Raw genomic sequence first — 288,358 nt, 5'->3', positions numbered from 1 at the left:
ATTACACAGTAGGCGGTAAGGGTTTACCTGTACCGGTATTTTACCGGTACCGGTAAACCCTTACCGCCTTACTACGAGGTCCCTTTGCGGGTTGGTACATTAACGCCTGCTTTTAGCAGGCATTAAAAAACGAACCCGCAAAGGGACCGGGGTGCTAATTACGGTACCGCAATTTGCGGTACCGTAATTAGCGCATTCCCCATTCCCATTATGCCCTATGGGGAAAAAATGGGAATGGGGAAGGGCAATGGAGGAAGGAGGAATTACTGCCTTCCCAACCTTGAAATAGGGCGGTATTTCCCCTTTCCTATAAGGCGGTACCGGTAAATTACCGGCATGAACCATGGCGCTAATAGCGCCATGGTTTACCGCCTACCGTGTAATTAGGCCCCTTTTCTTTCAAAGCATGGTTGCACCAGACAAAGGACTAGAACTAGGGAAAACGTTGCACAGGTAAACATGCATTGAACAATTGTTTTTTGTACTAGAGCAGGTTTCACTCTGGTGCTAATTACACTAGCATCAGTCTAAAGTTTCAGTAACACCTCCTAGGACGCTTATCTCCCGTTTCCTTTTAGAATATGAGTTGAAATGGGTTTTGCTAAAGCGCTGAGACAGGCACTTTACCAAGACTACAGAAGCGAGGAACAAATCAATCAAGGTAATTCTTAAAAAAAAAAAAAAGAAACACATGCAGGCTGAATATGGAAAACATCATTATCATCTATCAGGCAACACCTGTACAAGACTTCCTGAACGCTGAGTTATTTTGGATCCCCTCTGATGCGTTTTATAATAAGAAACTGCTTCCGAGGAACAGTTCTTGGAAATCACCCAGGGCTTTGTTGAATCATGATTCGTGCATTCGCATAATGATGTGCTCTCAGTACGAGTAGAGGTCACTGTCCCCATTTCTTATGCATTCTGCGCTGCTGGCTGATTCGCTGGAATATAGGCAGGCCATTTCATGGCTTCCTTTGGGGACAGATGCTCTGGTTTAACTCACGCTTATGCTGAAAGTATCCACACACTGTCTGATGTAGGTGTGTAGCTGATATCCTGGAATCCCATCAGCAGATGAGCAGGCATCAGTGCTGTCAAGCAAGTGACGGATTGACATGAGTTGTATGGCTTTGGTCTGCTGAGGCGTAATGGCTTTCACTTCCGTTCATATGCCCGGTCTCAGAAGGATAAATCCACTTTTTGAATTATTCCAATCAGTAGCTTGCGAATTTAATGTATAATGTAGATAATCCACTCTCTTAAAATGGCATGATAGTAAATAATAGCTGCATAGCCGTCCAAATCAAATGACAACACTATAATGCAAAGTGGCAGGATCAATCCAAGACTCCATGGGGGTGGCGGGTGGACGAGGAAACCGTCAAGGTGGGCATGTTAACTCTAGGTCCTTTCCTTCCTACATTGAATACCGCGCAGTGGAAAATTCGGATGCTGTTGGAATTTGAGATGAGCTTTCCCAAGGAGTATATGATGACATTCGTTGCTACGAAAACATATTCCAATGTATGAAAGAACGTTAAAATGAGGAGTGTCTCAGTCTTAGAGTTTTGGCTTTTTCCAACAAAGCCAAAGTGAGACCCAGAAGAAAATGTGAAAGCTCCGCTGGCCTTTCGAGACCCCATAACAAGCATATTCTCTCCTTCCTCTTGATCCCCACCCTGTACACCCTAAAACAGATTCTGGATCTCCTTCAGATCATTACTCATCTCTGTTGTTTTGTTGCTGAAGCCTGGGAACGTGTGACTACCTCTACTAACTACAACAATCCAGTTCAGATCTATGAGCTCTTTTTCTGAGGGAATAAAAGGGTTCGATGTGATTTTGTCGAGATATTTTCATCGAGGGAGAATTCATTGATTTTGTTTTATAGGACATTTTACCGCAAATGAATGCGCTGGAGACCCCCTGCCTTTTTTATAACCCTAACACGCCCATACATTTGTGCTAAAATATGTAGTCAAAAATTCAACAAATTCTCCCTCGAAGGAAAAACCTGTGATGGAATCTACCAATCCCGAATTAAAGCATATCTGAGACATAGAGGGATATAAGGGGGTAAAATGTTTTTTTGACATTTCGGGGGGAGGAGTTTTTTGACTCACCATATCAGGACTTTAAAGGGATTTCTATAGCAAGTGCCTATCAGAGGTTTGGCTATCTTTCTAAGTTGGATGGCAAGTGGATGGGAGAATTGCACAGCTGTCACAAGTCAACATTTCCACCAAGGGCTTTTCTCATGCCATAATTTGCAAACACTTACTATTATGCTAATGGGAAATGGGCTCCTCATACAAACAAGACTGGGGCTTAATCTAAAACAACCTAAACAAAAATGTCTCTGCACAGTAAATTATTTCTCCACATTGTATGAGTCAAACCATGCAGTTAATGCAAAACAACTTAAGCAAGCCCATTAACCAATCCTACACAATTAATTCATTATTAGCAATTCATATAATAAATATAATACAGATCATTTGTTGATGGATTCTGCTAGTTAAAAGGAAAAACAACATATGTGAATACAAATGCATAAGAAACAACATTGACACATGGACACAAAAGTAACTTAACACTGAATATAGCCCATACTAAGTACAAGAAACATAATTTGGAGAGAAAACAGTAAACAAAAGCCATGACATGTACAGATTATTAGTTACGTGTAAGTCAACTCGATATAAAAGTGCATAGCCCAAAGTACTAAATCAGTGTATCCAATCAAGAAATAGCTCTAAGCAGAGTCAAAAATCATCAAGCACTATCAATGGTCAAGGTGGATTTAAACGCTGGAATACGTCATGCAAATCGGCATGGCAGAACGGGGCATGCTGAGTATTTAATGCATACCTAAGTACCTATGTCTCTCTGTCAGCTGCTCCCCATTCCCCCTTCTCTTGCCTCCCTTTGCCCCCTCGCCCACCCATACTCTCCTCTTTCCCTCCCATTGCACCAGATGAGATCTCTAGAGTTGTCCACTCTATGAAAGTCTCCTCTAAACGGGTGCTCCCCTACTACTCCAGAACCATCAAGGACAACATCTCCTCCCTGACCTCAGCCTTGGCTGACCTCTGCAACCACTCTTTCACCACTGGCTCCTTCCCTCAACCCCTTACGCCCTCTCTTGTGTAACCTCTCCTAAAAACGCCATCTGCTAACCCTTCTTGCACGGCTAACTATCACCCCTTTTTTGGGCAAATTCATGGAGAAGCTGGTCATCCCCCAACTGACTCTCCACACCGAATCGTCTGTCTCTCTCTCCATGACCACCAGTCTGGTTTTAGGGCAGCCAGAGGCACGGAAACTGCTCTCCTGAACACATGCGAAGACCTACTCTCTAACCTGGACTCCAACACTCCCTCTGTTCTGACCTTCCTTGATCTTTCCTCTGCCTTTGACATAGTTAACCACTCCATCCTCATAAACTGTCTTCATGATACCCTAGGCATCACGGACAGGGCACTGGCGTGGCTGACCTCCTTCCTTTCAAACAGACCTTCACAAGCGCAAATGGGTCCTTTTCCCTCCTCCACCACACTCTCTGATTTTGGAGTCCCTCAGGGCTGTATCCCATCCCCATGGCTCTTCAAAAACCTTGGGGTCATCTTTGACTCCTCTCTCTCTTTCTCTCTTTCTCTCTTTCCTCGAACGGCTCCTCCCTCTAGATTGACCCGCCCCCTTCAGACTTGAGCCGGATATTCTTAAGTTCCAGAAACTTCTAAAGACTTTCCTTTTCTCCTCTTCCTTCCCTCTCCTCCTCCCGTGCTAACCCTCCCTCTACAACTGGGGCATGGTCCCTTCAGAATCGTACAGTGGCCAGACCACCCCCGCCTAGTCCTGCAGCATTGTATGCCAGCACTTGCCCTTGTGCTCCCTTTACCTGTCCACAGCACTCTTCCACCCTTTCCCTCTTTTCCCCTAGCACTTGTCATCTTGGCCCACTCAGCAGTTGCTTGCCCCCCCCTTCTCTGGGGCACACCAAACCTGCACCTTTCGCTATACACCGTCCCCCCTTGCACTTACCACCTTGTCAAGCACTTGTCACAAGGCCAATATACACGTTTTTGTTGTTCTACGTTTGTGATTCCCATGTCTGCCCCCCCAACCCCCCAATCTTGTCTTTTGGCACCTGGAAACACTTGTGTATAGGTGCCATACAAATGTCTAATACAAAAAAAGTATTACTTAAATAATATATTACACATTCAAACACTGTGATTAACATTGTGATGGACATCGTTCTTAAAAGAAAGTCCCTCTGTCTGTTTTGAGTCTGAGAACAGATTTACAAGATTCTAACATTGAGATACGCTTGAAACAGCAGTACTAGTGGTTCATGAAGCCAGATGCAGAAATTGTATCAAAAGAAGTTGTCTTTGTTCATAAATCAAATTGATTAATGATTTTAAAGTTGGTGTAGTGGCTCATCTGTAAAAGTTATTCTATGCTAGATAGCTTACTAGTGGAAGATCCATTGGGGCAAGAACCTCAGAAACAATATGTAGATTGCTATCAATTGGAAGGGTGGGAATTACACTTGGGAGAAGGATAACAGAGTCCGAGATTTGGTAGGACAGGGGCACGTCAGATGTAAAGTGAGGGTGTTCAGGATACAGGAATGTTGGAAGACTACAAAGCTCATTATGGAAGAGTGTAAGTGTGTGTGCGTGCAAGCATTGCCAGTGGTAGGAGAGCATGGTGGGTATCCGCTTTGGGTGCAAGGCTACTGTAAGTTAAGGATTTGGCTCAGTTGACAGTGTAATGTATATGATTGCAATGCTCGTTTTTAAATAATGTAAACCCAGAATGGCTTTACTATGACAATTCATGTAATTCATGTAAAAAAGATAATACAAAGTGACAGAGAAACAAGCAATGTGGCAGGCTTTAATGAAAAACAAGATGCAATTTAAAATGTGCTTTTACTTGTGTGCTGCCAGGTTTAATGGATAACCAGATAAATTCTTCAACTTTAATGTTAGTATTCTAGAAGGAAATGATAGACAGATTGCCTATTTATTTTTTAAAAAGGCTTTTATAATCCCATTGAAAAATGCTTTATAAATCAGGCGCTGAATGAGTGCTGTAAATTATCCATCAGAATGAGTTAAATTTGTTGATAGACCTGCACTTTGTTAGATTGCAAAGTGGCATAAACTGGCATAAACTGGCATGAAATGCAAGTGACAGATGACTTTGGTATCAGTTTTAAAGTGCTAGAATAAATGTACACCTCTCATATAAAAATGTACACTTTAGGAGGCATGCAATGCATGAGCATAATGGAGGTACATTTTGTATTTAAACCCTGCACATACATTTGTGATATTGACATTATGTATATGACCACTAATAACATGCTCCTACAACAACCACACTTAATACACAAAAGATCACTATACTTGACTTACTTAACTTGTAGACATATCTTGGCGGTGGGAGCAGAAGTCCCAGGCCCCTCTGCGATTTACGACAAGGCGATTGTAGACTGTTGTAAGGGAACTGGACTATTGGACAGGAGAGGGGGGTCACCCATAAAAGTTAGACTATAGTGCAAAATATAGTGAATCCTGGTATTAATATTGTATGTGTAATGAGTTTCCATTTTAGAAGTTAGATGCCTTTGTTAGCAAGCCCCTCAATGCTCACACCAGAAAAATGCAACCCGCTAGGGAAAAAGGCCCAGCACATCTCTTTCCAAGATAACATATTTTTATTCTCACAAAGTAAAAATGCACCAGCAAAGAACTCTGCTGCCGCTAAGCGTTCTGCCAGAATTTGTGTAAGTAGCACATTAAAAACACATGTAGCGTCATTAGTGACATCATCACATACTGTAAGAACCTGTGCTGCTGGTTGGCGAGACCCTATACATAGGCTACCTGCTCCATAGAGGATGCCAGGCCATTGGTCCAAGCCTCTTCTTCCACGTGGGTGATGCTGCATTTGTCATCGGCCATGAGGCAGTGTCTAATTGGAAATTATGTGCAGAATAAACAATGCATCTCTATCTATCTAGCCGTGCAACTTGTACAAGCAGAGAAGGGCCAAGGGGAGGAGTCCAGGTCAGACTAACCCACATGCTTCACTCAATCATAAACAGGCTGCGCACCAAGGTCTTCCATCCTCATTTTGGTCTATGGTTTTATGCCTCCCTGCACATCACAGCACAAATCAAGTGACCTAAGATTGAATGCAGCTAAGCCATGTTCTCTGATCTTTTCTGATGATTGGGGCTCAACAACTTGGTCGGTGGTCCGGGGCGAACTAGTGCCTTGGAATTTAGGAGTCTTGGGACAAGGGCATTTGGGTGCTATAACTTAGAACTGGGACTGGTGAGGGTCGGAGGCTTGTGCCCTCCAACTCGTGCGATTGCATCCTACACCAGACACTTGGCCTCCCTCCCCATGGCCTGGCAAGGCACATTCCTCCTAAAGCATGAAGGCTGGCAACATTTAAGACACTGAAGGGTTTATGAATGTCTGCGGCTCTTGCCTTTCTCATCAGTGCCCCAGAAGCAAACTATTCCTTAATGCATTTAGTTGTTTCTCATGTTCATGGGCTAAATCTGTGATGCTGACTGCTTTGCCCCGTTTAAGTCTTAGTTTCAAAATGGCTGCTATTGTCTAAATTGGCGTTTATTCCTGCATGTGCACTACATCTAAAAGCATGCAATAATGCGATTGTACAAAATCCTTTAAGCCCACCTCCCTCCCCCTGTGCCCCTACATCACACTTCCATGTCTTTGCCTTATTCTGAACTGCCTGGGGTGTGGGAAGACCATCTCACATTCCTAACACCATCTTGAAATTGAAGCCTAGTGCCATAGCCATGCCAGTACGCATAATCCTGTTCCGAGTGTTAGAAGGGAGTGTGTGCGTGTTTTGCTCGAAGCCCTGGCAGTCCTGCAGGAGGTTAATTTACTGAAGGCACACAGTTCTCCATTGTGTCTTATAATTAGTGCATGTAACCCAGAAGGAATATGCCCTACCAGGCTAAGAAAGGGCCAGAATTGATCTTTGGAGAGCTATCCCATGAGAAGAGGGTAGAAGGCTTTAGGCCTTCGACAGTCCAGATCTTTAATTTATAGCAGTCAGTGACCCCCGAGTCGAGGCCCCAAGCATTTGAGTGCACAGACCAGCCCAAGACCCCTGACCATCAACCTATAAATTGGTCAATCGATCAGAAAGATCAGAGAACGGTGACAGATCACCCCCACAGTTCTTGTGATTTTCTGCCAGGGGACAAGGTAACAAATTTAAACTACAGGTGGGACAGTTGTGGCATGTCTCGGATAGGAGCGGGAGTTCACAAATTTATGAGAGGATATCACAACCTCAAAAGTATCTGCCTCGTTCGTGTCGTTGGTACCAGGTGCACTGTACAAACTGGTATTAACACTTAAGACAAACTTAATTTTGTATATGGTGTGATATTTTTGCACATACAGTGCAATGGGTGAGGAAGACACAAGGGGGATCTTCCGCCCATGGCCAGAGCAGGGTCCGAACAATAAAGGGATATTGGGGCACATGTACACATGTACACATTACTGGCCGCTAAATATAAAGGTAAAAAGCTCCAAAGGAGGATTATAACTCTAGAAAATGGTTTACGACATAGAGGACTATGTCCTCTATGACCATATGGCCGCCATGGTCACTTAATTTTTAAGTTGTACGCCGAAATCACCGCACACAAACCCTTATGGAACCTTGTCTCGAAAGGTATGCATTACTTATAAGTGGCAGTAGAAAGTTAAACAGTACTTTGTTCTTGTTAACACTATCGTACCGTGCACTGCAACTTGGTAGACAATGTACTACAATACTTTACTGCGTCTTTGTAAGAAGCCAACACCAACATTACTGCAGTTAGACTGGCGTCCTATATTTTGGAATGTGAGGCAGCCACCTGAACGGTTTCGTAAACAGAGCGCGTCTGCACGTGGTCGGGAGTAATGGTTCTCATGAGTGACTGCTGATATTTAGTAGCAAAAAGAGAATTTATTTGCGTTCGGAGTGAAGGTCAGTTCATCTCATTTCATTTTTTCAGTAGGCGCTCAGTATGGTCACGCACGCACCATACCTCATAAGGGTCAATTGTTTTTCGACCTTGATGTGCAGGGAACAGAGACAGAAAGAATGTAAGGAGTCAGAGTTTGTGAAACATTCCCTTTGATAACTTATGCTTCAAAAAGGTTTGTGAGGCACATGAAGTATCAGTTCCCGTGGAAGTCTTCTAGCAAAGAACTACTGTGTGACTGCGGAGGTCGAAATGGAGCCGGTGCATATCATCTAAGCTTATTTTAGAGGCCTGTACAGCAACCTGCCATTATTTACTTAGTCTGGCAAAAAATATTTTTTATTACTAGCAATGATTTTAAAAGTTTCTGTTGCGTTGCAATTTAATATTGTACATTACCGCCCTTTTGGTAGTTTGTGTGCCGTTCAAAATTCATATCGCACATTAGCGCCGTCTGTACAATGTCACTACAATTTCCACTATTACCTACGACATTTATGTGACAATAATATTTTTTTAACTACTATACAGATTGTACATTGTCGCCTTTTCTAAGGAGTCAATACATTTCCCCCATATAAATATAATTGTTTATAGAAATGTAATGTGTTACCCTTTACATTTCAAAGGCTTTGTATTCATGCCTTTTTTTTTGTCATTTTATCCTCAGCTACTTCCTTCCATACTGCGTTTGTCATGGACTTCAGCGTCCGACTGATGTTTTTTTTAATCGTCAAGTGCAGCTTTTCGTCACTGGTTGTATGTGCGTCATCATTGAATGGGATGACTGCATCGGACCTCTATGTCCATACGTGGTTGTAGCAGTAAGAAGCAACATACCATCCTTTCTGGTATCATAGTTCAGAGCCATTCACGTGGCCTGGTAAATCACTGTGACATGAATACTCCTTCTGTGTCAACAAAGCATAATTTCAGTGTGATTAAACAACAACGTCACCATTGCCAGTAACATTATAAGTAACATACTATACTTTCTGATGGACTACATCACAGCAATTGACGCGGTCTTCACAATGAATGCGAGAGGAAACTGACTACTGTGTCGCCACTGCATACTTTGTATGTGTTAAACACTGCGGCTCCAACGCATGGTGACTGTGTGGGAAAACATCTACGTGACCATCAAAACTAACATTTCAATTGTGCAGCAGAGACATAAATTTCCAAATTTTTTAAAACTGAGAACTGGGCGATGATTTAACACTGCATTGTGAAATAAAAGTCACTTACTGCTGCTCACATGTTAGTGTGTGTTTAACCATTTCATGTTCCCCTTAATAATCTGCCATGCTCCGATGTGGGTTGTAGTATGTTCTTTCATAGGTGGCATATCTCGCTACGTAAGCCTTTATGGATTCATTTCTTTATGCTGCTATGGTACGTTATCCAGAGCGCTATTGGACACCACTTGCTTTGGCAACATTAGGTTCAGGGCTATCTATTATTTTTTCATGCCATTAGGGTACTTTCTGAAACCCAGATGCCCCAATTAACGAGATCAGTTCTGCATGAAGATGCTATGTTGTCGGATTTGGTATCTTTCTATAAGGGGAAAATGAGATCAGGTGCAGTGAAAGTGTTTGCTGTACAGAAACGTTTCAAAAGCAGTGTTTCCTTATACCTTCTCAGTACACCTTTCTTCACCCATCTTACCTTGTGACACTTACACAAAAATGTGTACACAGGTCAATGGTAATGGTGTTGCTTGCAATATTTCTACTATTAGTGCACTTCGCTTCACAGGGTTTGTTGTGATTTTGTCCACACATTAGAACAGTAATTGTTAGCCTTCGCCAAGGTACGTTATCAAGAGCGCTATTGGACACCACTTGCTTTGGCAACGTTAGGCTCAGCGCCATCTATTATGCTTTTGTGCCGTTACGGTACTTTCTGAAACCCAGATGCCCCAATTACCGAGATCAGTTCTGCATGAAGACGCTATGTTGCCAGATTTGGTATCTTTCTATAAGTGGAAAAATGAGATCAGGTGCAGTGAAAGTATTTGTTCTACAGAAACGTTTCAAAATCAATGCTTCCTTATACGTTCTCAGTACACCTTTCTTCACCCATCTCACCTTGTGACACTTACACAAAAATATGTGCACAGGTCAGTGGTAATGGTGTTGCTTGCAATATTTCTACTATTAGTGCACTTCGCTTCACAGGGTTTGTTGTGATTTTAACCACACATTAGAACAGTAATTGTTAGCCTTCGCCAAGGTACGTTATCCAGAGCGCTATTGGACACCACTTCCTTTGGCAACGTTAGGCTCAGGGCCATCTATTATGCTTTTGTGCCGTTACAGTACTTTCTGAAACCCAGATGCCCCAATTACCGAGATCAGTTCTGCATGAAGACGCTATGTTGTCAGATTTGGTATCTTTCTATAAGTGGAAAAATGAGATCAGGTGCAGTGAAAGTATTTGTTCTACAGAAACGTTTCAAGATCAATGCTTCCTTATACGTTCTCAGTACACCTTTCTTCACCCATCTCACCTTGTGACACTTACACAAAAATATGTGCACAGGTCAGTGGTAATGGTGTTGCTTGCAATATTTCTACCATTAGTGCACTTCGCTTCACAGGGTTTGTTGTGATTTTGTCCACACATTAGAACAGTAATTCTTTGCCTTCTGTACGCACATTTTTGCCAAACATATTCCCTGTATGTTCCACACATTTATGGAAAGGTCATTGCGCACGAACAAACACCTTTGTGTTTTACATGTGGTAGTGTTTTCACACTTCACAAGTGTCGTCATGTACATAACGCAACAACGGTACGCTTTTCGTCTCTGAAGGGTGCGCTGTAGGTATGCTTACTGACCACAATTTCGGGGCGGTACATACTGCCATTTACTAGTTGGGACAGAACATTACATTGCAGTCGCCATGTGCACCAGGAACTGGCTTTCTGTTAAAGGTGTTGCTGATAACCACACATTTTAAAATGAATACAAATCTTCTTCGCCCACTACGATTACACGTTTTACTTTTTTATTTTCTGGCAGCTGTAATGGAAAGCGGAAAAATACTTTCTATGCAACGGCCGCCTTCCCTTTCCATGGTGGCTATCTTGGAAAAGGATTTGTTGTCTTCAAACGGGAACGCCGGAGGCGTTCCGGTTAAAGATAAAAAATCCTTTCTTTTGGTGCAATGGGTTAGTGACGTAAAATCTGTATAGCTAATGGAATTCAGCGCCCATTCTTGTAGGGTACAATGGAGTTTGCTGATTCAAAGACCTCGGTATGCACTCTTCCTTCTATTGTGCTGCAAACTTCTTTGCCTTCTGTACGCACATTTTTGCCAAACATATTCCCTGTACTTTCCACACATTTACGGAAAGGTCATTGCGCACAAACAAACACCTTTGTGTTTTACATGTGGTAGTGTTTTCATACTTCACAAGTGTCGTCATGTACATTAGAAATCAACGGTACGCCTTTTGTCTCTGAAGGGTACGCTGTAGGTATGCTTGCTGGCCACAATGTCGGGGAGATACATACTGCCATTTACTGGTTGCGAGAAAACACAGCATTGTAGTCACCATGTGCACCCGGCACTGGCTTTCTGTTACAGATGTTGCTGATAACCACACATTTTAGAACAAATACAAATCTTCTTCGCCCAATACGGTCACATGTTTTCCTTTTTTACTTTCTGGCAGCTGTAATGGAAAGCGGCAAAAGACTTTCTATGCAACGCCCACCTTCTCTTTCCATGGCAGCCATCTTGGAAAAGGCTTTCCTTTATTCAAACGGGAACGTCGGAGGCGTTGCGGTTGCAGATAAAGAATCCATTCTTTTGGTGCAATGGGTTAGTGCCGTAAACTCTGTATTGGTAATGGCATTCAGCCCCCATTTTTTTAGGGTGCAATGGGGTTTACTGCTTCAAAGATCTCGGTATGCACTCTTGCTTCTATTGTGGTGCAAACTTGCCCTGTTGAGTTGTGAACGGGAATTGTTTCAGTTACAAGTTCGTACAACAATATACAATGTCCTTCCGCACTATGAACAACTCACCCATACTATTGTGAAGTGTGTATGAGTTTTGTTCCATGTGGCCATGCTGTGCTACAGCATATGCTACTGTGCAATTTGTAGAAAGAAGGGCACTGTAGTGAAATGTTGCTTTGCAGTATGCTTATGGATTACTATTGGAATACTTCCAAATACTCAATACAAACTTTGATCAACTTATGATATGAATCACTTACAGTACTGCCAACGTATGCAAATAATTGAAAAAAATGTTCTCAAAGGGACATTATGGTTACGTTGCCCTACTAAAAACATCCAAAATTCACTACAAAAAAAACGTTGTTAAAGGGACGTTATGGTTAAGTTGCCCTATTAAAACCCTATGCCATTCTGTGCAAACACTTTGTAAAAAGGCCGTTATGATTACAAGTAAAATCTAAAAACCCCTGAAATTCGGGAGTTATGGTAGGCTAATCACCCATTTTTCCCATTAGCACTCCCCACTGCTACCACTACCACCCTGACCATAACAGATGCCATAACAGATGCCATCGCTCATGTCGTTGATGCCATCACTGATGCCATCAGTTCTTTAGCCCCTTTCTTTTAGGTCAGCTAAGCAACCATAACTCGTGCCACCACTGCGCACTGCTAAGACTAACACCCAGGATATCAAAGATGACATGACAAATGTCATTGATGACATCACTGATGACATCACATGTGAAAATAATGGCAATTAAAAATGCCTACGTGCAAGGGCTTGTGAGTAATATGTTGGTAGCAAGATTTGTGCATTTGGCCAACAGTACCATTGAAATATTACACCAAAGAAGGTGAGTGCATCTCCTCTGCAGCGCGCCCCCATTTTGTGTACCTTGGTCATCCCGTGAGGCCCTGAGCAGCCGTTTGCAGTCCTCTCCCCCCCGCACCCGCTTCCTGCTTCCCAGCTCCCTCCCGCCTCCCGACCTGCCCCACGGGCCGTGATTGGCTAAATCTGTCCACTAATAGAGTCTAGCGACTCGTAGCTCTCCACCTATTCCTATTATTACACCAAAGAAGGTGAGTGCATCTCCTCTGCAGCACGCCCCCATTTTGTGTACTTTGGTCAACCCGTGAGGCCCTGAGCAGCCATTTGCAGTCCTCTCCCTCCCCACACCCGCTTCCTGCTTCCCAGCTCCCTCCCGCCTCCCGACCCACCCCTGGGCCGTGATTGGCTGAATCTGTCCACTGAATAGTGTCTAGCGACTCGTAGCCCTCCACCTATTCCTATTATTACACCAAAGAAGGTGAGTGCATCTCCTCTGCAGCGCGCCCCCATTTTGTGTACTTTGGTCATCCTGTGAGGCCCTGAGCAGCCGTTTGCAGTCCTCTCCCTCCCCGCACCCACTTCCTGCTTCCCAGCTCCCTCCCGCCTCCTGACCCGCCCATGGGCCATGATTGGCTGAATCTGTCCACTGAATAGAGTCTAGCGACTCGTAGCCCTCCACCTATTCCTATTATTACAGCAAAGAAGGTGAGTGCATCTCCTCTGCAGCGCGCCCCCATTTTGTGTACTTTGGTCATCCCGTGTGGCCCGGAGCAGCCGTTTGCAGTCTTCTCCCTCCCCGCACCTACTTCCTGCTTCCCAGCTACCTCCCACCTCCCGACCCGCCCCTGGGCCGTGATTGGCTGAATCTGTCCACTGAATAGAGTCTAGCGACTCGTAGACCTCAACCTATTCCTATTATTACACCAAAGAAGGTGAGTGCATCTCCTCTGCAGCGCGCCCCGATTTTGTGTACTTTGGTCATCCCGTGAGGCCCTGAGCAGCCATTTGCAGTCCTCTCCCTCCCCACACCCGCTTCCTGCTTCCCAGCTCCCTCCCGCCTCCCGACCCACCCCTGGGCCGTGATTGGCTGAATCTGTCCACTGAATAGAGTCTAGCGACTCGTAGCCCTCCACCTATTCCTATTATTACACCAAAGAAGGTGAGTGCATCTCCTCTGCAGCGCGCCCCCATTTTGTGTACTTTGGTCATCCCCTGTGGCCCGGAGCAGCCGTTTGCAGTCTTCTCCCTCCCCGCACCTACTTCCTGCTTCCCAGCTACCTCCCACCTCCCGACCCGCCCCTGGGCCGTGATTGGCTGAATCTGTCCACTGAATAGAGTCTAGCGACTCGTAGACCTCAACCTATTCCTATTATTACACCAAAGAAGGTGAGTGCATCTCCTCTGCAGCGCGCCCCCATTTTGTGTACTTTGGTCATCCCGTGAGGCCCTGAGCAGCCATTTGCAGTCCTCCCCCTCCCCATACCCGCTTCCTGCTTCCCAGCTCCCTCCCGCCTCCCGATCCACCCCTGGGCCGTGATTGGCTGAATCTGTCCACTGAATAGAGTCTAGCGACTCGTAGCCCTCCACCTATTCCTATTATTACACCAAAGAAGGTGAGGGCATCTCCTCTGCAGCGCGCCCCGATTTTGTGTACTTTGGTCATCCTGTGTGGCCCTGAGCAGCCGTTTGCAGTCCTCTCCATCCCCGCACCCGCTTCCTGCTTCCCAGCTCCCTCCCATCTCCTGACCCGCCCCTGGGCCATGATTGGCTGAATCTGTCCACTGGATAGAGTCTAGCGACTCGTAGCCCTCCACCTATTCCTATTATTACACCAAAGAAGGTGAGTGCATCTCCTCTGCAGCGCGCCCCCATTTTGTGTACTTTGGTCATCCCGTGAGGCCCTGAGCAGCCGTTTGCAGTCCTCTCCCTCCCCGCACCCGCTTCCTGCTTCCCAGCTACCTCCCACCTCTCGACCCGCCCCTGGGCCGTGATTGGCTGAATCTGTCCACTGAATAGAGTCTAGCGACTCGTAGACCTCAACCTATTCCTATTATTACACCAAAGAAGGTGAGTGCATTTCCTCTGCAGCGCGCCCCCATTTTGTGTACTTTGGTCATCCTGTGAGGCCCTGAGCAGCAGTTTGCAGTCCTCTCCCTCCCCGCACCTGCTTCCCAGCTCCCTCCCGCCTCCCGACCCGCCCCTGGGCCGTGATTGGCTGAATCTGTCCACTGAATAGAGTCTAGCGACTCGTAGCCCTGCACCTTTTCCTATTATTACACCAAAGAAGGTGAGTGCATCTCCTCTGCAGCGCGCCCCCATTTTGTGTACTTTGGTCATCCCGTGAGGCCCTGAGTAGCCGTTTGCAGTCCTCTCCCTCCCTGCACCCGCTTCCTGCTTCCCAGCTCCCTCCCGCCTCCCGACCCGCCCCTGGGCCGTGATTGGCTGAATCTGTCCACTGAATAGAGTCTAGCGACTTGTAGCCCTCCACCTATTCCTATTATTACACCAAAGAAGGTGAGTGCATCTCCTCTGCAGCGCACCCTCATTTTGTGTACTTTGGTCATCCCGTGAGGCCCTGAGCAGCCGTTTGCAGTCCTCTCCCTCCCCGCACCCGCTTCCTGCTTCCCAGCTCCCTCCGCCTCCCGACCCGCCCCTGGGCCGTGATTGGCTGAATCTGTCCACTGAATAGAGTCTAGCGACTCGTAGCCCTCCACCTATTCCTATTATTACACCAAAGAAGGTGAGTGCATCTCCTCTGCAGCGTGCCCCCATTTTGTGTACTTTGGTCATCCAGTGAGGCCCTGAGCAGCCGTTTGCAGTCCTCTCCCTCCCCGCACCCGCTTCCTGCTTCCCAGCTCTCTCCCGCCTCCCGACCCGCCCCTGGACCGTGATTGGCTGAATCTGTCCACTGAATAGAGTCTAGCGACTTGTAGCCCTCCACCTATTCCTATTATTACACCAAAGAAGGTGAGTGCATCTCCTCTGCAGTGCGCCCCCATTTTGTGTACTTTGGTCATCCCGTGAGGCCCTGAGCAGCCGTTTGCAGTCCTCTCCCTCCTCGCACCCGCTTCCTGCTTCCCAGCTCCCTCCTGCCTCCCGACCCGCCCCTAGGCCGTGATTGGCTGAATCTGTCCACTGAATAGAGTCTAGCGACTCGTAGCCCTCCACCTATTCCTATTATTACACCAAAGAAGGTGAGTGCATCTCCTCTGCAGCGCGCCCCCATTTTGTGTACTTTGGTCATCCCGTGAGGCCCTGAGCAGTCGTTTGCAGTCCTCTCCATCCCCGCACCTGCTTCCTGCTTCCCAGCTCCCTCCCGCCTCCCGACCCGCCCCTGGGCCATGATTGGCTGAATCTGTTCACTGAATAGAGTCTAGCGACTCGTAGCCCTCCACCTATTCCTATTATTACACCAAAGAAGGTGAGTGCATCTCCTCTGCAGCGCGCCCCCATTTTGTGTACTTTGGTCATCCCGTGAGGCCCTGAGCAGCCGTTTGCAGTCCTCTCCCTACCCGCACCCGCTTCCTGCTCCCCAGCTCCCTCCCGCCTCCCGACCCACCCCTGGCCGTGATTGGCTGAATCTGTCCACTGAATAGAGTCTAGTCACTCGTAGCCCTCCACCTATTAATATTATTACACCAAAGAAGGTGAGTGCATCTCCTCTGCAGCGCGCCCCCATTTTGTGTACTTTGGTCATCCCGTGATGCCCTGAGCAGCCGTTTGCAGTCCTCTCCCTCCCCGCACCCGCTTCCTGCTTCCCAGCTCCCTCCCGCCTTCCGACCCACCCCTGGCCCGTGATTGGTCCAGCTATCCTCTGCTCAGCTCATCCCTCACCCCCAAGGGCAGCCCATAGCCCGGCAGCCCCATCAGCTAAGGACCACGAGGCAAAGGACGGCTCCTACAAAGACGGATCCAGATCGTATCTGCAGGTATCCGCAGGAGAAGCAAGAAGCCAACAATAAGTACGTGTGGGAAGGGCAGGGCCAGAAGCAATCCCTTCACGCCATACTACCCAACCACACATCTAACAAAGCATCACCACTGTAAACTCGTTATATCTGTAACATATTTTGCAATTGGAATCTCTGTCCTATACATGTAAGAGTTGCATTTAGAATTGTGCCCAATAGCCTCTCTGTGAAAGTTGCATTAAATCTATTCCCAATAGCCTCTCTGTGAAAGTTGCATTTAGAAGTGTTCTCAATAGCCACTCTGAAAGTCGCATTTAGAAGTGTGCTCAATCAATATCGTCTCTAGGAAAGTTGCATTTAGAAGTGTTCCCATTAGCCTCTCTAGGAAAGTTGTATTTAGAAGTTTTCCCATTAGCCTCTCTATAAAAGTGGCATTTACGAAAGTGTTCTGTGAAAGTCGCTTTTAGAAGTGCTCCCAATAACCTCTCTGTGAAAGTGGCATTTAGAAAAGTGTTCTGTGAAAGTTGCACTTAGAAAGTGTTCTGTGAAAGTTGCTTTTAGAAGTGACCCCAATACCCTCTCTGTGAAAGTGGCATTCAGAAAAGTGTTCTGTCAAAGTTGCATTTAGAAAAGTGTTCTGTCAAAGTTGCATTTAGAAAGTGTTCTGTGAAAGTTGCACTTAGAAAGTGTTCTGTGAAAGTTGCTTTTAGAAGTGTCCCCAATAGCCTCTCTGTGAAAGTGGCATTTAGAAAAGTGTTCTGTGAAAGTTGCATTTAGAAAAGTGTTCTGTGAAAGTTGCTTTAAAAGTGCTCACAATAACCTCTCTGTGAAAGCTGCATTTTAGAAGTGTTCCCAGTAGCCTTCTGTGAAAGTTGCATTTAGACGTGTTCCCAGTAGCCTCTCTGTGAATCTAGAAGTGTTCCCAATAGCCTCTCTGAAAGTTGAATTTAGAAGCGTCCCCAATAGCACCTCTATGAATTTAGAAGTGTTCCCAATATCGTCTCTGTGAAAGTGATATTTATAAGTGTCCCCAATGGCCTCTCTGTGAAAGCGTCACTAAATCTATTCCCAATAGCCTCTCTGTGAAAGTTGCATTTTAGAAGAGTTCCCAGTAGCCTCTCAGTGAATTTAGAAAGTTTGCCCAGTAGCATCTCTGTGAAAATTGCATTTAGAAGCGTTCCTTGTAGCCTCCCTGTGAATTTAGAAGTGCGCCCAATAGCCTCTCTGTGAAACTTGCATTTAGAAGTGTTCCCAATAACCACTCTGGAAAGTTGAATTTAGAAGTGCGCCCAATAGCCTCTCTGTGAAGTTGCATTTACAAGTGTACCCAATAGCCACTCTGGAAAGTTGAATTTAGAAGTGCGCCAAATAGCCTCTCAGTGAAAATTGCATTTAGAAGTGTTCCCAATAGCCACTCTGCGAAAGCTGCATTTAGAAGTGTTCCCAATTGCCTCTCTGTGAATCTAGAAGTGCGCCCAATAGCCTCTCTGTGAAAGCTGCATTTAGAAGTGTTCCCAATAGTTACTCTGAAAGTCGCATTTAGAAGTGTTAGCAATAGCCTCTCTAGGAAAGTTGCATTTAGAAGTGTTCCCATTAGCCTCTCTGGGAATTTAGAAGTTCGCCCAATAGCCTCTCTGAAAAGTTGAATTTAGAAGTGTTCCCAATAGCCAACCTGAAAGTAGAATTTAGAAGTGTGCGCAATAGCCTCTCTGTAAAAGTGGCATTTAGGAAAGTGTTCTGTGAAAGTTGCATTTAGAAAGCGCCCAATAACGTCTCTGTGAAAGTTGCATTTAGAAGTGTTCCCAATAGCCACTCTGGAAACTTGAATTTAGAAGTGCACCCAATAGCCTCTCTGTGAAAGCTGCATTTAGAAGTGTTCCCCATAGCCACTCTGAAAGTCGCATTTATAAGTGTGCCCAATATCCTCTCTGCGAAAGTTGCATTTAGAAGTGTTCCCAATAGCCTCTCTAGGAAAGTTGCATTTAGAAGTGTTCCCATTAGCCTCTCTGTGAATTTAGAAGTGTTCCCAATAGCCACCCTGAAAGTGGAATTTAGAAGTGTGCCCAATAGCCTCTCTAGGAAAGTTGCATTTAGAAGTGTTCCCATTAGCCTCTCTGTGAATTTAGAAGTGTTCCCAATAGCCACCTGAAAGTGGAATTTAGAAGTGTGCCCAATAGCCTCTCTGTAAAGTTGTTAGAAAGTGTTCTGTGAAAGTTGCTTTAAAAGTGCTCCCAATAGCCTGTCTGTGAAAGCTGCATTTTAGAAGTGTTCCCAGTAGCCTTTCTGTGAAAGTTGCATTTTAGAAGTGTTCCCAGTAGCCTATCTGTGAATCTAGACGTGCTCCCAATAGCCACTCCGAAAAGTTGAATTTAGAAGTGTGCCCAACAACCTCTCTGTGAAAAGCTGAATTTAGAAATGTGTGCAATAGCTCCGTCTGAAGGTTGAATTTAATTGTGGGCCCAATAAACTCTCTGTGAAAACTGAATTAGAAGCGTGCCAAACAGCTTCCATGTAAAAGTTGAATGTACAAGTGTAACCAGTAGACTCTCCGCGAAAGTGGAATCTAGAAGTGTGCCGAATATCCTTATAGTATAATACCATGCCATACCGAACCGACTAATCTCCTTAATTACCACCGTGTGCAAAACCGATTAAGATTCACGCCTAATACCCTCCCTGTATAAAGCTGAATTAAAAAAAAGTGCACCTATTAGCGTGCCCTAATCAAACTCGCTAGTATCACTTAGCCTCTCCGCACTTAGTCCAAAGTTAAAGTTTACACAACATCAGTGAGGTTAAGAAGCGTACCTAAATATCCTAATTATTAGTATGCCTAAAAGTATATCTGTGTAAGGTAGAATTTAGAACTGTGCCCAATAATCTAATACCCCCACTATACAAAATTGAATCTAGAGATAGACTTAATATCATCTCTATGTACAGATGAACTTAGAAGTGCACCTAACTAATAACTGGTAGCATAATATCATCTGTGTACAATTCAACCTAGAAGTGCACCGAATAGTCTAGTATCGTCTCTGTGCAATTGAACTTGAAGTGTGCCTAAAACCGTGCCCCACGGAACTTAGAGCTACAATTAGAAAGCCCTAGAATCCACCTAAAAGCGCGTACCAAGCATGAGTGCACCCACTTCACCAGAGTTCATCGCAAACGACCACCGTGGACCGCCCCTACTTCCCGATCTGCCTTCCCTCCCGTCCCCACTTCCCAAACCACCCCACCCTCCTTCGCACTCCCTGCCATTCCCCTCTCCAAACACCAAGCCAGAGGGACACGATGGCGAGCCAACCACCCTAAGACCACTCCTCCCCTGAACACCACCACCGACCAGCCATCATTAACCATGCCCGCTCCCATCACTATCATACCTGGCACACCCCGCATCCCTCTCCCCCTCTGACCCCACTACACTCTCTCACCCCCCAATCACAACAATGAAACTAAAGAGGAAACGTTCCTGGTCCCCCTCACTCTCTCAGCACTCTTCGCCTCACCTGTCTCGACCCACCACCTCATTACAACAATCACCTCCTTCCCCCGCGGCTTCACCCTTCCTGAAACCCCTCTCCCTCGATTTCTCACCAACTGCAACTGAAACTCCTAACCGCCCACACCCCTCCTTCAAATCCCCCGAATCAAACCGAATCATCCTAACACACCCAGCCACCCAACCCCGCCCGAATGTATCTGCCGCCCACTATTCCCATCGACCATCACCCACCCTACCCCCCTCCCTCCTCCACTCACTCCATCACCACCCCCTCCAACTCCAGCATCAAGACCAACCTCACCTGCCGATGTGAACTGCATCCTATTTAATGCCCGATCCGTAGCAAAAAACAGACACTGCATCTTAGACCTCCTCGCCTCTGTCAAACCAGACCTTGTTTTCATCACCGAAACTTGGTTCTCAGACGACTACGCCCCAATCGCTAATGAAGCCTTTCCCCCTGACTACTCCCTTATCCAACTGAACCATCCCTCCAGAGGAGGGGGAATAGCATTCGTCTTCAAGTCTCTCTTCCACGCCTCAATCATCGACAACCAACCTTCCATTCCTGCCTGTGAATCTCTCCTCATTAAACTATCCATCTCCCCATTGCTCTCACACAGCTTCCTAATAATCTACAGGCCTCCTGGCTACGATGGACAATTCGCAAACATCCCAACCTCACCCTTCTTGGAGACTTCAACATATGGCTCGACATCCCCACAAACCCTATGACACACTCTCTGGTTGACGGTTTAGATGCAATTAACCTCCAACCCCACATAAATGGCCCGACTCACTATAAAGGACACACTGTTGATGCCATCTTTACCTCCAACACTCAGATTCATCTAAAACCACCTACCCCTATCTTCTGGTCCGATCACTTTATTCTCTCATTCACCTTTCGCTCACCCAACTCCCTTCCCATTCTCGAATCTAAACCTCTGAATCTAGGCAAATACTGGAAAAAACTAATAATCACCCCGGACCTAGCCGAGGCACTCCTCCAGTCTCCACCACCTACCAACCCTCTCATCAAACAACTAACCCCTGACGCCTTTGACTCATGGCTCAACGCATCTCTGATGCAGCTCGCACCCCCGTGCAAACCCTCAGCCCGCCGTGGCCTCTTCCCCAAATGGTTCACCCCTGAGTTGAAGATCACTAAACAAGTAAATAAATACCTAGAACACAAATGGCAGAAAGACAAAACCCATGAGAACAGGGCCACCTTGGCCCGCCACCTCTATCACTACAAGGCCGAAATCCGGAAAGCAAAAAAAGCCCACTACAACTCACGAATCCTAAACTGCAAAACGCAAGCAAAGAACTCCACAAAATCATCTCCGAATTCACCAACACGGCCTGCACCACGACCATCCCGACCCCCTCACAATCATTGTGCGACTCACTCTCCCTCCACTTTTACACCACAGCTCTCGAAAGAACAAAAACCCTAACCACCAAACTGGCTCTCTTACATCCACCAGGCAATTCTCTGCCCGTACCGCCCAGCCCACCAACTGCGACCTCTACGCAACCAACTTTCGAATCCTTTAGCCCAATATCACCAGAGCAATTTCTCAAACTTCTATCTGCCCGCAAACCATCTGGATCGCCGCTCGACCCTTGCCCAGCCACAACCCTCAAAGAAATGTTCGCATCCACCTGCGCAGGAGAACCCGCAAGATCCATCATAAATGCCTCTCTCTCCTCTGGTATCTTTCCCGACGCATTCAAAACGGTTCACGTCAAACCTCTAATAAAAAAAACCTCCCTCGACCCTCTCGAACCCAAAAACTATCACCCCATCACAAACACCAGGTTCCTTGCCAAACTCATTGACCGAACTGCCTACTCCCAACTAAATGCCTTTGTCGAAGCCAACAATCTCCTAGACCCCGCCCAATCAGGTTTCAGAGCCCGTCACGGAACTGAAACCACGCTAACCTCGATCTGGGATGACCTTAAAATGACGGCAGACTCTGGGGGATGCGCCGCGCTAATCCTTCTCGACCTATCTGCCGCCTTTGACACAGTTAATCACTCAATCCTCCTAGACCGCCTGCACTCCCTAGGAATTTGTGGAACCGCTCTTAAATGGATTGCTTCATTCCTCAAAGATAGGTACCAAATAACGATACTCTCCACCTATACCTCCCAAGCCCGACCAGTCGACACGGGAGTCCCACAAGGAGCATGCCTATCTGCCCTCCTATTCAATCTCTACCTGACCCCCCTCCCACCGATAATCCGTTCACACAACATCCTGTGCTACAACTACGCCGATGACACTCAGCTAATTCTAAAACTCCTGAACTCAAAACTCAATCTCCGACCTGACCTGGCCTCCTACCTCCTTGACATAGAACTCTGGATGACCCAAAGCTACCTCCTGTTAAACCCCTCCAAAACGGAAATCATGGTATGTGGGAACTCCGAACTCCTTCCGCACCCACTACCATAGCCATCCGCCATGGGCAACTCACTGACCTCCTCCAAATCAGTGAAAAATCTTGGATGCACCCTTGACTCTGACCTATTTCTCTCGCACCAAGTCAACAACGTCTCAAAGTCCTGCCACTACCACCTTAAAACCCTTAGACGCGTCTTTCAATATCTCTCCTTTCCCAACAGACTTTCTGCCATCCAATCAATCGTTATATCAAGACTGGACTACGCAAACCCCCTATACCTCGGAATCCACACGTACCAACTGAATAAACTCCAAAGGGCACTAAACGCGGCAGCCAAATTACTACTTGTGCTTGGCCCAAGAGACCACGTCTCCCCAGCCCTTAAGACGCTTCACTGGCTTCCAGTAGCCCGAAGGGTGACTTTCAACCTTATGCATCTCCCATCGAGCACTGCATAAAACTGGACCTGCATATCTTCAAGACAAACTAAAACCCTATCAACCCCCACGGACCCTAAGATCGAGTTCAGCCGGCCTCCTAGTCATACCGAAGACAAACTCAGTCAGGCTAGGCGGAGCATCATTCTCAGCCTTGGCCCCCACGCTATGGAATTCACTCCCACCCCACATCCGCCTAACTGAGGATTTAATGTCTTTCCGCAAACTGCTGAAAACCTGGCTCTTCCCATAAAACCAACCCGCACCATACCATCCCAAAACAGACTAACAACAACTCACTGACATCAATCCAACAAACTACCGATGCGAGAAATTGACAACTAATAACCCTTACTTTAAACTAGAAGGAAAAACAGAATTAAACGAATAAAGTAGATCAAAGCAGTATAAGGGTTAATAAGAGTAAATCATATGAAAACAGTAAAGAAAGTTAAACTGCTGAAATGGACAGATTGCATGTGGCGTAAACGAAGCGAATGGCTGGGATGATATAGCTAGAATTGATGAAGCCAATGGAACAGAGGAATGCACTGAGTAGAAGAATGCATGAGTGAAAGGAGCGGATGGGTGTAATGGAGCGGATGGGTGTATGAAGCGGATGGGTGTATGGAGCGGATGGGTGTATGGAGCGGATGGGTGTATGGAGCGGATGAGTGTATGGAGCTGAGGAGTGTGGTGTATGGAGCGGATGAGTGTATGGAACGGATGAGTGTATGGAGGGGATGTGTCATGATCTCTGCTTCCAAAAGGTCAGGGTTTTCCCAACTCCCTTGGAAGCAGATCCATAACCCAGGTTCCGAGTGCCAACCAGTCCCAATTGGGACCTTTTGGACCCAGTCCTGGCGCCAGTGGCACCAGGCTCATAAATATGCCCAGTCCCAGCGCTGGAAGCGCCCGGCTCATAATGCTTGGGTGGACTTACCTGCAGCAGACCATGCTGCTTACTTGCCTGCCAGTTGAGCCTCTGATCCTCTTCTGTTTGGAACTACTTTTCCTGTTGGGTGGGGCAGGAGCCACTCCCTAGATTCAGAACACTGGAACTCTTCTGGAAAGCAGGAACTCTTTTCTTACCTAGGCGTGGCTGTGGAAGGAGACACCTAAGCACTACAGGAGGCTATTTAAACCACACCCGATGGATGAATCTTGCTTTGCGTTATTCTGCATCCTCTGCAGCAGAACGCTCATCGTGTCTTCTGCATCTGATCCTGGGCCTAAGGAAAAAGGCTTACCATCCTGAATCCAGTCTTCAGCAACACCTATAAAGACAAGAAAGAACAGGTTAGCATTACGGTCTTCAGTGACAGCTCTTCACTTACCTGGTCCATCGGCTGTCACCAACGCCTCGCGCTGCATTCCGGCATCTGAAAGACAAAGGCTTACCTACTCTTCGTGCGCTCCGGAGGTCTTCACACTGCATTCCGGCATCTGAAAGACAAAAGCTTACCAACTCTTCGCACGCTCCGGAGGCCTTAGGCGCTGCATCCCGCATCTGAAAGAAAAAACAAGGTGTGTTTAAAGACATTGGGGAACTTTAATACTCACGTGCCATTACTCCTTTCCACATCTAACCCAGTGGGTATTCCGGCACCCTGCAGCCGCTCCGAACTTGTACCTGCAAAATAAAAAGACAGTTAGAGCGCATCGTGAAGCAGGCAACAAGCGCTTACTTACGTGCTTCCAGGCGCTTCTATTCATCACACGGGCTCCATCTTCAACTCACTTCAGCCCGTCATCCGCCATCGCCAGAACCCTGCAAAACAAGAAACATCATTACTAAAGACTTTAAAGACATTAGAATTACTCGAAACTTACCGTTCGTGCAGTAAACGACGGACAGCAGTCCTCTGAAGTCAAGAGGCCTGCTCCCCTTATCCAGTGAAGAAACTGGTTACAGCACCCTGCCCCGAGGCAGATGGAGAGCACAGCGTTCACTTACCTAAGGTGAGAGCGTTAACCTTTGGGGTTCTACATGAGAAGAGAAAGGGAAGAAGAGAGAGACATTCAATAACCCAGTTCCTTAATCCCATATTTTCTATCTGCAGACATCTTACCCTTCGAGTCAGACATACAGTGCACAGAGGTCCAGCCCAAAGAGCCAGCCGTGTGTTACACATCACCTTTGAAGATACGGTATACGCCCAGTCAAGACCGGCGCCTCTACGGGAATCAGGTGAGCGTTACAGAACGCAAAGCCTACCACAAAACTCCCGTCCAGGCGCTATGGAAACCTCGGATATCGACCAGCTAGCCCAGTTACTTGGGGAACTAAGTGCAGAAGTGCATGCAGCCCGTCAGGAAACGAACGCTCTAAGAAGGGAACTGATTATTTCCAAGGAGCGAACAGATGATCTCGCTAGACAATTGCTACAGTCACAAGCCGGACAGACCCCGTTACCCACATCTGGGGGAAATCTTCCTTCTACATCCTCTATGAATCCAGTGCAGATCAACCTACCTGGGAATGTACCTCTGGCTCCGCCCGAACGATTTTCTGGTGACCCAAAGAGGTTTGCAGTATTTATCAATCAGTGCCGGTTGCATTTCTTATGCCGGCCAGCAGCCTTTCCAACTGATCAAGCTAAAGTAGCTTTCGTGCTTTCGTACCTTAGTGGCAATGCGGCAGACTGGTCGATCCCTCTAGTAAATCAAGACGATCCGGTCCTCCATGATTTTCAAGCTTTTCAGCTCAGTATGGAAAAATTGTTCGCAAGACATTCACAGGGGCAGGCCTTGGACAATGAGCTTCTTTCGTTGCGACAAGGTAATCAAGACCTTTTGGCTTATATTGCGTCTTTCAACAGACTGATAGTGGAAACTCAATGGCCTGAGGACAAAAGGATTACGCTGTTTTATAGAGGTCTACGTGGAGAGCTCAAAGATGTGTTAGCCCAAGTAGTGAATCCCCCACAAGATTGTTCGGACTATATAGACTTAGTCGTTCAAATAGATCACAGACTGCAGAACAGGAAGACCGATCGTTCCAAGTTTGATGCTCGAGTGTTTTCCAAACCGCCAACTCCTTCCAAAGGAGTAGACTCCGGGGAACCCATGCAAATAGGGGGTCTGAAAGGTCCTCTAACACAAAAGGAGCGGGAAAGGAGAAAACAGTTGCAATTATGCCTCTATTGTGGAAACTCAGGGCACTTTCTTCGAGACTGTCCGGTGAAACCTGCCAAGAAGGCAGTAGGAGCTGCAGTTACCAAAGTTACAAACTCTGAGCAGGGAAACGACCTCGCCCGACAAGAATAGAGGTCCTCTTGCCGAGCGTGAAAACCAGTTCCGTGACCTCGCATTTCGTGATACCTATGGTCCTCATTAGCCCTGATAATCCGGATCGATTACATGCAATTGAAGCTTACGTCGACAGCGGTGCCATCGGCAATTATGTGGATCATGAAATGGTTTTGAGGATGAATCTAACTCTTTGTCCCAAGGCTGTAAAGGACGTCATTACTACGGTGGATGGTACAGAGATAGCCTCCGGGCCAGTAACGCATACCACTCAAGAAGTGACGCTAGTAAGTCAAGATGGACACCATGAGAAGATCGTGTTCGATGTGATCAAGGCCCCTCAGTTTCAGATTATTCTAGGAATACCTTGGTTGGAGAAACACAATCCTCTGATCGATTGGCGAGCAAGAACGGTCCAGTTTCCAGAATGTGTCTCTACTTGTCACCCTCCACCTGGTGTTGCACTGGCAGCAATTCCTTCAGAGACTCCCCAGTTACCTCCCGAATACCTAGAATACCAAGATGTTTTCCGGCAGGATCAGGCTAACTCTCTACCTCCTCATAGGTCTTATGACTGCCAGATAGACCTGATACCTGGATCTACTCCTCCTTGTAGTAGAATTTATGCCCTCACCGAGCCTGAGAACCTTCACCTTCGACAATACCTGGATCAATACCTGGCAAATGGGTTTATTCGTCCTTCCAAGTCCCCTGCTTCTTCAGCTTTGTTCTTCGTTCCAAAAAAGGAAGGAGACCTTAGAACTTGTATAGATTATCGCTCCCTGAACCAGATCACCGTTAAGAATAGATATCCGTTACCTTTGATCCCTGAACTCCTGGACCAAGTCAGAAAAGCATGCATATATACAAAGCTGGATCTTAGAGGAGCTTACCACTCGGTACGAGTAAAAGAGGGCGATGAATGGAAGACGGCCTTCCGCACCAAGTATGGGCTATTTGAATATCAGGTCATGCCCTTCGGACTTTGCAATGCCCCGGCCGCCTTTCAATATTTTATGAACGATGTCCTCAGAGAGCTCATAGATGTGTGTGTTGTTGTTTACATTGACGACATCCTCGTTTATTCTTCATCGGAATCTGAACATCGGAAACACGTGAAAATGGTCCTCGAAAGATTGCGTCAACACAAACTTTTCGCTAAGTTGGAAAAATGTGTTTTCAACGTGACTGAAGTTGAATTCTTGGGATTCATATTATCACCTGGCGGAGTGCGTATGGATTCAAAGAAGGTCGATGCAGTTCTCAAATGGCCATCACCATCCTCCGTAAAAGGTGTGCAAAGCATGTTAGGCTTCGCTAACTTTTACCGCAGGTTTATCCCTGAATTCTCTCGAATAGTCCAGCCCATCACTGCCTTGTTAAAGAAAAACAAACGTTTTGAATGGTCTACCGAGGCGGAACAAGCTTTCCAGGATTTGAAGACTAAATTTATCTCTGCACCAATCTTAAAACACCCTCGCCCCGAACTCCCCTACATCGTGGAAACTGATGCTTCAAGCCTTGCTATGGGGGCAGTTCTATCACAAAAGGACCCGGTAACCAATCAGTTGCATCCGGTGGCATTTTGGTCCCGCAAATTCTCGCCTCCTGAAATCAATTACACGATTACTGACAAGGAACTTCTGGCTATCAAGTCTGCCTTTAAGGCTTGGCGGCATTATCTGCTGGGGGCCCGACACACCGTTACTGTGATTACGGATCACCGAAACCTGCAATATTTGAAAAACGCAAAAGCCCAATCCTTTAGACAACTCCGTTGGGCATTATTCTTTGCCGAGTTTGACTTCATAATTACCTATCGACCTGGTACAAAGAACGGTAAAGCTGATGCCCTTTCTCGGATGGGAGTGGAAGAACACTTGATCAACCCTAAACCTGTACCAATCATTCCCGAACAAAGAATTCTGGGTGTAATCGCCACAGAATCCATAGAGGAAGTTAAGGATAAAGCCAGGCAACTTGTAACTCCAGCAGACATACAGAATTGGCATCTGCAGGGAAAGGACTTTGCAGTAAAGGACAACTTATTGTATTTCCAAGAACGATTATACCTACCCAGCACAGATTTACAGAAAAAAGTAATCTCTTGTTATCACGATTCTTTAATGGAAGGACATCCCGGTATGGCCAAGACCTCAGAAAAGATCAAGCGCTACTTCTGGTGGCCGTCTTGGAAAAAAGATATCAGAGACTTTATAATGTCCTGTGGAGTATGCACCCAAAACAAGAGTCAAAAGGAAAGACCAGCAGGCCTCTTACGCCCTATTGACATCCCACCTCGCCCTTGGCATACGCTTTCTATGGACTTCATCACCGATCTACCTCCATGCTCCGGATACAATACGATTCTAGTAATCGTGGACTTATTCTCCAAGATGGCGCATTTCATTCCGCTCAAAGGCTTGCCAACAGCAGCAACTCTGGCCCGAGAATTTCTCGAAAACATCGTTAGACTGCACGGTTTTCCTTCGGTTCTAATTTCGGATCGAGGTTGTCAGGGCCAAAGCCAAGACCAAACCAAGACAAGGGGTGCAGAGGGGCATGGTGGGGGCTGTGGTGAGCGTACAAGTTGGGTCCAGAAAGCTGTATCCATTTAAAAGGCTGCTGTGCCCCTTTTGCAGAAAAGCAGCCTTCAAAAACTACAGCTCCCAGCAGAAGCAGTCTCCTGCCTACAACTCCCAGCATGTTCGGGGGCGCCACGGGCCAATCAGGAGTCCAGCAGGGTGTGGCACATCAACGCGCATGCGCAAGCCCCGAGGCACGGGGCTTGCGCTTGAGACTTCGGAAGGAGAGGACGTGCAAAGCCCAGCTCCTCCAGAAACAATCGCGAGGGGCCCCGCCCCGCCGGAGAAGCAGTTCGGCCCCTCGCTCCCGCAAGATAAGTCTTTAAATCCATCTTGGGGATCAGAGGGATCGGGGAAGAAGCGCAGGGGGCTTTAGCCCACCTATTCCTAGCCCCTGCGCCTACCGGAAAGTTAAGTGGGCGTCTCCTAGGCGCGTCGCTAATCCGCGCTAGCATTTTGTAGTAAGGAAGTGATCCTTACGAAACACTAGTACACGTGTGTTCCCGCCTCCTGGAACCAGGGAAAACTCGGCGCACGGGAGGCGAAAACACATGGGCAAAAGTTACCGCGGCGGTCTGAAGGAAGACCCCCTGCGGCAGTTAACACTGGCATTTCTTTCCACATCAGGAATAAGTGGAAAGCCCCGAAGAGTGGCGAACTTTGGCACACTCAAAAGCCCGTGGTTTGAGCCCGGGTGGCAGCTAGAATGTTGTGTGTTTGTGTGTGAAGAATGAATGAGAAGGTTATGGGAATGCGGAGGCAACACCCTAACTTGTGTTATTTCTTTTAGCTTCTTGGACCACACTGAACATTACGGACCTGCCACAAGACTTGACGGCCTCATCTTGGACTGGACACTGAAACCCAGAGCTAAGTTTGCATGCTGAAAAAATGTTAACTAGTTGTGGACAGAGTTAGGTGCATGGGTTAGACTTGTGCATCAGATTGAACAGTGAGGGGGCCTAAGTCTGACTATGGGGAGGTGGTGTGCAAATAGCTACTTGGTACCAAGTACAATCTAAAGTGTGCAACAATCAACCCTTCAATTCCCCGTCCTATCCACAACCTCTACCCAACCCTCAATCCGGTTTCCCTAAAATTCCCCAACCTATCCAATCAACGAGACCCTAACCCTCCTTCCCTGCTCTGGTCCGGGTAGCCTGCGTAAGCTTCGACTTGCAGGTTCCACGACCATAGTGGGGGTGGTTGGTACTGCGTCGCTCCCGCGCCTAGGACCAGAGCGCTGTGACAGAAGCGCAAGCCCACTTATTTTCCAGGCGCCTGAGCGGCACAGCCAACCCTCACAACAAGTCATGGAAGAAATTGCTAAAGCCTTGCAGGATTTGCAAGGGGAGTTAGCCGCATCCAGGCAAGATTATGCAACTCTGTCTGCGCAGGTACGGAGTCTAGCTGCCCAAGCATCGCCCTTACCTGGTCAACCGTCTACCCCGGTACAGGTACATGTAACCCCGGAAGCCATAGTTCCCCTTGCACCTCCAGAGCGATATGCAGGGGATCCGCAAAAATTCTCTACATTTTTGACCCAATGTCGTCTCCACTTTCTCACCAAGGCGTCAGCCTTTCGGTCTGCTCAAGCACGTACTGCCTACGTGATATCGTACCTTACAGGGGACGCCGCCTCTTGGGCGAATCCTTTGGTTCAAAAAAGCAATGCCGTCCTGTACGACTGGGATGAGTTCCTAGAGGAATTTGAGAAAATCTTTAATCGACAGGCGGCTACCCTCTGTAAGGATCGGGAATTGCTGAGTTTAAGGCAAGGCAATAGGGAACTGGTGACTTATGTCACGCAGTTCAACCGGCTAGTGGCAGAAGCCGAATGGCCCAGAGAAAAGAGGATGTCCCTATTTTATCAGGGGTTAAAAGACGAGTTAAAAGATCTTATAGCTCAGGTTGATCCACAGCCAAGAGAGTGTTCGGATATGATAAACTTAGCCTTGCGTCTTGACCACCGCTTGGCGGAAAGGCGAGGCGATAAGAGAAGAGGAGAATCTCGTCCTGTACCACGGTTAGACCAGTTTAAAGGATCTCGTGGGACGGTGGACAAATCTGAGGGGGATGAGCCGATGCAAATCGGCTCCATCCGGGGCCCCCTAACAAAAGAAGAGAAAGAGCAGAGAAGAAAAGACGGGGTCTGTATGTATTGCGGTAAGGCTGGGCATTTCGTTCGCGAATGCCCCGCCAAACCAAAAACCCAGGGAAACGCCTTGGCTCGTCGGTAGTGGGGGTCACCCGGCCGAGCCTAGTCAGCAGGGCCCCAATTGCAGGCTATTCGAATCATGGCCCCTATATCACTCTGAAGGGTTGCTTAGAGTTCTTGACAAAAAGGAAACAGGTTACACTGCTAATCGACTCGGGGGCGACTGGCAATTTCATCGATGCCCAGTTCGTGGGTACTTTAGGAATTCCGGTGCAATGTAAACCTGCGTCTGAACTGGTACATGCAGTTGACGATACTCCCCTTAGTTCAGGTCCCGTTACCCATAGTACCTGTGTAATGATCCTTCGGTGTGGAGATGGGCATACAGAAAAGATTGCCTTTGATGTTATTGCCGCCCCGCAATTTGGGCTTATCCTGGGTTTGCCATGGTTAAAGAAACATGACCCTCACATTCAATGGACCTCAGGGTCAATAGACCTGAATTCTCCATATTGCAAAGAACATTGCTTAGAAAAGGCTTTGCCAGACATACGCTCCATTTGCATTGCTAGCAGTCAACCAGAGGTACGCCCTGAAGATCTGCCCCAAGAGTATGCCGGCTTTGTGGATGTGTTTAATAAACAGGCTGCTGAGTCTTTACCTCCACACCGGCCCTTTGATTGCCGGATAGACCTGGAGCCAGGAGCGGTATTACCATGTAGCCGCATCTACGCTTTGACCGAGGCTGAAAATGACCACCTCCGGGAATACATAGCATCAAACCTCAAGAGTGGTTTTATTCGGCACTCCAATTCTCCGGTTTCGTCACCTCTGTTCTTCGTACCGAAGAAGTCTGGGGAGCTCCGGACTTGTATCGATTACCGCGGAGTGAACCGGATAACCATTAAGAACCGTTATCCGCTCCCTCTAATCCCAGTACTTCTTGACCAAGTTAGGAATGCGGTCATCTATACCAAGTTGGACCTTCGAGGCGCATACCACTTGGTACGGGTACGTGAAGGAGACGAGTGGAAGACCGCCTTCCGAACCAAGTTCGGATTGTATGAATATCAGGTCATGCCATTCGGCCTCTGTAACGCCCCCGCCGCCTTTCAACATTTCCTGGATGAGGTACTTCGAGAATATTTAGATGTATGTGCCGTTGTGTACATTGACGACATCCTCATCTATTCCAGTAGTCTCCAGGAACATGTCCAACATGTTCGTGCGGTGTTGCAAAAATTGCGAGAACATCATCTCTACGCAAAGCTAGAAAAGTGCGAGTTTCATCGTACCACTGTGGAGTTCTTAGGTTATTTCTTAACCCCAACCGGCGTACAAATGGACACCAAAAAGGTGCAGGCAATTTTAGATTGGGCACCCCCTGCTAATGTGAAGGATATACAATCCTTTCTAGGGTTTGCAAACTTTTACAGACGCTTTGTTAAGAATTTTTCAGCATTGGTTACTCCAATCACGAAGCTTCTTCGTAAGAGTTGCCCATTTGTTTGGGATGCCTCAGCCGAACAGGGTTTTAATCTGCTCAAAAAGGCCTTCACCGACGCTCCGGTACTAAAACACCCAGACTTGTCCAGACCGTTTGTGGTTGAAACGGACGCCTCCAGTTATGCTTTGGGGGCCGTTCTGTCCCAAAGGGATCCCATGACGGGTTTATTACATCCAGTGGCCTATTATTCTAGGAAGCTGCTGCCAGCCGAGGTGAATTACATCATCGCAGATCGAGAACTGCTGGCAATAAAGGCAGCATTTAGTGAATGGCGGCACTATCTGATGGGAGCACGTCATACAATAACAGTAATCACGGACCATCGAAACCTACAATTTATCAAAACCGCCAAGACCCTGAGTCCGCGTCAGCTGCGTTGGGCCATGTATTTCGCAGAATTCGACTTTATCATCACATATAGGCCCGGAAACAGTAACCAGAAAGCTGACATCTTGTCACGCTATCCCGAGCCGACAATTCGAGAGGGGAAACCTACGCCCCAATCAATAATCCCTCCCGCTCATATTGTTGGAGCGACCTCTGATTTCTTTGAAGGAATTCAGAAAGAAATCTCTATGCAAGAACTGCACCATTGGTGCAAACAGGACCCTCGGAACGTAGTTCTTGCAGGGCTTCCCTACCACGCTCATGCTCTGTATTTGCCTACTGCGGCACTCCGGGAAAAGGCCATGTCGTGGTGTCATGATTCATCCCTTGTAGGTCATCCAGGAAGGTCAAAAACACAAGAGCTGGTGGCTAGATATTTCTGGTGGCCAAAGTGGCGACAGGATGTTCAGCAACACATATTGAAGTGTGACACCTGTGCCCGCAATAAGGCCAGTCACCAAAGACCTGCAGGCCTTCTACGTCCTTTACCAACTCCGGACGTACCATGGCATACTGTAACCATGGACCTCATTGTGGATCTTCCGCCTATACAGGGTTACACGTCAATATTGGTTGTAGTTGATACCTTCTCGAAAATGGCCCATTTTATTCCTTGCAAAGGAGTCCCAACCGCTAGTGCAATTGCAGAACTCTTCCTGCAAAAAACGTCATTCGCCTACACGGGCTTCCACACCATGTTATCACCGACAGAGGCCCACAATTCATTTCACGATTTTGGCGTGAATTTTGTAAGATCGTTGGGATGGAAGTCCATTTGTCATCCGGGTATCATCCCGAGACGGACGGCCAAACCGAGCGTGTAAATCAAGGGCTCGAGCAATACTTGCGTTGCTTTGCTGCAAGCAGGGAAAACACTTGGGTCCAGCATACTTGGTTAGCTGAACTGGCCTACAATAATGCCTTACACACGTCCATCAAAAAGACTCCCTTTTATTGTCTTTATGGACGACATCCACGTATTCTTCCCGTAGCTGTCCCGTCCTTAGGAGTGGAATTGCCCACACTAGCGGGACAGCGGACTGAAATTGAGCACGTTTGGAAGGAGGTACAAGGTAATCTCGTTAGAGCAAAAAACTCTTATAAGTATTATGCAGACAAAAATCACCGTGCCAGTCCTCCCTATCGTGTGGGTGACAAGGTGTGGCTTTCCACCCGCAATATTCGATTGGATGGTCCCAGGAAATTACAGCCCCGTTATTTAGGCCCATTCCCAATAGAACGAATCGTGAATCCAGTTGCAATTCGATTGGAATTACCCTCCCAAATGAAAATTCATCCCACGTTCCACACGTCCCTGCTAAAACCTGCCCCGCATGGAACTCCAGTTAAAAAAAAACCCCCGATAATTGTTCACGGGGAACCTGAATATGAGGTACGTGCAATTTTAAACTCCAAAAAGAGCACTAACGGCCAGTTGTATTATTTAGTGGACTGGGTGGGGTATGGACCTGAAGAGCGCTCGTGGGAGCCCTCACATCACGTTCATGCTCCGAGATTGTTGCGCACTTTCCACAAGAATTACCCAGATAAACCCGGAGGGCCTACCTTCCGTGGGAGGGGGAGTGCTGTCAGGGCCAAAGCCAAGACCAAACCAAGACAAGGGGTGCAGAGGGGCATGGTGGGGGCTGTGGTGAGCGTACAAGTTGGGTCCAGAAAGCTGTATCCATTTAAAAGGCTGCTGTGCCCCTTTTGCAGAAAAGCAGCCTTCAAAAACTACAGCTCCCAGCAGAAGCAGTCTCCTGCCTACAACTCCCAGCATGCTCGGGGGCGCCACGGGCCAATCAGGAGTCCAGCAGGGTGTGGCACATCAACGCGCATGCGCAAGCCCCGAGGCACGGGGCTTGCGCTTGAGACTTCGGAAGGAGAGGACGTGCAAAGCCCAGCTCCTCCAGAAACAATCGCGAGGGGCCCCGCCCCGCCGGAGAAGCAGTTCGGCCCCTCGCTCCCGCAAGATAAGTCTTTAAATCCATCTTGGGGATCAGAGGGATCGGGGAAGAAGCGCAGGGGGCTTTAGCCCACCTATTCCTAGCCCCTGCGCCTACCGGAAAGTTAAGTGGGCGTCTCCTAGGCGCGTCGCTAATCCGCGCTAGCATTTTGTAGTAAGGAAGTGATCCTTACGAAACACTAGTACACGTGTGTTCCCGCCTCCTGGAACCAGGGAAAACTCGGCGCACGGGAGGCGAAAACACATGGGCAAAAGTTACCGCGGCGGTCTGAAGGAAGACCCCCTGCGGCAGTTAACACTGGCATTTCTTTCCACATCAGGAATAAGTGGAAAGCCCCGAAGAGTGGCGAACTTTGGCACACTCAAAAGCCCGTGGTTTGAGCCCGGGTGGCAGCTAGAATGTTGTGTGTTTGTGTGTGAAGAATGAATGAGAAGGTTATGGGAATGCGGAGGCAACACCCTAACTTGTGTTATTTCTTTTAGCTTCTTGGACCAGCACTGAACATTACGGACCTGCCACAAGACTTGACGGCCTCATCTTGGACTGGACACTGAAACCCAGAGCTAAGTTTGCATGCTGAAAAAATTTTAACTAGTTGTGGACAGAGTTAGGTGCATGGGTTAGACTTGTGCATCAGATTGAACAGTGAGGGGGCCTAAGTCTGACTATGGGGAGGTGGTGTGCAAATAGCTACTTGGTACCAAGTACAATCTAAAGTGTGCAACAATCAACCCTTCAATTCCCCGTCCTATCCACAACCTCTACCCAACCCTCAATCCGGTTTCCCTAAAATTCCCCAACCTATCCAATCAACGAGACCCTAACCCTCCTTCCCTGCTCTGGTCCGGGTAGCCTGCGTAAGCTTCGACTTGCAGGTTCCACGACCATAGTGGGGGTGGTTGGTACTGCGTCGCTCCTGCGCCTAGGACCTGAGTGCTTTGACAGAGGTAGTCAATTTATTTCTCATTTTTGGCGAAGTTGCTGTCGGTCGGCTCAAATTGATGTGAGACTATCGACCAGTCACCACCCTCAGACCGACGGACAAACCGAGAGGACCAATCAAACTCTGGAACAGTATTTACGCTGCATGCTGCAACAAACTGAAAAAATTTGGAAAGACATTCTTTGGATAGCCGAATATGCCTACAATAACTCTGTCCATTCGGGAACTGGGAAAACCCTGTTTTTTCTTTTGTACGGCAGTCACCCTCGAACCTCGGAGTTGGATCCCCTCCAAGATCTTGAAACACCAGCAGTAGACTACCTGCATTCTACAATCACCCAAGCCTTTAAGGAAGCTGTTTCTCACCTTCAAAGGGCTAAAGAACAATACAAGAAAGGAGCAGATCAACATCGGAAGGAAGCCCCTCAATATCAAGTAGGGGATCAAGTCTGGTTATCCACCAAATATCTACCTCTAAAAGGGCCACGCACATTCAACCCAAGATACCTTGGTCCCTATTCCATCACTACCATAGTAAACCCAGTAGCGGTCAAGTTGGACTTGCCCCCGCACATGAAGATACATCCGGTCTTCCACGTCTCTCTATTAAAACCCGTGCAACCTCAAACCCGACTAACTAAATCTCCAAAACCTATCCTAGTTGATGGAGAACTCGAGTTTGAAGTCAAAAGCATTCTGGACTCCAAGATCTCCAAATCTAAACTATTTTACCTAATTGACTGGAAAGGCTACGGCCCCCAAGAGAGATCCTGGGAACCTGCTGAATATGTCCACGCTCCTCGCCTAATCAAAAGATTTCACCGAACATTTCCTGACAAGCCAAAACCCCCGGAGAAGCCCGGTTTGGGAGGGGCCTTGAGGGGGGGGTACTGTCATGATCTCTGCTTCCAAAAGGTCAGGGTTTTCCCAACTCCCTTGGAAGCAGATCCATAACCCAGGTTCCGAGTGCCAACCAGTCCCAATTGGGACCTTTTGGACCCAGTCCTGGCGCCAGTGGCACCAGGCTCATAAATATGCCCAGTCCCAGCGCTGGAAGCGCCGGGCTCATAATGCTTGGGTGGACTTACCTGCAGCAGACCATGCTGCTTACTTGCCTGCCAGTTAAGCCTCTGATCCTCTTCTGTTTGGAACTACTTTTCCTGTTGGGTGGGGCAGGAGCCACTCCCTAGATTCAGAACACTGGAACTCTTCTGGAAAGCAGGAACTCTTTTCTTACCTAGGCGTGGCTGTGGAAGGAGACACCTAAGCACTACAGGAGGCTATTTAAACCACACCCGATGGATGAATCTTGCTTTGCGTTATTCTGCATCCTCTGCAGCAGAGCGCTCATCGTGTCTTCTGCATCTGATCCTGGGCCTAAGGAAAAAGGCTTACCATCCTGAATCCAGTCTTCAGCAACACCTATAAAGACAAGAAAGAACAGGTTAGCATTACGGTCTTCAGTGACAGCTCTTCACTTACCTGGTCCATCGGCTGTCACCAACGCCTCGCGCTGCATTCCGGCATCTGAAAGACAAAGGCTTACCTACTCTTCGTGCGCTCCGGAGGTCTTCACACTGCATTCCGGCATCTGAAAGACAAAAGCTTACCAACTCTTCGCACGCTCCGGAGGCCTTCGGCGCTGCATCCCGCATCTGAAAGACAAAACAAGGTGCGTTTAAAGACATTGGGGAACTTTAATACTCACGTGCCATTACTCCTTTCCACATCTAACCCAGTGGGTATTCCGGCACCCTGCAGCCGCTCCGAACTTGTACCTGCAAAATAAAAAGACAGTTAGAGCGCATCGTGAAGCAGGCAACAAGCGCTTACTTACGTGCTTCCAGGCGCTTCTATTCATCACACGGGCTCCATCTTCAACTCACTTCAGCCCGTCATCCGCCATCGCCGGAACCCTGCAAAACAAGAAACATCATTACTAAAGACTTTAAATACATTAGAATTACTCGAAACTTACCGTTCGTGCAGTAAACGACGGACAGCAGTCCTCTGAAGTCAAGAGGCCTGCTCCCCTTAAACAGTGAAGAAACTGGTTACAGCACCCTGCCCCGAGGCAGATGGAGAGCTCGGCATTCACTTACCTAAGGTGAGAGCGTTAACCTTTGGGGGTCTACAGGAGAGGAGAAGAGGAAAGAGATAGGGACACCCCAATAACCCCAGTTCATTAACCCCATATTTTCTATCTGCAGACATCTTACTCTACACGTCAGGCATACAGTGCACAGAGGTCCAGCCCAAAGAGCCAACCGGGTGCTACACATCACCTTTGAAGATACGGTAGTCGCCCAGTCAAGACCGGCGCCTCTGCGAGAATCAGGTGAGCGTTACAGAACGCAAAGCCTACCGCAAAACTCTCGCCCAGGCGCTATGGAAACCTCGGATACTGACCCCCTAGCCCGGTTACTTGGGGAACTAAGGGCAGAAGTGCATGCAGCTCGTCAGGAAACGAATGCTCTAAGAAGGGAACTAATTATTTCCAAGGAGAGAACAGACAATCTTGCTAGACAAGTGCTACAGTCACAAGCCGGACAGACCCCGTTACCCGCATCAGGGGCAAATCTTCCTTCAACATCCTCTATGAATCCAGTGCAGATCAACCTACCTGGGAATGTACCTCTGGCTCCGCCCGAACGATTTTCTGGTGACCCAAAGAGGTTTGCAGTATTTATCAATCAGTGCCGGTTGCACTTCTTATGCCGGCCAGCAGCCTTTCCAACTGATCAAGCAAAAGTAGCTTTTGTACTTTCGTACCTTAGTGGCAATGCGGCAGACTGGTCGATCCCTCTAGTTAATCAAGATGATCCGGTTCTCCATGATTTTCAAGCCTTTCAGCTTAGTATGGAAAAACTGTTCGCAAGACATTCACAGGGGCAGGCCTTGGACAATGAGCTTCTTTCGTTGCGACAGGGTAATCAAGACCTTTTGGCTTATATTGCATCTTTCAATAGACTAATAGTGGAAACTCAATGGCCTGAGGACAAAAGGATTACGCTGTTTTATAGAGGTCTACGTGGAGAGCTCAAAGACGTTTTAGCCCAAGTAGTGAATCCCCCACAAGACTGTTCAGATTATATAGACTTGGTCGTTCAAATAGATCACAGGCTGCAGAACAGGAAGGCCGATAGTTCCAAGTTTGATGCTCGAGTATTTTCCAAACCGCCAACTCCTTCCAAAGGAGTAGACTCCGGGGAACCCATGCAAATAGGGGGTCTGAAAGGTCCTCTAACACAAAGGGAGCGGGAAAGGAGGAAACAGTTGCAATTATGCCTATATTGCGGAAACTCAGGGCACTTTCTTCGAGACTGTCCGGTGAAACCTGCCAAGAAGGCAGTAGGAGTTGCAGTTACCAAAGTTACAAACTCTGAGCAGGGAAACGACCTCGTCCGACAAGAATAGAGGTCCTCTTGCCGAGCGTGAAAACCAGTTCCGTGACCTCGCATTTCGTGATACCTATGGTCCTCATTAGCCCTGATAATCCGGATCGATTACATGCAATTGAAGCTTACGTCGACAGCGGTGCCATCGGCAATTATGTGGATCATGAAATGGTTTTGAGGATGAATCTAACTCTTTGTCCCAAGGCTGTAAAGGACGTCATTACTACGGTGGATTGTACGGAGATAGCCTCCGGGCCAGTAACGCATACCACCCAAGAGGTGACGCTAGTAAGTCAAGATGGACACCATGAGAAGATCATGTTCGATGTGATCAAGGCCCCTCAGTTTCAGATTATTCTAGGAATACCTTGGTTAGAGAAACACAATCCTCTGATCGATTGGCGAGCAAGAACGGTCCAGTTTCCAGAATGTGTCTCTACTTGTCACCCTCCACCTGGTGTTGCACTGGCCGCAATTTCTTCAGAGACTCCCCAGTTACCTCCTGAATACCTAGAATACCAAGATGTTTTCCGGAAGGATCAGGCTAACTCTCTACCTCCTCATAGGTCTTATGACTGCCAGATAGACCTGATACCTGGATCTACTCCTCCTTGTAGTAGAATTTATGCCCTCACCGAGCCTGAGAACCTTCACCTTCGACAATACCTGGATCAATACCTGGCAAATGGGTTTATTCGTCCTTCCAAGTCCCCTGCTTCTTCAGCTTTGTTCTTCGTTCCAAAAAAGGAAGGAGACCTTAGAACTTGTATCGATTATCGCTCCCTGAACCAGATCACCGTTAAGAATAGATATCCGTTACCTTTGATCCCTGAACTCCTGGACCAAGTCAGAAAAGCATGCATATATACAAAGCTGGATCTTAGAGGAGCTTACCACTTGGTACGAGTAAAAGAGGGTGATGAATGGAAGACGGCCTTCCGCACCAAGTATGGGCTATTTGAATATCAGGTCATGCCCTTCGGACTTTGCAATGCCCCGGCCGCCTTTCAATATTTTATGAACGATGTCCTCAGAGAGCTCATAGATGTATGTGTTGTTTACATTGACGACATCCTCGTTTATTCTTCATCGGAATCTGAACATCGGAAACACGTGAAAATGGTCCTCGAAAGATTGCGTCAACACAAACTTTTCGCTAAGTTGGAAAAATGTGTTTTCAACGTGACTGAAGTTGAATTCTTGGGATTCATATTATCACCTGGCGGAGTGCGTATGGATTCAAAGAAGGTCGATGCAGTTCTCAAATGGCCATCACCATCCTCCGTAAAAGGTGTGCAAAGCATGTTAGGCTTCGCTAACTTTTACCGCAGGTTTATCCCCAAATTCTCTCGAATAGTCCAGCCCATCACTGCCTTGTTAAAGAAAAACAAACGTTTTGAATGGTCTACCGAGGCGGAACAAGCTTTCCAGGATTTGAAGACTAAATTTATCTCTGCACCAATCTTAAAACACCCTCGCCCCGAACTCCCCTACATCGTGGAAACTGATGCTTCAAGCCTTGCCATGGGGGCAGTTCTATCACAAAAGGACCCGGTAACCAATCAGTTGCATCCCGTGGCATTTTGGTCCCGCAAATTCTCGCCTCCTGAAATCAATTACACGATTACTGACAAGGAACTTCTGGCTATCAAGTCTGCCTTTAAGGCTTGGCGGCATTATCTGCTGGGGGCCCGACACACCGTTACTGTGATTACGGATCACCGAAACCTGCAATATTTGAAGACCGCAAAAGCCCAATCCTCTAGACAACTCCGTTGGGCATTATTCTTTGCCGAGTTTGACTTCATAATTACCTATCGACCTGGTACAAAGAACGGTAAAGCCGATGCCCTTTCTCGGATGGGAGTGGAAGAACACTTGGTCAACCCTAAACCTGTACCAATCATTCCCGAACAAAGAATTCTGGGTGTAATCGCCACAGAATCCATAGAGGAAGTTAAGGATAAAGCCAGGCAACTTGTAACTCCAGCAGACATACAGAATTGGCATCTGCAGGGAAAGAACTTTGCAGTAAAGGACAACTTATTGTATTTCCAAGAACGATTATACCTACCCAGCACAGATTTACAGAAAAAAGTAATCTCTTGTTATCACGACTCTTTAATGGAAGGTCATCCCGGTATAGCCAAGACCTCAGAAAAGATCAAGCGCTACTTCTGGTGGCCGTCTTGGAAAAAAGATATCAGAGACTTTATAATGTCCTGTGGAGTATGCGCCCAAAACAAGAGTCAAAAGGAAAGACCAGCAGGCCTCTTACGCCCTATTGACATCCCACCTCGCCCTTGGCATACGCTTTCTATGGACTTCATCACCGATCTACCTCCATGCTCCGGATACAATACGATTCTAGTAATCGTGGACTTATTCTCCAAGATGGCGCATTTCATTCCGCTCAAAGGCTTGCCAACAGCAGCAACTCTGGCCCGAGAATTTCTTGAAAACATTGTCCGACTGCACGGTTTTCCTTCGGTTCTAATTTCGGATCGAGGTAGTCAATTTATTTCTCATTTTTGGCGAAGTTGCTGTCGGTCGGCTCAAATTGATGTGAGACTATCGACCAGTCACCACCCTCAGACCGACGGACAAACCGAGAGGACCAATCAAACTCTGGAACAGTATTTACGCTGCATGCTGCAACAAACTGAAAAAACTTGGAAAGATATCCTTTGGATAGCCGAGTATGCCTACAATAACTCTGTCCATTCGGGAACTGGGAAAACCCCGTTTTTTCTTTTGTACGGCAGTCACCCTCGAACCTCGGAGTTGGATCCCCTCCAAGATCTTGAAACACCAGCAGTAGACTACCTGCATTCTACAATCACCCAAGCCTTTAAGGAAGCTGTTTCTCACCTTCAAAGGGCTAAAGAACAATACAAGAAAGGAGCAGATCAACATCGGAAGGAAGCCCCTCACTATCAAGTAGGGGATCAAGTCTGGTTATCCACCAAATATCTATCTCTAAAGGGGCCACGCACATTCAACCCAAGATACCTTGGTCCCTATTCCATCACTACCATAGTAAACCCAGTAGCGGTCAAGTTGGACTTGCCCCCGCACATGAAGATACATCCGGTCTTCCACGTCTCTCTATTTAAACCCGTGCAACCTCAAACCCGACTAACCAAATCTCCAAAACCTATCCTAGTGGATGGAGAACTCGAGTTTGAAGTCAAAAGCATTCTGGACTCCAAGATCTCCAAATCTAAACTATTCTACCTAATTGACTGGAAAGGCTACGGCCCCCAAGAGAGATCCTGGGAACCTGCTGAATATGTCCACGCTCCTCGCCTAATCAAAAGATTTCACCGAACATTTCCTGACAAGCCAAAACCCCCAGAGAAGCCCGGTTTGGGAGGGGCCTTGAGGGGGGGTACTGTCATGATCTCTGCTTCCAAAAGGTCAGGGTTTTCCCAACTCCCTTGGAAGCAGATCCATAACCCAGGTTCCGAGTGCCAACCAGTCCCAATTGGGACCTTTTGGACCCAGTCCTGGCGCCAGTGGCACCAGGCTCATAAATATGCCCAGTCCCAGCGCTGGAAGCGCCGGGCTCATAATGCTTGGGTGGACTTACCTTCAGCAGACCATGCTGCTTACTTGCCTGCCAGTTGAGCCTCTGATCCTCTTCTGTTTGGAACTACTTTTCCTGTTGGGTGGGGCTGGAGCCACTCCCTAGATTCAGAACACTGGAACTCTTCTGGAAGGCAGGAACTCTTTTCTTACCAGGAACTCTTTTCTTACTTAGGCGTGGCTGTGGAAGGAGACACCTAAGCACTACAGGAGGCTATTTAAACCACACCCGGTGGATGAATCTTGCTTTGCGTTATTCTGCAACCTCTGCAGCAGAACGCTCATCGTGTCTTCTGCATCCGGTCCTGGGCCTAAGGAAAAAGGCTTACCATCCTGAATCCAGTCTTCAGCAACACCTATAAAGACAAGAAAGAACAGGTTAGCATTCCGGCATCTGAAAGGCAAAGGCTTACCATCCTGAATCCAGTCTTCAGCAACACCTATAAAGACAAGAAAGAACAGGTTAGCATTCCGGCATCTGAAAGACAAAAGTTTACCAACTCTTCGCACGCTCCGGAGGCCTTCGGCGCTGCATCCCGCATCTGAAAGACAAAACAAGGTGCGTTTAAAGACATTGGGGAACTTTAATACTCACGTGCCATTACTCCTTTCCACATCTAATCCAGTGGGTATTCCGGCACCCTGCAGCCGCTCCGAACTCGTACCTGCAAAATAAAAAGACAGTTAGAGCGCATAGTGAAGCAGGCAACAAGCGCTTACTTACGTGCTTCCAGGCGCTTCTATTCATCACACGGGCTCCATCTTCAACTCACTTCAGCCCGTCATCCGCCATCGCCGGAACCCTGCAAAACAAGAGACATCATTACTAAAGACTTTAAAGACATTTGAATGACTCGAAACTTACCGTTCGTGCAGTAAACGACGGACAGCAGTCCTCTGAAGTCAAGAGGCCTGCGCTACCTATCCAGTGAAGAAACTGGTTACAGCACCCTGCCCCGAGGCAGATGGAGAGCTCGGCATTCACTTACCTAAGGTGAGAGCGTTAACCTTTGGGGGTCTACAGGAGAGGAGAAGAGGAAAGAGATAGGGACACCCCAATAACCCCAGTTCATTAACCCCATATTTTCTATCTGCAGACATCTTACTCTACACGTCAGGCATACAGTGCACAGAGGTCCAGCCCAAAGAGCCAACCGGGTGCTACACATCACCTTTGAAGATACGGTAGTCGCCCAGTCAAGACCGGCGCCTCTGCGAGAATCAGGTGAGCGTTACATTAAACAACTCACATATTATAAATGACATAACCACATGGATAATTATATATATATATATATATATATAGTATTTATTTATTTATCTGGGTATTATATATATATAATACCCAGATAAATAAATAAATAAATTGCAAGAATACAAGGCCTGTGGGGGTTGTGCACTTTAATTATAGAAATACAATTAATTTAATGATTAAATAGCATCAGTTCATTAACATTTGATGAGGGGTGGTTGGGAGCTTGAATTTCAGACATAGAATAAATAAATAATTAAATAAAATCAATTCATTAACATTTGATGAGGGGTGTATGTCTCATCATGCATAAATAAATAAATGATTAACTTCAGTGTATGAACCCCAACTTCACTGTGTAACAAATCACTATACAACTTCCCAGCCTTAGGATAAGGATGGGCAACTTAATTGACTTAGGGAGAAACCCAATACACTAATCTCCTATGGTAGCTGCAGCCTACCACATGTACAAACATAACACACGCCTACACTTTTGACAATGGACAACAGAAAGGAGACATAAAGCCACTATTTCACTTTTAGATAGGAACACACAAGGGGTGAGCACTCATGTTGCCATATTTTGGTACAAAATAACTGCACTCCGGAAGAATAAACATACCATGGCCAATCTGTCCTTGGCTGAAATGAGATACCTCCTTTTCCCTGCTCACTCTTACATTTACCACCTGTGCCAAATATTCCCTTCTCCTGTTCCCCACAGATAATGGGCATAACACACACGAGCGAGAGAACCGCTCAGTGAAAGGAGAAAAATAACACATGACCAAGTCTTTCTGTTGTGAACTGGGTCTAAAACTTCTCTTCTCGTGGGACAAATCTGACAGATTCTCCTCACCTAAATCCCCCTTGATTTCTACGTTGTGAGGAGAGAGGGAAACTCGACGGCACTGGCAGCCTGACACTCGCAGAAGCCCTTTATCTGATTCTCCAATGGCCATTTGCTTGGTTCAAGTGGACGTCCCTCATAGGATGAACTACAGTTTCACACCCTGTTATATAAACATAATGGAGAGGAAAAGAAACCATAAATGCACCCACTTCTGCTATGGCATTTAGAACCATTAACCCACACACAGGACTAATAACTTTGCACAAAGATAATAATAAAAAAAAGGAACGACTTTACTCGCTGTGAGCGCTAAACAGAGGTCAGCGCTGGCCTCGCGTCATACAGCTTGTCGGCCTGCCTCCCGCTCTCGCATTTGGTGCGGCACCCTCAGTCGCCGGAGTTCCCGGGAAGAGAATTTAGCTTGGGAATAGGCCTGGCAGATCCTGTCACGTCACCAGGACATCGCCCAGATCTGCAGCTCTCTCTGCCTCCTCTCCCCCGGGGAGGGAGAATTTTTTCATCGGGCTGGCACATTCAGCCCTCCCTGGACAGAGTTTGGGGGAAGAACCTGATAAGCCAAACCAGCCTGCTTCAATATGGGCCAGAGCTACCACAGGGTCACGTATCCTGTATTAACCACTCTCTCCTCGCTGCGTCTCACACCAATTCCCAGCTTTTCTCTGTCCCTGGCATGCACCAAGCTCGCCAGCAAGGGGGAGGGAGGCAGCTGTATGACTCAAACATTCTCCTCAGGAATGAGATTAATCCCCCTACTGGCGGGCTGGACCACCGCCCTCCATTATCTCCTGTTCTGAAACATGGAAAGAGGTTGAAAGGGACAAAAAACACAACACATGTATGATCACTAATCTATAAGCATATGTTCTATTAGCATATCCCCACTGAACTGACGGAAATACCCATCCACCAGAGGATAATGCAGATTGAACTGGCCATTCCGAATCACATGCGTCCGCAGGTTACCAACAATTTATTTACATATCCTACGTTATACAACATGCTTGCACAGAGGTTTTGTAATTTTTATTTTTTTCCAACATCCAAATTAAATAAACAGCCTTTGACAGACCCAACTATAAGGGCAGGGTTACACAACCCTAATACACATACACTTACTGCACATAACATGTAGACATAGAGAAGTGCTCTCACATACACCTATGACACATGCACCAACAAGACATGCTCCTACCACACATGCTCCTACCATACAGCCTCCTACCACACGCACGCTTACTACAGACTTAACACACACTCTTACCGCACACACCCTATCGACACACACTCCTAAAACATGTTCCCTTACAACACGTGCTGCTAAAATATGTGCTCCTACAACACACACTCCTGTAATACATGTTGTGAAGGAAAGCACATCTACACATGTGCAAACTACACATAACATGTGGATGTTTGACACATGCTCTTATGTCACATAATACACACACACTTACAACACACTCTTACAACACGCACTCCTACAACAAGCTCTCCTACAACATGCACTCATTTGACATGTGCAGCTACTACATGTGCTCTGAATAGATATAAACACACTACAATGACACATGCCCATACAGCATGCACTCCTACGACATGTGCTCCTACAACACATGGTCCTATGACATACATTATTACAACACATACTCCTACCACAAAGGTGCCTATGACATGCACTGCAATCCTTTACGCAAAGTGTAGGAGTTTTACAGTTGGTATATTACAAAATTAACATTCCTGAAAACTTGCATCAAAGACAAATCACATGAACTGTGCACAGAGCATGTGAGTTTTACTCTTCGTACATTAAGCAATTAACATGTCCAAAATCTCACATGAAAGGCAAGTCACAGCTGACTTTGATGTCAGTTTAAAAGTGATGGAATAAATATACACTTTTCATGCTAACTTTACACAGAGAGGGTGGGTTTCGCAGTTCATGCATCACACAATTAACATTTAAAAAGTCACATCAAAGGAAAGTCACAGCTGAAATTGATAACAGTTTTAATGTGATGAAATAAATGCACACTTTTGATACAAAATGTACACTTTTCATATTACAATTGACACTTTTCATATGAAAATAAACAGGTCCGGGTTCCTTCAATGAGGAATTACAGGGCCATTCCAACCTTAGAGGACCCGATAATTCCTCATTGAAAAAACTCATCCCCATTCCCATTTGAGCCCCCATAGGGCTCAATGGGAATGGAGAGGGAGCTAATAATGCGCCCGTTATTAGCTCCCTGGTCCCCTTGAAGGACCCGCTAAGGATGTCTGGTCTGACTAGACGTTCTGAGCGTGTCCCACAATGGGACCTCGTAATAGGGCACCCCGTAATGGACGGTGCCGGTCCCGTACCGGCACAGCTCATTACGGGAGCACCAGGGTCGTAATGAGGCCCCTAGTCTACAAACATAAGAAATAATAATGTTGAGGTAATTACATAATACACTTTATTAATACATTAACAAAATATCCGATATCAAAAGCAGATATCATGGCAACCTTAACTCACCCACAGATTGAAAACCATACAATATTACCATCAAATTAAAGCACTTTCACACATAAAAGCAAGTAATTGCATAAAATGTAACGTCATTCAAAAGTACATTACATGCAGATCTTTAGTATGTTATAAAGTAGACAATGTACTTCTGATACAAAATGTCTACATAATAACAAACTTAAAGTATGATATACACGAGCATAATGTGTCAACATAATCGCACCTAAAAGATGCACAGAATATAAAAAATGCACAATAGCAAGTTATACACCAGCGTTCAAGTGTTTTGTACGTTACTTATACAACAATATCAATTAACAAGGTATATGTCATCATTGTAAATACATGTAATTTGATAAACAATAAACATAACTTCATAAAAAGAAAACATACAATAAACAAATAAAAGGTAATTGCATATCATATACAGTAAAAGCTCAGCAGCATTTACACTTACAAATAATAATGTATACACAACGATTATAGTCATTACATTTTGCATCAAAAATGCACCCATGTGATATGTGTACTAAATTAAATGTAGTTAAAGATGCAAACTGTAAATACCAACAAACACAGCACAACTGTAATACACATTCAAATATATAAATAAATAAAAACAGCTTAACATTTTTATTAAAAACAAATATTCTCACAACACATTACATTGCATTATGTTCACTGCAAAACATTTTAGAGCAAAATCAAAATATTGAAAAACAAGCATTTTTGAGTTAAGGTCACCATGATATTTGATTTTAATATAAGACTGGCATGACAAAAAACTGTTGGATATAGATCAATATTTTATTCTGAAAACAGAATTGCTGGTAACACCTAGTCTATATCTGTTGCCTAACGTTCATAAAGACACAATTAAACCATCAGGGAGATCGATTGTGACTTCTACAAAGAGTGTTTTGGAAACCACTTCAAAGTTTCTTGACTCCTTTTTTCAGCCCTCTCTACAGCGTCTGACTTTTTATATATGAGACACATCTGATTTGCTCAATAAATGATGTGACATCAATTGGGAACCTACATACATTTTGGTATCCCTAGATGTTGTGTCCCTCTACACCTCTATAGAACACTGCGTTGGTCTTAAAGCTTGACAATACTTTTTAGACATACGTTCTATAAGTTACAAACAACAGAATGAGATGCGTTTAGCAATGTTAAAATTTTGTTTAGAGCACAAGCGGCACATTACGAGTTTGGAGGTAGCCATGCCATTTTTTCCCATTTGCGGGACCCAGACCCAGTACGTCCCCATTACCATTTGAGCCCTCATAGGGCTCAATGGGAATGGGGAGGATGCCAACGAAGGACCCGTTAATGATGGGTCTGCTGTTAGCACCCTGTTCTGCTAGCAGATGCCTCTCTGCATCTCTGGTCTCACCAGGCGTACAGTGCGGGACCCGCTGCAGAACTCGTAATGTGGCGGCCCGGAATGAACGGTGCCGGTCCCTTACCGGCACTGTTTATACCGTGGCCGCAACAGTTGTAATGAGGCCCAATGTCTTTATTTTTTATAAGAAATGTTTTAGACAAACCCATGGAACAGCTACGGGGTCATGCTTGGCACCAATGTATGATAATTTATATATGGGATGGTGGGAACAAACTATAGCATGTGAAGATTGAAGAATATGGAGAACATGTAATGGTCTGGTACAGGTTTATCGATGACTTTTTCCTTATTTGGGATGGGACATATGAGAAACTAAATGAATATGTTACATGTTTAAATAACAACAAGATGAACCTACAATTTACTATTGATAGCAACGTGAAAGAACTAACTTTTCTGGATGTAAAATTTGAAGTGGTAAATAACAAGTTAACCTCAACTTTATTCAGAAAATCTACAAGTTCTAATGCTGTAATCCATACCCTTAGTCATCACTGGGTGTACTTAGTCAAATCCATTCCATATGGAGAATGTTTTATTTAGGGCAAGGCATATTGTTCAACTGAGGCGAACTTTGTGAGAGAGGACAAAAATATAAGAAATCGTTTTTTGAAACATGGTCACTCTCTGAACAATATAGAGATTGCTGTTGAGCAAGCTAAACACAAGAATATGAATGAACTTCTTACAATAGAGAAAAAAGGGACTGCTAAAGCTGAGGATAGATGTATTACAGCATACACCCATCAAGCTAATAACATCAGGTCAATTTTCTCCAATCATTGGCCAATTTTATAGTGTGATTGAGACTTGAAGCAGGCACTAAGTTCTTCTTCCCGAATTACCTTCTCCAAAGCACCTTCTTTAAAAACCTTGCTGGCCCTTAGTTTAATCCGAGCTGTTTCACCTATAAAAAATTGGTTATATAGAAACATTTCAACCATGGGTTTCTTTAAATGTAATCATTGCAAAATTTGTGAATTTGTTTTTACATATTCCGAGATCGAGATCTCTGGTGGTAAATTCAGAACTTTTAAACATAAGATCACTTGTTTGTCCAAGTTTGTTGTATATATGATTGAATGTACGTGTGGAGTTAGATATATAAGATTAATGATATGACCTTTAAAATTGAGGATTTTACAGCACTATTGTGCGGTCAAAAGTGCATATATCAATTATCCAATGACCACACATTTTATGGAGAAACATAACAGAGATATTCGGTGTATGACATTTGTTGGTCTAGCTCACATTCTGGAGCATCTCAGACCAGGAAATAAACAGTTAAACTAAGACAACTAGAATCTAAAATGATCATACGTTTTGAGACTCTGAAACCCAAAGTCCTCAACGGTGATGAAGAACGATATGTTTTTTTACATTAACCACCAGAAACATTGGTGAACATTATTAATCTCTTTCTGCTAAAGTGATATAGAAAATTTGATTGACGTTTGTTACATTTTCATAATTTTTTTCATTTCTTTTGTGGTTTTGCTTTCTTATATTAGTTTTTGATACCCTATTTTATTGCATTTCAGAATGATATGATTATGTTGGAGTATGTCAATTATATTATGATTAGCTATTTGTACATTTGAAAGGGCTGTAGGATTGCAACTTTGTAGCTTAACAGTGCCTTTTTGCACTAATAGGCATAATTTGCACTTGCATTTTTTATCAGATTTGACTGAGAATGGTCACAACCATCATCTATAGCCATTTGCACTGTATATTGCCTGTTTGCACATTTGAGCATATTTTGCACTTGTATATTTGCAGACATATTTGATTATATTAACTGTGGCTCTGTTCTACATTTGATTGTTCTCTTTTTGATTACTAACAATTATAACAAAGGTATAACGATCATTAATATACATCTTATTACATTTTGAGAAATTATCTCCCACATTTCATTATACTTTGGAATTGAAATTTTATGGAGGTATCAAGACCTGCACATGCGCTTGATGAAATCATGAAATTATAATGAATACTTATGTACTATTGGATCATGTGTCTTAAGTATTCACTTAGTGAAATGTATACACTCTGGCCTTAAAATAACACCTAAAAAAACATTGGAAAATAGTCTACCCTGTGCTTTTACTCTCATCGTACACTTGTATCTGTTCTGAACGTGAGCTGGAGTTTGGATCATTGGATGCAGATACATTAATTTGGCTTCCATTTAAAATGCACTTGCACTTTCAGCTTCAAATTGAAATTGAATTGTTGCTTTGAATGGGTAGTGTAAGTTAACAAGAGCTTTGACAACAATTTGTATGTAAGAATGTGGTAGGAACCATGTCATGTTATATAGAACTATACTGATGGCCACTAGTCCAAGATGATGGCATTGTTTCTCATATAGTAGCTTGATTACCTGTAAAGTCACATGACGAGTGAGTGAACAGGAAGTGTTTTCCATGCAAAGCTTTATTTAGAGAAGCATTGCAATATATGGAGTTTAACATGTCTGAAGAAGTCCAAAACACGGACAGAAAGCATGGCAACTTAATTCTGACTTCTAGTTATCTGCCGTGATCTTGAAATTAGGATCAAGCAATTTGATATCTCGCTTCTATCACCTTTTTTGATTTAATTAAATTACAGCATTGGCTGCACTTTTTTCACCTTTACTCTTGAGTGCCTCGATCTTTTGTTTGTGTTTGAACAACTGTCTGGCCCGAGAGAAAATGCTTTGTTCTATATGTATATATATATAGCGCTACAACTCAGGAAAACCCAGAAGCCGCGCGGAACTGCACGTTGGATAATGGGCGGCAAGGCAAAGCAGGGTGAGTACTGTTGTTGAAATGCAGGGAGGTGGAAGAGTGCCACAAGAATAGTTCAATAGGAACACAGTGCAAGCCTTTTTCTTCTGACTAAGTCCACAACTTGCACAGATCTATTTGACTGTGTGTTAAAGTTCCACGGCTGAGCCTTTTTCTGTTTCCCAGACGGAACGTACTATTGGAAATAGACTATAAAGCTGGGAGACGTATACACCATACATTTGCTTTCCAGGGAATCACAAATATGGCCAATTCCCAATTAAATAAAGAAGCAACAAGAACAGCACAAACCCTAACACTTTTTAATGAAACATTACAGATTAGCAAAATAATTGCACCCACTGCTACGATGCCCAAAAGTGACAGTGAAATCGATCTGCTCAAAGAATTAGAGAAACTACAATGTAAAAAAGTAAGTAAATGGTGGGAAGAACACTCATTAAAAAACTATATACAGGTTGGCAGAATCCCTCGGGGCCTCAGGATTTTGACAATCCCACCCTTTGAGGAACATGACCCATTGATGTTAAAGGAATGGAGCGAAGCCACCAATGGGTGTTCTAAAACCTTGATACATCTGCTGATCAAATATGCAGGCAGTGATCCCACAACACTTTTAGAGAAATTAGCAGAAGTGGAAAATAAACTTAAACAAATAGCAGAAACAGAAGAGGGAAAGAAATTAAAGAATGCAATGGGAAAAAAACTTGTACGTATACGAAGAAGAAATTAAACAAAGGAATCAAAGAAAATTCTTAAGGGTCAAGGAAGACTATGAGAAGGGAAGGGTTTACACCTTCGCAAGGAGATTTGATCAACTAAGGCTAGCAACATTGAACAAACCATCCCCATCTACTGATGTAGTAACAGCAAGTACCAGTGAAACTACATCATTATCAGAGTTGGATTTGACCGGCAGTGACGCAGAAGAACCCAACACCTGTCCACAATTTTTATATGAAATGCACTTGTTATGCCAAGACGGCAAAAAGCAGACAACAGGTGGAAATCCAAATCGAGGCAAAGGGGGACGTGGCTGAAACAAACGAGGAGAGGGAAAAGGAGCAGGAAGCTCAACGAACAATACCCCGGCGAGATCTCTGCGCTCTGGCAAATAGATGGGACATGTGAACAAAATGAGGGCAGTTTCAAGATAATAAATCTATCTGATCACATCTTAACTGCCAACCAACACAAAATATTAAGTTTGGGACTCAACTTTTGCCCGAATGCAAAAAATGACTATGTTCAGATGCAAATAGATCTGGAACATTTCATACGCAAGGACCGTCTGAAGAAATTCTTCGCAACAAATATGTGGAGCCAACGAAAGAAAGCAGTACAAAAAGGAAGTACAGATATTGTTATAAAAGAACTTGATATATTATCAGATCTAATGGAACTGCAAAAAGTCACAAACGTGGGTGAAGAACAAGAAGTGACTGATTTGGCCGAGTTGGGCAATAGTACAGACTGGATGGCGGAAAGTAGTGTTAAACAAAAATCCAGATTCAATCCAACCACCAATGTGGGAAGCAACATCGAGGCATTTCAATACTTGGTGATAGAAGACCTGAAAACCATGTGCAAGCAAATGAAGAACAAAAACCTTAAAGACATGACATTGGGGACAGGTGAGCATTGAAAGAACTACAAGATTTGAAAAACTGTGTCATCAAACCCTCTGAAGGGGCGGAACATAGCTCTACAAAATAAGGATGAGTATATTAAGGAAGCGTACAAACATCTTAACGACAAAAGATGTTATACGAGGATAACAACAAATCCTGTGAAAGAACTTGAACACAACTTGAAAATGTTTCTCTTGGAATGGGCAAATTGACAAAGGGGGTCCTGGGAGTCTCTCTGCCAGACATTAGTCCTGGTTACGAGAGATTTACCCAGAGTCTTTAGCTCACTATCTTTCACAGAGAAGAAATATCCCAAACATATCAGTCTTTGTCCTGCCCTGGGGCAGTCCAGCACCGAAATGCTAGGCAATTCTCCTCTGAACAAGAGTACCAACAGCATCCCCAGACACGTGTTTTGGTCTGGTTGGACCTCATCAGTAGGGAGGAGCTGTGCCTCTCTAAGAATAGTGAGCAAGGGGTCCACGTCTGGATTCCCCTAGTAACTTAGGGTGAGACCCAAAGTTACTTAAATATGCAAATTGACAAGGGGGGTCCTGGGAGTCTCTCTGCCAGACATTAGTCCTGGTTACGAGAGACTTACCCAGAGTCTTTAGCTCACTATCTTTCACAGAGAAGAAATATCCCAAACATATCAGTCTTTGTCCTGCCCTGGGGCAGTCCAGCACCGAAATGCTAGGCAATTCTCCTCTGAACAAGAGTACCAACAGCATCCCCAGACACGTGTTTCGGTCTGGTTGGACCTCATCAGTAGGGAGGAGCTGTGCCTCTCTAAGAATAGTGAGCAAGGGGTAAGTCTCTCGTAACCAGGACTTATGTCTGGCAGAGGGACTCCCTGGACCCCCCTTGCCAATTTGGATCTCTTGGAATGGGGACATAAGGGAATACAATTAGAAGAGACCTGTAAGTTTTTGACCATTTCCCATTCCATAACAACCACTATATTTTTTCTCCCGAAAGTGCACAAGAATTTTTTTTAAAACACCCGAGAGACCAATTGTGTGCCTAATAGGTTAAGCACTGGAAAATGTGTTCAAATGTATAGACGAGGTATTGTTCCCTTTTGTCTCTGTACTTCCATTATGTATAAGGGACACCACTGACTTTCTCTGCCGAATTGAAGGTGTACCATGGGACACAGAATACCTAATGGCAACTATGTATGTTGTTTCATTGTACACCTCGATCGGACACGACTATGGCAAAAAGGCATGCCAACATTTTCTGAACAGTAAGTCTCTGAATTTCCTTGAACACGCGAAAATGGTGATGGAAACGATCGATCTGTGTCTGACGAACAATGTCTTTCTTTTCAATGATGAATATTTTAAACAAGTACAGGGTACTGCGATGGGTACGAACTTCGCGCCTGCTTCGGCCAATCTCACGATGGGTGCATGGGAAGAATTGGCGATGTGGGCCAATAAAAACAAGGAACAAACACAAAATGTTTATGTATTATGATGTGTTATTTATATAGCGCCTTAATCCAAAGCGCTTTACAGAGCACATATTTACATTCAATATCACCCAACCAAAATTGGTACTCATTTATCAACCTCGGAAGGATGAAAGGCTGAGTTGGCCTTGGCGGGATTCAAACCTGCGACCTGCAAATCACACTCAGATTGCAGCAGCGAGCGCTCAACCCACTGAGCTATTTTACCAGTGGCTAAGATACATTGACAATCTTTTTATAAACTGGAAGGGGACAGAGAAGGACTGGTTAGAGTTTGTTAAAAAGCTACATTGTAATCTCAACGACCTAAGATTTACAGAAACTCACAGCAGGGTCAATAATTAACTTTCTGGATGTAAATATAAGAATCGTTAATGAGACCATGACCTGTGAATTGCATAGGACAAACACTGGATCAAAAACACCGCTACATGCTACCAGTGGACACCCCATACATTTGATTTGGCGTGTCCCATATGGTGAGTATGTGAGGCTAAGAAGGAACAACACCCTGCTAGAAACCTATGACCAGGAGAGTGAAATAACGGCGGCAGGTTTTCACAGACAAATGTATCCAAAAAGGGTAATCGAAAGAGCCTTTCTAAAAGCAAGACAGTTGGATAGATAGAGCCTGCTTGTAGGATGTCAAAAGAGGAGAAACTAGAGGCAGATAAAAACAGCACACGTCTCATCCTAACCTTCGATTTCCAAGCAACAATGGTCAGGCAAATTAAAAAAAAAACATTGCAACATTCTGTTGGCAGACATGGATTTGGTCAAAAGTCTTAAAAACCACCCAGCGATTAGTTTTAGAAGAAATAAGTCACTAAAAGATACATTGGTCCAAAGTTTTATGCCCAGAGATGAAGAGAATTGTACCCAATTTAACATCTTCAAATTTGCAACAAATTGTGACAAATTCATACATCCTATCACAGAACACACAGTTTTGATAGCTGAAAAAAATCACCTGTGAGACTGATTATGTGGTCTATGTGTTCACGTGTGCTTGCCATAAATGGTATATTGGCAGCACAAAGTGTAAACTGAAAATGCATACAACAACATGCGCAAACCATTTTACACAAGGATGCTAATTACCCATGGCCAAAGATTTCACTGATTGCCACAATAATAACATACAGTTTCAGATTTTTTGGTATCCACAAAATAGATACCGGTCCCAGGGGAGGTGACAAAGAGAAGATGTTACAGCAAAAATAAACTTGTTGCATCCTTGATATTGAGAGCAAGCAACCAAGTGGGCATAACATTGATGAAGAGCTGTACACGTTTCTGGGATGCTAAACTCTTAATACCGTTGAGTCTGACTCTAGTTGCATTTCTGCCACCCCCTTCTGGATTTGGATAAAATATGCAAGCCATGACTATGAAAGATTTTAATTATTGCTACTTCTGTTTTGTTGAATTAGATTTTAAATTGGTTTTAATTGGTGGTTGTTGTTAATGCACTTTGTTCAACGCATTAATTGAACAAAACATATAACTCAGAAAACAACAAGGTTCGGCATTGTTAATGGGACACTGAACAGAAAATCACATAACCAAAGAGGACATAGCATTTTATGCAGTAATGTAATGATTACATGGTTCCGTGGCCACTTTGGTCGAGTGTGAACAGTACTTTATACATTGTATCTGAGTGGTTTTTTTTTGCACTTTGCACTTTATTCTGTAGTTGGTCATTGTGCTATTTTACGATGCAATCTATACTCTGTCAGGAAAAACAGTAATAAGGTCGGGCTGGGGTAGACAAAGTGTGGTAATGATGATGCAAATAAAGGGAGATATATTGGTATTTGGACAAGCACGCATAGCACCCTAGGTACTGTAACCGAGTGGTAGGTTTGTACCTTGCACTTTACTCGAATTTGGTCATGCTGCTATTACACAAATCACTTTATGATGCAAACAAAGGGAGATATATTTCTATTTGGACAAGCATGCATAGCGCTAAAGGTATTGCAACCAAGTGGTAGGATTGCACTTTACTAAAATTTGGTCATGCTGCTATTGCATGATGCACTTTATATGGCAACGATGCAAGGATGATGGTAGGTTTGCACTTTGCACTTTACTTGAATTTGGTCATGCTGCTATTACACGATGCAATTTATAGGGTAACGATTAAATAAGGACGCCAACCAATGCAAATACTTTCTGAGGCAAGCAAATGGAGATATATTGAGCATTTGGTCATGCTGCTACTGCCCGATGCACTTTATATTATAACAAGGTAATGACAACGCTAGCATACGCAAATACTTCCTGTGGAGAGAACACACTACACCACTCAGTACTACATTGGCCCTCATTAGGACCCTGGCGTTAAGGGTTTAACGGCGCCGTAAAAGGTGTCGGCGCAGTTAAACCCTTAACGCCTTACTACAAGGTCCCTTTGCGGGACCCGACCTTAACGGCTGGTCTAGACCAGCCGTTAAAGTAGGGGCTCGCAAAAGGACTCTCGAGGTAAGTACGGTATCACAATTTGCGGTACCGTACTTACCACCTTCCTCATTCCCATTATGCCTAATGGGGCAAAAATGGGAATGGGGAAGGGCCATGGTGGCATGGGGAATTACCGCCCCGCCAACCTTGGAATGGGGTGGTAATTCCCCATTCCGCCATGGCGGACTCCGGCATCGACCATGGTGCTAATAGCACCAGGGTTTTCTGCAGGAGTCCTAATGAGGGCCATTATGTACTATTCACAGTGATGCAAACAGATAATAGGGCAGTTAATCTGTTTAGATTAGACACTATGATGAATCGTGGCCCAATGAGATATCGGACTCTGCACAATGCCCACATTGGGAGCCATTTACTTGTTATCCTGTTGTATTTTATAAATTATATATGGAAGTGGCTGAAGCCAAGGTTTGTATTATGTTTCTGATTCTACTTAGATATGCTGTGATTATATGATGCAGTATACATTAGGAGAATCAGTTGGTGTAATATGCAACTCATTATCAATGAGATTGCTGTAGTGATACACAAAATTGCAACCTTGCCAATCAGGGCTTTAGGTGACAGCATTAGCCGCTGAAAGCCAATAGTGTATTCAAAGTATGTGCCAAAAATGCTGACAGTAGTCTGTTGTAGCACTTCCATTATGCAGTAGTGAGCTACAAGGAATATGCAGGCCTAGTAGGAGTGATAGGTCACATTATGCAGGCAGGGCGAGGGCCCCGAGCTCTGTAGCTAATAGACAATATTGGAGTGTTTGGAACATTATGGCACCTATATAGCGCTTAAATAGCCAGTCTTAAGCGCTATGAACACTAAACTATGAGTTCATGCCTTTTAGAGCTTGCTCTAATAGGGTTAATACATCTCGGCTTCCCTTAGAATATTCTGCCTCTCTAACGGTAGCCCTGTAAACTAATCTCCCTTTCTCTGGGAAGGCACTGATAAGACATTCCTGAGCTTTCGCACAGATGGGCTCCAGGGAGGGGCTCAGAAGAAGGAGCACAGTGGAAATTAACAGAGTTGGGTTTTTTCCATGAGCCAGCCTATATTTTGCACAGGGAAAGTTCTGGAACTGTGCGTCATGGACGGACAGCACGAGATTATAAAATATGCATACTCACATGACTCAGGTGGGAGATCGTCCTGTGGACTTGGTTCGAGCAAGATCAAGTGCCCGGAATTGGAGCTCTGACGGCACCCAGCAGCGCTGTCCTCTGAGCGGGGCTTGTTACAGCTAGCTTATGAGGGCCAGGGTCTCCCAGTGCTGATTGAAGGGGCGTAAGACTGTGTTTCTCTATGTTTCTCTATGTTTATCTAAGTTCTATGTTTCTCTATATTTTGCATTTCTCTAAGTTTTGTGCTTTGTAATCTTCTCTAACTTGAATCCCAAAATGTATATGAAATTCACTGTTTAGAATAAATACTAAAACTTATTGAAGGTGTCATTTATCACTAGCATGAGTTCACTGCTCAGCACAATAGAACCTGTATTTTGGGCTGAATTGGGTATTTTTTGCTCTCAAAGGGCTGGCCCCGAGGAAGATTTTGCCCATATCAAGACATTTGGTGGCAGCTTTGTAGGATTTGTGAAGAGCAGTGCCTTGCTGTGAAATGACAAATTGTGTGAGAGAACACAGTGCAGAGTGAGGAGCAGGCTGTCGCATTTCCTTGGTGGTCTCACTGCAGCTCTGAGACTTCAAAAGACAGCAGCGTTGTGTCGGCTTGCCGTGGCCGATAGCTTGTGTGGTTAAGACTCCCTTCAGTAAATCAGTCGTGACTGACTTATTGCTTGGGAATGGAGCCAGGGAGTACAAGGAGATAAACAAGCGGGAAACGGCTATGTTTAAAGCGCTCCGATTAATGGTCAAGAAAGATGTATGTTCAATTAGGAAAGAATTTTATCATGCGGTTTCCCTAGTTTAAAGTTGTAATTTGAAATGCAAAGTGAGACGGAGTTCTCATCTCTATTCTGTCATGAGGGCAGGGAAAAATAGTTGCGAGGATTTGACATGCAAATTGTGAATAGTAATCTAACCATTGACTCAGCCCCAGTGTGCTAGCGAGTGGGGGGCTGTAATGTACGGAGGCGAAGGTTCGCTTTTTTAATGTATGCTTTTGAAGTGTTGACATTCCTGAAGATAACGTGGGGAATGAGCCGTGTTTAGGAGAAAGAGTAACATCTGTGCTGAGAGCCTAAAGGGTTTGTTTTTCTTTTGGCAACTGTAAATTCCATGTGCTGGTGGCGAATTCTGTTTAAAGGAAACACACTAAAATGGTTATATTGCATTTTAAGCTGTGCCATGCTTATAATGGGTGAGAGACTCACTTAAAAAAAGAAAGTGAGTGATGTTATTTGGATTTTCGATTTTTGTGTATTGATTTGAAATTGCAGAATCAGTTTGCAATGGTTTGGGGGGAAAAAAAAAACAATTTATATTTTTCTAAATTGCCTCTAAATTGCCCCTGGAGTATTTTTGACTGTTCCCACGATATGCCATGGATTTATACTGTTGCCTTATAACTGATGTATGTTTTTGGAAATAGTGACCTGTTGACTGTGGTACATGGTGAAAAATGTTGTTGACACAATAACAGCCCACAAGCAATATAGAGTGTGGGTTGCTCTTGTAGAGAAAGAAAAACGTGCAGGGAGCTGCACTAAACATGGCATTTTTTTAAATGCACTGAAATAAGTGATTATATTCTGGCAATGGTACAACAGAATGAAAAATCTGTGTGTGATAAGACAGCACAAAGATTTAGTGGGTTGTGGGTTCTTTTGATAGATCGCACATTGCATTGGAGTGAGCTTGTGAAGCCAAACTACAAGGTTACGAGGAAGAAGAAAAAAAAACATATGCTTTTAAATGGGACATTAATCAGTTCAAAACAGGCTAAAAGACGCTTTGACATTTTGCAAAATTACATGGAGTAGAATCTGATGACAAGAGAAAGTGCCTCTTTTGAAAATAAGAGTCTTGCTGTGTGTGCAGAGCTTGTGCCTTGAAGATAACTTGCACTGTCTTGGGCGAGGTGCGCGAAGGAAAAAAAAACTGTTGGAGGAAGGCAGAAAAAAGCAGAATACTGCGCTCCTGTTTAGTGAAATGGTGTTTACAGAAGCTGGCAGATATGAGAGCTTTTCTGAGTTGCTGGAGAAAAGCAGTGCATGAAAGAGTTAATCTGGATGAACTGTCTGAAAAGAGTGCCTTCCATTGAAGCCGCCACAGTTTAAGAGTTATAGAGCAAAGAGATAAGCTTGCTGCGCGAAAGATAAACATTGACATTCCTGCATTCCATCCCCTGTGAGAGACACCGTCAGTGTGAGCAAAAAACTGAGGAAGGGGGGGGTGCAAAGACAGAAATGCTGAAACAGAACTGAAGGCAATAATTGCTGTGAGTGAGAAAATAAAAAGAGCGCAATCTACCTTACACATGATGATGTATGCAAGTAAAGAATTTGCCCAGTATCAACACTGGAAGGAAAACAAATGCTGCACGCAGAATGGCAGATGGGCACATCACATCTGAACATTTGGGGAACCTGTGCATCTGTGAATGGGCTAAGAAAAAGACAGCTGCCCATTTCAAGAGACATTGCCGTGCAAGCTGCATCCCCATGCACCATGTGATGTGATGTGAAGTGAAGCGACATTGCTGTGCAAGCTGCATTCCAGTGCTCCATGTGATGTGAACTGAAGTAAAGCGCTGTGCACTGGAGAAGAAACCTCTAGGCGCTTTGAGAAGTGAAAATACACAGCTGGTTAAAAATGCAAGCTACATTGCCAGGGCTGGAGTAACTGACAAAGACATTATGGCATTCCAGATGGAAGCAAAACTGAAAAAAAAGCGCTTAGCCGTTTTGCAAGAGACAACATGCAGAGCGGGGCTTTGGAGTATAACATGAACACTGCACATTAGCCATGATCCAGAAGCCTCACGGCTTAGTGCAAGAATGAATTATTTGTTGAAGCAACAAAAGAAAGTGATTTAGACTATCGCGCTCAAAGGGGTGGGCCAAGAAATCAGCAAACACCCTTTGAGAAAATGATAAGTGAAAAACCAGAGGCTTGAAAGACACTAGCTGTATGGAGAAAAATAAACAAAGCTGCTTGTACAACTGCAGGCGGTATGGGACTGAAAGACTTTACCTTTGAAATATGGAGTGATGCCAGCAGGGCAACCTAACTCAAGATCATGAGACACTGGAAGCAAGTTGGCGCCTGGCATTCGTGAACGCTCTGGTGACAAAGAAAAGCATTGTGCGACCTGGGTACTTATTATATGGCTTTTGTAAAAGCACAGATCAGTCTGAGGTACCATTAACCAACTATGATCGCATTGCACAAATGAGTTTGTGATTAGGCAGTTACACCCCGTATGGTTGAGTGTAAATAAGCCCCCAATAACATGCAGAAGAGTGACAAATAATTGTGGTAGCAATGATAAAGTGTGGCCCCGAGGAAGATTTTGCCCATATCAAGACAATTGCTATACAATGTTGATATGCTATGACTGCATGATGCACTATGCGACTATGAGAATTAGTTGGTGAAATATGCAACCCAGCACTAACGCAACCACTATATAATGTTGGGAACTTTTCTCTATTAACTTGGTTTTGGTGTTGGAGTCCTAAATGTATCATGTAAAAATGTGGATTTGTACCATGCACTCGATTAAGTTGAGATGTGTTGTGTCAATTTGATGCACTGTACTGATACGAGTAATGAAAGTTACTTTACCATTTCGCCTTAATGAAAATTAACTAGGCTAAGATGGCCGACATGACGAACACGTTATTGGGTGAAACAAATAAACCTGATCCCCAGTCCTCTTTCCATTGCTAACCTCATCCATGTTTGTTTCTCTTTTTAAAGAGTTGTTGCAAAGAGACTGGTTGCTCTGAACAAGCGGCGAGTCAGGTGCGAAACGCGTAAACGCCTCAGCAATATTCATTGCCTTATTTTTGGGAGGACCGCACTTATGGTCATATTTTAATTGGTTATAATGTGATTTTCCTGGAAAAACTTTGTATCTAATAAAGGAAGAATTACTTTGTATGGAACACTATGGATCCTGAGCTCTTATTTGGTGATCGCTGTGGAGAGTGCCACTCAAACAATTTGTCTGGTCTCAATGGAGTAAATCAGCAAGTTTCCAAACATATATAGATTTTATTTATATAAAGATTTTACTGGGATAATTTGACTTTTAAACTGCTCAATATGAAAATAAAGGTTGTTTAATAATACACACCCTACATAGCAGTTTTTGTTGATTTCTGCCTGTGATCTGATATTTGGAAAACCTTGTGTTTTGGAGCTATTACGTGGAGTGCTGCTCGCTGGAGCAGCGTCTTGCATGCTGGTTAACATAGAAATATTTTCACGCTGACCACGTTGCAGCGCGGAGAAGCACCAGCGTTTCAATACTGGCCAGAACGCGCTTGGAAGCATTTCAGATGTGGTGTTTTTTTTTTTTTGCTTTCCAAAGCTGCCGAGAACTCGCCAAAGGATTGCCTATAACATTCATTTTCTGCGGCAGTCGGAGGAGGAACGCCGTATGCAGCATAAACTGAAAGTGTCAGAGGGCGCAGGAAGTGAAGACTGCTTTGGTAAGTGCCCCTGCTGACTTACTAGTATGCTGAAAAACATTTTTTCTTGAATGTTAAAAATGTGAGTTCCCCCATAAAAGGAAGCGTGTCGGAATACACTAATTCTAGAGTGTTACATTGCGACCACAATCCCATTTGGAGATTACTAATGTTCCAAACTTAAAAAAACATTCTTTCACTGACAGCTACAACAACATAGAGTTGATTTCTAACTCTCTCCATTATTGCTTCCCAAGCCAGCAGAGAGGCAGCAAGAAAGGAACAGGCAACTTCCCTGTTCAATGAAACTTTACCAACTACCAAAGAAAAGGATATGCCAACAATAGACAAATTAAAGTTCAATAATGAAATTTCAATGTTAAAAGACTTGGAAAAGGCTCTGAAAAAAGAGATTAGCAAACAGTCGGAAGAACATTCCTTGCAAAACTACCTGGAAGTGGGCAGGATACCGCGTGGGTTAAGAATTCTCACAATATCATCATTTGAGGAGCAAGATCCCTTAATCCTAGGAGAATGGGGCGATGCAACTAATCACTGTTCAAAAATATTTTTACAGTTATTAGTGAAATATGCTGGCAATGATCGCATAAAAATTCTAAAACAAATCGAGGATTTGGAGGAAAAATGGAAAATTGTAAAAGAAACAGAAGAAAGAAACTCCAAGCTAGCATTGAATCAGGACTACAAACATATGAGGAAGAAATCAAATTGAGGAAGCAACGTACATTTTTAAGAGACAAAGGCGATTATGAACAAGGTCGCGTTTACACGTTTGCGCACCGATTCCACCATATAAGACAAAAAACTAAGGAAATGCATATGGCCCCTATAGTCCAGAATGAAAACCATAAGGAATCAACAGCCTCTACCTCTGAGTCAGTTGTTACTGAAGGCGAAGAAGAAGAACCTACCATACGCCTACATTTTTTTAGAGGAAATGAGACTATTGTGTCAGGACGGGCGGACAAACAACAAAAAAACTCGAGGAGGACTCTCCAACATAAGAGGACGAGGAAGAGGGGGGAGAAAAAAATGAGGAGGGGGCAGAGGGGCAACAAATTCAAACAGCTCTCTGCCACAAAGATCGCTGCGCTCTGGGAAATAACGCATGTCACAGAAGCTACAAATAAATAATAGATCATTAATCTATCCGATCACTCTCTTACTGCAAAAGAGATGAAAATATTGAAACTGGGATTGAATTTCTGTCCATTGACCAGTTTCAATTATGTCTAAACTAGGATAGATCTGGACAGATCCATTCGTGAACTGCGACTCAAGAAATTCTTTGCCACTTCGACATACAAAAAGAAGGAAAGACGGAAATTACAATTGCAGAAATTGACACTTTGATAACTCTGCATGACTTAGAACAAGAAAGTCACATAGAGAGTAATGAATTTGCTACCAATTTGGAAAGACCCGGCATCTGTACAGACTGGCCATCAACAAGTAAATTAAGGTGCAAATCGAAATTTAACCCGCAAAGTGCCCAGGACAGCCACATCAAAGCTTTTTCTAATGTAGTGATTGATGACTTAAAAGAAGAAAGAAGAAGAACTGAGAGGCAAACCCAAAGCAATCTGTCAAAAAAACAACAACATTTTTTAACAGATATTGCAAAGCCTGACAAATACATAATACAACCAGCAGATAAGGGCTGCAACATAGTCATAATGAATAAATGCGACTACATTGCTGAAGCTTACAAACAACTAAATGATGCGAGCTGGTATGAACGATTAAGCAATAATCTTATCAAGCAATTGGAAAAAGAAGTATGGACCTTCCTAACTAAGTGGCAAAAGGCAGATATTCTTGAGGAAGAAATGGTGAAATTCTTATTTTCTAATAACTCTGTTATTCCTACCATTTACTTCCTCCCCAAAGTCCATAGGAATCCCCTTAAAGCACCAGGGAGATTGATTGTGACCCTGTGCAGGCTGCTATTGGAAAATATGTCCAAAATCATAGATGAGGTCCTTTGCATTTTCGTATCCACATAACCATCATATGTGGGGGACACCACGGATTTCTTATTGAATATCGATGAACTTCCTTGGGAACCCACCTATTTACTGGCAACCATGGACGTGGTGTCCTCATACACGTCTAGGAAACACAATGATGGGATATTCGCCTGTCAAATCTTTCTCAATACTAGATCTCTTAATCACCTACAACATTCACAGATGATCCTTGAATGATTAAAATGTGCTTGGAAAACAATATTTTCATATTCAACAATGAAACCTTTTGCCAAATCCAGGGAACTGCGTTGGACACGACCTTCGCACCACCATATGCGGATTTAATGATGGGACATTGGGAGAAAACCACAGTATGGGAAGAAGCAAATGAAAAATATACTGAGAAAATCGTATTGTGGCTTTGCTACATTGATGATTTATTCATCATTTTGGACGGCACAGCCGAGCAGTCGTGTGAGTTTGTCAAATTGCTCAACATCAACAACGTGAATCTTAAGTTCACTGAACACCACAGCCGCCAGTCGATTGTGTTTCTGGATGTGCAGGTAAAGATAGAGGCACAAACAATCGAGTCCAATATATACAGAAAGATTACAGGCACTAACATTCCTCTGCATCAGACGTAATTGTAGCAACATCATGGATTTTGATTTAGCAAGTAAAGTAACTGCCCAAAATTTCTTAGAACAACAATACCCTAAAAAGATCATTGAAAGGGCATATCTGAAGGTCTGGGAAATGAACAGACAAAAAGTGTTAAGAACATCAAAAACAGACCTGGCAAAACAAGAAGAAGAAAACACCACCAGACTCATTTTGACATTCGGAAGCCACTCCAGAATCATCAAACGGATAATAACCAAATATTGGAAAGTGTTGAAAGCAGACAAAGATATAGGTAGCTTATTAAATGACCATCCAGACATTACTTTTCGCAAAAGTACATCTATCAAAGATCTATTGGTGAACATCTACAAGGCTGTGGAAAAGAATGATACAAGAACTAATTGACTTTCCACAACAGGAGGCGGCTTCTCTAAATGTACCAGGTGTAAAATTTGCAAATATGCAAATAACTGCAAAAGTTATGTCCATCCCATATTGAAACATCTGGTTCATATAAAAAGTAAAATCACATGTAAATCAGAGTTGGTGGTGTATGTCTTAATGTGCCTATGTCTCAAGTGGTACGTTAGAAGTACCAAATGCAAGCTAAAGGTACGTATCCTACAACACGTCAGAGCCATCACTAATAAAGATTGTACTTATCCGATGGCCAAGCATTTCTCTGAAATTCACAATGGAGATCCAGCCAGTCTAATATTCTTTGGTATACAAAAGGTCATTCCTGGCCCCAGGGGAGGAGACAATGAGAGAACACTTCAGTAAGAAGAGACAACATGTATTCTCGATTATGAGAGTAAGACCCCGGTTGGCCATAATATTGATGAAGAGTTTTAACCTTCTTGGGGACATAAGGATTCTATTAAACTAAGTATAGAAAGCCCAGGAAGTAATCATCATCAACTTGAACAACCTTATATTATATTCCTTTTCGTTTGGTTACTTGTGTGAATTTTTCTTTTTCTTCTTTCTTTAAGGCATATGAATTTTTACTTCTCACTCTTTTATGGTGACTTGCAATACAATTTTTATCTACACCTCAACCTATTATAAATCAGTGTATATTTTTTATTTTTTTTTTTTATTTTTATTGCATCAATTAGTTTCTAAGAAAACTTTAAATGCATACTTTAAACAAAATCTCCTTTCATTTAAAAGAATGTAAAAAAAACAATTTTGTATATATAGGAAGGGGAGAATAGATGGTGAGCGTAAAAAGGAAAAAAAAAAAAAAAAAGAGACAAGGAAGAAGAAACAAAGTATGGCTAGGTATCCAGTCCTGTGAATATTTCTCGCACAAAGTTCAACAGTGCCAAGGTCCTGGAGACTTTTTCTCCCCTTCTTAAGATTGACCACCTGTCTTGCAGGGATAGAGTGGTTAGATTTTGAAGGTGCGGCCCTAACCATTTTTCTCTGGGCCTAGATAAGGTAACACAGTTCATCACCAGGTGTTGTAGGGATTCATTCTCCAGCCCACAGTAACGGCACAGCAGGCTAGGTTGCATCTCCTTTGTATTTCTTCTCCCTAGAACTTCTCTGGTGTGAAGAAGGTTTAGTCGGAATCTCAAGAATCTGTCCCTTTCTGTGCTTGAAGGAAATTTGTCGAGATACGGGAGCACTGTGCCTCTTTGGTAGTGCTCGTCCTTGCCCTGGGTTATTGATGGAAAGGCACTAAGTCTGTCCAAGGTACCTATCCAATCCCAGTCCAGTAGTCGCCTCTTTACCGTGTGCGGGTTTAGCACAAGGTTTTCAGGTACCAGGGCTATGTGGTTCAAAATATCTGTATAGATAGACTGCCATTTAGATAGAGCCGGGATCAGTTTTCTTGCCATGGCTTCGTTGATGGCCTGGAAACCACTTCTTTCCTGTGGATGCAAACATTTGTCAAGGAGTGTCAGTGATTTCCAAACCATGGATACATAAAGTGAAGATAAGCCCAATTCTTTGCGGACACATTCAATTGGGATCGATGCCGGTAGGCCCAGTACTCTTTTCCAAAATAGACCTTCCAACAGTCTCCAGACCTCTTGATTCAGAAAAAAGTTTGCCTCTGCCGCGTAGGTCAAGATGGGCGAGACTTTTAGTTTGTAGAATTCAATCAGTGGTCGAAGTGAGAAGGAACAGTATCGCCGTTTAATTAACAAGGCTTGAGAAGCTAAGTTAGTAACTTTGCTTCTGAGTCTTTCGATACCGGGACCGTCTTGGATGCTGTTATTTAAGGATACTCCTAGGTATCAGTGTATATATGTAGTTCCAACTACTCATGGTAATCTATCGTTAGTATGACTTCTAAGTAGCGGAACTATCTTAATCTCATTTTCTGACATTATAATCTCTAAAATCGTGCAATTTTACTTTTTAAGTGCCTGGATTTTTATCCCCTGTTCTAAATTTGCACATGGTACGTTATATCACATTTCTCATATATATGTCCCTTCCATACTATGTATGACATATTGATCATAGGAATGCATCTTTGCATTTTGCAATTATATACTGATCATGGGAATGTGTTTTTGCACTTTGCATCTGTATTTATATTTCCAAAGACATATATGGCTGATAGGAATGTACTATGCACCTTATATCATGCTAATGTTGTTCTGAGAATTTAATAGGAATGCACTATGCACTTTATATTATGACAATGCTTCTTTGAGAATGCAAAATGAATTTAAATCATAGGAATGCGTCTTTGCACATTGAAATATTAGTTAACATATTTTCCATGATGGCAACATGCATGTGCAACCAATGCCTATGGTTTAGGAATATTTTCCTATTTGATGCACCTCGCACTTTAAAAACATTTATTGTAAATGGACTTTGCATTTTGAAAAAGGTTTTATGAATATTTTTTTATCTTTCGAATTGCAGAAATGTGACATTTTAAATAATGTACATTGTTCAGTGCAGGCTCCACTAAACTATGCAAGTAAGGGTCCCTTTCTAAATATCATGGACTGAGTGGTACGATATTGGTAAGAATGTATACGTTACATTGGAAACATTGGAAAGTGTGCTTTTATATTTTTTTAAGCTCACTTCTTTTGTTTTCCTAACCATGAGAGTGCTTTATTATATAACATAAAGAAAATATACACCCATATATATAATAAAAACTAATAGGCTTGGGTTGGGTATGACACTACGAGATTTGGAATCACACTCAGTAGCCCAAACCAATATGGCCACTAGTTATGGTGTTAAGCATGCAAGTCACCTTTTCTATGTTTTTCACTGTGGTGTTTTAAAAATGAAGTTCCTGCTGGGGAGGAGTAACTGTGAACAAGCCACTAGGTTGTGTCGAAACACATCAGGCTGCCGCCTGGCAAAAGATTATACTGAGATAATTGGCCTTTTAAAGTGCTCAATATAAAAATAAAGGTTGTTTAATGATACACAACCTGCGTAGCAGTATTTTTTTATTTCTGCCTGTGATCTGATATTTGGAAAACCTTGTGCTTTGGAACTATTACGTGGAGTGCTGCTCGCTGGAACAGCGTCTTGCATGCTGTTTAACATTGAAATTATATATATATATCATCGTATTAAGTTTATTCGGAAGCAAATTATCCATAAACCATACACAAAATAGAACTGCATAGTAATACAAAATCCAATTCAACATTTTTTTTTTTAAAGTCCACGGTATAAACTTACAAACATTACATATGTATAAGAAAGATTAAAATGTGCATGTGTGTAAATCAAGATAAAATCCACAGGAAGCGTCCAAACGATTCAATAAAATGTTCAGGGTTCAATCATATTTTGGACAGTGAATTTAGTTCTGCTATACCAGGCCCTTCTCAAGTAATCCGTCCATGTAGTTATGGTTAAGTTGGTGTTTCCAAAGGAAGAGCATTTTTTGGGTGGCTTATAACTTCGCTCCCTCTGGATGAATCCTCACCAAACTTTGCAAAAAAAGTATATGGCCCACTCTGAAGTTTGGAGAGGTTTGGTCCAGGGGGGGCAAAGTTATAGGGGGGTCCCAAAACCTTTGTTTTTTCCCATAGACATAATGGTAAAAAACTTTGCCCATGCCTACAGCCCAAACCGCTGGACGGATTTACACCAAATTTGCGGCAGGAGCGGGGGCTTGGTCCCGAAAGCGTGCTTTTGCAAATTTGGTGTAAATCCGTCCAGTAGTTTTTTAAAAAATGACCAAAATGTAAGGCAAAAAATTTAGTGATATCTCCGTTCGCGGACGGACTTCCCGGTTCACTCCGCGGACAGTGCCCTGATTGGCCGAGCGGCTTGCGCGATGTCCGCAGACATGCAACGTGTTCGCTTATTGGACGGCGTGGTGCGTGAAGCGCGTCAGATTTTCTGTGGCGCCCGCCATCTTGCATTCGCCGACGACCGCGGAAAGCACGGTGAAACTTGGATTAAAAATTGTATTTAGTGGAATGTTTGGGGAGGGTGGGGGAGTATCAGATAGGTTCTGTTTTTTTTATATGTTAGACACTTTTGTTGTGTTCGATTTGTCTGCGGACAACACGGCTGTTCTGAAATGTTCTATATAAACTAAATGTTGGGGTGTTCTGAGGACGGAGTATGTGTCCGTTTTGTTCGCAAGCAAGCTAAAATTGAGCTAAGAATACTCGCGGTGTCCTTAAATGTTCGTACATAAACAAAATGGGGGTGTCCTGAGGACGCTGTCCGTATTGTACTCTGGCAAGTTGAATGTGTTCTAAGAACACTCGCGGTGTCCTGAAATGCTCTGATTACTTACCGGTAATCTTTATTACTCCTAGTCCTACTCTTCCTCGTCACAGTACTGACCACCCTCCTCACCATCCCTGCGGAGAAGGTCCCATGCTCCGGCTAGGTAATATGAAACTGAGTGATGTGGATGTGGGGGAGGAGTTATAGGAATTTAAAGAAATAGAAGAAGGTCCTGTGTTGGAGGCAGGGGCCTCATGAAGTAAGTACTGGGACGAGGAAGAGTGGACGTGGAGGTAATGTTTGCAATTAAACAAAATGGGGGTGTTCTGAGAACGCTGTTCGTATTGTTCGTTGTCAGATTGAAAGTGTTCTAAGAACCCTCCTTATGTCTGTTGACATTACAATTTCGTATGGGCCTTACCCGACTTTTTGTCCACTAAACAAACGATAAATCAGGCTGCTGTGCGCCGACATTATGTGATAATCCTATCACTTGCCCCATCGACCTGGCTGACCTGCTTTTGCGACACTAAATCATATCTCCCGCCCCTAAGCCTGACATTATCAAAGCATTCATATTCCCTGTCTCTCTCCGTGACGGTACAGGGTGCGTAGCCAAACGCGCCCAGTCGTCTCCAGTCCTACACGACTTTACACAGAACCCGGAAAACAACACAGATCATCTCACAACACAGCGCGCCACAATTCGGAATATGAAACTGTGATTTAAAAGCAAACAGCAAGATTGTACATTTCGTAAAGTACTTTTATTTGACATCAAATGTTTAGAGAATATTCAGCAATTTGCATTTGTATTTGCTGTCGATCCGCAAAAGTTCATCTTGAGTCACGCGCTGTTCCTTTGCGGTACACAGGGGGTTGGTTCATGATAAAAGAGGCACTATGGTCGCACTGATAATCGGAAGGCTGTTCCAACATAAGGGCATCCTTGGCGATTGTCCCATAAAATGGTGAGGGTCATGAAGTTGTTTAGAAGTAGCTGCACCTGGCAGTTAAAAAATCCGTCGGCCGGGGTCTGAAAATCGTGGCATTGACAGTACGGAAGGACATACCTGTTTTAAAAAACATAAATTAGTCTCACCAGCCGATCTTCATTAAAAATATTCATTTTATTTATTAGGGCATGAAAGTATTTGCTAGTGAGGATAGTGCAACGGAGTACATTAACTTATTCCCATTAACCCACCCTCTGTCCTCTGCCTTTTACAGAGCCCTCTAAGCAACAGGGGACCAATTAGGTGGTGATAGTGCGCGGTAGAAAACACTATGCCACATTGAACGAACAAGTACAACTTAACCGGGCTTTAATGCCACGCTATTGTTATTATATTCTGGTATAAAATAATCTAAAGGGTTACTTACATTATATTTGCAATGAGGGACTGACACAGAGAGTGAAGTGGAAATGGTAGAAGGGCTGTCCAAGAGTTACGCGGTCTGTGGACACCGCGGCTGTCCGTGGACAGGGCATGCTACATCCGGGGTTTTCCAGCAAATCCAGCATGGAAAAAAGACTGTAGGGATCAGCCAATCAGATATTGAGGTTGTGGATTTGTGTTGAAAGACACTATGTGTAGTGAAGATGGCAGAAGTGGAGAAAGTCAGGGTGTTGGTGCTTGGAGATATGTTTGTGCATGGTTTACAACAGTATGCTCAATGCAGGCATGTTGCAAAGAATTTTGATGTTAAAGGAGTGGAGGTGGTGTGGAGCACTGTGCCTGATTGCAATGTACAGGGAATTGTACAAGATTGTGAAGATATGGGCAGGATGAACAGTCCCCATGTGGTAGTTTTGCACTATGGTGCTTTCCATTTGGGCTATGTCAGTGCCCCTGCTATGTTGGCAGATTTGGAACACTTGGTTCAAGCAATAATGAACATCCTTCCAAATGCCAAAGTAATTGTTTCTTGATTACTACCTAGGGCAATATGGGACAATAGTTCAGTTTTTTGTCCTCAGCAAAACAATGCTAGGTGTGTAATCAACCGAGGCATGTGTGCCTTCATGCTTAGAGCTGGTATGTTCTTCTGTAATAATGAGAATATTGATTCCAGTAATGCTGTTTATTTTAAAGAAGATGGCATTTCCTTATCCTTTATGGGAAATGCCATGCTGTTTTGGAATGTAAGGTTTGCTTTGGAGAAGGTTATGTGAAGATTTTAGGAGTAAAGTAAGAAAAAAAAAGAAAAAAAAAACAGGTGTCTGTCACGCATCTGCAAAAATAAACAAGAAAAAGGCTCTTTTCAGAGCCAACCTCAAAGGGGAAATGGGGCACACTATTTAAATTTACATTCACCACGCTCAGATTTTCGATATGTCCGCGGACATGGCGGTAGTCTGCAGACATCGAAATCACTAGCTAGGGGTTCAGTATGTTCTATGTTACATGTGTTTAAAGTCAGGGATATTATGGTTAAATTGTGCTACTAAAAACCTATGAAATTCAGTAAAAACTTTGTTAAAGGGACGTTATGGTTAAGTTGCGCTACTAAAAACCTATTAAATTCAGTGAAAAAACTTTTTTAAAGGGACGTTATGGTTCAAAGTAAAACCGAAAAACCCCTGAAATTCGGCAGTTATGGTAAGATAAGCAACCATAACTCGCGCCACAGTGCACTGCTAACACTAACACCCAGGACATCAAAGATGACATCACAAATGTCATTGATGACATCACTGATGGCATCACATGTGCATTTACTTTTCATGAAAACTTTGTACAAGGGATTCTTATAATGCTGACCAAAAACTGTCAAGGATCATTGGGATAAATCTCATGAGCTATTTAGTGCATTAAGCAATGCATTGATATAAATAGCATTCTATTATAAAGTTCTATCCAGTATACTAAGCTACTCATGCAGAAACTTAGGCAGTGTGTGCAGCATACATGATGAAGGTGCCATATTCATAATCTTGCCATGTTGAGTAGTTAAATGATAACTGCTTTCTTATTAGAGTTTTGCGTACTGTGAAACATGTAATAAGTAGATAATAAAACCCACTTAATACATAATTATTACAGACAAAACACAAAGAGACAACAACACATGCAAATATGAGTATATACAGGGACGGTGAAGGAAACAAAAAACCAGAAGTAGTAGCAGAAAGAGTTCATAACCTAACTGATTGTCTTTATGCAGAGAAACTATTGCTCTGTTTCAAAGCTGCTACTTACCATATGGCTATGTATCACATGATGTGACTGCACCCAAAGGAAAGGAACATATATTACACGGCCAACGTCTTTTTTTCCCATAGACTGAATGGGGGAAAAACTTTGCGCACGGCTACAGGTGAAACCGCTGGACGGATTTTGACGAAATCTGCAGCAGGTACAGGGGCTTGGTCCAGAAAGCGTGCTTTTGTAAATTTGGTGACCATCCATGCAGTTTCTTTATAATTATCAAAACGTAGGTCTGAAATAATTAGTGATATCTATGTTCGCTCCGCGGTCACACTTCCCTGTTCGGTCGACGAACAAGCTACCGATTGGCTAAGGGGCTGGCGTCATGACCGCGGACATGCGACGTCTCTACCCATTGGCTGCTGCGAGACGTGTTCTGCGTCAGATGGTTTGGATGCGCCCGACATCTTGGATCTGCGGAAAGCAGAGCAACAACCAGCGTACACATGCTTTTTTCATGAAACTATTTTGCTGTGTCACAGAGCATTGGGAAAGATTCAGACAGTAAGACATGGGTGATCAATGCATTTGTTCTTCGGTCGTCATGGACACCTTGTACGCACAGTAAATGTGCGGTGCAATAACGATAGCACTTCAGTTCATGTAGTGGGCAGAACATTTGTAACACTTCTGTCCATGTAGTGGACAGGAAATTTGTAACTGTTGAAAGCCCACGCGTATTGGTAGGCAACATTGAAATTGACAACATGCCGTGAATGCATAATTTTTTCCAATGGCTATTATTATATTCATTAGTACGCTGCCATGGGTGGCACATGCTACGGTGGTTGTGGCCAGGGGCTAGAGTCTTAAGATATGGGTAATCAATGTATTTGTTCTGGGGGACGGTCGTCATGATGTAATTTTATGGACATCTTGTACGCACAGTACACTTATACCTACTTAATGACGTATGTTCTATGGCCTCCTTGTACGCACAGAAAATGAAGGGTCCAATAAGGCCAGTATTTCAGCCCATGCAGTGCACGGGGGAGTTGTTACATTTGTAAGGACACATGTGGTGTTGGGGAACATTGAAATTGACAACATGCCGTGAATGCATTATTTTTTCCAATGGCTATTATTATATTCATTAGTACGTCGCCATGGTGACACATGCTACGGTGGTTGTGGCCAGGGCCTAGAGTCTTGGATGCATGGCCGTCAGCCGAAGGCCAAAGGCCTTACTTCCAAGACTGTAGGCCCTGGCCACAACCACAGCTGCATGTGCCACCCATGCATACACATGTAGTGTTGTGTTTTGATTGGCAAGTTGTGGGGAGTGCGTGCAGTCTTGGGTGCATGGCCAAAGGCTATGCAACCATAAACAAAGGGGTAAGTACTAGACTTGGAAGACACTGCACACCCATCCCATGTAAGATGTACATACATACAGCTAGGAGGGAAGCCTCTGGGCAGAGGTACTGAAGGATAACACACCTATAGAATAACCCCCACTACCACACATCACCGAGGTGGTTGTGGGGAGGCCCTGCAATCTTGGGTGCATGGCTAAAGCCCATGCACGCAAGACTGAAGTCATAAGCAGTGGAGTTACAAGTCAATATGGGTGTGGTAGAATGTGCTAGTTGTGTTGATGCCCTAGTGTTTTAACTTCATGGCTGCAGACGATGGTCCGAAAAGTAAATTTATAATCAGCTAATTTACAAGGACCATGGTTTCCACATGCAGCGATGGTTGTGGTTAGGAACTATACTCCTTATACCTTGATTTTGGCGTAGGTGGTAGGTTACTCACCGAAGATGGAAGGGCAGCCTACAAGCACTGCAGCATATTAGTACCATAGATTAGACGTGTATATTCCTATGTGTAGAAAATGCCTGCCAATATACTTACTCCTTACTTTGTTCAGAATCCACATACTTTTTTTTAATTGGCTATCGTACTTGGCGGAAGTATCACTTTTTCCATTTCTGTGATGAAACAAAAAGGTGTGTTAGTGTTTGCATTTTTTTAAAATGTTACTACATTGCATAATAGACAGTTAACTTATTATTTTTTTTACCCTCATATTTAGTTTACAAACAAGTGTACTGTGCATTGCGCTCGGTTTCTGTGTTTGCTTTTCTAATCCTTGGGTCTGGGGAAAAAAATCCTTGTCGTATTAAAAAACAACTTCATTTCCTATAGTACTAACTACTTCATTTTTTCCTTTCAGTGTTTTCCTCATCTTTCTGATCAATGTTATGTTTGTTGCCTTCCTGACCATTTTCACCAACAGTTAGATACCTGTAGGCGTATTCTAACTGTGCATTTGTTCCTACAGATTTGTGATACTCATTCATTTGTGTCGTTGTTATATCCTGTTTCCTTTATCTTTCGCATTAATGTTTTCTTTGTTGCCTTCCTGCCGATTTGTAACAGTTAGATACCTATTAATCTGTGATAATCATTTATTTGTGTCATTCTTCCATCCTGTTGGGTAGTTAGATACCTGTGGGCGTATTCTAACTGTTTGTAGTCTTTCACATACTTTATTGACAATCTTGAAGTACACATTATTCTGTAGATATTGTCTTCAAGAACATTAAATACGCATTTGTTAGGTTAGCTGGCAACCTCTGCTTTAGAGTAATGGTGCTATCATTACATTCAAACCATCCAAAATTCTTTTTAATGTATGCATTGTAGTGATCTGCATTGGTTGTATCTCCTGCATGGTAGATTATTCCTACTATTGTAAAGGTTTTCTTTCCAAGTGACACTTGACCGTGTGTGAATCCAGTCAGTTTGCAGTTGTTTTTGGTGCCATCTGCATTATAACATAGAAGCATATGTATTATTTAGGCACTATGTGATTGTATCAGTAAGGTGGAACGATTGTCTGAATTGCAAATACTGCATAATCTGCCATGGTTTGCATTTTGTACAAGTTGCTGAAATGGAATGCTCTCACTATTTGGTATGGAAACATACACAAATCGCTCATTTGGGATTTCTTCCTGTATCACTTTGCTACAGAGAGTGCATGTATGTTTCCACATGTACGAAATTTGGAAGATTTCATTTACAGGTATGCTTTTGTTTTCTAATACTAATAGTATGTACATTAGAAATTCTTGTGGATCTTCTTGTGAGTTCATAGTGAATCTCACCATTCCAGCACAGTCGTCCAATTGTTGCCTTACTCCATGAACACTGTATGTGCTGTCAGGATTGCTTATTGCATTTCTATGCAGCACTAACATTTGCAAACACAATTGGTCTGTACTGTGCAGGTAAATATTGTTAATAATGTGTGGCAATTGAAATAGAATATTCATTGCTACATTTGCATAGCAACTTACCCCACTTTCATTTGTAAATTTGAATGGGTCAGCAAGCTCTGTATCTAAGTGCATTTTTTGATTTTTCTTGTTGCTTCTTTGCCGACGTGCCTGGTTTACATTCCCTAATAGGTTCTTCTATGTTTGCGGCAATTGATGAAACTTTAGCTTCTTTTCTTTTCTTTGCGGTATTTGCTGTTGCATTCTGTTGCATTTCTGTTTCATTTACTTTTCTTTTACCATGTTTCACTTTATCTGGAACAGGGTATTGTTTCAGATGAGGGGTGTACAGTGAACGCAATCTATTGTATTCTAGAATGCAAGGAATATCAGCTATCACTTTACTTGCATCAAAGTTCATTAGCAAAAGACCGTCAAGTGTACGTAAGCGTGATAATGCTACGTAGCTCATGCTTTCCTTAAACACTGTGTTTCCTATATCAATGCTTTCTCTAGGGTAAGACCTTTGGGATTTATGAATGGTAACTGCATATGCAAGAGGTAGAGAAAATTGCTCTCTACGTACATATAAGTCTTTGAAGAGAAGGAATCAAGCAATTGAGCGCCCTATCCTTTTCACTTCTCAAACTTTATCAAAGCGAATATTTACAAACTGAATGTTGCTATCACTTTGGTATGATTGAAAGCCAACAACTGTGCCCAGTGCTCCATTAACTCGTCTTTGCTCTACGTCAAGGTTACGTTTAAGCATTACTCTACAATTTAATGATAATTTCAATATTTTTTCCAACCCAGCTGTGTTGGAGATTGAATTTTCTAAACCATTTAGTCTTGTTGTGGCTTGTTCACACATAGGTAATGTCATACCATGTACGTCTAGTTTGTCTGTGGCGCTAATTTCTATTATTGCTTGCATTTCTTTCTTTAACATTGTTTCATTGAATTTGAAACAGCTTGCAAGAGTTGGCATTAAGGCCATACAATTTACATTTTTGTGCACTATTTTTTCCATAACATCAGTTGCACATGCATTATCGCCATAAAGTGCATGTATATGCCGGTTTTTCAATACAGCTTGTGCTTCTTGCGATAATACACCAACTCTGATACTTTTTAAGATGTTGGCATAAGTGAGATCTGCAGATTGCCGCATGTTCTCAGTTAATTCTCTGTATTGGAAATGTTGTCAAAGGTTAACATTACCTATGCTACCAACAGTTTTCCGGCAGAGTTGGTGGCCTAAGGTTTTAAAAATCGGTTCACCTTTCCCTGGTGTCAATTGTAGAAAACGATAATGTGTTTCCCTGCAAAGAGTTCTTTGTTATTATTTTTAAGTACTTCATGCAATCTGAGATGAATCAAAGCCAACATTAGGTTGGAGACCATGCTCACTTCATCTATTAGTAGCATTTTCATTAGTTTCAATACTCTACGTAATTCCATTGCAGCTTCTGCAGAATGTTTGTAGTAGTCTAATTTATTTTGATGCTCTAATGGAAGCAGTAGTAATCGGTGTAAAGTCACACCACCTATGTTGTAGGCAGCTAAACCTGTGGGGGCTGTTACAACAGCTGACAGTTTGTTGTTTGTCAATTGTTAAAGGAACTTGCTGACGATTTTGATTAAGAATGTTTTTCCTGATCCAGCTTCACCACTGACTTACAGCAGTATAGGTTTGTAATTTTGGCAGGTACATTCTTTATTTTCGTGTTGTACACCATGACCAATTTGTTTTGTTACGTCTTCAAAAATGGTATGCTGATCATTGTTAAGTCTTGCTTGTTGTACAGTTAAGTCTTCTGTATCTGTTTGCTACTGATACATGGTGTTTTCTACTTCTGCCATACTTCTGCCATAGCTACTTCAGCCTCATTTGCTATTAGTGATTGTCCTAATGGTTCTTGACTTCCTGTTACAGAAGGTTGACTACTGTCGGAAGAGTCTTTATCTAGTTGGGCCTGAAGTTCTTCTTCCTGTTGCTGCTCATTGTGTAACATTGTTTTGTACTGCGTAAAGTTCACATCGGTCCTGGGTGTTAGTCTTAGCAGTGCACAGTGATGGCGCGAGTTATGGTTGCTTAGCTTACCATAACTGGCTAATTTCAAGAGTTTTTCAGTTTTACTTGGAACCATAACGTCCCGTTAACAAAGTTTTTTTAGTGAATTTCATAGGTTTTTAGTAGCGCAACTTAACCATTACGTCCCTTTAACAAAGTTTTTTTACTGAATTTGATAGGTTTTTAGTAGCGCAACTTCACCATAATGTCCCTTTAACAAAGTTTTTTTACTGAAGTTCATAGGTTTCTAGTAGTGCACGTAATCATAATATAAACGAACATCTGACTTCATTGCACACCTTCCGGAGAATGCCACATGACCATATGCTGGCGCATAGTATGGTGACATTTCCGAGAACCCGTACACACTTAAGAATAAGATCTATGCCTCGTGAACAGTGTGGAACCACATTTTTTACTGATGTAGGAACTGGCAACTTCAACATTTCCCTTGCACAGCTCCAACACCTATTCGTACTCAGCAATTAACAATCTAGTAGACAGTACATATATTTTAGCAAAAGTACTATTTATCTGAAAACAACATGAGCTAAGGCCATCCCTCCTCCCCAAGAAACAGCACCACTGCTATAATGAAGGAGCATGAGAAACACTGCCCCTACCTTACAAATAACACACGCACAAAATTTTCCCCCATCCACCTACCCCTCATATTACTGTTTGGTGCCTCTTTGGTCATTTCCGTCCGCAACTTTCGTTCTTAGCTGTCCTCCCAAAAAAAAAAAAGCCATCCGTAAACAAAATAAATGTTCCTTTAAGAACAACCTTTCACAGTTAAAAAATTTATCTAAAAAGAAAAAATCGCATAGACTCCATCTACTTTATATTTCTCAGTAAAGTACATAGACGCAATAAGATTTTCCAACATTTCTATTTGCAGTTTGTGTTATGCTAATGGGAATATTGTAGTGTTCATCCTCCGTTCCAGAGACTGGAACGTTGAATAAAGGGCCAGCAGGCCAAGTTATCAGCCCAAGTAAAGCGAGAGTGCATAACGAGATCTCTGGATCACTACCCCCTTCTACCCCGAAAATGGGGGATGAATGCCATTAACAATCAAGATTTCCAAAGCAGTAACCCGTGCTACTAAAAAAGAGGATTTTTTGCCCTAAACCGGGACGCCCGTGGCGTCCCGGTTTAGGAAACAAAATCCTTTTCCAAGATGGCCACCATAGAAAGGGAAGGCGGGTGTTCCATACAAGGCCCCTCTTCGCTTTCCATGGCAGCCTGCAAAAAGCAAAAAGCAAACCCTGTTAACATATTGCCACGAGCACTTTTTTCTTCCCTTTCAAATGTATCCTAATGTCGAACAACTTTACCACAAAGCCAGTCCCATGTGGACATCTCCACTTTAATGCTATCTTTTCTCCCTTCTGGTCATGCCCAGTAGCCACATAGTGCGGATCATGACCTTATACCATGACCCCGACATTCTGTCTGCTCCCCATGGCTACAGCCTACCCCTCAGTCAGTAAAGGTATACCGCTATTATTTTTAACTACATTATGACACTTGTCAAATACAAAAACACTCCCACATCTCCAACACCATGCTTTTCAGTCATTGCCAATCAGCCTTACACAAATTCACTGTGAATCCACCCACATTTTTTTTTCAAAACTGTCAAAAGAATAAACAAATAATTTGTCATATTAGGTGTGCACAAAATTCCTACAAACTTTGTAAAATCATTTGCAATCACTAGTCTTGTCCATTGCTGCACCTGCCTAACATAAATTGCCCTGATGTCACTAAATCATATGGGCCGCCCCTGACTGTCACATAACCAACCCTAAAGATATTCTACACCTTTTTTGGATGACGTTCCTCTCCAGCATAGCCAAATGCGCCCATAAGCACCTACGTGCCGTGATGCAGAACCTGAAAATGAACACACAGCGACTTACAACGTAGCATGTCACATTTTGAAATAATAAACTGGTTTTTAAAAGAAAACATTAACACTTTAGAATTTGTAAAGTACTTTTATTTCACAATAAACTGTCCGAGACCATCAGACTATTCCCATGTTCAATCAAATTGTAACTTTGTTTCTTCGGTCGTCATCGAAAATGTCAATCGTGAGGCACACGTTGTTCTTTTCCCATACACAAAGTATTTGTTTTTGATAAAGCAACCGCTTCGGTCGGACAGTGAATTCCAGGACGTCGACATGAACTTCGGCCTAGACCACCATAAAAGATGTTATGTTACTCCTAATTGCCACGGCAGCGTATGGACAAATGGGTCCCACAAAACAGTCATGGTTAGGCAGCCGGTCACGAGTATATGCATCTGGCGGGCGAAAAATGCATCACTTGGCATCTGGAATCCATGGCAATCGCAGTAAGGCAGGATGTAGCTATTTGGAAAACATAACAGAAAATACGTATCAATACCCAACCTTTAGCAAACAATTTAAAAAAAAGACAAAAAGAATGTGGAAACTGATACACAAATCGATGTGGTCATACATGACATTTTAAAGAAATATTAGCGTTGAACATGGGTGAATCTAGTGATAGCCTACGAACGCCGAGAATCTGCACCCTCTATAACTAAAAAAAAATGACAACTACACAGAAAGATAATACTTCAGTTACATTGCCAAAATTAATGTTCAGGTAATAAAATAAAAAATTAAATCTTGTTCCGGTGTACAGTCGTCAAAAGCAAACTTACACGATATTGACCGTCTCCATTGTCTTCGTGAAACTCAGACAGCAATGTGCTTGCACCAAAGAATCTTCATGAACTGATATTACATAAACGTTTTGAATGCATAACCTTATCAAATGGTCTTTTTTGAAAACTTTCACTCCCTGCATTCTTACTGAATTTTCCCTTTCGCTCGAGGTCAAAAAATTGACCCTTATGGATGCGTGGGCTTACTGAGCTTGCAACCAAAAAAGCAAAGAAAGTGACCTTCACTCAAAATCCAAATTCTGACTTTGCAACAACATGTCTCAATGCATTCATGAGAAATGATACTCCCATACACTTGCAGACCCGCTGCTTCCATCTAACACTGCAGGTGGCTGCCTCAGATTTCAAACTGTAGGGCGCCAGTCTGACTGCAATATTATTTTAAATACATTGTAACACAGACACAGTAATTCTTCGCTTATACTTTACAGACATTATATTGAGCAACAACTTCCAATTTACCATTTGACTTTGGTGACAAAAAAACACCACTTTTTACTTCCTGCTGCCACATCCCATCCCAGCCTCATTAACACTCACCTTCTGAGACAGTATTTCATTAGTTTAACAAGTGCAATGTTGTGTTGTTTTATATGTTTTAGCGGCGATGGCCGCGTACACCAAAACACAAATGAAAGATGGCAGGTGCATCGAAACAATCTGACGCACTTCACGCTCTTCAACATCCAATCAGTGAAAGACATGACGCTACGGATTAGCCAATAGGTATCTTGTGCGCGGAGCGAACAGGGAAGTGTGACCGCGGAGCGGACATAGATATCACTAATTTCTTTAGACATATTTTGGTAGTTTTTATAGAAAACTACTGGACCGATTCTCACCAAATTTACAAAAGCACGCTTTTGGGACCAAGCTCCTGCTCCAGCTGCAAATTTGGTGAAACTCTGTCCAGCGGTTTGGGCTGTAGCCGTGCGCAAACTTTTCCCCCATTTCAGTCTATGGGAAATAAAGACGTTTTGGGACCCCCTATAAGTTCCCCCCTCAACCAAACCTCACCAAACTTTGCAAAAAAAAATTCAGAGTGGGCCATATACTTTTTTTTTGCAAAGTTTGGTGAGGATTCGTCCAGTGGGAGCGGAGTTATAAGCCACCCAAAATGTGCTCTTCCTATGGAAACAGCAACTTAACCTTAACTACACAGCCAATGTGGTGGCTGTGTAATATTTATGTATGTGGGTGTGTGTCAATGTTTCTGTGGATTAAAATGAAAACATTAGTGAGACAACAGTAAGAAGGATGCATTTTCCTTTCTGTAAAGTTGCTGCATGTATTTAATTTCTAAATTTATAATTTTAAATAAAACAGAATATTTAGATTAAATACAGCCTGTTTCTTGTACACGATTGTCGGGTGAGATTGTTGTAGTGGAGCACATTAAACAATTGATATTTCACAGTAAATAAATCAAGCATAAGACATGTACATATATTCTGTAGATGAAAGTCATTAAAGCAGGGTAGAGGGATTGAGCCAGGTGGTGCAGATGAGTGGAATTGCACAGTGGCTAGTGAGAGAGATTAGTGTAGGATGGTAAAGCTAACATGCAGAATCTTACAACCACCACACCACTGCAGCAGGGACATGCAACCAGCTTATCACAGACCAAACCCACCAGAGCAGAGTTGGCCTTGCATTTTTCCCATCAACCCTTGCTTGGACTGCCTATGATTCTCTCTAGTAACCCAGGATTGGGGATATCCTTGCTCCTTCATATACAAAACAGATTATGGCTTGACAGAGGAATGTGGGCTCTGCTGCCAGGCACACCTAGTGTCGGAAAGAGGCCCTTACAATGACACAGGCCACAGTGAATGGGCTAAGATGTTGAAATATGAAGGATGAGGGCTTGGCTCTCTGCCTACTCTAGTAAACCCACCCACCTATCTGTACCGCCACTTTGTTAACCACTTACTGACACAGATTAGTACGTAAAGGTCTAGTCTACTGCCACTATAGTAGTATGTAATCTGGTAAACAACCTTTAATCGTTATGCAATCCATGTATTTGTGCATTCATAGTTCAGGCTTTTGAAATGGCTGTCATAACCTTTTGCATACGGAAATGAATACCATACCACTATTTAGTGGCAAAACCAACCTTGACACCCATATAGTCTCACGCTTGTATATGAAGCCCAGTCATGCAGCCAGCACAAACTACAGACGCAGTCAAGAGTCCACCATACAACTCTGTGCAACTCTGTATATTACAATCTGCAGCACTATAATGCTGCCATTCCAGTCCCCTTACTCCCGACGTGGTTGCTTATAGATCTTTTGCTGCAAAATTGCCCGCCCTCCACCGCCCCCATTGTTAAATACCTGCTCCCATGTATAAATCCCTTGTGATGTGCTTCCCTCAACGTGTACGTACACCGATGATTTTCAAAGCGCTTCCGTTACTTCCCAAAGCTAGATCAGCGCTCATTGACTACCTTATTAATAATCATAAAAATAATAATAACTTTGCCTGGATTACTGTGGATGGCATATTTGCTAAAGAAAACTACTTTGCAAAACACAGACTCTAAAACATATCAACACAAACAGTGTGGAATGCTTCATCCCCATCACTTCTGAGATATCTAACTTAACTAACACTATTTCACTCACCTAGGGAGAAACACAACTACGACTGTGACAGTTATGGTGTATCTATGTACGCATGGATAATACACATTATCATGTTTGTTTCTGAGGTTCTTCGACTTTGTACTGCATTGCGCAGAGGTAACATGAAACTGTTACATATAGAAGGCATGTACAAAATAAAAATACTTGCAGTGCAAAATTGTCACTACTTAATATTCTGCATGGGGAAGAAATATTACGTGAACAGAATCGTAGTCATCCATAAAAGTAGGTACTAAATAGCACTGTTACAAGAGCAGTGTATGTGATGCTGCCACATCTGACTCTCCGGGGAAAGAACTATATTTAGGACTCACAAAGCAATAGACTGATAACTTTGCATCAATGGACTTCCTTCCATACAGGCCAGAGACTAAAATCAGCCAGATTAAGCCTTATAGTCGTTAAACATCATGGTAAATTCCCAGCACAAAGCAATCTGTATAAGAGGCTCATTGTCAAAGGTGGATATGTGAAGAAGTAACAGAAGCTTAGTCAGGTTATGTAAACAAAGAGAACTGCAACACTACGGGTCGAGACAAGATATGACACGGAACCAAAGAAAGATTGACACACAAGAAATGGAATTCGAGGCACATACATACTGAGTTGTGCCATTCAGTGGGCCATATCACAATGTAATGAAACATATAATTCTTCAAGATTTAACCACATGTTTTCAAAAGTAACTATACCTGTACTTTTGTAAAGCATGTTCTATGACCGGCCGGATTGGTTAGTTCCGTTAACTGGTCTCCTACCATAGAAAACACTGAAATCCTCCACATGTGTACTGTTATTTCTTTCTACAAGGATGTAGGACAAAGCAATTGTCACTCCATGATTAAAGACCACGGACATCAATAAACTCAAAAAAAGTAGAAAAATATTTTGAACAGTACAAGTAATGAATAGAGTATATATTGCCTCTATAGGGGTGGGCCTAACACCTTTGAATTGTCAGCACTACATCAATGGCCTCCCTCTCCAAAAGCACAATCTGGTTTCATGCCCTTATTTCAGTTTTTGACTACGACCTCAAATGCTCACTGCCAACTGGTCGTTCTCTGATTAACAACATTGTGAATTTGAGGAATCATCAGTTAGTTGAATGGTGAACTTTCTCGAGTAACTTAAGTTTGTCCAACAGACACCAGTTGCCTGCAGTTGGGTCATTCGATCCCTTCAATCTCCAAGTTCACATGTGTCAATGAATCGTTCTCCTCAACTCTTGGTGTAGCCCTTCTCCCAACCATAGGTACACAACCTGTGGCTCTCCAAATGTTTTGGACTAGGGCAGCCATGACCCCTCACCATTGGATTTGCTGGCTAGGGATAATGGGAGTTGTAGTCCAAAGGAGAGCCACATGTTACAGACTCTTGCCTTAAGGGAAAGTACACTGCATGCAATCTTCTGGTCCCTTGCTTTCCTTAGACTGTTTTGTTAGCAGGGAAAAACTCTTCTAGTTCCGTCTACTTTTTCACCATTTTCCTTAATTATACGCCTCCTCCGAACTCCATCTCTTCTGCCCTCAGCTATTTGATTCTGAATGCACTGATTTTACAGCACACATGGCGTTCTCCACAGGAAGCAGCTCAGTTAATGGTGACCTTGACATCTGGATGTGCAGCCTCCCTGCCCTTGCCTATGCTAATTTGCTGGGTGATGTAAATGTCTTTCTCTGTCCCAGTAGGTTACAAAACCCCCACATAACAATGGTCACACCCTGGATTGGGGATTCGCAGAAGACAGTGTGGCACATTACAACCTCTACCTCCCCTATTTATCTGAACTGGTCATTTTGCCATCATCTTTTCTGTGTCAGTGGGTTTGGGGGATACTACTGTTTCTACTACATCCCACTGCATCCCAGCTTCAGTACCTTAATGAGGTTGTCCAACAGAGATGCATGTTGCATTGGTGTGCCGTCTGCGTGGAGGAAACCCCTCCTTTCCCAATGTGACAATCCTGCATGTACGGATGACGTCGTCACCTAGGCAGAGTCAGAGTACCCTGTCACTTCCTCATCCTCATACCTCTGGAGAGCAGCGATAAGTGCCACTAATTCTGCAGCCTCTGCTGAATAATGTGAATGCAGTCTTGCACTTGTCACTACTTCAAATTCACCATCCTTTTTTAACTTCATTACTGCCGATCCCATATGCCTTTCTCCCGTCGTTTGGCCAATTTTTGAAGAAACGTCAATGAATAGCGTGTTCCCCCCTCTGAGACATTTTCGCTAACATGGGGAATATCATAAAGCTCAGAATACATTGTGCAGTCAAGTATATAGTCTTCTTTGCATACTGGTTCTGCTATGAATGTTGCTGAATTCGCCACTCTACATGTAACAATTTTGATTGCTGGGTTTGAAATAATTACTTCATATTCTGATGCTCTTTGTGTAGTCAATGTGCTTTTGGGTTTCTCTAAAACGGCAAATAAGGAATGCTCGACGAATCACATCATTGACCACCCCATTGTAATAATCACAGAATTTTCAATCGCAAAATCAGCACGAGCTAACACTTATTCGCAAGGGTAAAGCCCTTTCATTGCTGGGTCTAAAACCCCACCATAGTAGGCTAATGGTTTATGTTCATATCCTAATGTTTTCTTCTGTGTGAGGACTGCAGTCAGTACTTTTTCATTTAAATGTGAGAATAAATAAAATTCCTCGTTATAGTCTGGAATTCCTAACACTGGGGTTGTACAAATCACCCTTTAAAATTCTTCAAATCCTTCATTCATCTCATCTGTCCATGTTATCTTATCTTTACCTATCAGTGCTTCCTTAGTTCCTTTTAAAAGTTGCTGACTGTATGTACTCTAATCAAAAGCCCATAATTACATAGCCCAAACAATTGTTGCATTCCTCTCACTGTTTCAGGTTTTGGAGTTTTCATAATTGCTTTTGTTCCCTCAGGTGTCACTTTTCTCCCTTCTTGAGAGCTTACCTGTCCTATATACAGTTCCTCTTCCTGGCAATATTGCAATTTCTGTGTGTCCACTTTGTATCACTTTCCTGCTAGCAATGTCATTAACTGAACTGAATCTTCTCTGCATTTTTTTCTCTCTTAGTGCACACTAATATGTTATCTACGTACTGAATTATCGTGCTCTCAAGTTGTATATAACCTAGGTCCATCTGAAGGACCTTGTTAAAAGTTGATGGGCACTCACAGTACCCTTGAGGTAATCTTGCATGTTTCCAGCACTGGTTTCTATACGAAAATGAGGTCAAAGCTTTGGAGTCCTCATGAAAGGGAATTGAAAAGAAGGCATTTTTTATGTCTATGACTGTAAAATATCTCCACAACCGCCCTTTTGATTTCTTCACTGGGTCCACAGCCGTGTTACATAGGCATTCTGATGGCACCAATATTCCCTGCTGTACTAAAGCAGAATTGGTCTCTAATATACCCATATCTCCTACTCTGGATATGGGGTACTGCTTTGCTTGTGGCACAATTGCTCCTGGCTTGAGTTTAATTTTAACAGCTCTTGTAACACTCAATAGACCCTCGTCATATGGACTGCTGGTCCATAAGATGTTTGGCAACTTTTCCTGGAAAAATGATGGTTTCTTTTTTTACCAATTCAATCTCTGTGGTATTTCTCTTTTCTCAACTTTAATCCAATAAGTGAGACTTATGAAAATTACAAATTCATCGTCGAAATTCTCATTTCTAAACAGCTCTGCATCTGTTAGGTCTGCTAGACTGTATCCTTCATCAAGGGCTGGTACTGTTCTCCATGCTCTTCCCTCATTGTCTGTCCCATCAATAATCACCCTTTCCTCTCTCACTATCTCTTCATCTAATTCTATGGGAATAACTTGTCCTTCCACATCATCCGTAGGTATTTGAGGCCTAAACAAAAAGTTTCAGGTATTCCCAACAGTTTACCTATCAGTCCAGGAAGCCTTGTCAACAATATATTTACTCCATACAAATATACTTGTGAATCTAAAGGAACTCCACGTAGTGCCTTTTGCCCTGTAAAGGCTAACATGAATTCTCTTACATTCATGCAATGTATACATGCAGTTGAACACACTTTCCCTTTGTCAGTTAAAGATATTGAGCCTCATTATGAGTCAGGCGGTAACCGCAGCGGTAAAACCGCCTGGTTACTGCCGGACTCGTATTACCATTCCGCCTCTGTGATTCCCGGAATTACTGGGGCATTACAACCCCGGTTTCCTGGGAATCACGGAGGCTGAATGATGTTAATCCCCATTCCCATTGCGTCCTATTGGACTCATTGGGAATGGGGATCATGGAAACACCGGCAGCATCTCGTAATGCAGCCGGTGTTTCCTCGTCCGCCTGCAGACGGGTGGTGTTAAACCCGCCAGGTAAGACCTGGTGGGAACATCACCTCCCGCCTGCAGGAGTTGTGATCGCCCAGCATGGAAACAACGGTGGCGGCGGGTTTACCGCCACCGTTGTTTCCATACCGGGCGATTTGTAATGAGGCCCATTGTCATATTAAGTTTTGTCATTAAGTCACATACCAATAAACTAACAAGTGTCTGCCGAGAATACAATAGTGGCATAGACAGAGATTGGTAATTCATCAGTGAAAGGAACTAAAAACTCATAGCACCAGAGAATCGCTGTACATTCATGGCAATGCCAGACATTGGGTACTTTCCCTCTCGAACACAGGAACGAGTCGCAACAGTGCCTACAAGAAATGAAAATGTCTTGCCTCCTATCATATCCCTGACCCTCGGTTTCTCTTGGGGGTCTGGTCTCACTGATAACACTGAACACTTCAGGTCGCTCTGTGGGCTTTCCGACGGTGGATATAAATATATTCCTGTACCTGTAAAATGATTCCCTCCCACTACTGTCACACTCCCTATCCTGGGTGTGGACACCTGTGATGCTCCTTTATTCTCATTCCAGTGTGGCACCATTGCTTGTTGTGTATGTGTTTGCTGGGCATGTACTTGTGTTTGAATAGGCACGTGATGTGGTTGCCCTTGTGGTGGTTGTGATTCCAACATAACTGGCTGGTGTGCTGTATTTGCAGTGTGTCTGATTCTGTGTGTGATCTTGGGCATAATACTCCTGCAGTTCTGTATTAAGCTGTGAAGAATAGCCCATGCCCCCTCTTGGAGCTTGCCAGTTCTGCTGCATGCCCCCTCTACTTCCACACGTTCGGGCCATAGGTCTGGACCTCCCACAATTCAAGCAGCATTGCTGTGGCTGTCCTCCATTAAATCCTCCTTCCCTTTGAGGGCTTGAAATCCTCCTCCTCCTCATCCTCTAGGTCCATCCGTCTCCCTTGTGTCCAAATATGGTACCCGCCTTGATCTGTAGATTGCTTGACTGCACTGGCTGTGTCTCTTGTGTGGCCACGCATTCACCACTTGTCAATACTGCTCCTTCCATGGCAAATGTCAAAAAATATTTCAGAACTAACTTTTCTTCCTCCTGCTTTCTATTCTCAACTTTTTTCTTACTCTTCTCTTGTAATAATCAACAACGATATACAAAAGTCAACTGTATTTCTCGCCAATGCCTTCAAATATGATACAATAATGCTACTGTTTTATCCCACAGTTCTCTCATCTCAAGACGGCAACCTTGCTGAATCTTCTGAGTAAAAGCAATAGGATCTCCGTCCTCACCCATTTTCCTTGTCATAATCGCACCCTTGTCTGATGTGTCAGGATAGTACTCAAAGCGCCCTCCATATGTCTGCTCTACAAATATTAAATGGTGCTCTGTCATGTGTTGTGTTTTGCGCTGTCACACGTGTATATCCTGCTTGTCTCCTGTTGTGACCCTCTCTCTTCTTCCCATCATTCTCCTGCTTTGATTGGTATTATACTGCTGTCAACAATGTGATCTATTGCGTCATCCCTTTGTCCCCTACCCCTTTTCATTTCCTCTTCCCTTCTTTTCATCTCCTTTTTCTCTTCTTCCTCTCACCTTCTTTGCAACCTATATTTCAATCTCTGTGTTTCTATTTCTTCATGATCTTCTCCTCTATTCTCTTCTCTATTCTCTGCATCTTGCTAGGTGGCAGCCTGTAAAATACCTTGTGAAGTGGCTGCTTCATTACCACTCACGGACATTGCAGCAAAAAATCCAAAAAGCAATCAAAAGGTGGTGTGTAGCAAAAAACGTCAGGAAAAAAAGTTTGCCCAACCTAACAAGCTGGGTCATTGTGGTCAAGTCTGAAGATATGTCCAGTGCATCACTGGAACATCACAACATCGGTTTAAGCTCAACGGCCTCACAGCCAGCTTCCAAGTTACCGGACAACAACTCTACACCCAATGTGCCTCAAGGGAGAACACACCCTAGTCCCAACATCAAGAAGGGTGCGAAAATGAACCTTGCAAAAACACAATTTCGGAGAGCAAGGTGTGGACGATTAAGAACATAAACCAAAATCCTGTTATAAATGGTTATCCCGGACTGCCTTTCTGGTGCGCCTACACTTAGTACCACAACTGTGAGTGCTGCTATCTGATGATTTTGAATTCTTCGAACCCCTAAGGGTTAATAACTTCAACATCTCAGCAACCCATTGCAAGCACATGGCCAAGGTGCATCTTCTTCAAAATTTCCATGCACAGCTCTTGGCGGGGGTGGGGGCCTTGAGTTGGTTGCCAAGGTGGACTGGATGGATCCAACATTACCAGTTAACATAGGAACCAGTAACATCACCTCAGCCGCAGCTGCCCATCTCCCGGCCAAAGACAAGGTTCAGCTCTTAGAGATTCAAATGATGCTAAAATGGATGGCTGATTCTTTGCCTATGGCCATGAATATACAATGAGACTGGTCAATCATGTCCTGGAACACACAGGGCTTTGTGCACTTGCTTTCACCCTCTGGGTCACTTCCCTATATACCAGCATACATTTTTCCTATTACAGGAAACATGGTTAATGACACTCATTATAATGGATGGTTTTGCCATCCACCATCACTTGTTAAGAAGGGCATCAAAGGTAGACCCTTTGGGGCCTAGCTACTGGGGTGATTCACAGCCTGAACATGTACAAAATATCAACCGCACAACACAAACACATACTAGCAGTACAGGTGACAATGACAAGCGCAACAATATATTGTTGGTTAATGTATATAACCCTTCTGGAGCCCAACAGAGAGAGCAGCTGCAGGAGGATTTGCATGAAATGTTTGTGAACTGGGATGGTGGGTAGGTGAAGGAATGCACCTTAACTGTCACTGTGCCAATGGCGAATGCACACAAGTTAAGGACACATTACTGTCCCAAAGCATAATGAGGCAAAATCACACCGTTAATGTGGGGCTATTCTGGCTGAGTTTCTTCCTAAAATGGCAACTTAAAGTTCTGAATGGTCATACTAAAAGCGACCACCCGGAGGGTACACCTGGAGGAGGGGAAGTGCATGTGCCAACCTAGATTGCCTTTTTGTTAACTGAGAAGTTGCCCTGAGGGTGATAGACCTATATGTTAGCGTTAACTCCTGGAGTGACCATGAGGCACTTATCCTCAAGCTAAGGGCTCCCTCCCTGCAGGCAATAGTGAAACCGATGTGGGACCTGGAGACAAACCACTCTGCTAGCCGTATCAAATAGTCAAAGAATAATATCACTAGAGCTAAGCTTGTAACCTTACACATGAACTCTCTATATATCCATACCTTCCATGATATGAACATGGATGACAGCGAGAGATGGATCTCCTCCTTTGCTGGCCTCAACGACGCCACGTCTAAAATGTGTTTGACGATAAGAAAGCACAAATCACACTTGATATATGACAAAACCATCAGAGATCCCAAACATAGACTGCAGGGCGAGCTGCTCAAGGCAAAGCATGCAGCTTTGTCTCATAGGGCTCATCTACAGCAGATAAAACAACTAAAAAACACCTATCGCTATTGGCAATGCTGGTCGCGCAGCTCTAACAGAAATGCCCTATGGCAACACATGGTGGCTGCCCTCTGCAGTGGAGACTCCCATAGTATTTGGTCTCTCTTAGGGGAGGATAAAGGGTGTAAGAAACAGTGCATGATTAACCCCATAAATGAGCACACATGGGTAGCCTTCTTGACTAAGCCTAACACCTCTGTTAATGCCATCCCCCCTTTGCAGATCAACATTAAACCCCCAGATTCGCCTTTTGAGGTAAATGCGGAGGATATCTATCTAAAAATCAAGATGCTAAAATCATCTAGGGCCCTGGGGCCTGACGGCCTGGCCACGGTGGTCATGAGGCACAATCCCTAATTTTGGTCCACGCTACTAAAGATCTTATTTGATACGGTACTAGAGGAAGGAAAGATCCCTGTCACTTGGCAAACAGCTATTCTTATTTCGGTCTTAAAAAGAGGTAATCCTAGAGACAATGGCAACTATCATCTGTTGTAAATGCTATATTACACAGGGAAGCTATTTGCTTCATTCCTCCAGAGGAATTGCAGAAGTCGGCTGAACATAAGGGCACTCTGGATAGATACCAGTGTGGATTTCGCCCTCATTACACCATCACCCACAACCTGTGGCTCATGGACTCCTTGGTCACAGAAGCATATGGCAAAAACAACCCTCCCTTATACGCTTTATTTATAGACATTAAAGCAGCCTTTGAGACAATCAGCAGGAAACTACTACAGCACAAACTTGAACTCTTGGGCTGCCCGCAGGGTATACTGTATTACCTTAAATTATTTCATAAGAATAATACAGTGCACTTGAGACTCGATGCTGGGGGATCTATGACCATACCAATTACCCAAAGCAGCGGGCTTAAACAGGGATGTGTCACGGTCCCCTTACTATATAACCTCTGTGTCTCAGACCTCCCGTATTTCCTGATGTGGAGGAGAGGCTGCCCCCCCCTAAAATCAACAACACGCACTGGGCCTCATCACGAGTTTGGCGGTAGCCCTTAAATCTGGCGGTTGCGCTGTTACCGCTGGATTTAAGGGTCTGCCAAATCACGGCTTCAGCTTATTTCCCCCCAGCTCTGATCTGGGGGGAAATCCGCCGAGATTTTGCCGATTTTCAGCGCCTTTACCGCCACTGGGAAATCCGCTGGCGGTAAAAGCGCAAAATGTCCCATTGAGCCCAATGGGGAATGGGGAATTCCCGAATGGGCTCAATGGGGAATGGGGATTTCCCGTTCCACCACTAATAGCGCCGGTGGGTTTGGCGGTAGGGCTAATAACCGCCCAACTCGTGATGAGGCCCACTGTACGGTACTGGCCTACACAGATGATATGGTGCTTCTAGATCATACTTTCATTGGCATAGAGTGCATAGCCAACGCTCTCTGGTCGGATGCGGAGAGAAATGGTCTAATTATCAACATGGATAAGATGCAAATTATGTCATTTACTGAAAAGAGCATAGCCAGATCCATGTTAATTGTCCTGGACATTGAAATTACATGCAGTCTGCTGTATATATACTTGGGGGTTGAATTTGATGTAAGATCGGGCAATAAAATCTGCATAGAAGTCTGCATCAGGAAGGAAATCCAACTGACATTGTTAATAGTGTTACCAAATGTAGGGGTGGTTACACGCTTGCAGGAGCAAGACAGATATATTTACAATGCTTGGTCCTGCTGGTTATTTATGGCTTGGAGAGTCTAGTAGACCTCTATTTGAAATGGCTACAGTTGGTCGAAGGCAGATTTTGGAGGAAACTACTGGGATTGCCGAACTGCATCCCTATGGCTATAAAATGACTAGAACTTGGTATTATGTCACTCAAATCCTTGGTTCTGAAAATAAAAAGCAATCACGTACATCAAAAAGCTGAGTGGTCCCTCCAACCTTCTCGTCCAGAGCTTGGGTAACGCTGAGCATAGGCTCAAAGCAAAGTCTAGTTTTAGTAAAAACATAAATATCCTATTTAAGCGTGGACCCCAAACTGGGGGATGATTTTTCTGACCTCAGGTGCCTATTTAAAAAAACATTTAGATCTGTGGGATTGGAATGAAAATGTTATGCACCTGAGCTCATTAAAAAGCTATGCCTTTGTGTCCCACGTGCTGTATACATTCAAGAAGGCCCAGCCGTACCTGGATATATGTCCCTCAATACACCTGATGAAATGTATCCTCCTACTGAGTATTAACCGCCTGCCTGTTCCGAGTGTAATGGGCCCTTAAATGTCACTCCCGGAACATGAACGCTATTGACATATTTCCCTTAACAAAATGAAGGGTGTGACGGCTAAGCACGTCGTGACAGAATGTCCTAATTTGGGTATGGTGCATATGAATCACTTGGATAAATATATAACACCATTTAGATACCATCAAGGACCCCCTATTTTAGAAGCAATGTATAAACACCTATAATAAGGGGCTGCACATGGCTTTGTTCAGAATCAGGAAGGTGGTGGCCAAGATTCTGACCTCGACACACTCGGCACATGAATAAACCAGTGGCATTGCCCCAGTCTGATGGGGGCACTAAATCTAGCACAATCCAATCCTAAACCCATTATAAACCCATCCCATCTAGCTTGAAATGCTCAGACAATGTGATCCAATATAATTTTCCAACATTGAATAGGAATGTTCTTGCAATAGCCAATTTGTCTTCATGCCAATTCACTCTTTGCTAACTTGTGGTAGGATGATGGCTAGGATGAACTATGCACTTTGATAGTAGTGGCCTGAAATGAAGCTGGTCACTTCTGTTTATTCCTCTGTTTCTCTGTTTCCTTGCTTTTACCTTAATGCTTACATCTACCTCCATTTTAAGAGTTCCATTTTATTTAATTAGATTTTGAATAATTGTTTGGAAATTTTGATTTTATGAGTGTAATCTGATGATGTAATGGAGTTTATGATATTTATTGTATATGTGTAAAGTTTTATGCTAATGTTATATCACATTAAATAAATAATAATAAATAAAATAAATTCTCTCTTAATCTTTTTTCTCTTCTTCAAACAGTCTTCGTTCTTCAATTTGCTTCCTCTCTTTTTCCTTCTCCTCTTTTATGCTCTTTCTTGTTCCTTTTCCTTATTTTCCCCTTTCCTCTCTTTCTTCTTTTTCTCTAACCTTGTCACTTCCCTTTCTCTCTAGTTCGAGTACTATCTGTCCTCCCAGTCACTTGTTCTGCACTATTGTCACTTCATTGGATTTGTCCTTCTCTCCTTTTCGTCTCTTGGCTTCTTCCTCTATCTCTATCTGTCTGTCCCTACTGTCATCACCTCTTTATGTTCATTGTGTGCTGATATATATTTATGTTATTTGATCTTACTCTCTTCTATATTGTCCTTACTATTGTAATCAGGGGTCTCGTATGTCAGATTAACATATCATGCTGTTGCTTTTAACTCCTTTAGAGAATAAAATCCCTGCTTGTCTTTAGTTGCACTATAATTTTTAGGAGGAGAAAGAGGAGTGGGGGGCATCATATCCTCCCCTTTATGCTGTTCAAGCATCAACTTCTTTTCTGGTCGATCTTCTTTCTCACTCTGCTACATTTTCCATAGTTCTAAAATGCCTAACCTTTTCTGCAACTTCGTCCCTGTGTAAGCAGCATGTAAGTATGTTATCATGTGTTGCAATATTGTTCTTGATAGCGAACCTTCTTGAGGCTAGGGCATGAATATCTTGTCAGCGGTGCCTTTTACCCACTCACCATGGTTTTTTCTAATCTTAGGTGAGTATCTCGGTAATGTTTTGCACAAGTGTGGTAGGTGAGTGTCCCCCATAATGACAAGTCGTTTTTAACTATCAATACTTACTGGTTCTTTTATTCTGTTATTACTTTAATTAATTATATCACAACAATCAATTCGGGCAAGGACCATCAAATGCTGCCATTCATCCCAAAATATCCTCCAAACAATTTCCAAGCCTACACAATAATATTCTTTTTGCTTCTTCGTTTATGGTTCTATCAAATCGTATTATTCTGCTTTTATTATTGACAATCTAAGAATCTTATTTTATTCCATTTGTTCTCAACTGCTACTCTCCTATGATTGGTTGGCTACTGTCCTATAATTGGTTGGCATCAATTGCTTGTTTTTTGTTGTTGTAGGGTCTGATAATCAGTCAAATGATTTACTATTGTACTATAGGTTTTAGCCTACAACCTATATTAACGCAATCTAATACAAAACACACCAACCTTTTTCACTAATATTTTTCACAACCCCAAAACAAATGTGCACGATAAATTCTACGATCGTGTTCCTGTACTTCCTCTGGTAAATGAATCTCATCTTTATTTTACAACATTTTGGAGTGTGCCACGCATCCTTCCCTGGCCTTGCCACAGTTACCCCTTAAAAAACACTCTGTTCTGGAGTCTGATGAAGTTCCTTCTATCTACTTGAGAATAGGAAACAAGGTATCTCTCTTTAATCAAATCCTGTTTAGTTTCCCTATTATATATACATGCAATATGATCCCTCCCCTTTTATTTGCCACTTGTGATGTTTCTGCATACGTCCATTGTTCAGTTCGAGCCCTTCGGTATCGACTCTTGCCAGATCGATCACTTTGCCTTCGGTCTGCAGGATGACTGTGGGGATCGGACAGGAATTTCATCGGAGAGGTACCTCCCAACCGTCTAGAATTACACATGTTTTTCTCCCGCTCTCCACAGGAAATTGTGGTCTTCCGGCTGATGGTGGAAGATGTCAAGAATCGGAGAGTCTGCATCTGAAACATCCGTACTTCTACAGAATTGTGCAGTAGCACCTGGAGCTTTCCAAGTGCAAGACGGGATTAACAATAAAGGATCTCAGGCACAAATAAACGGACAGAGTCAAAGAATATGGCAAAAATACTACTCTATTATCAGCTCTATAAAGTAGGGAAACCAGGTGAACAAACAGATGGTAGCTCACACACTTTTGAATACATTTACATTATACAAAAGGGTTTATACTCTAATGTATGCCAGCTATGACCTCCTCCTATGTGGCAACCAATAAAAACCTATTGGGAACAGGGATTGGTTAAGGGAACATATACCTAGAGTATGTTTAGGTGTTAGTAACATTATTGGCTGCCCCTTTTCTGGTAGGCACACCCTCACCTACCTCTAACTTCATTTAATACAGATAATAGCAGAATAACAGCAGCGGATTGGCTTCTGCAACAATGTATGGTCCATCATTACATAGGCCCTCATGATTGATTGGCATTCTATTCTATCTAGGAAATTAAGCTCGTTAGCAGCAGGTAAGAAAAATGAAACCCAGGCGTGGGGAACATCAGAAAACTGCCCACTTGGCCAATTAGCTTACCTTCTCTCATCAATTAGGCCCTAAGCCAAGACTTCTTCTTTGTAGTTGACCTTGCTGACTGTTCTCTTCCTCTGAACTTTAAAGGGAGTGAAGTTGCATTGCTATCTTCGTCTGGAGCTTTATGAATAGGCCTTGTTTCATGGTGATCTTGCACCACATGTGAGGAGACCATGATTTTGTCCGTTCTAGCCTTCTATTTAGTGCTATTTGATTCAATTAAATTTGGTGCTATTACTCCTCTCGGCCTCTGGAGACTTGGTTGCTCCATCTTGCATATACTTTCTGCATCTTTAATTGTTGAATACTTGGCATTTGCAACTGTTCACCCCTTTGCTTAATCTAAGAGAAATATGTCTGTGTATGTAACTTATCCTATTCAACTCATTTTGTTCCTTGCAGTTGCTTCTTGCTGCAACATCTTTGACCCCTAGCCAAACAAATATTCTTTGTTCTTGCACAGAGATGTATTTCAGTGCTCTCAGTTCTGCAGCCTTGGTCTCTCTCCTTGAGACTTCTCGCTTTCTATTTATTCAGAGTCAACGTGCATTTTCTCATCATGGCTGCTTTACTCGCATTCTCTTTTCTACTACAGCAAGCTTCTATATGTCTTATCTACCTTGCATTTCTGCATATATACATTTTCTGCATCTCTTCTCACTTATCTTCTTAGTGTATATGATTTTTTCATATTTGCATATATGTTTACTTTGTTACCAGTCACATCTTTATTCTTTAAGTATTCGTATATCGTTTCAATGCATTGTTAGGCCTTTTCTTCATGACGTCACTTTGCACTTGTCAGACTTTACTCATAGCTCTTCTCTGTTCAGTGCCATCTGCAGACATTCTTCTTCACATCAGATCGAGGGTGCATTTGATACATTGACTAAGCACATAACGTCTTTCATATCTTCGATGCAGTATTGGGATGATACCTGGTGTCCCACACATTGTCTGCTTGTTCTTGCAATATGACAGCGGTGAGGGGGCGAGTACTATAGGTGACATGTACATCTGCCCCGCTACACTACACCACAATCTTGGTTACAAAAACCTATGGGGTTGAGGGATTGGTTAGGGGAGTTGTCTACATATAGTTTGTATAAGAGTTGGTCTTTTCATTGGTCATGACTATCTGATGGCCCCACCTTGGACCACCTTGGACCACCCCTAAATCAATAAAGGTAAAAAATACTCATCTTAGCAACAGGTAATTTGCTAATGGAACAATTACAAGGCAGCATCATCTGAGAGTTTGGATTGGTTGGCATCTATATTACCAACCTTTAACAATTGGCAGATTATCAGCAGATGAGCAGAAACAGTGGTATGGGGAGGTGACATCAAGGAACTGCATCTTCAATTAAATAAGAAACCATCCCTAAATTCCAAGGCCACAGGCCAGGGCCTTTAGCTTTGAACTGGCCTTATTCAGTGCCTCTTGTTCAGAGCATCTTTGGGGAGTGGAGCAGGTGCATATCCCTGTAGGAGTTAATGAATGAACAATGTGTCGTTATTATAGGCCATGTGTGAGGAGACCACGTTTTGACTTATTTTGTCCTGCTATTAATGTGAATTTAACTCATATTAATACAGGTGTTGTTACCTTCTTTGGCCACTGGAGACTTGGTCAAGCTATTCTTCATGCAGCATTAAGAGATATGTCTCACTCTTGGGAATTATTATCTTCTGTTCTCTACAGAGCTCTCCAAACCTCCCTTTTCTGCAGTAACCTTGGCAGGGGGCCGTGCAGGCATGGTCTGGCCTGCACCAATCCGTATTCTCAGCTAATTCAGCAAATCGAATCTCCCTGCAGCTCCGAGGCTTCCCATTCACTGTAACAGGGCTTCCCCGCCCATTTTGTTTAAGATGACCACTCGTTACTGTTGCATTTGTACATTTAGCAAGCTATATGTGTATATCGTTCATGTTGCATTTCAGTGCATACATTGATTGTTTTATGTTCCTCATGTCTATACGGTGCAGGTAATATTCTTCATGTCTAAATGCAGGTTGACTATGTGTCTGTGTTTCTTCATGTTGAGTGCATATTTGCTTCATGTTTGTTGTATCTTCATGTGTCAGTTTGGTAGTGATGTCACTTGCTCTCATCATCTTCAGTTACAGCATGTTCATTTCTTCTTGAATTTGCTCATCTATTTCTTCTTCTATTGTTCCAGGATGAGGTTGGTAGGGTTGTCCTAGTGAATAGCATTTCTCGTACATGCGGTATAGAGGTGGAGGAGGGGCAGGCAAGATAAATTACATAGTCCTTTAATTTCTATGATATGGAGGCGGGGGAGGGGCAGATGCCATGAATGACACATTCATCAGTCTCTCAACAGCTTTGAAGCCATATCAAGAAATATATACATGTTGTTGGCCTTCATCACGGGCCTTTTGATGAGACCAGTCGCTGAGAGAAGAGGAAGACGTGCTTGAATCTTCGGTTTAGGTAACCCATATTTTCTTTTATAATGCTCAATTAATAGCACCCAATCATGCACACGAGACACGGTAAAGAATGCCATGCACGCCCTTGTGGTATGCGGGGACAGTAAAACAAATGCACTTCTTTTTAATTTTAAAAACAGATGTAAATTGCACTTCTCTGTCCACTTTGTAATCATGGATGTCTGTAGACCGAAAATACAAGGAAAAGGAGCAACGCTCCCTTCAAACAGATGCATTTTTTTATTGGAGAGAAAAACTGAGGGAGGAAGATAACGTTATATATTGACAAGGGGAATAGAGATGACGCCTAAGGGGTGTATTAGTGCCCCCTCCCCCACCCTCACCCCAATACAAGTAAGAACAAGGGCTTTATTTAAACATAGCAAATTCAGTTTACATGTTTAGGCGAGCTTGCAGTTGGAAACGAAAGAAACCAATTCCGAAAACGCACAGTGCATTGGTTCAGCGCAGGTTTTACGATGTTCGCATGGCTGCTTGAATTTCAATGTGTTCAACGTCTTCCATGTTATATAGGCCCTCACCGGCTTCTTCGCCTCTATCTCCGGGTGCTGCCCCCTGGGCACTCCACACCATGCAGATTTTACTCCCTGAGAGGGCGCCGCATGCCGATGCCCGGATTAGCAGACATGGCCGCTGCAATGAGGGGCTTCTGCTATCCGGGCCTTCGCGCATTTGAATGCAAATAGCGCGCGTGAGGCGAGAGCGCATCTGCTCCTGAAAGAGGCCTCTTTGCCGGCAGCGTCTGCCTATATTGCTAGCCGCCCACAGATTTAGCAATAGTGCGCACAGTTCTACCATTCACAGAAATGCTGTTACTGAGTTAAAGCATCAGATGGCATCGGGCAATTAGACCAAGTGACAGCAGTGGCAGACTATCTCGATATAAGAGATAAGGAACAAAATGGTGTCAATTGTCTCCTTGGAGACAGGGGCTTTTTGCTCCAATGTTGATGCATTTTTAAACTAGCCATTTAAATGCAATTTTAGCGAGTTACTTTCAAATCCATATCAGAGAGGCAAATACCAATGGCAGAAAGGTAAAAATAACATCTCCAGGTATTAATTAGCTTTTGAGACATATCAGCATACCCCCTGCTGATTGTTCTAGGGTATGTGATGCTGCATACTGGTGTAGCATACTTTTCTTTAGTGTTGCAAGTCAGAGGCAACATTGGAAGCTTTGAGGAAGTATTCAGAACTTGGAGAAGAAATCGAAAGATGTGGTCTCTGTGATAGACCTTTGACATAAGCATGTATTTTTAGATCTGGTGAGGAAGATCTTTTGCTCACTGCCAGTGCTCATGAAGATACATGTTGGAGAAGAGTCATCCGACAGCCAGCTTCTTGGTCTCAAAATCCCTGTAACACTCTAAGTCATAATAATAATAATCTCCACACATGATCTAAAAACTGACATTTGTTACTTTTGTCGGTGCATATTGCATATACATGGCTGACCATCAGAAGGTTTACTTATGTTCTTGAGAACCTGAGACTGGACTCAAATAACTGAGGCTTTAGCCCAAGCAAGCCCTTACAGGTCCCATGAAGTCCGTGTTAGCCTGGAACCAGGCTACCAGGGAATTATGGTTTGTTGCAATTAATAGGCATGGACTTGTCTCTTTCAGTGTGCTTGCAAAGCAATCAGTCAAGAGCACAAGTTACCTCATTATTTTCTTCAAGAAAATGAAGCTTGCAATAAAGCACAGTGGGCATAGCACCATGGATGCTATTTACAGAGCACACATTTAATTTGCTTCGGATGAATGAATGACCTGTGATGACTGGATTTAAACAATGTGATCTAGCAGATATTGTTAGCATTAATTGAACAAGAAGGCATTGGCAAAGACATTGACCATACATGCTGTACATGAGAACAGATAGATGGCATCTTAATTTAGTTTTGGAAATGTTATTTTTTTAACCTTTGCATCATTGTGACCTGAAGAATCAGGCAACTGGAATTACATGTTCAGTTTCCCCACGCTATTCAAGAAGAGATAAACCCTCCAACTAATATGGCTTTTGTGATCACTATAAAGACCACACATAAGATTTAAACAAAAAAACGAATTCTTTGAAAAACAGCTGTTTTCTTAAATCAAATTCATTTTTTAAATAATATGCCGAATTAGTGGGGGAAGAAGCAGAGGGAGCAGGCTACAGGTGGAGAGGTCGGCTAGAGGGTGACAGGTGGGCAAGAGAGCAGAGAGGGAGCTGTTGGCTAGAAAGATGGTAGTGGACCAGAGGAGGAGTGGTGGGCAAGAAAGTAGACAGACTGAGATCAGACAGAGATCTGTGGTTTAATAACCAATAAGCTATGGAATGCTAGCTTAGTCAAATACTATGGTGTCCACACATCACTCCGCTATAAGTGACTCGGTGTGTCACACATTTTCAGTATCGTTAGCATAGCTGATGATAGCCAACATTTCATGAAAGGTTATCATTCAAGGGGACTCGTATATAGGGGTCAAGCTGATCCTTAGTCAATAATCACACATGAGATGAGCTCACATGAAGAAACAGCCCAGTTTCATGGTCCTATGACTATATATACATATTATATGCTAAGATGATATGTTTGCAAGTGCTAAGATATCCACATCATGAGATCACATATGGTCATGTGGCATTGGAGTGACAGCTATCTTGTTTGACTTGTCCCCTGGCTGAGCTGCTGTCTGTTTCCTTTCCTGTGTTTGTGCCACATGAGCAGACAGTAGTTTGAAGCCTTTCTTCGCCAGAAAACCAAGTTAAACACTGCCATGGTGCTCACAAAAGAAAGAAATACTTTCTTTCAACATGAGCTCAACCTCTTCCAAGAAAGAAGGACACCTGAAGAGACAAAATAGTGTTCATTCCCAGCAAAGGAAATCATTTAAAAAGGGAGTCATTAAATTGTGTAAACCCTGCAAACTGATATTTGATATGTGAATAGACACTATTCACATATCAAATATCAGTTTGCAGGGAATAGACACTGATTACATGATTACAAAGTGGACGGAGAAGTGCAATTTACATCTGTTTTTAAAATTAAAAAGAAGTGCATTTGTTTTACTCTCCCCGCATACCACAAGGGCGTGCATTGCATTCTTTACCGTGTCTCGTGTGCATGATTGGGTGTTATTAATTGAGCATTATAAAAGGAAATATGGGTTACCTAAACCGAAGATTCAAGCACGTCTTCCCCTTCTCTCAGCGACTGGTCTCATCAAAAGGCCCGTAATGAAGGCCAACAACATGTATATATTTCTTCTGGCAGACTACTAAAACAGGCACAAAATTATTGAGTAGCCGCCGCCTAGAAAGTGAAAATGAGGCTGGAGCCCATAAGACCACAGATCGTGCAATAGAAACAGCAGGTCACAGTCGCAAAAGTTTCAGAGGGTAATTCATTGAAAATCGCACAAAAGTGGCCCATGCGGCTGGCGCACATTGTCCCCGTGCGATACACTGCGCCAGCCGCGTGCAACAAAATCCTTTTCATCGCACAGCGTATTCATGGATTTTAGCCTCCGAAACCAGCCGTGGCGCAGAGTGGCGCAGCGACCCTGCAGCAGCGCCAGTTACGCCCCCAAGAACGCCCTTGCGCAAGGAAAAGCCTTCAAAATTCACAAATCATCGCAAAGGGCTGCGCTAACCCTGGACCAGTTCACAGGGCTGCCAAACAGCAAACGCCAAGCGGGGAACGTGCATTTCAGTGGTTCGCGGGAAGTTTCACACGCGATTGTCCTGGGTACGTGTACATCAGGGGTGCGTGGGAAGTAACACACGCGATTCCATCAGGCACGTGTATTCCAGGGGTGCGCGGGAAGTATCACACGCAAAAACAGCAGGGTACGTGCATTTCTGGGGTGCGTGGGAAGTATCACACGCGATTCCATCAGGGTACGTGGCAGCAGGATACGTGTATTCCAGTGGTGCGCGGGAAGTATCACACGCAAAAGCAGCAGGGTACGTGTATTTCAGGGGTGCGCAGGAAGTATCACACGCGATTCCATCAGGGTACTTGTATTCCAGGGCGCGGGGAGCACCACACGTGAATTGCACGTGTGGGTCCTCCCAGGTGTTCCCTCTACACCCTCCACGGCCCCTGCAGGCGGCCCACACCACAGGGGCCTACCCTGCACATGTCCCGCAGGCAGCCCATCCACCATGCCCATGCCCCCCAGCCAACCCACATTTCACCTTGCACTACTGCCCACCAACGCATGTCCCCCTGCACCCCCAGCCCCCAGGGACACCCTCCACCAGGCCCCCACTCATGTCCAACTCATGTCTCCCTGCACCCCCACCCCCCAGCATCCAGGGGCACCCTCCACCAGGCCCCCACTCATGTCTCCCACCACCTCTACCCCCCAGCAGTGCAGGGGCACCCTCCACCAGGCCCCCACTCATGTCTCCCACCACCCCCACCCCCCAGCAGTGCAGGGCACCCTCCACCAGGCCCCCACTCATGTCCAACTCATGTCTCCCTGCACCCCCACCCCCAGCATCCAGGGGCACCCTCCACCAGGCCCCCACTCATGTCTCCCATCACCCCCACCCCCCAGCAGTGCAGGGGCAGCCTCCACCAGGGCCCCACTCATGTCTCCCACCACCCCCACCTCCCAGCAGTGCAGGGCCAGCCTCCACCAGGGCCCCACTCATGTCTCCCATCACCCCCACCCCCCAGCAGTGCAGGGGCAGCCTCTACCAGGCCCCCACTCATGTCCCCCAGCACCCCCAACCACCAGAATCCAGGGGCAGCCTCCACCAGGCCCCCACTCATGACTCCCATCACCCCCACCCCCCAGGAGTGCAGGGGCAGCCTCCACCAGGCCCCCACTCATGTCTCCCACCACCACCACCCCCCAGCAGTGCAGGGGCAGCCTCCACCAGGCTCCCACTCATGTCTCCCATCACCCCCACCCCCCAGCAGTGCAGGGGCACCCTCCACCAGGCCCCCACTCATGTCTCCCACCACCCCCACCCCCCATCAGTGCAGGGCACCCTCCACCAGGCCCCCACTCATGTCCAACTCATGTCTCCCTGCACCCCCACCCCCCAGCATCCAGGGGCACCCTCCACCAGGCCCCCACTCATGTCTCCCATCACCCCGACCGCCCAGCAGTGCAGGGCACCCTCCACCAGGCCCCCACCCATGTCCACCTCATGTCTAACTGCACCCCCACCCCCCAGCATCCAGGGGCACCCTCCACCAGGCCCCCACTCATGTCCCCCAGCACCCCCACCTACCAGCATCCAGGGGCAGCCTCCACCAGGCCCAACTCATGTCTCCCACCACCCCCACCCCCCAGCAGTGCAGGGCACCCTCCACCAGGCCCCCACTCATGTCTCCCACCACCCCCACCCCCCAGCAGTGCAGGGCACCCTCCACCAGGCCCCCACTCATGTCCAACTCATGTCTCCCTGCACCCCCACCCCCCAGCATCCAGGGGCACCCTCCACCAGGCCCCCACTCATGTCTCCCACCACCCCGACCCCCCAGCATCCAGGGGCACCCTCCACCAGGCCCCCACTCATGTCACCCACCACCCCCACCACCAGCATCCAGGGGCACCCTCCACCAGGCCCCCACTCATGTCTCCCACCACCCCCACCCCCCAGCAGTGCGGGGCACCCTCCACCAGGCCCCCACTCATGTCTCCCATCACCCCCACCCCCAGCAGTGCAGGGCACCCACCACCAGGCCCCTACTCATGTCCAACTCATGTCTCCCTGCACCCCTAACCCCCCAGCATCCAGGGGCACCCTCCACCAGGCCCCCACTCATGTCTCCCACCACCCTCACCCCGAGCAGTGCAGGGGCACCCTCCACCAGGCCCCCACTCATGTCCCCCAGCACCCCCACCCACCAGCATCCATGGGCAGCCTCCACCAGGCCCCCACTCATGTCCTCCATCACCCCCACCCCCCAGCAGTGCAGGGGCAGCCTCCACCAGGCCCCCAACCATGTCCCCCAGCACCCCCACCCACCAGCATCCAGGGGCAGCCTCCACCAGGCCCCCACTCATGTCTTCCATCACCCCCAACCCCCAGCAGTGCAGGGGCAGCCTCCACCAGGCCCCCACTCATGTCCCCCAGCACCCCCACCCACCAGCATCCAGGGGCAGCCTCCACCAGGCCCCCACTCATGTCTCCCACCACCCCCACCCCCCAGCAGTGCAGGGGCAGCCTCCACCAGGCCCCCACTCAGGTCTCCCACCACCCCCACCCCCCAGCAGTGCAGGGGCAGCCTCCACCAGGCCCCCACTCATGACTCCCATCACCCCACCCCCAGCAGTGCAGGGGCACCCTCCACCAGGCCCCCACTCATGTCTCCCATCACCCCCCAGCAGTGCAGGGGCAGCCTCCACCAGGCCCCCATTAATGTCTCCCACCACCCCCACCCCCCATCAGTGCAGGGCACCATCCACCAGGCCCCCACTCATGTCTCCCACCACCCCCGCCCCCAAGCAGTGCAGGGCACCCTCCACCAGGCCCCCACTCATGTCCAACTCATGTCTCCTACCACCCCCACCCCCCAGCATCCAGGGGCACCCTCCACCAGGCCCCCACTCATGTCTCCCATCACCCCCACCCCCCAGCAGTGCAGGGGCAGCCTCCACCAGGCCCCCACTCAGGTCTCCCACCACCCCCACCCCCCAGCAGTGCAGGGGCAGCCTCCACCAGGCCCCCACTCATGTCTCCCATCACCCCACCCCCAGCAGTGCAGGGGCACCCTCCACCAGGCCCCCACTCATGTCTCCCACCACCCCCACCCCCCAGCAGTGCAGGGGCAGCCTCCACTAGGCCCCCACTCATGTCTCCCACCACCCCCACCCCCCAGCATCCGGGGGCACCCTCCACCAGGCCCCCACTCATGTCTCCCACCACCCCCACCCCCGAGCAGTGCAGGGGCACCCTCTACCAGGCCCCCACTCATGTCCCCCAGCACGCCCACCCACCAGCATCCAGGGGCAGCCTCCACCAGGCCCCCACTCATGTCTCCCATCACCCCCACCCCCCAGCAGTGCAGGGGCAGCCTCCACCAGGCCCCACTCATGTCTCCCACCACCCCCACCCCCCAGCAGTGCAGGGCACCCTCCACCAGGCCCCCACTCATGTCTCCCATCACCCCCACCCCCCAGCAGTGCAGGGGCAGCCTCCACCAGGCCCCCACTCAGGTCTCCCACCACCCCCACCCCCCAGCAGTGCAGGGGCAGCCTCCACCAGGCCCCCACTCATGTCTCCCATCACCCCACCCCCAGCAGTGCAGGGGCACCCTCCACCAGGCCCCCACTCATGTCTCCCACCACCCCCACCCCCCAGCAGTGCAGGGGCAGCCTCCACTAGGCCCCCACTCATGTCTCCCACCACCCCCACCCCCCAGCAGTGCAGGGCACCCTCCACCAGGCCCCCACTCATGTCTCCCACCACCCCCACCCCCGAGCAGTGCAGGGGCACCCTCTACCAGGCCCCCACTCATGTCCCCCAGCACCCCCACCCACCAGCATCCAGGGGCAGCCTCCACCAGGCCCCCACTCATGTCTCCCATCACCCCCACCCCCCAGCAGTGCAGGGGCAGCCTCCACCAGGCCCCACTCATGTCTCCCACCACCCCCACCCCCCAGCAGTACAGGGCACCCTCCACCAGGCCTCCACTCATGTCCAACTCATGTCTCCCATCACCCCCATCCCCCAGCAGTGCAGGGGCAGCCTCCACCAGGCCCCCACTCATGTCCCACAGCACCCCCACCCACCAGCATCCAGGGGCAGCCTCCACCAGGCCCCCACTCATGTCTCCCATCACCTCCACCCCCCAGCAGTGCAGGGGCACCCTCCACCAGGCCCCCACTCATGTCTCAATCCCTTAGGGTTATATTCGGGGTCGAATATAACAAGTAGTTTCCACTGCCACCAGCCAAAACTCGACGAGGGGGGACGGGACAGTGCCCCTTCGAATAACAGACTTAGGAGTAATCGAATTACCCCTATTAGCACGTCCACAATAAGATGGTGTGTACTAGTTCTGTTAGTAAATTTAGGTCTAGTAAAGCCAATGGTGACTTTACATGCCCGGGGAGACAGCAGTCAGTCCCCGGGTATGGAGCCTATGAGGGAGGTCCACTAGGATGCCCCAGTGCTACGGCACGGAGGGTGCGTTGTAACACACATAGCAAAACATATAAGACCCTATGGAGTAAAAGACCCCATGGCCCATAGAACACATTGACATTCAAAGGAATTCAAAGGAATTACACACATTCATGTCCAAGAGTGGGAGAAAAAGAGTCTCACTCTTGGCAGGATGGAAAAAAACAAACTCCAGAAATCCAGCAAAGCTGCTGGGGGACTCACTAGGTTAGGAAATTCAGCCTAAACAGAGAATTCTCCCTAACGCTCGCCCCCCCCAGACTAAGGGACAGGAGGATTTAATCCACTCCTGGATGAATCTCATACCTCTAGTCGATGACATACATCCTAGAGAGACCATCAGCATTTTGGTGGTGACACCCTGACCTGTGCTCAATGGTGAAATCAAACCCTTGCAGGCAGATCGACCATCTCAATAGTTTTGGGTTTTCCCCTTTCATTTGCATTAACCAGCTCAAGGCTTGGTGGTTAGTCAGAATGACATAAGTAGAACCATACAAGTACTGCCTAAACTTCTTCAGAGCCCACAGGATAGCAAAGCACTCTCTTTCGATTGTTGCCCACCTTGTTTCAGGATCCTTCAGCTTGCGGCTGATGAAGCAAACGGGGTGCTCCCTACCTTTCCCATCCAGTTGACTGAGTACGGCACCTATCCCTACATTTGAAGCATCTGTCTGCACAATGAAGTGTTGGCGGTAATCAGGAGCTCTGAGTACTGGGGCTTGGCAAACAGCCTTTTTCAGGTTTTCAAAAGCCTGATTGCACTCCTCGTTCCATCTAACCTTTTTAGGAAATTTGGGCGAGGAGATGACATTCAGTGGAGAAGCTATGGGCCCATAGTTCTCTTTGAAATTCCGGTAATACCCAGTGAGGCCTAGGAAGGCTCTCACTTGGGTTTGAGTAGTAGGTGTTGTCCAATTTTGCACAGCTTCAATCTTACTGAGCAAAGGCCTTATTTCTCCACCTCCTACCTCATGTCCAAGATAGACTACCTTACTCTGTCCAATTTGGCATTTACTCGCCTTTATGGTCAGATTGGCTCGTCCAAGAGCCTGCAAAATATCTCTCAGGTGGGTTACATGTTCTTCCCTGGAATTGCTGAACACTGCAATGTCATCCAAGTATGCCATGCAGAAGTCCTCCATCCCATTCAGAACCTGGTTTACCATCCGTTGAAACGTAGCAGGTGCATTCTTCAATCCGAAAGGCATTACCTTAAATTGGTATAAGCCAACGGGGTCGAAAATGCAGTTTTCTCCTTGGCATGGTCCGTCAGGGCTATTTGCCCATAGCCTGACGTGAAGTCAAATGTGCTGAGGAACTTGGCAGCGCCAAGTTTATCCACTAACTCATCTGTTCTTGGCAAAGGGTGGGCATCAGTCTTGGTGACTGCATTAAGAGCTCTATAATCCACGCAGAATCTAAGCTCTTTAGATCCAGCCTTTGGTACTAACACAACTGGGCTATACCATGGACTAGTAGAGGGCTCTATTACCCCGAGATCAAGCATCTTGCTGACCTCACCTTTGATGTGGGTTCGTACGTGTTCTGACATTCGGTATCCTCTGCTTTTGACTGGCAGACAGTCACCAGTGAGTATGTCATGCTGGCCCCAAGGGGTCAAGCCTAGTGAAAGCGAGAACAGAGAGGCAAACTGATTCAACATGGATTTGCACTCTTCTTGTTGCTCGGGTGTCAGATTGGAGGAGAGATTTACTCCTTCAATTTGTTCGTCTAAAGGCAAGCCACTGAGGAGATCCGGAAGAGCTTCACTCTCTTCTTCTTCCTCGGATGATGCTAGAAGCAACGCTCCTACATCAGGTCGTAAGACATACGCTTTGAGTCGGTTGGTGTGGAAGACTGTCGGAGCCTCCTTGGGATTGCCCAAGTCCACCAGATAGTTGACCTCTCCGAGTTTACCCACCACTCTGAAGGGTCCCCTCCACTTGTCTTGCAAGGCCCTCTGCCTTGTTGGGATCATAACCAGAACGAGCTGGTCTTGAGCGAACTCAACCATGTTAGCCTTTTGATCGTGCCAGTGCTTGACCAATGCTTGTCCAGCTTTCAAGTTATCTCTTGCTTCCGTCATCATGTGTGACATTCTCCTTCGGAAACCTATCACGTAGTCAGTCACTCTGACTGGCTTGGGGGAAGGAGCACTCTCCAACCCCTCCTTAATCAGGGCCAATGGACCTCTGACGGGATGACCATAGAGAAGTTCGAAGGGAGAATAACCTACTCCCTCCTGAGGGACTTCTCTATAAGCAAATAGAAGGCATGGCAGTAGTAGGTCCCACTTACGCTTAAGGGGTTCCTCTAAAGCACCTATCATGCTCTTCATGGTTCGGTTGAACCGTTCTACCAACCCATTGGTTTGTGGGTGGTAAGCTGTTGAGAACTTGTAAGTAATTCCACAGGTTTTCCACATGGCTTCCATGTAGTGGGACATAAAGTTTGACCCCCTGTCAGAGATTACTTCCTTAGGAAACCCGACCCTAGTAAAAATACCAAGGAGGGCCTTAGCCACAGCCGGAGCTGTAACAGTCCTCATAGGAATTGCCTCAGGATACCTAGTAGCATGGTCTACTACAACAAGTATAAACCTGTTGCCTGAGGAGGTTGGAGGATCAAGGGGACCAACAATGTCAATCCCTACTCTCTGAAAAGGGACTCCCACAACTGGGAGAGGCATTAAAGGTGCCACATTCTTGGAGCCAACCTTACCAGAGGTCTGGCAGGTGTGGCAGCTCCTGCAGTGTTTTTCCACTTCGGCCCCCATCTTTGGCCAATAGAAGTAGAGAGAGAGCCTTTCCTTAGTCTTCTTGAAACTCAAGTGACCAGCCGAAGGAATCTCGTGGGCTAACTGCAAGAACTGTGGTCTGTTCTCTTGGGGTACTACAAGCCGCTTGTAGTCTCCAGGTGCAGACTCGGTCAGTTCACTGTAGAAGAGGCCATCTTCCCAGTTCAACCTGTATTTCCCAGGCTCTTGCCCTTCAGCCTGAGCTTCTGCCTAGTGGCGAAGACCTTCCAGAGTTGGACATTCTCTCGGTCCCTTATTGAAGTCTGCCCTGCTGGGTCCACCTTCTGCCAGTAAAGACTGCAGCTCAGGATGGTCAACAGGATCGAGATCTCCAATGAGTTCCTGGCCTTCCATTAGCTCTTCCTCATAGTCTAATTCTACCACACAGGGTTGTACCTCCCTCTCAGCCTCAGCAGGAGGTGGAGTTACGGGTGTAACTTTGGACAACAGCGGGGAAGTCCTTGTTGGCTGCACTGAAATGCTGGCTGCTGGTTTCGGGGTAGAAGTCTTAGGTTTCCCTTTTGCTTCGGATTTCTTCGAGACAGCTGCCGACAATTCCAGTGGAGCAGGAGTGATCTCTTTCTTCATCATCTCCTCGAGATTGCCACGCATGGTCCTCTCTCTTGCAGGTCTGGTTAGCTCCTGTAACCGTTTACTACGAGGTCTGGGAGTATGTGATACAACTCCGAGAGTTTTCAAATCGTTACCCAACAGTACGCGTCCTGGTACCTCACTCTGTATGCTGACAGGTATCTTCACAGCCATGTCGTTACACTGGATGAGAACTGGTAATTGGGGAAGCATCTGCACAGGCCCTCCAGCTAACTTGGTGAGGCGTTTGGGTGCCTTAGCAACATCCTCAGCCTGAAAAAACGATTTATCCACCACATTTATGCTGGCCCCAGTGTCCCTAATGGCAGGAGTCTCCTGACCATTCACCTGGACACTGTCCTTATAATACTCTTTAGTATTATCGGGGATAGAATTATAGACATCTAAATTCTGTTGTTCCCACAACCCCAGAGATACTAAAGAAACGCTGGCTGAGACTCCAATGGGTTCGTCAGCTAGCAGTAGAAAGTTTCCACTTGCCATTTGGACTTCCTCCACTGGAGCGAAGGCTAAGGAGACAAGCTGGACCCCTGAAGGTTTACCCTTACATCTGGGATCTCCTTTCACGTGGTCAGTCGAGCCACAAACAAAGCATTTACCGAATGCTTTCTGGAATGGTGGCTTGTTCTGGCCTCCTTACGGTTTGGCACCAGAAGACACACTATTCTGCTGCGGTTTTCCCTGTGGCTTACCCTTCTGGTTTTGTTTGGGACCCTCTTTGGAATTTGAGTTATTCGAATTCTCTTTTCAGTCTTTTTTAGGCTGTTTTCCCTCATCCTTTTTCTGAGTTGCCCCAGAATCCTTATGAGTAGCCCTGTTGGCAACCCATAAGTCAGCAGCCTTAGCTAGCTTCCGGGAATCCAATTCCTTCGAATCAGCCAAGTGCTGTCTGAGCTCAGGAGAACAGGCATTATAAATCGACTCCAACATAAAAAAGATTCTTCATACCCTCATAAGTGTTCACTTTGTAACCCTTAATCCATCCCTCTAAGTTTCTCAACCCTTCACTCACCCAGGTAGCCCAAGGGGTACCATCATGCTTTTTGAGAGTTCTAAACCTCTTAAGATACTGGGAAGGGGTCTTCCCAAATCTAGCTATCAAAGCTAGTTTCACACTTTCGTAATCCGTCTTATCCGCCTCCCCCAACTCCATTACCACATCAGTCGCAACAGGGGGGAGCCTAGAGAACAACCAGGGAAGTAAGTCATTCCCGGTGATGTCCTGGAGCCCATGATTGTACTCAAACAGTTTTAACCAATCCAACACATCCAATCTCGGTTCATACATACCCACTAATTCCTTCGGCATCCGGGGTCTTTTGGGACTGGAGCTCCTAGAGGAACCAGAGGAGAGAGAAGCACTTTCCACAGACAACTTTTTCATCTCTAACTCGTGATTAAGTTCTATTTCCCTGAGCCTTAACTCAGCTTGCTTCTGCTCAGCCTGGGCATTCATCCGTCTGAACTCGAGCTCTTGGTTTCTTTCAGATTGAGCCAAGAACCATTTGTATTCTAATTTGAGCTTCATTTTTTCAAGTTCAAAATAAGCAGGGTTACATGTGGGACCTGGTATGGGCCCCGTAGGTACAGCTGGTAAGGCAGGTAGAGGAGCACGGGAGACAGTTTCGTTAGCCTCTCCTTCCTCTTCAGCCTCTTCATTACTATCATCAGAATTACGATTTAGATCAACACCATCACTGTTACCTACATCTGCTGGAGAAGTTGGTTCCTCTGAACCAGTACCCAGACTTTGGTTTTCCAGCAATCTCGCTATAAGTTCTAACTTCTTGCCTCTTACAGAAAGATTCTCTTGCCTACAGAGAGCTCGTAAACCCTCAGTATTTTCGCCTGACAAGGATTCTCGACTGTAAGCTTCCATAGTAGACATGTTTTTGAAAGTTGCTTTTTAGTGCTAAGCTTTGTGGTTAGTTATCCTAAAGTGTCGAAAAGCACTCTAAACTATATAATCGATACGGATCCCACCAATGTACACCAGTGTTAGGCGGAAACCTGTGCAGTTCCCTCTGGGACCACTGCAAAAGATTTAGGACTACAAGTGTTTGGCAGTAAACCCACTTGGTAGCAGTCTGTACCACACAGATTCACTTGGTAGCTGTGGCTGAGCAGTCAGAGTTCCCTCAAGAATAGTTAGGCAGTATGTGGAGTATACAAAATAGGGCAATCTACACAGTAGAACAAGCAAACATGGAACAAGGCTTCGGTGTAAAGATATAAAGGTATTTATTTATAACGACACATCTATAGTAAACACTCTGGCACTAATACGGCAAACAACTTCAATCACAATACTATACGAAGAAAAAGATCAATCGCCCTAACAATAGTTCGACAAGTCTAGGTTTACCGGCATCACTTATTTGCAGACAGAGGTGTATGCTTTAACCTAGAAGGCACTCTAGTATTTGTTAGGTCGGGAGAGAAAAAAATAAGGCAGGTTATGAAATCGGTACCAATACTTTATGGACAAATGCAAGGCAAGTAGGGCAGGGTCTACTGCAGATCACAAAGTTCAGAGGCCAGGCCCACTCGGAGAGAGGCAAGGCGATATGTCCCAAAAGTGTCTCAGTGGAAATGCGCTTCGAGTCTTTATCGCAAATTGTTATGGAAAGTTTGGGACAAGTTCAGAACAGAAAGTTAAAGAAAGCTTGGAGGCGACCCAATGGAAAGGGGAGGATTAAGACACTTCACTATATCCGGCAGAAAGGGAAGCCAGGTGGACACGGTACCTTGTTTGTGGGGAGACAGCTCCGGCGGGGGCAGTTGTTCCTGGTGGTGGATGCACGTCGGGTCTTTGCCAAGAGAAGAGATGATCTCGTCGTTGAAGGAAAGTTGAAGATCGTTGCACCACCAGGGAAGAGACCAGCCGCGGAGTGCTCCGTCACAAGGCACCACCTTTTGGTCACGGTACAGGGGTAGTGGCTATCCGGTTGCCGAGGTGCCCTGCACGGGCAATTCGACCACTGCGTCCTGGAGCGAAGAAAAAGCAAAGGGGACTGGTTGTTCCCACCAGTCAGGGGAAGAGACTCTCCGGCAGGGAGATCTCCTCTGTCGTCGGGAAGTGGTGAGTCGGTTCCGCTGGGCTCCACCGGAGGTGTTGTCGTTGCAGGTCGGCTCAGCGTTACCCTCGTCGGATTCTTAGGTCCTGTGGAGACTTCTGAAGATCCAGTCCCAAAAGCCCTGCTTTTATGCAGAAAACCCCCATTCATTCAGCCTAGCTGTCAATCACAACACGCTAAGTGGTGTGCGGGGTGGCTCACCACTTGGGCCAATCACACCAGAGTGCGACCGGATTTGGCAAGGCAACGCGGTCCAGGGTGCCTAAACCCACTCCCACACCCCTGTGGTAACCCAGACAGAATGGCACCACTTTGGAGGGTCTCTGTACAGAAGCCCGCCAAAAGTGGAACAAAGGGCTCAACCTTTTGGTTTAGGAGTCACAGAGACGAACACAGACGCCATTTTAAAAACCGAGTTCTGGCAGAAAATACCATCCGATAGACTTATTTAAGATAAGTAAATCGGTGGTATGCTAGAGATTAACGAGATAAAAAGTATTAATCTCCAACAATGGGAAGAATCCCATAGGGTTATATTCGGGGTCGAATATAACAAGTAGTTTCCACTGCCACGAGCCAAAACTCGACAAGGGGGGACGGGACAGTGCCCCCTCGAATAACAGACTTAGGAGTAATCAAATTACCCCTATTAGCACGTCCACAATAAGATGCTGTGTACTAGTTCTGTTAGTAAATTTAGGTCCAGTAAAGCCAATGGTGACTTTACATGCCCGGGGAGACAGTAGTCAGTCCCCGGGTATGGAGCCTATGAGGGAGGTCCGCTAGGACGCCCCAGTGCTACGGCACGGAGGGTGCGTTGTAACACACATAGCAAAACATATGAGACCCTATGGAGTAAAAGAGCCCATAGAACACATTGACATTCAAAGGAATTACACACATTCATGTTCAAGAGTGGGAGAAAAAGAGTCTCACTCTTGGCAGGATGGAAAAAACAAACTCCAGAAATCCAGCAAAGCTGCTGGGGGACTCACTAGGTTAGGAAATTCAGCCTAAACAGAGAATTCTCCCTAACACTCCACCAGGCCCCCACTCATGTCTCCCACCACCCCCACCTCCCAGCATCCAGGGGCACCCTCCACCAGGCCCCCACTCATGTCTCCCACCACCCCCACCCCCCAGCAGTGCAGGGGCACCCTCCACCAGGCCCCCACTCATGTCTCCCACCACCCCATCCCCCAGCAGTGCAGGGCACCCTCCACCAAGCCCCCACTCATGTCCAGCTCATGTCTCCCTGCACCCCCACCCCCCAGCATCCAGGGGCACCCTCCACCAGGCCCCCACGTATGTCTCCCACCACCCCCACCCCCCAGCAATGCAGGGAACCCTCCACCAGGCCCACACTCATGTCCAACTCATGTCTCCCTGCACCCCCACCCCCCAGCATCCAGGGGCACCCTCCACCAGGCCCCCACTCATGTCCCCCAGCACCCCCACCCCCCAGCAGTGCAGGGGCACCCTCCACCAGGCCCCCACTCATGTCTCCCACCACCCCCACCCCCCAGCAGTGCAGGGCACCCTCCACCAGGCCCCCACTCATGTCCAACTCATGTCTCCCTGCACCCCCACCCCCCAGCATCCAGGGGCACCCTCCACCAGGCCCCCACTCATGTCTCCCACCACCCCCACCCCCAGCATCCAGGGGCACCCTCCACCAGGCCCCCACTCATGTCTCCCACCACCCCCACCCCCCAGCATCCAGGGGCACCCTCCACCAGGCCCCCACTCATGTCTCCCACCACCCCCACCCCCAGCAGTGCAGGGGCACCCTCCACCAGGTCCCCACTCATGTCCCCCAGCACCCCACCCACCAGCATCCAGGGGCACCCTCCACCAGGCCCCCACTCATGTCTCCCACCACCCCCACCCCCCAGCAGTGCAGGGCACCCTCCACCATGCCCCCACTCATGTCCAACTCATGTCTCCCTGCACCCCCATCCCCCAGCATCCAGGGGCACCCTCCACCAGGCCCCCACTCATGTCCCCCACCACCGCCACCCACCAGCATCCAGGGGCAGCCTCCACCAGGCCCCCACTCATGTCCCCCAGCACCCCCACCCCCCAGCATCCAGGGGCAGCCTCCACCAGGCCCCCACTCATGTCCCCCCGCCAACATGTCATCACAATCTAGATCCCTGGCCCTTATGGTCAGCCTCCAAATGCCAAACACCCACCTGAGTATTGCATCCACCCACTTAGAAATGGCAAAAACATGATAGAACCCCAATTGCAAGTTTGGAAAAGAACACATGTCCCTCACATACACCCAATGGGTGATACTACACATTGAAGTTGGAAGAAAAATATGTATTAAAAGCAACATAAATTGAATCAAAAATAAACAAACAATAATGGAAATTTAAAAAAAATAAACCAGCAGGTCCGTGAAATAATGCAAAACCAAAGGAAACCTAACACTAACCATACAACTATTTACAAGGGCAGCAGGCTAATCCAACGGCTCACTTCGGGATGTTCCGGGCCAGGGTATCATCGAACTCCTGCTCAATGTCCCGGAGGCGGTCCTTCTCCATGGCCCCGAGGGTCCGCAGGGCCGTCCACATGTTCACCCCAAACTCCCTGCGGATTGCCTCGAGGCGCTCGGCCCGCCTCAGGGCCCTTCACATGGAGTTCTCCGCTCTGACCATCGTGAGCCATGCCTCTTCCGCCCGCTGCCGCTCCGCATCTATGGCGTGGCCCAACCGCTGCCACACGGAAGACACTTCCCGTCCTGGGTCCTCCTGCCCTCCGGCCGATGCCTGCTCCTCCGATGTCGAAGGCCCCGAGCCACCACGTTGCTGCTGCTGCTGTGCCTCTGCCCATGCACTGCCTCCTGCTGCCTGCACATCCTCCACTGGCTGGGGTGCAGTCGTTGATGTGGCCACCCCTGCTGGACGTCCGACTACCGACTGTGGCAGGGATGCCTCCTCCACCAGCCTGGCCGCACCGTCAGAGGCAGCTCCACAGGGCACCCAGGTGACTGATGGGTGGGAAGATGGCACGGAGGACGACTGGCGCATAGGGGGTTCAGTTGAGGAGGGGGTCGTAGCAAGCCCCATCAAACGGAGGAATCCGGCCTGGGTGACCTGTCCCAGTAGGCCGACGCGGTCAACGAGCCATTCGAGATGACGTGCAGTCTCCTCATGAAAAGACTGCAGGTCACCTCGCATGGCCCGTTGACGCAACGCCACACCAGTCAGGACAGGCTCAACCCGGACCCGGATAGCCACGTCCGCAGGCAGAGGAAGGCCAGTTGTCGTGAGCTCATCCCCTGCCTGAAAACGGGTCTGGACGTAGGCATCCCTGATGGTGCAAGATGATGCAGTGACAGGATCAGGGACAGGATTGCACACAGGCACCTCCGCGGCGACCTGTGCTGCCTCCTGTCCCTGGTCCTGCACTGCACCACTAGCACCAGTGGAATCCCCACCTCCAGACCCCGTCTCTGTTGCTTGCACGGCCTCCTCCTCCACCAAACCCCCCACCAACCTGGATGACTCCGTGCCATCTTCCCCCGTTGGGCCCTGTGGGGTCCCAGCTGCCCCTTCTGCTGCGGAGGAGTCCAACTCCGACCTCCGCCTCTTGGACCTCCCCCCGGCAGCTGCGGACTGGGACGCGGCACCGGACTCCTCACTCCCCGACGAGATCACAACCTGGAAGGGGAGCTGGGCCTTGCGTCTCCGGCTGGCGGTGCGATCCCTGCCGCTGTGCTCCACAGCACCTTCTCCGCCCTCTTCATCAGTTGACGCTGCAGACAGGGAGAAATAAAACACAGGCATCAGGGCACTGCACAATGGACACATACACACATGACAGTTGCACATGAGTGGCATTGGCAAACCTCAGACATGGCATCACAATTGGCAACACACATGTCATTTCAACTTGCACACATGAGCCATACCACAGCCACATCGCAACTGCCAGCACCATCCATACACATACAACAGCATGAGCAGGCAAGGGTGAGCCAGACATCACATGCAACACAGGGAGTGCACTACACATGCACGCACACCACCACACTTGCATGCATGTGTACACCTCAGCCAACTGTCGCAGTGTTCAGATGGGCATCAATGTCACATCTGCCAATCAGGCTTCCACATCCTGCTGTCACATGCATCCATGTTGCATCACTGTTGCACCCTTGTCAAATACACACACATGCACATGTACACAGTGCTGATACATGCAGCTGAAAACAACATACATGCGTGACATCACGAACATGCCTACTTACATACACATTCATCCAAACATGTGTGCCCACACAACTGCATTTGGCATGCAAGCCTACACACACAAGCACCATCCATGTCTCACACATGACAGCCCTCGCATGTGTTAGCCTCACGGCCCTGTACACCCCCACCCATACTCGGCCCCATACAAACAGATGTGCAACCGGCACACTACTGGCACATCACCACACGCACAGCTTACAATCATGATGCATGTACACTTACCGCTCGACTCCAGACGGGTCTGCCTCTCAAGGACCTGGACGTGGAGCGCTGGGGATATGCGTTCCAGGACCCTCATCTGATCTTCCGACAAGTGGCCCCGGCGCCCCTTAGCATCCGCTGCCTTCAAGAGGCGCCGGGCCTTGTTCAGGGTCCTGGACCTGAAGTCTTCCCAGCGCTTCTTGACATGTTGGAAGTCGCAGACTGCCACCCCCTCCGTGTTGATGGCAGTCACGATGTTCGTCCAGATCCGAGTCCGTCCTTCCTTGTCGGCGCGGGAACTTCCGAAGAGGGCATCATACTGCCCCAGGACTTGCTCCACCAGGACACCAACTTCCCTGGCACTGAAGCTGGTGCCCCTCTGCCTCTCTGGCCGGGGGTTGTCAGTGGTGCCAGATGTTGCAGTGCCCGACATGACAACCCCAGAGGCAGGAGTGGGTGGGCAACTGGGTCCTGGGGCTGGGCTGTGGAGCGATGGAATCCCAGTCGGGAGTCTTCGGTTCCAGCAGGGGTGGTCACAGCAACAGCACCCCTGGCTGATGTGCAGGCAGCAAATGGCAGGGCACGTGGGCAGCAGGCAGTCAGGCAGCAGCAGATGGCAGGTGGGAGCGTGCTCGGGGCTCTGGGTGGCAGTAAATCGGCTTTCTGGGCAGGAGCGTGGTCTTCCGTGTGCTTACGCGTGGCCAGCTTGATAAGGAGTGATTTGGCACATGAAAATCCTGCACGTCTGCGTGTAATTCGAGGAAAGGCACTTAGCGCGTAAGCGCGTCTGCACGCATACGCGATTTCATTGGCCCAAAGGCCCCCATGCGCAGCTATGACATCACGCGCATGGCCGTAGAGAATGGCGCGTGTAAAAAAAAAAAGTTACACGTCTGAGTGTCAAAGCGTGTAATTGGTGGAAATGGCCTCATCGCGTATGCGCGTCTGTGACGTGTGTATAAAAGGTACGTGTAGAACGCCATTTCCTTGTACGTGCTTTTCGTGGAGAGCAAGTGGGTGAAATCTGTACTTCTTGTCGGTTCACACACGATTTACTTAACGGCGTTTCAAGTTCGTACTCCCTGTTACCTCTGACAGCTTTTTCACTTTTCCTCTTTTTCCTGGGCCTGTTTCCTCAAACAGCGTTCCCTTCTACTGTTGTCCTGTCTCCTCAGACAGCGTACAATTCTTCTGTTGGCGGGGGTGTTGCCAACGCGCACACGCGCATATTTTTCACGCTTTTGTTCCTGGCAGACGGTGAGTCGCTCACGTATTTAACATCTGTGCTTGCCCCGTGTGTCGCATACCCCTTCAGAGGTCATTCTAGGCTGCGTGTGACACGCATACGTTTATTCTTGTGTTTCTGGGTGCCATAGCGTAGCGCAGGTTTATTTTTCCACACACGTGGTCTAGGAGTGGTTGCGTGCACCTTACTTGCCTTTTTTGGGGTGCCTGTGCATTGTGTGACCCGTCATCTTTCCCCAGGGGTAACATACAGCCTTGCTAGAGCACTAGGGTACGATTACCATCTGGTACCCAACCCCTTTAACCCCCAATTGCCCAGGACAATAGTTCACATCGACTCCCATTCGCACAATAACATCAGTGCCATGGCTGGGAGGCAAACAAGCCGTAAGGGTGGCAAAGATGGCCGAGCCCCAAGTGGTGGCCGTGGTGGATCCGGTAGGGGACGTGGCCGTGACTTGCAGGGTGCCCCTAGCCCCCCATGTGTGGAGGAGCAGTCAGGGACACCCATGCCCCCCCCCTGGTTGAGGGTAACGTGGCTGACACCATCCATGCTCAGCCCTCGTGCGCCGGTGCATGTTGGTGTCATCAGGCCACGTGGATCAGGGGCAGCTAGGTCATCTGCTGCCCCCGTAGGCAGGCTGGGGAGGCTGCAGGGGCAGCTGCGGCTCCATCCACCCCACCTCTCACACACCCAGCCAGGACAGTGTCGGTCCAAGTCCATCATGCTGACATTCCCCCTGACACCATCACACTTGAGCTAATGCCTGCACCAACTCCCATGCTGAGTGTGCAATCCCACACTCCTAGTACAGAGTCCACCGGGGCTCCTGCCCCTAGTGTCCAGAGCGGCGTAGGACACTCAGGATCCCCACCACCTTCCAAGCGGAAGAGGAAGAGTGCTCGTCCAGTAGAGGCTGATGCCCCAGACACGGCTACACAGTCCGGCCCATCAAGGAAGCCCAGCTTCAATGAGGCCGAACTGAATGCACTTGTAGAGTATGAGTCCGCACATGACCGTGAAATGGTGATTGTTGCAGGATCCAAGACCACACCTGCACAACGTCAGGCACACTGGCAGACCATCGCGGACATCATAAGTGTCCTTGGAATCGTGAGGCGCACAGCTACTGAATGCTACAAGCGCTGGAACGACCTGAAGCACAGGGCAAAGAATCAGCTGGCCTCAAGTCATGCCGCAACTCTAGTGACTGGAGGTGGGTCTCCAGCAGAGGACATAGAACTCACTCCACATGAGCAGGCTGCTGGGACCTACGTCACGGAGGAACAGATCCAAGGCGTGGGAGAACTGGCAGATTACGAGGCATTGTCCGGTGAGTGCACATGCATGTGTGTGTCATCCATGTGCATGGTGTGTGTGGGAGGGCTTCTGTTTGGGTGCCAGGTGAGGGTGTGTGTGCCTGAGTGGTTTGGGTCACCCATGTGCCTCATCCAATACATTCTGCGCACCAGCATTTGGGTATAGCAGTATCCCTTCTGCCAACATTAGACATCCAGCCCAACACCATGCCAGTTGCCCTTGAAGTGTCATCTTGCCACAACATTGTTGCTTATTTTCCTCTGTTTATTCAGGCAGATTGTTTGCATACCACAACTTTTACTTGGCATTTCTCAGTCCTATTGTCACATGTCTGACATGGCTATGGTACAGTGGACTGGCTTTGTTTCCTGGACATGATTTGTTTAGACATGTCCCTGTGCTATAGGACCATTTTGGACTGGCAGCTCCAGGTTAAACATTTGAACCATTTCAATGAAAAAATCAATTTCATGAGCAAACTGGACTGAATGAACAATTGGTGCCCTCCTCTCCCTCTTCACTTTATGGCTAGGGTACATGCCATCTGTGTGCTGGCATGTGTATTTGACCTGCCAATCACTGGCCAATGTGTGATGCCACTGCTAGGCAGCATGCAGCAAATGTGTTCATCTTCCATCCTTGTGTCATCAATGTGTGCCATCTGCCTACCCTTCACACGCAGTGACGGTGCATGCATGGGAGGGTTTTAGTCATGTGGGTCATGTGTCAATCAAGTACTGTTTCTGTAGCCTCTCAGCCCTAATTGTGTGCCATAGTGCTAATGCCTGTTTCCATTTGTTTTCTTTTATGTCTTTGCAGGGGATGACGCACTTGATACTGCTGGGGTTGTGGAGATGGTGCTGACCCAGGAGGGGTCTGAGGGACGTGGTGTGGTTGTGGGTGAGAACCCACAACTGCTGCAGGTCGTGCTCTCAAGGGGTGTCTCTGGCTGCAACTCCCCCGAGCTGTATTCAGGTGTCGATTCGGATGATGAGACCTATGTGCCGTCGCATGTGAGTGTTCCTGGGAGGGATTCCGTTCTGTCCAAACCACCTGCACCGGGATTAGAACCCTCAATGGGGATGTCAGTGTTGGCAGGTACGCCTTTGGTGGTTACGGATGCAGGGTCACACTCCGCAACATCTGATCCTGTTCCTGGGCCAGCAGATCAGAGGGGGAATGCAGTCCTGCAGCCTCAGGCAGTGCCGGCACAGCAAGGCGCAGTTCGCCTTGCCCCAGACAGGTGTGGTGCCCGCCGACGTGGTGGCTGTACGCCACCTGGCAATACCGCATGGGAGCAATCCATATACCCTATGGCAACCCAACAGGCAGCATCATCAGAGATGATGGCTCAGGCCATGGATAGGGTGGCCACTTCCATTGTCCCCCCCGAAAGGCTGATGGAGCGACTACAGCAGGCAACAGACTCCATCTGCCAGTCACACAGGGAGGACATGTTGGCGTCCGACAGGTACAGGCGGGCGGCACTGGCGACTCTGCGGGAAGCCATTTCCATAGAGTCCCAGGGCCACAGGGAAGCCATGAGGGTGGAACTCCTTCACCTCAGGACGACTCTTGTTGAGCTTGAGGCTTCAACAAACAGAAGGACAGAACAGCAGCTGGAGCGTCTCACACATACACTCTCAGCTGAGATGCAGGCAACTAGGGCGGAGGTCCGGGCATCCCGTGAGTTGTTGCATGGGGACCTACGCACAATTATCCTCCAGAAAGAGACCTACCACACCAGCATGCTTGCAGCCATGGAGGAACAGACTAGGGCTTTGGTGGGCTGCCTCCCATAGTGCCACCACCTCCTGATGCAGCTGCAGAGGGTGAGGAGAGCGACAGCAGTGATTCTCTCACAATAGGGTAGCCGTGTAGGCCATGAGCCCATGGATGTGTTTTTTTTTGTTGCAAGATCCACACAGGTGGGTTTTGGTGTGCACCCTGTCCTCAGACCTCCTGTGTGGCCTCCCCTACCAGCTCCCCCCCCCAACCCCCTGAACTCCCCACCCCCCGGGCCATTTTTGATAATTTTTGTTTTGGACACTGTGTTGCCTTGTGTGGCTCCAGTGGGCATACGCTGTATTGTGGCTGGGCAAATGCAGGCTTGTCATGAATTTGGTTCTGATGCTTGGGTTTGTGTGACACACACCCCTCCTGCTTCCCGTTTCCATGGGCTTGCAAAGGGTGTGCCCAAGTGACATTGACGTACATGGTGACGTTGGACTCCCATTCGAAGTGTGGGCAGTCTGTAGTCAATACTGTGTATACATTCATAGTGCATATTGTTGTTGTATTGTACACTGCATGGTGTATTGATATGTGCCTCTGCATCCATCTCATCCTCCTAATTAGCAGGTCCCTTTCTCATGTCTTCACAAAGCGGTCCACCTTGGAACTGGAGTCCATGTTGTAAGCAGTGCACCTACACTCTTGCGTCGCGCTAACACTGTATACTTGGAAGTGTTCGAAGTGCTGGCATCATCAGGTATTGAGGCTACCAATTGTTTAAGTCTGTAATGTCATGTTTAAGGTAGGTTGGAGGTTGTGTAGGTGATTGGTATTCTTGGTAAGTATTTGGTAATGTGTGTTGTAGGTCCTGCATTACTGTGAGCATTTCATGTGTGGCCATGTTTCCATTAGGGACACTGTAGTTGGTGACACTTGGGGCATGTTGTGGGGATTAATTTGTTTGCTCTCACATTGCATGACATGCCATGGTGTGTTGTGTGGCCGTGCCGGGGAGGGGTTGGGTGACATGGCACTGTTCTCATGTAGTATTTTGCAAGTGGGTATTCATTTCTGCAGCATGGAAGTGTGTCTTTTGATGACACTGCATTGGTGGTGTTTGTGTAGGTAGGGATGCACACATTGTGAAACTTCCACATGAACAATCTCAGGCTGCTATGGTTCTGACAGTTGACTGTCCCTTTGTTCGTCACAATTGTCAGGTCGAGTCATCATTGCTTATCAGATGGTATGTGCCAGGGCTGTGTGCACTCCACAGGGGTGTGATTTCTATGTGAAGTAATTAGCCACCAGCTGCGTACGGGCTGCCTCACCCCGTGCCCTTTCCCCTCCCATGCGCAGTGGGCGTGCATGTGGTTGGGGATGTGGGGGCACCACCATGTCCACAGCCAGGGCCCGGCGTGTTGCAACATTGTGCAGGACACATGCTGCCACTATGATCCTGCACACTACTGGGGGCGCATATAACAGCTGCCCGCCAGAACGGTCAAGGGAGCGAAAGCGTGACTTGAGCACTCCGAATGTGCGCTCCACTATGCCCCGGGTTGCAATATGGACTGTGTTGTATCTTACCTCGGGAGGCGTGATGGGGTTCCGAATTGGCGTCATCATGTGGGTGCTCAGAGGGTAGGCACTGTCCCCTGGTGAGGAGGTGATGGGTATCATTAGTGGGGTAGTGACATAACTCTGCATCTGACATGCATGCATGTGCAGTGGCATTCATACTCACCAAGCAGCCATGTATCGCCATGCCGCCCAGCTTCTAGGTCCCGGCTTAGGGTAGACATTCGGTAAATGAAGCTGTCGTGGGTGGACCCTGGATAGTTGGCATATACTGAGGTGATGATTCCCTTGGCATTACATACTACCTGCACGTTGATGGAATGCCAGTGCCTGCGGTTCCTATAGATGTGCTCAGATGCCCTGGGGGGATGTAGTGCCACATGGGTGCAGTCAATGGCACCTAGAAACTTTGGGGAATTGTGCCACACCGTAGAAATCAAGGGCGGCAGCCTGCCTTTCTGCAGGTGTCCTGGGCAGGTATATGTGCCTACGGACTGATGGGCGTGCAGTGATGATGTTCAAGACCTGGTGTAGGCAGCGTGACTGCGTGGCCTGTGACACCCCACCCACTATGGCACTTGTCCGCTGAAATGATCCTGTGGCCAAGAAGTGCGGTACATTGAGGACCTTCTCCAGGGGGCTGAGTGCTTGGGAGCACAGGGTGGGTGATGTGAGGTCATCGTCCCACTCACTGACCAGGTCCAGTATTATGTGTGGTGGAAACCTGTACCTCCCATACACCTGGTCATCAGGCATCCCAAAAAGGCTGGTTCTGGGAGTGAAAATTCGGGCCCTCACTATCCTCCTCCTCCTCCTTTGGTAACCCACGGCCACTGCTGCTAGGAACGGTATATTCATCCTGGCGTCTGAGCTTGTTTGTTGCTGCGCGCACTTTTATGCTGCGCGGGTCGACGTATGTCTGCTTCATGCTGGCGTACGTGTTTCAGTATTGGACCATTTATTTTTCGGCGCGTTGTAGGCGAACATGTGAATCTTTCCGCCCACCCCAGGAATACATGTAAAACGCTCTCCTAGGCCCAGTCGCGAGTAAATATTCCCGGCCACCCCTGGAATACACGTACCCCACTCTCACAGGCCCAGTCGCGTGTGGAAGTTCACGCGCACACCGAAATACACGTACCCTGCAAAATCGCGTGTGAAACTTCACACGAGCCCCGAAATACACGTACCCAGGGCAATCGCATGTGGAACTTCCCGCGAACCCCGTAATATACGTAGCCTGCTGGTATCGCGTGTGGAAGTTTACGCGGACCCATAATACACGTACCCTGATGGAATCGCATGGGAGACTACCCGCGCACCCCAGGAATACACGTACCCAGGCAAATCGCATGGCTGGGGGGTGGTGGTGGTGGGAAACATGAGTGGGGGCCCGGTGGAGGCTGCCCCTGCACTGCTGGGGGGTTGGGGTGGTGGGAGACATGAGTGGGGGCCTGTTGGAGGGTGCCCCTGGATGCTGGGGGGTGGGGCTGCAGGGGGACATGTGTGGGGGCCTGGTGGAGGGTGCCCTGCACTGCTGGGGGGTGGGGGTGGTGGGAGACATGTGCGGGGGCCTGGTGGAGGGTGCCCTGCACTGCTGGTGGGTGGGGGTGCTGGGGGACATGAGTGGGGGCCTGGTGGAAGCTGCCCCTGCACTGCTGGGGGGTGGGGGTGGTGGGAGACATTAGTGGGGGCCTGGTGGAGGCTGCCCCTGCACTGCTGGGGGGTGGGGGTGATGGGAGACATGAGTGGGGGCCTGGTGGAGGGTGCCCCTGGATGCTGGGGGGTGGGGGTGCAGGGGGACATGAGTGGGGGCCTGGTGGAGGGTGCCCCTGGATGCTGGGGGGTGGGGGTGCAGGGGGAAATGTGTGGGGCCTGGTGGAGGGTGCCATGCACTGATGGGGGGTGGGGGTGGTGGGAGACATGTGTGGGGGCCTGGTGGAGGGTACCCCTGGATGCTGGGGGGTGGGGGTGCAGGGGGACATGTGTGGGGGCCTGGTGGAGGCTGCCCTGCACTGCTGGGGGGGTGGGGGTGGTGGGAGACATGTGTGGGGGCCTAGTGGAGGGTGCCCCTGGATGCTGGGGGTGGGGGTGGTGGGAGACATGAGTGGGGGCCTGGTGGAGGGTGCCCCTGGATGCTGGTGGGTGGGGGTGCTGGGGGACATGAGTTGGACATGAGTGGGGGCCTGGTGGAGGCTGCCCCTGCACTGCTGGGGGGTGGAGGTGATGGGAGACATGGTTGGGGGCCTGGTGGAGGGTGCCCCTGGATGCTGGGGGGGTGGGGTGCAGGGGGACATCAGTGGGGGCCTGGTGGAGGGTGCCCCTGGATGCTGGGGGGTGCGGGTGCAGGGGGACATGTGTGGGGGCCTGGTGGAGGGTGCCCTGCACTGCTGAGGGGTGGGGGTTTTGGGAGACATGTGTGGGGGCCTGGTGGAGTGTGCCCCTGGATGCTGGGGGGTGGGGGTGCAGGGGGACATGTGTGGGGGCCTGGTGGAGGGTGCCCTGCACTGCTGGGGGGTGGTGGGAGACATGGGTGGGGGCCTGGTGGAGGCTGCCCCTGCACTGCTGGGGGGTGGGGGTGGTGGGAGACATGTGTGGGGGCCTGGTGGAGGGTGCCCCTGGATGCTGGGGGGTGGGGGTGGTGGGAGACATGAGTTGGGGCCTGGTGGAGGGTGCCCTGCACTGCTGGGGGGTGGGGGTGATGGGTGACATGAGTGTGGGCCTGGTGGAGGGTGCCGCTGGATGCTGGGGGGTGGAGGTGGTGGGAGACATGAGTGGGGGCCTGGTGGAGGGTGCCCCTGGATGCTGGGGGGTGGGGGTGCAGGGGGACATGTGTGGGGGCCTGGTGGAGGGTGCCCTGCACTGTTGGGGGGTGGGGGTGGTGGGAGACATGTGTGGGGGCCTGGTGGAGGGTGCCCTGCACTGCTGGTGGATGGGGGTGCTGGGGGACATGCGTGGGGGCCTGGTGGAGGCTGCCCCTGCACTGCTGGGGGGTGGGGGTGGTGGGAGACATGAGTGGGGGCCTGGTGGAGGCTGCCCCTGCACTGCTGGGGGGTGGGGGTGATGGGAGACATGAGTGGGGTCCTGGTGGAGGGTGCACTTGGATGCTGGGGGGTGGGGGTGCAGGGGGACATGAGTGGGGGCCTGGTGGAGGGTGCCCTTGGATGCTGGGGAGTGGGGGTGGTGGGAGACATGTGTGGGGGCCTGGTGGAGGGTGCCCCTGGATGCTGGGTGGTGTGGGTGCAGGGGGACATGAGGGGGGCCTGGTGGAGGGTGCCCCTGGATGCTGGGGGGCGGGGGTGCGCGGGGACATGAGTTGGACATGAGTGGGGGCCTGGTGGAGGCTGCCCCTGCACTGCTGGGGGGTGGGGGTGGTGGGAGACATGAGTGGGGGCCTGGTGGAGGGTGCCCCTGGATGCTGGGGGTGGGGGTGCAGGGGGACATGTGTGGGGGCCTGGTGGAGGGTGCCCTGCACTGCTGGGGGGTGGGGGTGGTGGGAGACATGAGTGGGGGCCTGGTGGAGGCTGCCCCTGCACTGCTGGGGGGTGGGGGTGGTGGGAGACATGTGTGGGGGCCTGGTGGAGGGTGCCCCTGGATGCTGGGGGGTGGGGGTGTGGGAGACATGAATGGGGGCCTGGTGGAGGGTGCCCTGCACTGCTGGAGGGTGGGGATGATGGGTGACATGAGTGGGGGCCTGGTGGAGGGTACCCCTGGACGCTGGGGGGTGGGGGTGGTGGGAGACATGAGTGGGGGCCTGGTGGAGGGTGCCCCTGGATGCTGGTGGGTGGGGGTGCTGGGGGAAATGAGTTGGACATGAGTGGGGGCCTGGTGGATGCTGCCCCTGCACTGCTGGGGGGGTGGGGGTGGTGGGAGACATGAGTGGGGGCCTGGTGGAGGGTGCCCCTGGATGCTGGGGGGTGGGGGCGCAGGGGGACATGTGTGGGGGCCTGGTGGAGGGTGCCCTTCACAGCTGGGGGGTGGGGGTGGTGGGAGACATGAGTGGGGGCCTGGTGGAGGGTGCCCCTGGATGCTGGTGGGTGGGGGTGCTGGGGGACATGAGATCGACATGAGTGGGGGCCTGGTGGAGGGTGCCCCTGGATGCTGGTGGGTGGGGGTGCTGGGGGACATGAGTTGGACATATGTGGGGGCCTGGTGGAGGGTGCCCCTGGATGCTGGGGGGGTGGGGGTGGTGGGAGACATGAGTGGGGGCCTGGTGGAGGGTGCCCCTGCACTGCTGGGGGGTGGGGGTGATGGGAGACATGAGTGGGGGCCTGGTGGAGGCTGCCCCTGCACTGCTGGGGGGGTGGGGGTGGTGGGAGACATGAGTGGGGGCCTGGTGGAGGGTGCCCTGCACTGCTGGGGGGTGGGGTGATGGGTGACATGAGTGGGGGCCTGGTGTGGAGGGTGCCCCTGGATGGTGGGGGGTGGGGGTGGTGGGAGACATGAGTGGGGGCCTGGTGGAGGGTGCCCCTGGATGCTGGTGGGTGGGGGTGCTGGGGGACATGAGTTGGACATGAGTGGGGGCCTGGTGGAGGCTGCCCCTGCATTGCTGGGGGGTGGGGGTGGTGAGAGACATGAGTGGGGGCCTGGTGGAGGGTGCCCCTGGATGCTGGGGGGTGGGGGAGCAGGGGGACATGTGTGGGGGCCTGGTGGAGGGTGCCCTGCACTGCTGGGGGTGGGGGTGGTAGGAGACATGAGTGGGGGCCTGGTGGAGGGTGCCCCTGGATGCTGGTGGGTGGGGGTGCTGGGGGACATGAGTTGGACATGTGTGGGGGCCTGGTGGAGGGTGCCCCTGGATGCTGGGGGGTGGGGGTGGTGGGAGACATGAGTGGGGGCCTGGTGGAGGGTGCCCCTGCACTGCTGGGGGGTTGGGGTGATGGGAGACATGAGTGGGGGCCTGGTGGAGGCTGCCCCAGCACTGCTAGGGGGTGGGGGTGGTTGGAGACATGAGTGGGGGCCTGGTATAGGCTGTCCCTGCACTGCTGGGGGGTGAGGGTGGTGGGAGACATGAGTGGGGGCCTGGTGGAGGGTGCCCTGCACTGCTGGGGGGTGGGGGTGATGGGTGACATGAGTGGGGGCCTGGTGGAGGTGCCCCTGGATGCTGGGGGGTGGGGGTGGTGCGAGACATGAGTGGGGGCCTGGTGGAGGGTGCCCCTGGATGCTGGTGGGTGGGGGTGCTGGGGGACATGAGTTGGACATGAGTGGCGGCCTGGTGGAGGCTGCCCTGCACTGCTGGGGGGTGGGGATGATGGGTGACATGAGTGGGGGCCTGGTGGAGGGTGCCCCTGGATGGTGGGGGGTGGGGGTGGTGGGAGACATGAGTGGGGGCCTGGTGGAGGGTGCCCCTGGATGCTGGTGGGTGGGGGTGCTGGGGGACATGAGTTGGACATGAGTGGGGGCCTGGTGGAGGCTGCCCCTGCATTGCTGGGGGGTGGGGGTGGTGAGAGACATGAGTGGGGGCCTGGTGGAGGGTGCCCCTGGATGCTGGGGGGTGGGGGGGCAGGGGGACATGTGTGGGGGCCTGGTGGAGGGTGCCCTGCAATGCTGGGGGTGGGGGTGGTGGGAGACATGAGTGGGGGCCTGGTGGAGGGTGCCCCTGGATGCTGGTGGGTGGGGGTGCTGGGGGATATGAGTTGGACATGTGTGGGGGCCTGGTGGAGGGTGCCCCTGGATGTTGGGGGCTGGGGGTGGTGGGACACATGAGTGGGGGCCTGGTGGAGGGTGCCCCTGCACTGCTGGGGGGTGGGGGTGATGGGAGACATGAGTGGGGGCCTGGTGGAGGCTGCCCCAGCACTGCTGGGGGGTGGGGGTGGTGGGAGACATGAGTGGGGGCCTGGTGGAGGCTGTCCCTGCACTGCTGGGGGGTGGTGGGAGACATGAGTGGGGGCCTGGTGGAGGGTGCCCTGCACTGCTGGGGGGTGGGGGTGCAGGGGGACATGAGTGGGGGCCTGGTGGAGGGTGCCCCTGGATGCTGGGGGGTGGGGGTGCAGGGGGAAATGTGTGGGGCCTGGTGGTGGGTGCCATGCACTGATGGGGGGTGGGGGTGGTGGGAGACATGTGTGGGGGCCTGGTGGAGGGTGCCCCTGGATGCTGGGGGGTGGGGGTGCAGGGGGACATGTGTGGGAGCCTGGTGGAGGCTGCCCTGCACTGCTGGGGGGGTGGGGGTGGTGGGAGACATGTGTGGGGGCCTAGTGGAGGGTGCCCCTGGATGCTGGGGGTGGGGGTGGTGGGAGACATGAGTGGGGGCCTGGTGGAGGGTGCCCCTGGATGCTGGTGGGTGGGGGTGCTGGGGGACATGAGTTGGACATGAGTGGGGGCCTGGTGGAGGCTGCCCCTGCACTGCTGGGGGGTGGAGGTGATGGGAGACATGGTTGGGGGCCTGGTGGAGGGTGCCCCTGGATGCTGGGGGGGTGGGGGTGCAGGGGGACATGAGTGGGGGCCTGGTGGAGGGTGCCCCTGGATGCTGGGGGGTGCGGGTGCAGGGGGACATGTGTGGGGGCCTGGTGGAGGGTGCCCTGCACTGCTGAGGGGTGGGGGTTTTGGGAGACATGTGTGGGGGCCTGGTGGAGGGTGCCCCTGGATGCTGGGGGGTGGGGGTGCAGGGGGACATGTGTGGGGGCCTGGTGGAGGGTGCCCTGCACTGCTGGGGGGTGGTGGGAGACATGGGTGGGGGCCTGGTGGAGGCTGCCCCTGCACTGCTGGGGGGTGGGGGTGGTGGGAGACATGTGTGGGGGCCTGGTGGAGGGTGCCCCTGGATGCTGGGGGGTGGGGGTGGTGGGAGACATGAGTTGGGGCCTGGTGGAGGGTGCCCTGCACTGCTGGGGGGTGGGGGTGATGGGTGACATGAGTGTGGGCCTGGTGGAGGGTGCCGCTGGATGCTGGGGGGTGGAGGTGGTGGGAGACATGAGTGGGGGCCTGGTGGAGGGTGCCCCTGGATGCTGGGGGGTGGGGGTGCAGGGGGACATGTGTGGGGGCCTGGTGGAGGGTGCCCTGCACTGTTGGGGGGTGGGGTGGTGGGAGACATTTGTGGGGGCCTGGTGGAGGGTGCCCTGCACTGCTGGTGGATGGGGGTGCTGGGGGACATGCGTGGGGGCCTGGTGGAGGCTGCCCCTGCACTGCTGGGGGGTGGGGGTGGTGGGAGACATGAGTGGGGGCCTGGTGGAGGGTGCCCTGCACTGCTGAGGGGTGGGGGTTTTGGGAGACATGTGTGGGGGCCTGGTGGAGGGTGCCCCTGGATGCTGGGGGGTGGGGGTGCAGGGGGACATGTGTGGGGGCCTGGTGGAGGCTGCCCTGCACTGCTGGGGGGGTGGGGGTGGTGGGAGACATGTGTGGGGGCCTAGTGGAGGGTGCCCCTGGATGCTGGGGGTGGGGGTGGTGGGAGACATGAGTGGGGGCCTGGTGGAGGGTGCCCCTGGACGCTGGTGGGTGGGGGTGCTGGGGGACATGAGTTGGACATGAGTGGGGGCCTGGTGGAGGCTGCCCCTGCACTGCTGGGGGGTGGAGGTGATGGGAGACATGGTTGGGGGCCTGGTGGAGGGTGCCCCTGGATGCTGGGGGGGTGGGGGTGCAGGGGGACATGAGTGGGGGCCTGGTGGAGGGTGCCCCTGGATGCTGGGGGGTGCGGGTGCAGGGGGACATGTGTGGGGGCCTGGTGGAGGGTGCCCTGCACTGCTGAGGGGTGGGGGTTTTGGGAGACATGTGTGGGGGCCTGGTGGAGGGTGCCCCTGGATGCTGGGGGGTGGGGGTGCAGGGGGACATGTGTGGGGGCCTGGTGGAGGGTGCCCTGCACTGCTGGGGGGTGGTGGGAGACATGGGTGGGGGCCTGGTGGAGGCTGCCCCTGCACTGCTGGGGGGTGGGGGTGGTGGGAGACATGTGTGGGGGCCTGGTGGAGGGTGCCCCTGGATGCTGGGGGGTGGGGGTGGTGGGAGACATGAGTTGGGGCCTGGTGGAGGGTGCCCTGCACTGCTGGGGGGTGGGGGTGATGGGTGACATGAGTGTGGGCCTGGTGGAGGGTGCCGCTGGATGCTGGGGGGTGGAGGTGGTGGGAGACATGAGTGGGGGCCTGGTGGAGGGTGCCCCTGGATGCTGGGGGGTGGGGGTGCAGGGGGACATGTGTGGGGGCCTGGTGGAGGGTGCCCTGCACTGTTGGGGGGTGGGGGTGGTGAGAGACATGTGTGGGGGCCTGGTGGAGGGTGCCCTGCACTGCTGGTGGATGGGGGTGCTGGGGGACATGTGTGGGGGCCTGGTGGAGGCTGCCCCTGCACTGCTGGGGGGTGGGGGTGGTGGGAGACATGAGTGGGGGCCTGGTGGAGGCTGCCCCTGCACTGCTGGGGGGTGGGGGTGATGGGAGACATGAGTGGGGTCCTGGTGGAGGGTGCACTTGGATGCTGGGGGGTGGGGGTGCAGGGGGACATGAGTGGGGGCCTGGTGGAGGGTGCCCTTGGATGCTGGGGAGTGGGGGTGGTGGGAGACATGTGTGGGGGCCTGGTGGAGGGTGCCCCTGGATGCTGGGTGGTGCGGGTGCAGGGGGACATGAGGGGGGCCTGGTGGAGGGTGCCCCTGGATGCTGGGGGGCGGGGGTGCGCGGGGACATGAGTTGGACATGAGTGGGGGCCTGGTGGAGGCTGCCCCTGCACTGCTGGGGGGTGGGGGTGGTGGGAGACATGAGTGGGGGCCTGGTGGAGGGTGCCCCTGGATGCTGGGGGTGGGGGTGCAGGGGGACATGTGTGGGGGCCTGGTGGAGGGTGCCCTGCACTGCTGGGGGGTGGGGGTGGTGGGAGACATGAGTGGGGGCCTGGTGGAGGCTACCCCTGCACTGCTGGGGGGTGGGGGTGGTGGGAGACATGTGTGGGGGCCTGGTGGAGGGTGCCCCTGGATGCTGGGGGGTGGGGGTGTGGGAGACATGAATGGGGGCCTGGTGGAGGGTGCCCTGCACTGCTGGAGGGTGGGGATGATGGGTGACATGAGTGGGGGCCTGGTGGAGGGTACCCCTGGACGCTGGGGGGTGGGGGTGGTGGGAGACATGAGTGGGGGCCTGGTGGAGGGTGCCCCTGGATGCTGGTGGGTGGGGGTGCTGGGGGAAATGAGTTGGACATGAGTGGGGGCCTGGTGGATGCTGCCCCTGCACTGCTGGGGGGGTGGGGGTGGTGGGAGACATGAGTGGGGGCCTGGTGGAGGGTGCCCCTGGATGCTGGTGGGTGGGGGTGCTGGGGGACATGAGTTGGACATATGTGGGGGCCTGGTGGAGGGTGCCCCTGGATGCTGGGGGGGTGGGGGTGGTGGGAGACATGAGTGGGGGCCTGGTGGAGGGTGCCCCTGCACTGCTGGGGGGTGGGGGTGATGGGAGACATGAGTGGGGGCCTGGTGGAGGCTGCCCCTGCACTGCTGGGGGGGGGTGGGGGTGGTGGGAGACATGAGTGGGGGCCTGGTGGAGGGTGCCCTGCACTGCTGGGGGGTGGGGGTGATGGGTGACATGAGTGGGGGCCTGGTGTGGAGGGTGCCCCTGGATGGTGGGGGGTGGGGGTGGTGGGACACATGAGTGGGGGCCTGGTGGAGGGTGCCCCTGGATGCTGGTGGGTGGGGGTGCTGGGGGACATGAGTTGGACATGAGTGGGGGCCTGGTGGAGGCTGCCCCTGCATTGCTGGGGGGTGGGGGTGGTGAGAGACATGAGTGGGGGCCTGGTGGAGGGTGCCCCTGGATGCTGGGGGGTGGTGGAGCAGGGGGACATGTGTGGGGGCCTGGTGGAGGGTGCCCTGCACTGCTGGGGGTGGGGGTGGTAGGAGACATGAGTGGGGGCCTGGTGGAGGGTGCCCCTGGATGCTGGTGGGTGGGGGTGCTGGGGGACATGAGTTGGACATGTGTGGGGGCCTGGTGGAGGGTGCCCCTGGATGCTGGGGGGTGGGGGTGGTGGGAGACATGAGTGGGGGCCTGGTGGAGGGTGCCCCTGCACTGCTGGGGGGTTGGGGTGATGGGAGACATGAGTGGGGGCCTGGTGGAGGCTGCCCCAGCACTGCTGGGGGGTGGGGGTGGTGGGAGACATGAGTGGGGGCCTGGTGGAGGCTGTCCCTGCACTGCTGGGGGGTGAGGGTGGTGGGAGACATGAGTGGGGGCCTGGTGGAGGGTGCCCTGCACTGCTGGGGGGTGGGGGTGATGGGTGACATGAGTGGGGGCCTGGTGGAGGTGCCCCTGGATGCTGGGGGGTGGGGGTGGTGCGAGACATGAGTGGGGGCCTGGTGGAGGGTGCCCCTGGATGCTGGTGGGTGGGGGTGCTGGGGGACATGAGTTGGACATGAGTGGCGGCCTGGTGGAGGCTGCCCTGCACTGCTGGGGGGTGGGGATGATGGGTGACATGAGTGGGGGCCTGGTGGAGGGTGCCCCTGGATGGTGGGGGGTGGGGGTGGTGGGAGACATGAGTGGGGGCCTGGTGGAGGGTGCCCCTGGATGCTGGTGGGTGGGGGTGCTGGGGGACATGAGTTGGACATGAGTGGGGGCCTGGTGGAGGCTGCCCCTGCATTGCTGGGGGGTGGGGGTGGTGAGAGACATGAGTGGGGGCCTGGTGGAGGGTGCCCCTGGATGCTGGGGGGTGGGGGGGCAGGGGGACATGTGTGGGGGCCTGGTGGAGGGTGCCCTGCACTGCTGGGGGTGGGGGTGGTGGGAGACATGAGTGGGGGCCTGGTGGAGGGTGCCCCTGGATGCTGGTGGGTGGGGGTGCTGGGGGACATGAGTTGGACATGTGTGGGGGCATGGTGGAGGGTGCCCCTGGATGTTGGGGGCTGGGGGTGGTGGGAGACATGAGTGGGGGCCTGGTGGAGGGTGCCCCTGCACTGCTGGGGGGTGGGGGTGATGGGAGACATGAGTGGGGGCCTGGTGGAGGCTGCCCCAGCACTGCTGGGGGGTGGGGGTGGTGGGAGACATGAGTGGGGGCCTGGTGGAGGCTGTCCCTGCACTGCTGGGGGGTGGTGGGAGACATGAGTGGGGGCCTGGTGGAGGGTGCCCTGCACTGCTGGGGGGTGGGGGTGATGGGTGACATGAGTGGGGGCCTGGTGGAGGGTGCCCCTGGATGCTGGGGGGTGGGGGTGGTGCGAGACATGAGTGGGGGCCTGGTGGAGGGTGCCCCTGGATGCTGGTGGGTGGGGGTGCTGGGGGACATGAGTTGGACATGAGTGGGGGCCTGGTGGAGGGTGCCCCTGCACTGCTGGGGGGTGGGGATGATGGGTGACATGAATGGGGGCCTGGTGGAGGGTGCCCCTGGATGCTGGGGGGTGGGGATGGTGGGAGATATGAGTGGGGGCCTGGTGGAGGGTGCCCCTGGATGCTGGTGGGTGGGGGTGCTGGGGTAAATGAGTTGGACATGAGTGGGGGCCTGGTGGAGGGTGCCCCTGGATGCTGGGGGGTGGGGGTGCAGGGGGACATGTGTGGGGGCCTGGTGGAGGGTGCCCTGCACTGCTGGGGGGTGGGGGTGGTGGGAGACATGAGTGGGGGCCTGGTGGAGGGTGCCCCTGGATGCTGGGGGGTGGGGGAGCAGGGGGACATGTGTGGGGGCCTGGTGGAGGGTGCCCTGCACTGCTGGGGGGTGGGGGTGGTGGGAGACATGAGTGGGGGCCTGGTGGAGGGTGCCCCTGGATGCTGGTGGGTGGGGGTGCTGGGGGACATGAGTTGGACATGAGTGGGGGCCTGGTGGAGGGTGCCCCTGGATGCTGGTGGGTGGGGGTGCCGGGGGACATGAGTTGGACATGTGTGGGGGCCTGGTGGAGGGTGCCCCTGGATGCTGGGGGGTGGGGGTGGTGGGAGACATGAGTGGGGGCCTTGTGGAGAGTGCCCCTGCACTGCTGGGGGGTGGGGGTGATGGGAGACATGAGTGGGGGCCTGGTGGAGGCTGCCCCTGCACTGCTGGGGGGTGGGGGTGGCGGGAGACATGAGTGGGGGCCTGGTGGAGGCTGCCCCTGCACTGCTGGGGGGTGGGGGTGGTGGGAGACATGAGTGGGGGCCTGGTGGAGGGTGCCCTGCACTGCTGGGGGGTGGGGGTGATGGGTGACATGAGTGGGGACTGGTGGAGGGTGCCCCTGGATGCTGGGGGGTGGGGGTGGTGGGAGACATGAGTGGGGGCCTGGTGGAGGGTGCCCCTGGATGCTGGTGGGTGGGGATGCTGGGGGACATGAGTTGGACATGAGTGGGGGCCTGGTGGAGGCTGCCCCTGCACTGCTGGGGGGTGGGGGTGGTGGGAGACATGAGTGGGGGCCTGGTGGAGGGTGCCCCTGCACTGCTGGGGGGTAGGGGTGATGGGAGACATGAGTGGGGGCCTTGTGGAAGCTGCCCCTGCACTGCTGGGGTGTGAGGGTGGTGGGAGACATGAGTGGGGGCTCTAGTGGAGGGTGCCCTGCACTGCTGGGGGGTGGGGGTGATGGGTGACATGAGTGGGGGCCTGGTGGAGGGTGCCCCTGGATGCTGGTGGGTGAGGGTTCTGGGGGACATGAGTTGGACATGAGTGGGGGCCTGGTGGAGGCTTCCCCTGCACTGCTGGGGGGTGGGGGTGGTGGGAGACATGAGTGGGGGCCTGGTGGAGGGTGCCCCTGGATGCTGGGGGGTGGGGGTGCAGGGGAACATGTGTGGGGGCCTGGTGGAGGGTGCCCTGCACTGCTGGGGGGTGGGGGTGGTGGGAGACATGAGTGGGGGCCTGGTGGAGGCTGCCTCTGCACTGCTGGAGGGTGGGGGTGGTGGGAGGCATGTGTGGGGGCCTGGTGGAGGGTGCCCCTGAATGCTGGGGGGTGGGGGTGGTGGGAGACATGAGTAGGGGCCTGGTGAGTGTGCCCTGCACTGCTGGGGGGTGGGGGTGATGGTGACATGAGTGGGGGCCTGGTGGAGGGTGCCCCTGGATGCTGGGGGGTGGGGGTGGTGGGAGACATGAGTGGGGGCCTGGTGGAGAGTGCCCCTGGATGCTGGTGGGTGGGGTGCTGGGGGACATGAGTTGGACATGACTGGGGGCCTGGTAGAGGCTGCCCCTGCACTGCTGGGGGTGGGGGTGGTGGGAGACATGAGTGGGGGGCTGGTGGAGGGTGCCCCTGGATGCTGGGGGGTGGGGGTGGTGGGAGACATGTGTGGGGGCCTGGTGGAGGGTGCCCTGCACTGCTGGTGGGTGGGGGTGCTGGGGGACATGAGTGGGGGCCTGGTGGAGGGTGCCCCTGGATGCTGGGGGGTGGGGGTGCTGGGAGACATGTGTTGGTGATCAGTAGTGCAAGGTGACATGTGGGTTGGCTGGGGGGCATGGCCATGGTGGATGGGTTGCCTGTGGGACATGAGCAGGGGTGCAGGGTAGTCCCCTGTGGTGTGGGCTGCCTGCAGGGCCCGTGGAGGGTGTAGAGGGAACACCTGGGAGGACCCACACGGCCAAATCACGTGTAGCATTCCCCGGCACCACCAAAATACACGTACCCTGCTGAAATCGCGTGTGAATCTTCCCGCGGACCTCGGAATACACGTACCCAGGCCAATCGCGTGTGGAACTTCCTGCGCATCCCGAAGTACACGTACCCAGGCCAATCGCGTGTGGAACTTCCCGCGCACCCCAAAGTACACGTACCCAGGCCAGTCGCGTGTGGAACTTCCCGCACACCCAGAAACACACGCACACGTTATTTTTCACACAGCGGGTGTCCGTGTTTGTCGGTACCCCTTTGCACCTCATTTGACCTAGAGGGCCACTGCATGGACCATTCATCATGGCTGTATATGGGTGCTTTTTGTTAGCGCACATTTTGGCGCACATTTATTTCAGGCGCAGGGAAGCTACCGCCTGCTTTCTTGTGGCGTACTTGTTTGGCCCTGTGCGTGTCTTTCACCGTGCGCTGGTTTGCCCTATTCGATTCCATGAATACGGGTTGTAGGCAAGCGTGTGGGCGTTCCGCGCACTTGCCTCCTGACTTCCCCTGTGACGCCCATGTTTTCACGCATTGTTCCCCATTCCGAGTGTTACGCCCCGTGTTCTGCCTACTTTTGTGATGTGCGCCGCGCTATGTGCGATTTCGCAGTGGCCGTGGCGCACGCTGTTGGATGACCTGTGCGCCGGCGTGCGCGGCGCACTTTTTCAGCGCACATCCAATGTTTTTCTCACGCACGCACTTCCATGAATCGATGTGCGCTGGTTTCCCTGCGATTTTCGCACTTGCACTGCGATTTTCGCACTTTTACTGCAAATCGCACGTTTTGGCACCTCTGCGCGGGAATTTTCGGCGGAGATTAATTCCATGAATCGACCCCTCAATGTGTAGCAGTAGTTTGTGAATCTGTTTCGCCGCCATATGCACACACGCCATACTCTACCTCCTCTAAAATGTTAGTTTTGTTCCACTCCATCGCACTCAATCGGAAAGCAGTTTCCACTTTTGCTTTCAAATGAAGGTGCTGCTCGCACTGGAACGTTCACCGTTTGAGGAGCTTGCATTGTTGTAGAATTCTACACAACTCTGCGGTTTGCGGATGGTACACGATCTTCAACTGCACTCAATAGTCCCAATTCACATACGTCATTCACTTGCTTACTCGTGTTTTCTTTCTGCCCCCTTACTAACTGACTTGCTCATCCATACTTTAGTCACTTACTCACTCGATCATTTGCTCATTCACTTGCTCCCTTAGTCACTTACACCCTCGTTCATTCCTTGTTTTTCACACACTCTCCCAGCCCCTCAATCATTTAGTAGCATGCTCATTCTCTCTTGGTCATCTACTCACTTGTTCACTCACTCCCTCTGTAAGCTACCACTCAACTGCTCACTCACTTTTTTACTCTCTCATTCACTCACTTGCAAATTCACTCACTTGCTTGCTCACTCATTCTCTCTTGGTCACCTACTCGTTCACTCCCTCCCTCTGTAACCTACTCACTTAACTGCTCACTCACTTGCTTACTCTCTCATTCACTCACTTGCAAATTCACTGACTCACTTTCTCACTCACTCGCTCCATCTGTAACTCACTCATTACTCAGTTTTTAGTCTGCATTTTGACAATTTCACTCTTTCTAAATTGAGGTCATCAGTCTCTTGATTCTTACTGCCTTACCAAGTCCTGCACAAAAAAACAGTTTTCTCAGCACATGGGTTTAGCTGTCATTGCTACATGTTATGTGTTGGTTCTCTGCTGCCCCGGTGCTGTGTGCATGCTAGCTATGTGGAATGCCTGTGGAATGTTCATGAGTGGAATGTTTGTGTGTGAGAGCCCCTGAGTGTTCCCTAGTTGTCATTTGGTGAGCAGAGTGCCTGTGAAAGAGGATGCAAGTGGATGTCTCCTATGTGTTTCTTATAACTTACCAGTGGAGTAACCTTGCTGTAAATGTTGGGGGGGGCATGACATCTAAAGGACAGGGGCCCCTACCAAATGAGGGGGACCAAATGGTGTGCCACTAAAGTTGGGGAGCACAAACACCCTTGCCCCCCTAAAAGTACACCCATGTAACTTTCCCAATTTACCTGCCTCTGTAACCTTGTCAACTTGGACTTCAGAAAAGAGGTCACACTTCCCTATATGGTGTCTCAAAGTCTTCACTAAAGACACATCTTTACACTACACTAAGCAAAACAGAAGAGTGATGGCTAGAAGGTTTTGAATGATGACGCTCAATGAAAGTGAAACATGTCTGTGGTTGCTTGGGGTCTCATGCAGAAGGTATGTGACTTAACAGTCAGGACTGGACTGCCCCTTTTGGGGTGGGAACAAGCCAGATGTGTGTATATAGTATTTCCCCTCTTCTAATGGCATGGCAGGCTGAAAAACAATGGTCTGGAGGATTGCCCAGAGCAATTGTCAGTGGCAAAGATCAATTCATAACCATGCAGCCATAAACATTCAGTGTTGCAGTTGCCAGGCTGCATATTGACACCAGGCTATGCATGGATGCGCCAGGCACGTTTCAACATTATTATTGCTGTGTTGCCCTCATAACAGAATGAGTCAGGGCCTCATTTGAGAGGGCTCTCCACATCTGAGGTGCCTATAATCATCTGTGCAGTGGGTGTGCAATACTGGGCCTTCAGAAGAAAGGTGTTTGCTTTCTTGCCCATTTCTATCACAACACCCTCACACTTACCAGGTGAACTTGGGAACAAAAGCGGGTAGTGTGTGTACATTTTCAGTGTCATGTAGGGCTTTAGTCACCAGCTCCTAAATGTATCACTTTTTACAAGTTCTAAAGCCCAAGCTCACTTGTATCATTAAACGCATTGTCTACATTATTCAAATACTAAATGTGCAAGACATACTTTAAAATGACACTTCTGAAGCCAAAGGGTTATCTTCTTATGTATAACTCTCACACATCGCTGCTTTTAAATGTTAATATTTATGGTATGTTAGAAGCACAAGACCAAGTGTCAGTTTTCCCTTTTCCATTCATTTTCCTGTTGGGGGAAAAAGTCTGATTTGTGCTCACGTACACAGCTCAAACCGCTGAACGGATTTGTGCCAAATATGAAACAAGACGGCACAAAGAGCTTGAAGGAAACCCTTTCTTGTTTTGGCGCAAATCCGTTCAGTGTTTTTATTTTATTAGGTGCAGTCAGGGTGATTTTGTACTCAAACAGTTAGTCATATCTCCCATGATGCATTGTTGTTGCCAAGCTTATTCAGTTCTGAAAGTTGGCCATTGCGCGATTTGTGAATCGTGTTCAGAAATGACATTGTACAGTGCCCTAAAATGGTATAGGGGGTGTAAATCAGTGAGTTTGCAGGTTAGGGATTATGGGCTGGGTGAGGAAGGATGATTGGTGAATGTTTGGGGTTTGGTGATAGCGTAGTGGTTTTTTCAAGCATTTTCCCGAGATATGAAGCAGCACAAATGGCAAAAAGAAAGAATACATTCTGAAAAACTATGATGCATTGGGATGTGGCAATCAGTGTGGTTGCTAGTTAGGTCAAGATAAGTATTTCAAGTAAATTTAGGATTTATTTTTGAAAACACATATTTAAAAAAAAACTAAATTAACTTAAAATCTGTAGGGAGGGTTATATTAAGGTGATCGAACGTTCTGCGCCTGCGTTTTGAACTCGAGAACAATTTTATTTAACTTTGTTTTACGAATATAAAGTGTGTCACTGAGACACGTTCATGGCTGATCCGTGGTTACATTAAGTATTGTTTTGATTGTATGAGGTTTTCACATAATCTGTAGGAATGTTTCTCGATTCAGTGCTCTTGACGGCGCGGGTCTCAAAGTCAGGCTTTGTACAGAAGTTTGAAAAATTTCTCTTGGGATTGTTTAATGCTTGATTTGTTTGAAGGGTGGATGTGAGGGGTATAAAGGAGGTTGAATAGTGTTGTGAGTTTTCGGAAAGAGGCAGTGCGTACCAAGATAAATGGGCACTATTTTGCATGATTTTTTGATTCGACAGACGTGACTATGAGTCTGCAATGTAAAAAAGGTGATGTTTTGGTTCAAGAACTATGATTCTTGATTCAGATTGTATATTCGTATATTAGAAGTTGATGGTGGTGTGTTTACTTTGTTATGTTTATATTTCTATGAAAAATGGTGCAGGAGGATTAGGCTGCAATGGAGCATTATGTTATTGGAAAGGGGAGCTAGCAAATCAGGATGGTTGGAACGTGGGCTGTATTCTCCGGTGTAAGCCTAAATTATGAGCGGCCTGACTGCTGTAGTACCCAATTCCCGTTGCATCCTTCCACTCCTCCCTCAACCCTTAGCACCTATTTAGTTTCCTAGGTGGGTGCTAAGGGTGTTTAACACAAATACAAATATTCATGTGGTGTGGAACTCTTCTGTGCCATACTTTTAGAAGTTTGTTTCTGTGTTGATGATGTCACAGTCATCAACAGAGAAAATAGAATTCAGGGACTAGGCCATGGTGCTGATGTTTGTCGCAAATCAAATGTGTTTTTAAAAATAATAAACATCCTTAGCATCTGAATGGTGGTAAGCATGTTTAATTCAAAATATATACATATGACCTTGTGGTGCGGTGCTGTGCCATGCCATACCTTCAGAAGTCTGATTCTCTGTTAAGAATATCACAGTCATCAACAGAGAAAATATATTTCAGGAACTAGGGTTTGGCACCCAGGTGCATCGTAAGGTATGTGTGGGATGCTTAGCATGGTGTTAAAGGTGTTTAATTAAGTACATTCTTTCCACTTAAACACCCTTAGCACCTGCATGGTGCTTGAGCGGTTTAATAAAAACAAACAAAAATGATGACTTTGCTGTTTGGCACTATGCCGTGCCATACTTTCTGAAGTCCATTTGTCTGTTGATGATGTCATGGTCATAAACAGAGGAAAAGGATTTCAGGAACTTGGGTGTGGTGCTGAAGTGCGCTGCAAGGTAAGTGTTTTTTCAATTAAAGAACATTAGAAATTGTATAGGAAACTACACATGTATTAATGGCAATTTAACCGTGGTGGCGGGCTGAGATTGCATGTAACATAACTGCTGCCTGCAATAAAGGACAGTTTTTTCATTTGGCCTTTAACTTGGGTGGCTGGGTTGTTAGCGGTAGAGTTAACCAATTGCTGTGTTGCTTAATGTTAAACTCTCGTCCCCCCAGTTTAGTTGTTTTAAAAAACTTTTGGGTGGTTCTGAAAATAACCGTTGTGAGGTTAAGAAGGGGATAGGAGGGAGAGGGAATGGATGTAGGAAAGATAGGTGGAAAGAGGACACATTTAAAAAAAAAATAACAGGTAAAAGAAGATAGTACAAAAACTCTAAAAGTAAATGCTGTCAATTTCGCGTATGCTCCACTCAGGCATCTTCAATTGCCCAAAAGCTATTGCATTTAGCGCTATTGGCATATAACATTTCCTGCAGTTCTAAACCCCACCTACTTGAGACCTGGGTTGCAGTGAAGGGACCAACGCTGGTGTGGCAGAGGCGACACTCCTTTCATTGGCACCAGATGAAGTCAATGGAGAGGTGTAGAGGATGATGCACCTGATGGTGGCCCTGCTTCCTCTGCATCCTGTGATGTTGCAGGGCATACAACCAAGGTGGATTGCCTCTTGCCGTAATCTGCTCCTGAAACATTCATCCACTTACTGCCAGTGGTAACGTACCAGGTGGTTGATGAACACTGTGGTGCCAAGGCTTTGTGCAGGAACAGTGAAGAATCTTCTCTTTCACACCTCACCAAAAAATGTGCACTGTTCCCTCTTGATGTCTGACAGGGGAGCATCTTTAGGCACCTTGAAGTACCGCCAGCACAGGAAAAGGGTGAAGCTCCAGCAGCAGTACCTCGTGGGTGCTGTTGGCTGCTCTACCCAGTCAACGTCTTCCAGAGTCTTTCGGGACTGTGATGAGGTCCATCTCTTCATCGTTGGAGGGTGCCTTGGGATGTTGTGTGCCATCTCCAAGCAATAATCAAAAAGAAAAAAACAAAAGAAAAACAAGAAATGAAAATAAAAGAGGTAAAATAATCCTTAATAAAGGGAATTAAAAAAGGCAAAAGCAAACATAAACCAAAAAGAACAGACAGAAAATAAGGTACAACAAACGGAAAATACAAACAGAAAAGTTTTGGCTAAAAAGTAGTGCCAATTGGGCACATTTGGTAGACAAAGTGTTCACTGTGTCTACCTGAATTCGTCTCAACAACAATGAGGAATTGTAAGTGATTTGTGATCTTTGTGTACATGTACCAACCAGCTGTTGAATTTCATGATGTAGACATGCTTTTAGGCCATTCTGTTTGCAGATTTTTGTTAGCCCATGAATCGCTTTTCGGTAGGAAAAGAGTCTGTTTTTATTCTTTTTATATTAAGGATTTTTGAATATGTTAAGTGCTAATTTGGCAGTTGACTAGATCCGGTGTGGCAAATACTTATTTCTACTAATGTTATTTGTATATTTTTCCATGTATGAATATTCTGACGAATCACGATTTGAGAATCAAATTTGGAATTTTAGCACTGCTCACATGGTGGTTTGAATCGTGACTTTAAATAAAATAGGTTTTTTTTCTGTTGTTATTGAACTTTTTCTAAAAGAGAGTGCAATTATCAGTGTTTACATTCTCCCTTCACAAAAAAATAAAGTATTCGGAAGATTAAGATGCAGTTTTTGTTTTATTGGGTGTATACATGGTTCTCGAATTGCATTGCTGCTCAATGTACTCCTCATTTTCTTAGTATTGTGTGAATAATTTGTAATATTATAACTTCTCGATTCACATACTATCTTCATATCTTTCCTTTTTATCGTAATTCTCAATCTCAATACTCAAAGACATAGATATTATACATGAATCTAATAGACACAAAAAAAGAAGCAATATTTAATAAACTTGATGTTGAATAGATGTTGACAGCAAATGATATGGCATCAGGTATGTTATCAGGAAAAAAAGACAGAATTACAGGTGGTGGGCAGTACAGCATAACAAAACCCTTGAAACAGTGAAAAACATTTTGTTAAAGGACAGTTAAGGTGAATCAGTTCAGTGCCAGAAAACCCTTGAAATTCAGTGAAAAAACCCTAGTTGAGGCACTTTAAAATTAAACAATCTTGCATTTGAAAATATTGTTGCTGTGATATGGCGAAGTATCCGACTAAGCTGCCCGCACAAGTACATTTCCAGAGTCTTTTGTATATGTCCATTTACATTACACTGTCTGACCTCATGTGACTCACTGATAGGCCACATTTTTATGCACACTCAACCTGACATTTACACGTACATTGACTAAAACCAAGCACTGAATGTAGGCCAAGATGTTTATGTTTATGTTTATTGAGTTTATATATAGCGCTTTACTCCAAAGCGCTTTACAGAATAACAACAAGGTACAGTAATGAAAGAAGCATATTTACAAACATGAAACAAACCAGTAGTACAGTATGTGGAATCATTTACTCAAAAGGAGGGGAAGAAGGAGGGAGGGGAGGGGAGAGGAGATAGGTGAAGGCGGTATCAATGTCAGGCTTGAGGTCGGTGCGAGTGGGAGGAAGGGGGAGGAGAGAGGGGAAGGGGGGCCCCGGGTGATCTCCTATGCCTCCTGGTGGTTACAGTATCCAGTATGAGGTCAGCGGGAGGAGGGGGAAGGAGGGAGGTGAGTGGAAGGGGGGCATGGGGTTTGAGGGGGGAGGTAGGTAGGTAAGGAGAGTCGGGGGGGAGTGGAGAAGAAGAGCTTTCATGGAGGAAGGATGAGTAGGTGGGGGTGGAGCAGATAGAGAGAGGTAGGGAGTTCCAGTGGAGGGGGCCATGAGTTGGAAGGAGGGGAAGCGTGAGGCACACAAGATGACACAAGAGTGTGGACACAAGATGTGTCCACACTCAACAGTGCTTGCAACATGTACAGGCCTGCCACTTAACCAGACTCTCAAGCCACTTAAGACATGTCAATTTCCATCTGTAATGACATAATATGAGAAATCAGGCAGGACATCAACTGAAACCTCCTCAGTGACCTCACTGGTAAGTACGTTCAAGCAGCACATAGCAAGGAAGACACAAACGGCCTGGTACCAACTTTCTCTACTGTGGAAAATCAAGCCCTTCATCTCAGAAAACAACTTCAGATCAGCTGTCCAAGACTTGGTCCTCTCCCACCTGGATAGTGCTGATGCCTTTTTGGAAGGCCTTCTGGCAACTAGCCTGGCACCCCTGAAATGTTTCCTGCATTCTGCATCAAAACTGAACAAAGGAATCCGCAAATTCGACTACATCACCCAACTCTCATCAAATTACACTGACCGCTACTGCAAGCCTGTATCATCTTCATATCCTGCTGCATCTTCTACAAGGTTGTATTCCTGAAGTCCCCAAGCCACCTCACTGAGAACCTCAGCATCCCTGGAGGCCTGCGATCCACCAGAAGGACATGTGCACACCTGACTTGCCCCATCACTTCTACAGTTCAGGAAAGAGCTCAAGCAGTGCTTAATTTGTAAGAAATGAAGTGTCAGAGTCCAAAATCATTGGGTCACTAATGCCGGCCCTGGCTGCACCGCGGCGCCGGTGGCCCGGCTCAGTGCTAGGAGGGTATACATATTGGTAGCCCATTCAGGCGTGGCGTGGCGATGAGCAGAGCAGCATTTCATTTCATTGCTGGGGCCCGGGCTCTTGCAGTGTGCGTGCAGTTCAGCAGGCAGCAGAGTTTATTGATCCTGGTTTGGGGGAGGAGGAGGGTTAGGGACCATTCCCAGCTTTCCCAGAGCTTAGAATAACAGACCGCAAAGTTAAAACCCGGTATGGAGTAGCATATCCTGACAGGAATGGTTGCATAATGGCATGTCTGTGATTTCACCTGTCATAGATTTAGTTACTACTAATGTCCCAAACCGGGCGTCATGTGCCAAGCGCATCGACCCTTCTTGAACTAGTTGGCTCATCACAAACATCCCAGAAAAGCTGTGCAAACAAGAGCCATAGATGCAACACCCCCGTTGCATCTAGGAGATGGTTGGCCAGTCCTGGATTTGATTTGGCGTCTGGGTCCTGTAGTCCTGGACGTCGCCTTTGGCTATCCAGGAGTAGAAGTACCAGACTGTAGAGAAAAAAAGAGGCCTGTCATAGCATCGCTTAAATGGAATTAGCATGTTGGCATGCGTGATGAGTTAAGAATCTCTGTGCATATCCTGCCTTGAGAGCACTTAGGCTGGGAAAGTTGGCGCAACCAGATGACACACTGGTACTCCATGCACTGCCTGGCTTACAACCACACCATGCTCAGTTCAGAACTGCTCAATCTATGGGGGCCCACACAGTACAACCTGCTGCTGTTCTTGCCAACCTGTTGCACAGTTTGGGTGCTGTGCATATGTAGCGGGTCTGAAACCAGCCTTAGGGCAGAGAGAGATGCCTCCACAGCCACCCCCATACCTATCGCACAGCGCCGCAGTCTAAATGATCGCGTGCTGTGTGGGCCCTGGGCTACTGATGAAGTGTAAGAGCCATAGCATGAAACTTTGTACCCGTCGTTCTCCCATCATGTCATTTTACTCAAGTCACCTGTTGCATTATTTATTTCTGCTTGTTAATCTATTGGAACTATGCGAGCTGGGATTTGGAGTTTCTTGTTTTGCACCTAATCATGAACCTACAAGTGACGGCAGCTTTTAAAGGACTGGTGGCTAAAAGGACTGAACTGGAGTAGGTGACTGATAACATGTGGGATGCTATATGACCCCATTTCACAGGAGAACATGTTTCAAGCCCGGAAGCGGGAGTTGAATTTATTTCAAAATGACCTAAAGAACCACATCACAATACGTTTTCAGCAAAGACGTACAGGACTGGAGATACAATGCCTTCTATTCAAGAGATGCTGGTCAAGTCCTGATTTCAACTTTATATTCTGAGACTTGTAGTCCTGAGATAATAATGGGGTGAAATACAAGACTATAAGTCCCAGAGGGCTTACTCTTGATCTGGGACCGGGGTTGCCCTGTTTTTTTAGTTTGTCTCCTCCAGTGCTGTGGAATAGAGATGCCTTCTTGAATTGGTTAACACCATGAAAGGACTAGCATTTCCTAAATGAAAGGGAACATGATGGCATGTGCCTGTGGGTGCTTCACTCCTGTCAAGTACGGTGGCTGCTAGAACACTTTTTGCTCCCCCTTGTTTACTAGAGGTGTCCTTTCAGCCACGCTTTTTTTAATATCAGTCACTGATATTTTCAGCTTTAAGTGTGGCCCCTGATATATTGGATGTGGTTGCACATTGGCTTGTGATTGCAAAGATGTTAATAATAGTTTTCAGATCACACTAATCTTCCAGACATACTAAATCAAACCCACATCAATGCAAGCCTTCTACCCGAGGTGGCATATTTGTAACAATACCACACAGGCAGTGGAACTTGGCATCACGCACTGATGACAACCACTGGCATCACAGGAAGAGACATTGCAGGAATCTGACACAGATTTCGAGTTGTTGTCGTTTTATAAAACAATGCTGCATATTAACCACTGTTTTAATGATCGTGCCTGTTCAGCGGGGGTGGCAGCAGGGCTTGAGAGAGATGGGGCGGGTGGGCCTGGGAACGATCCCCAGGGGTCCAAGGACCATTGTATCCAGTCAGTGACAGCAGCACTGATCTATCCAACAAAAAATAATGCCAACACAAGTTACACAGCACATCAAGACCTGTCTCTGCAGCTGGCCTGTAAGACCTGCTATTAAGCACTTCTCGTCAACACACGGATGCGCAGCACTGAGCAGTCAGATATCATCTCCCAAAATAAAATGCAAATAACACAGTGCAGCGGGCGGACGGTAGTGCACAGCCCACCAAGGCCTCTGCAGCTGGCCTGCTCAGAGTCAGACACAGCTTCTAAGCGTGTGTGTGCTGAAAGACGAGGGCCAGTGTTCACTCCTGGTAAACACTTCACAAATTAAACACTGAGTTCAAGACCTTCCTCTTCAAGGAATGGCTCCTCCTTAACACCTAGGTCCGCACGCCCTGCACTCTCCACCATACCTGAGACTCTGTGATCTGCTCCCCAGTGTCTTCCCCATGCTGCCAATTACCCACCCTCCACTGTTAGCTCCCCGTTCCTTTTTTCTCTGCTTCCCTCACTGTGTTATTCCCCCTATGATTGTAAAGCGCTCCATAGCTTCCCCCAATGCCAGGTCTGTGTTCAGTAAATACCCTAATAATAATAATAATAATAATAATAATAATAATAATAATAATGATAGGAATAATAATAGCACCAGCCATGGGAAAACATGTTTTGCTGTATCTGAACATATAGTACATATGCAATATACCCTGTCTTTTATGAAGGTCTGAAAATATTTATCAATCTTTGTAAATAATTGTTGGGGAACTGCAGAAAGTTGATCTTGCACATAGCATTTGGCAATTTAGATGCAATATAGGAGAAGTCTGCACGCTTTGGATCTCCAGCCTAGGCAATGGTGAAAATAAATGTGCATCATACTATACAAGTGGAATATCAGCTCCAAACCACAGCACTAAACCATTTGCCACTTTTGTCCATCTAGTACATTAGCCACTTTGGTCCTGATTACTATGTTTCCTCACAACATGAAAGTGTTGTTGAACATCATTGACCCTTGCAGGACACAGGCCATAGCCTTTACTATTTTACATGGTCAAGGCCTACCATTTAGATTTATTTTAATGGCACTAAATTGTCCGCCATATGGTGATTCTTTGGCGGACAGGTGTGAAGTCAAAATTGGAGACTCAAATGTTACATAGGGGACTGTTTTTAGAACAGAATGATAAAGGTACCAGAGCCTCATCATGGCGAATGCTCAGTCAATAGAGAGTAACTCTGAAGTGTAAGAATAGCATGGTTTTAAATGGACAATATTTTTAAATGCAAACTCCAACCAAGCCAAATCCACCCATTAAACGCAGAAACACGCTTCTCAAATGTTGCATCTCCCTTTCTTGCATGCATGATCTGCTGTACCAGTGATGTCACTCATAATGCCATAAGTGATGTTATACAGGATATCATCAGTGATGTCATTTGTGACGTCAGCAGTGTGCTTAGGGGTTGTGCAATGGGGACATCAGAGTTGAGGTGGTGCAGCTTCAGCACCTGCTGAATTTCAGGGGTTTTGTTGCATTAAATCGGCACCTTAACGTCACATGAACAAATGTTTATTTAGCAAATTCAAGAGTTTCATTGCATCAGATTGTTTCACCTTAACTTTGCCTCCACTCGTTTTTTCACGGAATAAACATCCATACGTATAAAACACAATCCAGATAATTGTAAAGACGTGTAAAAGATTAAGTCCTTCATCAGAGACTGATTCCAACTCTCCCTGAGTCAATAAACTCTCCATTATTGATCTGATCATGAACATTAACATCCCCAAAAAAAAATAGACACACATCCCTGTGACAGTTGCCCATGGCGGAGAGAAAGCAAGGTGCAAGAATCTTCCTTTTCAACAGCAGTGCTGACCCAAAGGCTCCATGCAGATAAAATAGATCATAGGAAGAAACTTCCATTGTGTATTAAAACGTTTCTGAGCATGAAACATATGAACGCATGTTGAACTGTGAGGGAGAGGGCTTACTCTTGATCTCGGACTGGAGTTACTCTGTTTGTTCTTTTAGTTTGTCACCTCCAGTGCTGTGGAACAGATATTTCTCATTGAATTGGTCAGACACAAACCAATCTATGCGTTTGATTAACTCGTCTGCAGCAATGGTATAAACAGTTGCAATTTCAAAAACTAGCTTTTTTATCATCTGCCGTTTTATGGCTCAGTAAATAATGTCTGATTATGTCAAATACAGTACAGATGTCCTCAACTTTTCACACCTTCACACAAAAGGTGAAATTAAACATTGTAAACCTTTTACACATTCCCTCAGTAGTTCCAATGCAGTGAACTTCATTGCAGGGAAAATAAATCTGCAGGGGGAGGCCCAAAGGCAGTAGAAATGTGGGCAACTCTGCTGCCTAGCTTCTTAATTCCTTACATCCTATCATACACAGCCGTAGCATTGCTGTACATTATTAGAACTGGTGCAGTAGAGGAATGGTGCACTGCTGTGCTCAAACCATTTTATCCATAACACAAAGAAATGGACAAAATAAACCAAATGTAGTATTTCTGGAATCAACATTTAGAAATCTGGGACCAGTGATAGTTTTCTAATGAGACAGATTTCTCTGGTTATTGCATGCAGTAAACTGCAGTAAGCCCATTTTACCGAATGGTTCTCTTGTTCACCCTACAGTCGCTCCATTGACCTAACTAAGCAACTGCAACTCAGGGGAGGGGTTGGATATAGCTGCTGAATACGTGGATAATTCCCAGAGGAACAGAGCCACTCCCTGAAAGCGGCCCAGTCTCCACAATGACACCGACATCTTAAAGGTTTGCTAGCAGGGACTGCTTGGGCCTTTGCATACTCAGCAGGGAACCTGTACACTGAAAGCCACCCTATCCTGGAAGTATCTTCAAGGTCACCCTACTATAAAACATGCCATTTAGGGCGTGATAAGTAACATGACTGCAATTATGCTGATCGTTTGCTTCACTGGTGCTTGTGTTTTTGGCTGAAAGAGTCCCTCTTCATTCATCAGTGACGTGAAGTGGCTTTACTATTGCGTAAAGTGCTGTACAAGCAAAAAGCATGCCATAGCCTTCGGTGGAATCGTTCATAAAATCATGTGGCCCTCTGCACAGGCTATGCAGCAACTGTACTCTCAGAAAATGTATTCTATGACAAGACCCGAGGCGAGAATTATGCTTAAACTCTTTATTGCCACTTCCATAGCAGCCCACTTTTTCTAAACTTGTAACTTTCAAAATAACACTTTCTTCAGTTTTTTTTGTCAAAACCAATATAAAAAAAGAGACATAAAAACAGTCCATCGGTTGCAATCTACTCCGAACTACAAGTCCTCACAATCCTTCAGGTCCCTTGTAGTTTTGATCTCCATCCAGCACCAATCCTAGGCTCTGTTAGCCTATGCCTCTCTTCCTGCCTCTGAGTGCTTCCTCTTTCTTTGCTGCTTCCATGGAGCTAAGTCACATTTTGTGGAGCGCGAGCGAGCATATATTTTAGAAGAGTTCTATAATGCGGGGGAGAGCCAGAGCCGCGAGTCATCTTGCTTGCGTTAGGCGACCGGCACTCCCGCATAGTGTTATTGCGGCGCGAGCGCGAGAGGATTTAAATAAAGCACCCGCGATCGGGTGCTGGTCATGTGATAGGCGCGTCATCGCGCATGCGTCGATCGTCTTTTAGGAGCGATCTTGGCGCAGAGAAGTTGGGAAAGCCCTGTAATCCACCAGAGCCCGTGATTTTAGGATGAATAATGTTTGTTTTGGGGAGTGTGCAGCTAGCTCTCACCCTGATTGCCCTCTGCTTGCATTGGCACCTTGGCACATAAAAAAAAAAGTGATACATGAATAAGGGACAACAAAAAAAAAAGAAATTTAGAAACAATATTGGGGTGAAGTAAGAGAATCGTCAATATGATGGAGGAAGCGAGTTCCACCCCAGAATACAATTAGGAGGAGTGGGAAGCAGACAAAGATCTCTCCCAGAGCTTCAAGAGGGTCCTTGGAGATTCGCTAGCAATGGCGGTATCTCAGGGGGTTAGACCCATCCAGGAGCACCTAGAGGTGCTGGAATCACTCTTCACAACCTCAGTCCCTAAGCGAAAAGACAGAGAGCTCAGCCCTGGAGAGGGCACGTCTAGATGTCCGCCAGCGAAGCAGTCAGCTGCACGCAAGGGGGTGGATAGGACCCGGAAGAGCCCCCACTCTTCTACCTCCCCGGGTCAAGTTTCAGGGGTGCAAGATAATAATTAGGCATTTATATAGCGCAACGAACCCTCAGGTATCTGAGCGCTGCTTATTATTACCCAGGTTGTGTGGTGCTCATTTATTGACCTCGGAAGGATGAAAGGCTGAGTTTGGCCCTGCCAGTATTCGAACCTGCGTTAACAGGCTCTGCACGGATGTTAAAGCGAGCGCTCTACTCGCTGTACCACTTGATAAGCCCCGGGAGGTGGCCGACCTGTTTGATAAGCTGAAAGCAGCTTTTCTAAGGAAGTCGGCGGCGCCAGACCTCGGACCCTCTACCCCAGGGGTGTTAAATACAGGGGAGGCCGAAGAAGGCGGAGAATCCTCGCAGGAGGAGGAGATGGAGAATGAAGAAAGTCTCGGGGCAGAGGATAAGGTGGACAGTGAAGTCGCAGTGGGTCAAGATATGGAGGATGATATATTCGACCCAGATAGCATAAGGCATCAGAGATCTGCTGACTGGGTTCCCTCCCCCAGGGTGGCCCAGTATATGGCAGCAAGGATTCGTAAGCCTCTGGAAAGAGAGGTTCGATTTCATATGCGGGCTGAGTGTCCAAGGCCGATCTGCTGAATAAGGTCATGGAGACACCGGAGCTGGATGCTAAAATGGTCACATTTGTGACTAAAGTGACGAAAGATGTGAGACAAGGAGTGGATCGAGCCTGGAAGTCCTGCCAGGACAAAGTCTTGGACATGGCGGGTCCCCTGGCCAAGATTATGGCTCTGGCTGAGAAGGCCAAGGACACAGGAGTGCCTGTGAACCCTAGTATGCTTGCAAACTGGGCACATAGAGCGGTTTGTTTTCTAGGAAACGCCAGCAGTGCACTCTCGTCGGAGAGGCGGAGAAGCTTACTGCTCAAGATTGACAACAAGTTAGGGGACCTCGCCAATTATGAGGCAGGCAGCGAAGGGACTATTGTTTGGCGAAGCCTTTGTCAAGGAAATGTCCCTTTTTGTGGGGACATACGCAGCGCTAGAGAAGGCGCAATCATCCATACGTAAGATCTTCCCGGGGCGTGTTTTTGCCGGGACCGGCCGCAACAGGGGTCGCGCGACTGGTCGCTCTGTTACAAGACGGCCCCAAGAAACCAGGTCACAATATTAGCAAGGCAGACAACATGGCGCTTTTTTTCCTGCCAGAGGGAGAAGTTTTTGTGGTAGAAGAGGCACAGGAAATTTCAGACAACAGAGTCCTGCCGGAGGTAAGAGGGCAGGGAGAGATTTACTCCAAAGTGGGGGGGCGCACTGCATTGTGTATAGACAAGTGGAGCGCGATATCAGGCGATGCTTGGGTTTTGCAAGCAGTGGTTGGTCTAGGTTTGGAGTTCGTGAGCGTCCCACATCAGGACAGGCTTCCTCGAAGAATGAGGACCTCCGAGGTGGAGGAGTTGTTACTCGAGAGAGAGTTAGAGGCGCTGGTAGGAAAAGGAGCGATAAAGCAATGTTCAGAAGAGTTGGCCGGTTTTTACAGCAACATGTTTTTAGTTCACAGGAAAGGAAAGTCAAGGCCTGTGATAAACTTGAAAGAGTTGAACGGGTGGCTGATATACATACATTTTTTAGATGGAAGGGATCCATCTTCTGAGGGAGCTGTTGTGCAGGGGACACTGGTTGGCGAGACTAGATTTGAAGGACGCTTATCTCACCATCCCCATAGACTTAGATTTCAGGGATTATCTAAGGTTCATTTGGAGGAAGCGAAGCTGGTCTTTCACTTGTCTTCCTTTCGGGCAAGCCTCAGCCCCTTGAGCGTTCACGAAAGTGATGAAGCCGGTGGCAGAGGCTATCAGGAGCAGGGGTTTCAGGATAATTGTTTACCTAGACGATATCTTGATCATGGCTCAGAGCAGGAGTATTCTGATAGAGCAGGTACGGTCGGTCAGCGATCTGATTTCTTCGCTAGGATTCTTGATCAATCGGGATAAATCGGAGCTCGATCCGAGACAAAGGATGGAGTTCCTGGGGTTTGTAATAGACACAAGGAAAGCTTCCTTGGAGCTACCCCAGCAGAAGATGAGAAGTATAAAGAAGGAATTGAAGATGGCTTTGGCGAAGGAGGTTATTTCGCTATGAACTTTGGCTCGCATTGTAGGACTGCTGGCGTCCTTATTCAAGCGATATTTCCCGGGCCTCTGCACTGCAGAGCGCTCCAGAGGTTGAAGATCAAGCGCCTAAGAGGGGGTGTAGGTTATCATCAGGAAGTTCCTCTGGATGAGGGAGGAAAAGTGGAGTTGCGATGGTGGCTTCAGAATATGGAAGCATGAAATGGCAGGGCCATTTTCGGGGATGTGCCAGTGTTAGTCATAGAGTTCGACGCGAGCAGAGCTGGTTGGGGCGCCACATGTGGTCAGTTACAGACAGGAGGTCGCTGGTCAGAGGAGGAGTTAAAGCTTCATATAAACTGTCTGGAGTTATTAGCAGGGTCATTCGCTGTGAGAGCTCTGGCAAAGGACAGGGTGAATTGTTGCATTCTGTTGAGGATGGACAATTTGTCAGCGGTGCGTTACATAAACAAGTTGGGAGGTACGAAATCAAGAATGTTAGCCGGAGATAGTGAAGGACTTTTGGCATTACTGCCTGCAGGGGAAATGAGTGATAACAGCAGAATATCTCCCAGGAGTCCAGAATACTATAGTGGATTGGAACTCCAGACACTTCACAGATGCCATCGACTGGAGGTTACACAGGAGGGTGTTTCAGCAATTACAAGATTTATAGGGGCCGATGAGAATAGATCTTTTTGCCTCCCGGCTGAATGCTCAGCTGAAAGAATTTTACAGCTGGAGGCTAGACCCAGAAGCTTCGGGGACAGATGCGTTCCTGCACAGTTGGCGGGGTGCCCTGCATTATGCGTTTCCCCCTTTTATAATGAGAATGAGGACCCTGGCGATGGTACGTCGCGAACGGGCGGCGGTTGTCATAGTGACGCCGTGTTGGATGTAGCAAGTTTGGATTCCGACTCTGATGGAACTTTCCTCGGATTTTCCGAGACTGATTCCATGGGAGGCAGACCTGCTTCGCAACTCGGCAGGTCAGAATCATCCGTTGGTTCAGACGGGAGATCTGCATCTGTTAGCTTGCAGGATTCCAGGTCAAGATGGGATTTGTCAGGTCTTTCGAGAGAGGCTGCAGATTGTATCAGAGATTCCTGGGCCCCCTCAACCCTTAGGAGCTATGATGCTGCTTGGGAGAAATGGGCAGGATGGTGCAGGTTGCAATGTATTCATCTCGTTTCGGCCTGTTTAGTTCATGTGCTTAATTTTTTAGCATAGATTGCAGCAGGTGGAAAAGCGTTTCGTATGCTGGGCGTTTATAGATCTGCAATTTCCACAGGACATGAGAGGTACGAGGGTCACCCTATTGGGAAACACCTGGCAGTTGTGTGACTTTTGAAAGGAGTAAAGATGCGGAAGCCGCCAGTCCCCAAATACTCGGTTATGTGGGACGTTGAGAAACTTTTTCGATTGTTTAAGCAGTGGCCAGACAATGATTGTTTAACGGCTAAGCGTCTGTCGGGCAAGTTAGCAATGCTGTTGTGTTTAGTTTTATGAAGAAGGGTTTCGGATGTGAAAGCCTTGGAGGTGGACAGAAAGGTTTTCTATCCTGAAGGGGTAGCATTTCAAATTGCGCAGAGAACTAAAGGCGATTCTTCAGTTATTTCTTATCCTTACTTTACTGATGAACCCAAGTTGTGTGTTGCACGTTGTATTAACGAGTATGAGAGAGTGACAGAGAATGTGAGACCTGCAGGAGTGCAACAGTTACTTATAGCTTGTAGGAGACCTTTTCATGCAGTAGCGACAGCCACCATAACTAGGTGGGTTAGGGAAGTCATGTGCTGGGCGGGCATTGACTTGAGTAGATTTGGAGTGCATTCAGTACGGGAGCAATGGCTTCCAGAGCCTTTGTTGCAGGAGTGTCTTTGCATGATATTTTAAAAGCAGCAGATTGGTCTTCTGAATCTACTTTTAGGACTTTCTACTTCAAAACAGTGGATTCATTGGCCAAGATGGTGTTAGAGAGCTTTGAACAAGCATAATGCTCGCCTCCGGTCTTGTCATAGAATGAAGATTACCAAAGCGACTAGCGCGGGTAGTCTTGATTCTATTAAAGACGCGGAGGTGAGCATTATTCCCGCCCATGTACGCGGGCAAAGTGGGTGTAAGATACAAGAAGATCATTTTGATGCGAACATGCATATTTTAATGGCAGTAGACTCGTCTGAGGTTATCAGTCTCGCTATTTGGTTATTGTTTGTGACTGGGGACCGCATACTCCCGCCCTAATGCTTTTGTTCTGTTTGGCTTTAGGGGAAGAAATCAAGAACGGTTGAGGAAGAAGTTATCCCGGAGGAGTTCCGTACAATCAGTTGAGAGAGTCTTAGGATAGTTGACAGTTCCAGTTTTTGTTGTTGAAGTTTGCAGTTGGGTTATCGAATTATCAAAGAAAGGGGAAGCGCTCGGAGACAGGAAGTCAGGCATAGGCTAACAGAGCCTAGGATTGGTGCTGGATGGAGATCAAAACTACAAGGGACCTGAAGGATTGTAGGGACTTGTAGGTCGGAGTAGATTGCATCTGATGGACTGTTTTTATGTCTATTTTATTGATGTTGGTTTTGACAAAAAAAAAAAAAACAGAAGAAAGTGTTATTTTGAAAGTTCAAAGTTTTGAAAAAGTGGGCTGCTATGGAAGTGGCAATAAAGAGTTTAATCATAATGCTCGCCTCCACGTCTTTAATAGAATCAAGACTACCCGCGCTAGTCGCCTTGGTAATCTTAATTAGCATACAATACTATTCCCCCCTCTTTCTGAATGCTCAACTTGAAACATATGTCCACAGATTCATAGCAGCCCATCCTGCATTTTGTTCTACAACTAATTTAATCTTTCACACAGTCTATTCTAGGCCAGCCACATCTAGTCTCCTGGCTTGGAATTCCTAAATAACTATTTAGGAGTTGGCGCCATGCAAACATGTCAAAACGTCATCATGATATGACTAGGAATCTGGAAGACATTGCACATCCATCGCACAAGTTGAACATCACATTTTTTTAACTACATGTTGCTCTTTAAAATTGCTTCAAATGGAAAAACCATTTGATGTGAAGCACAATTAGAACAAACCTTTCTTTTTGCAATTCCCATCTAAGGTCCATCATAAAGTATCCATACAAACCCAAATGATCACAAAACATTAATTTCACCCTGCTATATCATAAATTCATGCATGTAAGGCATTTCATCTGCTTGTAAATCATTTTAATTTTCTAACCACTCCTTGTCTTCCACAAACTAAGATCTGGACACCCCGGGTGTGGGCACAATAGGCCAATCTCCAGACAAGCCTAGCTCTCTGAGGCCACTTTGGGGGTGATTTGCCAAAATATATAAGCCTTGCAATACAACATAAGATAATGTTTAATGAAATTCATTACATGGCCAAAGAATCAGCCCAACTCTTGACATCATAAATGGTTACAAGTGTAATTTACTGTGCACACCTTTGTGTGACCACCCATCATGTAGTTGCAGATCATATTGTGTGTGGATCTTTGTGTACAATAAGATGATAGTAAGATACATAGACAGCTGTCTGGTCTATGGTTGCAACTTGAAATTCTGTTTCCAACTCCTTGGATGCATTTAAACTACAGAAATGTATGTTTGCATGAGCACTTGGACCCTGCCATAATGTTAAGTCGTGATGACAATCGTCCCAACAATTACTACAAGATTCATCTGGTTGCAGTGAAATGTAATAAACAGCGTGAAGAATTGACATATAGTAAGGGTGCAGAAGCCCTGGCTTTTTTCATGTTTAATAATAATAAAAGGACACAGTTAATTCTGACTCAGAAAGGGCAGCCTGCTAACCAGATCCTCCTTCAGAAAACTCCAAGCCAAAATATAGTACAGACATGTACTATGCTGAATCAGTACCCTGATAAGCAGTGCTTGCTCTCCCATGGCACAGAGCCGGTTTAGAGGTCACAGCTGCCCTCTAGACATCTATAGTGACAGCCAAGTCACTTTGGCGCAGGGCTGCATTCATAAAATGCAGCCCTGTTCTCAAATCACAAAACTATGCTGGTGGCAGTTGTAACTTTTAAATGTCAGTCATGCCTCAGCTTAGGGTATGGTGGCTAGTGTCGCTCATAATTAATCAAGCCACATCAAATTGGTATCATACTAATGTCAACCATGTGAGTCCAGGTAAGCCATTGATCCTTTGTGAGGTCAGATAACACATCTCTCCATCAAGACCACCCCTCAAATGGAGTTGTCCTGGGAAACATTAATTCAAGGGAATGACCTAGACAAAAGGACGAGCCTCATGCCAGTGTGTTGCATACCAAAGGGACCTTCAAAGCTATAGACCAATGAGGGAGCTCAGCATAGTTGGAGGAAGACTCCACAAGCTTGTTTCTCTTTATGCCTCTCTTTTTTCATGTCTCCTCCACTTTGGGCATGATGTCAGAAGGCAAAGACCATGTGTCAGAAGTACAGGGATTGTCCCCCTAAGATCAGGTTTGCTTTAGACCAATCACCTGTGGACCTTTGCCTATAAAGGTGGTGTCCTTTACCTTTGGACTTCAACACTTAAGGAAGAATTAATGTGTGCATCTTTTGGGAGTTTCATCTTTGCAAAGCACTCAGCCATTAAGGTGAAGAAGGAGCAGTCCAATGCAGAGGCAAGCTCTGCTGCCTACTGTGAGAAACCAAAAGGTATCTCACCCGCTAGTCCTCGGGGACTTATCATCCAGATGGCCAGGGCACCACCATAACTTGTGGATCGCTTTTGGATCCAGTTCCTGGGGGTGGACCAGTGCAGGAGGATCACCTGGTGGAGGGGTCTTCAGGGAGTGGGGTGAGATGGCTGATGGTGTGATGCAGTATTCCCCCCTTTTTTTTCATCTACCCTATCCTATTCTTTCGGATTTTTCAAAGTCCCAAACTCACACCCCCACCCCTTTTTACACAAACGCTTGGCCGAGGAAGAGATTGACTGAGAGTAACCACACTAACTCTCACACATCGTACTGGACATTTCCTGTTAATTGGTTCAGGCAAAGTCAGACATTTTACCCTAAATGTAGACACCTGATCCCAGCTCTCCTAATACAAATAAAAGGCAACACCTAAAGACACACTCTGAGCCAGGCAGAACATGAGAACAAGCAGAACTTCAGGTACTAACATTGACTCAAAAATCGGAAAACGCAAAACAAGAAAAAAGCGCACACAGCCGGTGAGTTGGGAAGTGACCTGAGAGACTTGTGTGTGTTAAAGTGAATGAAGTAGCAACATCATATCACAAGTGAAGGCTGCATGCATGTGGATGAGATGCAAAGAAAGGCAGACCACTTTAAAATAAAATTCAGCTGCAAGATCAGCGATACTTAGTAACAGAGTGGTCTGGTAAAAGGAAGTAGCCCATTCGAAAGTCTCTGTGAAAGGTGCATTGGTTGAAGCTAAAGGGGGAACAAACAGCAAGAGTGAAAGTAAATAGTGAACGTTGAGTCAAAGTGGTCCTGCGGTCTTCTATAACAAAATCCATGCACAATCGAAAGACTTTGACATCCGAAAGTGGCCCGAGCCCGATTTTGGGAGACCCGGAGTACATTAAGCTTGTGGAAGGGAGCCCTCTTGCAACATTGTGTGAACTGTATTGTGAGAGGTCTAAGCACGGCAGAGGGGGACATATGAGAACTGTGTAGTGAAAGGTCTGAGCCGGGCAGAGGGGGACCTGTGTGAACATTTTGGTTGAAACACTATTTTGAAAGTCAGAGACAGGAACTTTAAATGTGGAAGGCCAAGTGGGACTCAATCCACGGTTTTGAACTGTGTACTGTGTTGGAAACCAAGCCAGAGTGTGCCATCCGTTTACAAGGATCGCCTCACCTCGTGAGGCCTAATGTGGGGAGGAGAGCAGATTCAGCCATATTATCATTTGAACACTGACTTTTTCCTATTGCAATAGCTGTATTAAAGGCTTACAACCTCTAAAACACACAACTCCCTCTCTCACTCGGTCAGAGGGTGACCTAACATATATGTATATAAGAGAAGAAAGGGTATTCCAACCTGATTATATGTGTATCCAATTTACTGGTACATACTAGACTGGGTTTAAGAGAAAAGGACTCCTTATACTAAAAGTCTTGAAAAAATAGACTAAGTATAGCTCCAATGTTTTTAAAAAGATTTTTTTATATAAAACAATATTTAATGAAAAGAAAAAAAATTGCTCATTACTTTCATAAAAAATGTTTTAGACCCAAACATTACACACATGATGAAAAAACTGATACACAAAAAGTGACTGCACTAAAAATGAACAAGAATTACAAAAATTACACAACCAAATAACACAGTACAAAAATACACTCATTGGCCCTCATTAGGACCCTGGCGGATTTTTTCCGCCATCGGCGGACTTTTCCGCCATGGCGCAAAGTCCCTTTACGCCATGGCGGATGGCGGACTTACCGCCCCATTCCGAGGTCGGCGGGGCGGTAAGTCCCCATTGACCCATTTACCCTTCCCCATTCCCATTTCGGCCCCATAGGGCTCAATGGGAGTGGGGAAGGTGTTAATTACGCCACCGTACACTACGGTGGCGTAATTAACACCGAGGTCCCATAGCGCCATGGATTTTTACGCCCGCAAAAAGCGGGCGGAAAAATGACCATGGCGCTATGGGAACTCGTAGTTGGCGGTAAGGGGTCGGCGCAGCTAACGCTGGCGCAAACCCCTTAGCGCCAGGGTCCTAATGAGGGCCATTGAGTATATTACTCAAATGACATAAAACAATCCCGACATGTTTCAGTTCTTCCAGGCTATAATTGCATGAACTTTCTTCAGGGGAAAAAACTATTTTCTTGACAAACATCATGCATTCCAGGACCACATGTTGGTATATTAAACAGCATGAAGCAAAGTTAGCTCCTAAAACAACAAAACACACAGGAGACCTTTAATGTACATCTCTACCCAGTTTGTAATATACTCAGACCAACGCACAAAGCGTAGCATCACTAAAATATGCCAGTGACCTCAACGAACAAAAATCAGAGTCACTGGACACAGTGCAAGGGTAGAATAACTACCTTGACCATCACAAATATAAAACAAAGTACCTTGATTGGTATTTGCGTAGCTGCTGCCTTCAGTGCATACACCACTAGCTTAAAAATTCCTCTGTCAATTTTGCGAACAATTACAAAAAAGGCTCAAAAGTAGCCGGAAATCTCCATTAGACCTATAAGCAAACATAGAACAGCCACTAAATTGTCTGCGGGGGAGTGGGCCAATCACAGCACGCAAAGATAGGGAAATGAAGAAATTAAAGCAAAAACACCACTAATCAGTGTCACGTTCACTAGCCTTAAACACTGTCATCTCATCAACACAGAGAACTCAGTTGGTGTAAGCGCCACAGGGATGGAAAAGCGAAAGGGACTCCTCATTAGTAAAGGGCATGCAGCACTGTCCTGGTTAGATCACCCTTATCGAGTCCCTCTGCAGCACTGCCACCATGTCCTAGATAAATCACCCTTGTGATTGCTAGCACAATAGCGAGCCACACATGGAATATAAAGGAAAGTACCTCAATCAATGGCTTCCAAGTGGAAAACATTCAAAAGGGTACGGCTGCTCGTGTAAACTTTTCAAATCTTCGTAGCATAACAGCTACATGTAAAGATAAAGATAATAACATAAACAAATATTCAGTAACCTACGATGCAGTACAAAGTCGGACATTAAATCACTGCGCAGCATTTCAAACATTCTACACAGGCGAATGAATCGACGTACCTAACGCCAAAATGCACCGTTGTGCAGGAAACTAAACGATCAGGGCTCCAGGAATCCCATCACACACCACGCCTGTGATGTCGAACGTCACGTATAGCCCAGCAGTCAGAAGGAGCCAAAAAAAGGGCTAGTGGTTCATGGAGAAAGAAAGAGGACTAACTCCTCCGCCAAAGGCCATATCGTTATGTGCACTACCGAACAACCTGGCAATTAAAAAACTCATATGTAGAGATATTGCTGCGCTCCAGACACGGACAATTCTCAGAAATGGAAAATGAAATAAACCAATTAAATACTCGACAGGTCTTCCAGTATAAACCTAGAAGACAGACTGACCCTACTCACTAGCTAACTTGAAAAAAAGTCAGAGTAGTTGATGAAACACCTGCACAGAAACAAACCAAGTGGTTCTGGAATGCATGGGAACAAACAAAGAGAAAACATTCCAGTTGTAAAGACAATGGTCCAGTAAGATGCTAATATATTCCATAGATGCCATTTCATTACATGAATCTAAATAAAAGACGAATCCGTTAAAAACAGCATTCAATGATTTAACTTTTTATGGAAGGCGTGCCTATTAGTCGCCAGGCCACAGATACAAAATCTGTAACAAGAATGTGTAACCTGACACAATAAATGTTCCACAAATCACAGGACAGGTAATAATATAGTTCTGAAACCATCATGCCCCTAGTAATGTGACTGTTCTAAAAGGCATATCATCACACCATAAGTATCATAGATATCAAGAAAAACATCAGCATATGATATACAGGCTCAAATATGAGTGTGATTCCATTCAATTTCTTCATTTAAACCAAGGACATGGCTCTGACATTTGAAAATCATTTTTTGTTCAAATGACACCAGCTTTTGATCAGTGTCTAATTTATCATTGCCTCATACCTTTTTTAGAATTAACCATCTGAAATCTTCATGGGAATGTTTCATTTGAACGAAGTGTCTCACTAGAGGGGCTGTCATTATCTGTTTCTTGATACAGCTACGATGTTCAATCATCTGTGTACGACATTTTCTGTTAGTTTTACCGATATACTGTAGACCACATGGGCACGTAATCATATAGACCACATTCTCGGTGTTACAATTGGTCATTTCACTCAGTACCCACGTGGTGGTAGTATTCAGTGTAATTTGTTTGATTTCTTTGGTTGAGGAACACATTACACATTGTCCACAAGGAAAATGGCCCTTGAAAACTGCCAATCCCCATAGGGTGGTTTGTCTGGTTCCTGCTGTTTGTTTGATGGATATGTCATTTCGAATCAACATTTCTCTGATATTTTGGCTCTTCTTGAAGGCTACCAAAGGTAGAGGGGTAGACGTGTCATTGTACACTTTTCTCCATGTTTTATTTATGATGCCCTTGATTTTATATGACAGATTAGAGAAGGTGTTTACGGATACAATTCGATTCTAGTTCTTGTCCTTTTTCTTTTTTTCCAATAGGGGATCACGATTATTGTTGTACGCTCTATTCAGAGAGTGTCTCACAAGTTTCGAGGGATAGCCTTTGCTCAAGAGTTTATTAGATAGACTGTGTGCACTCTCACTGTAGTCTTGTTGTCGACTGCTGTTCCTCTTTAATCTAAGGAACTGGCCAAACAGTAGATTATTTTTGATATGGTTTGCATGATGAATGCAAAAATGGAGAAACGAGTTCTTATCTGTCTGTTTGTGGTAAGGTTTCACCTTCAATTTGCCCATGTGTTCAAAAATGGTAATGTCCAAAAAATGTATCTCCTTTGAGTTAATCCCCTTGGTAAATTTCAGAAACACATTTTGAATGTTCAACCATTCCACAAACAAATCAGCTTTTTCAATGCATCCCTCCCAAAGAATAAAGATATCATCAAGTTTGCCATGGCGCCTAATCTTGCAAACTTGTATGTGGAGTATTTTGAGAAATGAGTCATCTATGCAGACACCAATCCCTACAAAAAACATCTTCTGGAATGGCTAAGATATATTGATGATACCTTTATTCTTTGGGAGGGTTCCATTGAAGACGATGATTTGTTTGTGGAATGGTTGAACATTCAAAATGTGTTTCTGAAATTTACCAAGGAGATTAACTCAAAGGAGCTACATTTTTTGGACATTACCATTTTTGACCACATGGGCAAATTGAAGGTGACACCTTACCACAAACAGACAGAGAAGAACTCGTTCCTCCATTTTTGCAGTCATCAAGCAAACCATATCAAAAATAATCTACCGTTTGGCCAGTTCCTTAGATTACAGAGGAACAGCAGTCGACAACAAGACTACAGTGAGAGTGCACACAGTCTATCTAATAAACTCATGAGCAAAGGCTATCCCTTGAAACTTGTTAGACACTCTCTGAAGAGAGTGTACAACAATAATCGTGATGCCCTATTGGAAAAAAAGAAAAAAGACAAGAACGAGAATCGAATTGTATTTGTAAAAACCTTCTCTAATCTGTCATATAAAATCAAGGGCATCATAAATAAAACATGGAAAAAGTGTACAATGACACGTCTACCTCTCTACCTTTGGTAGCCTTCAAGAAGACCCAAAATATCAGAGAAATGTTGATTCGAAATGACATATCCATCAAACAAACAGCAGGATCCAGACAAACCATCCTATGGGGTATGCCAGTTGTCAAGGGCCATTTTCCTTGTGGACATTGTGTAATGTGTTCCTCAACCAAAGAAATCAAACAAATTACACTGAATACTACCACCACGTGGGTACTGAGTGAAATTACCAATTGTAACACCGAGAATGTGGTCTATATGATTACATGCCCATGTGGTCTACAGTATATCGGTAAAACTAACAGAAAATGTCGTACATGGATGATTGAACATCGTAGCTGTATCAAGAACCAGATAATGACAGCCCCTCTAGTGAGACACTTCGTTCAAATGAAACATTTCCATGAAGATTTCAGATGGGTAATTCTAAAAAAAGTACGAGGCAATGGTAAATTAGACACTGATCAAAAGCTGGTGTTATTTGAACAAAAAATGATTTTCAAATGTCATAGCCATGTCCTTGGTTTAAATGGAGAAATTGAATGGAATGACACTCATATTTGAGCCTATATATCATATGCTGACGTTTTTCTTGATATCTATGATACTTATGGTGGGATGATATGCCTTTTAGAACAGTAAAATTACTAGGGGCATGATGGTTTCATGTCCTTGGTTTAAATGAAGAAATTGAATGGAATCACACTCATATTTGAGCCTGTATATCATATGCTGATGTTTTTTCTTGATATCTATGATACTTATGGTGTGATGATATGCCTTTTAGAACAGTCACATTACTAGGGGCATGATGGTTTCAGAACTATATTATTACCTGTCCTGTGATTTGTGGAAAAATTTTTTGTGTCAGGTTACACATTCTTGTTACAGATTTTGTATCTGTGGCCTGGCGACTAATAGGCACGCCCTCCATAAAATGTTAAATCATTGAATGCTGGTTTTAACGGGTTCGTCTTTTATTTAGATGCATGGAATGAAATGGTCATCTATGGAATATATTAGCATCTTACTGGACCATTGTCTTTACAACTGGAATGTTTTCTCTTTGTTTGTTCCCATGCATTCCAGGACCCACTTGGTTTGTTTCTGTGCAGGTGTTTCATCAACTACTCTGACTTTTTTTCGAGTTAGCTAGTGAGTAGGGTCAGTCTGTCTTCTAGGTTTATACTGGAGGACCTGTCGAGTATTTAATTTGTTTATTTCATTTTCTATTTCTGAGAATTGTCCGTGTCTGGAGCGCAGCAATATCTCTACTTATGAGTTTTCTAATTGCCAGGCGTGGTGTGTGATGGGATTCCTGGAGCCCTGATCATTTAGTTTCCTGCACAATGGTGCATTTTGGCGTTAGGTACGTCGATTCATTCGCCTGTGTAGAATGTTTGAAATGCTGCACAGTGACTTAATGTCCGACGTTGTACTGCATCGTAGGTTACTGAATCTTTGTTTATGTTATTATCTTTATCTTTATATGTAGCCGTTATGCTACGAAGATTTGAAAAGTTTACACGAGCAGCCGTACCCTTTTGAATGTTTTCCACTTGGAAGCCATCGATGGAGGTACTTTCCTTTATATTCCATGTGTGGCTCACTATTGTGCTTGCAATCACAAGGGTGATTTATCTAGGACATGGTGGCAGTGCTGCAGAGGGACACGATAAGGGTGATCTAACGAGGACAGTGCTGCATGCCCTTAACTAATGAGGAGTCCCTTTCACATTTCCATCCATGTGGCGCTTACACCATCTGAGTTCTCGGTGTTGATGAGATGACAGTGTTTAAGGCTAGTGAACGTTACACTGATTAGTGGTGTTTTTGCTTTAATTTCTTCATTTCCCTATCTTTGCGTGCTCTGATTGGCCCACTCCCCCGCAGACAATTTAGTGGCTGTTCTATGTTTGCTTGTAGGTCTAATCGAGATTTCCGGCTACTTTTGAGCCTTTTTTTTAATTGTTCGCAAAATTGACAGAGGAATTTTTAAGCTAGTGGTGTATGCACTGAAGGCAGCAGCTACGGAAATACCAATCAAGGTACTTTGTTTTATATTTGTGATGGTCAAGGTAGTTATTCTACCCTTGCACTTTGTCCAGTGACTCTGATTTTTGTTGGGGAGGTCACAGGCATATTTTAGTGATGCTACGCTTTGTGCGTTGGTCTGAGTATATTACAAACTGGGTAGAGATGTACATTAAAGGTCTCCTGTGTGTTTTGTTGTTTTAGGAGTTAACTTTGCTTCGTGCTGTGTAATATACCAACATGTGGCCCTGGAATGCATGATGTTTGTCAAGAAAATAGTTTTTTCCCCTGAAGAAAGTTCATGCAATTATAGCCTGGAAGAAATGAAACATGTCGGGATTGTTTTATGTCATTTGAGTACTCAATGAGTGTATTTTTGTACTGTGTTATTTGGTTGTGTAATTTTTGTAATTTTTCCTATTGCATACATTTCTCTTTTTTATACTGTTGTACAAGAGATAGGTCAGGCATTAGTTTTTGTTAGCATATGTTATTTCAACTTGACAGACCCCACTAGGACTGTTTTTATCGTTTGATGGTCTAGACTACTCCCATCTTAGTTAGAGGGCAGTATAGGAGTTTCTCCAACCCCAAAATTTTCAATAAAAGTTTTACAAATTGTATCCATTGTGTCAGTGACAGTACGTATGATACCATGCCTTCCCTACACTACCCACTGCCAGGGCCCTTTGGGAGTGACTCTTGCTGAGGACCAGGATCTGCCACTCCCCACAAACCTCACTATGATGAGAGAGCAGAACCTGAACAGACTCATTGTGTCCTAGAGCCCGTGGAGTTGATCTCACTGCATCTGGATGACTAGATCAGCCAAAGATCCCACATAGAACCATTCAAATTGCATTTGAACTGTTTTTACCACACTCAAAGGGTCTTGGGTGGTGCTTTTGGGACTCACAAACTCAAACTATGTAATGTCTAACTTCCAATTTCGTATTTATCATCAAACACAAGTGTCAACATACAAGATATTAACCACCTCGAGACTTGATTGTTCCCTGGAGGTTGACATTGTTCTATTGAAGAATAATGAGGTTCCTCCTAGGGATCCCTTCACTACCCGCTCCAAGAGTCGGGACGTAAAGGAGCCCCAGGGAAAACCCCCAACGGGGGGGAAAAAACCCTGTACTGGGCTGCTAGGGTTCGTAGAATCCTGAGGACTGCTAGGATGATGTGCCTCAGCCACAAGGTCGTTAGTAAGTTGTCAGTGGAACAGGATACTGGGTGTTGCAATACAAAAGGTAACAGACTAGTCAATACTTGAGAGTAGAAAGGATAGGAAATGAGAAATGGGTGAAACAAGGATTACCTGGGTGTTATTCGGCCAATCCTAAATGTAAGAGAAAGGCGGGTAGAGGCTCACTCCTAATCTAAGTGAGCTAAAGAAGGATAAGGTTATTAATCTTCAAAGTTTGTGCAAATAGGTTTGTCTAGAAACACTAAATCGCTTCTCTTACCGCCTGGGCCAATAAACCGAAGGAAAATCACTTTCCTGTACTTCCGGGTAGAATCTCCTACTTGTTCTTGTGCTGTAGCTAGAATCAGAAGTGCTACGGGGAAAAATAGGATAAGAACAATGATAAAGAGTATCCAGAGAATGATTATCAAAAGTAAAGGGCCTTAAGAATAAGTACATAGCAACGCACCTGAAAGAGCCTCTGAAGAAACTAACAGAACCCGTAATGGTGGAAAGACAATCAGCTGGAAGCTCGGTTGGTTGAACTAAGAAGAAATAAAGGACGTCACGAGCTATTAGAGATAATAGCTTAAAGCACTAAGAAGTGAGGAAAGTAAATTAGTAGACTCAGATTGAAATCTAACACGAACATTCGGAGCATACAGCTACTCAGGAAGAGAGAAGCAACACGCATTGCCACAGTTTGAATGTCCGGATATACTGTGCGGAAGCCTGGGGGCGTGGCCAACAATCAGTTGAGATCCGGCAAAAACGCTAGAGCGTTGCAGCGTGTTCTGCAACCACCCGGAACAGCTCGCGCAGCAAACGAGAGTCGGGATACAGAACCGATAACCCTATTAGGTGTAACAGTATGCCCCCTCTTAGATTTACTCTCCCCTGGTTTTCCAGGGTGTCTCTGATGAAAATGTCTTATCAATTGCGGTGCATGAACCGCTGATTTCGGTTCCCAGGTCCGATCAGATGCAGTGTAACCCTTCCAGTCAACTAAATATTGGAGTCTCCCACGATGAAGGTGGGAGTTGCAAATGTCTGAGACTTCATACTCCGGTCCTGTGGATGTGATAACTGGTGCAGGCCGAGTGGAGAAACGGGGATGGAATGCACTCCGTCGGTCTGGTTTTAATTGAGAATCATGAAAAACTGGATGTATACGTGCCCATGTTTTAGGAAGTTTCAGTTTGAATACCGCAGTCCCCATGTGAGCCACCACACGGAAGGGACCCATAAATTTAGGTGAAAGCTTAGAAGGTCTCAAATGTTGGGGAAGAAACCTAGAAGAAAGCCAAACCCAATCCCCTGGTTTCAATCCTGGCGCAGGGGTTCGATGTCGGTCAGCACACCGCTTCACTCTTTCCTGGGTATTCTTCAGAGCTTCCTAAGCGATATCTTGGCCATGATGAATCTGTTTTATTAAAGAGTCAATGTCCGGAATTCTATTATCCTCGGGTCTCTTCACTGGAAATGACGCTGGATGAAACCCATAGGTACAGTAGAATGGAGATGTCTTTATAGCAGAGTGATAAGAGTTATTGTAGGCATACTCAGCAATTGGTAACAAATCCTTCCAATTGTCTTGGGCGGCAGAAATGTAGTTCCTAAGGTAACCTTCCAATGTCTGGTTCAGTCTCTCAGTTTGGCCATTGGTTTGCGGGTGATAACCTGAACTTAACGCTCGAATAATCCCCAATCGTTGGCAAATATGTTTCCAGTATCTAGAAGTATACTGGGATCCTCGATCCGAGATTATAGTTTCAGGTAAACCATGTAGGGAGAATACTCGAGAAATAAAAGTACGTGCCATCAAAGCTGCCGATGGTAATGCTGCCAGTGGTAGAAAATGAGCCATTTTAGTGAAAGAGTCAATCACTACCATAACGCATAATGGTGGAACATCCTCCTGAGGGTGATAGTTCGACTATGAAATCAGTAGAGATAATTTGCCAAGGTCGCACAGGTAACAGCATCTTTACCAAAGTCCCAAAAGGAGAATGTCTAGGACTTTTGGACTGTAAACAATGGGGGCAAGATTCCACATAACTACAAATGTCCTCCTTGAGAGATGGCCACCAAAAGTATTGAGAAATTAATTCATAAGTGGTAGCATAACCACAATGGCCTGCCATCTTAGAATCATGACACATGCCCAGAACTTCTCTTTGTAATGATTTTGTCAGTACATATGCTTGATCACCCCTGAAATAACATCCCTCCTTTTTACTAAGGGTGCCTTGTTTATTCTTTGTGAGTGACTTTAAGGTGGAGGGGCCAGAATGTTGTTCCAGACGTTGTACAAAATTTGGGACTTTGACCAAACTCATAGCTAGACAAGGAAAGATACGTTCAGGTCTAGTCGACAGATTGAGATAACCATCCTTACGAGACAAGGCATCTGCCTGTAAATTATGCCTCCCAGGAATAAAAGTAAATACAATTCCGAAAGGGGAAAAAAAATGAGCCCATCTAGCCTGTTGGCTGTTACAGGTTTGAGCATATTGCAGAATCCGTAAATTCTGATGGTCTGTTCATACTTGTTTTGGATGTTGGGCTCCCAACAACAAATGCCTCCATTCCTCGAAAGATCTTTTAATCGGCAGCAATTCTTTTTCAAGAACAGTGTAATTCAGTTCTGCCGGTGAAAGGATTTTGGAAAGGTATGCAATGGGTCGTTCTACATCCTGTTCATCCTTTTGTAAAAGAACCGCTCCTAAAGCATACTGAGATGCATCTGTTTCGATTATGAAACCCCAGGATTGATCTGGAGTTTTTAAAATAGGTGCTGTGAAGAATCTTCTTTTTAAAGTGTCAAAGGCCTTTTGTGTCAATTCGGTCCAGAGATACGGAACACCTTTCTTCAGAAGGTTGGCAAGGGGCTGAGTCAGAGCAGAGAAGTTTGGTATGAACCGACGATAAAAATTTGAAAATCCCACAAATCTTTGAATGTCCTTGCATGAGTTGGGAATCGGCCAATCTTGAACAGCAGTAACCTTTTCAGGGTCCATAGCAATGCCTTGAGAAGACAAAATATAACCCAAGTATGTTACTTTAGGTTGGTGAAATTAACACTTTTCAAAATTGCAATATAGATGATTATTCAGTAGCCTTTGTAAGACTTCTGTAACATGAATCTTGTGTTCAGAATTATTCTTAGAAAATACCAAAATGTCATCAAGGTAAACTATGACATAATGAAGCAATAGATCTGAGAATAGATGGTCCATAAATCGCTGGAAGATCCCCGGGGCATTGAATAACCCGAATGGCATGAATTGATATTGAAAATGTCCAAAAGGGGTCCGGAAGGCAGTCTTCCACTCGTCACCCTTTCTTATTCTGATGAGGTGGTATGCGCCCTTAAGATCCAATTTAGTGTAAATGTTTGCTCCTTTGACGGCTTCCAAGATATCCGGGATCAAAGGTATGGGATACCTATCAGGAATGGTGATCTTATTCAACCCTCTGAAATCTATACACGGCCTAAGCTCCGTAGAATTTTTCTTGGGAACAAAGAAAAGGGACGCTGCTGCCGGTGAGGTGGATTCAGTTATTAATCCGTTCTTTAGATTAGTGTCTAAATATTCTTTCAAAACCTCCTTCTCCAAAGTGGACAAAATGGACATCCTGCAAAACGGTAGTGGTTGTTCCAGGATAAGATCAATGACACAATAATCTCTCCGGTGAGGTGGTAGTTGTGTATATTCCACCGGGGAGAAAACTTCAGAAAATTGTTGATATTCTATAGGGAGACCTGCTACAAAATTAAGCGACGTTACCGGTCTGCAGGTACTCTGCCTAGGGGCTTCAGCTTGAGGATAGACTTCTAAAGACCCTTCCTCCGTGTGACCGATACAATGAGTTAAACAGAATTCAGAACCCAAAAAGAATGAACCAGCCATCCAATTTATGAAGGGGTTATGCTTCCGAAGCCATGTTAATCCCAATATAATGGGATAGTGAGCTGCTCGTATGATATCCAAAGTAATGATCTCCTGATGCGTTGCAATAACCATTGACATCGGACCAGTCTGGCTGATAATAGGCCCGGAGATTAGTGGGCTACCATCAACACTCTCTACTGGAACAGCCTCTGCCTTGGCCATCCTGGGTATATGATGTTGCATAGCCCAGCCATCATCAATAAAAATACCAGCTGCACCACAATCCAGTAGAGCACATACTTCAGGTAGAACATGATTTCCAAATGTCAATGTCACACGTAACACCAGCATATTCGTGGCCGATGGAGTGCTCCTTGAAAAGTCTGCAAAAGGGTGGAGGAACCTGGATTAGAAACAGGATCCCGGACCGTGGTTCCTCCTACGGCCGGGCGTTGGCGTTTCCCGAATTTCGTGGAGGCGCAACAGTACACTCTTGTACCGTGTGCGTATTAGAACCGCAATACATACGTAGCCCCTGTGACCTTCTGCGAGCCCTTTCTTCTGGAGGAAGGGGTCCTCTCCCTGTTGCACCTAACTGCATAGGTTCTTCAGAACTTGTCCCCATTTTGGTAGAGGCATGAGTAGAAAAAGTACGAGTGAATTTCCCTTTACGCCTTTCACTACTTCTTTCTTTCAATCTGTAGTCGATCTGCATAACAAGTGTAATAAACTCAGTAAGGGAGGTCTAGAAATCTCGTCCTTCAACTCCTCTGAAAGGCCCCTCCGAAATAAGGTTACTTGGGCATCATCTGACCATGTAGATTCACTAGCAATTTGTTTGAATCTGGTGATATAAATCAATATGTCCTGATTTCCCTGTCTTAAATCTAGCAGATGTTCCTGAGCCGCAATTCTTATCTCCTGCCTTCCGAACATTGTCTTAATAAAACATTTTTAAAGGAAAACTGAATAGAACAGGCATCAAGAAACTCCTTAATCTTGTGCGGATTTCCATCAAACTGACCTCCAGGCAAGGCCCCGGAGGGACTTCAGAACAATGAGGTATTCTATTAACGGCTGCCTGTTGAGCCGCATATTGAGCTGCCTGTTGCTGATTCTGTTGGGTCTGCCGTAGATTGGCATTTTCCTGCTTGAGGTTCTGAACCTCTGCAGTCAAAGATTGTACTGCAGTTATCAACTGCTGGATCTGCTGGTCCATGATCAATAATATACTTGTATGTTGACCCTTAGTTCTAGGCCAATCGGGCGTTGCTTGCTGTAATGTCTAACTTCCATTTTCGTATTTATCATCAAACACAAGTGTCAACATACAAGATATTACCCACCTCGAGACTTGATTGTTCCCTGGAGGTTGAGATTGTTCTATTGAAGACTAATGAGGTTCCTCCTAGGCATCCCTTCACTACCCGCTCCAAGAGTCGGAACGTAAAGGAGCCCCCAGGGAAAACCCCCAACGGGGGGAAAAAACCCTGTGCTGGGCTGCTAGGGTTCGTAGAATCCTGAGGACTGCTAGGATGATGTGCCTCAGCCACAAGGTCGTTGGTAAGTCGTCAGTTGAACAGGAAACTGGGTGTTTCAATACAAAAGGTAATAGACTAGTCAATACTTGAGAGTAGAAAGGATAGGAAATGAGAATAGGGTGAAACAAGGATTACCTGGATGTTATTCGGCCAATCCTAAATGTAAGAGAAAGGCGGGTAGAGGCTCACTTCTAATCTAAGTGAGCTAAAGAAGGATAAGGTTATTAATCTTCAAAGTTTGTGCAAATAGGTTTGTCTAGAAACACTAAATCGCTTCTCTTACCGCCTGGACCAATAAACCGAAGGAAAATCCCTTTCCTGTACTTCCGGGTAGAATCTCCTACTTCTTCTTGTGCTGTAGCTAGAATCAGAAGTGCTACGGGGAAAAATAGGATAAGAACAATGATAAAGAGTATCCATAGAATGATTATAAAAAGTAAAGGGCCTTAAGAATAAGTACATAGCAACACACCTTAAAGAGCCTCTGAAGAAACTGAACCCGTAAAGGTGGAAAGACAATCAGCTGGAAGCTCGGTTGGTTCAGCTAGGAAGAAATAAAGGACGTCACAAGCTATTAGAGATAACAGCGTAAAGCACTAAGAAGTGAGGAAAGTAAATTAGTAGAATCAGATTGAAATCTAACACGAATTTACGGAGTGTACAGCTACTCAGGAAGAGAGAAGCAATGCGTGTTGCCACAGGTTGAATGTCTGGATATACTGTGCGGAAGCCTGGGGGCGTGGCCAACAATCGGTTGAGATCCGGCAAAAACGCGAGAGTGTTTCAGCTTGTTCTGCAACCACCCGGAACAGCTCGCGCAGCAAACGGGAGTCGGGATACAGAACCGATAACCATGTTAGGTGTAACAAAATACCACTGGTCGCAGTTGTCGAAGCGACTCATCAACGCAAACGCAGAATGTCACCTGTGTGGCGCAAACAACATGCTCACTACTGCAGCTCATACTCCAACTGAGATCTCTTGAACATTGCATTGGAGCACCAAATCACCTCATCGAACCTATCGACTACAACTTGAACCACTGGAGCATTGCATCACACATCGACCCAAACCAGCATTTACAAGCATCACAAACTGCACATACATGCCATACTCAAGCAACACTGTGCTCTTGATTCAAAACAACTAGATGTTAGCTAGCTGCTTGGCTGCCTCCCTGGTCCATTTTTGGACCAAGTTAGATCACTTTTGCACTATTTTCCACCAAAAAACATATGCTTTAAAATTAATTGTGGTATATTTATTACAGGGCATGCTGTAGTGGCCCTGTAGTTATGGTTAAGTTGCTAAACCTATAGAAAAAGTACTTTTTGAGCCGCTTATAACTCCCCCAATTCCCCTGTACGAAACTGCACCAAACTTTGCAAAAAAGTATATGGCCCCCTCGGAATGATTCTGCAAATGTTATAGGAGGGGTCCCAAAATGTGTGAAAATCCTCATAGACGCAATGGAAAAAAATGTTTGGCTATGCCTGCAGCCCAAACCGCTAGATGGATTTTCACCAAATTTGTGGCAGGAGCACTGACTTGGTCCCAAAAGCGTGCTTTTGTAGATTTGGTGTAAATACGCCAAGTAGTTTTTTTTTTTTAAATGGTCAAAAAGTAGGAACAAAAAAATAGTGATAACCGGGGCCGATCCGCAGACCCATTTTTTGATTCGGTCCCCGAACAGCCCCTTGGACCTATCAGGGAGAGGTGTGATGTCCACGAACATTGGACATGCCCATCGATTGGATGGTGAAAAGCACGAGGTGCTTCATATTCTTGGAACCGGCCACCATGCTGCATCTGCAGACAGCTGCCGGTGGCTGAAAGAGGGCATACAAAGGGTAGGGGAGCGGAATAAATATGGTATGGAGGTGTTTTTATAGGTGAAAAAGGGTTTTCAGATGCTGCTGAATTTGCCAAGGTCGTACAGGTAACAGCATCTTTACCAAAGTTTGCAGTCACATCTTAGTGCCTGTGGATATTACATGGATGGGGTGGATTGAGGGTGAGTTTTGTTATTTGAGGGTGCATTATACGTATTTGTTGTATGGTTTACTTTTATTGTGCTGGTTGTGGCCAGTGGCCAGATTCTTGACGGCATGGCCAGTGGCCATGTCCCCAACAATATGGCCACTGGCAATACCCACTATTGTAATGTGTATAGTAATTATAGGTAGTGCAATCGGAGTATACAGTATCTGTAACATGGTGGAATAATATATTAAAAAGTGTATATGGTGTTATGATAGTATTTAGTGGTTGAAGTGTATACAAAGAAGTATTGGAACTATGTTTCCTGCTGGGCCTGCATCCACTCCTCAGAAACCCCATCCGATGTCCCCTCCCACACACAATTCAAACAATTCAAACCCACAAAGAGATGTACTTGCTGTTTAAGGGAACGTTTAGTGTAGTGTACTGAAAGTGTAAGTTTGAACTTCTTCTTACAGTTTTAGTTTAAAATGTTTTTTTTGTGAACGGTTTATTTTTAAAATAAAGGTATAGGAACAGTAAAACTTAATTTAAAAAAAAGTAGAGGAGCACCGCTCCCAACCATTCCTGCTCACTTTGACCACTAATTGTAGTACAATTGAGGAGAGTGCTTTTTGATGTGTCCTTCACCTTTTAGACCAGCACAAATTGTATCCTCATTCAACGGTTATGTGATACCATTAGCATTATGGAGCAGGTGCTGGACTGACTGACTTGTTTTCCTCACTGACTGTCCTTATCAGGCGCAACTGGGCTGTTTGCAGTGGAGCACCTCACTGTTTACCTGTAGAGTACCCTAGGGCGCTATCCCATAATTGTGGTTCTTGCAAATATATTTCGTTCCTCAGGCACACCTGATGTACTTGTTCATTTCTTATTTGTAGTGTTATGTTAATGACACACAGACTTCTTTAAACTTCGCTGAAGTAATTTGTAGTCCTGGTTTTTTATCTCTAATTGTCTAACTGTGTTTGAGGCATTGTGTGCGGCTAAAAATCTGTGTGTCAATGCTAGTAAAATGTAGATATTTTTTACTGTGATATCTGTGCCCTGTTTTTCTCTGACACTATGGCCACTGTCTTTGGGCCATCTACTTTCACCATTCTTTGAGACCAAAACCACAAGGTTATCTTTAAGTCTTGTCTGTGCTTTATTCTTTACATTTTGGAGCTTGTAAATATAGGTCATGCTTCGGAGCTCCACCTCCTTACAGGTATTGTACTGTTTCTCACCTTCACCCAAAAGCTGAACGTCTGTACAGCCCTGGTTTTGTGTAAGCTGGACTACTGCAAGAGCCTGTTCATTAACTTTCCTCTCTGTTGTGGATGTCTCCTTTGGCTAATTTATAATAGGGCTGCAAGACTTATCCTTGGCCTTAAGTTCAGGGAATCGTATCACTGGATATATAAAATGTGTAATTTGCTCCTGCTACAGGCAAGTACTGCAATATGTGCAACTTTGTTTCCCTAGATACCGTCCTGCTAGAGCCCTCGGCTGCTGTAACTCTAATACTCTGCTTTTTAAACGCTTTTTGAAACAGTAAGTTACACTTGAGCTGGACTTCCTTAAGTTCCCAAAATATGTGAACACTTTTTTTTGGTTCCTGTTTGACTTAATCTCTTCTCTGCTAACTTATGCCGGTGCCACTGAGACTGGAGGCCTGGTACCTTATGAATATTACAGGTTTCAGGCTGTATATGTAGTCACCTTAGTAAAGCCCCTACCCCTTCAGCACTGCCTTTGCGGGTCTACCATTTGGTGGATGTGTACCACACTCTTGGGACTCCTGTGCCCAAGTAGGTAGCTAGTGGCCTTGTAGTTATTTTTTTTATTTTTATTTTTTTAAACGTTTGGTTTGCATTCAAACCTTTCATCTTACTTTTCTTGTGATCTTTACTCAATTTACAAAGCGAGTGCTATGGGAGCTTTGTCCTATTTCTTACTTCTTGTTTTCTTTCTTCGTGTATCTGTGTTGTCATACTCGTCTATTGTTCATGATATTGTGCCAGAATGATATTAGTGCGAACATCAGTTTTTTCTCCTTCCCAGATATCCTCGCCCAGCGATCCTCAGGTGTTAGTACAGTCTCAGTGTTCATGAACCATTCTCTCGATTGTTGTCTTTTTTCATTCAATGCCGGGCATATCATGATTATGTGATGTAAACTCTCGGTCATCTTGGGATTCTTGCAAAATCTACAGTGTTTTTTGCTTATGGAGATTTGTTTTCTGGCTGCCATTATTTCTCGTCTCGGGAGGATGTTCAACCGGAGTCTCATAAATGTATCCCTGATTTTTGAAGATGGAAATATTTGCAGGTATGAAGGTATTTGGTTAATTCTTCTGTTATCAAATGGGTTGTGTATATTATGCCGGTATTTGTTTTTCTCTTGGTTAGTCTTCATCCAGTCATTCTCTTTTAGTTTTATTTTCGCTTTTTGCGGTCTCTTTAATAACATTTCCATCGATATATCTTGCTCTTCTCTTTTCTCTTCTGTCGCTGTTTTCCATTTTTCTAAGGCATGTTCTCTGTTGCAATTTTTCCCCGTTCTGAATATTTCCAGGGGTGGGGTATTGGTTTTGGTCATAATTTTCCTGTATAAATCAAGTTGTTTCCATGAGGCAATGGATTTGAGCGATTGAAGGGCAAGTTCTGCTCTAATTCGTGTGATGGCTAGTGAAATCGGCAGGTTTACTACTTTTTTCCAGAAGCACCCTTCTAGTTTGTCCCAGATGTTGGAGTTGGTAATCATCATGGTTTATGCTCCGTATGTTAGTATGGCCGTTACTTTTTGTTTGTAGAATGGAACTACTGGGGTCATTGAAAATTTTCCGTACTTTCAGTGTATTATTTTCACTTGCCGGGCTAACGATAAGGTTTTTTCTTTGAGGTGTACCACCCACTCTTCTTCCGTTGGTGACTGGGAGATCCATATTCCAAGATATTTTATGGTTTTTACTATTTCCATTTTTTCCATTCCTATATGGAAAGACGGGAGCTGGCGATTGATCTTATTTTCTTTCTTTAGAGACATGACTTTCGTTTTCATGTTTATTTTCAGTTTATTCTTTGTCATGTATGTTTCTAGTTTTTCTAGTGCAATCTGCAATCCTCTCAGTGTTTTTGCGAGACGCACTATATCATCAGCCTACATAATGCAGGGTATGGCTGTATTGTTTATTTTTGGAGGATTTATTTGTGGTGTGTAAATGTTTGTTTCCAGATCGGCCATGTAGATGTGGAATAGAGTAGCTGCTAACGGGCATCCCTGTTTTAGGCCATTCCATGTTCTGATTTGTTCCGTGAGTGAGCCGTCTCTCGATAATCTGACTCTCACGCTGGTGTCCCCATATAAGAATTTAATCGGTTCGATGATATCAGTTGGGCATTTCCATGCAATCAGTTTTTTCCATAGAATGTCTCTGCTCACAGAGTCAAAAGCTAGCCGTAGATCTACGAAGGCGGCGTAAATTCGGATTTTGTTTCTTATGGCTTCATGTTTCAATACATTTAGTAACAATAGATTGATATTAGTGCCCAGTGTTTTGATGAATCCGGTATGTCTCGTTGCGTATTTCTTTTCTTTATTTGCCCATCTGTCCAGTTTTTCCTAGTAGTATTTTTGCGAAAATCTTACCCAAAGGGTATAAAAGTGCCAGAGGTCGATAGTTGTGTGGTTCTTTTGTGTCACCATGCTTGAATATGGGTATTATAACGGCTTGTGTCCATGTGTTTGGAATTTTTTGTGTGTTTTGTATCATGTTGAAGATGCTCTCGCATATAGCTCTCCAGACTACTGCATTCTGCTTGATTATCGTGTTGGAAAGGACATCTGGACCTGGGGCTCTGGAGGTGTTTAGGGTATTTATTGCCTTTTCTAGATCTTCATGGTCCCATTGCCATGCTTTTTGTTGTGTGTTATTTTCTTCTTTCATTGAATCATTGTTTCCATAAATCTCTCCGTCCATCTTGCTTCTGGTACATCAGTGACCATGCTGTTCTGTGTTTACGTATGGTCGTGTAATAATGACCATAGTTGTCTCATGTTTCTGTTCTTTAGAGTCAGGAGCATTTTCTCCACGTCATCTTGTATTATCATAGCTTTGTTGTTCTTTATCCAATTTCTATATTGTTGTTTTGCTGTTTAAATTTCCTTGTCTTTTTCCAGTGGATTTTGTTTCTTTATCCTCTTTATTTTTGCTCTCAATTCTCTTTTCTTTATTATTATTTTCTCGTTATATGCATGGGTGTGTTTCTTTATTATTTGCTTTCCATTTGATGTATTTTGGCATCTGTATGGTAAAAGTAGCCATCCATAGTTCACTTTTTCTGATTCATCTAGTGTTGAGTTATGCATTATTTTTGGCAGTTCTTCCATTTTTTTTTCCAATTCTTAATCTGTTTTTTCCATCGTTTATTTCTATTTTTGTTGAGTCCAGTTTGTTGTTTGCCATTTTTCCAGTGTTCCACAATATTTTTATTATGTAGTGGTCGCTTGCTTCAGTTTTAATATTTCTGGATTCCCTCAGTTCTTCATGTATGTTTTCAGTCATGTAGATGTAATCAATTATGGTGATGAACTTGCCTCTTGCCCAGGTTTCCTTTTGCCTTCCAGTTATTGTATCGATGCTATCCGATCTTCTTAAGTTCCTGCATAGTAGTTTTTTGGTCCAGCATTTGGCTCGGGGTGACAGATGAGATTTTTCTATTTCTTCTCCTTTTTCGTTAAATATGTGGATGTTTAGATCTCCACATAATATAAATTCTGTCTCATTATATTTTCCTTTGGTGTTGTCTATTGCTGATGTTACCATATCTATACATTTCTCATCCGTTATTCCTGCCGGGTTCCAATATAGGTTCATTATCGCCCATATGCGGTCCTTCTTATGATTTACAGTTGGGGGTTCTTTCTCTTTGTTTCCCGTTTTGTGCTTAAGTATTGTAATTTGTATCCACGGGTTTAAGTTTTCATATTCTAAAATGTCGATGTTTCGTCCATTTTCGATTATAGTTAGAAGTCCAGAGGACGGTCTGCCTTTTTGCTTTTGGATTGCAGGGTTCATTAGTATGGTGTAGCCGTCAGCTATCGGTTTTTGCGTAATCCATGATTCTTGGATGCAGATTATGTCAGCCAATATAAGATTCGAGTTCGTTGTGTTGAATAAATGGCTATGTCCCCGGGTGTTCCATGAGCATAACGTGGTGGTTTGCAGGTTGTCTTCTTTTGATTGTTATCTTTTTTGGTTGTATCTTTCTTCTGTATTTATAGGCGAATCGTCTTGTTGCCTCCATATTCTGTATTTTCTGTAGAGGTTGTAATGGTCTTGATAGTCTTTCTTGTCGTTTGTTTTATTCTCATACTTGTCATCTTTTCTCTTACGTTCAGATATTGTCTTCTCTTAGGCGTCATCTGTTTCGCAACTACTTTCGTTCATCCCAGACTGGCTCCAACTTAATATTTTTGTTTTTATCCTCCGCTCTGTATTTTGCAGTTCTTTGATCAAGGTCACTTCGAAGCCTATCTGTTTGCAGATATGTTTATTGTCGAGCATTCTGTTCAGTGTTTTCTCAGATTCAAAGTTGATCTTCACTTGGTCCATTGTTATTTCATCACAAAATTCTACTGTTCGTATATCTTTCGTTGTAATTTCTGTCATATTTGGGATAGCTTGTATCAGTCTTAGCACATTGGAGCGGTTCATGATTAAGTTGTCGCTTTTTGTTGATGTGTTCTTTATTTTTATTTTCTTGTCTATTTTTTCTGTCTGCTGATTTTGTGGGAGTACAAAGATTGGTAGTTTTATTACTTTTCCTGTTCATTCATCAGTTGTTTCATCGTTGTCATTGTTATTTTGCTATTCCCTTGTCGGTGTGAATTGATTATTTACATCCACTGTTGTTTCGTTGTCAACTTCCCATTCAATTTTTGATATTTCATCAAGTGTCATTTCGTATCCGGATTCTTCCAGGTTTTGGTCTTCTTCTGGATGCTCTTCTTCGTATTCATCTATCATAATCAAAGATGTCTCTGCCATTTCGATTTGGGCTTCTTCAGATTGATCAATTTCATCTTCCGTATAAGTTGATAGGTTGATTAGTTCATCTATTTGAATGACTTCATCATTGTGGTCTAGACCTATCTTGTTCTCTTTGGGTTCGATGTTTTTTTGTTTGTTCTGCTGTGATAATTTGTTAATTTTTGGATGCAGTTCTTTTGGGGGATTCGTCAGGTTTCTTAAGAAAGCGTGTGATCCTCTTTTCCTTTTTTTATTGGGTGTTATTCCTTTTTTATCTTGCTCTCTGTTGAGTTGAGTCTTGTTTCCTTTCGTGAAGATTTCATACATTTCTTTTCCTTTCCGATCGGTTATAGGTTTCTTGTCATCAATTGGTTTGCTTTCCTTTTTTCCTTTGTCTCTATCTATGTGGTTGTTTGTATTCCTCACTTTAAGAGGTTCCCCAGTAAGGTCAATTAGATTTATTTCTACGGAGGTGAAATTGCTTTTTGCTTCTTGTCTTTCTGCAATCTTTGGGGGGTCGCTGTTATCTATCCCTTTTTGCCTTATCGACGTGTTGCTTAAACTGTGGGAATTTGAAAAAAGGCATCTGCTTTGGTTTTTCCTGGTTTCCTTGTGTCATCATTGTAATTAGTGCGTGAGTCAGATCTGGTTTTTCGGCTCTGTCGCTGCGTGCAATGTCAAATAGCCTAGTTTGCCATAGGTGGCTGTTTTGTGCTTCGATTTCTAGTCGCTCCAGTATTTTAATCATGCATTGTTCTAAGTAGCTTTGTTTTGAATGTATCAATGCAATGAGTGTTGTTTGGTCTTTTATTGAATCTACTATTGACTCTTGCAGCTTCATGCATGGCAATAATGATTGTGTTGTAGTTGTGATCAGCATATTTTGTAGGTCCAGCATTGAAGTCGGTATAGATGCTAATTCTTGTTCAATATGTTGATCGCATCTGCATTTGTCTGATAATTCTTGGTTTGGATTTTGTGTTTCTTCGCTTTTGATTTGCCAATCATTTTTGTTTTGTGATCTTCTGTCATTATTGTGGGTTTCTTGTTCTTTTGGTGTTAGTACTTTTCCTTTTTGTTGCTTTTGTATCCAAGTGTCTGTCGCTTTTTTATTTGTGAGCGATGGTGGGCTGCCGAAGACCTCTTTTCTTCTTTCATGATTCTTCATTAGGTTTTCGATTTCTGTTATATCAAGGGATAATCTTGCGGTTTTAGGATTTGTCTGCTCGTTTTTCTTTGAGTCCAATTGTTGCGAGTGTCTACGGCTTTCGTATAGGGCCTTCCATTTCTTTTGTGCTTTGGCAGCCTTTTCCTGCTGGGTTATGATTTTTCTTTCTTTTTTGTCCTTTCCTTCTTGTAGGGCCGGCAACTTTGGGATCTTCTCGATTTCCTTTATCTCATCCTCCTTCTTTATTTTGATTTGGTTCTTTTGAACAGGGGTAGTATTGACGCTTCGTTCCACATTCACGGACTCTTTTTTTTCAAATTTCATGTCTCCTGTTGCTAAGTTCTCGTTTTCGCTTTTTGTTACAGGCTTCTCTTTTAGTTCAGATGTGTTTTGTATCTTTTTAATTGGGGAGTTCAACTTCATATCTGCTTTCGAGATTGGAGGAGAAGGTTCTCTGGTGTTTCCGTCGCATTCATTTGTTGCTGCCATTATTTGAATTCTTTCTGTTGCTCCGCTTGTATTGGCATCGCTTTCGGTAATTGTTGGTGCTTCTTCGGTATTATATTCCCTTCCGGTAGTATTTTTGTTGCTACCGCAGAGTTTGGTTGTTGCATGTTGTAGTTCTGGCGTCTCCATTGTCTTTCTTCTGAGATTCATGTGCGGGGGTGTTAGTTCAACAGGTTTCCCGCGCTTTGTTGTTCGTGTCATTCGAAGGGTGAGTTTTAGAGATGCACACTTTCTTGCCCGTTTGGGCACTGTAGGGTGTGTTTTTCTCTTGTATGTAGTTTTTAGTTACTGTTTTGCGGCTTATATTTTACTTGTCGTGGATGTTAGTTTTTAAGAAGAGTTGAGTTCTTGAATGCCAATTTCCGGGGCTTTCTCCTGTGTGTGCCTCCCAGATCGTTGCTACGTATAGTGGATCAAAGGCTAATTGCCTGCAGTCTCCACTAAATATTTTCTGTCTTCCCTTTTAGGTTTGGGGGCAGATCAATGTGGCTCAGACTGTATTAATTTCAGTGTTTTATTGTCTTGCCAACACCGCCAAAAAGCCGCACAACAGTCACCGGCCTTTACCCCTGTCGGGCTTAACGCCGCAAGGGTGGCGGCCTCGGTGTTATGAGGGCGTTGGGAAACACGTGATTGGTCACGTGTCACAATGGCTCCACCTCCTCCAGGAAGCGAGCGGGTGTCGGGTGCCGGCAGGAGCACAGAGGCAGCTCGCAATGCTGGTTTTCAAAACGTGGATCCTTCAAGTAAGTAAAATCAGTTGTTCAGTTCAGGCAGCATACACCGCTCGGCAAGCAGCCCCGGTGTTATGAGGACGTTGGGAAACACGTGATTGGTCACATGTCACAATGGCTCTGCCTCCTCCAGGAAGCGAGTGGGTGCCGGGTGCCGGCAGGAGCACAGAGGCAGCTCGCAATGCTGGTTTTCAAAACGTGGATCCTTCAAGTAAGTAAAATCAGTTATTCAGTTCAGGCAGCATACACCGCTCGGCAAGCAGCCCCGGTGTTATGAGGGCGTTGGGAAACACGTGATTGGTCACGTGTCACAATTGCTCCGCCTCCTCCAGGAAGTGAGCGGGTGCCGGGTGCCGACAGGAGCACAGAGGCAGCTTGCAATGCCGGTTTTCAAAACGTGGATCCTTCAAGTAAGTAAAATCAGTTATTCAGTTCAGGCAGCATACACCGCTCGGCAAGCAGCCCCGGTGTTATGAGGGCGTTGGGAAACACGTGATTGGTCATGGCTCACAATAGCTCCGCCTCCTCCAGGAAGCGAGCGGGTGCCGGGTGCCGGCAGGAGCACAGAGACAACTCGCAATGCCGGTTTTCAAAACGTGGATCCTTCAAGTAAGTAAAATCAGTTATTCAGTTCAGGCAGCATACCTTGTAGTTTTGTACGTCTTGGCACCTTCCTTTTGGGCTTCGATGAGCACTTGATAATGTCTACTACTCTTTCTATTCATGCACTTGTTTTACTGCACAATGCATATGTGCATTTAAAGCAGCAGTGCGTACAATGTTTTTGGATAAGCGAGTGAAATGCATTTGAAAAGATTGGTAGAACATTTTTAGCCGCAGTTGGTGTGTGGAAGTTTAATATGTTGATTGGGTATATGTACAGTGTTTTACTGATTGGTGGATATATGTGTGGATGGTTTAAAGCAGGCAATGAGACAGAGTTACACACATAACAGTAAAAAGAGTAGAAGGGCTGTGTTGTGTGATGATGTGCATGCGCATTCCGGGTTTTTTAATAAGGCATGTGCTAGATAGGGGAATGCGGACACTATGGATAGTGATGAAGGGCAATGGGTTATGGTATCTTTTGCATACTAGAGAGAAAAATTGTTTCTGTACTTTTTTGCTTTTTTTGTAGTATACAATTGCCCATTATTTCCATTAGTGTAGTTGAAAATGCTAATGGGAATTTTAGAGATTCTTATTGAGTGTAACTACTTTACTGAAAAATGGAAAGTAGATGGAGTATATACGTTTATTTTTTTTACTTCTATTTTTTTACTGTGAAAGGTGGTTCAAAGAGGAACCTTTTTAAAAGAAATATGTAGGAGAGGCCAGGAAGTAAGGTAGGGAGGGAAATGAGGGAATGGGCACTAACCACAGATATGGAAGAGCAGGTTGACAGGGGGAGATGTTGCGCGTGTGTCAAATCTAAGCTAGGGGGCAGTGTTTCTCATGATCTGTGATTACAGCTTCAAAAGCACTTCGAAACTGCTCCCCCCTTTAGAGTGGTGATTTGCAGTCTATACAGAGTACTTTTGTCTTCGAAAGATATGGATCAACAGCCTCTTTTATGGCTTGCAAGGTAGTGTGAGAAACCTGAAGGTGTCTCACCCGCTGGTCCCCGGAGATCTGTCGTCCAGGTGGTCAGGACACAACCATCGCTGTTGGACCCAGTTCCTGGGGGTGGGCCAGTGGGGGAGGATCACCTGGGCGAGGGTGGGATCTTAAGAGGGGTCTTCGGGGAGTGGAAGAGGGACACTGAGTATTGAGACACTGTATCCCTTCCCTGTAACACCTTTCCCCATCCTACCCTGTAGGATATTTAGAAGCTCTATCCCCCCTTTCTCACACTAACACTTTCTTGCACGATAACACACAATGGACTAACACCAGAGCCATTTACCTGACATGTCCCAACACAGGGATCAGGCAGTGTCAGGCAATTGAAAGCAATCATGCACACCTGACGGCCCTTTACCTTCCCCACAGGGATAAAAGGCAGAGCACGAAAGTACACTTCAAGAAAGGCCGAATGCACAAGGAGACAGCTACAACAAACCGGCAGTACAAAAGTGGTGGGAAGTAGAAGGACGACGAAGGGGGAATTGCCCTTGCCCTTCTTAACTCAGATCTGCAAAGCCTCCAGAAGGGAAATCGTAAGACCGGGTGTTAAAGCTGGCGTGCCGAGCAATCAAGGTCAATGGTACATGGGGGCCTCCTGCTTTGATAAGGCAGGCGGAAAGGCAAGCTGGCTACCGCAGTACTAGCCTTGACTCCAGAGAACAAAGAAGCCAATGAGTTCAGCACAGCCGGTGAATCGGATGAAGCTGATATCACTCTGAACTGTGTTAAACCCAAGGTTGTGAGTAGCAACATTTTGAACGCAAGAAGCAATGACTTGTGTGTATGTTTGAACTTTAAAGAATGCCCAGTTGAGGTCCATGTGCAGAGGGGTCTGGCGCCACATGGGCGCTCAATGAAAAGGCTCGGATCGGGACCTGTTTTCGAAACTACGAGGACCAGAAGGCCCTAGGAAAGGGTGGCATGAGGCGTCAGAGTGGTGCTATAAGGGTAACGTCAAATCCCTTATACAATCGAAAGTCTCTGAGCCATTGCCAGAGGAAAGTTAACGGAATGGAACCCCACTTTCCACTACGATTGTGAACTGTGATGGAAAGAAAGCTGAAGAGAAAGAAACCCTGCTTTCTGATAAAACCGAACAATACATGAACTCTATTAGGAATACATGAAGAAAGGCCGTAGTGAACCCGACGGACAGAGACCTGTTTTTGTAAGGAGGATCCGAGCCCGGCAGAGGGAGATCCCAGGGGTGAAGAGCAATCACCCAAAGAACTTTTATTTGTTTGTCATTGTGAAATCTGAATTACCCAAGGTGTACGATCACTGAACAAACTTTTGTTTGTTTGTTACTTTGAATCAGTAAACCTTCTAAGGCAAGAGATTTTAAGGAGAAAGAGACTTAGCCTCTGAAAGCGTTTTGATATCATTGAACTGAACTGTGAACCTTATGTTGATGAGGCCAAGGAGTGTGCTGTGCATGAGAGTCCTGCCTTGTCCCATGCTTCAAACTTGGGGAAGGGAGACCCAGCCTTACCATCCTGACATCATTTTGTGAACACATCTTTCTTTTCTGGTGAACATTATCCCACACTCTTTTTGTAATTTAGTAGTAAGTATTGTTTATTTGACAGGACGCCAAGAGGACTGTCTTATTATTATTTGATAGTCGTAGCTTGCTCCCATCTTAGATTTAGGTTTAAATGAGGCGTTTATCGCACCCATTATAAAGTTCAATAAACACCATTGAACTGTGATCACTTGTGTCTGTCTTTTCTGTTGCCACCCTGATTTCCTTACAGTAGCAGTTGGGATTTTGTTTCCCCCAGGAGTAGGCTGTGTGGATGCAGTATTTGTTGAGGAAGATGAGGTAGAGGAAGACAGTGCACTACTTCCTAAGAAAGGAACATCCTTTCTGAGAGCATCGCAGTGTTTGGCTTTGGTGTGGTGGTTCATGGTGGTGGTCTCGTAGGGGTACTGTCCAGGTTGTCTGCGAATGGTACTTTCCCAACAGTGCTAAAGAACTGGCACACCCATGAGTCTCTCTGGGTGCTAGAGGTAGGCACATCCTCTACCTTATCTTCCTGCTGCTCTTCATTGTTTTTTTCATTATTGTGCTTCTTTCGTTGTGTAGGTCCTCCAGCTGGTGGTGGTGGTGGCTCTTGGAGAGGAGGGATGTCAATAGATGATGTCATTTTTCAAGATAAATACTGTTTTGCTAATATTTTTTAACGTATGTGCTGTGTGCTAGATTTTTAATGGATAAAGAGAAAGAATAGGCGCGCTGTGCAAGGGTAAATCTTGAGCTTTAAACTTCCTAGATCGGCTGAAAATTCAGTTTCGTACTGTTCGAGAAGCACGGACCCGTTCGCGAAGTGCTCCCACATTTCCAAAGTCGTCATCATGCCGAGCGCGCATGCTCAAGTGACACTGTCTGGAAAGTCTGCAATGACGTTAGACATTCCTGAACATCGGCAAAAACACAAAAACAGAAGACACATTTGGAAAAAGTGTATAGAAGTGTTAAAAATGTTGCTAGAAGGTAGGAAATGGCAGAGTTTTAAGGTGAAACTTTCTAAATTGTACAACAATGTTGCTTTATTGGGGGTAAGTATGAAGTGTGAAAGTTGTAGCAAATTAGGGTGCAATGGTAAAAACCCATGAAATTCAGAGAAAAAACGTTGTTAAAGAGACCTCATTAATAAACTAATGAAAATCTATGAAATTCAATGAAAAAAGTTTGTTAAATGGACATTATGATTACAAGTAAAACCGTAAAACCCCAGAAATTCACCATTTATGGTAAGCTAAGTAACCATAACTCATGCTAACACCGTGTGATGTCATCTGTCACGTCTTGGATGTTAGTTTTAGCAGTGCATGGTGGTGGCATGAGTTATGGTTGCTTAGCTAACCACAACTGTTGAATTTCTGGGTGTTTTCGGTTTTAATTGTAACCATAACATCCCTTTAACAAAGTTTTTTCATTGAATATATATATATATAAATATATATGTAAATACTCAATGTATATTCAAGGACAAATCTTTACTTTAAGTGCAGTCAAGGTGACTAAACATAACATAACAAAAGCCTTGAAATACAGCGCATTGGGAAACTCAGGATCGGCTTAACTGGTGAATTCCTGCTGATCTCCCCATTATGCCATATCCCCATGATGCCAATTTGTATGGCATTCTGAATCCCTTCTCTTATAATATATGTGCTTTTGGGCTTTGCAACGGGAACGCACCAAGTTAAGCTGGTTTGTGTTGAATTTCAAGGGTTTGTTGCGTTATGATTAGTCACCTTAACTGCACTTTAACTAAAGTTTTTTCCTTGAATATGTATTATACATATGTATATGCCAATGTACTACATATAGCCGTGACTATCCGTAGCTTACGCTAGCCACGATTATCAGGAAAAACTGTAGGAATACATTTTTCTCTCCCTGGTCCCCCTCTCCCTCACCAAGTGCCCCTCTCCTCGTGGCAAGGTACCCCCTCCCCCAGGAACTCCCATTTGCCTCTCTAACTGTCTCCCATACACCTCAAACACAAATTTGACATGTGATGCACTTTCATTGCTCAATCTAATTTTTTCTGGTAGCCGCGATTATTGGACCGAATAACCGGGACTACGGGAAAACGTTCATGCTGCAAACCCATGGTGCCCTCAACCCTCACCTCTAGCCTGATGCTATTTCACTGTTTTTCCACCTCCAACTGCAATTTTTCAGTTTTTTGTTTTCTGGATATAGCTGTGGCTACCTATTGCATTGAAAAATAAAAGATAGCAGCTTGTTCATTTCTGAAAAGCCTTTCTGCCACAATGCATCATGGGGATATCACTTTCATTGCCCAATCTCGTTTTCTCTGTTAGTTGCGATTATCCTACCGAATAACCGGGACTATGGGAAAATGTTCATGCTGCAAACTCGGTCCCTAGCCCAGCTCCAACTCTGAAATTTCACATGGTGCCCTCAACCCCCACCTCTAGCCTGATGCTATTTCACTGTTTTTCCACCTCCAAATGCCATTTTTCTGTTTTTCTTTTTCCCAGATATAGCTGTGGCTATCTCTTGCATCAAAATAAAAGATGGCAGCTTTTTCATTTCTGAAAAGCCTCTCTGCCGCAATGCATCTTGGGGATGTCACAATTTCTTTGAGAGAAGGGGGCAACCTGTTCTCCGTCAAATATTGAAAAAACTACTAGACAGAATAACCCCAAACCTCAAAAGGACTGCAAGTCAAGTCTTCATGCCCAAGTTGTTTCAGATCTTGTCCAAATCCGTCCAGCGGTTTTCACTGTGTGCTGGAGCAAAGATTGACCTTTTTTGTCTTTGGGAAAATTAATGGTGAGTAGGTCGAACATGTTTTTTATTTTCTTTATAACTTGCTTATTTTTTACCAAATCTTTCCCAAACTGGGGAGCATGTGGATGCATCCTACAGGCAGTTCATGTTGAAAGTTGTTGAATACATGGGTTGGAGTAGGCCACCATTACCATATGAGAAAGACGACTTCACTGATATTTTGGACAAGGATCCACAATCTGATCCTATTTTGCCTTTTCATATGGCATTGCAGAAAAGGGTGGCTAGGAACTGGGAAACTCTGGATTCCAAACAGGCAGTTGATAAGAATTTAACCAAAAAAAACTGCACTTCCAGTAGTGACCCAGAGTACCTGTGAAAACACTCCAATTCGGAGGGTCTGGTAGTGCAGGCAGCTATGACTACTTCCAAACAAGCAGCGTACCCATCGATCCCTCCTGATAGGGATGACAAGCGCATAGATGGATGGGTGAGAAAGGTATTTTCTGCAGGGAGCATGGCACTAAAATCTGTCAACTCCACTTGTGCCCTTGCAAAGTTTTTGTATACTGTATGGGATTGTAATTCCATGGTGGCAGAACACATTCCCGAAGGGGATGAAAGGGACGGCTTCTTAGCTATTGTTAGGGACGGCAAAGAGGCCATGTGCGAATCCCTTCAATCAGGATTGGATTCTGCGGATAGCATTGGCAGATCCATGGCTACCAGCACCATTATGCACAGATTTGCGTGGTTGAGAAAGTTGGGTTTTGCACCTGATGTGCAATCTAGGCTTCTCAGCATGCCTTTTGATGGGTCTAACCTTTTTGGCAACAAGGCTGACGAGAGCCTTGAGAACTTGCAGACCTCAAAGGCGGCAGCCAAATCTTTAGGCGCTGGTTTTAGGCAACCTCAGCCTTTTCGTCCCAGCAGACAACCTTGGAGGGGTAGATCTTTTCACTAATAATCCTCAGTTGGAAGGGCAAGAGGAATGGCCAGTCAAAGAGGCCAGAGAAGATTTTTGTGGTGGACGATGTAGAAGTGCAAATCCAGCTTAAGCAGCAGCCTCCTTACCATCAGCCTCTGCATCAGCCACCGCAAAACAACTTTGAGGTCTTGAATCACAGTTCACTAGTGGGGGGGCAGACTGTCTCAGCATCTGGAAGAATGGTGAGACATTACTTCGGATGCTTGGGCTTTGGAAATCGTAGCCCACGGTTACGACCTTCCTTTTATAAAAACAATCCACCGGGGAACCGCTGTTTGAGGATTCTGGATCGGCTCCTTGTGCAGGAAGTTTTAACTCTGTTAGAGAAAGCTGCTATAGAACCAGTGCCTGTAGCGGAGAGGAACAAGGGTTGGTACTCCCCATATTTTTTGATACCCAAGAAGGACGGAGGAATGAGACCCATTTGGATTTAAGATACTTCAACAAGTTCCTAAGGAAGGACAAGTTCAAGATGGTCACACTTTCTCAGATCCTTCAGGCCCTCCAACTCCGGGATTGGTTGGTGTTATTGGACCTTCAGGAGGCTTATTTTCATGTGCCAATCCATCTCAAGCACAGAAAATACCTGAGGTTCGCAGCAGTTGAGGGTTCTCATTATCAATTTTGAGTTCTGTCATTTGGGCTGACCTCTGCCCCAAGGGTTTTCACCAAACTGATGGCGGTAGTGGCAGTGAATCTCAGGAGAGAGCGGATTCATGTCTACCCTTACCTGGACGATTGGCTGATCAGGGTGTGTTCTCCTGAACAAGTCCTGAATCATCTCAAGGTCACCTGCCACTCTCTTCACAGACTGGGCATCTCCCTCAATTGCAAGAAGTCCCATATGACACCTTCCCAAAACTCCAGTACATTCGAGCTGTGCTAGATACATGCTTGGGAAAGAGCTAGAGACCTGAGGTGAGGGCTCAAGATATTCTTCAAATGGTAACCAAATTTCAGAATGCCCACAGTCTACCGGCCTTTGATTTTCTGAGGTTGCTCGGCCTCATGGCATCCTGCATTTTTATGGTGCCAGACGCTCACCTGAGAATGAGATCCCTTCAATGAGATGTGCTCTGAGGCCTACGGGTATGTGGCGCTCTACAAAAATTTAAATAAATAAATAAATAAGAACACAATGGTCCCAGTTCTCAGGAATGTCAGACCAACTTCAGATTCCTACCAGGGTCTCACAAGATCTTCTGTGGTGGGTCTGCGAGGACAATATTTTGAAGGGAGAGCCCTTTTGGCAACCATGGCTGGAGATTACAGTAGTGACAGATGCCTCACACAATCTGACAGTCAGTGGTCATTAGTCTCCATCAGAGTCCAAACTACACATCAATCTTTTGGAGCTGGAGGCAGTCAGACTAGCGCTGAAGGTCTTTCTGCCCTCTGTACAGGGAAGGAACGTCCTGATAATGCCAGACAACACAGTGGTAATTTATTACCTCAACAAGAGAGTAGGTTTAGGGTCACTACCATTGTGCAGAGAGGCAACGCAGCTTTGGTATTGGGCAATTCAAGAAAGAATCTCCCTATAGGCAGTACACCTAGCCAGAGAGGAGAACATAGCAGGGGACACTCTGAGCAGGCAGGGCATAGTCTCCCACGAGTGGGAACCAGCTCATGAAGTCCTTCAAGAGATCTTCACCCTTTGGGGAACCCCTCAAGTAGATCTGATTTTGCGACCGAGGTACACCGAAGTGCGAACGGTATTGCTCCAGGGAATTTCCCCCAAGAGGAGCTCTAGTAGACGTGTTCATAGTGGACTGGCAATGTCCACTCCTGTACACGTTTCCTCCAGTCCCTGTCATTCCTCATGTGATCAGGAGCTTCAGAAGGTTTGGGAAACACATGATCCTAATTGCTCTGGATTGGGCCAGGATGACATGGTGCCCTGACCTTCTGGACATGTCCATATGTCCTCTGATGCGTCTTCCACAAAGAGAGGACCTTCTTTCGAGAGAGGATCAGGTTCTCCATCCAGAGGTCAAGACTCTCATCCTTCAAGCTTGGTTTCTGAAAGGCTGAGATATAAGGATTGGGACCTCCTGGATGACATTACGGAGGTGATGCTTTTGGCCAGAAGACCAGCAACAAAGTCTTTGTACCATTGCTGTTGGAATAAGTTTTGCATCTGGTGCAAGGAAAAGAAAGTGGATCCTTTTCTATGTACAAAACCAGATGTGTTATACATTCTTCTATCCTTAGCTAATCTGGGGCTCAAGAGTGGCACCATTAAAGGCTAACTGGCGGTGCTGTCCATTTTGAAGCGCTTGTCAGAGGAATGTTTCTATTTCAATATTCTACTGGTGACTCTGTTTCTAAAAGGGCTCACTAATGTGTACCCTCCATCTCCTTTCCAGGTTCCGTTTTGGGACCTTAATCTGGTTTTTAAATTCCTAATGTGTGCACCTTTTGAACCTCTGCACATGTGTCCTTTACGGTTATTAACCTTCAAAACCATCCTATTGGTTGCTCTGACATCAACCCGTAGAGTGAGTGAGTTGCAGGCACTTTCATCCAAGCCACCCGTTATCATTTTCCACAAGGATAGGGTTGTTTTAAAGGTCAAACCTTCCTTTTTGTCTAAAATCATTTTGGATTTTCATTTAGGTCAGAAAATTGTTCTACCTTCTTTCTATCCTCTACCTCATCCTGGTAAGCAGGAGGAAAGACTACATGGGTTAGACCCTCGAAGAGCGTTAAGCGTTTACATTTCAAGAATGTCTAAGTTGCAAATTGATGACCAACTCTTCTTTGGATATACAGGACATAAGCTAGGTCAGTCTGTTACCAAACAGACCTTATCTAGATGGATAATTCTGGAAATATCAGAATGTTACATGCTGGCAGGAAAAGACACTCGTGAACGTGTAAGAGCTTGCGCCACCAGAGGCATGGCTACATCTACAGCCCTTCAAAGGGGCGTACGAATTAGAAACATTTGTGAAGCAGCAATGTGGTCTTCCATTCACACATTTACTAGGCATTATTGTCTGGAGTATTCCCTTGGCCAGGATGGTTCCTTTGGCAAGGCAGTCCTTCACTCTGTGCATGAAAATGCAAGAATTAGAATTGTACTCTCTCCTAACTAAATACTGCTTTGGGAGTCTGTCAAAGATGAGGAATATGTGGGGCGACACAATCCATTTGAAGAACAAGTTACTTACCCCTGGTAAGATTCTTTCGACTGGATGTTCCTCCCATGTATTCCTCATTGCCTCAGTAGAATTTCCTGTGCTAATACAGCTTCTGTTCCATCAACCCTGAGTACGGTCACTCCCGTGTTTTACAGGTATCTCTGCTGCAAGAGAAGGAAAAACAGAACTGAGGCCAAAGGGCGCTGCGCATGCTATATATGCCTTCCATGACATCACCCTCGATGGAGGCCTTCAAGGGAAATCCACTCAATTCCAAAAACGCACAGTGCCTTCTGCCGACATTTATTTTCTGAAGCAGCTGTAGCTGGACAACAAGTTTCAATGATGAGGAACACGTGGGAGGAACATCCAGTCGAAAGAACGTTACCAGGGTTAAGCAACTTGTTCTTCTTTTCTGGGGAACATTATCCCACACTCTTTTTGTAATGTATCAGTAAGCATAGGCAATAGGTATTTTAGTATAGGCTCTTTTTATTTGACAAGACACCACTAAGACTGCCATATTATTATATGATGGACATAGCTTGCTCCCATCTTAGATTTAGATTAGGTGTTAATCTCACCCATTATAAACTTCAATAAACACTCTTGAACTGTGATCACTTGTGTCTGTCTTTATTGTTGCTACCATGAGTTCCTTACATATGGTGTCAGAGTGGGATGTGACTCACTGAAACAAATTGGGGAACCCTACAATTTCAAAAACGTTGTCATTGAGCTTCTAGCCCTTCTATTGCCGCCACAAAAGAATCAATAGCTTTCAATATTTGTGCCAGTAAGGAAGCTACCATTGCCCCTGGAAAAAGAGGAAGGATCCCTACCGATTTGGTTCTGATACCCCCTCCAGGGTGTTGCATCAGGTTAGCCCCAAAATCTGACCTAGCATGGAAGTTCGGTATAGACGCTCTAGCAGGTGTCATTGACCCTGACTTTAGAGGAGACGTAAAGGTTCGCTTACAGAATCATGGTGAAGTCCCATTTGAGGTACATCGTGGAGATCAAATTGCTCAGGGCATTTTGGAAAAGGCATTATTTCCCATTTTTCAAGAAAGCAAACCAGATAAAATGGAACGAGGTACATTAGGCTGTGGGGAAACTGATAAACCTTCTGACATCGAAGACACAAAGAGTGAGGAGCCCAGCTTCTATCCCTATATAGCCTCCACCCAGAGAAACAAACCGCTCTCCCTGAGGCCTTCCTGCAGGCTAATCCGGAATGAGAAGATAGAGAAAAAGGAAGCCCCTTTTCTTCTTAAAGCAGGGTTGCTATACAGGAGGTAAACATCAACTGAAGGATTGATCAAGGTGCAATTTGTGATCCCCAGGACACACCAAAATGTTGTCCTGCAGATTGCACACTTGCATCTTACCGGGGGTCACTTAGGACAAATGAAAACCCAAGCACACATCAGTGGGAAGTTCTACTGGCCAGGTATCCACGCTGGTATAAAGACCTTTATCCAGATGTTTGAAATATGTCAAAAAACTAGCACCTATGTCCCCTTGCCTGCCCCTTTGAATCCCTTACCCATCAAAGAAGTCCCTTTTTCAAGAATTGAAATGGACATAATTGGAGCTCTAGGAACATCCAGATTAGGCAACAAGTATGTCCTAGTAATTGTTTATTATGCCACTCGATACCCCGAGGCATTCCCAATACAAAATAATACCACACAGCAAATCTTTAAACATCTCCTGCCGTATTTTTCAAGGGTTGGCTTTCCCAAGGAAATATTGACTGATCAAGGTTCACATTTTTATGAGCAAGCTCATGGCAGGAGTCAAATAGCTACTCCATATTACCAACATATGAACTTCTGAGTACCACCCCCAAACCGATGGCTTGATAGAAAGATTCAATAAAACCTTTAAATTAATCCTGTGCAAACTAGTAGATAAAGATTTAAAGGACTGGGATCAAATAATCCTGTGGGCACTATTTGCAATGATGGAAACCCCACAAACCTCTACAGGATTTTCCCCTTTTGAATTACTTTATGGCAGAGAGCCAAGAGATGTCCTGGACATGCTCCAGGAAACCTGGAATGAATGAGAAAAGGCACATCCCCATCTTGGAAAACGCTACCTAATTGCCAGAACAAATGAGACTTGTCTGAGATCTAGTCAGCACTCCTATGGAAAAGGTCCAAAGTCAACAAAAATCCATCTAGGACAAAAAGTATTGGTCTAATTACCCACTCAGAAAACATGCGTGTTTCCAAGTGGCATGGGCCCTATGATATACTAGAACGAATGCAAAACTGGAAACTTATAAAGTAGCCCAAGCGGACCGAAAACAGAAAGTCCATTTATATCACGTGAATCTCCTAAAGGAGTGGAAAGAGAACCCATCAACCACCCATGCCAAAGTACCTTCTTGTTTGATTCCAGAAGACATAGACAACTTTGAACTAATCCCTCCTGAGTTGCCTATCCAAAAACAAGAAGATCTAAAAGATCTAATCACCTCTTTCCCTGATGTATTTTCAGACACACCAGGAAGAATCAGAAGAAACAAAGGAACTTACCACTGTATTAGTAGACCAAAGGGAAAAGTGGTCCATTTAAAACCCTATAGACTCCCAGTGGCCCGTAAACAGATAGTAGTTGAGGAAGTATATTGAATCAATGTACAGGTTGGATCGATTGTCAGAATTGCATTTTGGAGAAGTTGTTGTTGTTGCAATTCAATTACAATATGGTATAGATGCATACACATATAGTTCATTAGGGATGTGTTTTGTTTCTAGTACTTATACTAAGTACATTAGGAATTCCTGAGGATCTTCATCTGTGTTTATGTTGAATTTAACCATTCCTGCACAGAAGTCCAATTCCTGTCTCATTCCTGAGACACTGTTGATTGTGTCAGGGTAGGTAGTAGAATTTCTGTGTAGTATAAGCATTTGTAAACACAACTGCTCTGAGCCATTTAAGTAAGTGCAGTATAGTGGCCTGAAGTGGTTGTGACACCAGTGTGGTATATTATGCCTACTTTTGCAAAGGTTTTTTTACCAAGAGATACTTGGGTGGGTGTAAAATTAGTAAGTCTACAGTTATTCTTAGTGCCATCCGTGTTTTACCTTAAAAGCATTAATATTACATATTAAGCATGCACATATATGTGCATGATGGATTGATTGTCAGAATTGCAAAATGAGCATAAAATGCCATGATTTGCATTTTGGAGAAGCTGTTGAAATGTAATTGAATTACAATTTGGTTTGGATGCATTCACAAATCGTTCATTAGGGCTGTGTTCATGTGAAACATGGTTGTAGAGAGTGCATGCATGTTTCCACGTGTAAGAAATTAGTAAGATTTGATTATTTCATTTATAGGGATGTGTTTCGTTTCTAGTACTTGTAGTAATAACATTAGGAATACCTGAGGATCTTCCTGTGTGTTTGTGGTGAATTTAACCATTCCTGCACAGTAGTCCAATTTCTGTCTTATTCCTGAGACACTGTAGATAGTGTCAGGGTTGTTAGTGGCATTTCTGTGTAGGATGATCATTTGTAAACCCAGCTGGTCTGAGCCATTTACGTAAATATTGTCCACAATTGGTGGCAATTGGAACAGTTGGAACAGAAGATTGATTGCTACATTTGTGCTGTGTTGCTGATTTTAAACAGACCAAAACATGTTGTCTCTGTTTGGTTTGAAGGTCTTGCATTTGTTTTTTGGTTTTTTTGCTGGGATTTGGGTAGTACTAATATGGTTTATGTTTGTACTAGTTGTCTACTTAAAGGTTTTCCTTTATATGGAGTGCACAGTGTTCTTAGGCTGTCATATTATAAAATGCAAGGAATATCAGTGTTGACCTTGTTTGCATCAAAGTTAATGAAGAATAGACAAGTGAGTGTACGGAGATGTGAAAGTGCTACGTAACTTATATGTTCTTTGATGACTGTGCTGCCAATGTCAGCAATGTGTGGTTAAGGATTAGACCTTGTGATTTGTGACTTAAGAATAGTAAGAGCATATACATGAGAAAGAGAAAATGTTTCTCTTAGTAAATACATGTCTTTGAAACAAAGGAACTTGCTGTTGTGCGAGCGATTTCTTTAGTTTCTCCAAGTTGGCAAGAACTGATGTTGATGAACTGGATATTGTTTTCATTTGGATATGCTTGGAATCTGACAGCTGTGCCAATTGCTCCATTGACTAAACCTTGTTCTACATCAAGGTTACATTTTGATATAACTCTGCAGTTTAGGCACAGAGTGTTTTCCAATCCAGCTGTGTTTGAGATACATTTTGTAAGCTATTTAGTAATTGTGTAGCTTGTGGACACATATGGATTGTCATGCCATGCACTTCTAGTTTGGCTCTGCAGCTGTTATGTACTATGGGTTGCATCTCTTTTTTTTTTACAATGTTTGGGTTGAGTTGCTTACAGCTTGCAAGGGTTGGCATTAAGCACATACAATTTTGTTTTTGTTTAATGAATTTTCCATTACATCAGGGGCCAATGTATTTATTCCCTGCAGCGCATCCAATTGTCTACTTTTTATGGATGATTTTGTGTCTTGAGTAAGCACACAAGTTCTAATGCTTTTTAAAATGTGAGCATATGTTAGATCTGCAGACTGATGCATGTTTTGTGCAATCTCTGTGGAGCGAAAATGATGCCACAGATTAACACTGCCAATGCTGCTGAGTGTTTTACGACATTTTTTGTAACCTAATGTTTTGAATATGGGTTGGCCTTTGACTGGTGTTAACACAAACAATAATTTGTTTTCCTCCAAAGAGTTCATTGTATCTAATTTTTAGGACTTCCTGCATTCTTAGATGAATTAAAGCAAGCATGAGGTTGGAAACCATGCTTACTTCATCTACTAGGAGGATTTTCATTTGTCGTTGAATTCTGAGTACTGCATTTGCATCTTCTGCGGACAATTTCTAATATTCTAATTTGTTTTGGTGTTCTACTAGAAGGAGGAGGAGTTGGTGTAAAGTTAACCTCCTATGTAGTAAGCAGCTAGACCTATGGGGCCTTTACAACAGCTGAAAGGTTGTTGTTTGTTTTGTCTTCTACACATTTTCTGATTGTTTTAATTAAGGTTTTGCCAGAACCAGCTTCACCACTAACATACAAGAGCAGAGGTTTGTAATGTTTACAACTGCAACTATTATTTTCATGTTTCAGTTCATGTTCAACTTCTTCAGTGACTTCTGGGTAAACAGTGAATTCTTTAGATTGTTTGCATTGATACATGGCATTTCCGACCTCATTCATTGCTATTTCTGCTTCATTTTGAATAAGTGGTTCTCCAAATGGTTCTTGGTTTCCTGTAAGAGATGGTTGACTCCTTTCAGGAGCGCCTTCACCTAGTATTTTTTCGATGTGTTGTTCTTGGTGGAGTTCATTGTCCAACATTTTTTTGCACTGCTTAAAATGTTTATTTGTTATACTGTTTTCATTTGCCTTGAACACAGTTTCAAATGTGCTATGGTCAACTAAAAATTCTTTCTCTTTTTTCCAAGGTTTGAATTGCTGCAGTAGAGACATGTAATACAGTTCTCTAGGGTCTATAGATTTAGTTGATAACTTTACATGGTTAATTAGGCTTGGGTTTAAAAGCCTTACTAGGCTTTCTTCACACTTTAACAATATACGATATTTGCCAGTTGTCCCATTTGGCATAACAGTATTTTTATAGGTATAGATTTGGGCTATATCATAGAGGCACATGTTTTCCAAAGCAGTACTTTGGTTTGGATAGTATGTGTCAACCAGATGATCTGTTTAAGGTCTTGCTGTTGGAATTGTTTGTGGCTATCAATTCAATTTCTTGACAGCATTTAAGTACTCTTTTTCATCATGAACCTGGACCAAGGTTAAGTCAGAGAATGTTTTCAGATTTCCCATATCAGGCTGTACCTGTTAAATGATCTGGAGCTTCATAGCACCTGCATTCTCTATGTGTCAGCATTTTCATATCAAAGCTGTACAATGTTTGTGAAAGGGCATTTGCCGGATGATATGTTGTCCCAAAGGTCTTTTACTTCAGTTTTCTCAGCTTTGATGAGGCTGTGACATATCTTGCAATAGCAGTTGAAATGTCTGCAATGTATTGGATGTCTGTATTAGCATGGGGGCAATGATAGGATTGTAATCATTGATGTACTTGGATACCTCATCTCTGTTAATGTTGTATGTGTTTTGGGAGATTGACACTGTGCCTAACTGCAGGCATGCAACTATTTACTTGACCTTTGGCACAAACTGGTCTAGGGAATCCAAAGCAACATTTGCAGAAGTATTTCCCTTTGTAACAACTTTGGCAGTGTTTTCCACGCATATCTATTTGGAAATGTAAGATTTGAGACCATACGTCATTATGGATGTCTTCGGGAAGGGATGTCACAGGTGATGTAGTTTTCAATAAATTGTAAAACAGTGTTATCACTGCCATGGCCAAATTTGGGAGCATTTTTAAGCCACAAAAGCATTTGAATGTGTGGTGCTGCTCTGGATTGATATTCTTTCCTCCAAAAGATGTGTTCTACTTCTCAGCGTGGGGGACAGTTTTTACTATAGATGAAGTGTAACAAGGGAATGAAACATTGGTGAAGGTATCTTGAGACATTGACAGGATTAAGAGAACATAGTCTTTTGGACTTTTTATGTCTATTCCTTCTTTACTTTTGTTTGCAGTGTGTAAAAAGTCATGCAAGTCATTGCATATATATTCTGCATAACTTAGAGTAACAAACCAGGTGGATAAGCCTAGGTTCTGTAACATACAACTTAGGTCAAAATGACGTCAGAACCAGTATAATTTTGTGCCACACAAATTTGCCAAGAGATTTGTATGCTTGATTGCAACACTTCATCTTTGTCTTTTATCTCTTGAAGATGTTTAGTAGCTGACATGTTTTGGAATAGGGTGCCTGTTTTTAGTGGGTGCGAAAAAGAGGTGGAAAATGTATTCTACATTTTGTTGGTATCTTGGATCTACAGAATACGTTTGTAGAGAATGATATACTTTTTCTGGCTGATTTCGGCAGCAAGTGCAACATGAGACTCTACACCAGACATACTTGCAAGCTATCTATGCTTGGTATCATTGCTCTCAAAAGCTTTTGCTATTTTTCCACCTGCTTGTAGCTTTTCTGCTCCAACTATCACGAGTAATGCTACTCTAACCTTTGCTTTCTTTAGTGGATTTGGTGCTGAGGATATTTTTGTCCCCCTTTGTTACTGGGCTGCAAATATCTTTATAGCGGTCTTCTCATTAATATTGCCACATCCACATTTCAAATGGGCAGGTATGCCGTGCCTGCTTATTTTTACACTTTTGAGCCCTCTGGGATTTGCTGGGCACTATCATCTGTATACATCAAGATGTTATTTTTCTGCTTTGTTTCATATAGGTCATTGCATCTGAGGTGCTTTTGACTTATATCCTGTGTAGTACTTATCACGTGTGCATAGAGCTCATACTCTCTGAGGTGACACTGACTAGCTATAAACATCTGTTTACCAGCTCCTGGTGAATTGCAATCTTTTATCCCTGTAGTAGGTATCCTTTATTGGTTAAAGAATTTTATTTTAAACATAATAATTGTGTATTACCCTTTACCGGTCCTGAGGAGGGTGATACAACTCAGCTTACTGAAACGCTTCTAATGCCAAAATGATTGTACCTGGATTTGAGAGTTCCTCCCCCTAGCGTCAGATATGATGTAAATGTGTATCATCAAATACTGAAAATCTCTATCTGTGGGATGTAATGGATATAGGTCAAAAAGCTCTCGCAGGACACAGCCACAGTGTTGTGCAAGCAGGTGGGCAGGAGATGCTGCCCGTCGATACATAATATGTTGCACCTTATAGGAAGAAGAGACTGTGGCCCTCATTACGACCCTTGCGGAAATCAACTGACATGACCGCCATAGCGTAAATAGCGTTTCCGCCACTGCACGATGGAGGAAAGTGCGGCTAATTCTGACCCATCGGGCACGAGCATTACGCCATGGCGGAAGTGAAAAGTCCGCGATGGCGGAAATGACCCCAAAACGCCCCTTACCGCCGTCGTACGTCGCCCTAGGTGCAATTCCGCCACCCATCTTAGCGGTCACCGTAATGAGCGGTCAGCGGAAAATACGGTCACCGTAAATATACGGAAACGGAAGTAAAAACATGGGGCCGGAACGGGAAACAGCACGCCGTACACCTATAAAAGCAGATTCCCAACACAACCATTAAAAATCCGACCCTGAGACACATCCCAACCCGTTAGCCACCCCAGTCCAAAAAATCAATATGGGAAAAGTTGCTAAAAAAGCGTGCGACCGCAAGCGGCAGGTCCACTTCTCCCACGAGGAACTCACCGTGCTCACAGAGACCCTCCAGGAGAATGCTGCCGTCGTCTTCTCCACGCAAATGACCAGGACGGCACTTGCGAACAAGAAGGCCATATGGGCGCTGGTGGCACAGCGGGTAAGTGCGGTGGGGACCGCACCCCGCAACCCACAGCAATGCAGAAAGCGATGGGACGACCTACGGATACGCGTCCGGAGCATACTCTCTGCCAACCGGAACATTGCCACAGCTACCGGGGGAGGATCGGAATCACCCATCAAGTTGACCCCCTGGGAAGAAATCTGTGCCTCCACCATTGGAATGGAGAGCATAGAGGGAGTCGGAGGGATGGAGAAAGGAGTGCAGACATCAGAAGAATCAGGTAGGTGGCCCAAATAAAACTATGCCAAATCCCCAATTACCAACCGTGTGAAGTACCATGTGTCCCCATAGTGCAATAGAAACACATGTTCAGGAGAACGACCACATACAATGCCATGACAGCGCCCCTTAAAAGTCAGATCAAATAAATAAATATTTAAAAAACCAAAAAACACACTCTACATGTGCAGCATGCACACCCTAACTGCAGACTGCAAAATAACTGCATCCCCAATGCACACAAAAATGAGACCACCTCCAAGGCCCTGACCCAAATCACCCCCAGGTACCACCCCAATGCATGTGATACAATTGCCATTACAATTACCACAGACCCATGAATAACGCTCGCCCTCCTTTACTCCACCACAGGGTCCGATTCCAACGACGAGCTTCAGGACACCCCTACCAGCACACCTGCAAAGAGGGCCAAGACCAACGGCCAAAGACCCTCCACCTCAGCTGCACGGATCAAGGCACGGCAGCTGCACAAATCGAGTGGCAGCACACTGGAGGGGACATCAACAGGCACCCCAGCAGCCAGCATGTCCACAACAGCAGCACCACAGGTCCCCACAATGGATGCCACAGAAGGCACTGCTTCTGGTGGCAGCAGCACCCTAGGTGACACTGCATTCATGCCAGCATGCTCCGACACAGAAAACGGTGCTGCCGAAGTAGGACACATCCATGACCTGTCCCAATCCCCCTGCATGTTTCATCCCGTACACCATGAGGAAACCACGCAGGGGCACCCACAAGACGACGACTGGCCAACCCCCACAAGGCCTGTTGCAAGGCAACATGAGGCGTCCAGCCCCTCTGTGACACCACCGCAAATGGGCATGGCCCAGCAGAGGCAACAGTCCCTCGAGCAGATGATAGTGCAACAGCAGCAACTAGCCACGCTCCTCAAGGAGCATGCTGATGAATGTGGGGGTTCTAAGGCAGCCATTGAAACATCTACTGAGACACTTAGGGCAGAAATCGAGCGAAGTACAGAGACACGAAGGGCAAAAATGGAGAGAAGTACCGAGAGCCTGAGGGGTGAACTGCATGCGACGTCCAAAGACGTATGTGGTGAACTTGCCGCTGTGCGACGTGTGCTCACTGAGCTCTCACAAACCCTTAGGGACATGCATGGACGTGAGCAGGCAGAGACATCATCCATTGCAAGTTCCGTCCAGGGCAGCCCCCAACGTAGATCTGGGAGGACCCGGCGCTCCACAGGCAGGGGTGCCCCTGATAACCGGAGAGGGGGCTTGCAATAGCGTCTGCCCACTGACAATGAGCGTCATTGGACACTGGTGTTCGGGGGGGAGGTAGGAGGGTGGAGGGGGTGTGTTGGGCTTCTTTGGGTGGCGGGTCGATTGGGTGTGTAATGTCTTTTCACATCTGCAATACAATTCTTCATATTCATCCTATGAGATGTGTGGACATTGATCTCTGTGTACGAGGCCTATCTTGGCGTACAGTCCATATTGTGCATGTCCCAGACACACACAGTGCAACAAGTCCCGTGTCCATGTAACAGCCACCAGGCGTGAGTGCTAGAAGCATGCATCTATGAGATTCTGACGTAATTCACGGGCCTCCTGTGCCTCGCGGACCCCTTGAGGTGCTGCCACATCCCCACCCTCATCATGACCATCTTCAGGTGCTAGCAGTTCTGCGTCGGGGGGCATGGCCACATTCCTACGTACGCACATGTTGTGTTGCATGACACATGCCATGACCATCTTTGCCACCTTCTCATGGCGGTACAGGAGTGCCCCGCCAGACCTGCTGAGGCAGCGGAAACGAGCCTTCAGTAGGCCGAATGCCTGTTCTATGACCACACGGGTACGTGAGTGGGCATGGTTGTAGTCCTCCTCATGCTGGTCCTGTGGGTTCCGGATTGGTGTAAGGAGCCATCTCTTCAGTGGATACCCGCAATCACCTGTATGTGGACAAGAAAGGATGTTTGTGGAATGTCATTGCTACGTACGCACCCCCCCCCCTTCCTGCCAGGTCATTCACGCATCACCTACCCCACTTACTCATGCATTAAATGTGACTCACCGAGTAGCCATGATCGGCGCCCTGCGTGTCGCTCCATGTAGCGTGGTATTCTAGAGTTCCGCAAGACCATAGAATCATGTGTTGATCCCGGAAATCGGGCAGTACAATGTGTAAAGATCCTGTTGGAGTCACACACCATTTGCACATTGATTGAATGATATTGTTTCGGGTTGCGGTACTGGGCCTCCATGGCATGTGGGACAACCAATTCCACATGGGTGCAGTCGATGGCACCAATGCAACCCGGTATGCCGCCAAGTGCATGGAATCCCACTTTTGTGTTTGTAAGCTCCTGCTCTGAGCGTGGTAAAGAGATGTAGTCGTCTGAGTGCTTCAGGAGGGCATCAAGCACTTGGAATAGTGTCCGTGAGAATAGTGGCTGTGAAATGCCATGCAACTGTCCGACTGTGTGCTGGTAGGTGCCTGTGGCCAGGAAGTGGAGTACAGACACCACCTTCAGTAGGGGTGGGATGGCGGTTGGGCTATCTATCATGCTGACAAGGTCAGCGTGTGTCATGTCGACAATGGCGGTTATGGTGTCCCGGTCCAAACGGTAGAGGGTGTGGATCTGCTCAGCTGTGAGGTTGAACGGATTAGCTCGGATGCGTGGGATTGCGGGCTGCCTGCGTGGTGGTAGTGGCTGTGCTGGTGGGGCTTGCTGGCCATGCCTTGCCCTCCTCCTCCTCCTCCTCCTCCTCCTGTGTCTCCTCTGTGCGGCCGGTTGTTGTAGTAGTTGGCGTTCGTCTTCTTCTTGAAGTTGGAGGACTTGCAGTGCAATCAGGTCCCCCAGGCCCAACATCGCTAGTCCTGCCGGTAGCATTCTGGAGTGGGTGTGGTTGGGGAAGGGGTTTGGGTGTGCAATTTATGTGTCTTCAGGCTGTATAGCCTTCACCTGTGGTGATTCATTCCACCTGTGTCAGCTGCAATGCCTTTCGTGCGAGCACGTCCCGCACACGACGCTGCAATTCGACGCATGGCATCTTGCATTAGCAATCATGTTCTTAATCCCGATGCCTGTGGAATATTGGTTTATATGTTATTTCTGCTATGGTCCCATTGTTGCACATACTATATTTGCATTCGCGAGCAGACTTGTGAAGGGTCAGTGGAATGTAGTGCTCGATCAACGGTGGACCCTCATGCAGCACTGTACCGACGTTCACCGACGGCGGGGAGTCCCATCAGTGATTGAGGCCAGTTACCATTTTCACACACAGCCGCACTGCATAGATGTATTTGTGAATACAAGCGTTCACAGATGCCTTTTCAACGTGATGTTGCAAATGAGGAATTCGAAGGACAGCGCTTTCGGTTTTCAACTAGCGGCGTGGAGACGCCCACAGGTCTGACTGGAAATGTAACGTTCTATTGTTGAATGTCCTTGGGACAGGGCCCATGACGGGAATGCAATGATTGATATGGTTTGAATGGGATGCGCCATAGCGTTGTGGACGATAAGGCAGGACGTTCCCAAATACATGTGACTTCACTACACAAGGAATCCGGGCAGGAGCACAGTGGATTTTGAAGGCTGCATTACGCACAGACTCAATGGAAATTTCGAATGTTATGTGAGTGAATATTCAGGCGTTTTCATAACGGGATGAGGGAATGATGAATGGATGCATGGAAAGATGATTTAATTGGGAGTCTGCCATGTACATGGCTATTTGGAATCTATCCCCTTCCCCTGCGCTATGTGATGCAAGGCTGCCATAGTGGGACCATCGTCTGTCTGCCCTTGTTGAACCCTCCCTGTCTCGACGCGCCTTCAATCACTTGTGTCTATGCACGTTGATGATCCCATCTGATGGATCCTGTTCTGACAGGCGCATGCACACAGACACTCGTTTGAAATAGTGTATTCACCTCGATTTGTGTCGTAATGATTCGCAAGTGATTTTTGGGTGCAATTGATCCTTATGAGTGGGCTAGCATGCATATGGTTGTAGGTTTGGTGTGTTGAATGAAGTGAGTAATGCATATGGAGTTCGGATGCCCATACTGTCATTTTTTTCATTTGGGTGACAGGTATCTCCTCCCCTTCTGCCGCTGCCATCTGTACGCCACTCCTGCAGATGGCTTCTACAGTCGACACCTGCAGCTTCGAGTTAATCAGTGGAGCACCATTACGATCTTATGGGACGATCGCCAATGGCCCACATGCCCTTACGCAGTACTAGTGGCTAGGTGCAGCATACCTAGCTTCCAGCTGGACTAGTGCCTACTTCATGGGACGGCCCTGCGGTCCTAGGCGCTTCCATGTTGCCTTTTTGGACGTTGATGTAGCCCCTGTGTGCCATGAAGGTACAGGGCGTCACACATGGGGAAGCTGGTCATTTATTGCGGATGCAGCCCACAGTAATGCTGATCATTTGTGAGTTTATGTTCAAATGGCTGTATGGACTTGGTGATTTTGATGTGCATTAAATTTAGATTCAGATATTAACCGTGTAGCGTTATTCTTTGCTGGTAATGTGGCATATTCCGATTTGTGGCGCGATGTATTGTGAGGTGTTCTGCATTGGGTTCCGGCTTCTGGGTACAGTTGTGTGGTACGTGCTTATGCTGATGGTTGGTTTAACTACTGGCATGTGTACAGGGCTGGTGCAGTCTCCCTCAGGTTACTGCTTTGGATGTTGATTTGCACTGGTGGCAAGCGATGGGGGACAGTTGTTGTTTTGTGTCATGGAATTTTCAGTTCATTTTGGTGTACTTGCACCTTCAGATGCCTGTGCTGCATCAGTACGGCAATGGTGTGTTGCCAATTGTGGATGGCCACTCACAGGGCACTTGGGGCCTGTAGGGTGTCCTGACCCACGTTTAAGCTACCCTGCTACAACATTTGGTGCTGTGGGCTTAGGAAATTCAAGATGGCGGAAAACCCACATGTGCGCCGAAATCCAGGAAAGCTGCGCAGTTGTGCGCACACCAAAATGGTTACCTAACTTGCCACCCACCAGGGTAAAGAAAGGTCTTTGTTAACAAAATCCACTTTTACTGATGTCAAAAAGTTGCTGAAATCGTGACTCATTGGACCACTTTAAAGATTCAACCCTTTTTGTGGGGTTCCACATAACCATCTTACTGTAAGGAGCCCCATCAAAACAATGTTAAGCAAGGATTTACTACCATGTAAGAACCATTCCTGTTTAGAATGCATTAATCCAAGAAAATCCCAAAAATGGGTGCAGTACCAGTACTCACCACTATCCAAAAGCCGGCGTTTTAAAACCCACTGTGTGTTTTTCTGAAGGCAAGCAAAATGCCTATTTCAAACCTTGCAACATGTGCAAAATATTCACTGAACACCAGCAGACATTTGGCAGAATGGAGTTTTGTGTGCCTACAAAATCTGGGAAATGAAGAGCCCAAAAACAATGCTTATAACAAAAATGCTATGGAGTCAGCAGCTTAAGCCTAACTGCAACTGGATTTAAAACCACCAAAATCGAAAATGTTAAATTAAATGAGTGACCTATGTTTGGTGTCACATGCCTTTGTAACTGTTGAAATGTCATAGTTTTGCACTTAGAATCAGCATTCTAGCTGCATGTGTAAAATTACAAGTTATTTTAAAAGCAACAAAAAGTTAGCTGAAGGTCTGGCTTAAGGAACTTGATTTTGCCTAGCAACGGATCCCATCAGGAGTGAAACTTGAGTCACAACTATGTTCCCAGGCCAATGTTTCTTTTGCTGCCCATGCTAAGGATATGCCATCTATCTGATAATTGAATTTCCTGTGCTCTGCCAGAGAGTGAACAAAGCCCTCTCCACTCAGGCAAAGGTTTTTATTACAGACGTCGTAAAAAGTGGCTTCCTCCTGGAGAAGCTGGGAGGGGCACTGCCTGTGAGAAGCAAGCTGGCTTGGCAGAAACTGGAAAGACTGGTTTCTGTACCATGTGACCTGAAAAGACACACCCCTGCAGCAAGGATATGGTTTTATAAAAAGGGGGATAATTCATAGTGCGGACATGTGAAAATTTTATAAATGATACCATAATTCTTGTGATTTTTCTGCCCACAGTTTAAGACGTGGTAGGAACCGGTGGTATGTTCAGGGGGGTTTTAGCGGAAAAGTGGATATTACTCTAAATGTGTGCATGTTAAAAATCTGAAACTTCATCAGTTAATGTCCCTACCCCCTGCACACATGTATGTAAAGTTGGGTCCATGTCGGAAATTGAAAAAGCAGTTAAAAAGTCAATTATGTACACTCTTTGAATGCAAGCTCCGAGAATGAGCAGATTTGGACATAGACATGGCTAAATTCAGCCACACCATGTATATGTAATTTCAAACAACTGTGTAACTCTGAAGTATGGATTTTGATCATATATATATTTGGGTGCACAGATGATAAGGGAGGTTGTTTCAAGAGATCATAAAATGACATCAATCTGACTCACAGTTCAGTTTGCCAATCAAGCGGAGGAATGGAAGCCTGACCAATGACGAATGAGAGGGGCAAGTCTAGTGATGCAACACACACACCCATTCTCAAGAAACAGATAAAAGCAGAGAGTCAGGACACATAGAGACATTCAATTTCATCTGCCGCTGGAAGCCCTGCCGGAAAAATCCATACTTACCTCCATCAAACTCCAGAAAGCCAAACTAGAGACTTCAATCTATCCAGAGCAGAGACCAGACCAGAGAGAAAGCAGTGCTGTGCCTAGCAGAGACCAGACCAGAGAGAAAGCAGTGCTGTGCCTAGCAGAGACCAGACCAGAGAGAAAGCAGTGCTGTGCCTAGCCGAGACCAGACCAGGCGCTGTGAGCAGAATCCGGAAAGACCTGACCAGACTGAAGATCGTAACCAAGTCGCTTTCCTGTTCAAAATCTCTTGTGAGTACTTAGCAAAACTCAGAACACATCTCTTAGTTTAAATTCATCTAATTCAATCTATTTAACCTAAGTAGAACTGCCTCCTATCTGTCACCTGTCATTTCTAGTAAAATTTGTCATTTTGAAAAAGTGTGCGTTTAAAATTTACAAAACCAAAAACGACCTTTACTAAATTACTCATATCTCGGCAACCGTTTGGGCTAGAGACTTGCAATAACTTTCATTTGGAAGCTGAGATCCCAGGCTTTCCTAGGACCCCAAAACGGTAGAGATAGTCCTTGCGGTTCCTTTGTAATAGCGCTCGGCGCATCCGCGAATTTTGCCGCGATTTGCAATTTCTTCACATGTAAAAAAACTGCTGCTGCCTGATTTCATTTGCCAGAAATTCGTTTAACCTGCTAACTATCCCTGCATCATTGCTAGTGTGAGCCTGGACTAATATTAACTAGATACCACTCATCCTGAACCTCTAAAAGGGAATTAAGAGCGTTTCCAGCATATTTCTCATTCATTGCTAGCACCTATCAAAGCATTTGCCTGTGTTTTCAAACTTCTGTTTAAGCTTGCTGGATTGAACTGAATTACAGTTGATTGCATTTCTGAGAACTGTGTGTTTTCCTTCCATTTCCTTGCCTTGCATCAAGGGGGGGAGGGGAGTAGCCAGAGAAAAGTGATTACATTGTTTGGTTGAAATCATATTGCGTATTTTCTGTACTGCATTCATTGAATATTGCATCCACCTGAGCTACATAAAGCATCCTCTACCACATTATACTTTTGTTCCTATTTACCAGTGTGCTACCTTATCCATTTCATGTCAACTCATTAGTGATTAAAGAAGTGTGCTAGTGCCAGATTCTCCGTTGTTAATATTTACCATATCAGATTAAGTGTGATATTCAATTATTAATTTATTAAAAAGTGTGATATATATTTTAATTTATCAAATAAACCTTTTAAACTTGCAAAACAGAATTACTTCTTGGCTCAGTGGGGTCAGGGGGATTCCAAGAGAGGGGTGTTATACAAGGGTAGTCATCCAGAACGCATGAACCGGACCTAAAGATATATCAATAAGGGTTTTCATTCAGTATTCTAGACTAGGCGTTAACTTGGCTGTAGTGCTGAATTGAATCCTCTTACAAAGTGGGGGCTCGAGCCGAGACGTTGGGTTAGATTTACCAGTTGTGCAGCTTAATACAGTGTGCTAACTGACGGGATACATACACCCGGTCGGATCACCACGCTGCATTACGCTGTGAAGCATTCCTCAAAAGGGACACTCCAAGAAAAGTTCTGTTCTGCAAAAATAAAATACTAACTTCTGTAAGTCAGGACAGAGACCAATCTCTAGAATGACGACCTTAGTAGACATGAAAATAGCCAGAGAGCACCTCTTTCATAAGCTATTTGTGAGAGGTGAATGGACCGAACAGGGCCAGGATGTGTGGTTGCAGGCCATCACACAACAGGTCACTGAAACAGGGTCAGATATATATAGAGATCAGGGTCCCTTACATGTGGCCCTGAGTGAACTATATATGGCTCCTAAAGCCAAAGAGGAACACAATAAGATCGCCAGGATAGCAGCATACCTGTACCTATATATGGGAGACATGCAGGATAGATGTGCTGAAAGCCAAAATCTGGCAAATAGGCAACAGATGGCATTACAGAAGGTCCAATCTGATCTGGACTCTTCTGAGCAGAGGCTGCAGAGGAGCCAGGAGTCAGAAAATGACAGCAGACTGTACATTACTAAAATAAAGGAGGATATGGATGTGCTGCAAAAGGAAAAGTCAGAACAGGATACTAGATTTCTGGCCCTGCAGAAGGAGCACCAAGACAGTTTGGACTCCTTACTGCAGAGCCAGAAAAAGCTGGAGCAACAGATCAATTTCAACAGGGCATGCACAGAGCAGGTAGCCACCCTGCAAATCCAACTAGACAGAGAGAAAGAGGAGAGCAATAAACTGATCCTGAAAGACCTGGATACCCAGGCAGAGTTTGATCAGGAGCGCCAGAAAGCTGGTGCCTTCCAAAGGCAAAGGGACGACCTGGCGGCACAAATGCAGGCTCTTAGTCAGGAAAGAGACGCCTTAGGCCAGGAAGTCTGCCATTTAAAAAGGAAAATGGAAGAAAATCACCTGGCCCACCAGGGACTGGGTGACCTCCAAAAAGAAAACCAGAACTTGCTAGAGCACACCAGGAGGGTGGAGGATGCTCTAGCAAGAAAGGAGCAGGCCAATAGGGACACAGCTCAGGAGGTAACCCTCCTGCAGCAAAGACTGGCCCAGTTCTCCAGGACCAACCAGGAAGCACAGAGGGAAAATGAGGCCCTCTGTCAACACAATGATAGGCTCCAACAGCAGGTAGCGATGCAGGAGAGACTGATAGAGTCGAGTAAGGCCTTAACTGAGGAACTGAAGGCACAAATGCAGGCTCTTGCATTGCAACAGGGAGCAGGGGCGGATAGAGATGAGGTTCGCTGGGAAATGGAAACTCCGGAGCATAACCTCAGGAGCCCTAGTACCAGAGGCCCTCATACCTCTCAGTCCCTGGACTCTGCCACCCCCATGTCCCCTGGCGCACATGAGCACAGGGCCACAGGGATGGCAGATTACTATCCAGCCAGAAGCATGGGGCTCATAGGCCAGTACCATCCAGGAATGGAGGGGTGGGCATCCGGGTATGGGCACCCAAGTACAATACAGTTCAGTGGGGAACCCCAGGAGAGTAGGCCCATTAAGGGCATCCTGAAAACCTCTGCCCAGTTAGGTCAGTGGAGGGGGTACCCATCAAATCCTGACAGCAAGGAGGAATCTGAAGACTCCTCTGAACTGCGCAGGACACAGGAGACCAGGTCCCCACATTCTGCCAGCCATTCCCAGGCTCGCAGAATCCGGGAAAACCTGGAAGAACAGACGGGAACCTCTGGGAGCAGTGCCTCTGAGTCCGACGAAGAATGGACAAGGGTTACCCGAACCAAAAAGGCCAATAAGGCAAAAAGGGCCTTGCTCAAGGACCCCTTAAAGCAGATTAAGGCGATCAGGAGCGTCATCACGCCTTACCATAAGAACGCTAAGTATTCTGTTTGGGAGCACTTAGAGTTGTTTGAACAAATGATGGAGACTTTCCATTTGAAGGACAGCCAAAGCTGCATTCAATATGTAAAGTGGACCTTCTCCCCGGAATACTCCAGTTTCTTTGCGGGGCTGGAGGACCAAAATCATTTAAGATGGTCCACCTATAAGGCGGCCATCCTGAAACATTTTTCTGTTCACAGAAATCCTCAAGAGGCTCGCAAGGCAGCGTACAATTTGCAATGTGGGGAGGATCAGGCCCCACAAGAATTTGTGCAGGAGTTAAAGCGGGCTTTTGCACAGACCACAAGAAGGGTGCGCACGGATAGCCGTGAATTTATAAACACGTTTTTCCATGCCTTGCCCAAATATATCATGACCCAGCTCGTGAGGGATTTTCACGAGAAAAGATCTTTAGACTGGGTCATTGAACAGGCTACCCGCATCTATGAGGTGCAGAAGCCCATAGAAAATAAAAGCAATGCCCAGAAAAACCCCAAAGCCAACAGCACCCCTGCTGCTGCCAAGGTGGCAGAGGTAAAGGTCACCCCCGTTTTGGATTTGGAGATGGGGGGGCCTAAAAACCTACCTGCACCTAATAATGCTAGGCCCAGAAGGTCCTCGGGCCAGTCGCAGACAGGGAGCCAGGGAGGCAGCCCCACAAATGGGGTCCCTCGCTCTCCTGACTATGTAAGTCCTCGCTACAAAGGTAACAGACCCATCCTGGGTTATGTGTGGACTCCTCCAGCCCAAGGGGGGGGATCCAGCCAAGCACCTAACCCAGGGAACTTCCCTCCAAACTTCCCACAGGAGGGCAGAAATTTACCAAACCCTGGGCAGAACTTTTTCCCCAGATATCCACCCGACTTCCAACCCCAAAATCATCCATCCTTCTTTCCTCAATTCCCTGAGCCCAGACCACTGAATCCGGGAGAGGGGAGGCCAAGGGTGGAGGGGTACCAAAATCTTCCCAACCAGGGGTACTACCAGAGGAGGGACAGCTACCCTTCCCGGGATCAGCCCAGGGGAGAAAACAGGGCCCCGTATCAGCCTGAGCGGGTTTCCCAGTTAGAGCGCCAGGTTCAAAACATGGCGCGGGATATGGGTCATATACTGAGGGCACAGCAGAACCCCCAGATCAGCATGCCGGCGCAGAACGCACCCAACTCTGGACCTGGTGCTCCAGAACAATGACGGGGGCAGCACCCCGATAAATCACCGGTTCCCAGGGAGGAGGCACAAAGGGAAGGGGGGTGTAAAGCCTTGGAGGAAGCTTCCTTCCTCACTTGTAAACAGCCCCTGGAAACCCAGGAACCGGAAACAAAATCTCTTGCCCCTGAAAGTCTGCCTCCTAAGGAGCAGAGGGGGGGTAGGAGAAACAAAAGACCCAAACAGACTCAGTTTGAGGAGGAGGTACAGATCTTCCAATTTGAGGGAGAGGGATCCTCAGAGGATCCTGGGAAAAGGATCTTCTCCTTCAGAGAGGGGGGAACTCCTCCCAAAGAAAAATGGGTCCCTAGGGATGCAAATCCAGACTGGGGAGATGTGGAGACTGAGCTACCGCCGCCCACCATCTCATCCCAGAACCAACAGCAAGAAAATCCCCGGGTTCAAACCCATACTGGGGACTGCCTCCAAAAAGGGGGGGGCGGCCCAGAACCGGAACCAGGGGAACCCACAATGGCTCTGATCTCCAGTTGCCAACTTTTTCTTTCAGATTCCCAAGGCTCTCCACAGAATTCTGCCCAAAATTCTTCTCTCGCGATGTCCAAAACCAGAAAGTTAGCCCACCAGTTGTCCAAAAATGTACATTATCTGTGCCCCCTTGAGGAGAAGGAGGGAAGATATTATGCCCCGGTACAAGTACAGGGGCAGGGTACAATCTCGGCACTGGTGGACACTGGATCTCAAGCTACCCTTCTGTCCAGAAGGGCCTTTGACGAACTGAATGCAGGAAGGGGAGAGAATTACCAAATTCCTCTCACCTCTCTTCCGGGACAACTACAGAACTTTGACGGGAAGGAAATTCCCGTTGAGGGGACTGCAGACTTGGACATTAAAATTGGGCGACATAAGTTGAAACACCCGGTCATAGTTGTGACCCCGGAGGGCACCCCTTGTTTACTAGGGAATGACCTCCTGAGAAGGTTATCACCCCTAATAGATTGTGTAAACAAGGTCCTCTGGACCCAGACTAGCCGACCAATAAAATTAAAACAGAGTGTCAACCATGTTAGTTTAAACGGCACATGCCACATGGTTGAACAAAAATCTGACCAAGTAGAATTTCACTTCCAGAACAACCAAATTCCAGACGTGACGGTAATAGCAGTAGGACAACAGACTGGTGATGGGGGGTCCTCTCTATTTCTGAAAATCAACCTTCCTTCCAGTCTAAAGTGGTATTCCACGCTGGAAGGAAACACTCTGAAATTCTATACTAATCCACAATCAGAAACCCCCACTCCTATAGTCCAGAAAGATGTGAAATCAGCTCAAAGCCTGGCTGATATTCAGCAAATTGGAGAGCAGTTGTTCATCCCTGTTCAGTTAAATGATGGGAAGGACTCTGTTCTCGCTCGAGTGTGTGTGAACAACGGTAAGAGCTTCATCAGCGAAGCCATGTTCCGCCAACTCCCAAAAGATCCAGCCATTCCCACCTTCAAACTGATAGACAAATGGGAAATGGACCTGGAAGCACCTAATTCCAAACATCTCCTGCCAAGCAGGTGCATGCTCAAAATCTCCATTGGCAACAAGAGCATAGTCCACAATTGTTGGGTCGTGCGAGACGTCCCTGCCGCCTTTTACTTAGGCAGTGACATTCTCAATCGCTTTGCCATTAGTTTGGACCTAATAAACTTCAAAGCTTGGTCCCGATTAGCGGATAATCCCATGGGCTTTGATGATCCAGAAAAAGCATTTAGGTCAGCTCAATTGCTACCTTATGCAGTTGAAATCCAGATTAAAGAGGAGGTCACCATCCCAGAAAGGACCCGACAATTCTCCCTGGAAGTGAAAGTTAAAAGGGGACAAGAGTTGAAAAACCCTGATGCTTACATACATCTAAATGCTTCTCTCCAACAGCAAGGGTTGGGGGTAAACCCAACACCATTAGTCAACATAGAACATGACACCATTCCAATAGAGGTGGATAACAGCGACTTAAAGAGTATTACTCTAGCCGCAGGCACCATTATTGGAATGGCGGTTGATGACCAACATTTCTCCATTGATCTTGTAAATGAACTGTTAGGACCAATCCCCAAGGACTGTGTTGACAGTGACAGTGAGGACAATACAACACCAGACAGGATTTTTACCCGGCATGGGGGGAACTTCCTGGTGTACACTTCCTGCCCTTATGGTAAGGAAGATGTGACTTGTGAATTCAGGAGGGATGAGGTGATTTTCCAGGTTCATGAAGGCTGCCTTGCCCACCTGAAGCCTCCGGTCCAAATCAGCACTCTGACCAGGGACTTCTCCACCCAGCTGGAGGAGGCCGCGGAGATAGCCAAACCAGAAGTCTTTCCAGGCTTCAGGCAGATGGTGGAAGAGAGAGTCAACCTAGCTGATGCCTGTGTGACTCTGGAACAAAAGCAAAAGTTGAAACAAGTTTTCTTGGATTTCCAAGATCTCTTTGCGGTAGACTCGTATGACTGTGGTCGCACTGACATCCACACAACCACAATCCCCACGGACCCTGGCATGACTCCTGTGTTTGTGAAGCAATATCGCTTGCCTCTCGCATCAATGGAGTCCCTTACTGAAATAATTAAGAACCTTGAGTCCCGGGGAATAATCCGCCCAGTCCACAGCACCTTCAATAATCCGGTGCTGGGAATATTGAAGCCAAACGGCCAGTGGAGACTCTGCGCTGACCTTAGGGAGCTCAACAAACGGGTCCATACTTCCCGATGGCCTCTGCCCTACATTGACCAAGGGCTGGCCCAGATCCAGGGGTCACAGGTATTCACTGCAATAGACCTGACCAATGGATACTGGACCGTGCCTGTCAGCAGGGAGGACCAATACAAACTGGCTTTTACCTTTGGGGGCCAGCAGTACACATGGACCCGGACTCCCTTCGGATACCTTAACTCCGGTAATGAGTTCAATATTTTCCTACATAAGGCCATGCCCGACCTGGGTACGAGGGGTAACCTGGCTTATGTAGATGATGTCCTCATCAAAAGCTCAACTGTTGAGGAACACATAGCGGAGATCCGTTATGTTCTGACACAGTTGAGGGCCGCCGGAGCAAAACTTTCCTTTCAGAAAGCACAGTGGTGTAAAACCCGTGTTAACTTCTTGGGGCATGAGATTACTCCTCAGGGTCTTTGTCCCCAGGAAAAGAAAGTGGAAGCACTTCAGAAACTGAAAGACCCCACAACTCTGCGGGAACTAAGGAGCCTCCTTGGACTGACTAATTACAGCAGAAAGTTCATTGAGGGCTACGCAGAGATCACCAGACCCCTGATTCATCTCCTGAAGGGGGGGGTCAAGTGGGAATGGGGTCCAGAACAAGCCGAGGCGGTAAGACAACTCAAGAGAAGCCTCTCACAAGCGCCTTGCCTAGCTTACCCTGTCAGAAACAAGGAGTTCTTCCTGGAGACGGGGTTCTCTAATACGTGCTTGACGGCAGTATTATACCAAAAGCATGACAAGGTCAATAAAGTAATCTCCTATGCGAGCAAAACTTTATCCTCTGTGGAGGAAAAATTCAACGATTGTGAGAAGGCACTCCTGGCAACGGTGTGGGCATTGAAGAATTACCGCCCGTTTATCCAGGGGGAACACATCATAGTGGAGACTCCACACCAGCCTCTGCAATATCTCCAAAGTGACAGAATCCGGGCCGGAAATGTGAGTAATTCCCGAATTACTTCCTGGATTCTGTCAATGCAAGGCTTTCCTGTGGAGGTCAGATATGGCCAAAACAAGAAGAGTCCCCTCGCGCAAGGTCTGGCTGACTTGCATGATTGTGCCAGAGAAAACTGTCTCGAGGACGAAAGTCTAAAAATCAAGGACAACACGGAGGCATACCTTAATTCCCCACACAAAGTCTTTGAAGAAGACAAGTGTGAGGGAATGCCCACTGTCTATGTGGATGGATGCTCTTACCATGTTGACAACAACGGGGAGAAAGAACTAGTGGCCGGCGTAGGGAATGCATGGGTGAATGAGTCCCCAGAACCCTCCGCTGGATACAAAATTGGTCCCCGAAGTAGTCAGGTGGCAGAATTGATGGCTGTGCATCAGGCCATCCTCTCTGCTGTCCAGCATCAACTCCACGAACTGGTCATAATCACAGATTCGGATTATGTACGGAACGGGTTCGTGGAGCACCTGGTTAATTGGAAAACCAGAGGCATGTTATGTGCTAACAACAAACCCTTGAAACATGGGAAGTTGATCCAAAACATTGATGATCTGGTCACCTCGAATGGGATGACCATCTATTGGAAAAAGATCAAGGGTCATTCCAAAGTAGAGGGACCAGACAAAACTGGAAATGACTTAGCTGATCAGCTGGCCAAAACCGGGGCCATCCAAGGGGGTCTAATTGAGATTGAGTCCCTGTTGGGGGAAATCCAGGTCACTGCTATCACTAGGTCCCAGACAAATGCTCACAACGACCTTTCAATTGCACAATGGAGTAAGGAGACCCCTGATGCTGATTTGATTACCGCTCAGAAGGGGGATCCAATTATTGGTAAATTTTACCAGCACCTTGAGGACCCTGAGAACTTTCCCCTGACGGATACCGATTACATTGGGAAAGAGGACCTAAGAGTGTTGATGAAATGTCCCAAAATGTTCCGGATCCAAGACGGTTTGCTGGTAAGGAAATCCAAAGCTGGCCACGATCAGTGGGTGGTTCCTACCTCATTCCGAAGCCTGATGTTAAGTCACGCCCATGATGCGGCCACTGCCGGTCATAGGGGGTTTCACACAACATTGGAAATCTTAAGAGAGGTTGCATACTGGCCACACATGGGCCAGGACCTCAACCAATATTTGAAGGGTTGTCTTGTGTGTGCACAATTTCAGCCGACATCCCTCACACACCGGGCACCTTTACAAAAGCGGGGAATGACACTGCCATGGTCAGATTTACAAATCGACTTTGTAGGCCCCGTGGTTCGCTCGGCTAGGGGGAATAAGTACATGTTGACCGTCACATGCTTGTTTACCAAGTGGGTGGAATGTCTCCCAGCCCCAAACTGCAAGGCAGAAACTGCAGCTGCCTTGATGATTAACCACATCTTTTCCCGTTTTGGTCTACCTCAAAGGATTGAGTCAGACAGAGGTAGCCACTTCACCAGTGAAGTAATGACAAAGATGTGGGAGATACTGGGGGTCAAAAGGAAGTTGCATATTGCTTACAGGCCAGCTTCTTCTGGGGCAGTAGAGAGATATAACCGGACAATTGTGAGCATATTAAAGAAGTTTGTGGCAGATTCTGGGCCAAGTTGGGATATCCGATTACCTCTGGTCCTAATGGCCATCAGATCTACCCCTTCATCTGCAACCAAAATGTCACCATTTGAGTTGATGACTGGGCGCAAGATGGTGCTTCCGCAGCATTTGCTCTACAGGACCCAAGAGCAGACACTGATAAATGCCTCCACTACTCATGAGTATGTAGAGAATTTAAGGAAACACCTCCAACATGCTTTTGCTTATGCTCAGCGGAATCTAGAAAGATCGACTGATAGCATGAAGACCCATTATGACCTGAAAACTTCCAGGAAGGAATATCAGGTGGGAGACCGGGTCTATCTATACAACTTCCAAAGGAACCAGGCCAAGCAGTGCAAATTTTTGCCTACATGGAAGGGACCCTTTGAGATCGTCGATAAGATCTCCCCTGTGGCCTACAAGATCCGCATCCCCAAAGGTGGTTCGGCAGAGGGGGAAGACAAGTGGGTCCACATAAACCAGTTGAAATGTTGCCATCCCAGGCACACTCTGCAACAACTGGAGGAATCCTCTGGAATCCTAGCGGGTACTGTATCAGACTAATTCAGTTCCAATCATAAAACCTACCACATCTAGTCTCTAAAATATTGTGATTTACATGAAACTGTCTCTAGTGATGCTGTTTTTTTTTTCAAAATAAGAATGTAATATTTCGTTACGATGAAATGCATATGCTGCCCCACTATCTCAACAGTGGTGGAAAAAAAAATCGTCTATGAGTAGATATTGCCGCTCTTCCTTTATCATCCTAGGAGAGATGAAACCATGAAGGATGACCAAGAAGGACGATCCGGAGACCGGGAGCAAAGACACAACGGGCCCGGGGTACCGCCCAATCTTCCCATCAGGACCGGCGAGGAGAACTGATCGATCTGACCGGATGGAGAAGAAGATGCTGAACTGTGCCATCTACAGAAGAGGAAGAAGATTATGCGGACAGACCGGTGCGTGGGTCAAAACCCTTGGGCACGCGACTCCCCATCGACCCAAACTCAAAGTGCAGTCACGTGGGGGGGCTTGTAGGGTGTCCTGACCCACGTTTAAGCTACCCTGCTACAACATTTGGTGCTGTGGGCTTAGGAAATTCAAGATGGCGGAAAACCCACATGTGCGCCGAAATCCAGGAAAGCTGCGCAGTTGTGCGCACACCAAAATGGTTACCTAACTTGCCACCCACCAGGGTAAAGAAAGGTCTTTGTTAACAAAATCCACTTTTACTGATGTCAAAAAGTTGCTGAAATCGTGACTCATTGGACCACTTTAAAGATTCAACCCTTTTTGTGGGGTTCCACATAACCATCTTACTGTAAGGAGCCCCATCAAAACAATGTTAAGCAAGGATTTACTACCATGTAAGAACCATTCCTGTTTAGAATGCATTAATCCAAGAAAATCCCAAAAATGGGTGCAGTACCAGTACTCACCACTATCCAAAAGCCGGCGTTTTAAAACCCACTGTGTGTTTTTCTGAAGGCAAGCAAAATGCCTATTTCAAACCTTGCAACATGTGCAAAATATTCACTGAACACCAGCAGACATTTGGCAGAATGGAGTTTTGTGTGCCTACAAAATCTGGGAAATGAAGAGCCCAAAAACAATGCTTATAACAAAAATGCTATGGAGTCAGCAGCTTAAGCCTAACTGCAACTGGATTTAAAACCACCAAAATCGAAAATGTTAAATTAAATGAGTGACCTATGTTTGGTGTCACATGCCTTTGTAACTGTTGAAATGTCATAGTTTTGCACTTAGAATCAGCATTCTAGCTGCATGTGTAAAATTACAAGTTATTTTAAAAGCAACAAAAAGTTAGCTGAAGGTCTGGCTTAAGGAACTTGATTTTGCCTAGCAACGGATCCCATCAGGAGTGAAACTTGAGTCACAACTATGTTCCCAGGCCAATGTTTCTTTTGCTGCCCATGCTAAGGATATGCCATCTATCTGATAATTGAATTTCCTGTGCTCTGCCAGAGAGTGAACAAAGCCCTCTCCACTCAGGCAAAGGTTTTTATTACAGACGTCGTAAAAAGTGGCTTCCTCCTGGAGAAGCTGGGAGGGGCACTGCCTGTGAGAAGCAAGCTGGCTTGGCAGAAACTGGAAAGACTGGTTTCTGTACCATGTGACCTGAAAAGACACACCCCTGCAGCAAGGATATGGTTTTATAAAAAGGGGGATAATTCATAGTGCGGACATGTGAAAATTTTATAAATGATACCATAATTCTTGTGATTTTTCTGCCCACAGTTTAAGACGTGGTAGGAACCGGTGGTATGTTCAGGGGGGTTTTAGCGGAAAAGTGGATATTACTCTAAATGTGTGCATGTTAAAAATCTGAAACTTCATCAGTTAATGTCCCTACCCCCTGCACACATGTATGTAAAGTTGGGTCCATGTCGGAAATTGAAAAAGCAGTTAAAAAGTCAATTATGTACACTCTTTGAATGCAAGCTCCGAGAATGAGCAGATTTGGACATAGACATGGCTAAATTCAGCCACACCATGTATATGTAATTTCAAACAACTGTGTAACTCTGAAGTATGGATTTTGATCATATATATATTTGGGTGCACAGATGATAAGGGAGGTTGTTTCAAGAGATCATAAAATGACATCAATCTGACTCACAGTTCAGTTTGCCAATCAAGCGGAGGAATGGAAGCCTGACCAATGACGAATGAGAGGGGCAAGTCTAGTGATGCAACACACACACCCATTCTCAAGAAACAGATAAAAGCAGAGAGTCAGGACACATAGAGACATTCAATTTCATCTGCCGCTGGAAGCCCTGCCGGAAAAATCCATACTTACCTCCATCAAACTCCAGAAAGCCAAACTAGAGACTTCAATCTATCCAGAGCAGAGACCAGACCAGAGAGAAAGCAGTGCTGTGCCTAGCAGAGACCAGACCAGAGAGAAAGCAGTGCTGTGCCTAGCAGAGACCAGACCAGAGAGAAAGCAGTGCTGTGCCTAGCCGAGACCAGACCAGGCGCTGTGAGCAGAATCCGGAAAGACCTGACCAGACTGAAGATCGTAACCAAGTCGCTTTCCTGTTCAAAATCTCTTGTGAGTACTTAGCAAAACTCAGAACACATCTCTTAGTTTAAATTCATCTAATTCAATCTATTTAACCTAAGTAGAACTGCCTCCTATCTGTCACCTGTCATTTCTAGTAAAATTTGTCATTTTGAAAAAGAGTGCGTTTAAAATTTACAAAACCAAAAACGACCTTTACTAAATTACTCATATCTCGGCAACCGTTTGGGCTAGAGACTTGCAATAACTTTCATTTGGAAGCTGAGATCCCAGGCTTTCCTAGGACCCCAAAACGGTAGAGATAGTCCTTGCGGTTCCTTTGTAATAGCGCTCGGCGCATCCGCGAATTTTGCCGCGATTTGCAATTTCTTCACATGTAAAAAAACTGCTGCTGCCTGATTTCATTTGCCAGAAATTCGTTTAACCTGCTAACTATCCCTGCATCATTGCTAGTGTGAGCCTGGACTAATATTAACTAGATACCACTCATCCTGAACCTCTAAAAGGGAATTAAGAGCGTTTCCAGCATATTTCTCATTCATTGCTAGCACCTATCAAAGCATTTGCCTGTGTTTTCAAACTTCTGTTTAAGCTTGCTGGATTGAACTGAATTACAGTTGATTGCATTTCTGAGAACTGTGTGTTTTCCTTCCATTTCCTTGCCTTGCATCAAGGGGGGGAGGGGAGTAGCCAGAGAAAAGTGATTACATTGTTTGGTTGAAATCATATTGCGTATTTTCTGTACTGCATTCATTGAATATTGCATCCACCTGAGCTACATAAAGCATCCTCTACCACATTATACTTTTGTTCCTATTTACCAGTGTGCTACCTTATCCATTTCATGTCAACTCATTAGTGATTAAAGAAGTGTGCTAGTGCCAGATTCTCCGTTGTTAATATTTACCATATCAGATTAAGTGTGATATTCAATTATTAATTTATTAAAAAGTGTGATATATATTTTAATTTATCAAATAAACCTTTTAAACTTGCAAAACAGAATTACTTCTTGGCTCAGTGGGGTCAGGGGGATTCCAAGAGAGGGGTGTTATACAAGGGTAGTCATCCAGAACGCATGAACCGGACCTAAAGATATATCAATAAGGGTTTTCATTCAGTATTCTAGACTAGGCGTTAACTTGGCTGTAGTGCTGAATTGAATCCTCTTACAGGCCCCTGCATGCATTTGTTCGTTGGCATGCATGGGTGACTTGTACATTTCGCTGGTTGCATGGTGTGACTGCATTGCGCCTACGAGGAGTTGTGCAATGTGGCCAGGGAGTGGAGTACAGGCACTCAGTAGGGCCATTACGGTTGGTTCGCGATGCCGTAGTTCTCGCCATGGCGGAATGGTACTTTCCGCCATGCTTGATGGAGTTAGGTGAATGTCCGCTGGGGTCAGCATTCGCGTACCGTTGCGCCATGGTGGATATTGCGGTTTTGCAGGGCGCGCGTGCGCGTACTTGGTGCAGTTAGCGTTGGCGTTCGCTACGGTGTCGCTAATGGCATCGTACTTTACGGTGACGGGTCATGATCGCAACGGGCGGTATTCGATGGCGGTATTACATTTCCGCCATCGTTTTTCGTATTCCGCAAGGGTCGTAATGAGGGCCTGTGACTTTTAGCTGGGGCTCCACATTTCAACACAGATACCATTAGTGAGCAAGAGTGTGAGATTCAGGCTGAATCTAGTAGATGTAAGTATTGTGAATGCACAGAAAACATGCCAGAAAAATGAAGGTTTTGAATGTGGCATTGCGTAACATGATGTCATCACTTTGCACCACTACACCACAGTCGTGGGCAGAGTTGCACTGAAAACATGAGATTAACATACACTAAGTTATACTAATATCCCCAAACCACTAATATCCCCTACTAATATTCAGAGAAAGCCAGCTCATGACTTTTATATAAACTTGGTGCAGATTGATCAACTGAATTTGCAAGGTATTTGGGTTGTGCAAGGTTAGCTTGGAAATGAAATAAATAAAACATGTAGAATTAAAGCTGTGATGTGTTCGAATGAATACGTGACAAGTTAGAATTGTGGAATGTGAAATCTGTTTTGCTCAAAACTAGTTTATTGTTTAAAAGACTTTCAGAGCAGTAAACAGCACAGATATGTAACTATTTGCCTCTATTGCTACAGCCTGGATCACGATCAAAAGTGGCAGGCAGAACACGTGTTTCTTTGGAACTTTCCAAAGGGAGGTGGTTTTGGTGAGCACATGATGTCACTATCAGAGGCAGGCTGTGCTTACATTTTCTTTAAGGGAACATACATCAGGGGCTGATCTTCAGGGGTTAGTTTAAAAGGATTTTTCAGTGATGTCAAAGGGGCTTTTCTTCCTGGACTGTTGCCTGGAGTGTGGGGAACTGGCAGGTTTGCAGGTGTGCAGGTTTTCTCTTGGAGTGTGGGCTGAGTTGTCGTAAGCACGAAGGGGAGAAGGCAGATAAAAGAAGACCCAATGCGAGCGCTGTCCAGAGGGTTGCTGTGGGGGTGTTTTGCAACAGCCAGTCTGAGGGGAATCTCAACCTTACTGTGTCTGGGCACACATTGAACCAGTCATCCTCTAGGTGTAACATGGAAAGAATTATTGAGGTCTGTGTAGCTTTCAAATCACAAAAGTAGATGTATATTGATTTTGCATGGGTTCCTAGATATCAGGCATCCCAAAGTCTGTTTGTTTCCCATTCTACTGAAGTGAAGTGAATTTCCCAGTGTGAAATCGGTTGCCAAACAATTATAATTGCAAAGGATAGAAGTGACGGCTCTCAGGGCTAAGTGTCTCAAAGTTGTTGCATAGTGCAGAGTGTTCTCTGCCAAGTTAGAGGTGGGAGAGAGGGCTACAGTAACTCTCTGAACTTCTGGTTCATTGCATGGGGACAGAGAGAGCAAAACGTCTGCTAAGTATAGCTGCTCGAATTGTAAATGCATTGCATAACTTAAACACATTGTGAAGTCAACATTGGCAAATTAACAAAGGTACATATCTCTTCAATGCATTACATGTGCTGTTTTACTTTATTCATAAAGTGGTTGCAAAAGAAACAAGTCCGCTCTGGTACTTATTTAAGTGTAATGGTTCCTTGTGTTATCATATAGAAGTCAAGCAAGTGAATTGAATTGATTGTTTATTCATATAGTGCCTATACACAATGTGTTTCAAAGCGCTTCAAGGCAGGGAGGGAGCAACGTAGAATACAGTGACATTCTTTTAAGTCCTTGATATATTAAGAATGTGAAATTAACTATCCTACTCGGCCTGGTGACATTTCAAATAGTGCAAGAGCTTTTGACAATGATAAGGAGGGGAGGGTGTTGGGAAAGAGAATGGGACAGACAAGCGGCTACCTTACTAGGCCTGACATCAATTTTGGTAGTGCCAGAATTTAACAAGAGGTGGGGAGGACAGGGAGAAGGTGAAGAACAAAACAAGCAACTATCGTACTAGGCCTGACGGCATTTCAGATAGTGCTGGAGGGGGAGAAGGAGGAAAAAACAGGGTGGAGGGGGACAAACAAGCTGCTATCAAACAGGTCAGGTGACATTTCTGATAGAGTAATTGCTAAGGATAAAGTGAAGGGAGGGGGAGAGGAGAGAGGAGGGAACAGCAGGAAGAGGGGGGGCACAAATAAGCACATATCTAAGCAAACAACAGACGGGGTGAGATACAACTGGCAAGTATACAGGCAACCAGGGGGAGTTAGAGATAAAAGCGTAGGAATAGAGGTAAGGATAGGTCATAAAAATGACTGCAACTAAGCTAAATATATGAAAACGCAGCCAAACTTGAACTAAGCTAAATGCATGAAAACACAAACAAACGTGAACTAAGCTAAATGTATGAAAATACAGCCACATTTGAACTAATGGTATGGGAAAAGGGACTTCAGTGTGTGTGTGCTACACCCACTAATAATAAGTGTGGCAGTGCAGCGTTACCAATACTACACAGTAGAAGTACCCATATACTCCTATAGCTAGTGAACATGGATGTCAAAAACTGTAGCAGGCAAAACGGGCATGTGCCAGTCCAATCATTGCAAAGTAAGCTTAAGTTGAACTAAAGCACGATCCATGATGCAAATTGAGTGTCCAAATATTTAATTCTATTTCAATCTTCAAATCAGCCGACACGGGTTTCGACAATAGAATAGATGACCAGAAGGCAGAGGTGCATTGGTGTGAAAAGGGGATGCGCTGTACATTTACCATGGTGGGGGGTGTCACAGTTTGTGAATGTTCATGCCTATGGATTGTGGATAAAACCTAAAAATGTGGCCCATCACACGCTGGAGTCAACATGCTTCCTAGTGTATGCACTTATACTTAAATTTAAAAGAAATCTGTGTTCAATTAATTCTCCAGTCAAAAGTACCTAAGTGCAATGTTTAAGAGAGACTATTGAAGTAATTGGTGATAAGTAATCACTTATTAAACGCCCAGCATCTGCGGGCTTACCGAGTAGTCAGATGTGCGTCAGAGCTGTAAGGCTGCTGTTAGTAATCACAGAATCCAAAAAACCGAATCAAGAATATAAGTCTAGATGGCTATGTATCTTAATTAAATGGTAGGTCCTGGCCTGTTGGCAAAAAAGAAAACATGTGCTAAGTACCAAAATAACCTCTAAGGTTCATCACCAGGAAGTGGACTACGTAAAATATATTGCATACATATGAAATGCCCGTATTTCTACATGCTTACCTAAAGCGTGAGTCTGGATCTGTAATTCTGACAGTCATTTACCGTGGAATGATGATTTCCAAGACTCGTGTTGACAGTGGTAGAGTATTAGTGCAGGGAAACGCAATCCCCGTATTGTCTTCTTTCAATTTTCGGCTTAGGTGGTCTACAACACACAAGCGTGGGTGATTAGCGGCTATCAAAGTGACATGCACAGTAATCAGAGATGTCCTGTTTTCTTTAGTACATTTAAGAGTCGGAGACGCGCGCGCGAGGTTAAACCTACACAGGGTCCTTGTGCAGCCGTTCTTATTAAACGCCCAATATGCTGCTGAGGACTGCCCTCTGCCTCCTCCCTCCGCCCCTCATGGGCGGGGCGACCAAGAAAGGGCCGGAAGGCACTGACAGCCCACTTGCTGTGTGAAGTGTCGTGGCAGGCCTCGTTGGGGCCATCCATTGCAGCCAAAAATCCATGTCTATCTCCCCCCAGACCGCCTGACTGTCCTCCGCCATTCTCACTCTGAATTCCTCATCATACCTTACCCAGGCAAAGCCCCCAAAACTTGTGAAAGCCTTCCTAATTATGTCCATATATTTAAGCAGGGCCACACAGCGCTCCGGGAATTTTTCACAATAAACACTGGCATAAATGATAAATGCTGACGTCCAATTCTCAATAGTCACCGGGACCCTTGGGCGCGAAGCCAGTTCCCTCTCTTCTTCTTTCGACCCCTCCTTAGCTCTCACTTCCCTATGGAGCAATTTAAACACATCTACAAATTCCCCCACCCGAATTTTCTCCCTGGTTGCTGCCATCGAATGCGACCCTAACGGTTTTGTTATCCCCATGTATGGCAGCTTTTTCTCCTTTCCTTTCACTTCCAACTCCTTTTCTTTCCCAGCTTGCCCCTCGAGCACCAATGGCTCTGCCACCTTGTCCGTTTGGACCTCCAATGAGCAACTGCCCTTCTCAACCCCCAAGGCTCCAATGGCCTGTACCTCTGCGTCTTTCCTCATCGCTTGTAATCCAGACCCTTCATTTCCCGTCCCCCCTCTTGTGACCCCTCTCTGCCATACAGCTGACCATTCCCTTTCCCGCTCACTTCTTTCCACGCCTGCCGTCTGCGGTCTGGCGTCTACACCGATGCTCCTCATCTCCTTTCTTAGAGGGCTCCTACTGCGGGGACAAAGCATGTCAGCAGACTCACCCAGCCACCAGTTCCCCCGCCCTCTTGCTCCCCGACCTCCCTGCACCTGCCTTTCAAGATCCCAACACCAACTTCTTCTCTCCTCCCCCCTTTCCCCTCCCGCCCTATAACTTTCTGCCTCCCATTGCCCCAAAGAATCCTCCAAACCAACTTCATCACCCCTCAAATACCATTGTGGATGGGAGCTCGTGCCCCAGTCGAATTGATCTTCCTCTTGCGAGCCCGGGGCGTCCGCCCCGCCACTCCTTTGACGTCTTCTCGGCGGGGCCGCAGAAACCCCTGCCTGGTCCTCTTCTCTCGGGCGAGGCGTTCCGGCCTCCACCCTGGAGTCCTCATTGCTAGGGGCCGTGCTGCACCTTCTAGGCTCTCCATGCGATGACCGAGGAGGGGCCGTTCTAAAACCCTCTACCTCCACCTGACCAGCGGGGGCTGCGCAGCGCCCTCTGCCCGCACTCCTCCTACCCGGGGGGGCATTCCACGCCCCTCCCTAACCTCCTCCATTGATGGGGACCTCTCCCTCATTCTCCCGCCTGCACTCTTCTGCAGGTATTTACCCCCTCTACCCTTCTGCCCTGCCCCCCCTTCTGTGCCCCATCACCGGCCCCGCTGTGGTTCCCTAGAGCCACCTCCTTTTGAGCACTCCCAGCCTCCCTAGGGCTATCAATCACTCCCACCCCCGATGGCTGCCCACCCAAACTCATTTCTCCCCCGGACGCCCTCCTGTCTAACTCCCTCCTCATCCTCCTGCCCCTGTATTCCCACACCTCACCCTTCCCCGCCGCGGGGCTGCAAGCCACCACTGCCGCGAGAGCCCCATCAGCTGCCGCTCTGCGCTGCGGCCTACCCCCACTTATCCCCCCTCACCCGTGACCTCTCCCCCCGTGACCTCCCCCACTGCCCCCTCCAACTGGGCTATAGATGCCCTACTAATAATTTCCAAGGCCTCCCTCAGAGCCTTAGCATTTACCAGGGCCTTCTTGCCAGCTCCCTGCCCCACCATTGTGCACCACTAATCTGGACTGTGCACTAGTTTTACGCCCTTGCCGCTAACTAGCTAAGCCCCCGAGCCAGTAGCTACCCGTGGACAAGTTCCTATAAAATGGTTAACCCCCGACCAAACCAAAACTGCCCCTATGCCAAACTCCTTTCCTTGAAATCAAAATTTACCTATACAAAGGTATAATATTAACAGGTAAGAACTCCCCACCAAGACCAAGCACAAAAAGTTTTTTTTTTTTTTAAACCCCCTACCTGCTAAACCCCACCTGGTGCCCCAAGAATTCTATCTAATTCCCCTGAACTAACCTGCCCTGTGGACCCCTTCTTTAATTCCCCTTATCCCCCCAACAGCGCCACTAAACCCCAAACTCTGCACCCGGGCTCCAAATTCTGTGCCTACATGCCGCGGGCCACTCCGCCCTCTGGCGGCTTGCCATGCGCACCGCACTCCCACCTCTGTTAATAGCACGTGGGCCCTTTAAGCCTCCCGCACTGCCCCCTCTGGCCGGAGACAGCTACCGCGCTCCCGTACGAGTCAATCAGGAACGGGCACTCGCGGCGGGATAGACTGCAATTCTTTCCCCCCCAGCGCTAACCCAACAACTTTGCCGCTCGCTCAACTGATAGACCCTGCCCCCTAAAGCTGAATGAGCGATGGCAGCAAGCCGCCCCCCTGCTAAGAGCCGGGCTTGAACAGCATGCTCGACTCCCCACCCAAAACACCCCACGGACCCGCGACTGAGAGGGGCGGACGCCAACCGGCCTAACGCGCTCCGCTCCTTCAAACAAACCCACCTCCCGAGAACCCCCGGATACAAAGCAGCACAAAACTCCCGCCCCCCCTGGAACGGGCAGCACCACCAGAAAAAAGAAAACACCGGTAAGGGGGGCACCTTATGTATGGTACCCCGACTATGCTACCACTTTGAAAATGTAGCGCAAAATTATAAAATTACGCAGAAATGCTCCCGCAAACTATGCCTAACCTCCCCCACACTAACTCTAATCCCCTCACCTACGCTACCTCACCGCACTGAAACGACACCACCGCTAACAGGGAAAGGCTCAGGAGCAGGTGACCCGGACTGCTGACAATCGCCAAGTCCAACCGTATAATACCCCGGTGAGGCGACTGCCCCCACGGCCACTCGCTGGCCGTGTGCAGCGCCAAAAACCTCCCCGGGGGGAAACGCTTTGCGTTCCCCCCGTGGACCCCCATTTCATAGGTACGCAATACATTTTACGTAGTCCACTTCCTGGTGATGAACCTTAGAGGTTATTTTGGTACTTAGCGCATGTTTTCCTTTTTGCCAACAGGCCAGGACCTGCCATTTAATTAAGATACATAGCCACCTTGGCTTATATTCTTGATTTGGTTTTTGGATTCTGTGATTACTAACAGCAGCCTTACAACTCTGACGCACATCTGACTACTCGGTAAGCCCGCAGATGCTGGGCGTTTAATAAGTGATTACTTATCACCAATTACTTCAATAGTCTCTCTTAAACATTGCACTTAGGTACTTTTGACTGGAGAATTAATTGAACACAGATTTCTTTTAAATTTAAGTATAAGTGCATACACTAGGAAGCATGTTGACTCCAGCGTGTGATGGGCCACATTTTTAGGTTTTATCCACAATCCATAGGCATGAACATTCACAAACTGTGACACCCCCCACCATGGTGAATGTACAGCGCATCCCCTTTTCACACCAATGCACCTCTGCCTTCTGGTCATTTATTTCATTGTCGAAACACGTGTCGGCTGATTTGAAGATTGAAATAGAATTAAATATTTGGACACTTATTTTGCATCATGGATCGTGCTTGAGTTCAACTTTAGCTTACTTTGCAATGATTGGACTAGCACATGCGCGTTTTGCCTGCTACAGTTTTTGACATCCACATTTGAACTAAGCTAAATGCCTGAAAACACAGCCAAATTTGAACTAAGCTAAATGCTTGAAAACACAGCCACATTAGAACTAAGATAAATGCATGGAAACACAGCCAAATTTGAACTAAGCTACATGCATGAAAACTCAGCCACATTTGAACCAAGCTAAATGCATGAAAACATTTCCAAATTTGAGCTAGGCTAATTGCATGAAAACACAGCCACATTTGAACTAAGCTAAATGCATGAAAACATAGTCAAACTTGAAAAGCACCCATAAACAGAGGTTAGAAGTGGGTGTGAACACACAATGTAATCAGAGGTCCAAACGTAGGGGACAAGCAGAGATGGGGATGAGGAAAACGAGGGTAGAAGCACGACCAGAGTAGGGGATGTACCCAAAGTTATGGAAGAGTGATTATGGAAGTCCACATTTCAAGGTAGAGTGAGGTCACAGCATCAAGGGAGTGGAAGTGCGGGGGTGAAAATACCTCAAGTAGCGTTCTGGTAGCCGACAGGGAGCAGACAGGGGCCTTCGTCGTGAGCCTTAGTAGGTCTGGCCGGCTCCCGCCTCTCGGCTGCTCTGATTGGCCTATCTAGGCCAAGGCAACCAATTGGAGGGGGAGTCAGGCCAGGCAAAGGAAAAGCCCCGTAAAGACAAAGCTGTGCAGCCATTTTAGCATGTCCATGTACAATGCAGCTCAAGGAAGTCAAGATGAAGAAATTACAAAATACCCCAGTGATAGCGTAGGGCAAGGCAAGGATGGCTCAGAAATTTAATTCCACAGCTGTCTCTGTGGTTTTCGCAATTTTCAGAAAACAAATGGTGAAATCCATGCTGTGGGCAAAAAGCGCACAACAAATTGGAAGGGGCATACCCTTACAATGTCCACACACCGCAGATGCACAGATGGCAAAGAGAGTTCCCCTGCAGCTCTTGCGGTGTTGTTCTGACCCAGGAAATTAAAGAAGCAGGCCTCGTCTGGGTCTTAGTAGGTCTGGCTGGCTCCCGCCTCCCACCTCCCGGTTGCTGTGATTGGTATTTACATGTTACCGCAGGTAGTATTTCACTGTATCACATGTGGTAAAATGCAACCCAAAGATGGTCACTGGAAATTGTGTTCTTCTAAGAAGCTCTGAATGAATTTTCATATTTAGTTTACATAGTAAATGTGTTCTGAGATACCCCCATAAGGGCATAATGTGGTATTGTAAATAAAATACAGCAAGGGATGAAGGTATGTCCTAGAGTATACTAAGTCCAGCCTTAGTTTACTGTTAGTGACTCCGGTATAACATCAATCACGAGGCGGTTCCCGATATTCTAAACTCACCAACATACTAAAAATAAAAATAAAAATCTCACCAGAAATGTACCGCAAGAAATATCTCTAACAGCCTACGTCCAAGCATCCAAATCTTTAAGAACCGAGGATCGGACCCTCTGCAGCAAAACCCTCGCAGGGCAATGCCGCAGTGTTGTGTGACGCAGGTATTAGGTAACAAAGGGTTAGTGGCACAGAGTGTGAGCACGCAGTGCAGCCGTTGACCAGCAATGACTGCAGAAAAGTTAAAAAAGGTGCGGGTAGTGGGAGCAGCCACTACTGCTCTCTATTAAACTTCCCAGTCGTTGCGTGTACTTACACCTAACCTTTTGACATAACATACTCTGTCTCTGTGCAGCCCTAGACTGTGCCCTTAGAGGTTAGCCATACTTGTGTTTTGTGTCCTTTCTCTAGGTCCCCTTTCAATTGTGGTTACTGTTACTCTGTGTACTGTGTCCCATTAGTTTCTCTCCCACTCGCTAGGTCCCATTCTTCTGTGGTTAATTTTGTGCTGTCAACTGTGTCCTATTATGCTCTATCCCACTCTCTAGGTCCCCTCTCAACTGTGGTTACTGTTGTTCTGTGAACTGTGTCCCATTAATCTTTCTCCAACTCTTTAGGTCCCCTTTGTCTGTGGTTACTGTTGTGCTCTGAACTGGGTCCCATTAGGCTCTCTACCACTCTCTATGTCCCCTCTCAACTCTGGTTATTTGTTGTACTGTGAACGGTTTCCCTTTTGGCTCTCTCCCACTCTCGGGGTCCCCACCTAACTGGGGGTACCATTTCTACTGTTGTGTGTCACCTGTCTGCTCCTCCTGTGTGCTCCCTTCTGTGTGACCCTCCGCCCTTCTGTGTATCCTGCACTGTGAGATGCTGCGATGTGCATCTCTCCATTCTCTCTTTCACTCCCTCCTCCTACTTCCTCCTTGCACCCGCTATGGTGATCTCTGTTTCTCCCATCTTCTCTAACTGCTTCTCTATCTCCTATCCTATCCCTCTCACTAAGTCTCGAAGGAAGAGGTTCAAGAGGGACATCCTGGTCTCCAACCTAGGCCTCCCTATCACTGATACCTACATCCCCTTTTTCGTTCCCTCACCAGACCTATGGACCCCTCATATGGTTTTAGCTCTCTCTCCTTTCTCTTCCTCTCCAATTAATGGTGGCACTCGGTGGGAGGCCCTCTTGACCTCCTTCCACTAATCCAAGATCATCATTAATGTCTATTTGAATGGCACCATCTTGGTCCAGGGCCTTCAGTCCAATATGCTCCTTTTCGATAGGCGTCTCCTGCATCTTATGAACTACTTTCCTTCTCCTGCTACTCCTCCTAGCACCTATTGTGCTCCTCTACCATCTCTTTCTTCGGCCACTTCTCTGGCACTGTACTCCTCCATCTCTGGCTACTATGCAACCTCCTGCTACAACATCTGCCCACTCTTGGGCCTGTCCATCTCCTCCGCAGGGTGTACCGCAAGCCTGTACCCAACCCTGGAAGTCTTTCAAATGTGCCAATCCACTCCACATTGCTACTCTTAACTCTCGTTATGCTGTCAAACACTCCTCTGATATCTACCACCCCCTCAAAGAACTTGACCTGGATGTCCTCACTCTCACCGAGACTCTCTATCTCTCCTCATGGCCTCTATATGACTGTGGCCACAATCTACAGGTCACATGGCCAGGTTGCCCTCCTTCTCTCAGAGTGAGCTGAACTCTCATCTTCTCTCCTTCACTCTGCCTCTCAACTTCTCCTACGCAGAGACCTCAACGTCCACCTGGATGATTCTAATACCTCCTCTGGGCTCTTCCGCAACCTCTGTGTCACACTCTCTCTCTTTCCATTCTACCCTCTGGTCCGACACACTTTGCCGGTCACACCCTGGATATTCTCATCTCATCTCGTCAGACATCCCCCTCTCTAACACTCTCACCACTCCTCTCTGTCGGACTGACCACTTTCTGCTCTCCTCTCACCTGAAACTCTCTGTCCCTCAGCCTAAGCCTACCCCAGTACTGCCACCTACATTCTCGGTCATTCGTCCCATTAAGCGTGTGTCAGTGGATGCCTTTGCTTCTACTTTCTCTTTTCCTCCTACGCCTGCGGCTGACTCAAACTCTGACACACACATCTCTAGCCTTCATCTTTCCATCTCCAACACTCTGGAAATCATTTCCCCTGTCATGAGAATCTGTCTGAAGCCTACCTCCAAGTGCAACTCTTGATATGACTCCGTCCTTGCCGCCCTGAAACGCAAGAGCAGGGTGGCTGAGAGGAAGTGGAGCATTTTGGGCGCATCCTCTGACAAACTGGACTGCCGTCCACTCCGAAGGCAATACAGACTCTCTATCCAGTCCAAGAAGAGAGTTCATATCCAAGCCTGTATCTCTGCAGTCTCTAACAACACAGCCAAACTCTTTAAAATCTGCATGGAGCTGGCCAATCTTTCTGCAGTTCTACCTCTCATGTTCCCTTCCAGGCCAAATGTATGGCTCTGGCTTCTCACTTCACCACTAAACCTCAGGGCATACTATCCTCTCTCTCCTCTTCCTCTCCCTCTCCCGGCCCCAATCTGGCCACCTCTCCCTCTCCTCCTCCTTTCTCCTCTTTCCGACAACACCTGACAAAGTTTCTAGACAGGTGCGATGTATGAAAGTGCCATCTAAACAGGTGCTTCCCTGCTCCTCCCGAACAATCAAGGACCACATTGCCACCCTCGCTCCAGCCTTGGCCTATTTCTGCAATCATTCTTTTGCCACTGTATGCTTACCCTCCCTCCTCAAGCACTGTTATGTTATGTTATTGCATTTGTACCGCGCCAAAGCTCGAAGGCCTCCAGGCGCTGAGGAAACAGCGGTTACAGGACAGTAGGTGACTGTGGTGAAAGATTATTCATTGTACATGAAAAGGTCGCTTTTCAGCTGCTTTCTAAAAGCCAGCTCATTCTCTGTTTTGCACGACTGTGCAGGTAAGGCATTCGAAGCCTGTCCTCCCAGTACATGGAAGGTATGGCCGTATCCATGGGCTCGCTTGACGCGATGTACTTCCAGCCGGAGTTACTCAGCCAATCGCAGATTTCTTTTGGGTTGGTAAACGTTCACCCTATCTTTCAAATAGGCCGGAGCATTTTCCGAAGATGCATTTATGACATATAGACAGGATTTTATTCTGAATCTGCGCTGTAACCAGTAACCAGTGCAGTTTCTTTCTTGTTGTATATGTTGCTTCATCTGGAATATAATACGAATGGCGGTGTTCTTAGTTTTTTGTAGTCCTAGTATATCAGTCCTGTTTGTACCTCCCAGCAAGGCATTGCAGTAATCCACACGAGGGAGGATTACCACTCTAACAAGTTTGGTGCGATTCTCTACGGAAAACAGTGAAGCCACTTGCCGTAGCACTTTGTGGTGGTAGTTGTTACTTTTGGTAATGGCTGCTACATGGGCATCGCTATCCAGACTTTCTTCCAAGTAATTGCTAAGGGTCTTAACCTTGTGCACTACCAAGATCTGGCTGCCATCGATTTCAAAACTAGCGTATCCGTGGTCCAGGCCATCTCTGGCCTGCCACGGACCGAACAACATGAGTTCCGTCTTGGCTGCGTTCAGACAAAGCCAGTTTGTCGGTGTGTGTAGATCAAGTAATGCGCTCTCGATACTGTGAAAGCTCCGGATGCCCGACTGTTTCCTATGCAGGATACTGGCTCCCAAGACATAGGATTGAAGCTGTACTGTGGCAACCTTGTCAATTAACTTTAGAAAAAATATGGTGTTTGTGATTGGCCTAAGATTTGCTGCCTCATTTGGTTCTAAGCCCACTTTTTTAACAGTGGGGTAACTGCAACACTCTTAACCCTCATCTCGTCCTTGGGACTACCTCCCTGTTGCCAAGGATGAGATACCTCATCCTTGGCACTTAAGGGATTAATGAAGGAGAAAACATTAGAAGGCATTGAATGGTGAAATACTGAAATCACCAAAAAAAGGCCTTGGCACTGGGGGGGAAACCAATGGCAGTTAAAGGGTTAATGGACTGTGGGATGACACAGGTTTGGAATGAGGAATCAATGTATCTGCAGAGGAGAGGGACACAGAGGTCCCTGTGCTCAAATATGTACTTAGATGGGAGCAAGTCTCCTGTGCAATTTGTAGGATGCATAGTTTTGCGAATGTCATGTATCTCTGCCATGGATGAATCCTTAAACCTGAATCCGATATGTGGGTCTGACTGGGTTAAAATATCTGATTCCAAGCATAGGAGGCCCTTTTGGGAATTAACAAGGTTCTCTTTTACCAAAGTCTGATTACAGTTCAGTATAGTAGCCGGGAAGGGAAGAGGCATTGTCAAGGACTCCTCCATTATCTTTTTTTGAGCCTTTAGTAATTTGTCTGCAAAGGCTTTCTGCACTTTTTTGCAGTCATCCCTTGTGGGTTTGATAGAAGGAACGGTGGCAGTGGGTTTTTCCCAAGACCTAAAGAGTCGAAAGAGCTCCTTCGTTTGATCCCTAGCAAGATTCATTTGATCATTGTAGAAGCTTTTTTAGTGTCTGTCTTTAGGTTTCTAGGCTGTCACGTTTTCCAAAGATTTATCTGTTCGCCATGTATGCTCCACCTGTCTTTTGTTGGCTTTTTAAGTTCTGCTGAAGCTGGGGAGAATCATTTCTGATGGTTTGGCGAGTCTCTAACCATTTGGCTTTCAGAGGGGCATACTGGTCTAACACCTATGATTTCCTCGTTATAGCTGTTAATAAGGGTCTCTAGGCCATCAGAGTCATTGATTTTGGTCATCAAACCCTGCATACATACGGCCAGAATGGGGGAAGTGATGGCCTTGAAGCTCCTGGTTACTATTTTACGTTCGGATTCATGCACTCTATGCAGTTGGTCAGGAAGTTTCAACAAACAGGAAATAATAGAATTATCAGACCAAATACAAGAAGTGGTAATGATGCTCTCAATCAGAATGTTTCCGCTGCCAACCCAATCAAAGGTATGACCCTTAATATGCATTGGTTCCCAGTTATGAATGATAATATGGTGGCTTTTTAGCATTTTTCCTAGTTCAAATGCTTTTTTATCCTTAGGGTCATTTTTCCAGAGATTAAAATCTCCCAAAATTACCAGAGCTGAATTGACTGTTAACAAGGGCACAACAGTATTAACTAAGTCATAGTTAAAGTTTGTAGATTCCCCCGGTTGCCGATAGAGCAGCACCAAGTTTATGCTATGGTCAAAATTCGAAATCAATTTAACACGAATAATGTCACAACCTGAGCACTCAATCTTAGCCTCATAGAGACCAAACTGTTTCTTACATATAATAGCCATACACCCTCCCGTGGCCCCTCCGGTGCTTCCCCAAAAACACATAACCGGGGATGGGGGGATCACTTGTTCAATGGTTCAGCCAGGTCTCCGTGAGGCACATGATGTCCACCCTATGCTCTATGATACAGTCATGGACATCTATAGTGTGTTTCAGCAAGGACCGGGTGTTCAGTATCGCCATAGTGAGTTTAGTAGGAAAACTATCCTTTCCCGATATAACATTGGGCAAGTATGAGTCTCCAGTTGGTGCACGGTTATCAGTCAAGATGGGGGATTTCACCTTGTTTATGCTGGGTGACTTAATGCCCATATTGGTAGTTAAAGTGGCCATTCCCCAAAAATACAAACCCAAAACTCAGAATAAATGGACACACCGCAGTAGGGAATGAGACCAGGAGAGAGATTGCGGGTAAAGTAAGGTATGTTTATATAATAGTAAAATGATACATGCAGAGGACTCTACTGCCCCGAGAGCACTCTGCCAACGTGCCAATAAGGAAAAATTACATTATAAGCACAATAAGCGTCATCTATGACCTTTTCTATAAGTGTTACATAGCGCCACCCCATTGGCTCATTTAGCTAGTTTAGTATACAATGTAAGGTTATGGTGCTGCTTGATTGGCTGTTGCTGAATATGTTGCTTCTCGTAGCAAGTGGGTCAGCTGGGCTCCTCTGGGAGGGGTGCAGGTAAGGCCGAGTCCACTCTGTCTGTCAGCTAACTAATCTAAACTACACAGTAATCACTGACATGCAATTGAATAATATAAGGTATAAAATATGTAAAAAAAGACAGGGTCGTCTATAAATTGTAGTAAAATTGCGTACATTCTTGACCTGGATGTTGGTGGGGACAGGGGCACGGGGTTCCAGGTGCCTTATCTGAGGGTGTCATTCTAAATTCATGTGCATGGCGCTTCATGGTTCAGACGAGGGGATTGATAGGTGTTAGTACAGGGAGAATAAATGGTCACTCTGGATTAGTTATATGAGGGATTCTAGGGTGGCCCATGGGGGATGGGTCCCACCGTCTGTTACATGAAAGGAACACAGGGGAGCAAGGGTTACACAGGCAATAAGTCCTAAAGGTGGGGGTGAAGGAGAGCAGAGGCGTGTTTGGGAGGACACATGGTTTTCGCAAGCCAGGCTTCGGCCCGGTCACACACAGGGCAATGATCTCAGAGGAAGAGAAGCAATACATTGTCAGTTTGCAACATTTCGCACCCAAGCTTCTGTGAGAACTGTACAGCCACGATGCTGGCAGGGGAGAAGGAGGTGTGGGTGAGCTATATGCAGCGCAGGGAGAAGAGAGAGAGGGCTGTGTTAGGAATCACAGTGCAGCCTAGTAAAAGATGGAGTTGGGAATGATACAAACATGGAGTCTGGGGATGTACAAAATTAATTAGATATGTGTCCTGCAATGGCTTCTGAGCTCCATTCACCAGGATCTTGGATAAGGGACGTCTCCAACAATTGCATGAGCATAAGGTTCAAGTCATAAATAATGTAGGGGGGTCAAATAGACCCTTCATCCCATACATTCCCCCCTTTCGTTAAATCTAAAGTAACAAAGTCAAACATTTCCGTTCTTCTTCCTCAAGCACATCTTCATCCCAAGCTGGGGTCCCTTTGATGGGCATCCAGGCTGTACAAACAGATCTAGGACTTTGTCCTCTCCTAGCATATTCATCTGGGGTGCAGGTCATATAAACGCACCCGCCTTCTCCAGCCAAAGCCACCCATACCTCCATGTACCATTCTAATTCATGAGGTTCCTTAATAGTGGTATGATGTAGGTTGTCTACTCTGTCCCCTGTGTTATACACCGCGGTCATTCGATATTTAGGTACAGGGTTTTCTCCTGTTTGTACTTGGGCATCTCTTGCGACCTGTAGCACCTTTGCTGGGCTGACCATTGTCACCATCATCATTGCACTTTTGGGGATTGATTTTGCACGACACCGAATCCCTCACTGGCACACACAAAAAATCAGCAGAAAGAGTACTACAATGGGCACCAGCAGCTTCATGACAGTCCCAAGCCACAATGGTACCCACTCAAAAAGTGCGTCAAGCAGTTGCTTGACTGTACAACCACTTTCATTCTTCATTCTTTCACCGAGATTGTGGACGGCCGCTATCATGTGCGATAATGTCCCATTGTCAGCATCGGCAGAAGGCAGGAACGTGCAACATGCACACCCGATTTTTCGGCAAACACCACCATCCATTGCTGTGAGTAGGTCCAAAACATATCTATTCTGCATGGTCATCAACCTTATGGCTCTGAGTTCCACCCTGATGACATTGAACCCTTCCTCAGTGTCGTTGGCCAAGAGGATTAGTTCCCAGTGAATGATTTGGAGCCATTTGGCATTTGCTCAAGCCTGGATACTTGGTATGAGTGATGCAACGAATGTCACTGCTGATGAGAAGAGCTTGAATTTATCAGATATTTGTGTTAACAATTCAGAAGAGTCTATGGAGAGGTAATTTGAGGCCCTCCTTTTTCGAGACACCCTGTTGTGCAACTCATCATCCGACAGCACGTCATACGTTGGGGGTTCTTCGGTTGTTTACTGGGGTGCTAGAGACATCTTGGCTGGCACCCCTTCCCCTTGGATTTGACTTTCAGGAATTACCATCAGGGCTGAATGCAGCATGACCAGGTCACAAGTACCTCTCCATGATGGTGAGAGGTGCAAGTACGCCTGTTTGCTGCACACCCAGTAAGTGTCCATTAAAGCAGCTGTTCCTTTCTTAATGTCCAGCAGGATAAGTATCTTGTTGCAAAGTATCTTGTTGCAGTGTTTGTTTGCTCCCCCGGGCACTTTACCTTCTCCATGGAAACACAGTTCATATTGCAGTTAACGTTGGGTTTTGACTGGTTTTTCAAGAGCTGTTAATGAGGTCAGTTTGGCAATGTGCTGAGTTTTTCATCAGATAGTCCTCACAATGCTCCCACTTTACAGATAACTGCCTCTTCCTAATTAGACACTGGGCATCCGCAATAGGTGTTTCCTAGGGTAGTAGGATTTTGGGTGTTCCCGAGGCGTGGGGTATCAATGAGCACACATAGAAACTCTCATTAGTTGCTTGTTTTACCATGGTGCTCATATCAGCATACCATTTATTTGATTGATCTGGGTGGAATGGGACTTCTACTGCGTCTAAGCCAAGACCAAGATATGCATCATATCTTTTCTGTCCCGCCCCCTTTTCCTCCTCCTTCTCCTCTCTAGGTCATTATGTAGAATGCCTGCAACCATTTTTGCACTTTGCTCATAACGTGGCTGCCAGTACTGTGAGGTAGAGTGGGTAAGCGGGGTGGGGGTTTGAGTTCCAAAATGCATGTAATTGCCACTTGAGATAGGGTCTGCGGTTGTCTGTACATTTTCGTGTGGCAATAGTAACACATAAGGAATTATATGGTTCTCATTATATACATCAAACTCATTATCATCATTCTAGATTACTGAGTATTCAACCAATGGTACCTTAATAGTTATGTTTTTATGCAGAGTAGTGAGTTTGTGGAAACATTGAGACCAAATTAGTTTAAAACCATCCCATATCAAGTATGTTACCTCTCGTATCATTTTACCCCCTCTCCCCTTTTTTTATGTCCCCTAAAATTAAATATATTGCCCAAAAGAGTCCTACACATAGCAATGTAATGGAAAATACAATCACAGTAAAGTACAAGCCACACTCATAGGAGTAGGCTCTAGCTGCACTAATATTTCCCCTACTGCTAACTATAGGTATAGTGGTGTCATTGAGGGCCCTACATTCTGCCATGTTTGTACCTACAGAGTGAGATATAATGGGTTAAGTGCACATTCTTGTTCACACTTTACTTTTTACTTCTTTGAGAAAAGGTAGTTGAGACATTGTAAATGGAGGTAGTGGAATATATGTGACGATGAAGAAACCAAAAGTAAAAAGCAAGTTGAAAATCATCAGCAGAGTGAGAGTGAGTGAGAGAGAAAGAGAGAGAGAGAGAGAGAGAGAGAGAGAGAGATCACAAAGTCATATATGTACAGTCATTAATTATGTAAACATTTTCCTGCCATCTTCTCTCAGTATTTTTCTGTTTCATATGCATATTTGTATATTTACGCATGATGCATATTTTCAAGAACACTTTTTCCTTTTACCATTTTCTGTTCTACGTTTTGTTACGGTACCGCTGTGCTTTGCTGCCCCTGCTCTCCCCCTTCTGGCATTGTACTGTTGTGTGCTTTTCTAACGTCGGAGAGGTGTATCCAATATTTCAGGCCCTGCACTTTCACCACTGATGGTGTGCAATACACTACTTCGTAAGGGCCATGAAATCATGGAGAGTTCCATCTCCTCACAAAACTTCTAATCTATGCCCATTCTCCGGGCATTAGTTGTGTGTCAGGACTATCTGCGGCTGCAGTGTTTGTGTGGGTTTCAATTTCTCGTGTGAAGGGGGTGCTATAGGTTTTTCTATGCTTCTTACTGCACGTGTGAGTTTGGTTAAATTATCCTTGAACTCTTCACCTAGTATGGTGGCTGTTCTATGTGCGTCAGATGTTCTCCTAATTGGGGAAATCGGGGTTTGCATACGTCGCCCTGTTACTATCTCGTGTGGGGTGAAGTGGTGGTCTTGGCTGCGTGCGCAATTGGAACAGTGCCAGTGGCAAGCAATACACTGAATTCTTTTTTTAAGGGCGTGACAACATTTTGACAGCCTACTTTTGAGGAGGGCTTTTTATTTTTTCAACAACGCCTTTCGCTTGCAGTGATAAATGGAACACAGATTGTGTTTTAGTCCTAGCAGGGATGTCACTTCTCTAAATAGATCGTTTACAAAGTGGGTCCCGTTGTCAGAGCGTATGACATCACAAAAGCCCCATCGTGTAAAAACTTCTCTTACTAGAAGCTTCGCCACACATTTCACATCCGGGTGGGTGAAGGGTCCTGCCTCCACCCAGCGTGAAAAGGGGCAGACCACCACTATGAGATATCTTGCTCCATTGCACCTTTCTCCCATGTCTTCATAATCGATATGCAATTCACAGAAGATGGGGCGAGGTAACGTTCCTCGCAGTATTTTCAATGTCATACCAGCGTTGTATGTTTGACATGTCGTGCATTCGATAGTCAATTTCGCTATGTGTTCCTGCAACTGTGGAACAAACCAGTCTTCCTGTATGTCTGCTACTGTGGGCCTCATTACGACCCAGGCGGTAAGTGAATGAAATTACCGCCATGGCGTAATGAGCGTTAACGCCATGGTCCGATGGCGATAAGAGCGCCACATTACGACCCATCGCGCACGAGCATTACGCCATGGCGGTAACGTAAACTACGCCATGCCGTAAACAGCCCTTACCGCCCCCGTTAACAGCGCAGGGTGACCTACCGCCACCCATCATTGCGCCGACCGTAGTCAGCGGTCACCGTAATTAGCGGTGACCGCAATTAAGCGGAACCGGAAATAGCGTAATCGCGGCGGAACGGGAAACAGCACAGCGGCCATCTTACAAAACACAATCCATTGCCATCCTACCCAACCACACCACAACCAACCCTCAAACCCTGACATTCCCATAACCCACCCATTTCCACAGCCAACCATGCCTAAAGTTGTCAAGAAGGCATGTGACAGGCAGCGGCAGGAGCGCTTCAGTCGAGAGGAACTGCAAATGCTTGCAGACACGCTCCAGGAGAAGGCTGATGTTGTCTTCTCCAATGAGATGACCCGAACAGCCATAGGCCGCAAAAAGGAGGTGTGGGAACTTGTGGCACAACGTGTCAGTGCTGTTGGAGCCACCCCACGCACCTCCAAACAGTGCCGCAAGAGATGGGACGACCTGCGGATCAGGGTCCGGGGCATTATGTCTGCCAACCGTAACCTGGCCCTGGGAACTGGCGGGGGAGCAGACTCCCCACTGAAGATGCAGCCATGGGAGGAGACATGTGCCTCTCTGATTGGCATTGAGTGCATCGAAGGTGTCGGCGAGATGGAGAGAGGGGCCCCGAGATCAGGTAGGTGCCTCATATCCAGCCTTGCAAGACACCCTGATACACTTGCACGTGACAATCACAATGTGGCAGACGCAACACATCAGCAGATGAGCCACACCCTGCGCACATGCAGCATGTACACTGTACAGTAGGCAGACACACACCTGCATGCAAAACCGAACCTAAAGGGAGGCAACCTGTATGTCACGGGCTACTAACTCCACCATCTATCCATTTCACTCTTCACAATGCCTGCTCAATGTCCGCTGAACCATCAATAACAGTCACCCTCCTCTGCTCCACCACAGGCTCGCAATCGGACACTGGCAGGGACGACAGCACCAGCACCCCAGCCAAGAAGGCCAGGAAAGTGGGAGAGGGGAACCAAGCATCCACCTCTGCTGGACCCAGGCAGAATCCACGCCAGGCTGAAGAGCCCAGGGCAGCAAAGTCCCCTGAGGAAGGGGTCGTGACAGCACCTGCAGCCCAGCCACACCCACTGTTGCCCACTGAGGGCAATGCGTCAGCAGGGAGCAGTACTGTTGGGGAGACTGCAGCCATCGCTGCCTGCTCCGACAGTGATGTGGAGGATGACACCGGACTTGACCACAACACACAACTGCACTCACCACACCTATCCCCAATCAGCCATCATGGAGATGACACCCAGGGCCCATCGCCAGCTAATTCATGGCCAGCAACTCCAAGCCCAGTGGGAGTTGTGGAAGATGGGAGTAGTCCCATTGGTCCCCAATTGCCACCCCCCATTGGGCCAGAATTCCAGCTGTCGCTGGAGCAGATTGCCAACAGGCAGGAAGCACTGGGCACACTCCTCACGCAGCATGTAGCCGAATGTGTAAGTACCAGTGCAGCCATGGAGAGGAGTGCTGATGGCATCAGGGCTGCCATCCAAACTGCCAGCAGGGACATTTGCACCGAACTTGCTGCAGGGCGGCAGATGATGAGCCAGCTCATCCAGACAATTCTGGACACATGCCGTACTGAGCAGCCCGGTACATCCTCGGCTGCAAGTTCAGCACAAGCCTCTCCCGTCCGCAGGTCATCCAGGACCCAGAGGAGCACAGGCAGGTGGGCCCCAGGTTCCGGGAGAGGGGGCAGTCAATAGTGTGCTGAACTATACTCATTTCACCACGGGCACTGTCACATGTTTGCAGGGTGTTCATGGGGGAGGGGGAGGGGGGTATTGGGTGTGTTGGAGTGTTCAGGGGGGAGGGGGAGGGGGGTATTGGGTGTGTTGGAGTGTTCAGGGGGGAGGCGGAGGGGGGTATTGGGTGTGTTGGAGTGTTCAGGGGGGAGGGGGAGGGGGGTATTGGGTGTGTTGGAGTGTTCAGGGGGAGGGGGAGGGGGGTATTGGGTGTGTTGGAGTGTTCAGGGGGGAGGGGGAGGGGGGGATTGGGTGTGTTGGAGTGTGCAGGGGGGAGGGGGAGGGGTACTGTTATACCTATTCAGTAGTACAATACACTTTTTCTTTTCTCACAAACTAAAAGTGTGGACATTGTTCATTGCGTATCTGTGCTTTATTGTTACAGTACACAGTGTTGACATACCAGACACACACAGTGCCCCAAGTGCCATCCATATGTCACACACTCGCTGTGTGTGCTAGAAGTAACGGTCAATGACATTCTGACGCATTATATGGCCCTCCTGTGCATCGCTGCCTCCCTGAGGTGCTGCCCCTTCCCCATCATCATCATCCCCATCATCAGGTGGTTGTGGTTCTGCGTCAGGGGGCAGAGGCACGTTTCGTCTGATGCACATATTGTGTAGCATGACACATGCCATGACGATCTTTGCAACCTTCTCATGGCGGTACAGGAGTGCCCCGCCAGACCTGCTGAGGCAGCGGAAACGTGCCTTCAGTAGGCCAAAAGCATGCTCTATCACCACACGGGTACGTGCATGGTTATGGTTGTAGTCCTCCTCATGCTGGTTTGATGGGTTCCGGACTGGTGTGAGGAGCCACCTCTTCAGGGGATAGCCCGCATCACCTGTAAAATGTGAGAAAAGAATGTGTCATGAACGGGATTGATATGTGAACAAGACGCACAACCATGCCTTGATTCTGACTGTTACTGTGCACCAATTTGAGTTGTGGATATGGATTTACACTGTGCAACCAGTATGTGTTCATGGCTCTCATGTACTGTTTTGCATGCTAAAACACAATGCAGGGGGGACGATTGCCTTGTGAGTGGCCATCCAGTGTGTCCGTTCAGGACGTCATTCATGTGACCTTGCACGTGTCCTGTGAGCTTGAAGCTCACATGATAGCAACATCGATGTCTGGCTCATTATGACCCCAGTGAGCATTACTGGTGTCAATGGGGACAGTTTGTGGGTCTTGTAGTGGTGCATTGATGTCCCTGTCTGTCATGTGCCTCCTTTGTGCGCAGGTGTGGGGGACAGGCCTTTCAGTAGTTGGTGCATGGTGACGTGCTTGTTGGTGTTATTCTTTAGGGTCAATGCGCCCACAATTTGCACAATGCACTTGCAAATGGTTGTGTCGTTTTTGGGATGCACTTTCATTCACATGTTGGGATGATTAGGTCAGGCATGATGTGTACACTTCTCTGTTGACGTCAGTGCTGCCACAGGGAATGATCTGGCTACTGCTAGTTGCACCCACCCCCCTGTATCTGCCAGATGTAATATGCATTGGTACGTCATTCAACACCCACTTTGCATTTCCATGCTCATGTCATTGGACTCACCGAGTAGGTAGGATCTTGGGCCTGCATGTCGCTCCATGTAGCGTGGTATTGTTGAGTTCCGTAGGATCATAGAATCATGGGTTGATCCGGGGAATCTGGCACAACAATGTGTGATGATCCTGTTGGAGTCACAGACCATTTGCACGTTGATTGAGTGGAAATGTTTACGGTTGCGGTACGGTACCTCCATGGCATGTGGGACCACCAATTCAACATGGGTGCAGTCAATGGCACCAATGCAACCAGGTATGCCGGCCAGTGCATGGAAACCCACTTTGGTGTTGGCAATCTCCTGGGCAGACCGTGGTAATGAGATGTGGTCATCTGTGTGCTTGAGGAGGGCATCGAGCACTTGCATCAGTGTACGCGAGAATAATGGTTGTGATATGCCATGCAAGTGCCCCACTGTGTGCTGGTAGGTGCCTGTGGCCAGGAAGTGGAGCACGGACACTACCTTCAGTAGGGGGGGGTGGCAGTGGGTGTATCAATCATGCTGACGATGTCGTTGTGTATCATGTCCACAATGGTGGTGATGGTGTCCTGGTCCAGTCGGTACAGGGTGTGGATCTGCTCAGCGGTGAGGTTGAATGGGCTGGGTCTGATGCGTGGGATTGGGGGCTGCCTGCGTGGTGGCACTGGCTGTGCTGGTGGGGCTTGCTGGGCCTGCCTTGCCCTCCTTCTCCTCCTGCGTCTCCTCTGTGCAGCCTGTTGTTGTTGTTGTTGTTGTAGTTGTAGTTGTTGTAGTTGCTGTTGTAGCACTCGCATTGCTATCAGGTCCTCCAGCCCCAACATTGCTAGTCCTATTGGTATCATTGTGGAGTGTGACTGGGTGTGGGAAGGGGTGGGGTGTGCTCTTTTTGTACTTCCTGTGTCTGTATTGCCTTCACCTGTGCTGTTTCTGTGCACCTGTGGCAGCTGCATTCACTTTTCATTTTACATGGCCCTTTACGGTTGGTTCGCGATGGCGTAATTTGCACCATGGCGGTAAGGTACTTAACGGGCTGGGTGATGGCGTTAGGGGCATGTCCGCTTGGGTCGGCATTCCCGCACCTTTCCGCCATGGCGCTGAGTACGGTGTGGATGTTCGCGTGCGCGCGCCCTTGGCGCAGTCAGCGGCAGCGTTAGCTACGATGCCGCTAGTGACATCGTAGTTTACGGTCACGGGTCGTAATCGGCACGAGCGGAAGACGATGGCGGTAATCGTTTACCGCCATCATTTTTCGCTTTGCGCCAGGGTCGTAATGAGGTTGTTTCGTCATATGTGCTGGGAAGTGCAACTGTTGAAATGCGAGTTGTAAAAGCTCTATGGGCATTATTACCTTTCCAGTGCTATCTTGGCACCACAGTAAATTTGTTGATGATTGTATGCACCCTCTTTTTGACCACAGCTCTTGTTCTGAAAACTGTGCTTTTTTCTGTAAATCTATTATTTGTGCAATTGGCATAGAGTTGTATCCTAATTCTTTCTCCTCCTGCACAGTTCTTTTCATTATATATTCTGCAATTTGGGGGTTTTGAAAGTATGCTGCTTCTTTTGCATCTGCCACTGTGTTTCCTAATGATATGATGTCAGTGTTATTGGTATGGGCCTGACACTTTACCAAGGCCACTACTGATGGTTCTGCTAATGCTTGTGTGAGTTCTTTCAAGAGTTCTGCGTGCTGCACCGGTGACTCATCTGCCCTTCTGAAACCCCTTCTTCCCCATCTTGACAGCTCACCATGCACTGTTGTGGCCATATATGCTGAATCAGTGTATATCATCAATGCACATCCTTTTGCTGCGTGTAAAGCTTTGATTTATGCTACAAGTTCTGCTGCCTGTGTGGAAAAATGCATTGGCAACTGCTTCTGTACAAGTGTCTCATACTCCCTGTCTTCCAACCTCACGACTGCTGCTCCCACGTGTTTTTCCCCTGTCTCTGGACAAAGTGACGCTGACCCATCCGTGAAGTACACCTCACCATCCTCCAGGGCATTTTTGTTTGCTTTGGGAATGTCATCATCCTCCCCCTCATATGTGGCACAATCATGATTTTGCATATCCTCTACTGTGCATGGCTCTGTAATGAATGTAGCTGGCTTTACTGTTTTGCAGCACACTATGTGAATGTTGGAGCTAGAAAGTATAATCTCATAAGCTGTTAGTCTTTGTGTTGTGAGTGTAAATTTAGATCTTTCAAGAATTGCAAATAAGGAATGTTCAACGATTAATGTTACTGAGCATACCATCACAATCGTGGGGCTTTTTTCAATTGCAAAGGCAGAGGCCGCGAGAGCCTGTTCACACGCGAAATGTCCTTGCATCACAGCGTCAAGCGTGCCGCTGTAGTAAGTTAGAGGTTTGTGCCCTAACAATGTCTTTTGGGTCAGGACCAGGTGTCATGAGGGTCCTATCACAGTGTGAGAACAGGTAACATTCCTGTTCATAGTCTGGCGTGGCTAGCACTGGGGCAGTGGAAATGAGCTCTTTCAATGTGTCAAAGGCAGTGTTCATTTCCTGTGGTGTCCATGTGATTGCTGTGTTTTCTCGCTGTGCTTCTTTTAGTGCCTGTAACACAGGCCTTGTGTATGCAGCATAGTCTATTATCCATGTTCTGCAGTAGTTACATATGCAGAGAAACTTCTGCATGTCTTTAACCATTTTGGGTTTAATTGTTGCACATACAGCTGCTGCTCTATCAGGAAGTATGCACTTTCCATCTTTTGATATTAGCTGCCGAAGGTGTAACACTCCTGCTAGGCAGTACCACAAATTCCCTCTGTTAAAAATAAAAATACTCAGGCTTTTGTAGTAACCTTGTGGTAACCTGCAATGTTCGTAACTTTTTCCTCCTATGGTGAACGCTGTCAAGTATTGCGAATCCAGTTCCAGTGGTACCATGAAAAAAGTATTTTTCAAGTATACCACTGTGAAACATGTGGTGGATTTTGGAATGCTGCACAAAATGGACGTGGGGTTTGGGACAAGGGGAAACTCCTTCTGTATGACGTCATTAAGTGGCCTTAATTCCTGATCATCCTCCAAGCCCCGTCCTTTGCTTTTTTAATCAGATAAATTCCTGTATTACATGGTCAAAATGAGGGTACTATAATGTCTTGTTGCAATAATGCATGCATTGTCTCTTTTATTCCCTCTTCTGCCTCCCTTGACCTCTTGTAAAAGCCCTACATCCTGGGGGTTAGTCATTCATAATTTGGTGGGCACCTGTTGCATGTCTTCATCAAAAAATGTCGGGGGTGCACTGACAATAGCCATGAGGGTATTTGTCACTTGCCTGTGCTGAATCATTATGTTGCAGGGCATGCAAATGTCCATTATTATCTCCCCATCATTGTCGTTGTCAGTGAACAACTCCTCATCTGTTAAATCGCGTAGTGCTATGTTGGGGTCTATGCATAGAAATGTTCACCACTCGCATCCATGCGTGTTCAAGCAGTTTGCTAATACCTGCACACCCTGTAAATCTAGGGACAACATGGCCCCGGGTACCACCTCGGGGGCAGCTACGGGGTGGAAAACAAAGTCAGAAGGTATTCTCCATTCTTGTTGCGTTATCTCAGGCACTACTCTTGCCAAGAACTCTATTCCATACACGAACATGTCTGCATCAACTGGCACCCCCCGGACTGTTTTCTCATTGGCAATCATGTTAATTAATAACATCGCTCTGAGGGGGCATTTCCTCGGGGCCGAGCACACTATCCCTCTTTCATTAAAGAAGATTGTCATATTGAGCATTGAGCTTGCTAGGGAGGTCCCTCCCCAGCAAATTGATATGTGAATCTTAATGGTACAATAGGGGTGCTCGCACTGTCTTCCCACCTATCCTTATGTCTAGATCTTTAGTGTATGGAACTGTGACCAGAGCCCCAGAAAAACCCTGTGTTTCCAACTTCCAGTCTGACAATGGAAATCGTCTTTCTGTTAGGCATGATTCCCCCACCCCAAGGCCACCATAAAAATTAACTGCCTATCACCTATCTTTGCCCCCACCAGTGGTTCGTCGTCTGGACGTAGGGTAGCAGATAGGATTCGACATGCAGGAGCTCTCTGTGGGCTGCCCTAGTCTGGGTGGGTGTTTGTCCCCGGGAAAGAAAAAACATTTTCTCCCACCATGGCCGCCCCTCGGAAAGGTGCTGGCGCGCCATTAGCAGTAGTGACAAAAGGATTGCAGTGTGTATTTACCATCTGATTCTGACATGTCAATCGTTGCTGTGTCATTTGGGGCAGTGCTCTCTGCTCCTGTACCTGGCGGGTATCGACCTGGCCTTCTTGTCTGTATACACCCATAGGCAATCCATAGGGGCTGCCTGGGTGGGGGGTGACCATACTGCTGCTCGTTACTGAACCCTTGTGCATTTTGGTAGTGTGCCATGGGACCGGTGCAACATTCCCTCACAAGTGGCCCCACCTCCCACATGACCAACATACTCCTTGTCCCCCCCTAGGGATCCCTGTCCCCCACAGCCCCCTCTCTGACCTCGGTACTCACCTGTTCCTCTTCCAGGTCTTCCTTGCCATTGGGGCCCTTCTGTACTGTTGCTCTCCTGCCCATTGTTCCTGTCAGTTTGCGGCCTACGATGCTGCCATTCTCGTTTGTAATGCTATCCACCCCTCATCTCCATCTCCTAGCCTGTCTGCGGGGGTGTAGGGCAGTTGCTACTGCCGCAACCTTCGCCAGTTTATTTTTTACAAGCTTTGCTTCATCTGATGATCTTTTTTGTGCAATTTCCTTCTCACTTTCCGTGATCCACCTACAGTGGTGTACTATGATGCTTTGAATTCCAGGTCAACCCTTGGCTTCTATCCCAGCGATTTTGTACAAGGCCTTTTGTACCTCCTTCGGGAGGCCTTGTTTGATAATGAAATAAAAGAGGGAGGTAGACTGGTCCCAAGCGGCGCCCATCTCCGCCCTCCACATATCCTGCACCCGAAGGATGTAAGATGCAGCATCTTCATTCTCCCCCATTATACATTGCATTACTGAATGCAAATTCGGAGTATCGGGGAAGGTGCTCCGCAATGCATCCCATACATGTGCCCTCACATTAATAAATGAAGCCCCATAGTGGCGGTCACAATCTATTGTCATTCCCGGGAACCCTGCCTTCACCCTCACTCTGTTTGCCTGGTCACCCTCAACAGACACCAACACGCTTTTAACATCTCCTATTGCTAGTGGGACCCCTGCAGTGTTTTTCTCAAAGGCATATATCCACTTACTTGCACCCCCAGGAAGTGGAGGCAGTGTCTTCAGCGAATTAGCTTTATCCATTAGTGCCCGAGGCACATAGTGAGGCCTCCCCAACCTGTTGTGAATGAGAGGCATCTGCATGTTTGATTTCCCTCTCCCCTTACCTACCTTTGTTCCCTTCCTTTTTGCCAACGCCATTCGTCCCGTCCTGCTTCTCAACCTCCCCTGCCATCCATCATCTTCCTCTTCTTCTCTTGGGGGCGTCCGCCACGGCAGTGGTACACTCGCTGCCCATGCCCCTTCCCCATGTTCTTCAAGATCACTCCAACATTACTCTTCTCTATCTGAAGCTACACTACCTTATCCTGACCTGCTCGTCTTCCTTCTCTATTTGTATTACCTGAACGAGGGCACTATCAACTCGGAAGAGGAAGTCTCCTGACTTAGACTCATCCTCAGCTACGGCAGTGGAAGTTTCTGACGGTGGGGGCGGTGGAGTTTGTCCACTCCCTGGCAGAAGCTGCGATCTCTCACACAGTGCTCTAAGTCGCGTTAACTCTGCTTGGGTAGTGCTCATTTCATTTTCTAGATCCTGAGTGAGGCGTCCTAAATCTGGGGGTGCACTTGTCAGACCGTACAGACATTTAGGGTCGTACCGGGGAGGAGGGACTGTTGCAGGTGTGGTTGGTGCACTAGGTCGGGGCAAATACATGGGGTCGCTATATCCTTCAGCAGGTTTGGTCAACAATGGGTACAGCCGTTTTGGTTCTTCCCCCCTTACCTTTTGCTTCCTCACTCTCTTCCTGTGTTGACACCCCCTGAGATTGTGTGTATATGTATAGATGTCTCATTTGTTACTATTCTTGTTCCCTTGAAATTATATTGCCACAAAACCTTTTATTGTATACATTGAACCAATGTGATCACACTTTTTAGTCAAATTTCAAACATTTCATAGGCATAAAAATAACCAAACAACATCAAACACTTGACATGTTGACGTGACACACTGACAAACCTTACTTATGACAAAGAACATAAAACATGTACTTATACCTCCCTTATTGCCCGTTACCCCTTGCTGCAGAACTAGAGTCCTTTCCCCTTCACTCACTCTCCACAGTCACCCCTCCCTGGCCCCTTTTGGGCTAACCTCTAATGAACTTTAACCAAGAGTGAAGATGGTCAATAACTAATATTTTCCGATTCTTCTGCATATACAAGATTCCCTCTTATTTCTTTTTCAACCTCTATACTACTGGTCAAGACAGCACTACGCGGTGCCGACTTCCACCCCCTTTCAGAGCTAGGTTCCCGTATCTCCTCTTATTCTGTCACCTCATATAAAATCCTAGTGGCCATATGAAGGAAGAAAGAAAGATTGCTCACTCACACATACTCTAGCCCACAAATTGTTCCCCAGTTACTTAATCTGATTCTGTTCCTATCACCCTTACCCCTCCTTCAATTTTCCTCGCAATCAATACTCACATGTCTGTGTTGATCCGAGAACCTCTTTGCGTGGTCTATCCACAAACGGGGTGCCGCCCCCATTCAAGAGCCGAACCCGGCTCCGGCGAGCAGTAGGTTGGGTATTTGCAAAGCCGGGACCTGTGGAACCTTGTCAGTGGCGTATGCGTTTTAAGAATACCGGTCTGCCATAGGTGGGCAGACTTGTTGGGGGTGCCCCGGATCTCGCTGCAGTCCTCAGGGTATTTCCCGTATCATCACTTAGTTGGGGTCACCAAAGGAAAGAGGCCATTCCCCAAAAATACAAACCCAAAACTCAGAATAAATGGACGCACCCCAGTAGGGCGATTGCGAGTAAAGTAAGGTATGTTTAAATAATAGTAAAATGAGACATGCAGAGGACTCTGCTGCTCCGAGAGTGGTCTGCCAACAATACAGAGATATTATATTACATAACAACGACCGCTGCAGCCCGTGAAGCAGGAGCTCCCAGACGCTGCAGTGGGAGTGCCCCGCACCGGATGACCCCCACACCCATGCTAAGCCGGTGGGCCCTTTCTTCTTGACTCAAGACAGTCTGAAACTCCACTGAAATTCGAAATCTGCACACCTGACTTTGCTATGCTTCCAGCCATTAATTCCTTATCAGGCTAACACGGTGTTCCATAGCTGTGTGCCCCTCATCCAGCCTCTGCATTGCTGTAAGCTCATTAGCTCAACCACGAGGTTTCCCCGTCCTAAGATGGCCACACCGTCCTCCTGAAACACCCTCATCTGTTTTCACCATCTCGACCTGCAGAGGTAGACAGGATTGGCTGGAGCCTCATATTTACTCTCTGATGATTCGCTGGCTGGCGAAAGCTGGCACGCCTCTTTAAGGCACAACCTAAAAGGCTACACGGCCTGTCCCGAGCCTGTCGGAGCCCTAGGAGCCTGGGGCCCTGAACGCTGCCCCCCTCTGATCGAGGTAAGCACGATCAATAACACACCTGTCCACTTGCAAATGCAGCATATGCGCACACTACAAGACAGGGGCCTATCAGCCTTTCTTATGAGATCTGAATGATTCTGACAACAGGACTCTGCCATTGTGTTATCTACACACCGGCACATTCCTCACAGCAAAGTTATACTCTAAGAACCATTGTTGTTTCACCATACAATGTAATGCTATTTCCTAATCTGCATATCTGGTTATAGTCTGCAACTGAACTACACAGTATTCTCCTCGCACGATTCGTAGGAAAGCATGCTCTTGTTGGCTATATCGTGCCGCCCTAACTGTCTAGCAAAAGCGCTATGAGTCAGAGTTTCGCACCTCAAACCCTGCATTACATAGAGATGTATTAACTCTGCTAACTATCAAATGCATTCAGTAAATGTCTGATTAGCTTAAACTCTGCATTCACAGAAATGTTGCATTAACTGTGCTACTTATCAAATGCATTCAGTAAATGTTTGATTAGCTCAACATTGTTGCTTAAGTACACTTGACCAAGTCTATACTGTCTAGCCATACTGCCTGAATGCCTGAAAGATGCACACAGAAAATATCAGCATACTCTGGGGATTAGTGCCACCTCCTCTAGGGACAGACCTCCACATCTAACTGTTAGAGCATCATATGGTACCCCTACCTTGAATAGATTGCATTAAGTAGACGAACGTGCGCCTTCTCTGCACAGAGCAAATAAGTTTGTAACAGCTATCCCAGCATGTACACCTTGCCTCTATTCATCTGCTTGATAGGCACCGTGCTCGCTCTCCTCAAAAGCACACAAAACGCGTGCGGACTAGAGCTAGCCAGCCATATCTACACCAGCAGCTGGAACATTGACACCATGAACTATCTGCCCAGTCCCATCCAACCTACCTCACATACAGCCACACACACACCCTCACTTCACTCCAGACAACTCAGACTTAGGATACAAACCCACCAGTGGAACGCTGCTGCCGTATCTAATCCTGTTGCACTCAGAAACTCCCGCCTAGGATCACTAACATCCTACAGAGCAAACGGCAGTTACCACTGCCCCACAGTCAGTAATCATAGAATGATCAAGTTACATTCCCAAATTCCCACCCACAACACCACTAAACAACACTCCTCATCATTGAAAACAGGCACCCCACCCCCATCTAAAAACTATAACCAGCCTCTGCCCTACTAATGCGCCCTACGTTACCTCAATGCGCATGCACTAGAAGTGAATGACTTAATCACTAGCCAACACCTAGACATAATAGCCATCATGGAAACATGGCTTCACAAAGCCTCCGGCCCGGCCATCACGCTAACACATCCTGAAGGATACTCTATCCTCAGACAGGACAGGCCTGGCAAAACAGGAGGGGGAGTAGCTCTAATCTTCAAAAAGGACATCTCCATTAGGCCTATACCTCACCTAAGAGAAGGGAATGTAGACATCTTATCAGCCAAATTAGCAATATCTCCAAAAAATACCATAAATATCCATGTTATCTACCGTCCACCAGGAGCCACTACTGACTTCCAGTATCAACTCACCCACCTCCTAGGGGACAATATAAAAAAATCCACTAAAACACTAGTCCTAGGCGACCTCAATTTAGGTTTCAACGACCCTAATGATAAAACAGCCACGTCCCTCACTAAGAACCTATTCGACCTTGGCTTCTCACAGAAAGTCACTTCTCCCACTCACGCAAAAGGTCGCAATCATAGACTGGGTTATAGACCATAATTGTGACACAACCCTTATATCTAATACTTGCCTCCCATGGACAGACCACAATTGCCTACAATTCACCATCCCATCCACACCATGCACTAAATCTACTATAACAGCACCTGCTACCTTAGCTAGAAGCGCTAAAAAACTCACTGCCGAAAACATTAGTGCTTGTCTTAACCTTCCATGCCTAGCACCACCATTCTCACTAGACCCCAACGTCCTAGCAGAGTTATTCAGAAATACGCTCACCAATGCCATCAACACTGTCGCCCCACTAGAAAATAAAAAAGAGAAAAAATCCTTCCATGCAAACTCGTGGTTCACAGAAGAGCTCCAAAACCTGCGCAACTCCAAACGCCTGGAGCTTAAAACATGGCAGACCATCCCTTGTGACATCACCAAAGCTAACTTAGCTAACAAAGACGCCATATGCAATGCTAAATCGGAAGCTTACCATAAACCAATCACCTTTGCTAACTCACAAACTAAAAATGATCTCCTCCAACACAAAATCTCAGACCATTTCAAAGCACTGTCTAAGCAGAACCATCAGAAGCAGAACCGGCCCAAACCTAGAAATATAAACTTTACTAAATTCTCATTCACTGAAATCTCGGAAGTAGATGTTTTAGACATCCTCAAACATCTCAAACCCTCACAATGTAAGGGTGATGTATGCTCCCCTAAAATCATCAAAGAATGCGCTGAGCTACTCGCTCCCATCCTCACTGCCTTCATCAATGCCTCATTCAAAACAGGCATAGTCCCTGACAGCTTCAAAGAGGCCAGGGTGCACCCGCTCTTAAAAAAAACAACGTTAGACCCCTCTCAACCTAATAACTATCGACCCATAACAACTGTCCCGTTTCTTCTAAAAATACTTGATAAGGCTGCTCACAGACAAATCCAGCTTTACTTCGAAACTAACTCCATCCTAGGAAAGAGACAGTCGGGGTTCCGCAAAGGACACGGAACTGAAACCACCTTACTAGATCGAAAAAAACAAATCATTAATATCCTTGACAAGGGCAAGCCTGCCCTTCTCCTGCTCCTTGACCTCTCAGCAGCATTTGATCTGGTTGATCACAACACCCTCACCAATCATCTCACGCATGCTGCACACTTCTCCAATCACCCAGCAACCTGGGTCACCTCCTTCCTAGAAGGCAGAGCTATGAAAGTGTTCTCAAACACAGCCAATGCAGGACCCACTATCATTCATTGTGGTGTCCCAAAGGGTTCCTGTACAGCCCCTACTCTGTATAATCTATTTACAAAGCCTCTTTTTGATAAACTGGATGCACTCGGAATCACATACACAACTATGCCGATGATACAGATGCTACTACCCTTCAGCAAATCTACTCCACAATCCAAGCCTGGATGACCACAAATGGGCTTTGCCTAAATGGGGACAAAACGGAAATCCTCATTCTTGGTCAAAAGGCTACCTTAGCCAAACTAGGTCCTACCTATCTCAATGTCAGCATTGACAACTGTGTCATTCGAGTTCTATCCTCTGTTAAAACACTCGGAATCCACATTGAGGCCACGGTATCAATGGACAAACAAGTTAACGCCATTGTCTCAGCCTCTGCACTGAGTACTAAACTCATCAATGCGATAAAGCCTTTTCTAACTAAGGACAATTGCCTCTCTATTGCTAGAGCCACTATAGGAGCTAAATTGGATTACTGCAATTCCCTCCTAGCCGGCACCGCCCAAAAAAACTTAGTTAGACTCCAAACTACCCAAAACAATGCTCTCAGAGCAGCTTTCAGTATACCCAAAAGAGAACACATTACACAAGCAAGAAAAATGGCTCATTGGCTCCCTGTCAAAGACCGTATTACTTTCAAAATACTTACTACCACTCACAAATGCATCAACTTCTCTACACCCACTTATCTATCAGACACACTATCCAGTATACTCTCAACAAGGCCGATCAGATTAGGATACACCAACCAACTCACAGTGCCCCGAATCAGTAGGGCCAAGGCAGGAGGAATTGGCTTCCCTCACCTTGCCCCAAAGATATGGAAGGTACTCCCTACCGCCCTCAGAGCCGAAACGTCTCTCCATGCTTTCCAAAAAAACCTTAAAACTATACTTTTCAATTAGCACCCACTACAGCACACCTGCTATCTGTACCCTCATCTACTACATTTATTCACGTCCCATATCTTGGACTACTATGCCAGTATGCTAATTCTCAGTGTATGTTTTTTATGTATGCATTTAGGCTATGTCCATTCAGTGTAACAAGCGTAGCATTGCCTCTGCGCCTTTCTGTATTTTTTATGTGTAACGAAGCTCTGAGTAACCAATGTAACCAGCACCACGATGTTTATGGGCTGCTGTGCGCTTAACAAATGTGAATAAATAAATACATACATTATAAGCACAATAAGTGTCATCTATGATGCTTTCTATAAGTGTTGTATAGTGTCACTCCATTGGCTCGTTTGGCTAGTTCAGTATACAATGTAAGGTGACGGTGCTGCTTGATTGGCTGTTGCTGAATTTCTTGCTTCTCATGGCATGTGGGTCAGCTGGGCTCCTCTGGGAGGGGTGCAGGTAAGGCTGATTCCACTTCGTCAGTCATCTAACTAATCTAAACTACACAGTAATCACTGACATGCAATTGATTGATATAAGGCATAAAATATGTACAAAAATGCAGGGTCATCCATAAATTGTAGTAAAACTGCGTACATTCTTGACCTGGACCTCGATGGGGACAGGGGCACGGGGTTCCAGGTGCCTTATCTGAGAGTGTCATTCTAAATTCATGTGCATGGCGCTTTATGGTTCAGTCAAGGGGATTGATAGGTGTTAGTACAGGGAGAATATATGGTCACTCTGGATTAGTTATACAGAGGGCAATCTAGTGTGGCACATGGGGGATGGGTTCCACCGTCTGTTACATGAAAGGAACCCAGGGGAGCACGGATTACACAGGCAATAATTCCTCAAGGTGGGGGTGAAGGAGAGCTGAGGCGTGTTTGGGGAGACAAATGGTTTTCGCAAGCCAGGCTTCAGCCCCATCACACACAGGGCAATGATCTCAGAGGAAGAGAAGACATACATTGTCAGTTTGCAACATTTTGCGCCCAAGCTTACGTGAGAACTGGACAGCCACAGCACTGGAAGGGGAGGAGAAGGTGGGGGTGAGCTGTACGCGGTACAGGGAGAAGGGAGAGAGGGCTGTGTTAGAAATCACAGTACGGCGTAGTAAAAGATTGTATTGGGAATCATACAAAAATGGAGTCTGGAAACGTACACAATGAATTAAATATGTGACCTGCAATGGCCCTCGAGCTTCATTCACCAAGAGCTCAGACAAGGGACGTCTCCAACGATTGCATGAGCATAAGATTCACGTGATACTGAATGTAGGGGGGTCAAATAGACCCTTCCTCCCATGCAGTAGACACTGCACTATGTTTTAAGGCAATACCAAGAGTAGCGGGAGTAATCACGGGGCTTGTGACAATTTTAGCAATCTTACGTGCCTTCTCTGTGTGTATGAGGTGGTCAGTAGTCTCCCTTCTAGCCTTGGCTATATCCTCCAGCACTTCGGCTATAGTCATGGGAGGGAGGATAAAACACTGGGACCACATCTGCACGTCTGCGCACAGACTCGCACAGACTCGCTAGTTCCGTTCGCGCCAGCGAGTTTGCACCAGGGGACGGAAAAAGAACATTGCGAGAACTACAATCGTTCTGTAGTTTTTCACTTGCTTTCCCACGTGTGTGCCAAGCAGAGTCTCGGATTCAAATCACACGTCGTGGTAACTAACAATGGTCAGGCAGTTATCTAGTAAAAAAGTAAATGCACTGGGTCAAGGGCAGCAAATACACATTCAATTAGTTAAAATGATAAGATCATATAAAATCACACAGGCTAAAAGTACTGGCAACAATTGAAGCACCTACTACAAATAACTATCTCTGAGGACAGAACGCACAGTCTGCCTTAAATATTCACACAGACTCGCTAGTTCCGTTCGCACCAGTGCGTTCGTGCCAGGGGATGGAAAAAGAACGTTACGAGAACTACAATCCTTCTGGGAGATGTTGTTTTTCACTGTGGAACACCACATGTGGAGAGAGAGGTGATAGAGAGAAAGGGCCCAAGTTGGACCTAGGAGGTTTGATCCTGGAGGAAGGAGGTCAACCACTCCCAGGGCCTGATCTGTGATGCCCAGGTTCTCACAGAGTCGTTTGATCAGGATGGCATGATTAACCATGTCAAAGGCAGGTGAAAGGTCAAGGAGGATGAGGACAGAAGGAAGGCTGGAGTCAAGATTAGTGAGCAGATCTTCACAGGTGATCAAGAGAGCAGTTCCCATGCCACTGGCTGCTCTGAAGCCAGACTGATGGCCATTGTTGGGTGTACTGACCCACGTTTGAGCTATCATGCTGCAACATTTGGTGCTGTGGGCTTAGAAAATCCAAGATGGCCAAAAAGCCCACAAGTGCGCCAGAATCCAGGAGAACCACGCAGTTTGTGCGCACACCCAAAATGGTTACCTAACTTGCCACCCACCAGTGTAAAGAAAGATCTTTGTTAACAAAATCCACTGTTACTGATGTCAAAAAGTTGCTGAAATCGTGACTCATTGGACCACTTTAAAAGATTCAACCCTTTTGTGGGGTTCCACATAACCATCTTACTGTAAGGAGCCCCATCAAAACAATGTTAAGCAAGGATTTACTACCATGTAAGAACCATTCCTGTTTGGAATGCATTAATCCAAGAAAAATCCCCAAAATGGTTGCATTACCAGTACTCACCACTATCAGAAAGCCGGCGGTTTAAAACAACACCAGACTTTTTTTTTGTGTAAAACTGAATAAATGAACCCAAAGCAGGCCAAAGAAAGACTTACTGAGAGGTGGATACAATGTAAAGTTATATTCTGAAGTTACCTGAAGGTTTATAACAAGACTGGCTGAGCTGTGGATTTCAGCAGTTTATGTAAATTTGGACTGAAAGACACTAAAAACCTAAATGTTTAAAAGAAATGAGTGACCTACTTTTGAGTGTCACATAGGTTGCAATTGTTTAAATGTCATAGTTTTAAACTTAGAATCAGCATTCTAGCTGCATATGTAAAAATGGTTAGTTTTATTTGAATGCAGAAAACTGGGTAACTAAAAGTGACATTAGCTGGGGCCTGGCTTAAGGAACTGAATTCTGCCCACCAGCTACCCCCGACAGGAGTTGAGACTTGCACAACTGCTGTGTTCCCAGGCCTAGCTGCCTTTTGCTGTTCCCACCAAAAGGGATATGACACTTCTCTGATTGAATTACCAAGGGACTGCTAGAGACTAAACATAGGACCCAGGCAGAGGGTTTATTGAAGTGGCCATAAATGGCTTCCTCTTGAACAATGGGCCTTCCAGGGCCCAGGCAGATGGTTTATTGCAGGGGTCATAAAAATGGCTTCCTCCTGGAAGGAAAGGGGAGGAGCACTGCATGTGAGAGCAAGCTGGCTTGGCAGAAACTGGGAGGGGGAGAAACTGGAGACAGAGGCTGAGCTTGAAGAAAGTGGAAAGACTGGTTTCTGTACCATGTGACCTGAAAAGACACACCCCTGTAGCCAGAATATGGTTTTAGAAAAAGATGAATAACTCATAGTACGGACTTGTCATAATTATTTAAATGATACCATAATTCTTGTGATTTTTCTGCCCACATTTTAAGAGGTTTTTAGAACCGGTGGCATGATCTGGGGGCAAACTAGCAGTTAAGAGGATATTACTTAAAATGTCTGCATGTGAAAAGTCTGATACTTCATCAATTAATGCCTGCATGCCTTGCACACATTTGGGTAAATTTGAGTAAGAATCTGATATTGGTAACCTGACCAAAAAGTGAAATATGTTGCCATTTCTCAATGCAAGCTCTCAGGAAGAGCAGATTTGGACAGGGTATATCTCATGTGATATGTGATGGGTGCATGTAATTTCAAACCACTGTGTATCTATGAAATATGTCTTTTGGAGCAAATATAGATTGTGTGTAAAGTTGACAGGGGTGGGTACTCTGTATCATAAACAGACCTCATCATGATGACACTTCATTTCATTCCCCCAATCATGGGGAAGAGGATGAAGTGGCCAATGACAAGTGGAGAGGGGTAGGGCCTAGGAAGCTAGCCTTTCCACCCATTTTCAAAACACATTAAAGCAGACAGTCAGGACAGATAGGGACATTCTATTCCATCTGCTGCGGGACGCTCTGCCGGGAAAATCCATACTTTACCTCCATCAACCTCCAGAGAGCCAACATAGAGACTTCAATCTATCCACCTTCAGAGACCAAGACTTTACTTCAGAATTTGTAGCAGAGAGGTCAACTACAAGCTAAATCCCTCTTTAGCAAGCCTCAAATCATTGCCATTACCACAGCCAGGCGAGCTGTTTGAATTCTTTGCAAGAACTCTTGCCATTTGCCAGAGAGCAGTGTTGTATCCAGAGAGAGACCAGCTGAACCGGAGACCGCTGTATCCGGACCCACAGACCTGATCAGAACCAGAGACCCAGACCAGACCGCTGTTCGCAGTTCCGCTGTTCGCAGAACTAGAGAGCTGACCCAGACGCTGTGCGCAGAGACCGTCCGTGGCGAGTGAAGAAAACCTGACCAGATCCGTGGCGAGGCCCATTCTATTTCTAAATATATTGTGAGTACCTAGCAGAACTATGCAGAACCAATCTCTTAGTTAAAATAATATAATTCAATCTATTTTAATCTAACCAGAACTGTCTCCTAATTGTCACCTGTCATTTTGTAAAGCTGTCACCTGTCATTTCTAGCTGCTAGCTGTCACTTGTCACTTGTCACTTTGAACTTAAAATTTCAAATCTGAAAAACGACCTTTACCATATCGCTCATATCTCCGTGACCGTTTGTCTTAGAGACTTGCAGTAACTTTCCTCTGAAAGCTGGAAATCTTGGCTTTTCGACGAACCTAGAACCTATCCCCTCTACTTTTGCCGCAATCGCGAAAAACGCACGCGAATTTGCAGCGATTTGCAAATTTCTCCACGTGTGAAAACAGCAGCTTCCTTGCTTTCCTTGCTAAAAATTCGTTTGCCTCTTAAGAACCATCCCTGAATCATTGTTAGAGTGAGCCTGGGCTAATATTAACTAGATACCACTCACCCTGAACCTCCAGAGGGAATTAAAATCATTTTAGCACATTTTCCAATATATTGCTATCACATATAAAAGCATTTTGGGCCTGTGTTTCAAACTTCTGTAGTCTAAGCTTGCTGGGGTGAACTGAATTACATTTGATTGCATTTCTGAGAACTGTGTGCTTTCCTTCCATTTCCTTGCATTGCATAAAGGGGGGGAGGGGATTGCCAGAGAAAAGTGATTACATTGTTTTGTTGAAATCATATTGAGTATTTTCTGTATTGCAATTTCATTCAACATTACATCCATCTGAACTTATATAAAGCATTCTCTACCACCTTATTCTTCTGTTCCTATTCACAAGTGTGCTAGTGCCAGACTATCCATTATTGATTACTGCTCAGATTAAGTGTGATATTCAATTATTAATTTATTATAAAGTGTGATATATATATATATTGTTTAAATTCTCAAATAAACCTTTTAACTTGCAAAACAGAACTACTTCTTGGCTCAGTGGGGTCAGGGGGATTCCAAGAGAGGGGTGTTATATAGGGGTAGTCATCCAGAACGTATGAACTGGACATAAAGATATATCAATAAGGGTTTCCATTCAGTATCCCAGACTAGGCATTGACTTAGCTGTAGTGTTGAATTGAATCCTCTTACAAATTGGGGGCTCGTAGCCGGGGATTCCGGATTAGATCTATCACTTGTGCAGATTAATACAGTGTGCCAGCTGACCAGATACACATATCCGGTCGGATCACCACGCTGTGTTACGCTGTAAAGCACTCCTCAAAGGAACGCTCTAAGGAAAAGGTCTGTTTTGCAAAAATAAAATACAAACTTCTGTAAGTCAGGAAGGAACTCAAATCTCTAGAATGACGACCTTAGTAGACATGAAAATAGCCAGAGAGCACTTCTTACATAAGTTATTTGTGAGAGGTGAGTGGACTCATCAGGACCAGAGGGTCTGGTTGCAAGCAATCGCACCCCAGATCACGGAAACAGGGTCAGATACATGGAGAGACCAGGGTCCCTTACATGTGGCCCTGAGTGAACTATATATGTCCTCTTAGGCCAAGGATGAGCACAACAATATTGCCAGGGTAGCGGCATATTTATACTAAGACAGTTTGGACTCCTTACTGCAGAGCCAGAAAAAGCTGGAGCAACAATTAGACTTTAACAGGGCATGCACGGAGCAGGTAGCCACCCTGCAAAGTCATCTAGATAGAGTGAAGGCAGAGAGCAACAAGCTGATTTTGAAAGACCTGGATACCCAGGCAGAGTTTGATGAAGAACGCCAGAAAGCTGGTGCCTTTCAAAGGCAGAGGGACGACCTGGCGGCACAAATGCAGGCTCTTAGCCAGGAAAGAGACGCCTTAGGCCAGGAAGTCTGCCATTTAAAAAGAAAAACAGAAGAAAATCACTTGGCCCTCCAGGGGCTGGGTGACCTCCAAAAAGAATACCATAACTTGTTAGAACACACCAGGAGGGTGGAGGATGCTCTGGCAAGAAAGGAGCAGGCCAATAGGGACACAGCTCAGGAGGTAACCCTCCTGCAGCAAAGACTGGCCCAGTGCTCCAGGACCAATCAGGAGGCACAGAGAGAGAATGAGGCTCTCTGCCAGCACAATGATAGACTCCAACAACAGGTAGCGATGCAGGAGAGACTGATAGAGTCTAGTAAGGCCTTAACTGAGGAACTGAAGGCGCAGGCTCTTGCATCGCAACAGGGAGCAGGGGTGGATAGAGATGAGGTTCGCTGGGAAAGAGAAACTCCTGAGCATAACCCCAGGAGCCCTAGTACCAGAGGCCTTTATCTCTCTCAGTCCCTGGACTCTGCCACCCCCATGTCCCCTGGCGCACATGAGCACAGGGCCACAGGGATGGCAGATTACTATCCAGCCAGAAGCATGGGGCTCATAGGCCAGTACCACCCAGGAATGGAGGGGCGGGCATCCGGGTATGGGCACCCAAGCACAGTGCAATTTGATGGGGAACCCCAGGAGAGTAGGCCCATTAAGCACATCCTGAAAACCTCTGCCCAGTTAGGTCAGTGGGGGGGGGGGTACCCATCAAATCCTGGCAGCAAGGAGGGATCTGAAGTCTCCTCTGAGCGGTACAGGACACAGGAGACCAGGTCCCCACATTCTGCCAGCCATTCCCAGGCTCGCAGAATCCGGGAAAGCCTGGAAGAACAGACGGGAACCTCTGGGAGCAGTGCCTCTGAGTCAGAAGATGAATGGACCAGGGTTACCCGGACCAAAAGGGCCAATAAGACAAAAAGGGCCTTGCTTAAGGACCCCTTAAAGCAGATTAAGGCAATCAGGAGCGTCATCACGCCTTATCATAAGAACGCCAAGCATTCTGTTTGGGAGCACTTAGAGTTGTTTGAGCAAATGATGGAGACTTTCCATTTGAAGGACAGCCAAAGCTGTATTCAATATGTAAAGTGGACCTTCTCCCCGGAATACTCCAGTTTCTTTGCGGGGCTGGAGGACCAAAATCATTTAAGATGGTCCACCTATAAGGCGGCCATCTTGAAACATTTTTCTACTCATAGAAATCCTCAAGAGGCTCGCAAGGCAGCCTACAATTTACAATGTGGGGAGGATCAGGCCCCACAAGAATTTGTGCAGGAGTTAAAGCGTGCTTTTGCACAGACCACAAGAAGGGTGCGCACGGATAGCAGAGAATTTATTAATACGTTTTTCCATGCCTTGCCCAAATACATAATGACCCAGCTCGTGAGGGATTTTCACGAGAAAAGATCTTTAGACTGGGTCATTGAACAGGCGACCCGGATCTATGAGGTGCAGAAGCCAATAGAAAATAAAAATAATGCGCCCAAAAACCCCAAAGCCAACAACACCCCTGCTGCTGCCAAGGTGGCAGAGGTAAAGGTCACCCCCGTTTTGGATTTGGAGATGGGGGGGCCTAAAAACCTACCTGCACCTAATAATGCTAGGCCCAGAAGATCCTCGGGCCAGTCACAGACAGGGAGCCAAGGAGGCAGCCCCACAAATGGGGTCCCTCACTCTCCTGATTATGTAAGTCCCCGTTACAAGGGAAATCGACCCATCCTGGGTTATGTGTGGACTCCTCCAGCCCAAGGGGGGAGATCCAGCCAAGAACCTAACCCAGGGAACTTTCCTCCTAACTTCCCACCGGAGGGCAGAAATTCTCCGAATCCTGGTCAGAACTTTTCCCCAGGTATCCACCCAATTTCCAACCCCAAAATCATCCATCCTTCTTTCCCCAATTCCCTGAGCCCAGACAACCTAATCTGGGAGAGGGGAGGCCAAGGGTGGAGGGGTACCAAAATCTTCCCAACCAGGGGTACTACCAGAGAAGGGATAGCTACCCTTCCCGGGATCAGCCCAGGGGAGAAAATAGAGCCCAGTATCAGCCTGAGCGGGTTTCCCAGTTAGAGCGCCAGGTCCAAAATATGGCACGGGATCTGGGTCAAATACTGAGGGCACAGCAGAACCCTCAGATGGGCATGCCGGCACAGAATGCCCCAAACTCTGGACCTGGTACTCCAGAACAATGACGGGGGCAGCACCCCGATAACACACCGGTTCCCAGGGAGGAGGCACAAGGGGAAGGGGGGTGTAAACCCTTGGAGGAAGCTTCCTTCCCAACTTGTAAACAGCCCCTGGAAAACCAGGAACCGGAAACAAAATCTCCTGCCCCAGAAAGCCTGCCTCCCAAGGAGCAGAGGGGGGGTAGGAGAAACAAAGGACCCAAACAGACTCAGTTTGAGGAGGAGGTACAGATCTTCCAATTTGAGGGAGAGGGATCCTCAGAGGATCCTGGGAAAAGGATCTTCTCCTTCAGAGAGGGGGGAACTCCTCCCAAAGAAAAATGGGTCCCTAGGGATGCAAATCCAGACTGGGGAGATGTGGAGACTGAGCTACCGCCGCCCACCATCTCATCCCAGAACCAACAGCAAAAAAATCCCCTGGTTCAAACCCATCCTGATGACTGCCTCCAAAAAGGGGCGGGCGGCCCAGAACCGGAACCAGGGGAACCCACAAGGGCTCTGATCTCCAGTTGCCAACTTTTTCTTTCAGATTCCCAAGGCTCTTCACAGAATTCTGCCCAAATTTCTTCTCTTGCAATGTCCAAAACCAGAAAGTTAGCCCACCAGTTGTCCAAAAATGTGCATTATCTGTGCCCCCTTGAGGAGAAGGAGGGAAGATACTATGCCCCGGTACAAGTACAGGGGCAGGGTACAATTTTGGCACTGGTGGACACTGGATCTCAAGCTACCCTTCTGTCCAGAAGGGCCTTTGACGAACTGAATGCAGGAAGGGGAGAGAATTACCAAATTCCTCTCACCTCTCTTCCTGGACAACTGCAGAACTTTGACGGGAAGGAAATTCCCGTTGAGGGGACTGCAGACTTGGACATTAAAATTGGGCCACACAAGTTGAAACACCCGGTCATAGTTGTGACTCCAGAGGGCACCCCTTGCTTACTATGGAATGACCTCCTGAGGAGGTTGTCACCCTTAATAGATTGCGTAAACAAGGTCCTCTGGACCCAGACTAGCCGACCAATAAAATTAAAACAGAGTGTCAACCATGTTAGTTTAAACGGCACCTGCCACATGGTTGAACAAAAATCTGACCAAGTAGAATTTCACTTCCAGAACAACCAAATTCCAGACGTGACAGTAATAGCAGTAGGACAACAGACTGGTGATGGGGGGTCCTCTCTATTTCTGAAAATCAACCTGCCTTCCAGTTTAAGGTGGTATTCCACACTGGAAGGAAACACCCTGAAATTCTTTACTAATCCACAATCAGAAACTCCCACTCCTATAGTCCAGAAAGATGTGAAATCAGCTCAGAGCCTGGCTGATATTCAGCAAATTGGAGAGCAGTTGTTCATCCCTGTTCAGTTAAATGATGGGAAGGACTCTGTTCTCGCTCGAGTGTGTGTGAGCAACGGTAAGAGCTTCATCAGCGAAGCCATGTTTCGCCAACTCCCAAAAGATCCAGCCATTCCCACCTTCAAACTGATAGACAAATGGGAAATGGACCTGGAAGCACCTAATTCCAAAAATCTCCTGCCAAGCAGGTGTATGCTCAAAATCTCCATTGGCAACAAGAGCATAGTCCACAATTGTTGGGTCGTGCGAGACGTCAATGCCGCTTTTTACTTAGGCAGTGACATTCTCAATCGCTTTGCCATTAGTTTGGACCTAATAAACTTCAAAGCTTGGTCCCGATTAGTGGATAATCCCATGGGCTTTGATGATCCAGAAAAAGCATTTAGGTCAGCTCAATTGCTACCTTATGCAGTTGAAATTCAGATCAAAGAGGAAGTCACCATCCCAGAAAGGACCCGACAATTCTCCTTGGAAGTGAAAGCTAAAAGAGGACAACATTTGAAAAACCCTGATGCTTACATACATCTAAACGCTTCTCTCCAACAGCAAGGGTTGGGGTAAACCCAACTCCATTAGTCAACATAGAACATGACACCATTCTAATAGAGGTGGATAACAGCGACTTAAAGAGTATTACTCTAGCCGCAGGCACCATTATTGGAATGGCGGTTGATGACCGACATTTTTCCATAGATTTAGGTAATGAACTGTTAGGGCCAATCCCCAAGGACTGCTTTGACAGTGACAGTGATGACAATACAACACCAGACAGGATTTTTACCCGGCATGGGGGGAACTTCCTGGTGTACACTTCTTGCCCCTATGGTAAGGAAGATGTGACTTGTGACTTCAGGAGGGATGAGGTGATTTTCCAAGTCCATGAGGGCTGCCTTTCCCACCTGAAGCCCCCAGTCCAAATCAGCACTCTGACCAGGGACTTCTCCACCCAGCTGGAGGAGGCCGCTGAAATAGCCAAACCAGAAGTCTTTCCAGGCTTCAGGCAGATGGTGGAAGAGAGAGTCAACCTAGCTGATGCCTGTGTGACTCTGGAACAAAAGCAAAAGTTGAAACAGGTTTTCTTGGATTTCCAAGATCTCTTTGCGGTAGACTCATATGACTGTGGTCGCACTGACATCCACACAACAACAATCCCCACGGACCCTGGCATGACTCCTGTGTTTGTGAAGCAATATCCCTTGCCTCTCGCATCAATGGAGTCCCTTACTGAAATAATTAAGAAACTTGAGTCCCGGGGAATATTCCGTCCAGTCCACAGCACCTTCAATAATCCGGTGCTGGGAATATTGAAGCCAAACGGCCAGTGGAGACTCTGCGCCGACCTCAGGGAGCTCAACAAACGGGTCCATACTTCCCGATGGCCTCTGCCCTACATTGACCAAGGGCTGGCCCAGATCCAGGGGTCACAGGTATTCACTGCAATAGACCTGACCAATGGATACTGGACTGTGCCTGTCAGTAGGAGGACCAATACAAGTTGGCTTTTACCTTTGGGGGCCAGCAATACACATGGACCCGGACTCCCTTCGGATACCTCAACTCCGGCAATGAATTCAACATTTTCCTACATAAGGCCATGCCCGACCTGGGTGCGAGGGGTAACCTGGCTTATGTAGATGATGTCCTCATCAAAAGTTCATCTGTGGAGGAACACATAGCGGAGATCTGTTATGTTCTGACCCAGTTGAGGGCCGCCGGAGCAAAACTTTCCTTTCAGAAAGCACAGTGGTGTAGAACCCGTGTTAATTTCTTGGGGCATGAGATTACTCCTCAGGGTCTCTGTCCCCAGGAAAAGAAAGTGGAAGCACTTCACAAACTGAAAGACCCCACAACTCTGCGGGAACTAAGGAGCCTCCTTGGACTGACTAATTACAGCAGAAAGTTCATTGAGGGCTACGCAGAGATCACCCGACCCCTGATTCATCTCCTGAAGGGGGGGTCAAGTGGGAATGGGGTCCAGAACAAGCCGAGGCAGTAAAACAACTCAAAAGAAGCCTCTCACAAGCGCCTTGCCTAGCTTACCCTGTCAGAAACAAGGAGTTCTTCCTGGAGACGGGGTTCTCTAATACGTGCTTGACAGCAGTATTATACCAAAAGCATAACAAGGTCAATAAAGTAATCTCCTATGCGAGCAAAACTTTATCCTCTGTGGAGGAAAAATTCAACGATTGTGAGAAGGCACTCCTGGCAACGGTGTGGGCATTGAAGAATTACCGCCCGTTTATCCAGGGGGAACACATCATAGTGGAGACTCCACACCAGCCTCTGCAATATCTCCAAAGTGATAGAATCCGGGCCGGAAATGTGAGTAATTCCCGAATTACTTCCTGGATTCTGTCAATGCAAGGCTTTCCTGTGGAGGTCAGATATGGCCAAAACAAGAAGAGTCCCCTCGCGCAAGGTCTGGCTGACTTGCATGATTGTGCCAGAGAAAACTGTCTCGAGGACGAAAGTCTAAAAATAAAGGACAACATGGAGGCATACCTTAATTCCCCCACAAAGTCTTTGAAGAGGACAAGTGTGAGGGAATGCCCACTGTCTATGTGGATGGATGCTCTTACCATGTTGACAACAACGGGGAGAAAGAACTGGTGGCCGGCGTAGGGAATGCATGGGTGAAGGAGTTCCCAGAACCCTCCGCTGGATACAAAATTGGTCCCCGAAGTAGTCAGGTGGCAGAATTGATGGCTGTGCATCAGGCCATCCTCACTGCTGTCCAGCATCAACTCCACGAACTGGTCATAATCACAGATTCGGATTATGTACGGAACGGGTTCGTGGAGCACCTGGTTAATTGGAAAACCAGAGGCATGTTATGTGCTAACAACAAACCCTTGAAACATGGGAAGTTGATCCAAAACATTGATGATCTGGTCACCTCGAATGAGATGACCATCTATTGGAAAAAGATCAAGGGTCATTCCAAAGTAGAGGGACCAGACAAAACTGGAAATGACTTAGCTGATCAGCTGGCCAAAACCGGGGCCATCCAAGGGGATCTAATTGAGATTGAGTCCCTGTTGGGGGAAATCCAGGTCACTGCTATCACTAGGTCCCAGACAAATGCTCACAATGATCTTTCAATTGCACAATGGAGTAAGGAGACCCCTGATGCTGATTTAATTACAGCTCAGAAAGGGGATCCAATAATTGGTAAATTTTACCTGCACCTTGAGGACCCTGAGAACTTTCCCCTGACGGATACCGATTACACTGGGAAAGAGGACCTAAGAGTGTTGATGAAATGTCCAAAAATGTTCCGAATCCAAGACGGTTTGCTGGTAAGGAAATCCAAAGCTGGCCACGATCAGTGGGTGGTTCCTACCTCATTCCGAAGCCTGATGTTAAGTCACGCCCATGATGCGGCCACCGCCGGTCATAGGGGGTTTCACACAACACTGGAAATCTTAAGAGAGGTTGCATACTGGCCACACATGGGGCAGGACCTTGACCAATACTTGAAGGGGTGTCTTGTGTGTGCACAATTTCAGCCAACATCCCTCACACACCGGGCGGCTCTCCAAAAGCGGGGGATGACACTGCCATGGTCAGATTTGCAAAGCGACTTTGTAGGCCCTGTGATTCTCTCGTCTAGAGGAAACAAGTACATGTTGACCGTTACATGCTTATTTACCAAGTGGGTGGAATGTCTCCCAGCCCCAAATTGCAAGGCAGAAACTGCAGCTGCCCTGATGATTAACCACATCTTTTCCCGTTTCGGTCTACCTCAAAGGATTGAGTCAGACAGGGGTAGCCACTTCACCAGTGAAGTAATGACAAAGATGTGGGAGATACTGGGGGTCAAAAGGAAGTTGCATATTGCTTACCGGCCAGCTTCTTCTGGGGCAGTAGAGAGATATAACCGAACCATTGTGAGCATATTAAAGAAGTTTGTGGCAGATTCTGGGCCAAGTTGGGATATCCGATTACCTCTGGTCCTAATGGCCATCAGATCTACCCCTTCATCTGCAACCAAAATGTCACCATTTGAGTTGATGACTGGGCGCAAGATGGTGCTTCCTACGGAATTTGCTCTATAGGACCCAAGAGCAGACATTGATAAATGCCTCCACAACTCATGAGTATGTGGAGAATTTAAGGAAACACCTTCAACATGCTTTTGCTTATGCTCAGCGGAATCTAGAAAGATCAGCTGATAGCATGAAGACCCACTATGACCTGAAGACTTCCAGGAAGGAATATCAGGTGGGGGACCGGGTCTATCTATACAATTTCCAAAGGAACCAGGCCAAACAGCGAAAATATTTGCCTACATGGAAGGGACCCTTTGAGATTATAGACAAAATCTCACCTGTGGCCTACAAGATCCGCATCCCCAAAGGCGGTTTGGCAGAGGGGGAAGACAAGTGGGTCCACATAAACCAGTTGAAGTGTTGCCATCCCAGGCACACTCTGCAACAACTGGAGGAATCCTCTGGAATCCTAGAGGGTACTGTCTCAGATTAATTCAGTTCTAACTTAAAATATCCTACATATCGCCTATCAAATTCTGAGTTTCTCAATGTGAGTGTTTTCGTTTTTGAATGCAAAAAGAAATGTGCATGTTCATATGTTTTGACTATAAATTTATATGCCACCCCACTATACCAATGGTGGGGGAAAAATGTCTATGAATAGGTATTGCAGCTCTTCCTTTGTCGTCCTAGGAGAAAGAAAACCGGGAGACGGGCCAAGGAGGACGATCCGGAGACCGGGAGCAGAGACGCAAGGGGCCCAGTGTACCGCCTAATACTCCCATCAGGACCGGCGAGGAGAACCGATCGATCCGACTGGATGGAGGAAAAGATGCTGAACTGTGCCATTTGCAGAATTGGAAGAAGATTATGCGGACAGACCAGTGCGTGGGTCAAAACCCTTGTGCACCCGACTCCCCATCGACTCAAATTCAAAGGGCCGTCACGTGGGGGGATCTGTTGGGTGTACTGACCCACGTTTGAGCTATCATGCTGCAACATTTGGTGCTGTGGGCTTAGAAAATCCAAGATGGCCAAAAAGCCCACAAGTGCGCCAGAATCCAGGAGAACCACGCAGTTTGTGCGCACACCCAAAATGGTTACCTAACTTGCCACCCACCAGTGTAAAGAAAGATCTTTGTTAACAAAATCCACTGTTACTGATGTCAAAAAGTTGCTGAAATCGTGACTCATTGAACCACTTTAAAAGATTCAACCCTTTTGTGGGGTTCCACATAACCATCTTACTGTAAGGAGCCCCATCAAAACAATGTTAAGCAAGGATTTACTACCATGTAAGAACCATTCCTGTTTGGAATGCATTAATCCAAGAAAAATCCCCAAAATCGTTGCATTACCAGTACTCACCACTATCAGAAAACCGGCGGTTTAAAACAACACCAGACTTTTTTTTTTTTAATGTAAAACTGAATAAATGAACCCAAAGCAGGCCAAAGAAAGACTTACTGAGAGGTGGATACAATGTAAAGTTATATTCTGAAGTGACTTGAAGGTTTATAACAAGACTGGCTGAGCTGTGGATTTCAGCAGTTTAAGTAAATTTGGACTGAAAGACACTAAAAACCTAAATGTTTAAAAGAAATGAGTGACCTACTTTTGAGTGTCACATAGGTTGCAATTGTTTAAATGTCATAGTATTAAACTTAGAATCAGCATTCTAGCTGCATATGTAAAAATGGTTAGTTTTATTTGAATGCAGAAAACTGGGTAACTAAAAGTGACATTAGCTGGGGCCTGGCTTAAGGAACTGAATTCTGCCCACCAGCTACCCCCGACAGGAGTTGAGACTTGCACAACTGCTGTGTTCCCAGGCCTAGCTGCCTTTTGCTGTTCCCACCAAAAGGGATATGACACTTCTCTGATTGAATTACCAAGGGACTGCTAGAGACTAAACATAGGACCCAGGCAGAGGGTTTATTGAAGTGGCCATAAATGGCTTCCTCTTGAACAATGGGCCTTCCAGGGCCCAGGCAGATGGTTTATTGCAGGGGTCATAAAAATGGCTTCCTCCTGGAAGGAAAGGGGAGGAGCACTGCATGTGAGAGCAAGCTGGCTTGGCAGAAACTGGGAGGGGGAGAAACTGGAGACAGAGGCTGAGCTTGAAGAAAGTGGAAAGACTGGTTTCTGTACCACGTGACCTGAAAAGACACACCCCTGTAGCCAGAATATGGTTTTAGAAAAAGATGAATAACTCATAGTACGGACTTGTCATAATTATTTAAATGATACCATAATTCTTGTGATTTTTCTGCCCACATTTTAAGAGGTTTTTAGAACCGGTGGCATGATCTGGGGGCAAACTAGCAGTTAAGAGGGTATTACTTAAAATGTCTGCATGTGAAAAGTCTGATACTTCATCAATTAATGCCTGCATGCCTTGCACACATTTGGGTAAATTTGAGTAAAAATCTGATATTGGTAACCTGACCAAAAAGTGAAATATGTTGCCATTTCTCAATGCAAGCTCTCAGGAAGAGCAGATTTGGACAGGGTATATCTCATGTGATATGTGATGGGTGCATGCAATTTCAAACCACTGTGTATCTATGAAATATGTCTTTTTGAGCAAACATAGATTATGTGTAAAGTTGACAGGGGTGGGTACTCTGTATCATAAACAGACCTCATCATGATGACACTTCATTTCATTCCCCCAATCAAGGGGAAGAGGATGAAGTGGCCAATGACAAGTGGAGAGGGGTAGGGCCTAGGAAGCTAGCCTTTCCACCCATTTTCAAAACACATTAAAGCAGACAGTCAGGACAGATAGGGACATTCTATTCCATCTGCTGCGGGACGCTCTGCCGGGAAAATCCATACTTTACCTCCATCAACCTCCAGAGAGCCAACATAGAGACTTCAATCTATCCACCTTCAGAGACCAAGACTTTACTTCAGAATTTGTAGCAGAGAGGTCAACTACAAGCTAAATCCCTCTTTAGCAGGCCTCAAATCATTGCCATTATCATTGCCAGGTGAGCTGTTTGAATTCTTTGCAAGAACTCTTGCCATTTGCCAGAGAGCAGTGTTGTATCCAGAGAGAGACCAGCTGAACCGGAGACCGCTGTATCCGGACCCACAGACCTGATCAGAACCAGAGACCCAGACCAGACCGCTGTTCGCAGAACTAGAGAGCTGACCCAGACGCTGTGCGCAGAGACCGTCCGTGGCGAGTGAAGAAAACCTGACCAGATCCGTGGCGAGGCCCATTCTATTTCTAAATATATTGTGAGTACCTAGCAGAACTGTGCAGAACCAATCTCTTAGTTAAAATAATATAATTCAATCTATTTTAATCTAACCAGAACTGTCTCCTAACTGTCACCTGTCATTTTGTAAAGCTGTCACCTGTCATTTCTAGCTGCTAGCTGTCACTTGTCACTTTGAACTTAAAATTTCAAATCTGAAAAACGACCTTTACCATATCGCTCATATCTCCGTGACCGTTTGTCTTAGAGACTTGCAGTAACTTTCCTCTGAAAGCTGGGAATCCGCATTCCTATCCCCTATACTTTTGCCGCAATCGCGAAAAACGCACTTGCGAATTTGCCGCGATTTGCAAATTTCTCCACGTGTGAAAACAGCAGCTTCCTTGCTTTCCTTGCTAAAAATTCGTTTGCCTCTTAAGAACCATCCCTGAATCATTGTTAGAGTGAGCCTGGGCTAATATTAACTAGATACCACTCACCCTGAACCTCCAGAGGGAATTAAAATCATTTTAGCACATTTTCCAATATATTGCTATCACATATAAAAGCATTTTGGGCCTGTGTTTCAAACTTCTGTAGTCTAAGCTTGCTGGGGTGAACTGAATTACATTTGATTGCATTTCTGAGAACTGTGTGCTTTCCTTCCATTTCCTTGCATTGCATAAAGGGGGGGAGGGGATTGCCAGAGAAAAGTGATTACATTGTTTTGTTGAAATCATATTGAGTATTTTCTGTATTGCAATTTCATTCAACATTACATCCATCTGAACTTATATAAAGCATTCTCTACCACCTTATTCTTCTGTTCCTATTCACAAGTGTGCTAGTGCCAGACTATCCATTATTGATTACTGCTCAGATTAAGTGTGATATTCAATTATTAATTTATTATAAAGTGTGATATATATATATATATTGTTTAAATTCTCAAATAAACCTTTTAACTTGCAAAACAGAACTACTTCTTGGCTCAGTGGCGTCAGGGGGATTCCAAGAGAGGGGTGTTATATAGGGGTAGTCATCCAGAATGCATGAACTGGACATAAAGATATATCAATAAGGGTTTCCATTCAGTATCCCAGACTAGGCATTGACTTAGCTGTAGTGTTGAATTGAATCCTCTTACACCATGAAGATAACCAACAGATTCAGTGCGGAGAGTAAGCTGGGAGATGGCCAGATTTTCCAAGAGTTTGCACAGGAAAGGAGTGATCATGATTGATCAATCATTTGCTGGACTGGTAGTATTGGCAGAAGGCTTTTTAATGAGGGAGTGCTCGAATGGTGCTGGTGCAGCCAACCTCCCCATTCCCATTGATCCCTATGGGGCTCAAATGGGAATGGGGAGTAATGCATTCTGGCGCCTGGCAATGGGGAAATACAAGGTCCGCCAGGGTTGTAATGGCCCTGTATTTCCCCATTGCCAGGCACCAAAAAGATTTGCAAGTTCGCCGGCAGCCTGCCGGTTTTACCGGCAAGACTACCGCCGAACTTGTAATGAGGCCCTATGTGTCTATCTTTGTAGTATTCAATGTTTTGTTTAAGATATTATAGGCACTTCTTTAAATTTATTTAAGTCAACAAGTTGTTGCCAAATGTTTGTGTCTTTTGTTGGCACGCCATTAACTAGTACAATAAAAGATTGTTGTACTGGTAAACCTACTCCCTGTGTTTCTACATTTTCATTAATATCTAGTGGTAAGTATACTATTTTGCACAAATGCCTTTGAGTAATTCTGTTGGAGGAAATTTGACAGTTTTGGGTTAGAGACATATTGGGCCTCATTACGACCCTAGCGGCAGCCGTGCCCTTATTAAGGGCACTGGGGCCGCCGGTAATGATTTTTTACCGGAGCCCAGAAAAGAGCAATAACCAGGTCATGCCGACCTTGGTGGACCCGGTAATTGCCCTTTTCTGGGCTCTGGTAAAAATGTATCCCCATTCCCATTTGAGCCGCATAGGGCTCAATGGGAATGGGGAGGATGCTAACAACGGGCCTGTTAATGACTGGCCCAGTGTTAGCATCCTGGTCTGCTAACGGGTCCTGCTCAGGACGCCTGGTCTCGCAGGAGACCTCGTAATGAGGCGGACCGTTCATTCCGCGGCCGCCAGGGTCCTAATGAGGCCCTTTATAGTTTGGAATGGTTGTTCTGTTTGAATTATGATACTCTCATATAGATTAAATTGTTGGATAGCTTTTGAAAGTGTAAACATTTCCAAGTTATTATCAATAGCTTGTGATGGCATTTAGTTATTATCTAGCTTAGTATTGCAGAATGTGCAAACTATTATGGAATCAGTTATATTGTGTTTATGTTCTGCTGTTAGATATAAAGCTAATTGGAATGATTGTGATTCCTCATTGTCTTCTATTTTGTAGGCCATACCTACTATGTGTGTACTTTTCTCACAGAAAGTTCTGTGACAACTAACACACATTTTGTCTGGAATTTCAAGATGGGTTTTAAAACGTTGCTATTTATTTTTTGGATGTGTTTGTAAGGAGGTTAATGTTGAAAGGTTGTTAGTTTATGTTTTCCAAGTTAACTGTGTTTTCTAAGTCTAGTTCAGTTCCAAAATATTGACTTTGTATGTGTTGTATTTATCGGAGGAGTTCTTCGGATGTACCATTTAGAAGATTGTCATTCAATTTTTGCAGTTCTAGAGCAGTACTTTTTGCATTGTACAATCTATGCACAAGAGTTTGCACTGTAAAATGGTGCGCTGCTAAAATGATCATTTTAGTTTGATGGCACTGTCAATCAGAGATTCAAGGATAATGTTTTGATGGTAATTTTTAAGTGAAGATTTGAACACTGTCCTGCTTAGATGGACACTCCCGTCCCCTGAACACCTGTGGTAGTGTCTATTTCACATGCACACCTGTGGTACTGTCATTTCACATGAGCATTGGATGCACTGCTGAACTCCTCGGAGATCACCTGACAAATTGAATTCAGATGACTCTCTCTCCTTCAGGCTATAATGTCGGACAGATGGTATATCTATAACAATAAAGAGTGGAGTAAGGAACGACATCCACCAAGACATTTGTTATGAAAGAGAACTGTAAACTTTCACTAAGAAAACTCCAAGTGGAAATAACTCATAATAGGAAGGGTGCAGTGATTATCCACAGCCTCAGACTATGATTCATGAGGGCCTTACCGGAAGAAGGCACATGGCATAACCTAGCCAGATACTTTTTATATTTGAAGAAGAAGAATTAATCAGCTCCAAAAGAAGGTATTCTCCCAAAATGCGTTGAGCCAAGCCAATTTTATGTTTGATTAATTTATTTGGAAATTTAATATTATTATGTTTTGCCATTAATTAAAGACGATTTTGATCTTCAGGACATTGTGTTTAAAGAAAGATTTATATAAGAACCTATACTAATAATTCTGATGAATGATTAGCATCAGGATATTGACTGCCATTATAGACAGTACCACATGTGTGCAGGGGACGCGAATGTCCATCTAAACAGCACACTGTTCAAATGGTGTATCGTGAAATGGTTTCTCCCGAGCACGCTAAATATTCTTAAGAGATCGAGTGATATTACTTTTACTCAATTGAAAATGGAGGTGTGGAGCGTAACCATATATTAATGCACTTTTGAGCAAAGAACATGTCTTTTCAGATTTTTTTATGAGATTGCTAAGAACACATCAACATTGCTAGTTATAGTTTGAGGTTCATGTTGAGTTGTAATATCTGCACTACATATTTGATTACTTTTCTTTTTTGAAGGAGGTCGAATAGTTTTGTTTGTGATGACTGATGTACTTTGCAAGAGCACAGTTACTTGTTCTCCTGTTTTTTTGAATGTGTTCTATATATTGTTTTGGTGGAGGGTGAGTATAGGATTCTCCTTTCTTTTTATCTGCCCAATCTTTTCTTTGCTTTCTAACTAGTTGAGTTTTAGTAGGTATTGTTTTCTATCTGTTAGAAAAAAGAAAGTGCCTATTTTAATGTTGTGGAAGGTTTCTGTGGGTGTTATTATACTGGGATGAGGAATCGTGACGTATGTATAATGATGCACATTGATATTTGGTACAGATATGAGCGATATAGGTGTTGGATTATGTAAGTGATTTCAACCCGGCACTCCACCAAAGTCAATGCCGAGCATGTGATGCACAGCTGGAACCCTTAATTATATATTTGTGTCTATAAGTTCTTTTTTTCTGAATGATGTACCCTTATATCACGCCCCTCTCTTTGAATCCCCCCGGTCTCACTGAACCAAGAATCAGATTGTTTTGCAAAGTTAAAAGATTTATTTTATTATTTGAACAATATATTTGTCACACTTTTATGAATTTGAACAATATCTAGATATCACACTATTACTATTTATACAATGATCAGCATTGGGTGATATCATAACAATCAACAATCTCTTTAATCCGAATGAGTATGGATAAGAAAAATAATGCAACATGGGATAATACTTGATATGGATAGGAAAACAATGCAGCATGGAATAAAACTTGATGTGGGTTCAATCAAATGTAATGTCACTCTTTCCCCCTGATACTACTCAATCCCCCCCTAATATGCAATATAGAGATGGAAGGAGAGAAAACAGGTTTCAGGAATATACAATCTCAACCAATACAGTTTCAATCCCAGTCACCCCCCCCCCCCCCCGCACAGCAAGCAGAGAGAAACAGGAATGATTTCAAAACAGTTCAAATGCTTTTGAATGTGGTTTGTAATGAATGGGAACAATACTGAAAAATGGATTTAATTCTGTAAATTGGATTCAAAACTAGTGGGAGCCACTTTGTATGGTTCCAGATACACACTAGCAATGATGATTGAACAACTAGCAGAATGAAACGGAATTCTGAGGTCAGATGCAAAGAATAGCTGTTTTACACATGTTGAAATTGAGCCAAACGCGAATTTGCGGCAAACTTTTCAGCGCGCGAGAATCCTGATTACAGAGACACTACAAGGAGGAATGCAATGCTTTATGTCCGTTGGAAAGCTGAGGATGTTGGCTTCAATTTGACACTTAAATTTCGTTTCTAGCATGTACGGTATGGAAGTTACAGAGGTTTTAGTAGAGGTCGATTTTTCTCAGAAAGAGTCAAGATTTTCAAATGAAAGATGCGCTTTCGAATTACAAACAGGAATTACAAACAGGAATTTCTTTACACTAGGGAATCTATGAAGGTGCAAGATACCCAACGGGACAGCCACCAGAACAGCAGCGCTTCTGCTCTGACTTTTGCCCATCAAGACACTTGTCTTTCTTCAGCAAATATATTAGCGCAAAGATGATATTATCACCACAATTATCAAAGGACTATATGGATGAGGGAAAGATTCAGAAAAACAAGAAAGGTTCTACAATGCAGTTCTGGATATGATGGAATGGGTTGGATAGGATTACTTAAAGATAAGAGATTGGCTATGGACAATTCTATGCTATAGATACTCACAACTATGGTTTGGAATAGGCGCATCAAAGATCAGGTCAAAGACATGGGACTGGAATCTGCTAGCCCACCGGACAGGATTCAGGCGCTTGGTTCTGCACTCAGCACGGCACTTGGACTCTGCACGGCCTCTCCTCTGGACCGGATCTGACAGGTTGGTTCTGGGTTACAGCTATCTGGTTATAGTTCTGCTCTACTGGTTTGGATTTCTGGGTTCTAGCAAGAGTTCTTGGCAAGAAAGCAGAAACAGCACGGCCAAGCTGTTCACTTTTTGGTGTGCCCCTTGGAGGTCTGGGGTTAAAATCAGGTTTCAAGATTTTAAAGGCCAGGGGTTCAGCTTTGGAATTGAGCCTCCTGCTTTCAGAGTTCTTGAGTCTTGGATCTGGGTTCTCCTGCAGAGTGCTTCGCCGACAATCAGTTGATGGGTGAATGTGTGTGTCTAGGTCCTAAGCAGTCTCTATTTATGTATTTCCCAAAGGGGCGGGTAGGCTGAATAATACTAAGCACACCCTCTAGGAATCCTATTGGTTAGAGTATTTCCCCTCTCTTGATTTGAGAAGGAAATCTAGTGTCATAGTGATGCTGCATTTTACAATCCAGGGAGTACCTCCCCTTTGTTTCTGTACAGTATATCTATTTTTCACATGAATCATATTTACAATCTCACCAACTTGCTAGCAATACATATATACATCACAGATTTAATAGAGCAAGTATCCGTCTGAGTTCCATTTTAGTGAGAGCTTCAGTTCAAATTTGACAGTTTTTTGCGCTTTTGGTTGGGTACCCAGTGTCAGATCTATCCACATTTTTCTCCATACATGCGCATGACATCTGGGCATAATCCTGTAAACTGTCATATTCCTAGCATTATCACAATTGCTACAACATCCAAATTTCGGTAGTCTTGTCTCTGAACATCGCACAGAGTCCAGAATAGTTTCAAACGGTAAGCAGCATTTTCATATTAACAACCTTTAATTTACAGATGTTTACAAATGTTTCACAGTTTTCTATGAGTCTTTGCTAAAAAGATATTTTCTTGTTATCTAAGATCTACAAATCTGTCTGGTCCTACCCCCAAGGTTTGGCTGGGTCCAGAGCACTCCCAGGCTCTCTTCCTGCTGGCAATTGTTTTCTGTTGACAGTTGAATCTGCATATCTTTTCAATCAAGGGAGTCTTTTGTCTCTCCTCAGAGCAACAGGCCAAAATCTCCTCCCACCTCCATTAACAACTCAATGACAGTTCCTGAGCAGAGAGCAGGGGGAAGATGCCTTTGTTTGGGGCAAACTGTGGAATGTGCCTTTGAAGAACTGTGGCTAACATTAGTTCACTTTTAAAACCCCTGGTTTAAAATTGCCTTTTCTAAATAAACTTACATTTTCAACACAAATACACACAGATCTCATAATTCCAGTCTTTTTCAAACATAGAGATTGAATTGTAGCAACCTATATTGCTTTTGATGGCAAGTCTCTTATTTTCCACAATTTGATTCTAAGACACAAGTTTTAAACTGCCAGTATAAGTAAATGACAGCTCTGACACAGGCGAGCGGCGGTACTGCGCCCATATCTGACATATTTTTCCAGACAAGCACCTTTTTAAATGTGGATTTTCTTGTGTTGAAATGTGCTTCTCCTGACATTGTGCTTAGGTGGATTCTTTAAATAAAGTGATGTTTAACACCCAAAAGGATGTTGGATCTTTTCTGATGTTTGGGAACCATGATTTTGCACTTTCAATAGCTAAGGAAAAACGGATTTTAAAGCACTTCTGGGTTTTACTAGCATGCAGCACTGCTTTTTCAAGTAGTTTCATTTCACTCGGCGGGCAGCCCAATGACAGGTTTCGGTAGTGTGGTCTCCGGTTCTACCGCTGACACAGGCAAAATGGATTGGTGGCCTATTTTCCAGGTTTCCCTGCGGCCTCCTCAGAGATTTTTAGCGCATAGAACTTTTTGGCGGCCATCCTGTTGTTTCTGATGAAAGCACCACATAGTGGTGTTGCAGGGCAGAGCCTAGTGGGTCAGAACATCCACAATTAGTAATACTGAGTATAGTGCTGTAGTAGGTTGTGGAAGAGGAATGTACACATAGTGGGAAGTATGGAGTGAACTACTTGTAGAGGTTGTACACTTCTGCTGTAGTGGCATAAGGAAGAGGGATGTGAGGATTATGTAAAATAATATGATTTTAGTTATGGTATGAGGAAGGGGCAAGTGAAGGAAAGAATGCATTGGTGTTAAGCTATCTGAGGGACAGTGTTTTAAATATGACTATAAAATTACATTTAAGATACTGGGATGAGGATGAGGGGTGTTGGAGTAATAATATGGATTACAATTGTATAGTAAGATGTGGAATCAGAATGCCTGAGATTGTAGATGTGTGATATAGTGGTATGATGTAGGGGGATGTTGAGATAATAGAAGATAATGTAATTTCAGTAATGGTATGAGTAAGGGGAAATATAGCAATTAATGAATTGTTAGAAAAGGTATATGAGAGTGTGGTGTCTGAAGATTGATATATGATAGGTGTAGTAAAAAAGGAGGTGAGTGGAGTGAGAGGGTGTAGAAGTATGAGGCGTTGGGTCAATGATAGATTGTATTTGGGAAGTGCTTTGTGGAAGAAGTATGAGTCGGTGATGGGGATTGTGCAATAAGGTATTTGTAGTGGTATGTGTTGCAGAGGGTGGTGTTATTGAATAAGGGAGTGGTGGTGTTATTCAATAAGGAATAATGTGCTGTAATGGAAAAGAGTATGATTGGTGGAATGGAATGAGGTAGTGATGAATAGAATAGACTATAGTATGAAAGGATAGTTTAGGGTAATACACAGAAGTGGTATGTTATTACAATAGTTGTTGCATACATGGCAAATTAATGTACCTACGCTGCAGAGATGGAGGTGTGATGAATCCGATGGAGTCAATACTGATTTCCTGGAGTGACCTCCTCCCATGTGACCAAGGGATGGCAGACGGAACCTGATCCTGACCCTGCGGGCAGCGATATGAGGGAGGATCACATGGGGCGAGACAGCCTCCGAGGAGATGTCATGGCTTCATCGGGTGAGACATGGTATCCCCCTTTTTCCCATGATGATAACCCTCCCATATCTAAGACCATCATGGCGTATTGTCATACCTCTACTCCTTCTACTATGATGAATAGGGAAAACTTTTCTAAAGACCTGTAGCCAACCTTTCATCATTGGTCTACCTTATGAAACTGCCTTTTCCAGTTCTGCAAACCAATCATCAACCATGGACTTCTTTTCCCAGAATTACCAAAATACTGGGACCAGGAAGAGTGATTGACCAATGCAGAGAGGATGAGGCCCCAAGCACAGTGAGTGATCTAGTTGTTACTCACATACACCTGTGCCCACGAAATGTAAAGAGCAGAAGCAGAGAGTTGCTGTCTACTATTGGTGAGAGAAAGCTGCACCTCTACGCGAAACTGAAAATCTCAGCCTGCATGGTGGAGCTGGGCAGCTCACCAACCAAGAAGAAGGAAGCTGCTGCATGAGCAGGACATGTTGCAGGAATGCCAGGAACCGGCAAGAGAATCCTGTGCTTTTGCAGGTGACAGTAAACAGTGCTTCATTTACCAGAGCTTGTGGTGAAGCAGACGTTACAAGTGAAGCCGCGACGGACCGGAAAGTGAAGAGAAAGTGGTCGGGAGAAGGAAGCAGAATAAGACCTTCACCGGCTGACTGTGGGAGAGGACAGGAATGCCATCAAGAGACAGTGACTGCACCCAGAGACCGCGGGGACAACGGGACATATCAGTGACCATGCTGAATGCAAATAATTATAAACAAAGCAACAAAGAGAAAAGAAGTGAAAGGACTTATTGCAAAAAGAGGAATTGAATTACAAACAAGACCCTTGCAGATATGTGAATGTATTCAGTGCAAATACATGGGAAACCTGAATAGAATAATATATCAAGAGGATATATAATCCAACAAAGTAGATGGGCAACTTTGAAGTGGGGAGAGACCCTGTAAGAACATACGCCCTGGCAGGAGAGTATATCAGGCAATTACAACTGTGTGAATACAAGAAGAACTGGCAGGAGAGTTTACCAGACAATTACAAGTGTGTGAATACAAGATGCCCTAGAAGTCTGTGAGTAAAAGAAGCCCTGGCAAGCAAGTATACCATGCAATCGCAAGGGTGTGTATGCAAGAAGTTCTGCAAAGAAATATCAGGATTCTGTTGACCAGACACTTTTCTAAACCACCCAAGGTTAAAGACCATTTCATTTTCACTTTAGATCTTTGGACATGGGACAGTTTTGTATCTGAACACAGACCGAACCTTAGTTTTTGGTGTAACTAGGGAAATTCCCCTTAGAGCAGGTTCAGAGAGGCAGTTTCCCAACCCTTTTATTTTTAATAAAAGTCTTTAACCAACATAATGGCTAACTTGTGCCCGAGTTTCATTCTTGACTCTTCACATAGGAGTTTTCTTTATTCTGTAGTTTCTTTTTGGCAATGTTCTTTTTTCTGTAAATGTAAAAGAAAGGTAGTTGGTACATGTGATAATTGTGCACTGGTATAATTGAAAGGGCATTGCCTTTATTATGGAAGCAGAAGTAATTAAAAAAGCACTACATAAAGTAGCATGATGGCTGCTGTAGTGAATTATGTTAAAGGTAAGGATGTATAATATAGTAGTCTAGGAAGCAGTGGTTTAGTTTCCACAAAAGGAAGGTTATTTTTAGTTTTGTCAGAGCCACCTATAAGCTAAACGTATTGCACTAGAGTACACATAGGAATAAATGGTATATGAGAAAGGACTCCTAGGTTGTTTTGTTTGTTGACAGTTAAATCATAAGAGCTATGTGTGTCATTCACTGAAGTGCTGTAAAAAAAGCATTGATAAAGGCAGTATGTTTAGCTTATGTATTAGTATTTGTCATTTGCTATTAATTGCTATGAAAATGGGCATGTACTTGCACCATTTTGCACATGTTACCACTAAGTGTTACTTAATATTACTATGGCAGTGTTTAGCAAGTGCATTTTGTGGTTCGTAGTCATTGCATCTACTGCCAAACCGCCGAATGCCATACATAGAAAAAATGCATTAAAAAAAAGCATTAAATGCATTTTAATATACATATATACATATATATATTATTTGGGGCAGGGGGTTCCACCCTCAACCCCTGTTTTTTGAACCTTCAAAACCCATTAAAATTAAACTAAATCGGTTACCATTTAAAAAAATGCATTTGATGCTTTATTTCGATGGATTTCTTTCTATGGTATGGCATTCAACGGTTTGGAATTTGATGCTATGACCAGATACTGCATTTTGTATGTGTACAGAAAAGTACAAACTGTTAAGCATTGCTAATGCTTGATGAAAAGAAGGTGGAAATATGTGTTGAACTGTAGGGTGATAATTATGGAACTTATAAATATGGAATTGTTGCTTGGTATAATAGTAGGATGTTGAATTTTGAATGACAGATGAAGTACTTTTAAAAGTCTTAATGAGCTAGTTGGGTGGGTGTTGCAGTGGAGTTTATTTTGTTGCATAGAAAATGTCTTGCAGCTGAAGTGAAGTTAAAGGTACGTTTATAAAGGTGTTCTACACTTTTCACATAAGGCACATTTTTTAATGGAATTTTTATTGGTATGTGCAATATTTGTTGTATTGTAGTTTGAATTGTGTGGTTAGTGAGATACAGACAATTACAATTCGTAGAATAGAGAGAGAAAAACGTTTTGGATAAGGGTCTCCAGATTGGAATGTGTCATGTTGCTAACTGTGGAATTGTGCAGTGATCTAAATAGTAGCACAAACAAGTAACTATGTATGGAGAAACCTTTTTTAATCACTAATTAGGTATTTGGACAGGTTCTTCAGTGAGCATTTTTTTGCAGCACAGGACATTACTTGTTGGTGAAGTTATATCATAAAAAGGTGGTACTAAAAATATCTTCTGGGAATGAAAGCATGCTTATATTATGTCTTCTTAGATGGAGATTGTGGAATGTATGTGGTCTTGAATTTGCAAATAGAAATCTACAAATGTTTGGACAGTAGTTTGTGATAGCGGAGGCACTGAATCACAGCACAAGTGCACTCTCAGAGTTGGGAGGTACATCTAAACTGTTGAACTAAGGTGACAGGGGTAGATATAGAGCTTTTGGATATGAATGGTGGGTGGGTGAGTTTTCGAATGTAGCCAATCAGGGAATGTTATAGAGATAAAGGTAAAAAGGGAAGAAAGATTGCCCTGTGCATTGATGTCTGCGAATGCCTGCGACTGTTCGTGGACACATTGCAAGTGTCATCTTGGCCCTTTGATCATGTACAGCATGGAAAGAGGACTGTGGAAGCTGCGTACATTGCAAATGTCGGCAGACGTTGGGAGGCTTAGCCAATGAGGCTTTGTCTTTGTGGAGGAGGAGTTGAACTGCAGAGGAGGACAGGGTAGGAAGTGCTTCATTTCTTGGTTGAACTGCTGAGAGCATGGACCTGAATAACAAAACTGTTCGGATTATCGGAGATCTCTGCATTTGTTGGTTGCAGATGCATGTAGAGCAGCTTGGGATCTGTAATAATCTTGGATTAGAAAACTTGGAGGTGGTATGGCATGGAGTTAATAGTACAAAATTGACTCAATTATTGCCCATGTTTGAAGATATGGTACATTTCAAACATCCAGAAATGATTGTAGCGCATTGTGGAAGTGATAGTTTGGTGTATCTTTTCAGTTTGCCATGAAAGATACTTTTACTAGGCTAATGGAACTTTTTTCACAAACAATGCTTATGTTTTTCACAAATTACTCAAAGACAAATGAGGAAAAGACCAAACTTGTTTTGTCCACAATTAGAAAAAGAAAGGCAGAATGTCAGTACAATTGTATGTGCATTTTTGTGAGATGTAGCAAGGAGGCTCTATGAGAAAATGAATTGTACTGGGCTGAAAACAGCATTTTGTTTTGTTTTGTTTTGCTTTCTTAATAATGTTTTCATTTTTTAACGTGAATCCTTCCCATAATCTCCAGTCTGATGCGGGGCATGGCAAATGGTTTGTATTGGAAAATATCAGCCAAATCCATCATGCAAGTCAAAAGTTATTAGCATTAGAATGTTGGGATTTCTTTTGACTCATGTCACTCACCTTAAGTACAGTACAGT

This window comes from Ambystoma mexicanum, chromosome 7q, assembly GCF_040938575.1.
Source record: "Ambystoma mexicanum isolate Mex_15411 chromosome 7q, UKY_AmexF1_1, whole genome shotgun sequence".
Lineage (NCBI taxonomy): Eukaryota > Metazoa > Chordata > Amphibia > Caudata > Ambystomatidae > Ambystoma > Ambystoma mexicanum.
Note: the sequence above shows the minus strand (reverse complement) of the source record.